Source organism: Toxorhynchites rutilus, chromosome 1 (genome assembly GCF_029784135.1).
Source record: "Toxorhynchites rutilus septentrionalis strain SRP chromosome 1, ASM2978413v1, whole genome shotgun sequence".
In the NCBI taxonomy this organism is placed as follows: domain Eukaryota; kingdom Metazoa; phylum Arthropoda; class Insecta; order Diptera; family Culicidae; genus Toxorhynchites; species Toxorhynchites rutilus.
Window position 1 is genome coordinate 165,068,833 of NC_073744.1, and position 288,358 is coordinate 165,357,190.

Below are 288,358 nucleotides of genomic sequence, written 5' to 3' on the forward strand. Positions count from 1 at the left end.
AGGACTACATCAAGAAGTTCTCTACAGAAATGCAAATAAGAAACTTATGCCAGTCAGATTTTTAATGCCGATGAGAGCGGTCTATGTTTTAAAAGCACTCCCACAAATGCTTACGTTGATAAAAATTCAGTAGGGGCACCAGGAAAGAAAACTATCAAAGAACGTTTGACTTTTATGCCATGTTCTAACATGGACGGTACATTGAAGTTACCTCTGATGATCATCGGGAAGTATCTTAATCCTCGATCATTGAAGAATATGAAGGAGCTGCCTGTTTACTACACAACATCCAAGAACGCTTGGATGACACGTAATTTATTCAAAACTTGGTTTTTTGAGCATTTTGTGCCACAGGTCCAAATTTTTTTGACTGAATCAGGTCTTCCACTTCGAGCTGTCCTGGTGTTGGATAACTGTTCTGCACATTTTAATGCAGAGGAACTGAAAACTAGTGACGGTGCTATAAGCACTATGTTTCTACCCCCAAACACAACAGCGGCTATTCAACCTATGGATCAGAACGTAATCCAAATGATAAAATCACGCTATAGGAAGATCATGATGAGAAAGATTTTTGGTAGATCAGGTGAGTTTCATGACAATGTAAAAAGGATTAACGTAAAGGATGCGATATTTTGGATTGCGGAATCTTGGGATAAAGTTCCTCAATCATCGATAAGGAAGTCTTGGGATTTACTCTATAATATAACTGGCTGTTATTAAAAAGCGTCTAACAGAGATCAAGCAAAAAATTTTACACTCAAACGTGATAGATGAAGAGAATGCAGAGTTTGAAATTTTGAAGGATTTAGAAATCGTTGAAAAAGTACGCAATCCCACAGCAGATGATGAAATGACCGATACGATGGATTCCAGTTTACCGAAAGATAACACCATAAATATAACAGATCCTGTTGACCTTGATGATTGTTTTCAAACGGTTTCTGATGAATTGGCGTTGAATTCTGTCGACATAATGATCAGATATGCTGGAGAAAATGGCTGGTCGCTTAATTCTCAATTTTCAATGCGTGAGATGAGGTCGAATATCTTGGAGAAAATAGCAGATAGAAATTCATTTTGAGAATGTTTTTATTACAGATTCTTTACTATATTGAATTATTTAAAATTGGTCGATTTAAATGTGATGAGGCATGTTTAACGCAAATAAATACAAATTAAAAACTCCACTCTGCATAGTTTTTTTTTAATTATATATGTTCAGTTTAATTAATGAAAATGAGTGCTCCCGTGGTCGAGTGTGTAGCATCACACATTATCATGCCGGAGGATCGGGTTCGATTCCCATTCTGACCGGGGGATTTTTCGTCAAAAAAAAAAAGGTCTTCCGACCTGCACTGGTACACGCGTATTCTAGAGTTTGCCCCTCAGAATACATTCCAGACGTTTTATTTGGCATACGAAATTTCAAATAAGTATTAATAAAAATGACGTTGTATACTACGTTGTGACAGCATATCTTCCACTGGGAACGTTAGCGCCATTCATGATAAAGAATGTCTGTATAAAGTCTGAAATATCCTTTATTTATAACGGTCCCGAATGGTAGACCAATACCAACAATTTTTGATGAAGTCCAACTGTCTGAACTGTTTTCCCCACTACCCATGGATCAGGCTATGTTAATTTACTTATTCTTAATTACTAAAATTATTTTTTTTTCAAAAAAGATCATGCTTCGATTTTACGCACAATTCGATTTTACGCACATTTCAGAAACGAGAATGTATGTAAAATCGAGGTATACCTGTATATCGTAACTCCATCAGCAAATGACTGAGCAATAAACACTTGAAATTGGACAATTTTTACTATGTGGTAGATTTTTCGTTTTTCAATTTGTACCCCAATGTGTTCCGGAAAGACGTAATCCTACGTCAAAAGGTTTTTGCTCAAAAATAAAATACAAAAAAAATAAACGAATTATGATCAACAAAAATTAAACTTCTTATGAAAATAAAGACAGAGTATGAAAAATAAGTCAGACCGCCCCAAAAGCATCTTAAATCAGGATAGATGGTATCCCTAAATGCATAGCCAGATAATTCAGTAGAATACATAACAGAGAGTGTGGAACAAATGTGAGTAAGTTGAAACTCAACAACAAGAAACTCTCATTTAGGGAGACACTAATATACATCTTGGCAATATTATTGAAAATGAATGGCCAATCTATTACTGCAGTTGTAACGAAATTGCAAAAAGAGTTTTCCCTCCTGTTGGGTAGCTGGTTCGATGCCAATACGCAGGACCCTATCCTGCGTTTCGTCGACCTGGGACTGTCGCGGTTTTCCTTCCTGGGTTTATAATTTGGGGGGTGAGTAACCACCAAATAAACACAGCACCAACTTGAATATGCACTACAGTCTGTTTATTTATTATTGTTTATTCACAACTCATATATTTACAATTCATTCACATTTATATTATTTACAGGTAATTTTAATATGACATAAATAGTTTGACCGTTCCAAATGGCCGTTTCTTCCAACTCTCTTTTTTATAAACCTTCTATTTTTCATCTTCTTTTTTGTTTCTTATGATTTCTTGTTTGTCTTCCTTTCTCCTTTCTCCTATCTCTTTCTCTCTTTGTTTTGTATCATGGTTTTTTTTGTGTTGGTAAATTTCAGGTTTCCAAAGCCAACGAAGGTCACCCATGCAGCAAATCATAAAAGTGGGGGTTTACCGAATGTAAAATATTCTCGGATTGTTCAGTAACCAACATTCTCGCCCGCGCTGAAATTACTTAATTTCTGAAATGATAAATAAACCTCTCGCATACTGGATTGGCAGCTCTCCTAAATTTTCCTTGATGATATTTCTAAACCTTTTATCCCTTTTGTATTCCATTTCTCAATTATCGCATTTCCTTCCTAATTTCCCGATTATTGCATTTATCAAATCTTCAAATTGCCCAATCCTGGTTATTTCGTTTTTACCCTTTTATTTGTTTTGCCAACGCCGATAATCGATGCTTCTGCTGGAACCCTTTGGAGTCTCATAAGGTGACAAAACTGTTCTGACATGAAGTTGTCCTCAGATCCCGAATCTAGCAATGCTCTTGCAGGATAAGTGATCCCTTTATCATCTTCCACAAGAATGACAGCCGTTGCTAGTATAACCGATGATTCCTTGGTTGATATTGTGTTTGATGAAACTATTGCAGAAATGTTCGAATGTTCACCATTTGATTCCATTCCAGCTCCCCTAATTTCTGGTGAAATATTCCCTTGGTTTGATGACCTCTTCACTGCACAATATTGAGGTTTGAAGCATATCAATGTATGGTGTTTCTCCATGCAATTCCGGCATGCATATCGCGAGCTACAGTCGGTTGCTTGGTGTCCCCTCCGGAAGCAATTCCGACATAGCGAAAGGGTACGGATCAAATTATCACGAGCGGATATTGTCATCTGTTGGAACTTCGGACATTGGTAAAGGAGATGGAAACCTGGACAAACTACACATTGTTCCCTGGACGATATCAATGCGTTATGGCTAGTTTTGGCTAAAGGTATTTTCCCCTTGAATTGTTGTGAATAATCCTGATTCGCCTCGACGGATTCTTCGGGAAGTGAACTAAGCACCCTTATTCTCCTCTGTAGGAATTCCGTTAAATCTTCGATCGTATTATGCTCCTTTGGAGTAGAATGCTCCTCCCAGCTTCTGCGTGTAGTTGGATCCATTCTCGAACACAACACATCCAGTAGCAATAAATCCTTGTAATCGGCTGGTTGTACTAGTTGATCCAAAGTTTTAACGATACGCTCAAAAGCTTCTAAAAGTGACTGCAGTTCGGCTACCGACTCTCTTGTAACGCTTGGTAAATTAAAAAGTGCCTGCACCTGCCTACGCTTGAGCATCTTGCTATCATTATAGCGTTTCATTAACGCATCCCACGCTATCTGGTAATTCGCTTTGGTGATTGCGAGCGAGTCTATCAAAGACCTAGCTTCTCCTACTAAGAACCCCTTTAAATAGTGGAGTTTTTCTACATCTGGTAAGTCTGTTTTGCAATGAATCAATGTCAAATACAGATCCCTAAAGCTCAACCACTCATCAATGTTGCCATCGAAGGTCTGCAACTTGATTTGTGGGAGTCTAACGTGCTCATGGATTGGTTGTTGGTTGGTAATTGAAAGGTTCAACTTCTCCTCTGGCTCCTTGACCTTCTCAAGTAGCAAAGATTTCGCCCTGTAATAACGATCGCCAAATTCCGATCGTTTCCTGGAGTAGGTTTCGTCATCGTCATTGAAATCTTCGTGCATCTCGATCTCCATTGTTGTGTCGTTGATCTGATCCCATAATTCGTCCAATTTCTCTATACGAACTGTCGCTGGAGTGTCATCATCCATCGAGTCGACAAAACGGCAAATATCGTCGAACATTCCCAAAAGAGCCTTCAACCTCGTTTGAAGCGCCTTGAGTGAAGTATTCCGCGTGATTGGTGCCATAATTCCCAAAGTTGTTTCGTAGGATACGAAATACAAATTATGTAGTACTCAAAAACACCAGCCACGGCTGGGCATATACTGTGAACTGACCTACGGAATAATTGTTGGTTCTAGTATCCAAAAGCAGCGTGCCGGCTGATCATCGGAATCACATCTGCTGCTCCTCATTAGTAAAACGTGTAATTTTCAAATTCGAGTACCCCTCGGTTACACGTTCCACAAAATTCAATCGAATGCCAAACCAATACCAGTGTGCAAGATGGAAAGCGTGGGTGTAGTAAACAATAACAAACTCCAGCTTCGGCTGGACATATACAGTTCATAAACTGACCTTAACAAGAATAAGGGATTCGATGTGCGGTGATTTCTACGGTAAGCGGTGCGATTACCCGGTGTTACGATGTGATTTCGTACTTTGGTCCTCAGTGATGACAAAATAGTGCGATGACATCCGTTGGCCATATGATTTTGCCTTCGGCTGTGTTTGTGTTGTTTCTCCGATGGTGATATATAAACAAACAGTTGGTGTAGATTTTGCCAAAATGTCTCAGCAGCGGCTGGACATATCTCGTGTATATATTTACCTGGACAAACCAGGAATTGAAGCCGACGAAATGTTCTGTGATGCCACAGTGTACCGTATGTGTTGTGCCAACCCGTATTTTGACATTGATTCCCAGCGAAATGATTGATCGCGATTGCCCTGGATGGTGTGCGTGCGTGGATCCCGTATTGTTTCTGGAGAAACAGGAGTTGCACCCGGTGTTATGATGAATCAATGTATCGGTTGTGATCAAGTATGCTCGATGGATTGGATATGCCCTTGTTTTCGTTGATCACGTGATGTTGTTCGATGACCCCAAATGTTGTTTGTTTATATCTCATATCTTTGTTTGCATATCATTTCCTCTGGTAATTTATAAGGTAATTGATGATATAGTGATCAAACTAGTAAACAAACCGAGCCGTATTCGGTTGTGTGATGTGAGTTATTCAGCGGTTGTGTGGATGATTTTAATGAAGAATCGCTTTTGGTTGTGTGTGTTGATTCCGTTGTTTCTCGAGTTGTGAAATGTAAATAAACGCGTGGTGTAGATAACAATAATTATCCCAGCATCGGCTGGACATAAACTATTTGTTTATTTACCTGGACAACCAGGATTTTGAACCTGGTGTTGAAGTTGAAGTGTAGAATCGATTGTTTTTGATATGTTCCTTTCCTGTTGCCTTCGGTCGGATTTACTGTAGTGCGAGTCAGTATGATGTGGATTGGATATTATTGATGCCAGTTATTGGCTGGTGGTGCAGTGGAATTCAGCTGAGTTGGTTGTGATGGCGGATCTTCGGTTGTGTCGTAGAATAAACAATGGCGAATCCCCAATTCGCTGTTGTATTGGCCCAAGTGATGGCGGATTTTCCTTTTCGTTTGATATAATTTGGCTGCTGAATCCTTTCCGTTTATCCGGTTCGAAGGACCAATGTTGGGTAGCTGGTTCGATGCCAATACGCAGGACCCTATCCTGCGTTTCGTCGACCTGGGACTGTCGCGGTTTTCCTTCCTGGGTTTATAATTTGGGGGGTGAGTAACCACCAAATAAACACAGCACCAACTTGAATATGCACTACAGTCTGTTTATTTATAATTCACAACTCATATATTTACAATTCATTCACATTTATATTATTTACTGGTAATTTTAATATGACATAAATAATTTGACCGTTCCAAATGGCCGTTTCTTCCAACTCTCTTTTTTATAAACCTTCTATTTTTCATCTTCTTTTTTGTTTCTTATGATTTCTTGTTTGTCTCCCTTTCTCCTATCTCTTTCTCTCTTTGTTTTGTATCATGGTTTTTTTTTTTGTGTTGGTAAATTTCAGGTTTCTAAAGCCAACGAAGGTCACCCATGCAGCAAATCATAAAAGTGGGGGTTTACCGAATGTAAAATATTCTCGGATTGTTCAGTAACCAACACCTCCAGTGATCCGAATCAGAATAATTCAAACACCAACTTCCGCCCGCCACAAGCCGACAACATCTCATGACAAATGGGCTCCAGAAGTACACCAATGTGTACATAATGTTTCCATACCGATTCCTCCCTCTCGATTCGGTTACATTGTACCCATTTTAATTAAGGTCACCATTGTGTTCCATTTGTCAAAAAGCTCCGTCGGATGCGGGATACCGGGAGGGAGCGATGGGGAAGGATTTGACCGCAAGCGCAAGGAAACGAAAACAATAGTAAATTAATTAACGTTAGTCGTTCCATTTCAATATTACATTTGCTGTTTGTAGTAGCAGCCCGAGCGTCACCCGCGAAGTATGCAATGCAAATTACGCACACATACACTCACACACAGGCACACATTCCACCACAAAAAAGCCCGCACCCTGCGAGATGCAAAAGTCAGAAACACAATCAAACCGCACCAAACCTCCCTTCCAGCCTTCCTCGACCCACCGTGAGTGAGTGCATTTCAATACTCTGTGGGAGCCTATTTTACTACGTGCAGCGCCTACTTTTTGTGTGCAGCGCCGCCAACTGCTCCTCTCTCTCTCTCACGCTCACTCATTCACTGTGTGTGCGCGCGTAAATCGTGGTGAAAAGTGAAAGACCTCGAGTTGCAACTTGCGGAGGGTAAAGTTTCAATGAACCTGGCCATGGATGGGGGGGGGGGGGGGGATGTCACTCACTCTCACTCGGAGCGCGCCTGGAAGGTATGCATGGTGGCATCCTCGTGGCTGGGATGCAACGAGTGGTGCGTGCGTTCCATTGCCGCCAGAGCGTGTGTTATCAGCCCTTGACTCTTTCTCTCTCACTGAGAGAACTCACCGAACTGCTTATCAGTCATGTATGGCGCTGAGAGGGCGCTCACTCTCGGTGGTGAATGGACCTCGAAAAGGATTTGTTTTTGTGGATACAAAGTTACGCGCCTTCTGTGAACCGTCACCAGTTTTGGACGGTGCTTCGGGCGCGATGGTTGTATGAATTCGGGGGCTCCCTAGTGTCAAATTCGGTTCATTATTTGCTACTGCTACTACTTGCTGAAGTTGAAGGATAGTTTAACAAGAGTTGGGGCACTTGTGGAGGGGCGCGAAAGGTTCGCTTTCACCTGCGATAGAATACTTTGAAACTTAGCGGAAGTTAGCAACGGAAGCGATCGGAAGTGGGTAATTTCGGAGTGTGTGATAAGGCGTGGAAATAGAAAACAAAACCTTGGCACCTGGTTCCGTAACCATCTGGACGACGTGAGGAAGCGTTGGTACGCGATGGGTGCGCGTTGGGTGGGAGAGGTGGCTCCGGTGGAGGTTCCCAACATGTCCTTTAAAATTGGCGTAAAACACGACAAGCGATTAAGTTAGGCCGAATTCATTATTCCTCATCGGCTGTGTTTTGAAACCCTTTCCCGTTGCCGTCGTCGTCTGGCTGCAACTGGTGTGTGTTGCGAGAGTGTTACGGGGAAAAAAGGCAAGTGAATGATTGTTTCCTTGAAGATAGTTTACACGACACGACAGGACGAGCTGGCTGGACGAAAATGTGAAGGTCTCTCTGGCGTTGGTGGGTGCACCGTAACTGGTTGGTCCTGCAGTGGCCCCGTGCAAGCGGATGGAAAACAGTGAGTGGGTACTTGAAGCCAAGATTAGACTAATGATCTTTTATCGTGTTGGAAAAAGGTTTAATGAAAATTTATCGTTCGTTCGCGGTGGGGAAAAGATAGCGGGCAATAAGAAATTGTGAAGTGGTTAACAGGCAAAACTTGTTAATGGCTTGGTGAACTTTGGCAGCGCCAAGGGAGAAGATAGATAGCGAAACCTCGAAGTGATAATGATCGGAGGGTTTCCGGCTTCCGGGGGGCAACTAGCCTTCGTAAAGTGAACCCCATTTTGTGGGGTTTCCCCCAGGGGGAAAGCTAGAGAGTGTGAGGCAATTGAAGACCTAAAAGAAGTGTAAGGATATAGTTACCATTTTTTTTGAGTGTGTTTGGGAATGTCCAGTGGATGAAGCTTTCGTCCCTCGTTTGAGCTGTCGTCGGCGGTTAGTATTACTGTCGCACAGAGTGAGCAGGATATCCCACATCGGATGTATTAGGTATGTAAATTGTAACTCATTCGTGATGGTCGGTCTCGATGGGGAATTTGGGTTGAATCGTGAAATTGCATGTTTAGAATGTGTTACCATTCGTTTTGCGTGATGAAGGTGGATGATACTTAGTCCTCAATTGTTGGGATAATGAAATTAACAATTATTCTTTTGTTGCCTTCTGATCCTAGAAAGGTCTTTCACTATAAACGCTGATTTCACAGAGTTGCCTTATGAGAATTACGGGGAAATTACGTTGGGAAATTAAGCGTAACTAATGGATTGAGTTGAATAACTTCCTATAATTGTTTTTCCGCCCTTATTATAGAATTATTACGCTACTGTTATGTAATTCTACCTTCTTCTCATCATCAAATTACATCAAAAATCTAAGAATATAATTTCTGAATGATCGTTCGATGGTAAAAAAGCGATGCTTGTGTGGAACTGTCCAATAAAAAAAAAAACAACAACGAAGCTCAGATATACTTTTTTTCATTATCTTGTTCTCGTTCACAGAAAACATATTCTGATATAATTATTAACAAATCGCGAATCCAATATCATGTCTTGGAGCGAAGTTTTTTTTCGTAAATTTATCAGAGTAAATAAGCCCAAAGTTACCAAGGTCATTGGGACAAGATGTTTTTAAGCAAAGTGAGTAATATTGGTCTGATCCATATGTGTGAAAGTTTACCCTTAACGGAATCGTTCGAAGTCATAGCACCAGGTGGAATTATCCTGTTTCAACAAATTGCACGATTTTCGTACCTGATAGTGTGGGATTTTCGATGTAGGCATTCAGGATTAAATCTAGTACAACTTTTCTATAATAAAACGGAATAGAAACATATTTCACCTAAGTAAACGATTACTGAGTGTAACTTTTAACTGAAGTAAACCAATTAACCCTTTATAAGGGCGTGGCAACTATATTAACACCCACAAAAAAATATTTTTTTCGCTGCACTTGGAATATTATTTCAATATTTTACTCTACCAAAAACTTCTAAAGGTATCTGGCAACAAACCATTTTTTTGGGCTGCTAAAATGTACGATTTCAATTTGGGAGTCATCAAATCTTGGTGAAGATTTCAGGGCGCCGGTAGAAAATTCGTTGAAAATCCAACAAGTTGCAAAGTTTTTCACTGTTAACATACTATTTTGGATCAGCTGTGTAAGATCATGAAGATTTCAATAAAATATACAGCATTTATTCAAAATTAATGAAAAATTCAAAAATTTTTTTCTTTGAATCCCTATACAGCAATTCCAAATGAAATCATCATAAAAATGCAGATTTAAAAAACCTGTATTTTTGATTCCAATGAAAGTGTGTATTCCGTTTGGGTTGGAGGAAATATGAGTTCTTCACAGCAATTGGGAATTTTTTGACTCAAGTGTAACTTTTGAAAAGGGCGTATCGATTTTAGTAAGAGAAATCTTTGATAATTTATATCTCAAAAACTATGAGTCGTACCGAAATAGTGCCTTAGAAAGAGTTATAGAGTTTTGATGGTTGAAAGGTTGAATATTTTTCAATACAAAATAGAAGTCATGCAGAAAATTAACAAAATGGGCCCAAGATGGTAAAACTATTTTTGACGAACTTTATGGAACATCGAATTTTTAGGAATTCTCGAAACTTCGAATTTTTGTATGTTAACAATTATTTTTAGCCTCAAATTATGAATCCTGATGTGATTTGAAACTTTCTAAATGTAGCCATTCTCGAGATATAAAAAAAAATATTTGTAATTTATTGTCTTTTTAATAGTAAATAGGCCATTTAAATATGTTTGTCGTGTTATACCATCATGTTTATAAGATTTTATGAAATCGCTTATAACTTCCAACAACTTTTCCAAATACATCGTTATGGTAAAGACATATGTTTAGGAGTTACGTTACGAAACATTCGAAGACATGTGGGTTAATACAAAACGTTGCGAAACTAAAAAATCTTTTTTTGTCTTAATACAAACTTCAATCAATCAAAAAAATTGTTGTAAATTATAAGAAAATTCATAAAATTTCATGAACATGACGGTATAACACGACAAACATATTGAAAGAGATTATTTACTATAAAAAAGATTATAAATTGGAAATATTTTTTTAAATATCTCGAGAATGGTTGCATTCAGAAGGAGATTGATAATAACCTTTTTTGTTTTAAATCACATCAGAATGTATAATTTGTGGCTAAGAATGATTGCTAACATACAAAAATTCGAAGTTTCTAAAATTCCTAATAATTCGATGTTCCACAAAGTTCGTCAAAAATAGTTTTACCATCTTGGGCACATTTTTTAAATTTTTAAATTTTCTGCATGACTTCTATTTTATATGAAAAAATTATAAAAAAAATATAAAAAATACATATTTTTTATATCGCAAATTAAAAATTTATGTTGTAAATAAAAAAAAGAGTACTATTTTTTCTTCTCAGTGTATATTTTTTTCAAATTAAGCTAACAATACTCTACAAGTCTTTCTAACACACTATTTCGATACGACTCATATTTTTTTAAATATAAATTATCAAAGATTTCTCTTACTCAAATCGATACGCCCTTTTCAAAAGTTACGCTTGAGTCAAAAAATGAACCATGATGATGTATTTGGAAAAGTTGTTGGAAATTATAAGCAAATTCATAAAATTTCATGGTATGGTATAACATGGTATAACACGACAAAGATATTAAAAGTGAATATTTACTATAAAGAAGACAATAAATTAGAAATATGTTTTTAAATATTTCGAGAATGGCTACATTTAGAAGGAGATTGATAATAAACTTTTTTGTTTTAAATCACATCAGAATGTATAATTTGTGGCTAAGAATGATTGCTAACATACAAAAATTCGAAGTTTCGAAAATTCCTAAAAATTCGATGTTCCACAAAGTTCGTCAAAAATAGTTTTACCATCTTGGGCCCATTTTTTAAATTTTCTGCATGACTTCTATTTTGTATGAACAAATTTAAAAAAAATTTTAAAAATATGTATTTTGGATATCGCAAATTGAATTTTTATTTTGTTTATAAAAAAAAGAGTACTAATTTTTTTTCTCAGTGTTCTTTTTTTTCTTATTCAACCATCAATACTCTATAACTCTTTCTATGGAACTATTTCGTTACGACTCATAGTTTTTGAGATATAAATTATCAAAGATTTCTCTTACTAAATTCGATACGCCCTTTTCAAAAGTTACGCTTGAGTCAAAAAATTCCCAATTGCTGTGAAAAACTTATATTTCCTCCAAACGGAATACAGGTAATCTTCGATATAACGTACATTTCACTTTCAAAGTTGTACGTTGTATCGAATTGTACGTTATATCGAAGCATAATAAAGTACTCACAAACGTAGTCTATAATACATTATTGTGTTGCTGTTTTAGTAAAGTTAATGAATAACTTCAATCAGAAGACGAAGCCAGCCTTTCTCATGATGTTTCCCTTCGTACTGTTGATTAAAGCTTGATTCATTTAGAATCCGAAATCACAAAACCAGCTGTATTTCGGGATTGATCGAAGGTACAAAGCTTGTTTTAACATCACAATACAGGTTATTCATTGTTCTATCAGAAAAAAAAATATTGAAAATAAATTTCCTTTACACTTTGGAAATGTGTACGTTATATCGAGGTAAAATGTACGTTATATCGAGTGACGTTATATCGAGGGTACGTTATATCGAAGTTTCCCTGTACATACTTTCATTGGAATCAAAAATACAAGTTTTTAAAATCTGCATTTTTAGGACGATTTCATTTGGAATTGCTGTATTATATTATTTGATCTGCTTAACAACAAAGAGGACCTTTGCATTATAATCTTGTAAATTGAGCGAATGAACGTTAATTATCTAAAAACAGGAAGTGGGTTATATCTATGGCATAGCCGCAAGGGTGACGTAGGACTATCGTTGATTTAGAGATCATTTGTATGAAGTTGAATCTGAATTCATTCTGAATGAATGAATATTTGGAGAACTTCGAAAACGAGAGCGTTACGTTGGAGGCACAAGGTTTTATGCATCCAATATTGGATACGGAAATATCCTACTGATGGGGAAGAATAATCTTCAGAAGCTATCCTGTTGATTGCGATTGATTGAAAAATCACAAAACCTAATGTATTTGGTCACAGTGTTACATGGATAGAAAACATTAAAATAAACTCATTCATATGAATGTAATTTTAAATTCCCAGAGGAACTGGCAGATTATTTTCAGTAACGATTAGATATTTCCACATTTTCCTCGATACTGGAAGCCCACCAGTGGTTAATGCTAACTCGATAACCATCTGTTAATAGCACTTGATTGAAACATATTTGGTCACAGTGTTACATGGATAGAAAACATTCAAATAAACTCTTTCACATGAATTTATTTTTAAATTCCTAGAGGAACTGGCAGATTATTTTCCGGATCTTTCTCGATCCAAACGGAAAGAATTCCGTGCGTATATGTGTGTGTGTGTGTGTGTAGCGGCTGCTTCGAGATCTTCCCGGGGAACCGTTTGTAGCATCACTCTCCTCCTGATGGATTCCCTTCTGGCCTAAGGTGCACAAACAGGCTCTTGGTGACACCGTTCATCCGCGCTTTCATGATAAATGAAGAGCTTCACCACAACAGCGACAACATGCTCCAATCGCTGTTCAATTAGAACTGAGTGGATTTCCGAGTGGCGCTCGCTTATATACCGATCGGTGATTTCAATAGCCTATTTTGAAAGCAAATTTAAGACTATTGAAACAAGTTTTTGGATCAGAAAGTAACAAGTATAGAACGCGTAGACATTTTATCTTTCGAATGAAGTGTTTATCATACCATTTCGTTCAGTTGTTTAGGAGCTATTAACACTCAAAATCTCGGTCTCCGGCGTAACGCTTTCGTTTTCGAAACTTTGATTTTACACCCCGGTATAGAAATGAAAGACGTAGTCCTACGTCAAAAAGTAATTATTTCAAAGTAACAAGTAACATCTGGTTCTATAGTTATAAGTATAAGTGTAAGTGTAATGCTATCTGGCAGCAGTTTAGCTGAAAATAGCTTAAACTAGAATAAATTCTTAAATTCTTTTTGACATAGGACTATGTCTTTAATTTCTATGTAAGGGGGTAACTCTATGAAAAATTTAAAGATTCATTAAGAGTTTTTCAACGCATATTACTCACAATCGCTATTGCGACATATGTTGTGTTGTATACCATTAGAAAGGAAATTTATCCAGCATTTTTTTTACTTGAAACACAAACAAAAAATATAGTAAAAAAGTTAAACAATTTGACGATTAAAATAGGTATGTTTTTTCCGATTGCACTAACCACTCGCTTTCCTCCCTGATGCAACGTGAAATATGTTTGCCTACATTCGGGCCTTGGTTCACAATGTTAATCGATGTGTATCCGCGTTGACGGCATTGAGCTTCGTATTACAAGTTGGGGGAGTTTGCATGACATGGATTTGCAGAAGGAATGAAAACACTTTTAAAATGAATATTATGAATGAAAATGGTTTTTTTCCAAATCAAATTAGTACTCTTTGTAAATGAAAATCACTTTTAACTGCATGTGGTGAAAAATGTCATACAAAAATTGTGTTTAAAGATTATTTTATATTATAATGGTAAGTTTTGGTGAGAATATCAGAAGACTTATAAAAAACTAGCTGACCCGGCTAACTTCGCCCCGCCCAAAACAATTTTTTTTAAATACAGGTCGGACTCGATTATCCGGGATTCGATTATCCGGAATTTTAGACTCGATTATCCGGAGTATTTTATTTTTGATTTTCGGAAATTTTGAATAATTTGTATAATAATTCCATATTGAATAGCTAATATGGGTATCAAATGAAAGGGCTTGACTAGTAGAACACAGTTATTCGTGAAAACTTCAAATCCAAAATGGCCACCACCACAAGATGGCGCCATTTATATTTTTTTCACAACCCCATCAATATGGGTATCAAATGAAAGGACTTGACTAGTAGAATACAGTTATTTGTGAAAAATGCGAATCCATGACGGCGGTCACTACAAAATGGCGGATTACATATTTTCTCAGAACCCCATCAATATAGGTAAAATTGAAAGGGCTTGACTAGTAAAACAAAGTTATTTATGAAAAATGTAAACCCAAAATGGCCGCCACCACAAGATAGCGCCATATTTTTTTTTTCAAAACCTCATCAATATGGGTATCAAAAAAAAAAGTTCTCGACTAGTAGAACATAGCAGATGATGAAAAATCGAATTCCAAGATGGCCGCAGTCCCCAAACAACTAATTACTTTTTAAATGGTTTCATTCAGCTTGACCTGTTTCTATGTATGTTTGAATGTTTGTAGGGTTGTCCCACATTAATAGAAAATTGAACCCGTTCCTGTTGAATGGTTGATCTGAAATTTAGAACATACCTTTAATTTTACTGTCATTATAAATTTGCCTATTCCATGATCTTGAAAAATCTGCCATTCTGTAGCGGCCGCTATCTTGGATTTTCAAGATCATGGAATAAGCAGTTTTATAATGACACCAGAGATAAAGTTGTGTTCCAAATTTCAGATCAAACGGTCAACAGGAAGGGGGCTAAATTTCTATTAATGTAGTACAGCGCTACAGATAAAGCTACAAAGTTACAAAGTTACAAAGTTACAAAGTCACAAACATACAAACGAATCAATCTAAATAAAAGCGTTTAATAAATAAGTGCAAATCATTATTATATTACGTTTACCGAGAGAAAATTCGTTTTTTATTATGACTCGATTATCCGGAGGATTCGATTATCCGGAGTGAAAAAAATCAATACTCCGGATAATCGAGTCCGACCTGTACCTCCAAACATTCACGTTTTCTTACTTACGATCATGGGTCCAATCGCAGAACTGTTCATTGATTCATCTTCTAATTGACTCTTTACAATTTACTTTTAATATAAATTTCCTAGCACTTCTACCAAAACTCGTTATTATAATATCAGACTATTTTCAGACACAATTCTCGTTCAAGATTTTTCAATCACTTGCAAATAACATGTTTCTCCGTTACATCTAATAAATGTTTGATACAGAGAATATGATAGAATGAAGATAGCCCTAAATCGGATAATTCTTTCTTCGAGTTTTGCTCTTATCAACACATTCGGCGATCCATTTTTATTTATATAGATAGAAGAAGATATAGGAGTGCGTTTCATCACATTAAAATCCATTTCCACTTTCGAAAAAAAATAAATTTCGTTGGCGCAAACTTCAAATGGACTAACAATCCATATAATCATACCATCATAGAAACATTTCTCGTACCCAAAAACCCTCTCATCCCAAATTTGGTATTCTCTTGATTAGTTTTCGAGCCATGCAGAAATTTGTTGTTCATTTGTATGGCAACTCCTCCTTAGATAGGGGGGTGGAGTGTCTAACCACCATAGAAACATTTATTGCACCCTTAAACCTTCACATGCTTAATTTGGTTCAATTTGCTTGATTAACTCTCGAGTAATGCAGAAATTTGTGTTTCATTTGTATGGCAGTCCATACAAATTTTCAATTCCAAGGGGGACTGGCTGATAATTTTGCAGCAATGACATCTTTCCGGATTCTCCTCGATTCTTCTCGAAATCCACCAGTGGTTAATGCTAACTCGATAGCCACGTGTTGACTGCACTTGATTGAAAAATCACAAAACCAATTGTATTTGGTCGCAGTATTATATGGGTAGAAAACATTAAAATAAACTCTTCCGCTCGAATGTAATTTTCAAGTCCAAGGGGGATTATTTTGCAGTAACGATGACATCTTTCCGGATTCTTCTCGAAGTCCACTACCAGTGGTTAATGCTAACTTGATAACCACCTGTTAATTGCACTTGATTGAAAAATCACAAAACCAATTGTATTTGGTCGCAGTATTAAATGGATGGAAAACATTACAATAAACTATTTCGCTTGAATGTAATTTTCAAGTCCAAGGGGGATTATTTTGCAGTACCGATGACATCTTTCCGGATTCTTCTCGAAGTCCACCACCAGTGGTTAATGCTAACTCGATAACCACCTGTTAATAGCACTTGATTGAAAAATATTTGGTCGCAAAGTTACATGGATAGAAAACATTAAAATAAACTCTTTCACATGAATGTATTTTCAATTCCCAGGGAAACTGGCAGATTATTTTTCAGCAGCGATTAGATCTTTCCGGAATTTTCTCGATGCTGAATGGCAGCCAAACGAAAAAAATTCCGCGCGTGTATGTGTGTGTGGCAGCTGCTTCGATGTCTTCCCGGGGAACAGTTTTTCGATGCTGATAATTTCTTGGCCACCTGCTCTTCTTCTTCTTCTTCTTCTTCTGGCTCGGCTTTTCTGCCCTCCCTCACGGTTCCAAACAAAATATCAACAAAATTTCATATTTATTGCATCCAAACGAAAAAAAATCCGCGCGTGTATGTGTGTGTGTGGCGGCTGCTTCGATGTCTTCCCGGTGAACCGTTTGTGGCATCACTCTCCTCCTGATGGATTCCCTTCTGGCCTAAGGTGCACAAACAGGCTCTTTGTGACACCGTTCATCCGCGCTTTCATGATAAACGAAGAGCTTCACCACAACAGCGACAACATGCTCCAATCGCTGTTCAATTATAACTGAGTGGATTTCCGAGCAGCGCTCGCTTAAATACCGATTGGTGATTTCAATAGCCTGTTTCGAAAGCAATTTTAAGACTATTGAAACAAGGTTTTGGATCAAAAAGTAACAAGTATATAACGCGTAGACATTTTATCTTTCGAATGAAGTGTTTATCATACTATTTCGTTCAGTTGTTTAGGAGCTATTAACGCTCAAAATCTCGATCTCCGGCGTAACGCTTTCGTTTTCGAAACTTTGATTTTACACCCGGTATAGAAATGAAAGACGTAGTACTACGTCAAAAAAACATCAAACTTATCATGGATGCACCTTGAGTTATTCAACCAACATAATGTTCTCATTCAATTCGCCAATTAGGCGCGTTCAAAGGTGCGTTTATGGCAAATCTGATCTCTAACAATGGTGGCCACCTTGCCGCCGCTATGAGTCAAGTAAAAGTGTCTCAATAATTCTATGAAATGCTTTAAAAACATACCGTTCTCTATACAAACACACTTAACAGGCCTGTGTGTTTAATATTGTAACATCGGTTTCACAGAACATGTCCATATTCACCACTAAAACACAAAATTTCTTGCAAGCAGAATAACAAATCGGTGCTTGTCGCCATCTGGAAAGTTTATTTCTATTGTTTTTCATGACGTTTCACCTATACACACGCAAAAATGGCTATACATGATTGAGTGTAATGCAATACACGAAACTAATGTGTTATAATTGTCCAATAGTTGATTGTTTCAATAATCTAGAGAGTGGCCATCGTACCCCGGGTGGCCTTCTTCCCCCCTCCTCCCCTACAATAAAATTGCTGTCTATGGTATTCCGGCTCTGGTGGCGTTAATACGTAAGCACCGAATATTTCAGAATGTCCAAAACAAATCTGTATATTTACGACTTCAGGAACTGTCATGGCCTACTTCTCACGCATCACACAACAATCTTCAAAAACTTTCTTTTTCGTCCCAAAACACAAATTGAATAACCATAACCAAGTCCTTGAAACTAGGTCAGTTTTACCCCCGATTCACATACTATCTTCAACAACTTGAAAAGGATCTTCGCAGAACGACGGGGCTTGATGCTCACCCCTTTCTACAAAACATAACAAATGTTCCCTTTTTATCACCATTAGCGGATTAATTCGAAATTTTCCCACGACGAGAATGTATCCGATTTCAACAGGGAAATGAACATATTTCTTTCGAACAACTTTTCTCAACGATCATTCATCGTCCACTTTGATGGAAGATGGCTCTCTTCACAGCCCTTTCCTGCTTCTCACTCAAAACGGGATCATCAATCATTGAACCAAATCCCACCATCGCCGCATCAGGAACCAAACTCCGGGAATCGGGCCGGTAGAAAGTAAAAGTTGGATGTCGTCGCAACCATAAACCGAACACTACGTGGAATGATTTACCGGTGAACATAAAAGCTCGCGCCTCGCGACTTCCCGGTGACTCGCAAATTCAAAATCACCATCAAGCAACAGCAGCATGTGATGGTTTTGACAAATTGTGAACCGAAGAGGAAGCAGGAGTGAAAAACGTCGTTCATTATCAAGAGCTTCCTTGGCTGGCCGCCGGTTCTGTTTGTTCCGATGTACGGAAATTCGGAAAAATTAATTTCCAGCCGGTGTGGTCTCTCGGGAAAAATAATCTGTTGGCTTTTGTTCCAACGATGTAAAGCGCGCGTTCGCTTCCGAGTTCGGTTTACTTTGAGCGTTGTTATGTTGAAGAGTAATGAAGCAAGAACAATTATTTGCCCAACATTAGCTCACGCAGTGTAAGGAGGAGAATACCGGCTATTGGTTCGAAGTGTCGAGTTTACTAAATAAATTCTGCAGATTATCTTCGGTGCTGGATAATTTATTCATGGAATTTATCGGTTGGCGTGTGCACTTCTGTTTGATTGTACCTATTTATTGCTCGATTTAGTGTGAAAATTTAATGAGTGTAAAACGTTAGAATGTGCTCCGATGCTAGTGTTCCTGTTGTGTGTTGGATCAAAATATTCCCTTTTGACGTAGAACTACGTCTTTCAGGAAGGGTGCCAAATCAGTAAACAGGTCATGTTTTTGTGAAATAAAGTTAACGTTAATAACTATTTTCACAGCGAACAAATTCTGATACTTTTCACGCCAATGGAATCGGAAATTCTCTAAGATTCATTTGAGATACTATACAGTACAATCCACTAATGCCTAAACAGATTAAATTAATGAAATCTGGAAGCATTCTAATTTTCCCATACATTTGTTCTACCGATTTGTGTGCATTCCCGAACAGAGCTGTCAATAACGAGCAACTGACATTCGTTTCTGCCCGTTTTCTGCATACTTGGTTTAAATGTGCCATCTGCGATTTGAAGCCACACCACTTCTCGTTTGGTGGTCATCGAAGCAACATGGTTACCGCAGAGCGTCGAGCGGGAGAGGATTGTTTTCTTGACGTGTGAAGGAGGAGTATGGAATAGAGTTTCTTTCCACAAGGCCCTTCTCAGGGCTTAGAGGCGGAAACCAAAATAGAATAGAATGAAAACACAGATGCGAGTAAGCTAGCATAACACAACGAGCGGATATCATTCATGCCTAATGCTGAATTCACACACATACACACACAGCTCGATACAAAGAGAGGAAGCCCTCTGTATCGAGGTGTGCTACGACAAAGAAGAGCAGTATACGAGAATGTTTTGTGCTAGTGCGGATATGGAAGAGTATCCAGAATTTTGGAATATAGATATGCACTACATTTATTCAGATAAACGTATATTTCATGAAAGTATGTTTTCAAATTCCAGCAGAGTAACCTTACTGTTGCATGTTGTGGGGTTCGATCACATCTCAAGCGGAATATAGGAGCAAAAGGGTTCATAGTTTGTGATCGATATCTGAGTGAGGAAAAGAAAGTCTCTTGCGAGTTGAACCATATAAACGAGAAGTGCAGATAACTTTCGACTCTACTCGACTCTTTCGAGTTTACTAAAGTAATAAAAAATTAAATAGCTCAAAATATATTACAAAAATTTTGATGCATTCTAAAATAATATCCGAAGTGATATACAACTGGATTGAATAATACAATTCCGCAGTTCTACGTCGAAAACTGCGGTCGTGTCCTAAATACAACCCATTACAATTTTTTCTTCAACTTTTTGGTCGCTCCGTTCCCTCATTGTCCAATAAGCGGTATAAAATTTACAGAAAAGAAATCCAACCAGGAGCTCAAGACACGCAGACATGTCTTCGTTTAGAACAGCGGTACTCAACCTTTTTTATAGGAGAAACACGTATTAGTCATGGTGTCGCGGGTCGCAAAAAAAAACATAGGAAACAGGGGTTTTGTCCATCACACGACCGCATTATTAACATAGAACTACGACATTATTGCCGGCGAGAAAAAACATTAAAGAATTTTAATAATAAAGCTTCATGACACAAATATTTGATAGCAATGAAACGGACCGATAAATGAATGCCTTCACTGAGTGATGAGCGCGAACGTTTCCAGAAGCAATTTAAGTAAATTGTCAAATTCATTCTAAGCATTCACATGTACTGTTGATTGCTCGCTGTCTAGAACCCTGAAATCGAAATACTGATCTTTTGAATATCCAAGTAGTTTTTCAGTATCTCTTAGCAAAATTACATGTCCAACGCAGAACAGCAACATAAAGCCTGTCCACGTTAAATTTCGGACACCAAGATGATGCTAGTAAAACAAAAATTCACGTAATACAACAAAACCGATTGTTTATTTCAGTAAAATAGACTTATATCTAAAACAAGAATAGCTTACTTCGATGTTAATTACGTTGTCTGTAAAATTCACGAACTTTTTTGGGAACAACTGCCATTAGGTTCCGTACAGTATCCTCAGATATGCTGGCGGCGGCGCTTTTCCATCTCCTCTTGAAATCATTACTGCCATTCGCTTTCTTCTTAGTTTCGAATAGTTTTCGCTTAATCAGAGCCCAGCACTTTTCCACTGGGATAAGTTCTGGACAGTTCGGTGGATTTGCTGCTTTTGGCACATATTTGACCACATGTGCATTATACCATTCCAGGATGGATTTTGCCTAGTGACAAGAGGCCAAATCTGCCACAACTGTATATGGCCTGCCAAAACAAGTACTTTTGGGGGAATTTAGACTTCTTGGTCCGGAAACACTCAGCTACGGCATCTCTTCGCATTGCAGTATAAAAAGCGAGACCCGGAAGCTGTTTGAAGTCTTCGAGAACATGAGTTTCATCGTCCAGTATGGTGCATGAACATTTTTGGAAAAACTGGGTGTAGAGCACCTTAGCACGGCTTTTTGCAGTGAAATTTTGCTTATCATCACGATTGGGCACCTTTTTCACTTTGTACGCTTTCAGTCCACGGCCTCTGCTTCACTTTTTGTACATATGATTTTGATTTTCTAACCTTTCGAGCCACATTTCTAACTGAAAGGTTGGGATGTTTCTCAATAATGGCAACCACCTTTCGGTACATCTGTCGGGAGCATACTTTTCGATTTGTTCCGCTTCCAACGTTCCAATCCACAGTTAAGCGCTGGTCAAACGATTTGCACACACTAAACACGGTACTCTTCGGTAGTTTTAGCTTTCTGGCGAGATCGCGTACCGAAAGTGTTGGATTTTGCTGCCGTTCTCGCAAAATGCGTTTGCGTACTTCCACTTGATTCGAAGCCATTTTACCAAACTGAAGAAGAATGTAAACATGTTGGGCATCGAAATAAAGAGGAGGGTTTCAGCTGTCATGTAAATGAAATATTCAATTGATTAGTTAAATATTTCATAAACTACACTGAAAGAACAGTGCCCGAAATTTAACGTGGACAGGTTTTAAAATCGAAACAAAATCTGTTGTGTAGTGGCGGCGGAGGTGAAAAAAACAGATTCGAATCTAATTTTCATATTCAGTTATCAACCGAAGAACACAACTCTCAACGCTGGAAAATACTTTAGATTTAACCCGGAAGCAATAATTGAAATCACGAAAATTTAATGATCGATTGAAAAAAGTCACAGGAGGGTCGTGTCCGAGACACGACCGCATAGTTGACGTAGGATTCCGTTAGGCTATCTGTTGATTTTGGATATGCTCCAAAACAAAAGCTCCCCCTATTGAAGAATTACATCGTAAAACTCTTTGATAATGATTTCGTGGCCCCGAAAAGGGCCGTTTTGTTTGGTTGTTGGGTATGGTTTGTTCACTCCACCAGTGTTTACCGAGTGATGATGACACAAGGATGGTAAACAGTCGTAGGATGGTGCGTATCAGATAAAAGATACCGAAGTGGAACGAGATATGATGAAAATTGCCCTTTGTGATCCTAGACGAGATGGCTCCTGTGTTATGTATGGATGAAATAAATAAAAAAAAAAAACTCACCAATGTAATATAAGATAATACCGAACACAATTAGAATTTTTCTTTGATATAGAGAAAACTTATTTGAAATGGAAAAGGTAATTTTCTTTTATATTTTTTTACTTTCTGGGTGTTTATTCAACCCAATGCGAATTTTAATTGGACAACAACAATTAATACTATATGTAGAGCCTATGAAAAATCACTTTTTCAAATAAATCTTCACTTTTCCAATTTTTCTGCCGTATTAACATTCCTTGGGTGAAAATGAACACAACAAGATTAAACCTAACGACCCCTTCGCGAGCGAGAACAAACCTTGGTTTTTATTTATTTAAATTGAAATAAATCGTTTCATATATCAAGTCATTTTCAACACACCTGCTACCATACATCATACTCACACTTGTGCAAAATTTTTCACAATGAACGATCGATCATTGATATGAAATTTCACGAAGCAACCAACATTCAAGTCCCAAATTAAAATTTTATTTGCTAGAATTTATCGTATCACTCACCTCGCTTGCAATATAAAAATGCCCCCGACATGCATATATTTGCAATGCCGATTTCCTCAGGCAGCTTGGTTTAGATGTCTCTGTTAGGGAATACATTTCAGTAGAAACAAAAGCTCCCCCTATTTTCATGTATTTGCAATGCCGATTTCCCCCAGGCAACTTGGTTTTGATGTCTCTGTTAGGGACCCGCCGCATGTGTCGTCAATTTCGACCAATCAGAAGTGGTTATTTCCGTTAGGATAGGAGTTGAGATTTTTCAATTGTTCGATAGTTAGTTACATGACAAATATTATTTACTTCAATATAAAAAATTATTATGGAGTGCCGAATTCGATTGACGCGAAAATCTCATTAATCCATCATGAAATGACTGAGCAATAAGCGTTTGAAATTGGACAATTTTCACGATGTGCTCGATTTTCGATTTTCAATTTATACCCCAATATGTTCCCGAAAGACGTAATCCTACGTCAAAAATTGTTATGGAGTGCCGAAATCGATTGACGCAAAAATTTCATCAATCCATCATGAAGTGACTGAGCAATACGCGTTTGAAATTGGACAATTTTTAAGACGACGAGCTAAACGACAGATAGCGAGTGTGATACCATGCACTTCGCTCCTCTGCCTCCTTTGCCGCATCCAATTGTTGATGTGAAGAGGAGCGCACCAGCAATGCACACTAGATTTCATTTGATGCTCTCCGCTGCTTCCTCTTCTTTGCTTCTTTTGCCGCATCGCATCCATCGTTGGTTGCCGATGGCTTCCTCTCCTTTGCCGCACCGTATGGTGTTGGTTGATTTGTAGAGCACTGCACACTAGAATCCCAGATGTTTGCCGATCTGAGCGTTGAACGAGAATGAGAAATCCAAAAATGCTACCGTCCTTTTATATCAGTTGGTATGTGAGAAATAGGCGCCCCCACTCGCTCGCCATGCAAATATTTGACGTCAATTTCGACCAATCAGTACCGTTTGGATAGGGGTTGAGATTTTTCAATTGTTCGATAGTTAATTACATGATATCAATTATTTTATTCAAGGTGAAAAATTGTTATAGAGTGCCGCAATGTTTTGATGTAAAAATCTCATCAATCCGTCATGAAATGACTGAGCAATAAGCGTTTGAAATTGGACATTTTTCACGATGCGATCGATATTCGTTTTTCAATTTGTACCCCAATATGTTCCCGAAAGACGTAATCCTACGTCAAAAAATCAAAAATAATTCATTAGCGATTTATCAGTCATCCAGCTAGCGACCGGACGGCAGCAAGGCTTTTCAAAAGGTATTTTTGAAGGTCGAGTTGTTTAGTACACCATTAAACCAATAAATCCTAACACACTCCTGAATTCACAGAAGCTCCCTTTATCCAAAAATATTGAAAAATATATTTTTAGATTTTGTTTTGTAGACCCAGCTGAAGATTGTTGATTCATGATTCATTCTTGTTCTCGTGAGAACAATACACATAACGCACTCATCGCGACATTATTCTCGTATAACACCCAGTGCGGCTCCAGGCGATTATTTGTTCCCCACCACTAACGTTACCTACTGATAACGCATATAATCAACACTTCGTACAATCGCCACGGTATGAAAACCGACAACGTGCGTCCTATTCAATATTCCTCTTCTGCATCGATTCTGCTCTACACTATGCTTGTTTCTTGCATATTCTGTGGTGACAAAAATTGTTCAACACAATTATCAATTGACCAGAGCGAGCACAATATTCAGAGAACTTTCGCTGATAGTCAACGACATGCATCGACAAATCTTGACTAAGTCCATACTTTCAAGCAGGTCCTCATATTTATAGATTTTTGTGATTTCAATAGTTTGCTTTAGAAGCAGTTTTGAGATATTGAAACTAGTTTTTGGGTAAACAGGTAACCAGCTTCACTCATACACCTCTTATCTTTCGAACGTAGCGATTGACATACCAAAAACTTTGCTCCCAAACGCAAGGCACTCGATTTAGAAATTTTAACCCATTTTAGTGCACCCGTGGCCGAGTGGTTAGCGTCTCACATTATCATGCCGGGTGTTCGGGTTAGATTCCCGTTCTGGCCGGAGGATTTTTCGTCAGAGAAATTTCCTTCGACTTGCACTGTGGTCACGCGTATTCTAGAGCTTGCCCCTCGGAATACATTGAAGGCGTGTTATTTGGCTTAAGAAATCTCAACTAAGTATTAATAAATGACGCTAGTTAATGCATTCGTTGAGACGGCAAAAGTTCCACAGAGAACGTTAACGCCATTCAAGAAGAACCCATTTTAGGCCAAGCGTTCGAAAAACTACGAAAACTACTGAACCGATCGATATGAAAAAAGGTATGTAGAGGTTTTTGTGGTCGGGGAAGATTCTTATGATAGTTCGAGACCCCTTCCCCCTCTCTAGGGGGGCTGCCATACAAATGAGACACAAATTTCTGCATTATTCAAGAACTAATCAAGCAAACGGAACCAAATTTGGCATGTGGAGGTTTCAGAGGGCAAGAAACATTTTTAAGGTGGTTCAACTCTCCTCCCACCTTTCTAAGGAGGGGCTGCCATAGAAATGAAACACGAATTACTGCACAACTCGAGAACTAAACAAGCAAATGGAACCAAATTTGGCAAATGGAGGTTTTAGGGAGCAATAAATGTTTTTATGATGGTTTGATGTTCCTTTCTCTTCTCTAAAGAGGGGGAGGGGGAGACTGCTGAACAACTCGTGCACTAATCAAACAAATGGAATCAAACTTAGCATATAAAGGGTTTAGGGATCGATAAACGTTTCTATGGTTGTTCGACACTTCTCTCCCCTCTCTAAAGGGGGACTCCCATACAAATGAAACACAAACTTCTGCATAACTCGAGAACTAATGAAGCAAATGGAGCCAAATTTGGGATGTGAAGGTTTTTGGGTACGAGAAATGTTTCTATGATGGTATGACACCGTTTCCTCCTCTGGAAAGGAGAGCGGGTTCCATAAACATAATGCACATATTTCAACCAAACATGACGATTGAAAATTTTCGGAAAACACTGAAGGAAAATGGGAAAATTGTTCATGTGTTCTACAATTACATATTGACAAGCGTTGTTAGTCCATTTGATGTTTGCGGTAACGAAATTGATCTTTGTTCGAAAGTGAAAATGGATTTTAATGTGATAAAACGCACTCCTATATCGTCTTCAATCTATATAAATAAAAATGGATCTCCGAATGTGTTGATAAGAGCAAAACTCGTGAAAGGAATTGTCCGATTTAGGGCTGTCTTCATTTTATCATATTTTTTGTATCAATCATTTATTCCATGTAACGGAGAAATATGTTATTTGCAAGTGAATGAAAAATGATTTTTTGTCATTTTCCGAAAAACGGAAGAACGGAAAAAATAAATCTTGAAGATAACACCAATAATCAAAATTACACCAACGGCTTTCGTTAAAAAAATATTTTTTACAGCTTGTTCGTTAATGGGTTAATCTTACACCCCATGACACATTCAAATATGATGTGAAGCTAATATACAGATGCTCTCTTCATCAGACGGCATGCAAATCGACGCGGTGCCTCTACCGAAAAAAACTGGACCATACTGTGCGATATTAGAATCGAGCAAAACCGCTATGTGTTAAATTAGCATTGAGAAAGACTGCTGTCTGATAGATGAAGCGAGACGACTTGAATGACGATGCTGATGATGATGATGATATTTTGAATTAGGTTTTAAAATTCAATAAGTTCACTCGCCTCTAGCTTCGAAAAAAAAGTTGATGGGTCTGAGCCTAGGGGCACGGACGGGATCTTGACATAGGACTGCGATTGTGTGTAGTAATTGCATAAAATTGAGTTTTTCATTATTCAAAATCTGTATTTTTTTCTCTTTTGATACATCAAATGGATGCCCTGGAAAAACCTTTCCTGCATGTACTTGTAACCTTGAAACGGGTTAGATGACATAACGTGGTATAATTCGGGACTGAATTCTGTTAAAAAATGTACACAAAAATACCATTAAAGCCATTACTACCCTTTTCTTCTGTTTATTCAATAATGCAGAAGAAGACAAAGAGTCATCATGTACAATTTTTAAACACAAGTCTAAATAGTTAAGACCTACAAAAATATAAACCTGAGTCAAATCAATCTATGACTACAAAAATATATTATAGATAAAAATAGCATTATCTCCTTCGTTACCACGTTGTCCGGAACATTGTTTGTAATAACTTTATAGCCCTGTAGGATCGCGACTACTCATGCTATCATAATCTGATTCACGTGGGTATACCCTTTCGATCTACTAAATCAGCAACCATTTAAATTCATTTATTGCATTTTTAAATAACCAAACACATACTCGATATTATGACATCCTGGACCACAATTACACAAATTGTTAGTAGTGAGACCTACACGATAAAAACATGAATTGAGCACAAATTGATTGGACAACATACAATATAATATAAAATTAATGCCTATTATCGGTAAATGGAGAATAATTTATTTTACGCATCAATTCACTTTATGAGCTAACGCCCGAATTTAGGCAAAAAGAGTGCTTGTTGCGTCGGGGAGGAAGCGAGTGGATAGTACAATCGAAAGAAAACATACCCAAATTGTTAACTTTTTTTATTATATTCACTCTTTAGGTTCCAAGCAAAAAAAAAAATCTGGATAAATTTCCTGTCTGATAATATATAACACAACAAATGTTGCAATAACCATTTTGAGTAATATGCGTTTGAAAACTCTTAATAAATCGTTACATTTTTCGTAGAGTGACCCCCCTATATAGAAATCAAAGACATAGTCCTATGTCAAAACCAATTCGGAAACATAAATTAAACACTCGGCCTTGAGAATGGTCATTTCGAAAGCCTCGCTGCCGTCTGGACGCTAGGTAGATGACTGATGAATTGTGGATACTGTAATTTGATATCGCGTATGACTTGTTTATACTCAATGAATAGACTACGGTGGAGCTTAGATTGCAATATACACACTGTACGCAGTACAAATGCTGCATTTGCATTTCGAGCGATCGATTTGCGCTCATTTGATTAGCAGTGATTTTTAAATATTGTATCTCGGCCATGGGAACACGTTTCGTTAGGGAACCATAATGTATAACGCATCGAAAAAAATAGAGAATAGAGATCGGAATGCAAACCATCAAAATCCGTCCAGAGCTAAAATAATTATTAACGTTGAAAACCATATCCTGAAAAATGTTACCTGTTTTCTGATTTGGTATTATTACTCAACAGCAGATTGCCCAAGCAAGGCATTTTGACTGCTTTTCATTTTCAATTAGGAAAGCTGTTATGTATATAATGACACAGTTTCTTAGAATGTTGTGACTTTTTACACAGCATATAACAGAGTTTATTGATAATTGTAGTTATCTCCCCCCTCCTTCATTTCCGGAGATATATATGTGTTATACCTATATAGCCCAAAAGCAGCCATTTTGACTGCTTGAGGGATTTCAAATAATAAAATGACTTTTATTACTGAATGCAGTCAATTTCGTATATGACCAGTTTCGGCATTGTATTGGAAGGCAGTTTTATTTTTTTTTCGATTACCGTCACATGATAACATACAAGTACATGATAAATTGTCACTTTGGACGTATTGATAAGTTGCAGTTTCTCAAAAATCTAAAGTAGTAATTGGTATTCGAATTTTTGTGCAGTAATACAAGTAATACAAGACCTTCCTTCCTTCCGTAACGATCATTCTCATTCAAACCGTACACCACATCGGTTCGCATCATAACACATCAATGAGGTACATATAGAGGTGGAGCAGTAGGCGCAGTGTATCTGTATTGGCAAGCAAAATATCGTGTCGTAATTATTTGCATTCAATATGGAATGTATATGGAAGAAACAAAACAATGTTGAAAGTACTCACGGTTGCATGATAATTTGAGCCAAAATTCTCATGAAATCATTCAACTGGTTGTTTTTTAACAGATGATAATTATATCGTGGCTTATTTCGATTATTTATGTGGTGAAAAGGTCCAGAGAGCAGTCGTATGTTTAGTTCTCGAAAGCAGTAACATTTTCAGTGAAATTTTGTTCAATTGGCGATTATTATCTCACAACATACACACCGACACTGAGAGCCTTCGAAACTTCAACTTCATAACGGTAAAATAATGAAACTTCCTTTTTTTTGTATGAACGTGGGGGAGTGAAAATGGCACATTGAAATATCACTTTTATCAGTCTTTTTTAACGTGATTTCACAAATTTTCACTCCACACTATTACATTAGCCTCATACTCAGCGGGAGCTCTATAAAAATGTACGTTTTTAATTGATAAATTACTTCCTGAAAATAGAATTTTTACATGAATGCGGTGAGCAATCAAAGATAAACACAACGCCTGACGTCACTATTTGCGAAATAGTTATGGCAGCGCATACTATGTCGCTCGAAAATCGACCATCTTCATTACCTTTTTTCCAGGACATTGATAACACATCAACAAACCAACCCAAGCAGCCATGTCTGGACATGGTAAAGGAGGAAAAGTGAAGAGAAAGGCAAAATCCCGCTCGAACCGTGTTGATCTGGAGTTCCCCGCTAGGCCGAGCGCGTTAGTACCAGTGCACCAGTCCACCTAGCCGGCGTTATATAGTTTCGGCCGCCGAAGTGATCGAGTTGGCTGGTAAAGCTGCTCGCGACGATAAACTGCATTCAGAACAGAACACATCAAGACAACAACAGGCAGTTGCAGCGAGTGGCGAGTGGCAAACGCAATCGCAAAACGGCATCAAGTAGCAGTAGAAAAAAGTTTGTTCTTTATACAAACTGCTTTGGTGGCAAATCCAGAGCAAGGCGGCATCGAGGGCGTTCGAAATGGTTTTTTTCAAAACCACGAGTACTAAGTTTTCTAAATTGGAACCATTCCATAAAACAAGGCGCTTATCAGGGCCATTAAACCTTCCAAAAAAGAGTTTAGGAAATACAGTTCAATGCTTTCTAAAACATTATCCAAAATAATAATAAAACACAAATTGATTTTTTCATAATTTGTTTGCCAGGATCTGATGAGTATGTGAATTTGGCAGTTGTTCTGAGCTTATTGATAGTTGGGGACTTTCCTGATTATTCAATTTTCACCAATTCTTAAATTGTTTCCAGATTGAAAGTACAGTAATTTACTATTAGTTCGACATTTAGCTAATTGGACGGACATGTAATGCGACTTATTTAGTTGGACATTTTTTGTAAACATAGAGATCCAAATTATGACCCCACATTGAAAGTCGACACTGTACCACTGTCATCGCAAATGTTCAATTACAGGTTAAAATCGCCTCCAATGCGACACTGAGTAGCGCTTCGGCACGTCGCATTGAATGTAATTTACTGTACAACATGTCACAAAGCTGGATGGGAAGAAATTTTCCAACTGTGAAAGCTGTGGCGAGTGGCAACAAATCGCTAAACAGGAAGGTTTAGCCGAACAAGATGGGGATATCGAGTGATAACAAAACAATAAACTCTTTTGATTGAAGATAATTTTGTGATCCTGAAAAGGACCCTTTTTAGCCTGCATGTGAATCCAACGAGCGAACAAATCGTAATGAATGTATTTTTTTGCCATCGCTCCCTTTTAACGCTCATTCGTTCGTCTCGTTGGACTCGCCCCTCTGGCTGAGTCTGCCGTTTTGTCTCTATCCTGTGAGTGTGTACCGCTAGAGTATAAAACACGCGGACCCCAAAAAAATATCTTATTTTCTTTCAAACCGTAAACCCGTGTGGTTGTACGGCATCGGCATCGTGGACGTAACAAACGAGGACAAGTTAAGGGAAAGGCAAAGTCTCACTCAAACCGTGCAGGTCTCCAGTTCCCTGTTGGTCGCATTCACTGATTGTTCCGCAAGGGTAACTAGGCCGGATTGGTGCCGGAGCACCAGTATACCTAACAGCGATTATAGAGTTTCGGCCGTCGGAGTGCTCGAGTTGGCTTGCAAAGCTGCTCACGACAATCAGAAAACCCGCATCAAGAACAGAGCAGCTTCGGTTCGGCGCTCATCAAGGCAACAATTAGTTTCAGTGAGTGGCAAAGTGTTTCTCCGGCACGTCGCATTAAATGTAATTTACTGAACAACATGTCACAAGCTGGATGGGAAGAAATTTTCCAACTGTGAAAGCTGTGGCGAGTGGCAAACGCAATAGCTAAACAGGAAGGTTTAACCGAACAAGATGGGAATATCGAGTGATAACAAAAACACAACACCAAAGGTTCTTTTCAGGACCATCAACATATTCATAAAGAGTACACAGTAAACTAATCCATTTTTCAGGTAGATAGGTAGGAGAAGAAAATAAAACAATATATTTAAAATATATATTCAACAAAAGCTGTCCCCTTTGTATAGTCCTACGTCACTCCGGTTATGTCCCCGACATTACCCACCCGTCTTTTTGACGTAGGACTACGTCTTTCATTTCTATACCGGGTGTAAAATCAAAGTTTCGAAAACGAAAGCGTTACGCCGGAGACCGAGATTTTGAGCGTTAATAGCTCCTAAACAACTGAACGAAATAGTATGATAAACACTTCATTCGAAAGATAAAATGTCTACGCGTTATATACTTGTTACTTTTTGATCCAAAACCTTGTTTCAATAGTCTTAAAATTGCTTTCGAAACAGGCTATTGAAATCACCTATCGGTATTTAAGCGAGCGCTGCTCGGAAATCCACTCAGTTATAATTGAACAGCGATTGGAGCATGTTGTCGCTGTTGTGGTGAAGCTCTTCGTTTATCATGAAAGCGCGGATGAACGGTGTCACAAAGAGCCTGTTTGTGCACCTTAGGCCAGAAGGGAATCCATCAGGAGGAGAGTGATGCCACAAACGGTTCACCGGGAAGACATCGAAGCAGCCGCCACACACACACATACACGCGCGGATTTTTTTTCGTTTGGATGCAATAAATATGAAATTTTGTTGATATTTTGTTTGGAACCGTGAGGGAGGGCAGAAAAGCCGAGCCAGAAGAAGAAGAAGAAGAAGAAGAGCAGGTGGCCAAGAAATTATCAGCATCGAAAAACTGTTCCCCGGGAAGACATCGAAGCAGCTGCCACACACACATACACGCGCGGATTTTTTTTCGTTTGGATGCCATTCAGCATCGAGAAAATTCCGGAAAGATCTAATCGCTGCTGAAAAATAATCTGCCAGTTTCCCTGGGAATTGAAAATACATTCATGTGAAAGAGTTTATTTTAATGTTTTCTATCCATGTAACTTTGCGACCAAATATTTTTCAATCAAGTGCTATTAACAGGTGGTTATCGAGTTAGCATTAACCACTGGTGGTGGACTTCGAGAAGAATCCGGAAAGATGTCATCGGTACTGCAAAATAATATGCCAGTCCCCCTTGGACTTGAAAATTACATTCAAGCGAAATAGTTTATTGCAATGTTTTCCATCCATTTAATACTGCGACCAAATACAATTGGTTTTGTGATTTTTCAATCAAGTGCAATTAACAGGTGGTTATCAAGTTAGCATTAACCACTGGTAGTGGACTTCGAGAAGAATCCGTAAAGATGTCATCGTTACTGCAAAATAATCCCCCTTGGACTTGAAAATTACATTCGAGCGGAAGAGTTTATTTTAATGTTTTCTACCCATATAATACTGCGACCAAATACAATTGGTTTTGTGATTTTTCAATCAAGTGCAGTCAACACGTGGCTATCGAGTTAGCATTAACCACTGGTGGATTTCGAGAAGAATCGAGGAGAATCCGGAAAGATGTCATTGCTGCAAAATAATCAGCCAGTTCCCCTTGGAATTAAAAATTACATGCAAGCGAAAGAGTTTATTTTAATGTTTTCTATCCATATAATACTGCGATCAAATACATTTAGTTCTGTGATTTTACAATTAAGTGCAATTAGCAGGAAAGCTTCTGAAGCTTATTCCCCATCAGTAGGATATTTCCAACGTAACGCTCTCGTTTTCGAAATCCGCCATTTATTCATTCATTCAGAATGAATTCAGATTCAACTTCAAACAGATGATCACTAAATCAACGATAGTCCTACGTCACCATTGCGGTTATACCCAAGATATAACCCACTTCCCGTTTTTATTTCTTTTGAGGCCTAGATGCAGGAAGTAAATGTTGAATAAAAATGAGTTATTGGAAAAGTAAACGAACATAAGTGAAGAGTGCCTCCTTATACTGCAGAATCAGATGCAATAAATTCTGAACTATCGTGTGGGGATGAGGCAGATTGTATTCAAAGTGAAACATTTGACACTGAAGATAACGATGAGAAGTCGATCACCATTGATTATGGGAGATGTTCTTATCTCGTTGATAATAGATAACAATATTAGATAACAATATTATCGGCAGTCCACAAATGAGGACTGCCGAATTTTGAGGAATGATTGAACAACATAATTATCTAAAATATGTGCATTTATTGAGATTTTATATGCTTGTGGAGCTTTGAGAATAATGAGAATAGTCCAGCTTGCTATCAACCAGGGCAAAATATTACAGTTGACGACAAAAACCAAATGCAGATTTTCACAGTATATGCCTAATAAACTCAATAAACTTGGCATACAATTGGAATGAATGTTTCAAATGGTTTTTCTTATTTGGGGAAATATCATCAATACTTCTCAGTCAACACGTTGTTCTGAAACTTGTCAAGCCATTTACAAAATGTTCAAGAAATATCACGACCAATTTTCCCTAGCATGTCACTCGCGACAAAAAATAGCAATTCTGGTTGGAACCATTAGAGGAAACAAAAGGGAACTATCCAAATAAGCTTATCAAACGGATGATAACATGCCTCGTTATTCAACTCTGTTATGTAAATCAGAGAATTGTGTTCTTACAGTATAAAAAGGGGATTAAATAAAAGAGTAGCTGTTCTAGATTCTAAGCATGAATATGTGAAAATTTATAAAAGTAATGAAAAATACATGAAAATTCATTTTCGAAAAAATACATAAATAGTCCAAAAATGATTTTTTTAAGTGAAATGATTTATTTATTGTTCATATTCACTCATAACTTGTTATGTAACTGCAAATTATGTAACTGTAAATAGACATTCTTTCACCAAGCAGTCATTTTGACTGCTTTTGGGCAATATAGGTATATACTAAGTTCCGGTCTTTCTAGTGTTAAAGACGTCAAAAAATAGGTAACGATTTCATTTTCATCATTTCAAATTCATAGTAATTTATTTCTATTCACTAACGTCAACAAGATTTGCCCTAATGATCGGATTGAATGTATTGAATTGATATTTATTCTACTTATTCCACATAACCAGACAAATAGCTAATGTGTAAATGCATGTGAAATTTGTCAAACATGATTATTCTCAGCTAAATGTTCCTAGATGATTTTCTTAAGTTTTCATTACCATACAAAATGGTGTATAGCTGGTTTAGAAGGAACTTGACGCACTATAAGAACAATAAGAATTGGGTTACAGATCATATTGTAATTATCATAACTCTGGTACCAATGGCTGTCGAGCGCCGAATTAACATGAGTAAAGTTCATATCGTATACCGTGATATCCTAATCAGTGACAGATGTTCATGAAAGGAGGAGTAAATTATACTAATTAACATAACTAAATTCAGAGGTAAAAAAAATCGCATTTTTCAACCAAGCTACTACTGTTGCGAAACACAACAACAATCGGTGTTAATCGCGTTTCGCAATCAAAAATATAATTACGGGAAACACAAGGTTCATTCGAAGTAATAAAAATTTGGTCGTTTACCGAATTCGCACAGCTAATGACAGTTTTGTCGCACAGAGTTTGTAATTAGCTTCCCACTCTTTCCCCATTGTGCATAGAACCCAGAACCGGGAATTCACGCCCCAAGTGTCCTCCCCGGCTAAGCAACCATGAAGAACGATATTAAACTACAATAAAATACTCCATTGGTGCGGCACTTTATTGTCCCTGGAATTGACTGACGACGAGAAGCAGATTGTTTTCCGTGCTGGCTAATTAGTAATGAGAATTTCTTGCTTGTTTTTTGGGGCTTATAGACACGATCCCACGCGGCAAGTTTCGCCTGTTTGTCTGAGTATTCTGCAAATTCTAATTATATTCCGTTACGCATGGAGCCCAAACGATTTGAATTCAGGACAAACGAGACAAAGACGCTCGGGCGATCGATATGTGGTTTTACGAGGTGGGACTTACATGGGATGTTGGTGCACAATGAAATGGGCTTCATTATTCATTCAACAGTACAGTGAGAACTTTTTATTCTAGTACTAGCTGACCCGGCAAACTTCGTCCTTCCCAAAATTTGTTTTTTTTTGTTTTGTTATCAATGTTTGAACATTCACGTTTTCTTACTATGAGCAATTTCATGGGTCCAATCGTAGAACTGTTCATTGATTGATCTTCTAATCGACCCCGTTGAATTTACCTTTTACTGTAAAATTCCTAGTATTTCTAACAAAACTCATCATTATATCATAATATCAGATTATTTTCAGACACAATTCTCGTTTAGGATTTTTCAACCACTTGCAAATAACATGTTTCTCTGTTACATGTAATAAATATGATAGAATAATATGATAGAATAAAGACAGCCCTAAATCGGATAATTCCTTCCTCGAGTTCTGCTCTTATCGACACATTCGGCGATACTTTTTTATTGGTATAGATAGAAGAAGATATAGGAGTGCGTTTCATCACATTAAAATCCCTTTTCAGTTTCGAACAAAGATCAATTTCGCTAGCGCAAACATCAAATGGACTAACAGCACTTGTCACTATGTAATTGTAGAACATATGGGAATTTAATTTTTAGAATTTTCCTTTTTTCCTTCAGAGTTTTCCGAAAATTTTCAATTGTCATGTTTGGTTGGAATATTTTTGGTTGAAACATGTGTAATATTTTTATGGGAACCCTCTCCATTCCAGAGGAGGGAGGGGTGTCATATCATTATAGAAACATTTCTCATACCCAAAAATCCTCATATCCCAAATTGTGCTTGATTAGCTCTCGAGTTATGCAGAAGTTTGTGTTTCGTTTGTATGGCAGCCCCCCTTAGAGAGGGGGGAGGAGTGTATTCACCATAGAAACGTTTCGTGCCCCGTAAAACCTTCGCATGCCAAATTTGGCTCCATTTGCTTGATTAGTTTTCGAGTTCTGCTAAAATTTGGAAAGCAATTTTCTGAATTTTCCAACCTTTCTTCAGAGTTTTCCGAAAATATTCCGATTTTTCTCTCCACTATATTGATCTACGGGAAGAGACGAATACAACAAAATAAAGAAGGTTAAAATCGAACCATCCCTTTTTTGGCTTTTCCGCTTACCAACAGATTTTGCCTTACATTTTTATTTATATTTTATACGCTAAAAATTTTACCGACATCTACTGTCTGAAATCCCTCTACTGCTCCCTCACTCGCTCCATCTTAGAGTATGGTGCAGCTGTTTGGACTCCACACTACAACAACGGTGTCGAATGGATCGAATCAGTTCAACGAAGATTTATAAGATATGCTCTGCGTAGATTGCCGTGGACTGACCCCCTCCGATTACCGAGTTACCAGAGCCGATGTCAGCTGATCAGCTTGGAAACTTTGTCGGTTCGTCGAGACATAGCCAGGGCTTTGATGATAGCTGATACCCTACAAGGACGCATCGATTGTCCCGGTCTTCTGGAAAAAATTAATTTCAACGTTCGACCTCGGGCTCTTCGAAATAACTTGATGTTACGATTGCCCGCCCTACGTACAAACTACGGCATGTTCGGTGGATTAAATGGTCTACAAAGACTCTTCAACAGGGTAGCCATGCTGTTCGATTACCATTTATCGCGAACGCTTCTTCGTCGGAGATTTAGCTCTTTTTTTACAGAACAAACAGTCCCGTGATTATTGTTTTTAAGTGTATCTTTAATATGTGATGACTGTACTTTGATGTAATTAATTGTAATACGATGTCATTTGATTCATGTTTAGATTTAAATGTAGATTTAGAATTTTATATATCCTTAAGCACATCATTGGGGCCATTACAGCCCGTTGATGAATTGACAAATAAGATATGGAAATGCAATATTTCGCCTGAAAAACCCATTTCCATTTACGAACAAAGATCAATTTCGATAGCGCAAATATCGAATGGACTAACAACGCTTATTATGATGTAATTTTCAAGCATGTGGGAATTTAATTTTCCGAATTTTCCGACCTTCCTTCAGGATTTTCCGATTTTTCTCTCCACTATATTGATCTACGGGAAGAGACGAATACAGCAAAATAAAATCGGTTAGGTTAAAATCGAACCATCCCTTCTTCGGCTTTTCCGCTTACCAACAGATTTTGCCTTACATTTTTATTTATATAAATAGTACAAATAGAGTGAATGGGAATCGTCCGTTCACCAACATTGGTTAGGAAACTTTGTGGTAATGAATTGATTGTTTCTGCAATAACTTGAGCCAATATTTAATAAGTTCAGCGTCGAAAATACTCTGAAAATATCCGAATGAGTTTATAGTATATAGATCTAATACTATCAACATAGCTTGAAGGTCTGCTCCCATACACACAAATAAAAAGACGCTTTTGTTCATTTCACCCTTCATCACACGAAAAAGCCTTTTTTTATGCCGAAGATGGGAAGTTTCCTACCAACACTAGTTTGATTGTAGTTTTTAACATTGCATACATATTATGGTTAGCTTATGGTTAGTCAAGTGACTGTAAAGATTTAGTAAAGTAAAGACAGTATTTTCATTCATAATTTTGATTTTGAAATTTATTCCACCTGAATATCCATCATTATTTTCACCTCCCAATGAAAGCACACGTAGCTTAATGCCGTCTACTCTACTCTTCAAAATCAGAAACCGAATTGGATTACGATTCCAATAATACAAAAGCAAAAGCAGCAGGTTTTCCATTTTCATAGTCTTTATTTTTAGATTTTCCAAAACAATATTCGGAACTTGACAGTTCAGTATAGTTGTATTGGTGAACCCGAGTGCCAACCCGTGAAACATCTCAGTGCGAAACTAACAGCTTTCGGGGCGAACTAGTGCGACACTGAGTGCGAAACTGAGTGAATAAAAAAACGTTTTGACAGCAGTTAGTGCGGCACTGGGGTTGAAACTGAACAAAAACGAATTCGCTATAATACAGGGGAACTTCGACATAACGTACCCTCGTTATAACGTAATTTCGATATAAAGTCACTCGATAAGACGTACACATTTTCAAAGTCCAAAAGAGTATTTTTTTTCTGAAAGAACAATAGATTACAATAAATTATTATATCCAACCCGAAATACAACTGGTTTTGTGATTCTAAATCAGGGGTTCTTAAACTACCTCAGACCCCTATAGTCTACATTCTACAATCATACGAAATAACGGGTGTTAAATAAAAAATGAGAATTTTTTCAATCACATATAAAAATATTTTTTTTCATCGATTTCAGTATTTTTTTTATTAATAACATAATGTATTTTCTTCAAAAAAATGTCAGTGAATGTTTGAGTAAGGGCCGTGGTCTGCCGTTCGACGCAACTTTGTCGCGATGCTCTCACAAGAACGTTGTACGGCACTTACGTCCATTTTCCGGATACAATTCCGGATTCTTGTAGTCAGTTGCTTCGTGTCCTTGGCCCTCCAATTGTTTTTATACACTAGGGCACTGAGTGAGCCAAAGAAATCCTCTATTGGGCGGCACTGGGGCAAGTTTGTTGGGTTACGATCTTTCGACACGAACGGCATCTTTTTCGCCTCAAGATACGCCAGCGTCTTCTTGGCGTAATGGGAAGACGCCTTGTCCGGCCAGAAGACATACTTCCCATCCGCGTGATGCTCGTTCAGGAACGGCAGCAGGATTTTATCGAGGCACTCTTCTCGATAGATTTGTTGGTTGATTGCCAGACCGCTCGGCTTAAACCAAGGGTTTGAAATGCCCCGGTCGGCAATGGCGATGTACAACATAACCTTTTTTTCAAACTTGTGCTTGAACTTGTTTTTCACTTCAGGCGGTGTGGATGACTTGTCGCTGGAGTAGTAATTATCATTTCCTGGAATATGCGTTTTGGACAGCGGAAAATAGCTTTCGTCGTCCAGAACGAAAGACGTCCCGCGGTATTTTTTGGTCATCCACCGACACTGTGATTTAACCGTCTCAATCTGCTCCTCCGTGTACTCCGGCGACCTCGTCTTCTTCCTGCAGACGATTCCTTCCATCTTGAGGGTCCGATGGATCAATACGTGGGAGCAGCCAAATTTCCGACCGGCGTCACGCAGGCTGGTTGCGTCCTTGTTGTCAAACTGCTTCTTTAACGATGTCTTCCTCTGCTTCGTCATTATCGTCACCGGACGACCACTTCCGACCTTCCGCTCTACGTTCAGGGAACCCAGGATACGATGTACCGTACTGACAGGTACATTTTCTTCCTTAAAATGTGCCACCGTGAATTTTTTTCTTTGCTGGAATTGCGTTTCGTAGAACCATACAATGCGTTCGCGGAGCACGTGCTGTTTCGACGCCATCTTTGCTTTGACTAAATTCAAACCAAGGCGCTCGTATAAATGTATGACATGTGAAGCAACATCATCACTTCAATAAGAAGGGGATTACGGTTTGTGGAGCGGGGGTTGTTTGTTTTGTTATTTCTAGGATACGCCATTTTTGCATTTTCACATGCGAGAGTAGTGGATGAACCGGATGAGAATGAAATTCTACGATATCATCCCTTCTTTTTCACAAAAATTCGCGAAAGCCGAACATAGTAGGCATCGTTCGAATAAGCGTCGTAGCAGTTTGTAGAGAGCCGCCGGCAGCGTTTTGATGATTTTCCTGTTCTTCCGACCGGGTAGAGGTTTTCACCAGAGCTGTTTGTAAACAATACCGACAGCAATTCCAATATGGCTGAAAGTGCATTTCATATGATTGATTCACCTGGTATATATAGAGGCGCCTCCCGTGGCCGAGTGGTTAGCGACATAACTAACATGCCGGGTGTTCGGGTTCGATTCCCGTTCTGGTCGGGGGAATTTTTCGTCAAAGAAATTTCCTCCGACTTGCACTGTGATCACGCGTATTCTAGAGCTTGCCACTCAGAATGCATTCAAGGCGTGTTATCTGGCATAGAAATCTGAACTAAGTACTAATAAAAATGACGCAAGTAATACTACGTTGAGACGGCGAAGTTCCTCTAGGAACGTTAGTGCCATTGAAGAAGAAGAAGATATAGAGGCGCCTTGATTCAAACTAGCAAAACCAAACGCCTACTGTTTCTAGGGAGCCCAAAGACCAATTATCTTGGAGAAAGAAAATTTTACGCTCTTTATTTGAGTTACTGAAAGGTATTGAAAAAATTCTCATTTTTTATTTAACACCCGTTACTTAACAGTTGAAAAACTCTGCTGTTCATTAACCCTTTATAAGACCGTGGAAACTAGGCAAGGAATCGACTCAAACTTCAGAGAATATAATCCTTACATGAGGAAGAACACATATTTACGTTTGATAAAAAATAACCTATTGAAACAGTTAAACAAAATGGTGGCAATATAGTTGCGATTGTCTGTTAACCCCAAAAACACTGTCGCTGCCTTGTAAGCTCACTTAAACGTGCATTTGGTTATGTAAAAATTAAAACAATATTTCTAGTGCAGCGAAAAAAAAAATTATACTGACTTACAAAGAAAAAATAGAATATTTTAGTTGTTCATCAAATACACCATTTATTTTATTGAAAAAAAACTGCATGTGCATTACAGTAGATCTTAAATAGAACGATTACAGTGAAAAATTGCAGTGTTGCATTTCCAACGAATTTGAGCAGAATTTACTGCCGGTGCTCTAAAATCGCGGGTTTTCTACATAGATAAGACTCTAAAATTAATATCGTAAATTTTTAGCAGTTCTAAAAAAAAAATTGTAGTATTACCAGATACCCTTAGAAGTCTTTGGTTGAGCAAAATATAAAATATTGAAATAATATTCCAAGCGCGGCACAAGGAAATAAAAATTGTGGATGATACGGCCACATAAGCCTTATAAAGGGTTATATTAATTGATAACATTCTCTCAACAAAATTCAACATACTAACTAACAATTATTAATACAAATTATTCACAATCACAAATTGATTGCAAACACTTAATTTGGTTCAATATTGGTGAGTTGAACCCATCAATCTTCACGTTCATTGATTTTTAAACGTTTTTTTTTTGTTTTGTCACAATCTTTGTAACCACACTGAAGCCTTTTTCGACAATCGATATAATTTTAAATATTTTTCAACAATGTTTTACATACAGTATTGTTGCGTTGCAATCAGAACTTCTGATAGCATTGGTTGAGCTTCTGCTCATGCTCCTTATCTATGCAGAAGCTAATGAACTCTTCTTGCGTCGTCGACATTGGCTTCTCCGATGGCTGTGATATTTTAGGGATTTATTATTTATCGAAGAATTTGTAAACTTAGGATATCCTCAATTGTCTCAGTAAAACCATGGTGTAATGGATCGCGAAAAAAGATAACAAAGAAAATCGATCATTTTTAACTTTCCGGTAATAACTTTTCTGGAGAAATAGAAAAATATTGAAACATGTTTTGGTATCTACTCAATTACTTTTCATAAACAGCAGAAAAGTATGGTTACGCTACCCGCGTAGGTAACTGAGTATTTTGTAAATTCTTTTTCAATCATTTTACTTTAGTTCACTTTATTTAGCTATATAATCATTTTGTTATCTCTTGAATTAAATTAATAGGTAAGTGTATTATCATTCAAGCTCCAATGAAGCTTCACAAAGCGTTCTCGCAATATGCACAAAGAGAACTGTACAGTACTAAGCTTGCTTTCGCATGGATTTTGACTTAGGATTACGTCTACATTTCTGTACCGGTCTGTAAGTTAAAAGCTTCAAAAACAAGAGGTTACGTCGGAGGTGCAAGGTTTTGAGCGTTCATAACTCTTTGCCGGGTGAACGAAGTGATATGATAATCGCTTCATTCGAATGATAAGATTTTCAGAACTTGGGACCTAGGTGCAAGTTTGTACAGTGAAATATTTGGAGTAGGATTGCGCGATCTTGGATCGATTTTCAGAAGATCGATTTTTTCCATTTCGATATCCGATTTTTTGAATCGATTCTTTGTACCCGACAAAATCGTGAAGATCGATCTTTTTCTTTCGATTCTTTCGATTTCACAATTATTTTTAGCCTTCATTGATTTCAATCTCGCCACATGACAAATTTTATGAACGTAACGTCTACGTTTGGATCGCTCTCGCTGATGTCAAATTAGTGGTAGTGAATCTAGGTGAAGCTGCTGTGTATGTTTGGTCTAGGATTGGGCGATCTTGGATCGAGATTTTTTCGATTTAACACAAACTTTTTGTAAAATTCTTTTTCAATATAAATCAGTTTCAATCTCATCAAAGATTGCCTGACAAATTTTATAAACATAATGGCAACGTTTGACCGCTATGAAGCACTTTATTTGGCATACTAACACAGTTAGTTTGATCATTCTTCGATTTAATTCCGTACAAGTTCTGACAAGATCAAAACTTGCGACAGCTACTAAGGGTTGTTGATGAATTACTAATGATACATTTTCAAATAAATTATTCAATTAAATGATTCCATGATGGTACAAGATGAATGCTTTGGAGAACACTTTTTTCGAAGATCCAATTTTTTTGTGTTCTTGATTATTAAATAGAACCATGAAATTTTTATTCCATGTTCAAACAAAAGACGATACCCATATAACATAAATAGATAAATTGGAAAAATGCTTCCGATTTTTCGAAGATCGATTCGGGAAAGATCGATTCTTTTGTGCCGATTTAATCAGTGAATCGATCCCTACGCCGTTTAGAAAATCGATTCGTTGAGATCGATCTTTTTGCAAAGATCGCCCAATCCTAATTTCATGCTTGGACTTGAAATTGATCATGACTGCCTTCTGTTAAATCGAGTATATGTATCATATATAGCACTAGTCAAAACTGAAAGCCTTGTAACAGTTCGGCTGAAAAGATCATAAGGTTGACGTCTAGATGGCGCCTCTTGCAAAAATCTGCTTGACTATTACAAAGTACCTTCCCACATTCCGTTTTGCCTGCCAAGATCGGGTCGATGAAATGTCAACAATCTACCTCAAATGCTGCCACCTTGCAATCGAGTTATCGACCTTTCATATGCATTCATCGAACAACTTGACGCCACTTTTTTGCCAACATGTGCAAGACGTCGACCTGCTAGCAGCGCTGCTTCCAGCACTGCTTGCCTTTTGTTTGTATTGGTTTGTTATTAAAATGAAATGAAATATTAAAAGGAAAATACATAATCAATTTTAGTCATTTTATTACTCGAAAAAATACGTATTACAAAACAATATGTGTTTGTGATATACAAATAACCACAATACAGCGGAACTTTTAATTCCGGGGTTTCCGGATTGACGATTCGAGTCCAGCTGAGCTCGATGATAAATACCTCCTGCGTTGATAGTTTTTATTTCCTTGATACACATTTGTGCCCGAGGATTCGATTCTGCTGTTGCTGTCCCCGGCACGGATTTGGAGGATACTGCTGATTGGAATTGCAGATGTTGTTGGCTCCTGTAATAATGGTGAAAATCTGCACTGTTGTTCTTGTTGTTTGGCGACTGGTAATGGGGGAAATCATCTTCCGGCTAGTTTCTATTGATGGCTATAGAAAAGCCAGATGTTTTCACATCATAGTCTGAAAGAAAATGAAATAATTAATGAATGAAAAAGCGATAACAGTTTCCTTACTCACTAGTTATATGGTCCATTTGTTTTTGTTTGAGATGACAGTTTAGCGGACTACCAGTGATACCATTTCGTTTTTTTTAATTATTCCGTATGTTCAACCAATGAACTATACACTCTTAGGAAAAATTGGTATATAGGACGATTTTTTGGGTAAATATTACCAATGATTAGTTGATTTTTGCGATATGAATTAAGTGCGCTACACATACAACATCACCGTCATCGTCCCGTCAAATATTCTCTTGGACTTATTCTGCCGACGTCACAGTTGCCGGCGATGGTGTATGTGAATGTTACCATACGATATCCATGGGAGAATATTTGACATTTCATTACTTTACGTTGGCTTCACAGTGACGGGACGTTGTATTTGTAGCGCACTTTATTGACGATCTAACGCAAAACGTTAACGATCGGTGAGACATCTGGATTTTGTTTTTGAACTAAGAAAATGATGCTAATGTAACCTAAAACTCAAAAACAAAACACGTATATTTTACTTCCGGGCTTTCCAAGGTAGTTCTCACATGCAGGAATCGTGCATTTTTCTACTTGTGTTTGATTGTGCTCTCGAATTTCCTTCTTTAATTCAACCATTGTCAACATTTTTATAGTTTTCACTACTGAAAGAGGTAAATAAATAACATGTTATATATAAAATTGCGCAGAATTAATTTTTTTACAAACTCATCGCAATTAAATAATCTTTTATGATTATAACATTGTAATTTATGGAAAGAACTACAAACCTTCCATATGCTCACATGGCAAAATTGAAAACCATCATCACTTTCTCCGCAGCGCCGCCTAGGTGTAGATTTGTATGTTAGATCGCCAATTCGTACATATTACGCGATAACATTGGTAAACAAATGTGAAACCAGCCAGTATAACAGTAATTATTGATCTATTGTATGCATTTTTAGTCATTTATTGAACTATCTAAAATGCGATTTAAACCACATTACAATGCATATGAACATGAGGCATGGCCATTGCAGCGTCCGACATCTGATCCTGCATCGATTAAGTTAGATTCTCGGCTACGAATTAGGAAAAAATACAGAATGATTACTACAAACAGCTACAATAGACTACATCAAAGGGCCAGTTCTATGCCCCTTTTCAACATTGAGTTGAAGCGCAGCTTCAGTGAAAACGGAACCTTCGTTTTGACGATTTCGAAAACATCCAATTGATCGAACCACCGATCACAATCGTCGGAAAACAGTTTATGAAGTTGCCCTTGACCAAATCCGACAACATAGCGGTGGAATTAGAACTCAACTAGGCTCGTTTTAGTGTCTCGAATTACCCAGATTCCTTATTATTGAAGTAATGTCTTCACTTTCTCCCGCAGAAGACGAGCATGGATCATTATTTGGCTGTCCAATATGTATCAATGTTGATTAAAGAACATAAATTGAATTAATTTTCAAGAACGTCACTCACCTGTCTGGGTAAATTCGACCTTTTTCTGTGGAGAAACAATATCGAAAAGTAGTTCCGCTCAACTCAATTATCAGCTCGACAATTAAGTTAATAATGTTTTGTTTACATTTCTTTCACGGTTTCCAGCAATGACAATCGTTAAAGTTACCGATACCGCGTAGTAAAATGTACCAATCATTGGCAAGGATGTATATTGCATCTAACATTGATTTTACATACAGTTGATTAATATTTACAGAAAATCTGTACATTCTACTAATGTTTGCCTTACCAAAGATTTGGCATATTTTAGTAATCTGTTTTCTGGGTGTAGGCAAGACGGAGAAGTCACAGCAATTCGGCCAATGTTAGGTCGATATTTTGTTCGTCGACTGGATTGTGGGTTCTTTCAATGGATACGTGTCAAAATTTGACAGCAATCGGTCGATTGGTTCGTGAGTTACAGCATTGAGAGTGAAGCAACTTTCGTTATTGTGAAGAAAAATGGAAAAATGCAAATTGCTGCCGCATCCACCGTATTCCACAGATCTGGCCCCAGCGACTATTTTCCGTTCGCAGACCTGAAAAGAATGCTCGTTGGCAAGAAATTTAAGATCGATGATGAAGTGATTACCGAAACTGAGGCCTTTGGAAGAACCGAAAATATATTGTATAATTTCCATCTGTCTTGGCCGAAGTCTTGGCCAAAGGGAATAAAATTGACTCATTTCTCAAACAGATAGTGGCTAGGGATGAAAAATGGATAACACACCACAATATTGTGCGAAAACTGGCGTTTTCAAAGCGTGGTGGAGCAACTCAAACGGTGGCTAAACCAAGACTATCTACCAGGAAGGTTCTACTGTGCATTTGGTGGGACTTAAAGAGAATCCTTTTTTACGAGTTACTTCCGTGTGGCAAAACACTAAATTTAGACCTCTACTATCAATAACTGGACTATTTCAAGCTAGCCAAATACGACCAAAATTGGTCAATAGAAAAAGTGTTTTGTTTTGTTTCTCAAATAAAGTTTTGAATTTTACGCGAAATAATGGATTACTTTTTCCCCAGCCTAATATATTCTATTAAAATATTAGTCCCTTCTCCCGACTCATGTCCAATCACTGTTCGTCAGACGCGCTAGCCTATCAATCTTGCCAGCTAGCTAGTATCAATCTTGCCAGCAACGATCTCTGCGTTTGTGGAAAAGGTTATCAAGACATCGAGTACGTTGTTTGGTCGTGCGAGATATATCTTGTCGTCAGATCGAATTTAGAAAACTACCTTCGGGCCCGAGAAAGACAGCCCCATGTGCCGGTAAGAGATGTGTTGGCTATTATTAGTCATTCTTATAATAAGTAAACTTACAAGAATCGCGTAATATAACTTAGACAGTATCATGTAAATTTCAAATGCGAACATGTTAATTAATGTTAATGTGTTAATTAATAGGGGTCTATTTTTAAATCTCGTTGACTCCCAAAATCAGTTTTCGTTTGTGTCGACCCCTGGGAAACCGAGATCGACCCCAAGGGGTCGATATCGACCCCTTTGAGAAACCCTGTTCTAAACGAATCAACAGTACGAAGGGAAACATCATGAGCAGGGTTGCCAACTTTAATTTCAAAAAATCAAGAAGAATGAAAATAAAAATCGACATAAATCAGGAAAGCTCATATTGGGTTGTCCGAAAAGTTAATGCCGATTTTTGGGAAAACAAAAACATCATTCTTAATCAAAGCATTATCATTCAATTTTATATCCATAGTTCTGTTTCACAATCTTTCGCATTCTTTCACACTGCTTAAATATTCTATCCTCCCAGAACATTTTTGCTTCCTCGTCGAAAACTGCTGCGAACCAAACATGTAAAAAACAGGTTACTTGGTAATAGCTCATTATACAGAATCCATTCCAAATCCCACCAGAAACAGAGTATATCTTTCTTCGAGCGAAGACCGAATATGTAAAAAAATTTAATAAGGATGGTATAAATCCTCGCATAAGCGGAAATGCTTGTTTCCGAAAAAACCTACAGCATCACTATAGTCAATTGTAGAGAAATCAATATTCAAATTTCCACTGAATTCATTGTTCATGCTTTGGGATGAATCTTTCCTCAACAAATGAAAAAAAGCATATCAGCAGTGGAAGACTTGTTGAATTTTAATTTTTTTTGATATTTAATACGGTTATAGATATATTTTCCATAGTCCCATCATTAAAGTTAATTCTACTTTGAATCAGACGAACAAATTGCATATAAAATCTTTTTATATTGACTGTTGATTCAAAAATTTTCACTTGAATAATTTCACACTCTGAAACGTATTCCTACATTAGTAACTCTGGGGATACATGTTGTTCCTCAAACTTAATCTACTAATTTCATAAATTCGTCAGATAATCTGGCTTCATGAAATTTTCTAGCACACTTTTCAAAATCCACAAAACAATTGAGGGTAAAGATAAAAAAAAGTTAAGTGGGGTAGGGCGGGGCTAGTTGGTCATATGGGTAAGTTGGTCAGTGACGATATCTTGGGATCTGAGCGTCCAAAAAATTAGCGGTCTATGGATGAAAAATAGCGAATTGCTGATACCAAAAAATAAGCAAATCGGAAAAACTTTTTATTAAGTAGGTTGAAAAATACGGACATGTTTCCGATTTCGCCAAAATTCATTCACGGTTTTTGCATTAGGAAATGTGTTCTAAAACTGGTTAATATCAATGAAAAAAATCGGCTCAAACGGAAAACAAAGCTTTATTGTACGTATTAGCTTTAAGTGTTAATGGAAATCGCTTTTAAAATTATTTTTGTAGAATTTTCATGAATATTCTTTTTCATATATAGAGGGGCTAGTTGGTCACGCAAATTGATCGTTTGAGAGCAACGCATATACAATTTTCAGGTATGCTGTGTTTCATTACGCAAGCTATAAACAAATATAGAAGGCACATGTTTTACTGCTAAACCTAGTGTATTTGAAACGAGACAACCACCACACAAACCACTTGCAATATAATTGTCATATTAATTTTTTTTGTTGTAAAATTTTCATTAAATATAATAAACGCTAACATTGAACATCAGAACTCACCATAATGCATTGAGTAATGTAGCATACCTGGAGACTATTTCTATATACTTTGGGGCAAACGGTACAAATGTCATCAAAACAAATGCAAGCAAGAATACAAGCGGTTGTGCGTCGCAGGGATGCCAGGTGATTTTTTTCAAAAGTCTTGACACGGTACGAGAAAATGTCTTCATCATAATATCGGAGGAAAGTTCTTCACACAAAAACGGAACTGTGATAACTCTATTTGTTTTGAATTTTTCCAATTACTGCGTCAGAGTTCCCTCTTGAGTTGGCAAACCGATTGGGACACTGGAAGTCTTGGGCGGTGGTTATATTCAATTATTCCAAAGGTTTCTTCGAGAGCGTGGTTCAAAGGTTTGGACGTAAGTCGTGACTTCATTCGTGTAATGAGTAGACTTATGTCCAACCACTACTCGCTAGATGTGCATCTCCACAGAATAAATCTTGTTCAAAGCAACGTCTGTCGGTGTGGAAACGGTTACGATGACATCGATCACGCAGTTTGGCAATGTACGAATAATTACGCAGCCAGAGAGTACCTTTTGAATGCCCTTAGGGCCCAAAGAAGACAACCCTATGTTCCTGTTAGAGACGTGTTGGGAACTCGCGACATCTGCTATATGCAGTTGATCTATATGTTTGTGAAACGGACTAGCATAAGAATTTAATGCTTTTGTGTGTTTTTTTTTTCTTTTTCGTTATTAGTTTGTTTGTCTTGTCCCCTCATCTCACCGTCGCCCCCCCTCGACAGATAGTCGAACACCAGATGCTATCCCTGGTCTTTATGCACAATGCTACAGTGCGTGCGGCAACTCTCGGTTGAGACAACGATACCTCATATCCATATCCCTAACCTGATCCATCCCACAAAAATTGTTGCCCCTCTAACCTCGAGTAAACCGCGAGTAATCGGTCGAAACCTACTAAACATAGATTTAAGTTGAAATTCTGTAAAAACAAATCATGAATTAGTGGCTCCGCAAAGCTCATGCGATTGAGCCTTACAAATAAATGAATTGGAAAAAAAAACTCTATTTGTTTATTTTAGCTTTGAAATTTTGGTTGTAACTCATACCATATCCATGAAACTAATTGTAGAAAAAGGCATGTAACCGGAAGACCTTCGATTTGTGGTCGTTTGAAAGATCTAGGTTAATCTATTGTACAGGGTTTTCCAACTTTAAATTCCGAAAGTAAATTGAAATAAAACACACTTAGAATTCGAATTTCGATGAAAGTTTTATTTCAAATTAAAGTTTGGTTTATGCCATTATGTGTGAAATACAACATCATTCAAATGTCCACCTAGGGCTTCCTCGCACACCTTGATCCGGAACAGGTAATTTTCGATGACTTTTCGGCACATATGGGGCGGTATCTCGGTCATAACTTCACGAATGTTGTCTTTCAAATGTTCAAGAGTTTGCGGAGAGTTGGCATAAACACGGTCTTTCGCATAACCCCACAAAAAAAAGTCTAGCGGGTTCAGATCTCATGATCTGGACGGCCAATTGGCATCACCAAAACGCGAAATTATGCGTCCCTCAAATTTCGTTCGCAATATGGCCATGTTCGGTCGTGTTGTGTGGCACGTGGCACCGTCCTGCTGAAACCACATGTCATCCGTATCCATATCTTCATGCGGCCATAGCGCTCACCATTCACAGTTACTGTCTCGCCGTCCTCATTTTCAAAGAAATACGGCCCGATTACTCCACCAGACCATAATGCGCACCAGACAGTGACTTTTGGCGGATGCAATGGCCTCTCAACAATCACGTGTGGATTTTCTGAGCCCCATATACGGAAATTTTGGGTGTTCACATAGCCACCGAGCTCGACATGTGCCTCATCACTGAAGAAAATTTGATGCGAAAATTCAGCATTTTGCTGCTGTTGTTCGTTCACCCAATCGACGTATGCCCGACGCATTCCATGGTCACCACGCTCTAATTTTTGTACCAGTTGGACTTTATATGGATGTAGGTGCAAGTCCAAATGCAAAATTCGCCACAATGATGTGTTTGACAAGCCCAATTGCTGAGCATGCCGTGGAATCGAAGCATTCGGGTCATCCTCCACACTGGCAGCAACAGCAGCAATATTTTCGGCCGAACGCACATTACGATGATGCACAGGTTTCACAATATCCGCTACGGATCCAGTTTGTTCGAATTTACGCACTACATTAGCGATTGTGTGCTCTGTAGGCCGTCCATGACGACCAAAATCCGTCCGTAATGCTCGAAAAACATTTGCCGTTTTTTCATCATTTTTATAGTATAATTTAACAAAATTAACACGTTGTGCGATGCTAAAACGATCCATATTGTAAAATGGCAGACATTCAACTAACGATATGACGCTTTGGTTGACAGCTATGTTAAACGGTTGTCAGCGCAGGGCTGTATACTTTCGGAAGCCCGAAATGGAAAACCCTGTATAGTAGGGCCAAAATAATAGAAATTCAATGTCAGAATCATTCGAATTTTCGAGCGCAAATGATCTAATGTCTTCTAGAGAGAATATGTATTCGGACCGTTTCGATCGCTGAGACTAAAGCCCTACTTTTTTGATGATATTTTCGGCCTATAGTTAGAATTTCATGGAAATAATATCTTTTAAAAATCCACGTACGCTATTATACTGAAATTTCTTCACATATTTCATAATGTCTTCAAAATGTCTTCAAACCTGGCATCTCTGGTTCGCCACAAAGTGGAAGAGAGACGAAATCGCTAGAAAACATTGATTAATTTTCAACGATGATAATTTGAAATTTTCATTAATTTGTTTTATTACTTGCTACATGATATTAGTTAACTGTTTTTGTTTTGATTTGATTAATTTATTTATAATGAAGGAAACTTCTAATGGAAAAACACTTATTATTTGCTCAAAAATAACATGCCTATTATTGACCAATTTACCCCGTGTGTGGGGTTAGTTGGTCAATTTATTCTGAAATACAAAGACGTTAAATAAAAGAAAAATGTCAAATAATTGATTCTCTGGTTATTTTTCATTGAAAGGGTAAAAGGTGAGCTTCATTGTGGTACATAACATTCCAACGCAAAACTTCGTACTACAAAGTTATAACCAAATTTATTCAAAAAATGGCAAACTAGCCCCGCCCTACTCTACAGCTTTGCGTTTAAAGAATTTGTAAAATTGTAAGATATATACAAGTGCGAGCCGAAGAACTATCATGCCAGAAAACCTTTGGAATGAAAGCCAGTATATTTATTACGAATAACGTAAAGAGTACAAAAATCAGGAAAAATCAGGATAAATTGAGTGTTCGTCAGGATATCAGGGAGCGTGCTAAAAAGTCTGGGAAGTCCTGAAAAATCAGGAAGGCTGGCATCCCTGACCATGACAAAGGCTGGTTCCGTCTTCTAGTTTGAATTTATTCATTAATCTTACCCAAACAGCAACACAATAAAGTAATATAAGCTACGTTTCTGAGTTCTTTATTATGCTTCGATATGACGTACAATTGTTAAGGTGAACGCATGAAAAATTGGTAAAATTTGTCCATACGTGTCAATAAATTGCGTACCATACTTGAACTAATAAAAATACCAATCGGAATGAATGCCATACCAATTGCTGTACTTCATAACTACTGTTTAATTCCAGGCTACCCCTATTACGGTGAGACTGACCTCAAAGCGTTTCACATACCACCACCAAAAAAGATACATAGCACCTCTGTATTTCTGTCGGAATGTGCTAAAATTAGCACTCAACAAATCAATCGTCAGCCGTTTCAATGATTTTCGGTAGATACCGTCTGTACACAATGCTAACATGACGCCCAGTAGCACCTGCAAGCTCCACTTCGCACGTACAACCCTTTTGGTTGCGGTACAGAAGGTTGCTCACCCGCTGTTAGCTCCTTTTCGTCCCTTCATTTTCACCTCCGCTCAGATGTACTTAACCCCAAAGTGAAACCAATCCGAGATCCGAGGGGCAAATTTTCGGCACACACACACATACACACCCTAAGCAAACTGACATTTCGACTCCGGTGAGCATATGCCACAATTGAACATTCCGCTCTTCTCTAACCCAGACCAGCCCAGGTGCAGGCCGCTAAAAATAACGGGCAAGTCATGGCCATGTCCCCCAGGGGTTTGCGCGCCTTTACGGTCCCACACACACATAGACGCCTAACAATGGTTCGACGATATTTCACACCTTCCGAGCAAAATTACTTTTTAAACTGGGTCATAATCGTAATAATTTCATTCAATTTTTCGACTCAGGCGCTGCCAAATGAAATCCTCTGGATGCTGCGTTACTGCTGCGAGCTTTTCTTCTGGGCTTCGTGTGCCCTCTGATGAATGGAGGAGAATCATCGTCGTCGTTTTTATGCATTACTGCTCACTGCCCAGTGCCCGGCAAGGCTCCGGTGCGTTGGTCGATTCTTCGGGCAACTGTGTGCGCGCTCCCGCTGCCATAGTCGTAATTTACTTTTATTCGAAGGTTTACCGATATATAAAATGGGATTTTCATTCCGTGGTGACTTCCATTCCACCGGGGGACTGGGTTGGGTGAAAAGCGGTGGAAAAGTGGCCCCGATAGTGTTCGCATCCACACCGATGCGATTACGCGCCATCGTCTGTCTGTCTGCAGGCGATACGATACGATACGGTTCGCATCTAGAGCACCACGAGTAGATTAGCCTGCCCGGCTGCCTTCCAAAGATCCAAAATGGCCCGCAAAGATCGTGAGAGTGTGGAAGGACTCGATACCGCCGACCAGTTGATTAACAGATGGCTCCTGGGGGCGATGGTTTGGATAGAGCGGTGGATCCTTGGAAGCAACGGTAATTTATGCTTGCTTGATCCCTGTCACAAGTGGTGCCGAAATTAGTATCATGTATAACAACAAGAGCACACCCACACGCGGCGAGCCGAACATGGGTCTGATAGCGGAACACAACCATTTATGAATTCGACACCTACTCAAATCGCCACAGATTCTTCGCTGGCAGCGACTACTTGAGTCGTCAACCCCTCGCTCTTCAGTTTGCAGGTCACGTGTTTGCGTTTGGGGGAACCACTGAGGGAAAAAACAGACTTACGCATTCAGTTCACTCATTCCACACTCAAAGATTTTTTGGTCGGTTTTTATGGTTACCAAAGTTAGGACTGATTTATTGCGGATTGGGTCGTAGCTTTCTCCATCGCATGACCTGGTTTTAGGATAGGGCCTTTATTGTTCTCTGTATGCAGCGGCTTCGCTTTTCCCTGCCTTGGGCGGAAGAAACCGAGTGATGCGAATGTCAACGACTCGAGTCAACTGTTCAAGTCATGAGAGTTTATGTTACGCGATTGTATTCCCTTCGGATGTGCGCGTTTGCACACGTTGAATTATTATCGTTATTACCGAGAATTTATGTGAGAATAATTCTGAGGGGCAAGAGTGCCGATAACCGAAGCGGATGCACACGGCAAGAAGTTGATTGATTTGCCATAAGCCAAACGGATGCTTTCCGGCAGGCTTGGATTGATGATACAATCAAATCGAACACGCGCTGACATGTGAGCAATTCTGTGAAATTACATAGATCGATGGCAACAGCTGTCGAGCGGAATGTTCTGTTGAATGGTTTTCGCTTACTAATGTCTCAGGAAAAAAAGGAACACAAATTCAACCGGTTTCGATGCTCTCTATGGAAGTGTAGATATAAAGCAATTCCTCGCCAAATTGACCAAAAAAGAGGAAATTTTAACAAGAACCTCTCCGATATCTTTGAAACTTGGTACTTATGATGATGACAAAATAACAGTTTTCATAATTATATGACCAATTGAAATTACGACCGATTTTTAAAAGGTCGTATTCAAAATCATTGAATTTTATGCACCCGTGGCCGAGTGGTTAGCGTCTCACATTATCATGCCGGGTGTTCGGGTTCGATTCCCGTTCTGGCCGGGGGAATTTTTCGTCAAAGAAATTTCCTCCGACTTGCACTGTGGTCACGCGTATTCTAGAGTTTGCCCCTCAGAATACATTTAAGGCGTGTTATTCGGCTTAAGAAAGCTCAACTAAAGGGCGTGTCACATCAACTTGCATCACGGAAAAAACGCTGTAGAAATGTGCCCAGTAGACCGATCCTTTTGAAAATTTTAGACAGTAAAATAAAAACTATTAAACAACTTTTGGCATTTTCTTTTTATTCATACTTCGAGCCCAAGCCCGTATGCTCGCACCTTCCTCTTTACCCCGTCCATAAGGTTCTGTACAACGTCAGGTTGTAGTTTTTTTTTAACAGAAATCCATTTTCTCTTGAAGTCCGCCTCCGATTTGACAACTTTTGGGTTCTTCCGGAGGGCCTGCTTCATAATCGCCCAATATTTCTCTATTGGGCGAAGCTCCGGCGCGTTGGGCGGGTTCATTTCCTTTGGCACGAAGGTAACCCCGTTGGCTTCGTACCACTCCAACACGTCCTTTGAATAGTGGCACGAAGCGAGATCCGGCCAGAATATGGTCGGGCCCTCGTGCTGCTTCAATAGTGGTAGTAAGCGCTTCTGTAGGCACTCCTTAAGGTAAACCTGCCCGTTTACCGTGCCAGTCATCACGAAGGGGGCGCTCCGCTTTCCGCAAGAGCAGATCGCTTGCCACACCATGTACTTTTTGGCAAACTTGGATAGTTTCTGCTTGCGAATCTCCTCCGGAACGCTGAATTTGTCCTCTGCGGAGAAGAACAACAGGCCCGGCAGCTGACGAAAGTCCGCTTTGACGTAGGATTCGTCGTCCATTACCAGGCAATGTGGCTTCGTCAGCATTTCGGTGTACACCTTCCGGGCTCGCGTCTTCCCCACCATGTTTTGCCTTTCGTCGCGGTTAGGAGCCTTCTGAACCTTGTATGTACGCAGGCCCTCCCGCTGCTTGGTCCGCTGGACGAATGAACTTGACAAATTCAGCTTATTGGCGACACCCCGGACCGAACTTCTCAGATCACGTCTAAACTGCTTAACTACGCGCTTGTGATCTTTTTCACTGACGTAGCATCCATTTTTGCCGTTCTTCACTTTCCGGTCGATGGTTAGGTTCTCGAAGTATCGTTTTAGTACTCTGCTGACCGTGGATTGGACGATTCCCAGCATCTTACCGATGTCCCGATGTGACAACTCCGGATTCTCGAAATGAGTGCGCAGGATTAATTCACGACGCTCTTTTTCGTTCGACGGCATTTTTTCAAATTTTCGAAAAATTGACAGTGAAGCATGGCCAACGTGATCTATACACTCTTATCTGATTATAAGCGAAAGCTGAAGATATAATTCCTAAAAATTAAATTTCTACAGCGTTTTTTCCGTGATGCAATTTGATGTGACACACCCTTTAAGTATTAATAAATGACGCTAATTAATGCATACGTTAAGATGGCAAAAGATTCGCAGGGAACGTTAACGCCATTCAAGAAGAAGAAGAATAATTTTATTTGAAAAAATCGTAACTCAAATTCCAGATGTCCGATTAAAATTTGATGTTTGACAAATTTGTTGAAAAACCAATGAACTAATAAGTAAAGATAACATTCAAAACTCACTGTTAAAAAATCATACACAAAAATTGAACTTAATGTTTTTTGACGTGGGACTACGTCTAACCGGAATATATGGAGGGTAAAATGAAAACCGAAACACAGAACATGCAGGAAAAAATGAAAGATTTCGAATGCTTATAGCTCGAACATTTCGTACTGGATAGGAGAGATGTTTGCATTACTTGATAGGGAATATTTCTACGCATCTATCGCAACTAACAAAATGTTGTTTTTCATTAGATAAACAATTGAATAACTGTAAAATATTAGGCGTTATCTAAACGCCCTAACTGCATCGTTTTGATTGGCCCGATTTACGGTTTCCCTAACACAGCCATCAAAACCAAGCAGCCTTGGGGAAATAGGCATTGCAAATACATGAAAGTAGGGGTACTTTTGTTCTCATCGAAAAATGTTCCCTAACACAGATTTTAAAACCAAGCAGCGAAATCGGCATTGCAAACACACGAAAGAGCCTAGAGGCGAGTGAACTGAAAAGTTTAAACCCTCTTAAAGCCAAAAAGAAGAAAAAGAACACACGAAAGTAGGGGGAGCTTTTGTTCCCACCGAAATGTGTTCCCTAATAGAGATTTCTAAACCAAGGTGCCTGGAGAAACCGGTATTTGAAATTCATGCAAGTCGGGGGTATTTTTGTTCCGATTGAAATGTGTTTCCCTAACACAGACTTCAAAACCGAGGTTTCTGGGGAAATCGGCTCTGCAAATAAATGCAAACTGCGAGTACTTTTGTCCTCGCTTGCCTTTGTGCAGAGTGGAATATGTCTGTCCTAACATGATCTTCTAAACATAGGAACCTGGGAAAATCGTGCAGCCACTAGAAGCGAATGAACTTCCCAGTTTCAAGCAAATTCGAGATTCGAGAAGTATGTACACTTTTGGGATGTAAACTTCAGAGGGAAATGTAAAATAAAATAATCGTTTGATAATTTTTTTTTGTCTTTATTGGAAAGATTTTCAGCCTTAGGCTGGTTCATCAAACGTTTGATAATTCTTCCGTACATATATTTTGTTCTAGTCATCATACCAAACGTAAAAGGTCCGTCATTAAATTTACTTGTAACGAAGAACAATCAATCACAATAAATGAATTGACTTTACACGGCATTTGTTCATTTTTTCACTCACAGAGCAAATATATTGAACTCAATTGAATTTGGAAACTGTTTCATTCAATCAAGAATTTAATCAATACAAACAAATGATTGCTAAGCTAAGGTAGTTCCACGTGAACCTTGCGGTTAAATCATAGATATAACCCACTAATTTTTTTTTATTGTAGAATCGTTTGACGATAATTGTTTGATGATTCATTCTTGTGCTCGCAGAACAATACATGCTCGAGATAAGCGCAGCTGTCATCCTTAGTGGAGAAAGTTTTGCTACTGATAGCGTCCATAGCGTCACTTCAATACATTGATGCAATGTCAAAGGCACCAACAAAGCCTTTATGATGACAGAAAACAAACAATGTCAACTGCTTGGAAAAAGGCTGAATATTTGCCTCAGCAGAGATTCATTACTAATACTCTCTCGCTATCTCCTGTATATTTATCACTATCACTATCAGCTGTTCATGGATCCAATTGCAGAATGATTCATCGATTGATCTTCTAATCTACCATTTAAAATTACCTTTTACTATAAAATAACGCATCATTATAATATCAGATTATTTTCAGACACAATTCTAGTTCAAGATTTTTCAACCACTTGCAAATGACATGTTTCTCCGTTACGTTACATGCCAAATTTGGTTTTATTTGCTTGATTAATTCTCGAGTAATGCAGAAATTTGTGCTTCATTTGTATGGCAGAACCAGCCCCCCCTTTCCCTTAAGAGACGGGAAGGAGTATCTAACCACCATAGATTCATTTATTGTACCCTAAAACCTCAACATGCCAAATTTAATTTCATTTGTTCGATTAATTCTCGAGTAATGCAGAAATTTGTGTTTCATTTGTATGGCAGCCTCCTCTTAGAAAGGGTGTTGGAGTGTCTCACTACCGTAAAAACATTTATTGCCCCCTAAAACTTCCACATGCCAAATTTGGTTTTATTCGCTTGATTAATGCAAAAATTTGTGTTTCATTTGTATGGCAGCCCCCCTCCCCTTAGAGAGGGGGTTTAGTGTCTTATGATGGTTAGACACTAAACCCCCTCTCTAAGGGGGAATTATTTATAGAAAACTTAAACCTCCATATGTGTAATTTGGTTTCATTTGCTTGAATAATTCTCGAGAGATTTAGAAATTTGTGTTTCATTTGTATGGCAGACCTCACCCCTCCCTAAGAGAGGGGGAGGGGTATCTAACCACCATAAAAACATTTATTGTACCCTAAATTTTCCATATGCCTAATTTGGTTTAATTTGCTTGATTAGTTCTCGAGTAATGCAAAAACTCGTGTTTCATTTGTATGACAGCCCCTCCTATGAGAGGGGGGAGGGGTATCTAACCATCATAGAATCATTTGTTACACCCTAAAACCTCCACACGGCAAATTTCAGTTCACTTGCTTGATTAATTCCCGAGAAATTTAGAAATTTGTGTTTCATTTGTATGGCAGCCCCTCTTAGAAAGGGGGAGGGGTCTCAAACTGTCACGAAAACCTTCCCCGGCTCCAAAAATCCCTGCGTACCAATTTTCATGTCGATCGGTTCAGTAGTTTCTGAGTCCATAAGAATCAGACAGACAGAATGACAGAAAGACAGAAAGATAGACAGACATTACTTAATTTTTATATATATACAGGGTTTTCCAACTTTAAATTCCGAAAGTAAATTGAAATAAAACACACTTAGAATTCGAATTTCGATGAAACTTTTATTTATTTCGGCACATATGGGGCGGTATCTCGGTCATAACTTCACGAATGTTGTCTATCAAATTTTCAAGAGTTTGCGAAGAGTTGGCATAGACACGGTCTTTCGCATAACCCCACAAAAAAATGTCTAGCGGGTTCAAATCGCATGATCTGGACGGCCAATTGGCATCACCAAAACGCGAAATTATGCGTCCTTCAAATTTTGTTCGCAATATGGCCACATTCGGTCGTGTTGTGTGACACGTGGCGCCGTCCTGCTGAAACCACATGTCATCCGTATCCATATCTTCAATTTGTAGCAAAAAAAAAGTCGGTTAACATGCGGCCATAGCGCTCACCATTCACAGTTACCGTCTCGCCGTCCTTATTTTCAAATAAATACGGCCCGATGACTCCACCAGACCATAATGCGCACCAAACAGTGACTTTTGGCGGATGCAATGGCCTCTCAACAATCGCGTGTGGATTTTTTTAGCCCCATATACGGAAATTTTGGGTGTTCACATAGCCACCGAGCTCGAAATGTGCCTCATGGCTGAAGAAAATTTGATGCGAAAATTCAGCATTTTGCTGCTGTTGTTCGTTCGCCCAATCGACGTATGCCCGACGCATTCCATGGTCACCACGCTCTAATTTTTGTACCAGTTGGACTTTATATGGATGTAGGTGCAAGTCCAAATGCAAAATTCGCCACAATGATGTGTTTGACAAGCCCAATTGCTGAGCACGCCGTGGAATCGAAACATTCGGGTCATCCTCCACACTGGCAGCAACAGCAGCAATATTTTCGGCCGAACGCACATTATGTTGATGCACAGGTTTTACAATATCCGCTACGGATCCAGTTTGTTCGAATTTACGCACTACATTAGCGATTGTGTGCTCTGTATGCCGTCCATGATGACCAAAATCCGTCCGTAATGCTCGAAAAACATTTGCCGGTTTTTCATCATTTTTATAGTATAATTTAACAAAATTAATGCGATGCGATGCTAAAACGATCCATATTGTAAAATGGCAGACATTCAACTAACGATATGACGCTTTGGTTGACAGTTATGTCAAACGGTTGCCAGCACAGGGCTGTATACTTTCGGAAGCCCGAAATGGAAAACCCTATAGATTACAAATGGGGTTTCAGCGTAGCGAAGATGCACTATTTTTACGTACGGCTTATGAAGCACGCACGTACGCACACAAGTATCCATATATCGATGGCTTGAAGCAACTAAACACATTTATCTCTGTTTTGCGCTCTTCTCAACAGAAGCCCTTTCTGTTAATATTGCCAGTCTAGATTAGATTAGCTGCCATCCTTATTAGAGAGAGTTTTCTCACCGTCATGCGAAACCAAAATTCCAAAACAGTTTGATGCAATGATTGCAATGCCAGAGACATCAGCGAGTGAGTAATTTGGTCGCGTCCATAGTTCAGTCCGAAACGAAGACATGTGATGGCGCAAAACAAGGAAGAACAAGCGATGTTCATTGATTCATATCTAGAACGATACTGAAAGTTTGCCTTTCGCTCATTTCCTTGTTGAATTAAAGCGACTTTAAACTTCTTCAGTTCATTCGTCACTAGCCTTCAAAAAAGGCCCTTGGAAAACTCTACTCTTTCCTTATATTACTCCTCCACCCCCATTGCCTCGAGAAAATCATTCGATACCTCGCCGTCCAGCTCGCCCAGCAACGGTGTTGTCCAGTCGGTGTCCTCGCGAAGAATGAAGTTTGCCTCAGCAAGATCCTCTGTGAATACTCTAGGCAAGTATTTCCCTTCGTTCTTCTTCGTTTCCTTCGTTCACGGAGACTTTACATCTTACGATTTCTCCTTCGTTGCTCGTCGATAAGTTGCTCGTTATTGACAGCTCTGTTCGGGAGAGCACACAAATGGACAGAACAAATGTATGAGGAAATGAAAATGCTTCCAATTTTCATCAATTTAAACCATATAGAGACTATGGGATTGTAATGTATAGCATATCAAGCAAATCTTAGGGAATTTCCGATTCGTTTGGTATGTAAATCGCCAGAATTCGTTCACGGCAACAATAGTTATTAACGTTAACTTTATTTCAAAGAAACGTGACCTGTTTTCTGATTTGGCACCCTTAATGAAATACGTAGTTCTACGTCAAAACTCTTCGATATTTTTTGTATATTTTTATTGGAAAACACATAAAATTTAGCGAAATTTGACGTATTGTGGTACCGTGTCGGACTCACTAAAATGGTGATATGAGAGTTTGAAAATTTATAATCTTCTTTCTGTATTATAGTGACACTTTTGGCTGGTTCGTCACTTTTACTTCCATTTTTGGAAAAATATCGGAAGTGAGAATTGAACTCGTGACCCTTAGCGTGAGAGGTATGGATGTTACAACTACGCCAGATCGCCTCTTCTTTTATGAAATTTGAATACTTTTTGAAATCGTAACCATTTAAGAAAAGTAACATTAAAAGTAGCATCTAAATGTGAAACAACATGAAAAACTATTTATAACGTTTTATCCTAGGACCAACCGTTCTCGAGATGTAACAAATTTCTTATAATGAAAATAATGTTAGTAAAATGTCGAAACCTCAGTCGTAGTGTTCAGCAGCAGTAGGGGAAGATGGCCCTGATCTGACATCCTAAATTGCAACGCCATTCATGATATAAAATTCTTATTTTTTGGCGACTTCGGCATTTAAATGTGTGGTATAACTTTGTTTTCTAATGGTCGATGGAGTTCATGAGTGCTAAAAATATGGAAAACAGAGACCAAATCGGTGAACGCTAAACGCTCACTGCTCACCGTTAAACGAGAAACGCTCAACGTTCAACGATCAACGGTCTACACGCAAACCCAAACGCCCACACACAGATATGCACACACAAACACATAGACGCAAATTCATGTTTCAAAACCTGTTCATGTCGTCGGCGGCGGATGGGAGTAAATCAACGGCTCATGCGAGCCATTGATGAAAATCACGTGAGTGAACGTGTTGAATAACTACGAAGCAAAAACAGAGGGTCGATTTAGGATTTTTTTAGGGTCGGTTCAGGGCCTCCCCGACTTTTTTTTTAAAAAATAACCGCCTGCCATGTACATGTAAACAGGTAAATTCAATTTATATAAGGTACACCGGTACACCCTAAAAACCATTATTTGAAAAATAATTTGCCCTATTTTTCTTGTTTTTTATTATTTTTCAAAACGAATTACACACATCCCTACTATAGTCAATTACCTATATCTTTTCCCGACCCGTCCATGACGCGATGAGCAGCTGTTTCAATTTTCTCCGATGCTTGAAGTATTCCATCATCACGAAAGGATCAGCTTCTCGTTTCCGTGCAACCAGAACGACTTTGAGCTTTTTTGTAGCGATCGATGATGCCGGCGCTTAAAATTCTGGAAAAAATCAGTAAAATATACGTGATTTGTTTTTGAGTTTTAGGTTACATTAGCATCATTTTCTTAGTTCAAAAACAAAATCCAGATGTCTCACCGATCGTTTACGTTTTGCGTTAGATCGCCAATATGCCCAGTGAAATGAAATTAAAGAATTGTTTTGACGTGGGACTACGTCTAACCGGAATATAAGGGGGGTAAAATGAAAACATAAACACTGAACATGCAGGAAAAAATGCAAGATTTCGAATGCTTATAACTCGAACATTTTCTACTGGATCGGAAAGATGTTTGCATCAATTGATAGGGAATATTTCTACGCATCTATCGCAATTAATAAAATGTCATTTTTCATTAGATAAATAATTGAATAACTGTAAAATGTTAAGCGTTATCTAAACGCCCTAACTGCCTCGTTTTGATTGGCCCGATTTACGGTTTCCCCAACACAGACTTCAAAACCAAGCAGCGTTGAGGAAATCGGAATTGAAAATACATGACAGTAGGGGAACTTTTGTTCTCTCCGAAATATGTTCCCTAACACAGACTTCAAAACCAAGCAGCATTGGCGAAACCTCTTGTTCCCACCGAAATGCGTTTCTCTTCACAGATTTCAAATCCAAGGAGCGTGGGGAAGTTGGCATTGCTACTACATGCAAGTCGAGGGCAATTTGTTCCGACTAAAATATGTTTCCCCAACACAGGCTTCAGAACCAAGGTGTCTAGGGAAATTGGAATTGCAAATTCATGCAGGTCGGGAGTATTTTTGCTCCGACTGAAATCTGATTACCTATAAAGACTTCTAAACCAAGGTGTCTGGGGAATTGAATTCGGAAATTGTTTCATTCAATCAAAAATTCAATCAATACATACAAATGATTACTAAGCTAAGGTAGTCCCACGTCAACCTTGCGGTTATATCATAGATATAACCCACCCATTTTTTTTTCAATGTGGGTTTTCAGGCGGGAGCATTTGTTATAACCCACTCTACATTGTTTTGCCAGATTGGTCCCAACAAATGGTGTCGACAACAGTGCCGATGTCGTACCATTTTGCAATGAGTTTGTCGACCTATCCTCCGTATTTGACAACCAATTATGGGCCAACACTGTGCCAATCTGGCACCGTATCGACCAACTGCTTTCCTCTCATGTTTGTTGGTATTTAGGAGAATGAAAAAAATAAAGAAAAAAAATCACTTTTATTGGTAACATTTTATCAAACTTAAAACACTACCTGGAACATAATACTAATTCATGTAACTCAATAACTACAATTACATTATTCATTTTCGTGTGCTATTATAATAGAAATTGATGCACTATTTGTTCTACTACTGGTCGGAACTATCATATAGGATATTTAAGATCCTCTGCGTATTTCACTATTGTGAACTCCTTATTGCCTAGCATCGAGCTTACTTTTGGTCATACAAAAGATTAATTATAATGATCTATATAGCAATATGAATGCGGAAATGAATACTACATAGTACTCGTATTGTTCGGGTTTTGTTTGTTCAAAGCAACCTGATAATTATGCGTGATTCTTCTGTGGGATAACACAACTACTAAGACGATTGAACTTGTTAAATCTTGGTACAATATAGAATTGAATTGTGTCACGGAATATTTTGTTTCCCATCGAAAACATTTCGTGCTGTAATGCCAGTTGAAAGAACTTCTCATAGTTTTTATTTATTTTGGGTTGCATTGTTCGAACCCGGACAGAAGCGCTCTGAAAAAAAAAACACACATGTAATGTTTTTTCATCTATAAATGTTTCATGAAACTTACCTCATTTCATTGTTAGGCGTTATGCATTAGGCGTACATAACGTTCAAAGTATTGTGTTAAGATCAAGAATGATGGAGATTAGTATAGATGTTATAACGAGATTTTTCTCATCGCATTTCTCTAGTTCCAGCATCGGTTTACCAATACCTAATAACACTGCTAAAGAGTGCTTTTCGGAATATGTTGAAGAATTCTGAAATAAGCTGAACAAGCGATGTTGCACTTCTACTGACCTGTTGCAATTGTAATGTCCTGCTGTATAATGTCCCGAATCTGAAGCTCAGAATAAAAATTTCAATTGATATTTATAACAACAGGTATCCTTTCAACTCATAATTTTAATTAGCCAGCAACTAATACTTCTCGAAGTGCTCCGCAGTTCCAGTTGGTTTCCGAATACTCCTCAGAAATTGCTCTTATCGAATGACTTGTTGGGTGAAAGAATTCAGTTTGAATTTGTTGATTTGAATGCGTTATAATCTTTTACCTATCATGGTAGTTCCCTATGATTTATAACAATGAGTAATGTTCTATTTAGCGGTCTCTCCTTCTTGTCGTGGAATAACAAATTGCAAAACTAGCAGTACATTTCCTTATACCTCCACGTACTGCATCAAAACCGACACATACAAAAAGCGCACGAATTATTTCAACACTGTATAAACTAGCAGTGTGTTCCTGCTCTCTCAGCAACATATGGGAAAGTTTGTGGATTGCTGAAAATGGAACTAATAATAATATTACAATAACAATTATTATGTTGAAAAAACTTACACTCATTCGTTCTGCCCGTTTTTGTTTGTTTGGATGACAGTTTAGCAATGGTGGGAAGAGGCAAAGATCAGTGATGCCGTTTCGCTCAGCTCGATTTATCGAATTATAAACTATGGCAGTGCTGCCTACGGCCGACACCGTGATTTTAAACTGGGAACTTCGCGGAGCACAAATTTCCCGCGGAGCACCATTTGAAAACCCCTGCCCTAGACTAATGAAGAAGAGGTGTGATAACTGCAAACTGCTACTTGCCTAATTATTTTCTAGCTGTTAGTACATTATTTTGTTTGATCAAAATAACTTAAAAGTTTTTTTTTTACTTATTTTATTAATTACCTAAAATGAAATGTGATATTTTAATATACTGTTTGGCAGTTTTTGTGTGAAAATAATGCAAAGTACTTATTTTTATTTGTTTATTTTCGACATCTAAAAAAACATTTAACTCATTTTCCGTATAAGTCAAAAATTAATATTTTCTTTTTTTTAAGCATTGAACGCTAGAATGAAGGGGACAGGAAAAAGTCACAGGAGGGTTGTGTCCAAGACACGACCGCATAGTTGACGTAGGATTCCGTTAGGCTATCTGCTGCATGCTGATTTTGGATATGTTTGAAGAATTACATTGTTAAACTCTTCAATAATGATTTGGGTCCGTTTTATCTGGTTGTTAGGTATTGTTTGTTCATTTCACCAGTGTCCATAAGCGAGTGATAATGATAGAGCCGTACCAAAGCCACCCTCTGTAGTCCTGGACGAGATGGCTCCTGTGTTATGTATGGATGAAATAAAGAAAAAAAGCTCATCAAAGCAATATAAGATAATTATCATTATCGAACACAATTTTTCTTACCCGAAAAAAAAGTGTTACTATAGTATAGAGAAAATATATTTGAAATGGAAAAGTAATTTCATTCATAATTTTTTATTTTCTGAGTGTTTATTCAACCCATTTCCTTTTTTTTTAAACCAACGGACACGATGCTGCATGCCTCAATGCGAATTTCAATAATGCTAACAGCATCCAATACGATATGTAATCAAATCACTTTCTCGAATATTTCTTCATTTTTCCAATTTTGCTCGTCGCATGAACTTTCCTTGGGAGAAAAAAAATCGTTTCATATTTCAAGTCATTTTAACACAATAGCTACCATACACAATTTTACACTTACAGTTGTGCTAAAAGTTTTACGAAGCAACCAACATAAAAGTTCCAAATTTAAATTTTATTTATATTCTATCAAGCATAAGTTCTATTCAGTTCATTGAAACATCATTCTTCAATCAACCCATCGAAAGATTCTTATTGGAACGGAAAAACACTCGTTCATCGCTCCCAACTTATTCGCCAGCACGTATGCAATCAGCAATGCACAAGCTAGTTACAATGAACACTATCCATTTGTGCGCGTCGTTATTTAAAATATCGAGGGTATTTACATGCTGATTTCCCCCAGACACCTAGGATTTGAAATCTCTGTTAGGAAATACATGTCGGTGGGAAAAAAAGCTCCCCCTACTTTCATGTATCTGCAATGCCGATTTCCGCCAGACAGCTTGGTTTTGATGTCTCTGTTAGGGACCCGCCGCATGTGTCGTCAATTTCGACCAATCAGAAGTAGGTATTTCCGTTGGGATATGGGTTGAGATTTTTCAATTGTTCGATAGTTAGTTTCATGACATATATTATTTTATTCAATGTAAAAAATTGTTATGGAGTGCCGAAATTGATTGACGCAAAAATCTCATCAATCCATCGTGAAATGACTGAGCAATAAGCATTTGAAATTGGACAATTTTCACGATGCGCTCGATTTTCGATTTTCAATTTGTACCCCAACATGTTCCCGAAAGACGTAATCCTACGTCAAAAGGTCACCATACAACCAAAATATCAACGTTGTGACTCCTTTTATTTGGCACTACCAAAAAATTTGATAAGTAGCGTCATTCCCGATATCAGTTCGGTTCAGGATGACCTGTCGGATTAGAACTACCCTATGCATTTCATATATTTCACGAGCATGATTTTAATTATAGAACCCAATTCTTTATTATATAACCCATTTATTTATTATATAACCAATTTATTTTATCTCGAGAGTGGTTGGTCCTGACGGGCGGACAGAGAGAACACCACAGCGGAATACAGCTTCCGGAATTCGGTACAGAAAACAATTACGCACGCGAGAATACTTTCACTAACTATTTTATTGAATTGAAGAGAAATATACACGAACGAACTTGCTTCGTTAAACGTTTGGTTACGAATGATTTTTCTCTATCTACGAAGGGTGATGTGTCAGACATGGAAACACCAAGGTTAAGCCAAGATGTGTAAATGGTGAAGAGGTGGATCGTTGTATTCCGACAATTCCGACAGGTCCTAGGTTGAAACTGTGGCGACTGTAGGCATCGCACCCTACATGACCACATCCATCAACCGAACACGCTGACCACGCGATCGCACAATAGACATTGTGCACACATTATATTGGACAGTGTCCCATACAATCAGTCTTACACGCTTCGCCCATCGGGCCTTTGTACATAAATATTCTTTAGTAATAAACTGACTATCGTTCTGAACAGAAGTCTACATTTACTTATCGAGAGGTCCCCCAAAAAACGTTATACGTTGTTTTTCATATTGAATCACATTTGGATCCTTTTTCCCTTATAACTTTTCTCAAATGGTTACGATTTCACAAAGTATTTAAATTTCGTAAATTTTCAGGAAATCTTATTTCCTTTTATTGAGTCTGACACGGCACCACTATACGTCAAACTTTGCTAAATTAGATGTGTTTTCCAATAAAAATATATGTAGGATAACGTTAGGCATGTTTAATAGTGGTTCCATCCGAGAAAAAATGTCGTACCATTTTCCAATTTAATTTTTTAAATCTTCGTTTGGCTTGGTTTTAAGGTTTAAGGGTGTATTATGCGGTAAAGTTTTGTTCGCCCACAGAAGAGGAACCATTTGGTGCTGCGAAACTGTAAGCTTGATAACAATAAATGAAATAAATTGTATTTTAATTTTTGCATACTGTGTGGGGTGATATGGACACGTTTCTGTGGGGTGAATTGATCATACAGGTTTGAATTTTATCTTTGATCTAATTAATTCCGCGGAATTCCATAAAAAGGTTGGATAGACAACGTTGGAAGAAGGAGGAATTTGAAAGAGCAACACAGTCCATCAAGGACGGATTTTTTTGTACAAAGCATCGAAAGCGTTCGAAAATGTACAACACTGAAGAGATTCATGCAAAATTCGTCGGCTGCTTCAAATGGAACCATTTTTGCATCTCAGCAGGAATTAGAGATGATCAATATTCTCGACCTGCAAAATCAGCTATATGGTTTGATGTCACATCAGTATTGAAAACTGAATCATTTGACCCAGAAAGAATATATTTCTTGCTGCTGTCGGCAGTTCTTTCGAATCACAAGTCGTTGAAAACGAATCTAATTTTTTCCTGAGTAATGCTTCCGACATCGATACCAAACGCGATTTAATGATACGGTGGCAACCGTGGCTCTCGATAATTAGATAATAGAAGGGTCTGGAGGCATTGGGTGGAAAATCAATTACACAAGGGACTGCAATTGATTGATAGCAATTTCTCACATTCCGTTTTCGCCCCGCCGAAGTTTCAGCCTAGTTGATCGAATTTCTTGGTCCGCACCTACGTACCGTTTGGCGAATCGTTTTTTGACGTGGGACTACGTCTAACCGGAGTATATGGGGGGTAAAATGAAAACCTAAACACAGAACATGCAGGAAAAAATGAAAGATTCCAAATGCTTATAACTGGAACATTTCTTACTGGATCGGAAAGATGTTTGCATCAATTGATTTATTTATATTTCTACGCTTCTATCGCAATTAATAAAATGTTATTTTTCATTAGATAAACAATTGAATAACTGTGAAATATCAAGCGTTATCTAAACGCCCTAACTGCCTAGTTTTGATTGGCCCGATTTACGGTTTCCCGAACACAGACTTCAAAATCAATGTACCTGTAGGAATCCGCTTAGCAAATATACATGCAAGTAGGGAGTATCTTTGTTCCAACCGAGCTGTGTTTCCCTAACACGGACTTCAAAGTCAATGTGCCTGGGGGAATCCACTTTGTAAATACAAGAGAGTCGGGGGTATTTTTGTTCCGACTGAAATGTGTTTCCCTAACGCAGACTTCAAATCCATGGAGCGTACGGAAATTGGCATTGCAAAAATTGGTATTGAAAATACATGCTAGTCGGGGACATTTTTGTTCCGGCTGTAATGTGTTTATCCAACACAGACTTCAAATCCAAGGAGCGTGGGGAAATTGGCGTTACAAATACATGTAATTCGGGGGCATTTTTATTCCGGCTGAAATGTGTTTATCTATTACAGACTTCTAAACAAAGGTGTCTGGGGAACTCGGAATTGCAAATACATGCAAATCGGGGGCATATTTGTTCCGACTGAAATGTGTTTGTCTAACACAGACTTCAAAACCAACATGTCATCATACCAAACGTAAATGGATTGTCATTAAATTTACTTGTAACGAAGAACATAATCCATCCAAATGCATGAATTGACCTCACATGGTATGATACAATCGTTTTACTTACAAGGCAAATATATTCAATTCAATTGAATTCGGAAATTGTTTCATTCAATCAAAAATTAAATCAATACAAACAAATGATTGCTAAGCTAAGGTAGTCCCACGTCAACCTTGCGGTTATATCATAGATACAACCCAACCACTTTTTTTCAGGGCGACTTCTCCAATGAAATTGCCCACGGGAGGATTCTGAACTCCACGCTCCCGCTGCTCACCTAGGGTCGCGTCCGAATCGGTGTTATTAACCTGAGCGAATACATCTTCCCGAGGACATCCATCGGCAATTGCCGCGAACAAATGGGCCACAACGCGCAGCGTCCAGCTCCAATTTCAAAGGTCCGCCGTTTTATCCTTGCAATGGAACTTGCGGAGTGAAGATTTATGAAATGTACTTCCCAAGCTAAGTGACGAAGTAATCTGCAGGGATTGGGCTGCCTGGCTGCCATCGTTCCCGAGTTCGCTCTTGAAAAATGGGACCTTTGGGCAGAGTTGAAGGGCACTGTCTAGCCGAAGGGTGACGGTGGGTGTCCTTCACATTTTTTGGACTCGTTTGTCGCTGGAGGGTTGACAAATGAAGTAAATTATTTAGCAGGCAGCAGATGGTGTCGGAAACGAATTGCCGTGCGTGTGATTGTGTATGGTGTGGACCTTGACCTTTTTTTTGTCGCGGGAAGTTATGTCAATTATGTAGAGATGCTTGACGGAGCTGAAATTCAATCCGGGGGAATGTTATCCTGTCACTGGCAGTTAACTCGAAAGCACCCAATCGGGTACATATGTTTACAACGCTTTTATTGGCCTTGAGAATCACATTAGCACTATATCAAGTTGGAAAAATCGAACGGTAACGAAGCGAGCGCGCGATAAGCGCCAATACGCGAAACTCGAATAAAAACGAGCGACCAAAAAAGAAATAAAGCTCTTATCGCGTCCCGCTGCACGGAAAAAAGTAGCAATTTTTTATTCCCTTTATTTGGAATCGTGCGAAAATAGCAGCACCTGTAAAGGAAACGTTGCGAAAAACAACTTTAAGTCTGGCAGAATTTGATTTCTGCCAGATTACACATCAACAAACAAGTCGGCGAACTGTTTGCAAACAACCGCAAAGTGCGCCACCATTTTTCATTGAAAAGATTTTAACCTGCTTTATTATTTTTTCTTTGAGGGGAAACTTCGCCAAGTGTTCTTTCACTGCGTTTGTTTTTCATCACCTTGAGCTTCCAGGAATGGGGTTTATTTTCTCTGGCGATGCGTAGTTGGATGTATTTTTAGTGTTGGAGGAGTGAACGTTTCCAAAGATTATTTTAAATTGAAAATATTATCGCGGTTAAGACAAAAGCATAGTCTGCAGCGAAATGCCAAAGGTTCTGTCATTGGTTTGGAAAATTATACCTTAAAAAAATAGAAAATTTTTAATGTAAAAAGGTAGATATAAAAATATCTATATATTTTCTTCATGCAGATTTGTAATCGTTTGGGCCACTACACCGCTTCGCCTTCTCGACAGAATTCTTCGCCGATTGCAAATTTTGATGAGAACTAGCACAGGCACGCTCCTTCAACTTGGTCCAAAATGAATAATCCAGTTGAGGTCTGGGCTACCGGATGGCCAATCATTTGCTAGCCACATTTTTGAACCGATTTTGGTGTTTTTTTTTTCATCGTTCTAATGGTTTTGTTTTAAATCTGGGAGTCAACAAATGACTCACATATCGCCTGAACAGCAAAATACGACTTATGCTGCGTTCGGAAACGTTCATTTCGATTGCTAGACTCTTTTGTTTACGGAGAGGGTTGGACCGAACGCGCTCACGAACGGCCATCCTTGCCATCCATTGTGCAACCGTACCGACCTCGGACACCTCTCTGTGGGCCTATAGTCCACATCAGCTGTACCGTAGAAGTGTACGGAACAAGAATCATTCATTGATAGAAAGCGGTTTGAGCAACTCGTAGGTCTGTTTCACCATGTTCCCACACTCAAATAACGCGTCAATTGCCACACACTACTTGTACAGATCGAGCTTCATCGTTAGTAGGAAACTGACAGAACTTATAGAGCAATTCCACCCCAAATCAACCGGCAGTTGACCCGACCATCTCCGATTTTTTGATAGAATTACGTCTTTCGAGTAGGGGGAGCTTTTGCTCCCACCGAAATGTGTTTCCTAACAGAGACATCCTAACCAAGCTGCCTGGGGGAAATCTACATTGAAAATACATGAAAGTATGGCAAGCTTTTTTTATTAGTTCGTTTATTTTTACAGGCTCAGTTACATAAGTTTAAAGGAGCCGAATTCTTAACTAAACATATCAACTAAATCTATATATCTATGAACAATTTTCCTTAATTCTATTGTTAATAAGGTAGAGAACCGATTACTCGCAGTTGACTCGAGTTTAGAAGGGTGACATATTTTTATCAGGAAAAGGATGGGATATAAGGATATGTTGACAATGTTCACACTCACACTCTCACTCACACTCAGCACACTCAATTCCTAAACCTATCTTATATCTACTATGTATTTACATTTCAACTTATTCTATTGTTAGTAAGAAGAGAACCGATTGCTCGCGAAGGAGGGAGAGCTTTTGTTCTCACCGAAAAGTGTTCCCTAAAAGAGACATCAAAACCAAGGTGCCCGAGGGAAATCGGCATTGCAAATATATGCAAGTTGGGGGCATTTTTATATTGCAAGTAAGGTGAACGATGCGATTAATTTTAGCAAATGAAATTTAAATTTGGAACTTTAAAGTTGGTTGCTTCGTGAAATTTCATATCAATGACCGATTGTGTATTGTGAAAAATTCAGCACAAGTGTAAGTGTAAAATTGTATATTGTAGCAGTTGTGTTAAAAATGACTTGAAATATGAAACGATTTATTTCAATTTTCATAAATGGAAACCAAGGTGCGTTCCCGCTCGAGAACGGGTCGTTGGGCTAAGCTGTCTGTTTTGTTGTGTTCATTTTCACCCAAGGAAAGTTTATACGGCGAGAAAGGTTGGGAAAGTGAAGAAATATTAGAAAAAGTGATTTCCCATATGCTCTACATATAGTATTAGGTGTTGTTAGTCCAATTAAAATTTGTTAAATTAAAGTAAATTAAAGTAAAAATTTTAAAAGGAAATTACCTTTCAATTTCAAATATGTTTTCTCTATATCAAAGTAACATGTTTTTACTGATGAGAAAAATTGATAATTGTGTTCGGTATTGGTAATTATCTTATATAACATTGCTGAGTTTTTTCTCTTTATTTCACCCATACATAACACAGGAGGAATCTCGTCTAGGATCACAGAGGGCGGTTTTCATCATATCTCGTTCCACTTCAGTATCTTTTATCTGATAGGCACTATCCAACGATTGTTTACCATCCTTCTGTCATCATCACTCGGTAAACACTGGTGGAGTGAAACAAAAATACCCATCAACCAAACAAAACGGCCCTTTTCAGGGCCCCCGAATCATTATCAAAGAGTTTAACGATGTAATTCTTCAAACATATCCAAAATCAACAGATAGCCTAACGGAATCCTACGTCAACTATGCGGTCGTATCTCGGACACAACATTCCTGTGACTTTTTGAAACTTGGTACAAATGATGGAAGCTTCCCAAATTCACAATTTTCATTGTCATATGATCAATTTTTATTACGACTGATTTTTTATAAAAAATGTGCTGTTTTTTTTGGCAGATTTGGGGTGGAATTGCTCTATGATGAATTTTGTGATGAATTTTTGCATTAAACAACATGTTTTAGAAAATTTACATCAGTCAGTGATATATGCGTTGAATGTTTTGTGTTTTTTCGTAACATATGAGAAAAATAAATTATTTCTGATTGAGCGAGAGATAAAATTCATAGATTCCGATTTAGAGTACCAACATGCATTCCACAAATTATGGAAATAAATCCATCTCTTTCGGTCGCATTATAATGATCGCGCTATAGTGGATATAGAATCACTCAGGGAATTCTGTAATCTTTTCTCTGACATTATCTTCGTAGGCAGTATTTAGTTGTACCGGTCGCTACCCAAGTAAGTCGCACCAAGTTTCTATTCGAGTTAGGATGTAATTAGAATATTCCACGAAATAAAACGGTCAGAAATATAAAAGAAGTTCAGTAATTTAAAACGGTTTACGGTTTCCTATAGTTTGTCCGACTTCGCGTATCAAACGCCTCCCTTTTCAACGACTGTTGCTGGACGCTTCCGGAAACTGCCGCATGCACGTTTTACAATGATTCGATCCGTAGATGTCATCACCTCCATGATCTTAGCTTCCAGCGACCTAAGGGCGGTGTGAGGCGTTCTATTGATATCCCGCTCGACGACGCCCACCACAAAATAATCCAGAGGATTGATATCGAGACTACTAGGGGGGCAAATTTCCATCTCCCAAAACTCCGAAACACTTTCCATTACCATTTTCCAAGCCATTACTGGGTTTTCTGGGCATTATGAACAGGTACTCCGTCTTGTTGAAAGATTAATTGACGGCCAGCAGCAACGTTCTTCATCCACGGGATGACAACATCCTGCAGAACCCTCAACTAAACATCGGCTGTTACCTTTAGCCCTTGTTCAAATAAAAACGGGGGCATTACATTCCCCTCGCTGGAGACTACGCCTAGAATCATCACATGGATCTGAAACTTTGTTGACATGACAACCTGACTACGATCTGGTGCAAGCCACCTGTCATTCTTTCGATTCACCTATTGGTCCTGTTTGAAGTTTTTGTTCATCAGAGAAAAAGATTACAGGTTAAGTGTGATGAGGATGCTTCAACTGACTTCGTTTGTTTACATCCGACACTTAACAGTATAAGCTATCCATTACTGCCAGATATACAGTGACTCAAATCCGTAATCGTACTCCACCATTCAAATCTCTTTTCTCTTCTTTTGAAAGTCGAAAACAAGCTTTCAGAACATTCTATTTAGATAAAATTATAGTGTCATATGAGAGTTGAAAGGTTTGCTATCTGTTTTCGGAATAATGGGTTTTATTTCTCTAAAAATGGCGAATGTATGTACTAATGTTTGAAAATTGACTCAAACTCAAAATCGTATACTGGTTGAAGTCTCTACTCGATTTCGAAGGCGTTGGCCAATTTCCTAATTCCATCATTAGTATGGTATCCCTTGTTCATTGCAACTATATTTAGCTGTTTTTAGCCTTATCTACGAGTTTTTTGGTGTATTCGGAAGGAATATTTATCAATTTTTTCATTGAGTGGTTTTTAAAGAAATTTGATGGTTTCTAAATATCCTACACAGATAACTTCCCTAATTTTTTACTGGCGATGATGTCGGAAGATTATGGAGGAATATGAATAAATTGTGAGCAATTGTAATGTAACCATGGGCGAACTTCATATGTCTTGAGCTCTGGGTCATTGTTTAGGTAGAACTTGAAACCTCGATTCTATCCCATTTTATTGACACTTTGCTTCATATTTTCTTTCAGGATGTTCACGTAAACATTCTGATCCAATACACCATCGATGAAAACCAAATTGCTCATACATGCACCCTCATACCATCCCTCCACCACCACCATGTTCAAACGTTGCTTTCAGATTTTTTTACGTTTAATTCATCGTTGGCTTCTTCCATACGAAACGATAACCATGGGAGCCAAAAATATCAAATTAGGATCCATCTATGGAAATAACATCTTACCAGTAAGACATTGATGTGTTTCATGCTGTTTGGAGAAATCAAATTGGAGTTACTGATTTTTTTTTTCCTGAGAAACGGTTTGTAACTCTGTGCTCGGGCATTCAAGTTGCCCTTCCTAGGCACATTACAAACTTTTTTTTTTGCTCAATTTGGTTTTTATCGATGGTGTAATGGATCAGAATGTTCACTTGAACACCCTGAAGGAAAATATGAAGCAAAGTGTTACCAAAATGTTAAGGAATCGAGGATTCAAGTTATGCCAGGACAATGATCCCGAGCTCAAGACAAATAAAGTTCATATGGTTTCATTACAATTGCTCAAAAGTTATTGATATTTCTTCGCAATCTTCCGACATCAATCCCAGTAAAAAACTGAGAAAGATATCTGTGTAGGAAATTTAGAAACCATAAAATTTCTAAATATAACGATTTTCAAAACCACTTGATGAAAAAAATTGATGAATATTCCTTACGAATACACAAAAAAAACTCGTAGATGAGGCTAAAGACAGCTAAATATAGTTGCAATGAACGAGGGATTCTATCTAATGATGTAATTCGGAAATTGGCCAACGCCTTCGAAATCGAGTTGAGATTTCAACCGGCGTACGATTATGAGTTTGAGTCAATTTTCATACCTTAGTACATACATTCGCCATTTTTAGAGAAATAAAAACCATTATTCTGAAAAAGATAGCAAATCTTTTAACTTTCATATGATACTATGATTTTATCAAAATAGAATGTTTCGAAAGCTTGTTTTCGATTTCCAAAAGAAAAGAAAAGTGATCTGCATGATGGAGTACGATTACGGATTTGAGTCACTGTATCTGAATCTTGTTCCGCAAGCATGAGAAATTGCTATTTGAAATTTACTGCAAAAATTCGTCACGCACCCTGTAGGGTAAATGATCGTGGTTTGTCCGATTTAGGGTGTTTTCACGCAACTAGTAAATGCAAATCGATTTTTCTTTATGAAAATCACATATAATCGATACGAGCTCGGGATTGTTGCAAAGCCCCAAATCCCTAGTTGCTAATATTACCATAAAGTGTTGAAATTATTCAAATTATTATGTTTTTAACGATTTTCCTCAAAGAGGAATTATGATCATGGTTTGATCACCTCTGATCATGGTTTGTCCGGTTTTGGAAATCACCATTTTTGAATGAAAAAAATAGAATTTTCAATTATATGTTTGCATTTCTCATTGCTTGAGTTTACTGTCATTATATTGATCCATTCATAATTTCGGCTTTCTTCAGAATATTGTCTTTTCTTGGGTATTTTAAAAGTGTTCACCTTAACACACTCAACACAGAGAAACTTTATTTTTTCTATGCGCGAAGGACACAATAAACAAACTGCAGCGCGCCAAGCGGTTGCCATAGAAATCATGTGGACAAAACAACATTATTGAATTGGACAACCCATGATCAGAATTGAGTTCATCAAAATGCGTTAATTCAATGGTTTAGCTTCACAATATTTGTAACTTAGCTCGAATGAGGAGCGCATTGAAACAAATAGAAGGTGTATTTTATAATCCTTTAAAACATGTGATTCCGTTAAAATATACCATAAAACTGTAAATCTTGAAAAAGAAAATTTTATTTATATTTTTTGAAACATTCGAATACCTGATTTGACAAAAGTGTGCTAAATTAGAGCATTCAAAAAAGAGGACAAACCATGATCATATTTTCGACTGGACGAATCAAAATCATTTACCTTACACAGTGTGCCAATTGAACTTCGTGAGTGGTGGTAAAAATTAACTTTTAAACAAGTTTAATGATGTTAGTGATAATTTGTTTGCAGTTGCATCTGAATCAGTTCTCAATGAATGGATGACTGAATATTTTGAAAGATTGTAGAAAATTCTTCTTGTAAATGTGTGAGTGGGTGAATATATGCATGTGTGAATAACCGGGCCCCATGGAGTATGCTACTTTGCCCCGGGACTCGCAAACACCTCTTACCTCTGCAATTGACGAATTTACGTAAAGCTGAAACAGCTAATGCGACACCTACATTAGAGCTCAGAGCCACAAAAGTGATGATGTTTGTTTATTATTTAAACGAATTTCATACCAACAAACAAAACATCATAATTTTACTGGCTGCGCCATCTGGTTGTAAATCTAACTTAAATTCGTCAACGGATGTAACAAGAAAGTGAACGATTCTCCGTGTGACGTGCTCATATAAGCTGTCAGACTGAGCTCAAGGGTTGCTATGAAAGAGGTATACATGAATAGTGGGATGAACGAGTATGGTGAGAAAGTTTTCGCCGGCAGTGTTGTCAATATGTATTCTAGAGTCCACACAGTATGGCACATTCATTCATACAGAGAAAACAAAAAATAAACCCTACCGCATCTCCCATCGCAATAACAATTTAAAGGATTTCCGAGCAGGCACCATCTTATGTGTGATTTCAATAACTTTTTTTCAAGGCTATTTTTAAACTATTGAAAGAAGTTTTCGGGTTAATTATTAACAATCACATAACTCTTGGACATTTTATCTTTCGAATGAAATGATTTTCATACCACTGGTGCAGTCTCGCTCAACCGTAGGTTTTTCTTCATATTTTCAGAAAAGGAATTTAAGAAAAAATGTCTCGATTTGTAAGAAATTGTTTTCTTGGAATTCGCCTCATAAAGCGGCACACAATCATATCGTCCATTGTTTTGGCATCTTATTCCATCAAATTTGCATTTGAGTGATCACTGTACCTTTTACCTTCAGTTTTTTCTTGGTAAATGCTTGGTAAATGTATTTCTTCGATTGGTCTGAACTCAGGACAATCGGGTGGATTAAGGATTTTCGGAACAAACTGGCACCCGTTCCCCTTGTATCATGGTGCCACAGCTTCCGCGCTCGGGATCTGGCCACAATATTCTGTTTATAGGGATTGTTTTGGTTGTTCGCTGAATATTGCAATATTGACCATCCGCCATTTTCAGTGTCATTCTACTCAATTCAAGGCATCTTAAAACAATGCACGAAGTGATAGCCAAGCGAACAGAATATAATAATTTCGAAGTTCTACGTCAACGATGTGGCCGTATCCTTGACACAACCCCATACAAATGTTTGTACCACAATTGAGTGCCCTTCATGTCGAGGGGCATTGATTTTGACAAGACGGTGATGAACTTTCCGATTGGACTCCCTCCGAGCCAGCAGAGGTAGTTATGGGTCGCAAACCATATTCAAATATAAATGGTAAAAAATATCTTTCGAATGAATAATGAAGTGAGTTTCCATGATAATTAACACCATTTATAGGTGTTTCATTTCAATTCAAAGTTGTATGCCTCTGGAAAACATCCGATGCGAAGAAAAAAGAGAAAAGAGTAGACATGAAAACTTTCAAATGGTCTTATTCATAACTATGTGAGAATTGATTCTCATTTTCTAAATGTCATTTCGCAAAGTTAGAGGCGAATAAATTTCAAAGTTCAGAACTATATAAAAAAAAAAGAAAGCTGAACACACGCGTTTCAGCAGAGAACGGTGGCATGAAGAGACTCGATTCGTGTATTTCTCCTCAAACGATGGAGCTAAGATGGAAAGGATATCTCTCATTGAAGAAAGCCGAATGAGCAAACGTATGCTTTTGATGAATTGGTTAGTAACCTTATCTGTCAAGTAGATGGTTATACCGAAATTTTTTTCTGGTGTGCGGAAGATCTGATTGCGAGTACCATTATACATGTTTGTACCCCGTTTATGAAGGGTCTGAAGTATCGGCTAGAATCAGGCTTAGGTTTTGCTAAGCTGTCTTGACTCACGAATCGGGAATCTAGTAAGGCGGGAAAACTCATGTAAATTCACAGCTGATACGGACATAGGTATTCCATTCCAGATCGACCAAGGATTTTTCCGGATTGGAAATTTTCTTTACATCTCATGAACAAAATGCGCTCACGTAATGCCTCAATATGTTGATTTGATGAAATTTCTATGTCTGTGACAAAACCAGTCCGTTTTTTTAAAATTTTTATTATCTTGCTTACTGGTTCCGTTGATGCTATAAAGGAACATCCTAATATTTAATTATCATCTTCAGAATTGCCAAAAAATTCACTGACATCAACTGCCACAAACCTCTCTACTGCTCTCTATCTCGCTCTGTTTTAGAGTATGGTTCTGCAGTTTGGACTCCTCACTTCAACAATGGCGTGGAAATAGTTGAGTCTGTTCAACGAAGGTTCGTGAGATATGCACTCCGCAGATTGCCGTGGACGGACCCCTTCCGATTACGGAGTTACGAGAGTCGTTGTCAGTTGATTAACCTGGAACTTTTATCGGTCCGTAGAGATACAGCCAGAGCTCTGTTCATAGCTGATGTTTCGAAAGGACGCATCGACTGTCCCGTTCTCATGGAAAACATCAATATCAACGTCCGACCTCGAGCTCTCCGGAATAATGCGATGCTAAGATTGCCCGTACAACGTACGAACTACAGCATGTTTGGTGGATTTAGTGGTTTGCAAAGATTATTCAACAGAGTGACCATGTTGTACGACTTCCATTCATCCCGAACGCTTCTTCGCCGGAGGATTAGCTCTTTTTTTTCTGAACTAGTTTAATTTACCATAGGTTTTTAGTTTCGATGTTAGTTTTACTCTGTGACGATTTTTCTATGTGACGAACTTATGTAGTGTAACATTTCATGTTTAGATATAAGTAGCATCATTGGGGCCTTCACAGCCTGTTGATGAATAGACAATAAACAAAGATAACTCGTCCAGAAAATTCAAACCATTGTAGGGGCAACCATTATTTATGTTCTACAGGTTGCAACTTAAATTATAAGAGAGGTTCACGACGGTTGTGTCCCATTCACCCGAATACCATCCACCCGAATCACGTTTACCCGAAGCACATTTACCCGAATGTAACACATACCCGAATGACATTCACCCGAATGTAACATATACCCGAATGGACGTTCACCCGAATTCAACGTTTACCCGAATGTGACATATACCCGAATGCAACATTTACCCGGATGGAATGTTTACCAGAATGTAGAAGGAAAAATTCCGACTAATCAGATTATGAGTATTGTCGATTCTCCTGTTACGAAGTTACGAAGTGAAATGAGAAAATGTAATGAGGAAATTCGAAAAAGATGTTGAAGACTTCGCTGTGACATTTTTAGAAATTTTTAGAAACGAGGATAAGGAACCGAGGCGGCACAAAGCCGGTGAGATGACGCAATTCGAGGCAAACCTATGTTCCTCGCGTAGGCAAACCTATGTTCCACTGATTGCCTGGTGTGTTTGAAACATAGGAGACGATCCTTTAGTTTACCTTTACCTTTACGTTTACAGTTTACGTTTACGTTTACAGTTTACGTTTACGTTTACGTTTACAGTTTACGTTTACCTGGTGCATTACGTTTGCCCAGATAATTATGCATGTCATGCATTTTGATTGCCTGGTTGCAAACGTGCTCCAGATAAACGTATGGATCGTCTCCTATGTTTTAAACAAACCGAGCAATCGGTGGAATACAGGTTTGCTTGAGAGAGGCCTCGGCGGCTTGAGACCGTCTCTTTAACTTGTCCTCGTTAGATGGGGTCTTCGCCCTCATTACAGTGATTTCTTTTTTTTTTAATCCAAAAATATATATTTTTATTACGGCGCATATGGCGTCAGTCTAACGGGGCCGGGAGTTCAATATTTCGACAATGTTTGCCTTACTATGTTTGTAATATGTAACCGATTACTCGCGGTTGGCTCGAGGTTAGTATTACAAGTGTTTTCGTAATTGTGATGTTGCTGTCTCCAATGCTCTGTACGTGTGCCCGACACGGGATACTTCCTATTGCAGCTGACCATTAATCAGCAATGCCCCCCTAGTATGTACCTCATATCAATCGTGGTGCATCTCTCTTGATTCGAGGAATCCAGGGTAGAATAGTCACTGGGCGGTACAATCTACAGCTCGTGTAGAGTTGTCATGAGCGGTACAACCTTTGGCTCTTGTTGAATGATCAGTTGACTGCACAACCTTTGGCCCGTGTATCTGTAAAGAGTATGTGTATGTATTGCCGCGACTAAGTAAAAGTTTATAGATCGGATAGGAAGGATATGAAACAGGGACACAACGAAGGAAGCATCATTAAACGTTGACATCGGCGTTTCTGAGGAACAGGTATAGATGAAGCAGAAGATCAGGATCACGGCTACCTAAGATATCCCGGACGGGGATATCCGATTGTCTGCCTTTTGCTCTCAGTGCTCTAGAGAGCTGAGAGCGAGCAGCATGGAACCGGATACATGACCAGACAATACGCTCGATGTCGTGGTAGCCATCGCCACAATCACAAATATTGTTTGCTGCGAGCCCAATGCGATAGAGATGCGCGTTTAGGTTGTAGTGATTGGACATAAGCCAATATATCACGCGAATGGAATCACGACCTACATTCAATCCCTTAAACCAAGCTTTCGTCGAAACCTTAGGGATAATCGTGTGTAACCAGCGACCGAACTCATCTTCACTCCACATGCGCTACCAACTAACGAGTGTGTCCTGACGAGGAATGTGAAAAAATTCGTTATAAGCAATTTGCCTTTCAAAAAGTGTGCCTTCTGAAGCGCCCACCTCAGCTAGCGAGTCCGCTTTCTCATTCCCCGGAATCGAACAATGAGAGGGAACCTATGCTAAGGTAATCTTGAATAATTTTTCGACCAAAACACTCAATAGTTGTCTTATTCTTGTTAGGAAATAAGATGAGCGTTTATCAACTTTCATTGAGCGGATTGCCTCTATTGAGCTGAGACTGTCTGAAAAAATAAAATAATGGTCGATGGGCAATGTTTCAATGATCCCTAGTGCGTAGTATATCGCACACAGTTCAGCGACATACACGGAACAAGGATCTTTGAGTTTGAAAGAGGCACTGGAATTTTCATTGAAGATGCTGAAGCCAGTGGACCCGTTTATGAATGAACCGTCAGTAAAGAACATTTTATCAGATCTAACTTTCCCATATTCTGCCGAAAATATCGGCGGAATAGAATCGGAGCGCAGATGATCTGGGATTCCATGGATTTTTTGTCGCATGGACAGATCAAAAGTGACAGAGGAATTGCAGAAGTATGGGAAGCAAACTTGGTTGGAGATGCCTGGTGAAGGGTGCACTTCAAGGTACTCATGGTATAAAGACATAAAACTTGACTGAGGAGTCAGTTGGAGTAGATTTTCGAAGTTATCAATCACCAATGGATTCATGATCTTGCAACGGATGAGAAATCTGTAGGATAATTCTGTGTACCGAAGAGTAAGCGGGGGTACTCCTGCCAAGACTTCGAGACTCTGCGTATGTGTCGAATGCAAACACCCCATTGCTATACGCAAGCAACGATATTGCATTCTCTCCAGCTTGAGAATATGAATCCTGGCAGCTGATCGGAAGCAAAAACTGCCATATTCTAACACTGATAATATCGTTGTTTTGTACAACTGAATGAGGTCTCCTGGATGGGCGCCCCACCGGTTATTGTTTGGAGAAAATTGATTCTTTGCTGGCATTTCTGTTTCAAATACGCAATGCGCAGAGTCAAAATATACTCCAAGGTATTTGAAAAACATCGAGTGCCTGATCGCTTTGCCGGATAGGTGAAGCTGGAATTGGGCGGGTTCGCGACCATTTCGGTTTTCTCCGTAGAGAATTCGGGGTATCTTGCAAGGGTTTTTGCAGAACGGCGGGATTAGTAGCCGTGATGGAAATAACTCCATCGTCTGCCAGTTGTCTCAGCGTGCAGTTTCTAGTTAGACAATCATCCATATAATTGACGTAAAAACTGAACAAGAGGGGGCTTAGGCAGGAGCCTTGTGGTAGGCCCATAAAACTGTATCGAGAAGATTTCAAGCTGCCATGATTGAAAAACATGTGCTTTTCTGACAGTAAATTGTACAGGAAATTATTCAGAATTGGCGAAAGTCCACGATTATGAAGTTTTTCTGAGAGAGTTTCCATGGAAACTGAATCAAATGCACCTTTGATATCGAGGAAAACGGAAGCCATTTGTTCTTTGCGATTTCAGAAGATAGCAGCGCGAGACAATCATTTGTCCCTCTACCTCGGCGGAAGCCAAACTGCGTATTTGACAGCAAATTGTTTGTTTCGACCCACTTGTCCAAACGAAGTAGAATCATTTTCTCCAACAATTTACGAATACAGGATAACATTGCAATCGGCCTATACGAGTTGTGATCGCAAGCCGGCTTGTTGGGTTTCCGTATGGCTATCACTCTCACTTGTCTCCAGTCATGCGGGACAATATTCAGCTCCAGAAACTTGTTGAACAAGTTCAGCAAACGCTGTTTCGCCAAGTCGGGAAGATTCTTCAACAAGTTGAATTTAATCTTGTCCGACCCAGGAGCTGAATTGTTACATGAGAGGAGGGCAATTGAGAATTCTACCATCGAAAAGTTCTCATAATCGCATTGGAGCGGAATGTCGCGTACGACGTTTTGTGCAGGAACGGAATCGGGACAAACCTCTTGCAAATTCGAAAATCCAACGGTCAGAGTATTCTTCACTTTCATTTGTATGTTTCCAGCCACGCATTCTCCTAGCCGTATTCCAAAGAGTGCTCATAGCGGTCTCCCTTGACAAACCATTGACGAACTTCCGCCAATATCCACGCTTTTTTGCTTTAATACATTTTTTAAATACATTTTTTAATACAATTTTGCTACAGTGATATCAGAATTCATTTCATTGCGAAAAAAAATTCCTGATCAAAATTGCACTTCAGTGCCATAATACGTATGTACCAAAATTGACAGCTTTTAAGTAAACAGGCTGCGTCATCCATAAGAATGGATAAACTTCATAAGAAATTAATAATGAAATACTTCCTTATAATATTTTTTTTTCTGATCAGATATTAATAATGAAATACTTCCTTATAATAAAATTTGCGTATTATTCGAATATATCCTTCTTTCGGGTGAGTATCGCATTTGGGTAGATGTTACATTCCGGTAATTGTTACATTCTGGTAATCGCTACATTCGGGTAAGCGTCACGTTCGAGTAAATGTTACATTCGGGTAAATGTTGTATTCGGGCAAATGTCGCATTCGGGTATTTGTTACATTCGGGTGAATGTGTTACGGGTAACTGCCTCCCGGTGAGTGGGTTTCGTGTGAATGTGACAGAATCGTGTACGACATATGGGCAGTTTGAGTAATATTTCCGTGAGGTCAAAACGATTGAATTAACTATATTTAGCTTCTTTTACAAAGCCACACAAGTCGTCGGTTCATTGACGTAGATCTACGTCTTTCATTTTTTTTACTGGTGAGAAAATTCAAAGCTCCGAAAAGAAGAGCGTTACATTGCAGAAACAAGATTTTGAGCGTTAATGGCTCTTTGCCGGTTGAACCAAATGGTATGACAAACACTTCATTCCAAAGATAAAATATCTACGCGTTAATGCTTGTTACTAATTGATCCAAAACATTGTTTCAATAGTTCGAAAATAGGCTATTGAAATCACACAAATCTGTATAGAAGCCGGTGCCCGCTCGGAAATCCATTTAGTTTTGATTGGGAAGCGAGTGTAGAATGGTCCGCTGACCGGTCTACTGAACAATGGAGGAACAGAAGGAATACTATTACACCTAAACGGCTACTAGGGGAGCCGCGGCTAAGACGGACAGTGGGGGTTGATGGACAGGTGGTTGATTTGGACAGTCATATCTATAATCACATCCAATGCATGATGGAAAGTGAAGGAAAGGAAGGAAGGAAGGTATTGTATTATAGAGACTTTAAACATTTGCAGTTCATTCGTCTCTAGCCTTGAGAAAGGCCATTTGAAAACTCTACTCTATTCTACTCCAGCGCTACCACCTCCGTCCTCTTGCCTTGAGAAAGGCACTCGATCCCTCGCCGTCCAGCCCGTCCAGCAACGATGTTGTCCAGTCGGTGTCCACACAAAGAATGCTGAAAAAGAGGGAAGGGAAGAAGGGATTGAACTCTTTTTTATATTGCTTTCTCTTTTTGTTCTATTTCAGTTACTGGACGCACAAACACTGGGAGAGAATGAAATTATTCCTCTCGCGAGCGATAAACCTCTACGCTTCGTATATTATGAACCTGTCCATATCCCCTCCCACTACATGTCCATTATACCCGCACCAATAAAAATGTTGTACTTTTCGGCTTGTTTTAATTTCAGTAAAAAAAAATTAGTGGGTTATATCTATGATATAACCGCAAGGTTCACGTGGAACTACCTTAGCTGAGCAATCATTCGTTTGTATTGATTAAATTCTTGATTGAATGAAACAGTTTCCAAATTCAATTGAGTTCAATATATTTGCTCTGTGAGTGAAAAAAATGAACAAATGCCGTGTAAAGTCAATTCATTTATTGTGATTGATTGTTCTTCGTTACAAGTAAATTTAATGACGGACCTTTTACGTTTGGTATGATGACTAGAACAAAATATATGTACGGAAGAATTATCAAACGTTTGATGAACTAGCCTAAGGCTGAAAATCTTTCCAATAAAGACAAAAAAAAATTATCAAACGATTATTTTATTTTACATTTCCCTCTGAAGTTTACATCCCAAAAGTGTACATACTTCTCGAATCTCGAATTTTCTTGAAACTGGGAAGTTCATTCGCTTCTAGTGGCTGCACGATTTTCCCAGGTTCCTAAGTTTAGAAGATCATGTTAGGACAGACATATTCCACTCTGCACAAAGGCAAGCGAGGACAAAAGTACTCGCAGTTTGCATTTATTTGCAGAGCCGATTTCCCCAGAAACCACGGTTTTGAAGTCTGTGTTAGGGAAACACATTTCAATCGGAACAAAAATACCCCCGATTTGTATGAATTCGCAATGCCGATTTCCCCACGCTTCATGGATTTGAAGTCTGTGTTAGGGAAACACATTCCAGTCGGAACAAAAATACCCCCGACTTGCATGAATTTGAAATACCGATTTCTCCAGGCACCTTGGTTTAGAAATCTCTATTAGGGAACACATTTCGGTGGGAACAAAAGCTCCCCCTACTTTCGTGTGTTCTTCTTCTTCTTTTTGGCTTTAAGAGGGTTTAAACTTTTCAGTTCACTCGCCTCTAGGCTCTTTCGTGTGCTTGCAATGCCGATTTCGCTGCTTGGTTTTAAAGTCTGTGTTAGGGAACATTTTTCGATGAGAACAAAAGTCCCCCTACTTTCATGTATTTGCAATGCCGATTTCCCCAAGGCTGCTTGGTTTTGATGGCTGTGTTAGGGAAACCGTAAATCGGGCCAATCAAAACGATGCAGTTAGGGCGTTTAGATAACGCCTAATATTTTACAGTTATTCAATTGTTTATCTAATGAAAAACAACATTTTGTTAGTTGCGATAGATGCGTAGAAATATTCCCTATCAAGTGATGCAAACATCTCTCCTATCCAGTACGAAATGTTCGAGCTATAAGCATTCGAAATCTTTCATTTTTTCCTGCATGTTCTGTGTTTAGGTTTTCATTTTACCCTCCATATATTCCGGTTAGACGTAGTCCCACGTCAAAACAAGGAAAAACACATTTTAATAAAACATTTGGCCAGTTATTTCGAAAACCAGTATATTGAACTGTAAGAAATTGCTTTTAAATTTTTGAAAACATGAGTTTCCAAAGAGACCATTCAAGATTTCCTTAACATGTCCGTCTTACCCCCATCTCCCCTACTCCCCTACTGTGTAATTTACCATATGTAATGAAACAAACGTTCCATAGGTCGAAATTGATCACGGTTGTCAGAATTTTGTTGTAAATTCGCAAAAACGCAGAAATCACTGAGCTCGTGTTCTCCCATTAAACGACATTTTCTGTGGAGCTTTAATGTTCCCGGTTCATTAAACCATGCCGACAATGACAGCGGAAAATACTAATGAGTGTTTCAACCAAAATAGAAACCGAACCCTTGTTTCGTTTGGGTCGTTGGGTTGCCGCGGATGGAGGTGGGGGTTGGTACCGTAACAAAGACGATTTGATTCACTCATCCCGCGACCCGTACTGGTTCCCGAAATCAGCGCGGAAGGATGCTTTTTCGGATGCCTCACTGATGAGCACTGGATAAAGACGTCGACACGAGACTGCTTGCGGGGCTAAGCTCGGAATGCTTTGTGTCCCGTGATAATTTACTTGAATTTACAATTGGATGCTGTCGGAGAGGGGCGAACATCGTGGGGTTGGTTAACGATCGCCGGGAGTGTAATCGACGGCAGTAAGTCCTGATGTCGCTAACTGTGCTACGTCCCCATCCCCCATCCGACATCCGCTTAATGAGAATTCTAGTGAGGTGCGAACTTACGATGCGATTATCCTTCCATCCGCACTAATTGAGGGTAATTGAATGGATTAGATTTATGCTGAATCGGTGGTTGCGAATCTGGAATTCATCCCCAGCCGTGCGCAAGGAGCGGAGAAAAACATCCTTGAACAACAGCGAACTTCTTCAATCTCCACCCAGCTTATTATCTCTTCTTCGATCGAGTTTTAAAATAACTTTTCCTCCAGAGCAGGCGTCGAGCCGTAAACAAACAATGCATTTTGCTCCGATGGCGCGAAAGCTGAACCGCATCGAAGGAAGCGGAGGTGTCGTACGTGACGAAGCGGACATTTGCCGTCAGAAGTTTAAATCTGATTCATGTTTCTCTAGCGCATTCTTCGATACTTCATCTCAGAGGCTGCAGAGAAAAGTTTTGCCTACAATAGGTGGAGAAAAGTTTTTTGCAGGGGGGTACCTTGATGTTGATAATTTTTAATTCGATTTATTTTAAAATATCTCATCAAAATTTTCTGGCAGCGGAATCACGGCTCAGAGTTTCCGTATGCTTTCGCCGACCGTTTGGCGCCGCTTTGGAGCCCAGCTCGGGTGCAAATTATCACACGAAAAACAAAGTTCAATCTTGTGGGAGCACCTGTTCGGGGGGGTAGTTTGGGAGAAACGTGAGCAGCTTTGCCAAGTGGATGAAAAACATGTGAAATCAAATTCCCGCCGCGATGTAAGTTTCCTGAGCAAGTTTTGGCCGTGGTTCAGAGATCACAGACGGTACCGGGATGGGCGTTGAAGTTCCGCAAGCATCACGGCGAAATTGAATTCGAAACCGATGAAAGGATGAACATGTGTGTAGGGATACATCTACAGACCCAGATTCTTCATGGGAAATATGTTTTGCTGTCGAGCTCCGTCAAACTTTGAATATTGATGGCTTGATTCGCAGAACTCGGCAACAGTTTGTTGCTGGAAAGCTTTTTTCAATATAGCGAAATCCATGGCAATCAGGTGTCATACAGTGTTTGCCAAAAAGGGAAAGTTTTCACTCATTGATGATGTTGCCAGCTTAATCAATTTACATGTAAAGAGTCGGAAGTCATATTCTTTACTTCATGATGAGTTGTATATGAAACATCTGTAAACAATGAGCGCTTTCGATGAATATTTTCGACATATTGTAGAATATCATCCGTTTCATCTTTTATTTTATCGTAGCACTCACACGGTAAACTGTGAACTGATTGTAAACCTAGACACTGAAATAGTTTTGAGTTACTCTTCGTTTATGGACAAAATATTTACTATCATATTAGAAAAGCTTTGTCATCTCCTGAAGTGGGAATTCCGTTTCATTTCAATTCTACAAACATAAATGTTCTATTGGTTTCAACATTTCTTCGTGAGTATCCTCGTAGCTAAGGGGATTCAATACATCACTCCACGGCAAGTTACGTACGGCGAATCGATTCCAACATAAATCCGAACTGTTTCTCGACAGCTTGCAAGCATGAGAGATGAAGATCTGTTCGTAGTTGATTGGTTGTAACTGCGAGGGTTCTTGGCGACTGTCATTCCCAAATCTACACGAATACCAGTCAATAACCACTCCGTTGACTTGATTTACTTACCATATTATGAATAACTATACCTACTATTTTCGATTAACTCTAGATCCACGCCGAGGGACCAATCGTGGTTACTCCTCTCTTGGGAGCGGGATGTTTCGGATAACTAAATAGTCATTCCAGGTTGATGGTTAAAATTGAACTGCTGTATTATTTGCTTACCAACTAACTTATATAATAACCTAAATTATCGTTGACCCAAACTCAAGCCACCATCGGTGTTTGGAAAACAACCAGATGGTTTTTTATGGTAACCATGTGTTAGCCCATGCGGAAGACGAATCGCTGTTTGTACGCAAAGCGTACATGCGGCGAGAGACAGAAAAATAAACAAGGAAAAGTGTCGAATAGCAATACTATTTTATGACCCAGTGAGGAATGAGTGTGAATCAATATTTTGATTCTGGGTCGTTTGGAAACGATGTTTTTAACATTGCTTTCTAGGCAATATCGTTTTTTGGGTTATTGAAAAATAATGCATGATGGAGATGCATAGGGATGCTACAGACCGTTTAAGTGACTAATGCCCAAAAATCAAGATTCCGAAAACTTTCCAGCAGTAGGATTTGATATCTCTTTATCATTTTTAAAATCTCTTGAGTTTCGGGTGCCAAATAATTAAAAGTAACGCCCTAAAATTCTAAAGCGACTATCTATCAAATAAGCGGTACAGTAGGGTAGGGTGGGACTAGTTGGTCATATTTTAATAAATTTGGTTATAACTTTGTAGTACGAAGTTTTGCGTTAGAATGTTATGTACCACAATGAAGCTTACCTTTTACCCTTTCAATGAAAAATAACCAGAGAATCAATTATTTGACATTTTTCTTTTACGTTAAGTCTTTGTATTTCAGAAAAAAATGAGCAACTTATGACCACACACGGGGTAAATTGGTCAATAATAGGCATGTTATTTTTGAGCAAATAATAAGCGTTTTTCCATTGGAAGTTTCCTTCATTATGAATAAATTAATTGAATCAAAACAAAAACAGTTAACTAATATTATGTAGTAAGTAATAAAACAAACTAATGAAGATTTCAAATTATCATCGTTGAAAATTAGTCAGACAATCTTTTCTAGTGATTTCGTCTCTCTTCCACTTTGTGGCGAACCAGAGATGCCAGGTTTGAGGACATGTCTACATTTTGAAGACATTTGATTTTGTGAAGACACTTTGAAGACATTATGAAATATGTGAAGGAATTTCAGTATGATAGCGTACGTGGATTTTAAAAAAATATTATTTCCATGAAATTCTAACTATTGACCGAAAATATCGTCAAAAAAGTAGGACTTTAGTCTCAGCGATCGAAACGGTCCGAATACATATTCTCTCTAGAAGACATGAGATCATTTGCGCTCGAAAATTCGAATGATTTTGACATTAAATTTCTATTATTTTGGCCCTACTATACAATAGGTTAACCTAGATCTTTCAAACGACCACTTCATAAATCGAAGGTCTTCCGGTTACATGCCTTTTCTACAATTAGTTTCATGGATATGGTTTGAGTTACAACCAAAATTTCAAAGCTGAAATAAAAAAATATAGTTATCACAGTTCCGTTTTTGTGTGAAGAACTTTCCTCCGATATTATGATGAAGACATTTTTTCGTACCATGTCAAGACTTTTGAAAAAAAATACCTGGCATCCCTGCGACGCACAACCGCTTGCATTTGTTCTGATGACATTTGTGCCGTTCGCCCCAAAGTATATAGAAATAGCCTCCAGGTATGCTACATTACTCAATGCATTATTGTGAGTTCTGATATCCAATGATAGTGTTTATTATATTCAATGAAAATTTTACAACAAAAAATATAAATATGACAATTATATTGCAAGTGGTTTGTGTGGTGGTTGTCTCGTTTCAAATACACTGGGTTTAGCAGTAAAACATATGTCTTCTATATTTGTTTATAGCTTGCGTAATGAAACACAGCATACCTGAAAATTTTATATGCGTTGCTCTCAAACAATCAATTTGTGTGACCAACTAGCCTCTCTATATATGAAAAAGAATATTCAAGAAAATTCAACAAAAATAATTTTAAAGGCGATTTTCATTAACACTTAAAGCTAATACGTACAATAAAGCTTTGTTTTACATTTGAGCCGATTTTTTTCATGGTTATTAACCAGTTTTAGAACACATTTTATAATGCGCAAACTGTTATTGATTTTTGGCGAAAACGGAACCATGTTCGTATTTTTTAACCTACTTAATAAAAAGTTTTTCTGATTTGCTTATTTTTTTGTATCAGCAATTCGCTATTTTTCATCCATAGACCGCTAATTTTTTGGACGCTCAGATTCCAATGACTTGTTCCCAACGAGATGTCAACTTCATAATACCCCTGTTATAGAAGCTCGCTTCCTTATTGGCAAAAAACTTGGATAGCCAATATTCACAGGCCTCTTTTGTGGCTAACTGCTGACTACCTAGCTCGTTCGCCATGGACAAAAACAGGTGGTAGTCACTTGGTGCAAGGTCCGGACTATACGGCGGATGCAAGAGAACCTCCCATCCGAGCTCCGGGAGCTTCTGGCGCGTCACCAAAGAAGTGTCTGGCCTGGCGTTGTCCTGATGGAAGACAATGCGGCCTCTGTTTATCAAAGATGGCCTCTTCTTCATGAGTGCTACCTTCAAGCGGTCCAGTTGTTGGCAGTACAGGTCCGAATTGAGCGTTTGGCCATAGGGAAGCAGCTCATAATAGATTATTCCTTGACAATCCCACCAAACACACAGCAGAACCTTCCTGGCCGTTAATGAGGGCTTGGCCACCGTCTGAGCCGCTTCAGCGGGCTTCGACCACGACCGTTTGCGCTTCACGATGTCGTAAGTGACCCACTTTTCATCGCCAGTCACCATCTGCTTCAGAAACGGGTCGATTTTGTTGCGATTCACATGCGTCGATACGGTCAAAGATGTTTTTTTGCGTCACCGTGTGTGGCACCCATACATCGAGCTTCTTTGTGAATCCAAGCTTCTTCAAATGGTTAATAACGGTTTGATGACTTATCCCCAGCTCTTGGTCGATGCTACGGCTGCTACTATGCCGGTCTTTCTCGGCTAATTCAGCGATTTTGTCGCAATTTTCGACGACAGGCCTTCCGGAGCGTGGCGCATCTTCGACGACCTCTACACCAGAACGAAAACGTTGAAACCATCGTTGTGCGGTGGAAATGGAAATTGTATCGGGTCCATAAACTGCACAAATTTTATTGGCAGCTTGAGATGCATTTTTGCCTTTGTCATAGTAGTACTGTAAAATATGTCGGATTTTCTCTTTATTTTGCTCCATATTTGCGACACTGTAACTCACGAACGACTTAACCAAACAAAACACTGTCAAGGACTATATTATAGCGCGTAAAAATACCTTTCCAACAAGCTATAGTATGACTCGATACAATGAATACAACTAGAACTACGCGCTTACAACGACACCTCGCGGAAATACCGCAGGACTTTTTTGACAGCCTAATATCATACAGCACCTTTCGCAGAACGGTAACAGAAAATTCGGAATCAATTGTTTTGGCGGAACGAAAAGAAATTTTTCAAACAGTTTTCTCTGTTGGAAAATTTCTTTTTTTTATCCATCTTGCTATTGGCCTGTTATAGCGCTTACTGAATCGTTTTTCAAAACACCTTTGACACCAATTACAAAACGTTAAATCCGCTCTACAGACTTTACATTGACTACACTTAACATTTCATGCATATTCTCATTCTACAGTTAACAAATTTACGATCATTTGAATTATGGTGGCCAACAGCGCGCCAGTGGCATTCAAGAGTACCGAAATTATAAGCTCGCTCACATTTGATTTTACTGATCTTCTCAAAAACATTGATTTTTCCCAAACATTGGTAACATTTTTCGTACGATCCTCAACATACAGCTGTATGGCTGCATCCTGTGTTTACTCAAATTTAATTAAGTTGTGTGCGTATTGTAACAAAACGATGAAAACGAAATGAAGTGTATCCGCGATGACAAAGGTACGGTGTTGACATCTGGATAAGAAATAAGTTTTCCACAGTTTTCCAAAAAACATATCATTATACCTACACTCTGTCCAACTTCTATAAGACCGTTCTGATCCTATTTCGTTGCAACACAAACAGTTAGAATTTCAACAAGATACATTCATACATTGTTGAATGCATAGTATATTTAAGATCAATTTCTTCCAAACGAGTTGTTTGTTTATTTATTGAGCTTAAATATGATGATTTCAGCTGTCAAGTTTCTATAAGACAATTTCAAAATTCATAAATATTATCAATGAAAAAATCAAAACGATCGGCTGATTTACATGTCAATAATTTAAAACCTTGCCATTTCGGCTAATAACCTGGAAAATTCGTGTTGGAATATTATTTTTCATATTCTGCTGAACGGATTTCTCAATATTTGTCCATGTTTCCGAAATTGCGACCTTGAGCTCTTCAATCGTGGTGTACCGTTTTCCCTCAGTGCAGATTCTGCGTACGAGGAACCCCCTAAGGTTTCAAAAACTGGAGAGCGAGCCGGCCAGTCAAAAAAATTATGTTTTTGGTCCTTAATCCATTGCTTAGTTTCCTTGCTGGTATGAATAGTAGCTGGAATGTGGTTTTTTTGTGACGATATCCACGCAAAAACGGTAGGACAGAGGATTCCAGAACATGTATGTAATCCTTGAATAATGTGAAAGCTATCTTGAGCTTTCCGGTTGCACAGAATCCCGCCCAAATCATGCACAAGTCTCCACCAAAATTCCTGATTGAAAAATACTGTTCCTTCTTCCGCAAATCACGCAAGTACCCGTTGAAACCATCAGGACTATCCTTATTGAACTTTTTTCCGTCAGTGAAGATAACCTATATATTGAAGAAATTTTCATTATGGTATATAGCAAAATGTATTCTTTTGGAAACATTCTTTGTCACAACATACCATGTGCCACTGTCGGTTCATGTGAGCTTTGGCAAAACTCAGACGTCTTCCGACGTGAGATGGTGTAAGATGAGGAGCTATAACCGTTTGAACTTTATGTGAGGATTTTTTTACCAAAACTTGACGAATTGTCACCAAAGTAACATTGAAATTGAAATATTGCTTTATTTGCATACGCAGATTTTGCAGATTTTGTAGTATTCGAATCTGTTCTAGCGCTTTCCCGCTTATCCCGGTCAGAGAGCTTCGATTTACGTGGATATAATTGAGCACTACTTGAAAAAACCATGTCACCTAATTATAGATATCAAATGAGACTATCTTTACGTAGAACGGAAGCAAAAAGTTGAGTGTCGCTCGCTTCCGAAAACCCGTAGTTTTTTACTGCAATTTCGTTGGTTACTGGTTGCTACAGTTCGGTTTTCCTCACGAATGAGGTCATCTGCTGTTGTTGGAATATTCCGTAGTAATTTGTACACTCTTCTGTCGATGCACGTGCAGTACCACTGTTGGACCGTCCGTAGCTAAGAAGACAGGGAAAGACATTCACGAATAGCTGCCCGTAAAAACCCCGTCCCGTTGTACCGCCCGGCGAGCTCCCCGTTACCCAACACCTAAAATCCACGTAAGAATCGTGATAAGGTGCAGCACTAATTTCTTTTAAAAGCGCTAAGCTCCGTTACAAGCACTAATTACCGTAATATGCTCTGAGGAAACATAAGAGAAAAATGTGAGCTGAGGGGGAGATGATATTGCAATGGTAAAAAACGGCGTTTATTGGAAAATCCGCGTTAATTGAAAAATTTGCGTCAAAAAAACCGCGTTAATTGGAAAATCCGCACAAAAAAAACCTCGTAAAAAACCACGCAAAAAAAACCGCGTAAAAAAACCTGGATGTACACTCAAATTTATTTATTCAACATATTTCTCGGATCCATGCGGTGAAAACACTCCGGTGATGATGTCTTCTGTTCTGTACGAGTACAGGAGATTTTTGGGTGGTTTCCGAGTCACCAAAGAGTCATTTCGTTGTCCAGTTAAGCCCCTCGTGTCCCAAATATTATGCGTATGTTTATTTTGCTGATCCCGGTGTTGTTGGGCCTCGAGTTAATAACAGAATGTTGCGCAAGAGTGTATCGAGGACACTCCATGGATTTGGAGCTTTCATAATGTATGAAACGCAAGGGCTCCTTCCGAAGCCCGAATCTTTTGAGCGATTTGATTTTAAAAATAATAACTCAGCATGGATTTGTAAGTGGATTCCAGTTGGGTACATATTTAACTGTAATGGTTCATTGTGAATTCCCATCTTCTGTTTGAACAAAATGACAAAATTCACATACCGCTATTGGCTACCAATACTTATGAATCACATATGCAGCTATTGAATTTCTTACAAAAATCTGGACAAACGCTAGAATATCAAAAATAAACCAGGACGCCCCAAAAGAATCTCAAAACCTTCTAAATCAGTACATATGGTATCCCTAGACTGGCCTGGTTTTTTCACGACCGCACCCGTATTTTTTGACGTAGAACTGCGTCTTTCAGGAAGGGTGCCAAATCAGAAAACAGGTCACGTTTTTATGAAATAAAGTTAACGTTAATAACTATTTTCATTGTGAACGAATTCTCACGATTTGCATACCAATCGAATCGGAAATTCTCTAAGAATTATTTGATATGCTATACATTACAATTCGCTAATTTCTAAACGATTCAAATTCATGAAAACTGTAAGAACTTCCTTTTTTTCCTATACATTGGTCTGCCGATTTGTGTGCCAACCCTACCCGTATTTCGAATGCTTTTAACACGAACTTTTCTTAACAGATCGGAAAGTTGTTTGCATCAATCGATAGGAAATAATTCTACGCGTCTATCACAATTAATAAAATGTTATTTTTCATGAGATAAACAATTGAATAACTGTAAAGTTTCAAGCGTTATCTAAACGCCCTAGCTACCAACGGTTGATTGGCCCGATTTACGGTTTCCCCAACACAGACTTCAAAATCGATGTACTTGTGGAAATTCGCTTTGCAAATATGCATGCAAGTCGGGGGTATTTTAATTCCCACCGAGCTGTGTTTTGCAAATACATGCAAGTCGGGGGTATTTTTTGGTGGTGAGTACTTTTGTACTCGCTTGTCGTTGTGCAGACCGGAATATGTTTCCCTCAAACGTACTTTTAAACTGAGAAACCTGGTAAAATCGTCATTTCAGATCCTGGAGGTGAACGAACTTCCGCAGTTCGAGAACCACGTAAACGTGAGATGTGCAATAATTTCAGAGGGAAATGTAAAATACAATGATCGTTTGACATTTTTTCCGTTCACATATTTTGGTAGTCCTAGGCATCATATCAAACGTAAAAGGACGTTCATCAAATTTATTTGCAACGAAGAACATATTCTATTAAAAAAATTCGATGCATTCTACAATAATATTCGAAGTGGTAAACAAGTGGATTGCATAATATAATTGCGTTGTTCCACGTCGAAAATATGCGGTCGTGTCCTAGATACAACCCCTTACAATTTTGACGTAGGACTACGTCTTTCATTTCTATACCGGGGTGTAAAATCAAAGTTTCGAAAACGAAAGCGTTACGCCGGAGACCGAGATTTTGAGCGTTAATAGCTCCTAAACAACTGAACGAAATGGTATGATAAACACTTCATTCGAAAGATAAAATGTCTACGCGTTATATACTTGTTACTTTTTGATCCAAAAACTTGTTTCAATAGTCTTAAATTTGCTTTCAAAACAGGCTATTGAAATCACCAATCGGTATATAAGCGAGCGGCGCTCGGAAATCCACTCAGTTCTAATTGAACAGCATGTTGTCGCTGTTGCGGTGAAGCTCTTTATTTATCATGAAAGCGCGGATGAACGGTGTCACCAAGAGCCTGTTTGTGCACCCTAGGCCAGAAGGGAATCTATCAGGAGGAGAGTGATGCCACAAACGGTTCCCTGGGAAGACATCGCTACACACACATACACGCGCGGCTATTAACAGGTGGTTATCGAGTTGATATTAACCACTGGTGGGCTTCCAGTATCGAGGAAAATGTGGAAATATCTAATCGTTACTGAAAATAATCTGCCAGTTCCTTTGGGAATTTTCAAAATATATTCATGTGAAAGAGTTTAATTGAATGTTTTCTATCCATGTAACACTGTGACCAAATACATTTGGTTTTGTGGTTTTTCAATCAATCGCAATTAGCAGGATAGCTTCTGAAGATTATTCTTCCCCATCAGTAGGATATTTACGTATCCAATATTGGATGCATAAAACCTTGTGCCTGCAACGTAACGCTCTCGTTTTCGAAGTTCTCCAAATATTCTTTCATTCAGAATGAATTCAGATTCAACTTCAAACAAATGATCTCTAAATCAACGATAGTCCTACGTCACCCTTGCGGTTATACCATAGATATAACCCACTTCCTGTTTTTTTTGCAACACTTCTAGCTCGGAATCCATCTCGATAACCACTTGACAGATTGCGACGAAATTTTGCACATGTGAACATTACACTCTAAACTAGTTCTACCCAAAATTTAATCAATTCTTGCATGCAATGAAAAGTTATACACAAAAGAAAGTGTTGCATTTTTTCTTTTTTTAGAATTTAATTTTTGAGCTTGAGCTTGGGTAGACTGTACAATTCGTAGTTGCTCTCCGTGATTGACCTGAACCAACCAAATTGCACAAAGAACACACAGAATGACGCTTGGGACTAGCAAATCATTCTCGTTGTGCAATTTTCGGTGGTTCGAGCTTTAAATGGTCAATAACGACGCCGGCCACGACCTTACAGTCACCAGGGGAAGGAAAGGAATGTTAGTATGATATTCGCCGCGCGAAGGCCAGACGGGTCGCCTCTATAGCGTGGTTCCCTAGCGTTTATCATGGAAGGGATAGTTGTTAGTAGGGTGAGGTGAGAATCAGGATTCACTGTGGTAAGTGATGTGATTATGTTAACGCGAACCTGTAAAAACAATTAGTCTACACCCTATTATTTACTGCACAAATTTTTCTTCGAAATCCAATCGCGACGGTGAGAGTTCAGTGTGGGAAACCTGACAAGGCAAACCTGTTATTAATCACATTTATTATCGCATGTTTATCGATCTCCAATTGCGACGACGGAGAATTACCTTTGGGAAACCTGAGAAGGTAACCGATTGTACTCTTTATCGAATTCCAATCGCGAAAATAGGATGGAATTAAAGAATTAAATATATAAAAAATTATAGAAGTTATTGTAGAATAATAGAAGTAATCATTCAAAGAATTAAAGAATTGACATATTCTAGCAGTCGATGACGAAACAGTAAAACTTCTTTTTTATGAGAACGAGAACGCATCAACAACTTCAACAATTATATTACGCGACGCGCGAACTGTTATTTCTAAAAAAGACAAAACTTTGAAAACGAACGGTTACATTCATACGGATGTATATTTAAACACAGCCAAGCAATGAGAAAAAAAAATTTAAATAATGAATCAAAGGTATGAGAGCTCTGGATAAGTTTGAAAAATAATAATAAACACATTTAATAGATACACACATACACAGAAAGATACTCTCCGCACCATCTACTAGAATTATTTCATTTGATAATAAAGAACGATCTCACCAATATATAATCCGAGTGTAGATTTCCAATTCATCAATGCAAAATCTTGTACAGAATCCACATCGCCGTGGAACAAGATTGATTGCATACAAGCTTGCAAGAATCAAACTGTGATCATGTCACCAAAACGTCATACAAAATCACTATTACTGGCATACACTTCGCGTTTGGCTGGCATATGGATTATAGCCTAAGCACACACAAGCACAACAAACGCGTAGAAAATGAAATGAAATGGAACCGATCCAATACTCGTTCTCAATTTTTTTGACGTAGGACTACGTCTAACCGGAAGATATAGGGGGTGAAATGGAAATCTAGGCACTGAACAAGTAGGAAAAAATGCAAGATTTGGAACGCTTATAACTCGAGCATTTCTCAATAGATCGCGAAGGTTTTTGCATCAATCGATAGGAAATATATCTACGCATCTATCATAACGAATAACATTTCATTTTTCTTGAGATAAATAATTGAATAATTGTTAAATATCAAGCATTGTCCAAATGCCCTATGTGCCCATTTTTGATTGGTCCATTTTGTGCTCCTCAAATCGTACCGACCAAAACGGGCAACCAGAGCAGCAGCGAAATAGAATTAAGCACGATTGGAAAGGAAAAAGAAAAAAAATTAACGAAACATTAGTCGCAGTCTCACACATGCGTAATTCTCGAGCCAGCCAGTCAGCTTAAAAATCCCCGCTCCGCTGCAGTAACGATCATTCTTTGTGTGGACACCGACTGGACAACATCGTTGCTGGACGAGCTGGACGGCGAGGGATCGAGTGCCTTTCTTAAGGCAATAGGGTGGAGGTGGTAGCGCTGGAGTAGAGTAGAAGAGTAGAGTAGAGTTTTCAAAGGGCCTTTCTCAAGGCTAGAGACGAATGAACTGAAAAAGTTTAAAGTCTCGATAATACAATACCTTCCTTCCTTCCGTAACGATCATTCTCATCCAAACCGTACACCATATCGTTTCGCATCACATCACATCAACAAACCAACACAAGCAGCCATGGTTGGATATGGCAAAGGAGGAAAAGTGAAGGGAAAGGCAAAATCCCGCTCGAACCGTGTTGGTCTGGAGTTCCCTGCAAGGGTAGCTAGGCCGAGCACCTTAGTACCAGTGCACCAGTCCACCTAGCCGGCGTTATATAGTTTCGGCCGCCGAAGTGATCGAGTTAGCTGGCAATGCTGCTCGTGACGATAAGAAAACCCGCATTCAGAACAGAACACATTCGGTTCGGTGGACATCGAGACAACAGACAGTTGCAGCGAGTGGCGAGTGACAAACGCAATCGCAAAACGGCAGCAGGTAGCAGAAGAAAAAAGTTTCGTTCTTTATACAAACTGCTTTGGTGACAAATCCAGAACAAGGCGGCATCGAGGGCGTTCGAAATGGTTTTTTTCAAAATAACGAGTACTAAGTTCTCTAAATTGGAACCATTCCATAAAACAAGGCGCTTTTCAGGGCCATTAACCCTTCCAAAAAAGAGTTTAGGAAATACAGTACAATGCTTTCTAAAACAATATTCCAAATAATAATAAAACACAAATTGATTTTTTCATAATTAGTTTGCCAGGATATGATGGGTATGTGAATTTGGCAGTTGTTCTGAGCTTATTGATGGTTGGGGACTTTCCTGATAATTAAATTTTCAAATTTTCAAATTTTTACATTTAGCTCGACATTTAGCTAATTTGACGGACTAGTAATGCGACATATTTAGTTGGACATTTTTGTAAACATATAGTTCGGGGTGCAAATTATGACCCCACATTGAAAGTCGACACTGTACCACTGTCATCGCAAATGTTCAATTACAGGTTAAAATCGCCTCCAATGCGACACTGAGTGGTGCTTCGGCATGTCGCATTAAATGTAATTTACTGTACAACATGTCACAAGCTGGATGGGAAGAAATTTTCCAACTGTGAATGCTGTGGCGAGTGGCAAACGCAATCGCTAAACAGGAAGGTTTAGCCGAACAAGATTCCCATCATCTCGAGTAATAACAAAACAATAAACTCTTTGGTTAAAGATAATTTTGTGATCCTGAAAAGGACCCTTTTTAGCCTGCATGTGAATCCAACGAGCGAACAAATCGTAATGAATGTATTTTTTTCATTCAGTGTGGTTGTATGGCATCGTTTCACATCACATCGCATCAACGGATTGGTGCCGGAGCACCAGTATATCTAATAACGGTTATAGAATTTCGGTCGCCGGAGTGCTCCAGTTGGCTTGCAAAGCTACTCACGACAATAAGAAAACTCGCCTACAGAACAGAGCACATTCGGTTCGCTGGCAACAACTAGTTTCAGTGAGTGGCAAACGCAATCGCAAAACGGCAGCAGGTTGAAGATGGAAAAAGTTTGTTTATACAGACTGCTTTGGTGGCAAAACCAGCCACCGTAAAACACGGCGCTTTTCAGGGCCATTAAACCTTTTAAAGAGGAGTTATCAAAAGTTATTCACAATACCAATGCATTCTAAAGTGACATAATATGATATATAATATGAACTGATTTATTTTGTTTATGCTTGTTTTTGAACTTATTGGTGGTTGAGGTCTTTTAAATTGATCATTCAGTTTTCACAAACCCATGCATGGTTCCCGAATTAAAAGTGGCTTCAAATTACAACACATTGTATGCATGATGGCATTCACGAATTTTCGTGGTAGCAAGAACTGCTTTCTTTGGTTGATAACTGATGTTGAAAATTGACTGAGGTTACATCTGCATTGTATAGAAACATAACTAAGGAGCAACATGATGAGCTATGTATTTCCTGCTGCTCTGTTCTTATTTTAAAGGACTTTAATCCGAAGGTCATCTGTCCCTGTATTCACTGTTGGTTTTTCAGAACGCTTATAGCTCGTCTATTTCTCGACAGATCGTAGAGTTCGTCTCCAAAACCTCAGTTCTTTTTCATTTTTATTTATTTTGTTTGCGGAGACTACAAATCTTACAATTCATTCGTCTCCGAAGCCACAGTTTAAGGTACGGTAATGTGCTCAATAGTGAAATATATGATAGTTTATGAGCTGAGGACCACTATGCATTCCCTATCATAGCTATCATTTTGATTGTACGATATGTGCATACGCCAAAAGATGACCGGCGTTGAACATTTAATAAGTACAAAGCCTTCAGAAAAATATCAAGAAGCAACTATAAGATAGTGAGAAAAAATTGAGAAAGTTTGTAAAAAAACGCAAAAACACAACATCAAAAGTTCTTTTCAGAACCTTCAACATGTTCATAAAGAACAGTAAACTAATCCATTTTTCAGTTATATAGGTAGGTATTCACGTAGGAGAAGAAAATAAAACAATATATTTGAAATATATATTTAGCAAAAGCTGTCCCCTTTGTATAGTCCTACGTCACTCCGGTTATGTCCCCGACATTACCCACTCGTCTTTTATTTCATTCTCGACGACTCGAACGAAGCAAAAACGGACACGGAACGAGCGAAAAACATGACTGCATTTGACGGCTGCTCACGAGAGACCTCTTTTTTTTAGAATTCAATTTTGACTTGAAAAACTTTAATTGCACATTTCTAACAGATTATTCATAGATTGCTGGAACCTTAGATCCAGCAACTCTAAAACCTCAGGCACTTGCGACAGGGTGAAATCTGCCACGATTAAATGCAAAACAAAAATCCTTAATACACCTATCCCCCTATTTACACGGTACCTGTTTTACACGATTTCACTTTTACACGGTTTGTGAAATAACAAATTTAGAAAAACTTGAAAAATGTATATTTGTAGTTCATATGTAAGCAAGTAAAATAGGATCATAGTTTTGACTACGAGTGCGATTTTATGTTCCAGAGCTGGCAAGTTATCAACTTGCCAGCATTTTTGGAGTCTTCATGTGTAATTTGTGTCAATTTTTCAAGCTCCTAGAATGCCAAGAATATCGACAAAAATTAAAAGTGAAGGAAGGTTATATCTCCGGCTTTCGACTGGAAATCTCTTTAATTAAATTTAATGATAAATAAAGCAAAACAAATCTGCGCAGCTGTTAATTGAATCTTCTATCACTTAGTCTGAGGTCAAATCTCAGATCTTCCCGAATTCGACGACTGTTGAACCAGAATCGCATCAGTAATGCTCAAGTGATTATACTAATCAGAATAAAAATACTGGTAGTTCCTTAAAGTGGCGAAGAATTCTTTGTTTATTTGTATTCAGAATCTATAATTAATTCCATAAGTAGATTATTATAATTGTTTTACTTAAATAAATGATATTATTTCGTTTTACACGGTTTTACATAGCAAAATCTGAGATTTCATTCTACACGGTTTTATCGGGAACCTATCTCCAGTGTAATCGAGGGATAGGTGTAGTACAATTTCCTTTCATTGCCAGTATTGCCTTTGCTTTTTATTATTTTCTTTATTTCGCTCCGACATTCGTGTTGAACCGGCGTGTAAACTGTCGGAACTCCCCAAACAGAATTTAATTTTATCGACCACTGGCCAACGAAGCGTTTTGTTTATTTCTCCACCTCTTCCAAATCTAATTTCCATCCTCCCCTCGTCTTCCCCGCCATATCCCAAACGATCAACGTTTCACAGTCGTAAAATTCGCACATCTTCTCAAACTTAATTGTGTACGAGATTTCCTGCCTCATGAAATTTCTCTATTTCCGACGAGCCGAGCGGGAAATGGGTGGAATTATAGATAATCCAAAAACAAATAATATCATTTAAGAAATTCTTCTAAAAGCACGGGGGGAAGTTGTGGGGCGTCTCCAAAAGACTGTGGAATTCCACATTCCTCCTCGGCGACAATGCCAAAATTGGATTTCACGGCGACGATGCGAAGCGTTTATATGGTAACTCGGGGGAAGACCCTGAGTATCGAACCCATCGCCGCCCCAGTCTCCAGTTTCGCTTACGGCCGGATGTACCAACGATTCTCTCCGCGCTCGATTGCTTCCGGCTAATAACCGTGTTGCTATTGCTGCTTCTCCTCCCGCGGCGAGGGGGTGAAAGTGACGATTAGCCAATGTTTTCGCTATAAATACATTATGATATTGGTCGTGGAAAAATACCGCTCTCGTGGTAACAACAACGGCCAAGTTATAGGAAAAACCCCGAGTCCCCCTCCCCTCATGCGTACGTGTATACGTTTTCGCACCGCACATTTACTGGTGCAATTCGATATCAATCATGTTTGATTACACGGATTCCTGTTTGCTAGCAGATGTTGTTTTCTAACTCTCCCCTCCTACGTGATGATTATGCTCCGTACGGAGGAGCTTAGCGATCTCCCAAGATAAACCAGAACTTGTTGGCTTTTCCGATGTGTACACATTTAGATGACATATGGCGAAAATGGTTTGTTTGTTTTTTTTCTCCGACCCAATATTCATAACACCGGCGATGTTTTGGAGGAAAAATCCAAAAACAATTTGCTTGATGAGAAGCTTTGCTTTCATTCATCTTCCACACGCATTGTCCCACATCCTGCTGATAGTAATTTGTCTGGATACCATTATTGTGATTGCCGAAACATATGCGAGATGATCCTTTTTTTTTTGCTGATGATAAATCGAAGCCAGGAAGCCACTCTCGGAAAGAAACTTTCCGTTCCCGCGGATACCTTAAAACAGAGTTCACTGCCACCCGACGACATGGTGATTGACACATCGAGGGAACACAGAATAATCTGTCCATCCCAACAAACACTTGGCGGGTCGTGGGCCATGTGTTTCGTGAGCGTCATTTGCGGTGTAACGCATGGCGGCAACTTTACCGCCGCCAGCAGCCGCAAGCAGAAGCGTCAAGAGTGACACACTTCAACGAAGTTACGTCGCTAAACAATGTAATGAAAATGTTTTGCGGTAATAAATTGAGTTCTCTAGCCCCCCGGCAACGGTGCCTCTCTGCTACCTACACGTGTGCTGGCCGTGATCCTGGTGATGGGAGGCGATGACTATCCACCAAAAAAGAAACACGTTTCGAGGGCTTCACTCGGCGGCGGAGAATTCCTCCGATGTCACGAAAAAATGGAACGTTGTTCGCGGGTTTCAGTTTCGATGAACTTCGGGGCGATAGTTGTTGGAAGGCGTTTCGAATTTATTCGAGCTCCATCATACGAAACGTTTTACGTGTGGTATAAATTTAACCATGAAGCCATCCATGAATAACCATTTAATTATGAAGGTTCCGTTCTCTTTAGAAAACTTCTGAGTGTTTTTTATAAGTAATAATTCCGTGAAAAGTTATCGTATGAACATGTAAAACATATCATTTTATGGTCGATCATTCTGTCAAATATTAGGCTGTCAAAAAAGTCCTACGGTATTTCCGCGAGGTGTCGTTGTAAGCGCGTAGTTCTAGTTGTATTCATTGTATCGAGTCATACTATAGCTTGTTGGAAAGGTATTTTTGCTATAATATAGTCCTTGACAGTGTTTTGTTTGGTTAAGTCGTTCGTGAGTTATAGTGTCGCAAGTATTGAGCAAAATAAAAAGAAAATCCGACATATTTTACAGTACTACTATGACAAAGGCAAAAATGCATCTCAAGCTGCCAATAAAATTTGTGCAGTTTATGGACCCGATACAATTTCCATTTCCACCGCACAACGATGGTTTCAACGTTTTCGTTCTGGTGTAGAGGTCGTCGAAGATGCGCCACGCTCCGGAAGGCCTGTCGTCGAAAATTGCGACAAAATCGCTGAATTAGTCGAGAAAGACCGGCATAGTAGCAGCCGTAGCATCGGCCAAGAGCTGGGGATAAGTCATCAAACCGTTATTAACCATTTGAAGAAGCTTGGATTCACAAAGAAGCTCGATGTATGGGTGCCACACACGTTGACGCAAAAAAACATCTTTGACCGTATCGACGCATGTGAATCGCAACAAAATCGACCCGTTTCTGAAGCGGATGGTGACTGGCGATGAAAAGTGGGTCACTTACGACATCGTGAAGCGCAAACGGTCGTGGTCGAAGCCCGCTGAAGCGGCTCAGACGGTGGCCAAGCCCTCATTAACGGCCAGGAAGGTTCTGCTGTGTGTTTGATGGGATTGTCAAGGAATAATCTATTATGAGCTGCTTCCCTATGGCCAAACGCTCAATTCGGACCTGTACTGCCAACAACTGGACCGCTTGAAGGTAGCACTCATGAAGAAGAGGCCATCTTTGATAAACAGAGGCCGCATTGTCTTCCATCAGGACAACGCCAGGCCACACACTTCTTTGGTGACGCGCCAGAAGCTGCGGGAGCTCGGATGGGAGGTTCTTTTGCATCCGCCGTATAGTCCGGACCTTGCAACAAGTGACTACCACCTGTTTTTGTCCATGGCGAACGAGCTAGGTAGTCAGCAGTTAGCCACAAAAGAGGCCTGTGAAAATTGGCTATCCGAGTTTTTTGCCAATGAGGAAGCGAGCTTCTATAACAGGGGTATTATGAAGTTGGCATCTCGTTGGGAACAAGTCATCGAACAAAATGGCGCATATTTGACTTAAAACAGATGATTGTAACTAATTTTATGAACAAATGAAAATTCAAAAAAAAATACCGCAGGACTTTTTTGACAGCCTTATATATACCAGGAATTTGGCATTTTCTATTTTTTTGACGTAGAACTACGTCTTTCATTAAGGGTGCCAAATCAGAAAACAGGTCACGTTTTTATGAAATAAAGTTAACGTTAATAACTATTTTTGCCGCGAACGGATTTTGGCGATTCACATACTAAATGAATCGGAAATTCCGTAAGATTTGTTTAATATGCTATACATTAGAATCCCCTGGTTTGTAAATGGTTAAAATTCATGAAAACTTGAGGCGTTTCCATTTTCCCATACATTTGTTCTGTCCATTTGTGTGCTTTCCCGAACAGACCTGTCAATAACGAACAACTTATCGACGACCAACGGAGGGGAAATCGTAGGATTCAAAATCCCCATGAAATGAACAAAGGAAAAGTAGAAGAATGAAGGGGAATACTTGCCTAGAGTATAAACAGTGGATCTCGCTGAGGCAAACTTTCATTCGGTATCGGACTGTTGAGCAATCCAGTTAACTTTGCTCTCGCTGCGCTTCGATCTAAGATTGGACCCCACCAGTGGTAATCCAACTTGGATATCGTCGTTTGGTTTTTCTGTTGGTGTTCTGGAATTTTGTATGTATGTTTTCTGTTGTCGTTCTGGAATTTTGTATGTGGTTTCGCTTGCCAGTAGCAAAACTTCCTCCACTTAGGGTGATAGCTGCGCTTCTCTCGAGCATGAGAAAGAAATACAACTTTTTTCGAGGCCAGTAATATTAACAGAAGCGTTTCTTTTGAGAATAGCACAAAATGATGAGAAGTGTTTTATATTCCTAGTAGTTTCAAGCCACCATTGTATGGCTCTGTATGCATGCTATGGCGAACGCTTGTTTGGCGCTTGGTTTACGTTGTACGAACGATGCCTATAGGTGCGATTCCTTTAAGGCAATACTAAATAACATGGAGCATGATATTTGATACTTGCAAGTGTTGTCATTGTTGTTGTTTCCATGCGGTGCCAAAGATATATTGATGTAGTTATGAGATGTGGAATAATGGTGCTGGTGCAACATGTATATAATCGAGTCTAGCCGAGTCTATGTCAATTGCGATAAAGGCCAAAAAAAAAGGAAAAGCGTTCGAGGTAAATTTTCATTGCATTGACATGAAATAAATTGCGACTTACGATCAGCTAGTGTATTGTTTTGCGAGGGCAAGAATGAATCATCAATCAATTATCGTCAACAAATTCTACAATGAAAAAACAATTTCAGAGATTATTATACTAAGCAGTTGTTTCTAAAATTTCACAGCATTATAGAATAATATCCGAAGGTATGAATAAGTGACTTATATAGAATAACAGCGTAGTTCTACGTCAACAATGCGGTCGTATCTTGGACACAACCTCCTATAATTTTTTTTAAGTGGGTACTGTCAGTGGTCTTAATGTCAGTTTTGAACGCGATCATTCATTTTGTTTGTTTAAAGTGTTATTAACTCATTTTCGCTCGGCGATTTTTGATATGTGATACAATTATCCAGTATTGGTCAAGTATTGGCGGTACTGGCAAGTGATTGTTGTTCAGAAGATTTTCACAATCGAACTCATCGAACGAAAATAAAAATTGGGGTTTGTTAACTTATTATTTTCGTTTTGTTCGATAAATCACATAACTTTATCCTAATTTACATAATGCATATAACGGAAACGTTACGTTGAGGGCTTTCCATTTACCAATTATACTAATATTAACTCATAAAATTAATTCATTAACACTATTACTTTTATTATAATTTTTTTAACCGACCCTTTACGCTGAAAACTGAAAGATAAACTCTAGTGAACCTTGCCACTTCTTGTACTGCTTAGGCCGTCCGCACACGGGTCAACTGAAACTCGATCTCAACTTGTCTTCATCTCAGCTGTCAAACTTGAGCTCAACTTCGATCGGCACACGAAGCAACTCGGACAGGCATCGTTCAGTTTCGTCTGTCATATTAAAATCGCAGAACCTGGCTCTGAAACTTTTGTGAAGCGAGAATGACAATGGATTTTCATGTGGAATGAAGACACTTTCGATATAAAAATTGTGAATGAAAAATAACTTTTTCGAATCAAATATGAATTCTGTGTAGTTGAAAATCACATTTTTCACTACTGGTGAAACAATCTTGATCGTAAATGGTGTCTAAAGATAAAATATAAACCTACTAATTTTAATTTCAACGATATAAAATTGCCTTCAGGCCTGCCAATCTGATAGAGATTGTAATTTGTCAGATAAACACCAATGTCGCCATAGATGTCGACACCGTAAATTTTCTTTGACGAATCAGTTGAACGAATCAGGGATGCCAGGTTTGGAGATTATTCTGTTTACGTGGTTTTTCAATTTGTAGCACAGATTTTTAAAACCGACAATTTCATATTTTTCCGTACATGAAATATATAAGTAAACTGCTACAGTGAATTGAAAATATTCATTTTGCTTAAAACAAATATTTTTGTTCGGCAACAGAATCTATTTCATGTTCATGTTATATTATAATACTATGTTCATGTGGTTATATATATGAATTTATGTCGAAATTCATATTCATAATATTCATTCATCTGTTATTAAACTCTAGTCCTAACAAAATATAAAATATATGTATAGATTACTTAACCCTTTCACGTACAACATCGAGTCTCACTGGATGTAAAATGATTGTGCCAAAACGCACAACATCGAGTCTCTCTCGTTGTACGCTTGCATATCACAAGGCGCTAAGACGCTCAGTAGAGTAGAGAAATTATTCGATACGTGACCCATCGAAGCTTTTGCGTTTGGTTCGCTCTTTTTAAAATTAAATCGTGCACGAAGGGGTTAATATAGAAATAGAATATTGAAGCAGGAACAGACTAAAAATTTATCAAGATAAATTGTTCATGAGAAAAATGTGTAAAATATCTTAACAATCAAAAGTTGTGGTTACAAAAGATCAAAAATGTTCTATGAGTCGATTAACCATTTGCGGTCGTATGACTGCTCTCAATCGCCACAGTAAGGAGCCGTATCAATATATATTTTATGCAACCATAGATTAGTTTACACTTTTTCTGAACTAATCTTAATGTCTCGTAAACCTGTTCACGAATCAATACGGAGCTCTTACAAATAGAAGATAACGGTACCAAACAACAGATTATTAACCTGGAAACATAAGAGAATAACCACGATACTGAGATTCACCTTCGTGAATTATACTATTATATAAAACATCAGATTAAAACACACTGAAACATTAGATTAAAACACAGTGTTCACTAAATACTTATCTGAATTTACCCAAAAAAAAAATTTTATTTTTTATTTTTCATAATCTTATATGTTATGCTTTACTGCCATTTCAAGAGAAATTATTGCCATCCAGTATGACACCCATATAAAAATTTGATCGATCGCAAAGGGGTCATATGTATAGGCAAATAAAATATGTAAAAAATCTTTTTAAGTTAAAAGGTTTCATTGTGATTAAACGTAATAATAATAATACAGGCTTGCCATTTTGTAGCGGTGATCTGTTTGGATGTACATGTTCATTTTTAAGAGTGGCTGCATCCACTTTTGGAACCGAATAAATTGAATTTATTAAGAATAGAAGAGTAGAGAATAGGTTACATTATAATTATATATGTACCAATTTCAAATCCGGAGGTAGCAAATTTTTTAAAAGATTCACATCTTACGCTACTGAACAATAAACGAATAAACAAAGAAGTTGCACAAAAATAAACAAAAAATGTAATTGACCTTTTTGTGATTGTCGCCATCTTGGATTTAGATTTTTCATAAATAACTGTGTTCTATTAGTGAGGCTCTTTCATCTGATACCCATATTGATGAGGTTTTGAAAAAAAAATATACATCGCCATTTTGTGGTGGCAATAGTTCAGATTTAGATTTTTCATAAATAACTACTGGTCAAGCCATTCATTTGATACCCATATTGATGGGGTTTTGAACATTTAGTATACCACAAGATCTACTATTCACCATGAATTAAAAATTATTTGTATAATACCATTGAGTGTACGAAAATTTTATACCCGGGAGAGTTCATCAAACATCATAACATCTTTTACAATTAAACTTAATCAAGCCCTTCCATTTGAAACCCATATTGTCATCAATACAATAATATAGTAAAACTCAAATGCATAACGAGCACATATTTCTATTTCATTTTTCATATTAATGAATCAGTGAAACATATTTTAGTTTTTGTAAAAGGAGGCGATCTGGCGTAGTGGTAACATCCATACGTCTCACGCTAAAGGTCACGAGTTCAATTCTCACGCCCGACATCCTTCCAAAAATGGAAGCAAAGTGAAAAACCAACCAAATGTGTTGAAAGTCACTAAAATACAGTTAAAAAAACTATGGATGGGTTATACATATGATATAACCGCAAGGTTGACGTAGGACTGCCGTTGACTTAGTAATCATTTGTGTTTTTTCAATTACAAAAATCGCACTTCGAATGTTCTTCTTTGGGTACGATATCGCCGCTGCGCAGAGCTATTGATTAAATTATTGATTAAACTAGTGAATGAATGAATTTTGAATTTACGAATTCAATTGCAAACAAATCCCAATTTAGGTCAATTCATGCACTATGGTAGTGGTTATCGCAGCAAATAGTTATCAACATTTTGCCTAATCATCGAACGGTATGCGTAGAAGCTCAGTGAGCTGGCGACATGAAGGGGCATGCAGTCTTAAAAAACCGAGCCAAAGCGTTGCATTTGTACCCGCTTTTGTAGACCGTGTTAGCAAAACGCATTCCGGAGTGCAAAAATGCATGGGGGTATAAAATACTGCCGAGATCTGGAATGCCGATTTTCCCAACTTATTGGTTTCAGAATCTATGTTGGAAAAACACATTCCGGTTTACAAAAACGCAAGCGAGTACAAAAGTATTCGCAGCTTGCATCTCAATTGCAATGCCAATTTCCCCGCGCTTCGTGGTTTGGAAATCTGTGTTAGGGAAAGCTTCCAATTTGCAAAAACGCAAACGAGTACAAAAGTACCCGCTGCTTGCATCTATTTTGCGATACTGATTTCCCGAGGTTCCATGGTTTTAAAGTCTGTGTTAGGGAAACATTCAAATTTGCAAAAACACAAACGAGTACAAAAGCTTGCATCTATTTTGCAATGCCAATTCCCCCAGGCTCCATGGTTTTGAAGTCTGTGTTAGAGAAGCGATGGTACCTCAATCACTGTTCAATCATAACTGAGTGGATTTGAGTGGATTGGACTATTGAAACAAGTTTCTGGATCAAAAAGTAACAAGTATATAACGCGTAGACATTTTATCTTTCGAATCGATCATAAATTGTTAACACAGCTAACCAGGTCTTTGAATGGCGTTGTCCTGACCATGTCGATTCATCATATGATACCCATAAAAATGCATGGAGCGCACCCTCTTGTATGTTCCGCCTCCTCTATCTGTCGTTCTTAATTCGAATGTCGAATATTAATTCTATATGAGAAATGATGTTCATAATGAATGAAGTACCTGTGGCGGGATCTCGCTGTTTAATGTTTATACCATATTCGTTCTGCCCCTTCAGTACGGCTGGGAGATTTTCCACCGTGAAACCCTTCTGGCTTGCACTAGGTCACCCGCGTAGGCGCCCGCCAGCTGTTCTAGGATAGTATCACCTCCAAACGCAAAAGATTAAATATCCCTCCACTTTTTACCATGAACATTTTATTAGGTGTTTATGCTAACCCCAATAATACATATTAGTTCTAAGAGAAGACATTTTTCATTGAAGTTTCCGGTTTAATTTTTTATTCAGATTGTTAGTTACTTTATATTAACATATCCTGTTGTTCCAACTTAACTTGTAATACAGCAAAACATTGCCACTAGGAACAATTTCAACAATGTTTTCTCCAGGCACATCATTTGTTAAATGACCAATTGAAAATGCTGGTGTCGAAAATCAATAAAATCTAAATTTCATCGAGAACACTTTGCCTTTGAAGACTGCGAGTTAATGAATGGTTATTATTATTATTTCAAAATTATGATGAGTAATATGAATTATTGGTGCAGAGTTCTTTCAAGAAATATACTGCCGTTCTACGCATGGTTGTCCCATGTTCCAAAATCAGCAACTGAGAAAAACGCAATCAAAGTTTTCAAGTTTTCTCGCATATTTGTCTTCCGAAAGCTTTAAGCATTTCAATTCAGCAATACACCAGGTTTTTTTATAAGCAGTATACTATTGTTTAATGAAATGTGATGAGATCCCCCCCACTGAAGCAATCAAGCTTGATTGCGGGTTTAAAAATTCATGGTGGGACTGTTATACCTAGAATATCAACATGGGACAATTGAACTTGATGTTGTTTTTTGATATACTGGGAACAAACAATATTTTTTTTTGTGTTTTTTCCGTTTATGAAGAAATGAGTGACCTGCAACACATTCGCAGAATAGAAATCTAATTGTTATTAGGCATTCGCTAACAAGGTGTACACGTGTTCTGTTAAACTTTTTCTTATTTGTATGAGAATTGGTTCGTTCTTCCAAACCAGAAAAGAGTGCATTGGGCCTGATGAAAGTGTGACATGAAATTCTTGTACTTGAACCGACTTATTCGATATGGATCTACAAAAAAATGGTGGTACAGTTATGAATAGAATGTCAACCTGGGACAATTGAGCTTGAGGTTGTTTTTGACGTAGGACTATGTCTTACATTAAGGGTACCAAATCAGAAAGCAGGTCACGTTTTTATGAAATAAAGTTAATGTTAATAACTATTTTTGATGCGAACGGATTTAAACGATTTGTATACTAATGGAATCGGAAATTTTCTAAGATTCGTTCTATATGCTATACATTACAATAGTCTGTACGTGGTTTAAATGAATGAAAATTGGAAACATTCCCATTTCCCCACACAATTGTTCTGTCCATTTTGTGTGCTTTTCCGAACAGAGCTGTCAATAACGGGCATCTTATGTAGGCGCTAGAATAGAAACAACGAAGGGGGCTAGCAAAAAGAGAATGTTTGCCAAGTGAACTCCACCCTCGCATTGGAAATAAGCTATCGCTAGCGTATAGGTATTGCATCTCCTCTGAGGAAAATTCTCAGAATCTTTCTGTACCTGAAACAACAGAGGTCGCTTATTCTGCCCGTTTTGTGTTTTATGTTTCCCTCGATCTGTTAATGCTAAAGAATATTTCACTTGAAGTGCATATGGCATTGCAATTAACACAACCATGCTTGTTGAATGGCGATGTACGTAAGATGTCTTTCGTTAAACACTCAGTGCAATGCGTGCATTGATATAAAGAAACAAATTGCGACATATGACCAATAAGTGTATTGTTCTCACAAAGGCGAGAAAGAATCGTTGCTTCTCGAAATGATACTACAAAACCAAGCAAGCCATTAAACCTTATCAGGGTCCTCTGAACTTTTTACTAAATATATTTATTTATTTATGAAATTTCGATGTATTCACAAATAATATCCGAAATGATAATCAACACCAACAGAGATTGAGAGAGTTCTATGTCCTGAGCGGCTCTTTATTTGCAAATACGAATCTGGGAAAAACTGCATGAGTGCATGAAGCAAATAAAGGTTTACAGTTTAGGGAGTTATAAACGCATTTTCAGATAAAAATAATGATCCATGATTAAATTTTGAATATTGAAGAATATTCTCTAATAGAGTATTAAGTTTTCTGGAAGGAATATTGTACAGTTTTTTTTTCTGTTGAGGATTTTCTATTACAATTATTTTTTGTGAATATATTGGAATAATTAATAATAGTCGAACAAGAGTATCTACTAAATAAGCAAAGAACATTAATCAATTATTTTCATTCAAGATTAATAAACATGGAACTGTCTTCAGGGGTGATAACCTGAGAGAGAGAGTACGCTTACATGACTACAAATCAAATTAAACGAAGCAAAAGAGACGAAACTGAATTAAACCTCACACGCGAAGCTCATGGCACACTTTGGGACAATTTCAACAAAGAGGCAAATGAGAATGACAGTCAGTTTCCATTAAAAAAATGGGTGGGTTATATCTATGATATAACCGCAAGGTTGACATGGGACTACCTTAGCTTAGCAATCATTTGTTTGTATTGATTAAATTCTTGATTCAATGAAACAGTTTCCAAATTAAATTGAATTCAATATATTTGCTTTGTGAGCAAAAAGATTGAACAAATGCCATGGAGGGACAATTCATGCATTTTGATAGATTATGTTCTCGTTAAAAGTAAATTTAATGACAGTCCTTTTACATTTTGATATGATTTTTTTTTTTTTTTTTTTATCCAAAATATATATTTTTATTAAGGCTCATATGGCGTCAGCCTAACGGGGCCGGGAGTTCAATATTTCGACAATGTTTGCCTTATAACTATGTTAGTAATATGTAACCGATTACTCGCGGTTGGCTCGAGGTTAGTATTACAAGTGTTTTCGTAATTGTGATGTTGCTGTCTCCAATGCTCTGAACCTGTGCCCGACACGGGATACTTCCTTTTGGGATGCAGCTGACCATTAATCAGCAACGCCCCCTAGTCTGTACCCCATATCTAGCGTGGTGCGTCTTCTCGACTCGAGGAATCCAGGATAGGATGGTCACTAGCCGGCGCAAACATCAGCTCGTGTAGAGTTGTCATGAGCGATACAACCTTTGGCTCTTGTTGAATGATCAGTGGACTGCACAACCTTTGGCCCGTGTATCTGTAAAGAGTGTGTGTATGTATTGCCGCGACTAAGTAAAAGTTTATAGATCGGATAGGAGGGATATAAAACAGGGACACAACGAAGGAAACATCATTAAACGTTGACATCGGCGTTTCTGAGGAACAGGTATAGATGAAGCAGAAGATCAGGATCACGGCTACCTAAGATATCCCGGACGGGGATATCCGATTGTCTGCCTTTTGCTCTCAGTGCTCTAGAGAGCTGAGAGCGAGCAGTATGGAACCGGATACACGACCAGACAACATGCTCGATGTCGTGGTAGCCATCGCCACAATCACAAAGATTGTTTGCTGCGAGCCCAATGCGATAGAGATGCGCGTTTAGGTTGTAGTGATTGGACATAAGCCGAGATATCACGCGAATGAAATCACGACCTACATTCAATCCCTTAAACCAAGCTTTCGTCGAAACCTTAGGAATAATCGTGTGTAACCAGCGACCGAACTCATCTTCACTCCACATGCGCTGCCAACTAACGAGTGTGTCCTGACGAGGAATGTGAAAAAATTCATTATAGGCAATTTGCCTTTCAAAAAGTGTGCCTTCTGAAGCGCCCACCTTAGCTAGCGAGTCCGCTTTCTCATTCCCCGGAATCGAGCAATGAGAGGGAACCCATGCTAAGGTAATCTTGAATAATTTTTCGACCAAAACACTCAATAGATGTTTTATTCTTGTTAGGAAATAAGATGAGCGTTTATCAACTTTCATTGAACGAATTGCCTCTATTGAGCTGAGACTGTCTGAAAAAATAAAATAATGGTCGATGGGCAGTGTTTCAATGATCCCTAGTGCGTAGTATATCGCACCCAGTTCAGCGACATACACGGAACAAGGATCTTTGAGTTTGAAAGAGGCACTGGAATTTTCATTGAAGATGCCGAAGCCAGTGGACCCGTTTATGAATGAACCGTCAGTAAAGAACATTTTATCAGATCTAACTTTCCCATATTCTGCCGAAAATATCGGCGGAATAGAATCGGAGCGTAGATGATCTGGGATTCCATGGATTTTTTGTCGCATGAACAGATCAAAATTGACAGAGGAATTGCAAAAGTATGGGAAGCAAACTTGGTTGGAGATGCCCGGTGAAGGGTGCACTTCATGGGTAAGGAAATCATGGTACAAAGACATAAAACTTGACTGAGGAGTCAGTTGGAGTAGATTTTCGAAGTTATCAATCACCAATGGATTCATGATCTTGCAACGGATGAGAAATCTGTAGGATAATTCTGTGAATCGAAGAGTAAGCGGGGGTACTCCTGCCAAGACTTCGAGACTCATCGTATGTGTCGAATGCAAACACCCCATGGCTATACGCAAGCAACGATATTGTATTCTCTCCAGCTTGAGAATATGAATCCTGGCAGCTGATCGGAAGCAAAAACTGCCATATTCTAACACTGATAATATCGTTGTTTTGTACAACTGAATGAGGTCTCCTGGATGGGCACCCCACCATGTTCCGGTTATTGTTTGGAGAAAATTGATTCTTTGCTGGCATTTCTGTTTCAAATACGCAATGTGTATTCCCCAGGTACATTTAGAGTCAAAATATACTCCAAGGTATTTGAAAAACATCGAGTGCTTGATCGTTTTGCCGGATAGGTGAAGCTGGAATTGGGCGGGTTCGTGCTTCCTAGAAAAAACGACCATTTCGGTTTTCTCCGTAGAGAATTCGATACCCAGCTTGAGAGCCCACGTGAACAGGTTGTTCAGGGTATCTTGCAAGGATTTTTGCAGAACGGCGGGATTAGTACCGGTGATGGAAATAACTCCATCGTCTGCAAGTTGTCTCAGCGTGCAATCTCTAGTTAGACAATCATCTATATCATTGACGTAAAAACTATACAAGAGGGGGCTTAGGCAGGAGCCTTGTGGTAGGCCCATAAAACTGTATCGAGAAGATTTCAAGCTGCCATGATTGAAAAACATGTGCTTTTCGGAGAGTAAATTGTACAGGAAATTATTCAGAATTGGCGAAAGTCCACGATTATGAAGTTTCTCTGAGAGAATTTCCATGGAAACTGAATCAAATGCCCCTTTGATATCGAGAAAAACGGAAGCCATTTGTTCTTTACGAGTTCTTTACGATTTGGATTTCAGAAGATAGCAGCGCGAGACAATCGTTCGTCCCTTTACCTCGGCGGAAGCCAAACTGCGTATTTGACAGCAAATTGTTCGCTTCAACCCACTTGTCCAAACGAAGTAGAATCATTTTCTCTAACAATTTACGAATACAGGATAACATTGCAATCGGCCTATACGAGTTGTGATCGCAAGCCGGCTTGTTGGGTTTTCGTATGGCTATCACTCTCACTTGTCTCCAGTCATGCGGGACAATATTCAGCTCCAGAAACTTGTTGAACAAGTTCAGCAAACGCTGTTTCGCCAAGTCGGGAAGATTCTTCAACAAGTTGAATTTAATCTTGTCCGACCCAGGAGCTGAATTGTTACATGAGAGGAGGGCAATTGAGAATTCTACCATCGAAAAATTCTCATAGTCTCATTGGAGCGGAATGTCGCGTACGACGTTTTGTGCAGGAACAGAATCGGGACAAACCTTTCTTGCAAATTTGAAAATCCAACGGTCAGAGTATTCCTCACTTTCATTTGTATGGTTCCAGCCACGCATTCTCCTAGCCGTATTCCAAAGAGTGCTCATAGCTGTCTCCCTTGACAAACCATTGACGAATTTCCGCCAATATCCACGCTTTTTTGCTTTAATCAGACCTTTTAGTTTGGCTTCTAGAGCTTGGTACTTTCGAAACCATTCCACTAATCCAGTTTTCCTGAATTTTTTGAAAGCGGATGATTTTTCAAGGTAGACCTTTGAACACTCCTTGTCCCACCAAAGTGATGGAGGACGACGTCGGAAAGTGGTAGCAGGAACACGTTTCTTTTGAGCTTGAAGTGCGCTTTCGTAAATCAAACTCGATATAAAGTTATACTCTTCGAGTGGAGGAAGTTCATGCATTGAAACAAGTGCTTCAGATATTGTTTCTGCAAATTTTCTCCAGTCAATATTTTTCGTGAGGTCATACGCAATATCGACTGACTCACGAGAACCTGATTCATTGGCGATCGATAAAATTATTGGCAGGTGATCACTACCGTGGGGATCTTGGATTACCTTCCACGTGCAATCCAGGGATAACGAAGAAGAGCAAAGTGATATGTCTAGCATACTTGCCCGTGCAGGAGGGTTGGCTATCCTAGTTGCTTCCCCTGTATTTAAAACTGTCATGTTGAAGTTGTCGCACAGATCATAAATCAACGTGGCACGGCTGTCATCGTAGTGTGACCCCCATGCTGTTCCATGGGAGTTGAGGTCACCTAAGATTAGCCGCGGCTCCGGCAATGCCTCGATAATATCAAAAAACTGATGGCGGCCGACCATGGTTCTTGGAGGAATATATATCGAGGCAATGCAGAAGTCTTTGCCTTTGATTTGTGTCTGGCAAGCGACAACTTCAATGCCTGTCATCGATGGGAGAGTGACTCTATAGAAGGAGTGACATTTTTTGATCCCCAATAGTACGCCACCAAACGAGTCATTTCGATCGAGGCGAATAATGTTGAAATCGTGGAAATTCAGCTCGTCGGCTGAAGAAAGCCATGTTTCACAGAGGGAAAATACATCACAGTTAGAACTATGAACTAAAAATTTAAATTGATCTAGTTTAGGGATGATGCTTCTGCAATTCCACTGTATTACAGTGGTCAAATCCTTGACCTCTTGCACTGAATCAGGCATCGAGGGAAATGAACGCTGCCAAAAAACCACATTTTTCTTTCAAAAATGTTCTCACAATCGGAAGCAAACATAATACTATGCTTTTAAGAGGGTCATTTATATTTAGAGCATTTAAAATGTTGTCCACCAGGTCAGAAAGCGCAAGCAAACCAGATTGTGGCTGTTGCCTAGACCGCGAAAATGGAACAGACGGGGTGGGTGCTGTTCCGGGAAGTGCTGAGGACCCCTGGTGCGTAGAAGAACCGCTTAAACCAGGAGGTACTTGCTTCGGTCTATTCTCAGCACGTTCAATTCGAGTTTTCATTCCAACTTGGGAAGTTTCGGTCGTCTTTCTGGGGAGTGATGGAAAAGAAGTAATTTTTCTTTTCCTGACGGCACCCTGCGATGTACCGGAACTTCCTGCATTGGGAGCGTCAGCAACAGGCTCGTCGTTCTGTAGAATGGAGTAGGGATTGTCCTGATTCGTTGGTACGGAATTCTTAAGCATTTCTGCATAAGTCCGCTTGGAACGTTCCTTTAAGGAACGCTTGATTTTCTCCCCTCGTTGTTTGTACACCGGGCATTGGATAAGATCATGAGGGGTCCCGCCGCAATGAAGACACTTGTGCTCTTTCGCGCAAGGATTCTCATCATGGCTGTCTCCACAATCTGCGCAACGTTTTTTATTGCAACAATAGGCGGCCGTGTGACCGAGTTGCATACATTTGTTGCATTTCATTACCCGGGGTACAAACAACCGAACAGGTAAACGAAGTGCACCTATTGCAACGTAGTTTGGAAGGGCGGAACCCTCAAAAGTCACACGAAAAGAGTTTGTCCGATTGAGAACCCTTTTGTCATTTTTTTGTGACACAGATTTCAGTCGATCGCATGCAAGAATCTTCACAGTTTTTAGTGAAGAGTTCTTGAAGCGACCGACACCATCGATAATCTCTTTTCGAGTCAAACCCTTTTCGGTTATTACGCCGTCTATTTCGACGTTGCAACAGGGCACGTATACGCGATACTCAATCGCAAAGAGGTCGCAGCGCGTGATTTCGTTCGCTTGGGTCCTGCTTGAGACGACAACTCGTAGTTTGTCTGGCCCCATCCGTGTAATCTCGGTAACTGCAGAAAACTTCTGAGTAAGTTCCTTCGAGATACGAATGACATTGAGAGGTTTAGATTTTCGTCTAAAGTATACAATGAATGGGCCTTTGGAGCCTTCATGGTATTCTTTTGGACGAAAATCCTGTTTTTCGTCAATGTCCTCATCTTCGGAACTTCCAACTTCATATACAGAAGTTTCTTCCTCAACTTCTGCTTCATCTTCCTGCTCTTCAGGAGGAGGATCGGTATGGGAAATATTCAATGGCGTCGATGGGGGATCCTTCCCGCCCTCAGCCATATAAAAAAAATAGGTCAACTGTTCGATATGAACAGAATATAATGATTCAAAATAAATAAATGAGTGAAAAAAAAATATTTTTTTATAAGGTTATGATATATGATGTCTAGGTCAAAATATGTGAACGGAAGAATTATCGAACGAATATTTCTCGAATCTGCCCGATTTTCCCTGGTTCTTAAGTTTAGAAGATTGTGTTAGGGAAACATATTCCAGTCTGCACAATGGAAAGCGAGTACAAAAGTACTTGCATTTAGCTTGCATTTATTTACAGTGCCGATTTTCCCAGAAACCTTGGTTTTGAAGTCTGTAGTGGGGAAACACTTTTCAGTCGAAACAAAAATACCCCCGACCAGCTTGAATTTGCAATGCCAATTTCCCCACGCTCCATGGATTTGAAGTCTGTGTTAGGGAAACACATTTTAGTCGGAACAAAATAACCCCAGACTTGCATGAATTTGCAATGCTGGTTTCCTCCAGGCACTTTGGTTTTGAAATCTCTGTTAGGGAACTCATTTCGGTGGGAACAAAAGCTCTCTCTACTTACATGTGTTTGAAATGCCGATTTCTCCAACGCTTCTTGGTTTTGAAGTCTGTGTTAGGGAACATTTTTTACTGAGAACAAAAGTACCCCTGCTTTCATGTATTTGCAATGCCGATTTCCCCAAGGCTGCTTGGTTTGGGTGGCTGTGTTGGGGAAACCATAAATCGGGCCAATCAAAGCGAGGCAGTTAGGGCGTTTAAATAACGCTTAACATTTAACAGTTATTCAATTGTTTATCTTATGAAAAATAACATTTTATTAATTGCGATAGATGCGTAGATATATTCCCTATCAGTTGATGCAAATGTCTTTCCGATCCAGTAAGAAATGTTTGAGTTATAAACATTCCAAAACTTTCATTTTTTCCAGCATGTTCTGTGTTTATGTTTTCATTTTACCCCCCATATATTCCGGATAGACGTAGCCCCACGTCAAAAATCCATCATTAACGAAATCGACTATTATGCGAAAACATTTCGAATCGATCGCAATCACGTTCCTTACATTTGGTTATCATCAAACTCTAAGGCCGTCCGCACACGGGTCAACTGAAAACAAACTTCAACTTCACGAAGGTTGAAAGCATGTGAAATCAAATGGGAGTCCGCACGCGGGGCAACCAGTTGACAAGGTTGACTCAGCCTGTTGGTAGCATGTCGAGTTGCCGCTGTTTGAGGTTGACAACATTTTCGTTCAATTTTTGTTCGCGTCATTTTCTGTGGTTCGTTGAAAAGATGCCAGATAATTTTTGTGTAAATCGGTGTGAATTTGTTTTATCAAATGATAGATATGTTTACAAAAACAATTTTTTACGTAGGACTACGTCTTTCATTTCTATACCGGGGTGTCAAAATCAAAGTTTCGAAAACGAAAGCGTTACGCCGGAGACCGAGATTTTGAGCGTTAATAGCTCCTAAACAACTCAACGAAATGGTATGATGCGTCCTTATTTCACTCGAAAATTCATTACATTCTCAATTCACAGAAATTGAACACGAAGCTCAATGTTGTCTATGTCGAGTTGCGTGGCAAGGGTGCCACATTTGCACAACTCGATTGGACTTAAGTTGAACGAATTACAGAATGCGATCCGTTCGGTTAGTTCTGACTCGATCAAATTTGAGAATACGGGTGAGCAGTAGATCAGTGGACAGATTTGGAATATCCGAGGAAAACCATTTTCTCAGGGCGTATTTTGTTGGCTAACCAAACGAGTAAGGTTGTGATAAAACTCATTAAGAACTTCATCATACGTTCGAACACACGTGCTGTAATGTCATGATAATGCATTGCGTTTGGAGCTGACAATAGCAAAGGCTATGTCGGCATTGCTCATAAGAGCGTCTCGCAAGTGATTCTGTGTATTCTCCCTCACACCGCTTTTGTTGATTGTGTCGTAGGAATCGCAGTCAATCACTCTCTACCTTCGCGTACATGTCGATCATAAATTGTTAACACAGCTAACCAGGTTTTTGAATGGCGTTGTTCTGACCATGTCATTTCATCATATGATACCCATAAAAATGCATGGAGCGCACCCTCTTGTATGTTCCGCCTCCTCTAACTGTCGTTCTTAATTCGAATGTCGAATATTAATTCTATATGAGAAATGATGTTCATAATGAATGAAGTACCTGTGAAGTACCGGGATCTCGCTGTTTAATGTTTATGCCATATTCGTTCTGCCCCTTCAGTACGGCTGGGAGATTTTTCACCGTGAAACCCTTCTGGCTTGCACTAGGTCACCCGCGTAGGCGCCCGCCAGCTGTTCTAGGATAGTATCACCTCCAAACGCAAAAGATTAAATATCCCTCCACTTTTTACCATGACCATTTTATTAGATGTTTATGCTAACCCCAATAATACATATTAGTTCTAAGAGAAGACATTTTTCATTGAAGTTTCCGGTTTAATTTTTTATTCAGATTGTTAGTTACTTTATATTAACCTATCCTGTTGTTCCAACTTCGCACTCTGTAATTCGTTCAACTTAAGTCCAATCGAGTTGTGCAAATGTGGCACCCTTGCCACGCAACTCGACATAGACAACATTGAGCTTCGTGTTCAATTTCTGTGAATTGAGAATGTAATGAATTTTCGAGTGAAATAAGGACGCTTTAAGGACAAAAAATATATATGAAATTTAGCTCTACCGTATCAAATATGTGTCCAATGTATAGGTCGTTGAAACATCCGAACAAGTGTACAATACATTAGTTTTTTTTTTATTAACCAAAAATATTAACTAGAAACAATGTGTACGGCAGAACAACTTTTGCCGGGTCAGCTAGTAAGACAATAAGAAAATGAGGATTACGATATCATGCGACCTACAGTTTGCTCATGCTAACACACTCCATGTAATTCAAGTGGTATTGTGTAAATAGTATGACCAGGATGCTAGAAAGGGCCTCCACCTTTCAGCATATATTTCAACTTATTTAAACAGGTAATAATTTCATAAACATAAACTTAGGCCTAATTAGGCAATAACCCCAAAAATATATTATAAAAAAGCAGCGTCAATCTACGTTGCCTTGTCGATATTATTCTTGCACAAAACATTGCCTGTGGTGGGTGCTAAATTAAATTTACATCGCTCGATTTATGAATTTTCAATCGGGTTTATTCTAGGCAGAAGTGCATAATAAAATTTCTCTTTGCGTTACGTAAGCCAAACGTTGAATCGTGGCTAAAGGAAATGGAATTCGCTTCAAAACTATTCAAGCACATTGTATTGATTATCATATGTGGGAAAAAATCACTAAAGTTGAACGTACTCTGCGCGTACTTTCCTCGGAAATAAATTAAATATTCACAGCCTCCACACTCGACTGAGCCCCTTCTCCCGGCAACCGTTTGCTAATCGAAGCTGACAAATTTCGTTCGGAAACACAGCGTGTAACCTCCCTCATCATGGCAACAACGCTCGAAAAATGCCGCTCCGGTCTCCGGGCGAAACAGTAATAAAACCCAAATAATGACAGAACAAAAATCTGCGAAACAGACTGAAACAATAAAGACCGAGCGAAGCGTCTCGTCATTGTGCAATGTTGACACTTAAACAGTGCGACTGTGTCTCCTCTAAATTGGCTTTCCTATTGGCTATCTCGGCTCTTGCACCCTTCGCTTCCCAGGCGAGCATTTATTTCGTTTTCCTTTTCACATTTTGCACGTTTCAGCAAATACTGTTCACTTTTTTGTTCATCGTTCCTCTATTGATACATCATGACATACATCTTGAAGGAGCAGCTGTGCGTTTCGCGCTTGGCTTCGAATGACAGCAATAACGGGATTTGTGTGAACAATAATTGGCGAATGGTACACTCGTTTGACAGTGATATTGCGGAATTTGACGTTCATGCACACACCCCTCGATTCGATTCGTCGAGCGATCATAGCAGGCGAAGGGCAGTCGGGCGAAATTCGGGTAAAGATTGGCTCAAGACGCGCTTTTGATTCCGCTCATCAAATTATGGTAAGATAGCTTCCGAGAAGACCGAGCCGGAAGAAACGCTTGATCCATTCCGCGCTTTTACTTGAACGGCGGAAATCCTCTGGGGAATCGTTTTTTTTTGTGTGCAATATTTGAACTTTTCATCAACTTTGAACAAATCTCGAACGCTATTTTATCTTTGAAGCTTCGTATTCGGTTGTTGGAGGCCACTACGGATGAAAATTTTCAATCGTGTTTTTCCTAAGAAGCTTAAATGGGTTTGGGAGGAGGGTACATCTAAATTTGATTGACCCATGTACTATGGTTGGATGAAAATTTGGCCGATGTCGGAAATATTTACCGATTTGTTGAGAGCGCCACAGGGCTTTTCTCGGATGCTGAAACAGTGCCATGCAAAAAAAAAATGATGTAAGGATGGATGCTCGGGCAGCATGTGAGAAATTCCTCGCCCGAAGTGGAAACAAATTCAAACAAGATTTGCTTTGTGTACATAATTTTCTCGCCATAGCTGGAACCAGAGACAGACGAAATTCTCGGCAACACTTCGCATCTCTCTGTAGCTCCAATCTTCGTTAATTTAAGCTATGCCTGGGTCTAACGATGCTCTCGACAATTTTCTTCTCTCGTCTGTGCGTAGTTTATTTTCGTTTCGCATTATATTCAAATCGCAACGTGTTTTCTCGGAATCGCCCGAAGAGTCTTCAGGCTCATTCGGGGCAGTGTTTATTTCTTTCGGTATCGAAAACCCATAGCAGGGTTGCGTATGTTGACCCAAAAGGATGCGTCAGCATCGATTTCTCAGGCTGTTGGCAGCTATCAGAATATCTCCTGACAGCACATTAGATGTGAGTTGTGGCTTTGTTTAGGGTCCGGCATGGTTCCGTTCATTGACTGCTGGGATTTTTGAGGCAGAATAAAAATATAGTATCCAAAAGTAGAGCGAATTACAAAAAATATTTATAGAATTTTTGGTCTTTTGCTTGAGTGTATATTTCATTGATCATTGCGTTGATTTTCCTCATGTCAACCCTCCGCAGATTGATCTACGGCGGTATGCTTTCAGTCTTTTGAAATACAATACTGCTGGATGAATCCCGATCCCGATATAATCTGACCAAATATATATGGTTGACATAACCATCCACACCACTCAGTGATGGAATTTTAATTCAATCGAAAAACACAGTTGTCGCTTACGTCAATTATACATACTTGGACAGTATAGGGCTCTTATTTAAACAGTTTCGAGCGACTACTATAGCTTAGCCTCCTCAAATATAATGTGGAGAATTCGTTAAACGCAGTGTTCTGGTATGTCAATCAGCAAATAATTAGTCCAAATCAGACCAGTTCCTTCAAACCGCAATCAATTACAGTATTGTGCAATTCCAAATGAAATCGAACTAAAAATGCCGATTTTAAAAACTTGTATTTTTGATTCAAACGAAAGTTTGTATTTCGTTTGGGTTGGAGGAAATATGCGTTTTCCACAGCATTTGGGAATTTTTGGACTCAAGTGTATCTTACGCCCTTTTCAGTATCGATTTTAGTAAGAGAAGTCTTTGTAATTTATGTCTCGAAAACTATGAGTCGTATCGAAATAGTGTCTTCAAAAGAGTTATAGAGTATTTATGACCATACGTGAAAAAAATATACACCGAGAAAACAAATTAGTGCTCTTTTTTACTTACAAAAAAAAAAAAAAAAAAATTTTGCAATATCTAAAATACATATTTTTTTTTTAATTTTTCCACTTAAAATAGAAGTCATATAGAAAATTGAAAATTGAAAATTGATGGTAAAACTATTTTTGACGAAATTTGTAGAGCCATCAATTTTTATGAATTTTCAAAACATGGAATTTTTGTGTGTTAACAATCATTTTTAGGCACAAATTATGAATCCTAATGTGCTTTAAAACAAAAAGACGGGTGGGTAATGTCGGGGACATAACCGGAGTGACGTAGGACTATACAAAGGGGACAGCTTTTGTTAAATATATATTTTAAATATATTGTTTTATTTTCTTCTCCTACGTGAATACCTACCTATCTACCTGAAAAATGGATTAGTTTACTGTTTACTCTTTATGAATATGTTGATGGTTCTGAAAAGAACCTTTGGTGTTGTGTTTTGTTATCACTCGATATTCCCATCTTGTTCGGTTAAACCTTCCTGTTTAGCTATTGCGTTTGCCACTCCACCGAACCGAATGTGTTCTGTTCCGAATGCGGGTTTTCTTATTCGTCTCTGGCCTTGAGAAAGGCCCTTTGAAAACTCTACTCTACTCTACTCCAGCGCTACCACCTCCGCCCTCTTGCCTTGAGAAAGGCACTCGATCCCTCGCCGTCCAGCTCGTCCAGCAACGATGTTGTCCAGTCGGTGTCCACACAAAGAATGATCGTTACTGCAGCGGAGCGGGGATTTTTAAGCTGACTGGCTGGCTCGAGAATTACGCATGTGTGAGACTGCGACTAATGTTTCGTTAATTTTTTTTCTTTTTCCTTTCCAATCGTGCTTAATTCTATTTCGCTGCTGCTCTGGTTGCCCGTTTTGGTCGGTACGATTTGAGGAGCACAAAATGGACCAATCAAAAATGGGCACATAGGGCATTTGGACAATGCTTGATATTTAACAATTATTCAATTATTTATCTCAAGAAAAATGAAATGTTATTCGTTATGATAGATGCGTAGATATATTTCCTATCAATTGATGCAAAAACCTTCGCGATCTATTGAGAAATGCTCGAGTTATAAGCGTTCCAAATCTTGCATTTTTTCCTACTTGTTCAGTGCCTAGATTTCCATTTCACCCCCTATATCTTCCGGTTAGACGTAGTCCTACGTCAAAAAGATCTTCATCAATTCTTCTCAAAGCAGCCATTCTCGAGATATAAAAAGACGGGTGGGTAATGTCGGGGACATAACCGGAGTGACGTAGGACTATACAAAGGAGACAGCTTTTGTTAAATATGTATTTTAAACATATTGTTTTATTTTCTTCTCCTACGTGAATACCTACCTATCTACCTGAAAAATGGATTAGTTTACTCTTTATGAATATGTTGATGGTTCTGAAAAGAACCTTTGGTGTTGTGTTTTTGTTATCACTCGATATTCCCATCTTGTTCGGTTAAACCTTCCTGTTTAGCTATTGCGTTTGCCACTCGCCACAGCATTCACAGTTGGAAAATTTCTTCCCATCCAGCTTGTGACATATTTTACAGTAAATACATTCAATGGCACGTCGCATTACCACCACTCAGTATCGGATTGGAGGTAATTTTAACCTGTAATTGAACATTTGCGATGACAGTGGTACAGTGTCGACTTTCAATGTGGGGTCATAATTTGGACCCCGAACTCTATGTTTACAAAAATGTCCAACTAAATATGTCGTATTACAGGTCCGTCCAATTAGCTAAATGTCGAGATAAGTGTAAATTACTGTACTTTCAATCTAGAAGCAATTTAAGAATTGGTGAAAATCAATAAGCTCAGAACAACTGCCAAATTCACATACTCATCATATCCTGGCAAACAAATTATGAAAAAATCAATTAGTGTTTTATTATTATTTTGGATAATGTTTTAGAAAGCATTGAACTGTACTTCCTAAACTCTTTTTTGGAAGGTTTAATGGCCCTGAAAAGCGCCTTGTTTTATGGAATGGTTCCAATTTAGAAAACTTAGTACTCATGGTTTTGAAAAAAACCATTTCGAACGCCCTCGATGCCGTCTTGTTCTGGATTTGCCACCAAAGCAGTTTGTATAAAGAACAAACTTTTTTCTTCTGCTACCTGATGCCGTTTTGCGATTGCGTTTGCCACTCGCCACTCGCTGCAACTGCCTGTTGTTGTCTTGATGTCCACCGAACCGAATGTGTTCAGTTCGGAATGCGGGTTTTCTTATCGTCGCGAGCAGCTTTGCCAACTAACTCGATCACTTCGGCGGCCGAAACTATATAACGCCGGCTAGGTGGACTGGTGCACTGGTACTAACGCGCTCGGCCTAGCTACCCTTGCGGGGAACTCCAGATCAACACGGTTCGAGCAGGATTTTGCCTTTCCCTTCACTTCTCCTCCTTTACCATGTCCAGACATGGCTGCTTGGGTTGGTTTGTTGATGTGTTGTGATGCGAACCGATGTGGTGTACGGTTTGAATGAGAATGATCGTTACGGAAGGAAGGAAGGAAGGTATTGTATTATAGAGACTTTAAACATTTGCAGTTCATTCGTCTCTAGCCTTGAGAAAGGCCCTTTGAAAACTCTACTCTATTCTACTCCAGCGCTACCACCTCCGCCCTCTTGCCTTGAGAAAGGCACTCGATCCCTCGCCGTCCAGCTCGTCCAGCAACGATGTTGTCCAGTCGGTGTCCACACAAAGAATGATCGTTACGGCAGCGGAGCGGGGATTTTTAAGCTGACTGGCTGGCTCGAGAATTACGCATGTGTGAGACGGCGACCAATGTTTCGTTCATTTTTTTCTTTTTCCTTTCCAATCGTGCATCATTCTATTTCGCTGCTGCTCTGGTTGCCCGTTTTGGTCGGTACGATTTGAGGAGCACAAAATGGACCAATCAAAAATAGGCACATAGTGCATTTTGACAATGCTTGATATTTCACAATTATTCAATTATTTATCTCAAGAAAAATGAAATGTTATTCGTTATGATAGATGCGTAGATATATTTCCTATCAATTGATGCAAAAACCTTTGCGATCTATTGAGAAATGCTCGAGTTATAAGCGTTCCAAATCTTGCATTTTTTCCTACTTGTTCAGTGCCTAGATTTCCATTTCACCCCCTATATCTTCCGGTTAGACGTAGTCCTACGTCAATAATTATAGGAGGTTGTGTCCAAGATACGACCGCATTGTGACGTAGAACTACGCTGTTATTTTTTATAAGTCGCTTGTTTTTACCTTCGTATATTATTCTTTAATGCTGTGAAATTTTAGAAACAACTGCTTAGTAGGATAATCTCTGGAATGTTTTTTTCATTGTAGAATCAGTTGACGATAATTGATTGATGATTCATTCTTGCCATTCTTGCCCTCGCAAAACAATACACTAGCTGATCGTATGTCGCAATTTATTTCATGTCAATGCATTGAAAATTTACCTCGAAGGCTATTCCGGTGGCCTTTTTCGAAATTGACATAGACTCGGCTACAGTCGATTATATACATGTTGCACCAGCACCATTATTCCACATCTTATCACTACATCAATATATCTTTGGCACCGCATGGAAACAACAACTTGCAAGTATCAAATATCATGCTCCATGTTATTTAGTATTGCCTTAAAGGAATCGCACCTATAGGCATCGTTCATACAACGTAAACCAAGCGCCAAACAAGCGTTCGCCATAGCACGCATACAGAGCCATACGTTGGTAGCTTGAACTACCAGAAATATAAACACTTCTCATCATTTTGCGCTATTCTCAAAAGAAATGATTCTGTTTATATTACTGGCCTCGAAAAAAAGTTGCATTACTTTCTCATGTTCGACATAAGCGCAGCTGCCAGGAAGGAAGTTTGTCTACAGGCAAGCGAAACCTAATCACATTCAACATTGCAGAACGACATTTACTTTCTTGGTGTCTAAACAAGCGAAATAAATCTTATAAATAAATCCGAAGTCGCCTACTTCGCTGTTGTTCGATGCGGTATCACACTCGCGGAGGCTCGGTTCAGTGCGAGCGCTTTTCACTACACCAACATCGCATGCTTCACTAGATGACGCTTGCCTCGATATTTGACTGCCCCTGGCAATGCGTTTGCTTTTTGCAGTGCTCGAGTCAGCCTTCCTCTTCTTCTTGCTCATCACACACAGCGCGAAGCGTTTAATTTATGACGCGGAAAGAAAAACACACGATACGAATAACGCCAAAAACGAACTGAAAAAACCACACGACGATATCCAAGTTGGATTACCACTGGTGGGGTCCAATCTTAGATCGAAGCGCAGCGAAAGCAAAGTGAACTGGATTGCTCAAGAGTCCGATGCCGAATGAAAGTTTGCCTCAGCGAGATCCACTGTTTATACTCTAGGCAAGTATTCCCCTTCATTCTTGTTCTTTTCCTTTGTTCATGGAGACTTTAAATCCTACTATTTCCCCTTCGTTGGTCGTCGATAAGTTGCTCGTTATTGACAGCTCTGTTCGGGAAAGCACACAAATGGACAGAACAAATGTATGGGAAAATAGAAATGCTTAAAGTTTTCATGTATTTTAACCATTTACAAACCAGGAGATTCTAATGTATAGCATATTAAACAAATATTAGGGATTTTCCGATTCGTTTACTATGTAAATCGCCAAAATCCATTCGCGCCAAAAATAGTTATTAACGTTAACTTTATTTCATAAAAACGTGACCTGTTTTCTGATTTGGCACCCTTAATGAAAGACGTAGTTCTACGTCAAAAAGATTGCGTAGTCCTACGTTCTAAGCGGTCGTGTCTCGGATACAACCCCTCGATTTTTTTGTTGATTCTAGTTGAAGATTCACCAGAAATTGTGTAAAATTATATTGCAGCGAAATTGAAAAAAAAAAAGGAGTTGGGTGCCGAACAACGAACTGTAGAGAGATTAGAAATTTGTACTTTCAAAACAATACCAAGCAATAGTCGAACATGATAAGAGGATGGTTGTGGAAAACATTGATTTGGTTCAGAGTGATGAAATAAAGAAATTCTTTCCATACTTGGGACTTATGACCGACTTTCATGATTTACATCTCGAATCTCCGAAATATGCACAAATGGATTTCATGCAGTTTACCATCTACGCAATTCTGTTGGTTCGGGACAATCACGGAGAGCACTACCAAATTCAGTGAACCTAAGCTCGAAATAAGCAACTTATTTTGTGTGTTGAACTATCAATTCAAGGATATACTCGCAGCTGTAGCACGTGTATCATCTAGACCGGATGATGAATCCGAATCATCAAAAGTTTTGATGAACTCTGAATCATATCACCCTAGGTTTTATCAGGTTTACGCTTAAGCTCACCCTTTTTCCCGTATCATCTTATTCACGACGTCTTCCGGTGTGAATCCATCTTCCGGACGCATGCTAAATATAACCAAATATAGGGTGCTTTTGTCACGTTTCTCCCATAAGGATAATTCTCTGCCACGTCAAAGAGTTCTCCATCAGAGAGTCCAGTTCACTGTGTAGACCCCACGTTCTTCGGTTATCTCCTGTGAATGTTTTTATTAGGAAACCTAATTATATCATCACAGTCCATTATATTACCAACATTCCTACGAGAACGGTCCATTACACAAGCTGTTATTTTCGTCTAATTGAATTAAATCACCTAAATGGATACAATTCGCCAATTTTTTCCGCCCTGCTAGCATGTTTACCAACACTTCATCCAGGATATAAATTGGAAAATTTAATTAGCATTAATCTCCTCTCATTTCTTTCTCTCCCTCGCAGAGCAAACAACACCAGTCTAAATTATCGTGGCACTAGCAAATTAGTCCCATCCGCCACAGCGTCCCATCCGCCACCAACTCCCTCGGTCAATCTACGAAATGAGTGACAATAAGCTAATGGCTCGAGCGCAACGCATCGATGCGAAGAAAGCCACCGGAAAAACGTCCCAAGTGAGTGAAGAAGACCCGAGGAAATTTGTCCTCCCGCAGCGGAATGCCCAAAGTGTGTTGCCACTCAAACCATGGAATCTATCATGAGAAGACTTGCCCCTGTGAATAGTAGTGCTGATAATCTACACCACAATCACCACCTACAACCGCAAACACGGAATCGGAAAATGTGATAATTGTAGATACTGTTTGAGTAACCAGCGAATGGTTGGACCACATTGGTAAAACCCTCCTGAATTTCCGACTTCTTCACGACTTTACGCTCAAATACACACTTACAACAAAAACACTCACGCACCCAAACACAATCTAAGCCGGTCTGTCTGGTGCGTTTTTCGGAAACAAATTCTAGGTCCTAAGCTCAACAATTACGCAATGCTGTCCAACGTTCTGTTTTTGGCTAATTAGTAGTAGGAAATTGTGTCACCCAACAAACGCTTGATCGTAACAAAACGCTTATTGCACCATTCAAAACACTACAAAAAAAAAACAAGCAAACAAACAAACAAACAAACAATCAAACCAAACCGGAAACGCAGCGCACCGTTGTTTGCAGAAAAGTATGATCAATCTGTATCCACTGGAGGAGTATCCACATTTTTGTTCCTTTTACTGGGGCGGTTTCAACGGGAGCAGCAGCTTCAATAGCGCCGCCCAGGTGACGGCCGCCGGTACCAACTATGACGGGACACTTCGGAATGGGGTAAAAATTAAAAACTCAAACCCAAACGGCAATTAATTGATCCAATGTCATGATCGTTCGCAGCTCTACGAGGATCCACGGATAGAGAATCTGCGGAAGCTTTCGTACGGAATCGCGCTGCCCATCATCTGTGCCCTCGGAATCGTGGGCAACGTGCTGAATCTGGTGGTGCTCACTCGGAGGAACATGCGAGGAACGGCCTACATTTACATGAGGGGTGAGTACGGCAGCAGTGTAGCCTGGTAACCCAATTCAGAGCCCAAGTGTTTCCTCGTCCGGCGTCTTGGCTCTCCCATCGGGGTCGAGAGCCAGCAGCAGTTGAACATTTTTTTTCTCATGTTCACAGCAGGAACGATACGCTTGCCGTTCAAGCTGAGTAAACTTTACTCTTCATTTATATGTTTTTTTTTTGCTTTCTTCCACCAATACGGCTTCTGGTTTCTGGATTATTTTTGCTTATCCGCGAAATGCGCTGCATTAAGTCGGCGGAAGCGGGCGCTTGGCGAGATGCCAATTCCGTTTGTGGTCTTCCAGCTGAAATGTGAGATGCGAGTATTCGCGCCACTCGTAAATAATAACAGACGAACAAATTGGGGGTATGTTTTTTACGTTCCATCAACCAGAGCACAGAACTCTGTGGTTTGTGCGGTCGGTCTGAAGCGTCAAATCACTTGATGAAATTTGTGTTGAATTTGCCAACTGTGGGTAATAACGAACGGAACGATGTTCGCTCTGCAAGGATTGTATATTTTGACGTGGGACTACGTCTAACCGGAATATATGGAGGGTGAAATGAAAACCTAAACACAGAACATGCAGGAAAAAATGAAAGATTTCGAATGCTTATAGCTCGAACATTTCGTACTGGATAGGAGAGATGTTTGCATCACTTGATAGGGAATATTTCTACGCATCTATCGCAACTAACAAAATGTTGTTTTTCATTAGATAAACAATTGAATAACTGTAAAATATTAGGCGTTATCTAAACGCCCTAACTGCATCGTTTTGATTGGCCCGATTTACGGTTTCCCTAACACAGCCATCAAAACCAAGCAGCCTTGGGGAAATCGGCATTGCAAATACATGAAAGTAGGGGGACTTTTGTTCTCATCGAAAAATGTTCCCTAACACAGATTTTAAAACACACGAAAGAGCCTAGAGGCGAGTGAACTGAAAAGTTTAAACCCTCTTAAAGCCAAAAAGAAGAAGAAGAACACACGAAAGTAGGGGGAGCTTTTGTTCCCACCGAAATGTGTTCCCTAATAGAGATTTCTAAACCAAGGTGCCTGGAGAAATCGGTATTTGAAATTCATGCAAGTCGGGGGTATTTTTGTTCCGACTGGAATGTGTTTCCCTAACACAGACTTCAAATCCATGGAGCGTGGGGAAATCGGCATTGCGAATTCATACAAATCGGGGGTATTTTTGTTCCGATTGAAATGTGTTTCCCTAACACAGACTTCAAAACCGAGGATTCTGGGGAAATCGGCTCTGCAAATAAATGCAAACTGCGAGTACTTTTGTCCTCGCTTGCCTTTGTGCAGAGTGGAATATGTCTGTCCTAACATGATCTTCTAAACTTAGGAACCTGGGAAAATCGTGCAGACACTAGAAGCGAATGAGCTTCCCAGTTTCAAGCAAATTCGAGATTCGAGAAGTATGTACACTTTTGGGATGTAAACTTCAGAGGGAAATGTAAAATAAAATAATCGTTTGATAATTTTTTTTGTCTTTATTGGAAAGATTTTCAGCCTTAGGCTGGTTCATCAAACGTTTGATAATTCTTCCGTACATATATTTTGTTCTAGTCATCATACCAAACGTAAAAGGTCCGTCATTAAATTTACTTGTAACGAAGAACAATCAATCACAATAAATGAATTGACTTTACACGGCATTTGTTCATTTTTTGACGTAGGACTACGTCTAACCGGAAGATATAGGGGGTGAAATGGAAATCTAGGCACTGAACAAGTAGGAAAAAATGCAAGATTTGGAACGCTTATAACTCGAGCATTTCTCAATAGATCGCAAAGGTTTTTGCATCAATTGATAGGAAATATATCTACGCATCTATCATAACGAATAACATTTCATTTTTCTTGAGATAAATAATTGAATAATTGTTAAATATCAAGCATTGTCCAAATACACTATGTGCCCATTTTTGATTGGTCCATTTTGTGCTCCTCAAATCGTACCGACCAAAACGGGCAACCAGAGCAGCAGCGAAATAGAATGAAGCACGATTGGAAAGGAAAAAGAAAAAAATTAGGGAAACATTGGTCGCAGTCTCACACATGCGTAATTCTCGAGCCAGCCAGTCAGCTTAAAAATCCCCTCTTCGCTGCCGTAACGATCATTCTCATTCGAACCGTACACCACATCGTTTCGCATCACCTCACATCAACAAACCAACACAAGCAGCCATGGTTGGATATGGCAAAGGAGGAAAAGTGAAGGGAAAGGCAAAATCCCGCTCGAACCGTGGTGGTCTGCAATTTCCCGTAGGTGTATCCGCCAATTGCACCGGAAAAGGTAGCTAGGTCGAGCGCGTTAGTACCTGTGTACCAGTCCACCTAGCCGGCGTTATATAGTTTCGGCCGCCGGAGTGATCGAGTTGGCTGGCAAAGCTGCTCGCGACGATAAGAAAACCTGCATTCGGAACATAACACATTCGGTTCGGCGGACATCAAGACAACAGGCAGTTGCAGCGAATGGCGAGTGGCAAACGCAATCGCAAAACAGCATCAGGTAGCAGAAGAAAAAAGTTTGTTCTTTATACAAACTTCTTTGGTGGCAAATCCAGAACAAGGCGGCTTCGAGGGCGTTCGAAATGGTTTTTTTCAAAACCACGAGTACTAAGTTTTCTAAATTGAAACCATTCCATAAAACAAGGCGCTTTTCAGGGCCATTAAGCCTTCCAAAAAAGAGTTTAGGAAATAAAGTTCAATGCTTTCTAAAACATTATCCAAAATAATAATAAAACACAAATTGATGTTTTCATAATTTGTTTGCCAGGATTTGATGAGTATGTGAATTTGGCAGTTGTTCTGAGCTTATTGATAGTTGGGGACTTTCCTGATTATTCAATTTTCACCAATTCTTAAATTGTTTCCAGATTGAAAGTACAGTAATCTACAATTAGTTCGACATTTAGCTAATTGGACGGACATGTAATGTGACTTATTTAGTTGGACATTTTTGTAAACATAGAGATCCAAATTATGATCCCACATTGAAAGTCGACACTGTACCACTGTCATCGCAAATGTTCAATTACAGGTTAAAATTACCTCCAATCCGGCACTGAGTGGTGGTAATACGACGTGCCATTGAATGTAATTTACTGTAAAATATGTCACAAGCTGGATGGGAAGAAATTTTCCAACTGTGAAAGCTGTGGCGAGTGACAACAAATCGCTAAACAGGAAGGTTTAGCCGAACAAGATGGGAATATCGAGTGATAACAAAAACACAACACCAAAGGTTCTTTTCAGAACCATTAACATATTCATAAAGAGTAAACAGTAAACTAATCCATTTTTCAGGTAGATAGGTAGGTATTCACGTAGGTGAAGAAAATAAAACAATATATTTAAAATATATATTTAACAAAAGCTGTCCCCTTTGCATAGTCCTACGTTACTCCGGTTATGTCCCCGACATTACCCACCCGTCTTTTTCACTCACAGAGCAAATATATTGAACTCAATTGAATTTGGAAACTGTTTCATTCAATCAAGAATTTAATCAATACAAACGAATGATTGCTAAGCTAAGGTAGTTCCACGTGAACCTTGCGGTTATATCATAGATATAACCCACTCATTTTTTTTATTTCGAATGAGGTTCGGCTGTGTATTTAATGAAATGTTTACGGTAAGTTCGAAGAAAAATAGTGTCACTTTTTTTAACCCATTTGTTTATTTTAAGCATTTTAGCAGTAACAGAGCCGAATTAAAATCGTGTACATGTCACATGTTTATCATATCTATAAATAGAACACTACACAGTTGCCATTTTTCAGGGTAAGAGTATTCCTTCTGTTCTTCCATTATTCAGTTAGACCACCCGGACAGCAGAGACAGTTGATATGATCATTATTGTGTTATTTCCAGCACAACAGCCCGATGTTTTTTTTTTTGTTGCAAGCAAACGGTGCATATGGATAGAGAGAGGCTAGGATTCCGACGCTGAATCGACCTCCATCGCTGATGATTGTTGCGCGGACGAAGTTATTCTGTTTTGAACTCACGATCGATCGCTTAAGGTGGGACTAGAATGCCGCGCTATGCGTCGCGTTGCGACTATTGTGCTTTGACACTTCATTTTAAATATGTGTGTTTCCATTCAGCCGAACACAATAATGCGTTGCGTCATTAGCATCGTTGTACTAAACGCTAACATTTGTTCTAAACTGCTTGCGCCGAATTCGCGATGACAATGGCATGGTGTCGACGTCTGGTGGAAACTTCAAATTAGGGCCATAATTTGGGTCCCAAACTGGTTAGTGTAATTTCTATCAGATTAGATGACACGAAGCCGGTTTTTAAATTCTAAAATTTCAATGAAAACTTTCACATCATGTTATTTGATTACTTGAAACACGTGTTTCTGACTTTCATTCAACCATGTGGCCAAACAATTCCAACATTGTTGCTGAATTTTTTCATCATAATATAGAGTTGTCTTCGTAAACAATTTTCGTATGAGACTTTTTCACCACCTACAAACAAAAATGTTTTACATTTAAATAGAATAAAGGGTGTGTCACATCAAATTGCATCACGGAAAAAACGCTGTAGAAATTTAATTTTTAGGAATTATAATTTCAGCTTTCGCTTATAATCAGATAAGAGTGTATAGATCACGTTGGCCATGCTTCACTGTCAATTTTTCGTAAATTTGGAAAAATGTCGTCGAACGAAAAAGAGCGTTGTGAATTAATCCTGTGCAGAATCCGGAGTTGTCACATCGGGACATCGGTAAGATGCTGGGAATCGTCCAATCCACGGTCAGCAGAGTACTAAAACGATACTTCGAGAACCTAACCATCGACCGGAAGGCGAAGAACGGCAAAAATGGATGCTCCGTCAGCGAAAAAGATCACAAGCGCGTAGTTAAGCAGTTTGGACGTGATCCGAGAAGTTCGGTCCGGGATATCGCCAATAAGCTGAATTTGTCAAGTTCATTCGTCCAGCGGACCAAGCAGCGGGAGGGCCTGCGTACATACAAGGTTCAGAAGGCTCCTAACCGCGACGAAAGGCAAAACATGGTGGGGAAGACGCGAGCCCGGAAGGTGTACACCGAAATGCTGACGAAGCCGCATTGCCTGGTAATGGACGACGAAACCTACGTCAAAGCGGACTTTCGTCAGCTGCCGGGCCTGTTGTTCTTCTCCGCAGAGGACAAATTCAGCGTTCCGGAGGAGATTCGCAAGCAGAAACTATCCAAGTTTGCCAAAAAGTACATGATGTGGCAAGCGATCTGCTCTTGCGGAAAGCGGAGCGCCCCCTTCGTGATGATCGGCACGGTAAACGGGTAGGTTTACCTTAAGGAGTGCCTACCGAAGCGCTTACTACCACTATTGAAGCAGCACGAGGGCCCGACCATCTTCTGGCCGGATCTCGCTTCGTGCCACTATTCAAAGGACGTGTTGGAGTGGTACGAAGCCAACGGGGTCACCTTCGTGCCAAAGGAAATGAACCCGCCCAACGCGCCGGAGCTTCGCCCAATAGAGAAATATTGGGCGATTATAAAGCAGGCCCTCTGGAAGAACCCAAAAGTTGTCAAATCGGAGGCGGACTTCAAGAGAAAATGGATTTCTGTTCAAAAAAAACTACAACCTGACGTTGTACAGAACCTTATGGACGGGGTAAAGAGGAAGGTGCGAGCATATGGGCTTGGGCTCGAAGTATGAATAAAAAGAAAATGCCAAAAGTTGTTTAATAATTTTTATTTTACTGTCTAAAATTTTCAAAAGAATCGGTCTACTGGGCGAATTTCTACAGCGTTTTTTCCGTGATGTAATTTGATGTGACACACCCTTTACTAGTTTGATATGGGAAAGATAATTTTCATTCATAATTTTAATTTTGAAAACGTGTTCATCGACTGAAAATCAGCTATTGTTTCACGCTCCCCTAAACTAGTGAACGAAGCTCCATGCCGCCAGCGCGGATATGTAAATATGTTGTTTTTAAAAACATTCAACAGATCCGTGGACACAACAAGGACAAGATTTTCATACGAATTTTATTTTGTTTTTGTTTACATGAAAAGTGGTGACGTGAATGCTAGATTGTGACTGCAAATCAACAGACTGCGTCGGGCGAATGTTTTAGTACAAAACGCAAGCAATGACAGCTGATGAGAAGCAACGCACTACGCGGCATTCTGTTTCCACCTTTACTAAGCGAACGCGCAACCAATGTGGCTACGAAGACCCCCCAAACACAGTATCACTTACGCAACAGAATCTGATGGTTTTCTAAATGGTATTAACAACATCCAAATATCTTGGCTTTAGTTTTTGCGTCTACCACAGCTACCAAAATAGCATAGCAGTGTGTTGAGTCAATTCAATGGAAATTTGTGCGCAAGACTACGAAATTTGACCGTTAAAGTCTGATAGGAATAAACTTATTAGGTTCTCGAAGAGATGTTGCCAAGACCCTATTTATTTCGGACTTGATTACATCGACTATCGATTGCCCAGTGCTCCTTCGGTTGATTAATTTCAACGTTGATCGCCTTAATCTACGTTCTCAGAACTTTTTCTACCTCCTGTCGTGTTCCCGTTTAAGCATCGTTGAATTCCAGTGACCGTTTCTGCTAACTTTATTCTAGAGACTGACGTTCCATTGAACTAGTGGCATGCATCAGCCAAAGAGATATTCTTTAATTGCTCATTTTTCTCATTTTTATTAGCTGATACTCTTTCGGACCAATGGTGCCAATATTTCCGAATAATTTTACTTTTACTTCTAATGCATCCGGATAATTGTAAAAGACATTTAGCAGCGTTGATCCGAACAGAGACAAATTAGAGCTTTTTCTCATTTCGCTCTTATATTATTTTCCTCTCCTTATTTGTGGAGGAATGTTCTCACGTCTTGCTTGCGTGTATGGGTAATCCAAGAATTCCCTTGCATACAAAGCCAAAGCTTTACCAAAGATCATGAGCAGATGAAACAAAAGTATTTTTTAATCGATTTACATTTACATATACCTATATTTCAATTATTTCGCATTTCTTCTCTTGTCTTCATCTCATCTCCTACACCTCCCATCAACCAGAACAAATTACGGACACGATGAACCTTTTACTAAAGGCCCATTTATACGTTGCTAGTAGCTGACTTGACAATGAGCAGCTACTGACCCGGTGGACTCGCTTGACAATTGGTTGACTCGCCTTGTCCGTTCACATAGTGTGAGCTGCTGGCGAGAAACTAGATACTACGGCACGGGTTTACCTGGGATGCCAGGCGATTTTTCAAATGTCCATCAAATAGTCAGAAACAGCAATCAGGTCCGAATTTGTCAAATGATTGGTCCGAAATCGACTTCTTTATTGGTAGTTTTCATCTTAGGTTTTCAGTTGAATGTATCATTACACAATTTTATAGAGATTACAGAGCAGTGTTGAGAATAACACCTGAACAAGTGGAAAAACTGTTGAATTTAATTGCTCCACAAATACAACGCCAAGATACACTCATGAAGGATGCTGTACCTGCAAGAGTGATAATATAAATGACATTAATATGCCTTTCTTCTGGAATATTGTTCAGATTGTTGTCGATATTTTTTAGAATCTCGAAAGCATCCATAGCTAAGATAATTCCGGAAGTATGTGATGCTTTAAATGATAGTCTAGAAGACTTTTTAAAATTTTATTCACACGCGTCAAAAATTAAAATAATGAATGAAAATGTACTTTTTTAAATCGAATATGTATTCTGTTTCTTAGAACCTTACTTTTTTTCGCAAGTTGTGAGTGAATTTTGAATGAAAATTGTGCCTGATAATGATTCTATATTAGACATTCTCCAGAAAACTATCTCAAAAAGAAAGCGTGCCCCGCCAGCGTGCAAAACGGAATAACAATGATTTCGTTAAGAAACTATGAGGGTTTTATTTGTTTTTCCAATAATTTTCAAGTCTATAAATATCTTCGCATATTTTCAAATATCTTAAAAATAGAGACATTTCTTTACATTTGGCATCCCTGATTCGAACGCTAAATTCTGTTTTTGACGTTTTGAAGCATGCGAGTGCGAGTAAATTCAAAAAACTTTGAAGTAGCTCGCACGCCGGATCACACATGACAATAACTGGCATGATGTGTTCACACGGTGTGAGTAGCTGCACTGCAGTAACTGACTAGACCGACTCGTATGCTTGCTCGCACCGTCTGAACCCGGCTTAACATGTACCACGTGTTTAATCATTGTAGCCAGAGTTGCCAACTAAAATTTTCAAAAATCAGGATAAATGAAAATAAAAATCAGGAAAAATCAGGATAATTTATATAGGATTGTCCGGAAAGTCGGTGCTCATTTTTTAGGAAAATAATAGCAACATTTTTGTTTTTAATTTCAATTTATATGCGCAGTTTTATTCCACAATCATTTGTCAGTTTTTACGCAGGATATAAATTTTATCATCATGTTTGCTTTATCGTCGAAAACTGTTCAAGGTTTTTTATGCTGTTCATGGAGTCGAAGTTTTTTCCTTGAAAGTACTTTGTAGGGACAAAGCATGACAAGCTGGCATCCTTGAAGTAAGAAGTGAGAGAAAAAAATTCGCAACACTATCTTGAACGTTCATTTATTGAATTAACGTTGACGGGATTGAGCTTCGCTCTCTTTGATTGTGAAGCGAAAATCATATTTGATACTTCAAGTGGAATAAAAGCACTTTTGAACTAAGAATTATGAATGAAATTATAGCTTTCCGCATCGAGTATGTATTCCACGTAATAGAGGAACTTGTTTTTTTAAATTGTGAAAAATATTGAACAAAAAAAACTGTATTTGATGATGATTTTATATTATAACGGCAAGCTTTTGTGGTAATATCAAGAAATGTGTTTTTCATGTTAAAATAGAAGTCAGGACAACATTTTAAAAACAATAAATAATTAATTCAATCCAAAATATAACGGTTTACAACTACTTTCGGACATTCTAATCTGATAATGTATCTTTCTTTCAATGACATTATAGAAAGGCGGACCGAATAGCTTATTTCATGTAAGTTGTTAGGATAGTTCTCATTTCCAACATTTCCAGTGTATTCATTACGCAAATTTTTTATTCTAATGAAGTAAAAACTACAAAAATCAGGAAAAATCAGGATCATTTCAGTAAAATCAGGGAAAATCGAATGTTTGTCAGGTTATCAGGGAGTGCGCCAAAAAGTCTGGGAAATCCTGAAAAATCAGGAAGGTTGGCATCTCTGGTTGTAGCTCCTATTTTGCCTTTCATCATTCATCATCATCGTTAAGCATCACGCCATCTATGTATATTCTGTTGTCTTTGTAAACAAATGAATGAATGAATAAATAACATCGTGCTTGACGTTTGCTATTTCATGATTAACTTTGGTCCGCGTTTGTGTTTCGCAGTAACGGAAAAATTATTTCATCATCAAATGGTATTTTGTAGTACAGGTCGGAGTCGATTATCCGGAGTATTGATTTTTTTGACGTAGGACTACGTCTTACATTAAGGGTGCCAACTCAGAAAACAGGTCACGTTTTCATGAAATAAAGTTAACGTTGATAACTATTCTTGCTGCGAACGGATTTTACCGATTTGCGTATCAACCGAATCGGAAATTTTCTAATATTTTTTATATATGCTATACATTACAATCCCATAGTCTGTATACGGTTTAAATTGATGAAAATTGGAAGCATTCCCATTTCCCCATACATTTGTTCTGTCCATTTGTGTGCTTTCCCGAACAGAGCTGTCAATAACGGGAAACTTGTGCATCCGCTAGAATAGAAACAACGAAGGGGGACAGCGAAAAGAGAATATTTGCAAAGTAAACTCTACCCCAAGGCGCCTAGAAGTATATAAGGTGGGCCAACTTGCTAAAATGACTCTTCAGCCATCTTGGAAGTCTACTGTGTTTTGTTTGTAAACAATACACAATACGCTAGTGGCGAAGCTCACTCGTGATCAGTCTATCTCTTTCACGCTACAAGCAAATATTTCCCCTTCTACTTTCTTCCGTACTGTTTTCATATACCGCTCCCCTAACCAACTTAGTGACGAAACGGCCTCACCTAGTACCATAGATCCGTCTTGCTCTACCCTTGCATAGTAAGTTAGCTGTCGCTAGCGTATGAGTATTGCATCTCCTCTGAGGAAAATTCTCAGAATCTTTCTGTGCCCTAAACAACAAAGGTCGCTTATTCTGCTCGTTTTGTGTTTTATGTTTCTCCTCGATCTGTGAACGCTATCGAATATTTCACTTGAAATGCATCTGGCATAGCATTTAACACAATTTGGCTTTGTGTGTGTTGCTTATTTTCGTTGCGCGAAACTTATAACTTGTTCATTTCCTGTACATGTTGTGCGATTTTAGCCACCAAAATAGACCAGCCATTTCGGAGATGCTTTATGCTTTGGCCGCAGAGCACACGTCTTGCCCTCACCGCTGACCGAATGCCCGAGGCCAAGAGCCCGTGCTGCGTGGTTGGGTTGGGCGATGCAGGGTTGGAGCCAACCGCAAAGCGGGTGAAATATGGGCGGCAGGGATGCGTCGTATAGGCACGGTATGTATAAAAGTATTGCAAGCGAAATACATTGGATGTAATAGGAGGATCACATTCACCCTCTACACACATGTGAATAGCACACCTTCTGTACTTTTAGTTGCCATTCGTATTTGCTTTCGTGCGCATCGGCTCTGTTCTGACGCAACAAGCTCCTAGTTTTATTGACGGTTTTGACCGAGAGTCGATGAACGATTTTCATAAACGGTCATTCTCGCGATGTTTAATGTTTATCGCTGCATGCATGTGCTAGACGTGTGTTTGATGCTTGTTGAATTTCGATGCACGGAAAATACCTCTCGTTAAATACTCAGTGCAATGCATGCATTGATATAGAGAAACAAATTGCGACATATAACTAATTAGTGTATTGTTCTCGCAAAGGCGAGAAAGAATCGTTGCTTCTCGAAATGATTCTTCAAAACCACAAGCCATTAAACCTTTTCAGGATCCCCGGAACTTTTCACTAGAGTTATGTATGGAATTTCAACGTATTCGCAAATAATGAATGATAAACCAACAAATTTCAAAAAAAAGCTTGCGTAGTCCTACGTCCTAAGCGGTCGTGTCTCGGATACAACCCCTCGTTTTTTTTACTCCGTATAATCGAATCCTCCGGATAATCGAGTCATAAAAAAACGAATTTTCTCTCGGTAAACGTAATATAATTATGATTTGCACTTATTCATTGAACGGTTTAATCTAGGTTGACCCGTTTGTATGTTTGTGGCTTTATAACTTTGTAACTTTGTCCGTAGCGCTCTACCACATTAATAGAAATTTAACCATCTTCCTGTTGACTATTTAATCTGAAATTATGAATCTCTGGCGTTATCTCTGGTGTCATTATAAAACTGCGCATTCCATGATCTTGAAAATCCAAGATGGCGACCGCTACAAAATGGCGGATTTCTTTTTTTCTCAGAACCTCATCAATATGTATATCAAATGAAAAGGATTGACTAGTAGTACACAGTTATTTATGAAAAATGCAAATCCAAAATGACCGCCACCACAAAATGGCGCCATATATATTTTTTCTTCAAAACCTCATCAATATGGGAATCGAGAGAAAGTTCTCGACAAGTAGAACATAGTAGATAAGGAAAAATCCAATTCCAATATGGCCGCAGTCCCCAAACAACTAATTACTTTTTAAATGGATTCATTCAGCTTGACCTGTTTTTATGTATGTTTGAAGGTTTGTAGAGTTGTCCCACATTAATAGAAAATTGACCCCGTTCTTGTTGACTGCTTGATCTGAAATTTGGAACATACATTTAATTCTACGTATTCCATGATCTTGAAAAATTCAACTTGGCCGTCGTTAAAAATGGCTGAGTGATTTGACTTGGAGAACACGAAACATAATAAACAACATATCCACAGTCAGTTGTTTCATCATGTACCCCACGATTTTATTTCAGCCTAATCACTGCCCTAGATTAATGAAGGAACGGATGTGATTACTACTAACTGCTACTTGTCTAATTGTCTTCTAGCTTTCAGTACATTAAACCGTTTAATTGCAAAAATTGTTTCAATTTGTTTTATTTTCTAGTTTTTAGTAAATTATCTGTATCATTAGTATACTTCTCTACATTAAAACCATTCAAAAAATTTTTTTTTTACTTTTTATTTCTTACCTAACTTTCTCTGGAATATTTTGATGATATACTGTATTCTATTAGTCAAATAATTTCATTTGATACCAATATTGAGGGAATTGCTAAAAATACATAATCGGTAAAGCCGAATAAATGTGGATGTACCGCCCGGGCTTGCCGACGTGCCGAAAACCGATTCGAATCAAACCGAATCCAACCCGAAACAAGTGGGTCCGGTTCGAGAAAGTCGAATCAAAACAAAACGAAGTAAATTAGCGTTGACGACATTGTGCTTCGTGTGTTCGTGACGGCTTCGTGCATCCGATGGGCCTTCGGCTTCGTGCACCCGATGGGGCGTCCACATTACATAACGAACCGAATATGCCGCCTGGTACAGGCCGATCGGCATAATGTGGACGCGCCTTTACAATTCTTTGTTCAAATTCGACGATTTTGGTTTCCAGTTTACATTCGTGTTTCTTACATATTGCGCCCTTGCTTTCGCGCTCGTTTGCTTTGACGCTAACCCGATCTGCTGGAGCAAGTTTAATTTCCCATTCGGAAACATATTTCTTAATATTCTTCTCGATTTTTGTTAATTTATACTTCATTTTTGAATGAATCGCTCGCATGAAACTACGGAAGCCATTTTCAATATTTAGACAAAACCCAACTATTCAAAATTACTATGAGGACCAATGATAAATGTCTCCAATCCTATCTCGGCTTTCATGAATATATTATGGGCGACTTTCAATCAGCAACTTCTTCTCAAATGGAAAATTGTTAAATGCCTACCGAATTAAAATATGAAAAATTAATTTATACTGTATATTTTATTTTATATTTTGAATTTAATTTTCAAAAAGGAAAAATAAATGCGGAAATTCCTTTTATAACAATTCTCATGGTCATATACGAAAATTTTCAATCACAACTGCACACTACAGAAATATAATATTTCTTTGCATTCAAATATATATTCTGACATCAAAGAAGGTTTAAACAAACGCATTATAAAACAGTAGATATTAGATTATTAAAACGCATGACTAATTCAACCATGTGCATAATAGAGTTCCAAATTTTTTCATATTCTGAATAAACAAGGACAATCTGTACTTCACTTTGGTACTTACTAATATCATCAGTTAACAAAAAAATGTTCATAATTTTAATTTAACGGGTGAATTTGAGATAATTTAATAAAAAAAGATTTTTTTTTTTTTTGATATATGGAGACACGATAACAAAGGCATAGTTAAAATTCATGTTTTGTTCTGTGTTCTGTGTTCTGTATAAATATAATATTTAAGATATTTTATATTTACATATAAAAAACATTGCAGTAACTCGTATATTCTAAGGTCGCGTACATTGAATTTACCATACTTTTTCTTTGGAAACAAATCGTGCTTTCACTATCCTTAACGAAATAATACCCTTTATTTACCTTTTTTTTTCTAATAAAAAGGTGTATTTATTTCAATATGAAACTTGTATGTTACTTACCTCTTTTGCAATCGAGCTCCTATTTTTCTCAATCGTGAAAATAACCATCTAATCAATCCCAAATATCAGCTGTCATATATTTTTTTGTTGCTTCAATACAAAAAATCAATTGCATTAATTTCCACATTGGATTTGGATCGCCTATAAACCTCTCTAAACAGGTTGGCGCATTTATCACACACGCACTTCTCACGTGTTTGCAAAGCCGATTTCTCCAACGCTGCTTGGTTTTGAAGTCTGTGTTAGGGAACGCATTTCGGTGAGAACAAAAATCTTCATTCTTTCATGTATTTCGAATGTTGATTTCTCCAAGGCTGCTTGGTTTTGATAGCTGTGTTGGGGAAGCTGTAAATCTGTCCAATCAAAACGAGGCAGTTAGGGCGTTTAGATAACGCTCAACATTTTACAGTTATTCAATTGTTTATCTAATGAAGAATAACATTTTATTAATTGCGATGGATGCGTAGAAATATTCCCAATCATTTGATGCAAACATCTTTCCGATCCAGTAAGAAATGTTCGAGTTATAAGCATTCAACATTTTTAATTTTTTCCTGCATGTTCTGTATTTTTCAATTTTTCAAGGTTTTCAATTTACCCCCCATATATTCCGGTTAGACGTAGTCCCACGTCAAAAAAAAATTATTGGAGGTTGTGTTCAAGACACGACCGCATTGCTGCGTAGAACTACGCTGAAGTTTAATTCAAGTAGCTTGTTTATAACTGTGGATATTATTTTATAATGCAACGAAAATTTTTAAATAACCAGTCTACCAGTTTGGTCGCCCTGAAATGTTTTTTATTGCAAAACCATTTGGCGATAATTGTTTGATGATTAATTCTTGTGCTCGCAGAACAATACTTGCTCGAGTTAAACGCAGCTGTGAGAAAGTATTGCTACTGGCAAGCGAAACCAAATCACATACAAAATTCCAGAACGACATTTACTTTCTTGGTGACTAAATAAACGAAATAAACTCTATCTGTGAATCTCGACAACCTCGAAAAGAGTAGCACTGCTTCATTATGATCAAGATTAGCGCAAATGCAATCCTAGTTGAAAGCAGTTTTGCGACTGGCACGTGAGCTCGAATAAATTAATAACTTGATATAACTTATTGAATAACTTGGTATTCCAGAAATAATTTTTTGGTGCACAACCTTAACACCTGCTTCACCATAGCGTCAGTTCAATGCATTGATGACAGAAAACAAACAATGTTAACTGCTTGGAAAAAGGCTAAATATTTGACTATTTTCTCTCCTTGTTTATATTTATCAACACGACTGCTTAATTTGCAACACAAAACAATCGTCAATCATATCTTAGGCGATATATGCGATTGTTGCATCGTTACAGGGCCAATGCACACGGGAGCAGATACAAATGGGGTTTCAGCGTAGCGAAGATGCATTATTTTTACGTACGGGTTATGAAGCACGCACGTACGCAAACAAATATCCATATATCGAAGGCTTGAAGCAACTAAATATACAAATACTTATCTCCGTTTTGTGCTCTTCTCAACAGAAGGCCTTTCTGTTAATATTGTCAGTCTAGATTTGCTTAGCTGTCATCATTTATGGAGAAAGTTTTTCTACCGTCATGCGAAACCATATCACTGACAAAATTCCAGAGCATTTATTTTCTTGGTGGACTGACGATAGCCTAACTTGATGATTCCTCACACAATTGTGTAGCTCAGAACCTTAGTGCAATGGCGTCAGTTTGATGCTATGATTTATATGCTAGAAACATCAGCGAGTAATTTGGTCGCATCCACAGTCCGGAACGAAGACTTGTGATGACACAAAACAAGGAAGAATAAGCGATATTCATTGCTTTGAATACAGAACGACACTGAAAGTTTGCCTTCCTTCCTTGCTTGAGACTTTAAACTTCTTCAGTTCATTCATCTCTAACTTTCTAATAGGCCTTTGGAAAACTTTACTTTATTCATAATATTACTCCTCCACTCCCATTGCCTTGAGAAAAGCATTCCTCGCCGTCCAGCACGTCCAGCAACGATGTTGTTCAGTCGATTTCCTCACGAAGAATGAAAGTTTGCATCAGTGAGATCCACTGTTTATACTCTAGGCAAATATTCCCCTTCGTTCTTCTTCTTTTCCTTTGTACACGGAGACTTTACATCTTACGATTCCCCCTTCGTTGCTCGTCGATAACTTGCTCGTTATTGACAGCTCTGTTCGGGAAAGTACACAAATGGACAAATCAAATGTATGAGGAAATAGGAATGCTTCCAATTTTCATTAATTTAAACCATATACAGACTAAGGGTTTGTAATGTATAACATATCAAACAAATGTTGTGTACTTTCCGATTCGTTTGGTGTATAAATCGCCAATATCCGTTCGCGGCAAAAATAGTTATTAACGTTAACTTTATTTCATAAAAACGTGACCTGTTTTCTGATTTGGCACCCTTAATGAAAGACGTAGTTCTACGTCAAAAATCCGTAATGAATCCGTTCACTTTTCCTTCAGTTGTCCGAAATTTTCACCACCAGTCAGAAATGGCGTGGGTTCGAATCCCACCGCTGTCACCACATGTACAACGTCGCCTAGCGGTCTAGGCGACAGGAATTTCAGATGATCAAAGAACACCACGCGACGATGTTCTCCTTGCAACAGCCCCGAACGAACTCTGTTCCAGTCCTAAAAATAAACCGTGGATGCTACACCATTCGATAAATCGCCATGTCTAGAATAATAAATAAAACTCTGTGTAATCCCGATTCGATTGGTGTCTAAAATCATCAAAATCCGTTTACCACAAATAAATTCACTAATGTTAAAACTATTTCATTGAAACGTGACCGGTTTTCAGAGCTGCTACCTTCAAAAACAGACGAAATCCTGTGTCACAAATTGAAATATATGAACCAGTTCAGATGCACAGTTTCCCCCTCTTTCATCTTCTTGGAGTGATCCGAGCCCTAGAAACAGTGTACTTCCAGTTCACAAACTCCCCAAGTAAAGTCGTTTTGAAACAGAACACGAAATTGTACATCTTCACTCAATTGTCAAAAGAATTGCTACGCTGAGTTCTGTCACTATTTTAAGCATCCTCTCATGCCAAACACACACCCAAACACATCCGGAACACATATCAGCAAAATCAAGTCAAGGCTAGCATCCGCACTGGAGCCTGGAGGAGGGTGCAATAAGACAGCAAAAGTGCATCCAATCTGCTCTGGAAGTTTGCCCTTGCTCCCATCATCAGCATCATCTCGACGGCAGACGGCAGACTGGAAACAAACTAACTCTTCAACAACTACTACTTCTCCAGCAGCAATAAAACTAACAAAATGCTATGAATACAGAAACAGCAGCTGCTGAATTGCATCGCGTTTGTTGATCTGTGTTTTCACATATGCTTCTTATCCATAGTTATCCGGTGACAGGCAGCAGCCCTAAGCAGAAGCGTCTGTTCCCTCCTTTCGGTCCCGGTTCCGATGGCGGGAGGGAATGCAGTTATCGTAAACTTGTTTATTCCAGATGCGGGAGGAGTCTTCCGGATCCGGAAGAGGATGGTGCCCGTGGATTGATGCCAGGAAATTGTATCAAACTTTAGATTGGCGTGGCGTCGCTCGGGAGCAAATTAAACCACTCAGGAAGCAATTGGAGTTAATTGAATGCTGTGTGTTTTCATTGGGGAGAATTGTCAGTTAAATGGGATCGATTTGCTGCTCTACTACGCAGCGAAGCAAAGTTAGTCTTAGTAAGGCAATGAATGATTATTACGGTCAGTGTTATAAATCACGAGTTCACAATGGCCCAAAAAAGGCACGTTCCATGCATAGCGTTTTCGTTTTATCTCAATTCAGCTCTGCTCCGTATCGGTAGAACCGTATCGCCGGAAGCTATTACACCTAACATCGACTGGATGATCCTACCATTAAGTCGAATGTCGCATCACCGGTTTTGTTTGGGTACATTTCGTGCGTCTGACCTTCGAAGAATTGCTTCGTAACTTTCAAATCACGTCCCCATTGATTTTGCATCCCTCTCCCCACACAAGCATCCAATAATTTATACATTTATTCCGGTCGGAATGGATGTTTTTCTGCTTCCAATCTCGAACGCAAACTGTTTTGTCATTCAGTAACACTCGTGCTGATTCCTGGAAACATTTCTACGCTTGAATGGAACGATAGCTTTCGAACATTTTGTTTTTCTTCCACGTCAATTTTGCACCCTTCACCGAGTTTATTGTTGGTGAAAGAGGGAAATTTATAGGTATGATTTTGGTGCCATTTGCCGACGGCGATAAATCTCACCTTCAAGCATAACTTTTCGCACACCTTTTGATGGTATATTTTTCCTAATCGCGCCATCCAGATGAAACAGATTGAGACAGTCAATCCACAAACTAAATGCTCCGCTACTTTCGCCAAAGCGCCTATTCCTTCTCAGCTCAATGACCTCTTGACGCATGAGATGAAAAATGACCGCCTTTGCCTCCCGAGGCATCAGAAAAACATCCCCCTAAAAACGAGCCGCATATCATAAATTATTGGCCCACGGTGAACCGAAGTTTTGTTTTTGTTTTCTATTCGTCTTCGAATGCCGCATCAGACGCAAAAGCAACAACAACAAAATCAGAAAGATGAAAATCAGTGCCTTACCTATACAAAACACCGAAACTCAATTGCTTACATCGATTTATAGCATTCATTTTGAGTTCCGAGAAAATCATGTTAATGCAGAATTCATAGAAATCGCCCACTGCCGCCTATTTCCGGCACGGAAATTACCCTCCATTTGATAAATGCCCGTCAGTTATCCCCTCTTATCGTTACACGCACGTCAGTTACTTCTGCTTTTTTTGCGGCGCCCAAAACACCTCGGATTTGCTCCTTCGGAGCGAAGCCACTTCCTACCACAGTCGGAGCCAGAGATGAATACTCGATGGTGGTGACGTGACTCATTCCACGCAAATCTCCGGTAGGGATGGGGACGTAGAATGAACGAACGAGGATTCGCATTTGGTTGTCATTTGGTCCACTATCCGGCCCAGTAAAATATCCACCCCAATCCCGCTAACTGTGCTAAGCCCCAAATTGAGTTAGCACCCATATCAAAACATAGTTGAAACTTAGTGTTCGTGTGAAAAACATCCTTTCCCCGTTGGACTTCTGAGCAAGAAGAGCAAGGGAGAGGAGGGGGGACGTATAAGTTGTGGAACTTTGTCCGGGTACAATCACGCTTATCAGGATTCCTCTCTCCAGCTCTGTTTGACTATGCCTGCCATTTGCGGGGGTATATTAAAAACGTGTCCTGGTTAAGGTGGAGGTGCGGAACCACTTCCGTTGGATGGTGGAAAATGGTCCGCCGATGAGTGATATTAGTGGGGAAAGTATCTCATGATGTTCATTTCCTGGAATTGGTGTGTTGTTATTAAGGAAATTGTAAGAATTTCATTTATTCTCATTTTGTTACAAATTGGTATTAATATCACATATCCTGTATTATGGGAACAAATAAATATTATTGCAGTTAGATATGGAAATGGATACATTACATCCATTACAAAGATGACAGTGGCAATTTTGTATATGAGAACCATGATAAATAATAAATCCAGCGAATATAAAAATACAAACAATACAAACAAAAAAAAACAATACAAACAATACAAACAATACAAACAATACAAACAATACAAACAAAACAAACAATACAAACAATACAAACAATACAAACAATACAAACAATACAAACAATACAAACAATACAAACAATACAAACAATACAAACAATACAAACAATACAAACAATACAAACAATACAAACAATACAAACAATACAAACAATACAAACAATACAAACAATACAAACAATACAAACAATACAAACAATACAAACAATACAAACAATACAAACAATACAAACAATACAAACAATACAAACAATACAAACAATACAAACAATACAAACAATACAAATAATACAAACAATACAAACAATACAAACAATACAAACAATACAAACAATACAAACAATACAAACAATACAAACAATACAAACAATACAAACAATACAAACAACACAAACAATACAAACAATACAAACAATACAAACAATACAAACAATACAAACAATACAAACAATACAAACAATACAAACAATACAAACAATACAAACAATACAAACAATACAAACAATACAAACAATACAAACAATACAAACAATACAAACAATACAAACAATACAAACAATACAAACAATACAAACAATACAAACAATACAAACAATACAAACAATACAAACAATACAAACAATACAAACAATACAAACAATACAAACAATACAAACAATACAAACAATACAAACAATACAAACAATACAAACAATACAAACAATACAAACAATACAAACAATACAAACAATACAAACAATACAAACAATACAAACAATACAAACAATACAAACAATACAAACAATACAAACAATACAAACAATACAAACAATACAAACAATACAAACAATACAAACGATACAAACAATACAAACAACACAAACAATACAAACAATAAAAAAGTTCAAAAAAAGAAGCAAAATACAAAAAAATTAAAAACCCAACAAACTGAAATCCCGAAGGATTAAAAAATAACCGAAAAATCCTAGAATCCAACAAAATACAGAAGAATCTGGAAAATCTAAAAAACCGAAAAAAAAACAACAATCGAACAATCTCAAAAACTGAAATCCAAATAAAAATTTAAAAAAAAACAAAAAATTAAAAAGTTAATCCAAAAAAAATAAAAGAAAACAAACAAATCTAAAACATGATAACAAATATAAACTTAACTAAAAAATAAAAGAATTAGAAAACATCAAAAAAATTAAATCAAAATCTAAATAAAAACAAAAAAAATAATTCAAAGATCTAAAACAATTTTCTAAATAAAAAAAATTCTACAAATCTATAAAAAATAAATAAGAATTAAAAAAAAATAAATTAAAAATATTTTTTTAAAAAACTGAAAAAATCAGCAAAAACTAGAAAAAAAAGCTTCCACACATTGCAAATCTAAATAAAAAATAAAACAAATACAATATAAGCCAAATAATACAAAAAATCTAAAACACCGAAACATTCCAATAAATAAATAAAAAATCAAAGAGAAAACCAAATATTACAAACGTTTCCATTACTCTTCTCCAACTTCTCCAACTTTTTACCTATAGAACTAAAAAAATGAGCAAATTTTCATTCCTTCCTTAGTCTCGAGGAGATAGCTAGGTTCAAGGAGATGGTCATCTCCATAAAAAAAAATTAAAACAAGAAGCCTCAAATGTTATCTTATTGCAAATTTTGTCATTATCTATATTGTAACATTTTTCGAAAAGATAATAGGATTTTTATGCCTTTTTGAGAAAGAACATTGTCATTGTTCTACTCACAGAGGCGTTTCCCTATTCATACAAACACATCATTGTTAATTTACGTTGCTGAGCCATTTGGAAATCAATTCAGTTTGAAAAAGAGAAAAAATCTAAAACACAAAAACTCTAAAGAAAAACAAAATATCCAACAAAAAAATAACAAAATCTAAGAAATGTTATAATATTTAAAAAACTAAAACAACTTCAATAACTTAATAAAATAACAAAAATATAATTAAAAAAAAAATTCAAAAATATATTTTTATATTAAAAATTTTCATAAGTATATTTTTTATTATTTTGCATTTTTTAAAATTTAAATTTTTTTTTTAAAGAACTCAAAAATCACAAAAAAAATCCAACTAAAAATGGAACAAAACATGTTTCAACAAATACAACTATGAAAATTTAAAAAATCCAAAAGATTTATATGCAAATACAAAAAAAAAATCCTGAAGCTTCAGCAATACTCCAAAGACTATAATCTAGTAAAATTTGAAGAAAATTGTAAAATTCAAACATATTAAAAAAAATCTCAATATAAACCCACAAAATCTTAAAAATCCTATCCCAAATCTTGAAAATCCTAATAATAACAGTTTTTTTGGATTTTATAGCTTTCGTTAATTTAGAAAAGAAATCCAACAAACCCAAAACTTAAAAAAAATACAAAAAATGCAAGAAAGAAACCAAGCCCTAATCAGAAATATCTAACACGTCAAAAAGGATTGAGAAAACAAAAAAAAACAAATAGAAATAAAACAAAAGAAGTTTCAACAAATAAAACAATGAAAATTCAAAAAACCCTAAATATTTAGATGAAAATACAGAAAAGAATCCCGAAAATCCAACAAAAAAAAACAAAAAATCAAAATAGAAACCCTTTAAAATCCTATCCCAAATCTTGAAAATCTATAATAAATCGAAACAACAACTAAATAAAAAAAAATCAAAAATCTATCAAAGTTAAAAAAATCCATAAAATTGGAAAACAAGTTTAAAAAACCTTTGGAATTGTTTTAGAGAAAAATGAAAAATCAAAAATCGAAAGAGGAAATCGTAAAAATGGAAAAAAAAAGTCCAAAACTTTGAAACCTAAAATAAAACAAACATCCAAACATCTTTTTAGGGATTTGATTTTTCTTTAATTTTTGGAAATTTTGTTGCATTTTTCTCGAATTTTTCATAGATTTTTCGCACTTTAAATAAAAAAAAGAAAAACTAATTTATAAAACCCAAAACAATTTAGAAAATTTGAAAAATTTGAAAAAATCAAAGCCCAAAACTTCCTAAAAATTATGAAAATCCAATAAAATTCCAAAACATTAATCCAAACAATCTAAAACACTAAAAAAACAATAAATCTGAAGAATTCTTAAAAAAAATCCAGCAAAATTCCAGAAAGTCAAAAAATCATGAAAAATCATTTTATTTAATTTTTTTATTTGAGATTTTAGTTTTTTTTTTCATATTTAAGAAAAAATTCTAAATATATTATATTATAAATTATTATAAATATAAACAAACAAAATATCCTAAAAATTCAAATTAATTAATTGAAAATACTAAAAATGAAACTAAAGATCCTACAATATTTCAATTAATCTAATAACTCCGAAAAATATCCAATAGAGAAAAAATAACAAAAAAAAATTAATATATAAATCCAAAAATCCTCGAAATTTTTAGAATCGCATTCCAAATCTCAAAAATACAAAAAAATAAACAAAAATAAACAAGAAAACCTAGAGTAAATAAAAAATAACCAAATTTCAAAACAAAATCCACCAAAGTCCAAAGAAAAATGTTTTTGGATTTTAGTCTTATTTAAAATTTTGAATTTTTGGGATTTCTTATCCATTTTTGTGTTTTTTTCTTCGGGTTTTTTTTAATTTTTTTTTATTTGTTTTTATTTTTATTTTTCACATTTGCTATCCGGCCGGATACCGGATATTTAAAAAAAATCTTATTAACTTAAGATAAATTATAACAAAAGCATATAAAAATCATCCACACGTGATTAAAAATAAGGTGTGACTACTGACGTTTCATCACTAATATAAATCCAAAAAACCCTTCTTTCAAAAAAAAAGGAATTGACCATATAGTCCATACCTGGCATCAAGCGATTAGACTCTTTTTGTCGCATTGCTAAACTTCCTGAGTAATAAGAAATTGGGGTAAAGAGAAGATTACTAGATTACTGTCGATTACAATACTTCTATGAAAGAGGGATTATGACGCTACCCTTAAAAGGCCAACAAATTATTCAACAAAACGGTGCATATTTGACCTAAATCGGACCATCCGAAGCATCTTAAATAAAGTTTGGGAATCTACGCAAAAATAACATATATCTTTTTCCAACATAATACAAACCCAAAAAGTCAAAAAAACATCAGAAAAAAAACAAATTAAAAAAAACTTCCAAATAAAAAAAAAAATCTAACAAACACCCAAAAAATTCGGAAAATTAAAAAAAAACAAAGATTAGAAAAAAATAAAGAAAACAAAACTTCCAAAAAACAAAAAAAATATAGAGTCTAAATCTATAAATATAAAAATGGATTTCTGTCTGTCTGTCTGATTCTTATGGACCCGGAAACTACTGAACCGATCAACATGAAAATTGGTGTATAAGGGTTTTTGGGGCCGGGGAAGGTTTTCGTGATAGTTTGAGACCCCTCCCCCCTCTCTAAGGGGGGGCTGCCATACAAATGAAACACAAATTTCTGCATTACTCGGAAATTAACCAAGCAAACGAAACCAAAGTTGGCATGTGAAAGTTTTAGGGTGCAATAAATGTTTCTATGATGGTTAGACAGTCCTTCCCCCACTCAAAGGGGGGGCTACCATAGACATGAAACACAAATTTCTGCATTACTCGAGAATCATTCAAAAAAATGAAACCAAATTAGGCATCTGAAGGTTTAAGGGTGCAATAAATGTTTCTATGGTGGTTAGACACTCCTCCCTTCTCTCTTTACTGCCATACAAATGAAGCATACATTTCTGCATAATTCAAGAAACTAATCAAGCTGAACTGAACCACATATGGCATGTGGAGGTTTTAGTGAGCAAGAAACATTTCTAAGGTGGTTTAATACTTCTCCTACCTTTCTGAAGAGGGGAGGGGGGAGGTCTGTCATAGAAATGAAACAGTTTTGTTAGAAATACTAGGAATGTTATAGTAAAAGACAAATTCAACGGGGTCAATTAGAAGATCAATCAATGAACAGTTTTGCGATTGGACCCATGAACTTGCTCATATTAAGAAAACGTGGATGTTTGAAGGTATTGATATCAAAACACAAATTTTAGGCGAGACGAAGTTTGCCGGGTCAGCTAGTATGAAATAAAACAAAACAAAATATCAAAAATGAAAAATATTCATTTCTAAAAATGGAAAGCTCCAAAACCAAAAAAAAATTTAAAGGGATTCTTCCAGCCCAAATCGGACCGTCCGAAGCAGCTTAAATATAGTTTCGAATTCCACGCAACAATATTGGGCTTCTTTTTTCCTAACATAATATAAATCCGAAAAGTTAAAAAAGAAACAAAAACAAATTCCAAAAAATTTAAAAAAAAAGGCTACAGAACCCAAAAAATTCGTAAGCATTTAAAAAAAACATAAATTTGAAAAAATTAAAAAGAAGACGTCGTAAAAATTTTAAAAAATATATGAAAAGAAACAGAACAAAATTCTAAAAATGAAAAATATTTATTTCTAAAAAAGGGAAAAATCAAAAACCAAAAAATTCACAAATTAAAAACATACAAATTGAAAGGAAGAATCATAAAAAAAGGAAAACGACTCTAAAATGGAACGAATAAATCATAATTCAGATAAGTTCGAAAAATACAATAAAAAATGAAAAACTCGAAAACCCAAAAAAAAAAATATGCATTAAAAAAAATTGAAAGGAAGAATCAGAAAAATGAAAACCATCCAATGCAAAATCTCAAATAAAACAAAAAATATAATCAAATAAATTCAAAAAATTTGGAAAGAGCATAGAATTCGAATAAAAATAATCTAAAAACTCAAATATATCAAAACAAAAATCCAAAAAAACATAAAATTCAATGATCACATTCAAAAAACAAAAACAGAGATCGGAAGAGAAAAGTGATAGGAATAGAAGAAAAATCAATAAGTTCAAAGTGCGTATAAATACCAATGATAATGAATATTAAAAAAAGCCTTATATGCTCATTCTGTGCTACTATAGAATGCTTACAAGCATTAGGATACAAGCATCGATATCACCAATGCTTATATAGAGCTTTTGCTGTGTCTGCACGGTCTGCACGCGTTGATTCAATCGCGACTATCATCAACTTATTTATCTGTGACTGTGCAGTCACAGATCACAGAGTAAAGATACTAGGAAAAAACAGATGCATAGCGAATTTCAGTTAGAGAATTAATTTTCGAACTTAAAAAAAGTATTCGTACCCCTAATAACAATAATTTCATAATAAGTAGTTTAATATTCACATTACGTTTTAGAGATTCCAATCTTCGCTTGCTACATGGACCGCAATTGAATGAAAATCTGTTGTATTGAAACGAAAGATCTCTGTTCTATGGAGAGTGGCTACCAGCATTCTTGTTTTTTTTTGCTCAATTGTTCTACCGGAAATTTCAAGAGAAAATATTTATCTTACTATTTTTTATCTTCAACCGGCATATGCCCTTTTCCAGCCCAATAATGAACCCAATGTTTTTGTTGAACCCTGTTTTTGTTCAAATTTCTCGTGTCCGGTCTGGTGCTTGACAAACATGCGGTAAACAATCGTGATGAACGCCTCTAGTGTTTGTTACGTTTTGAGCCACTGTTATTGGAACCAGCCTCCGGCGTTCTGGAGAATAAACTCAAAACATTGATTTGGGCTAGAAAAGGGACAACCCAAGACCAACGGAGTGTCCTCATTGGGCTCGCCCATTGATTGGTTTCTTCTAGTGGCTGTTCGTCGATCGAATTGGCATTTTTAGGGCCGCCGTGTGGGCGACCCTGTCGCGTGTGGTGTGCCCTTTGATGCACGCTGTTGAATAAGTAAAAAGCTTCCGGGAACCGAACTTGCTTCCCACTAAAAATCATCATTTTACACAAACAACCCATGATTAGGGTGGTCGAAGCGCTCGGCTTGGAGGAGTTGTGTCGCACGAGGAAGCGCTATCAAAAATCATAAATCAATCACGCGGAGCATTAAAGAGCTTCACGGATTCGGTCCGATGTCATCCGGTTCCGATGGGCGTATCCACATTTTGAGCTGTGCTCGAATCGCTGGAAAATTGACGCTTCTCGCGTCCCACTAGGGAAAAAAAATTAGTGTTCAATGAATGTTCGAAAAACCGTTCAAGCACTCCATTAAAGCTGATTGTAATTCGCTGTCATCCGTAAATTGCCACTTCGTAAAGTAAACCCCATTCAAAACAGGGTTCGCGGCAGATTGCATTACGGTTTAGCGAAGAGTGGCGGCGGCACTTTACACGACAATATCAATTACGACAAACAACAACGACCATTGAGGTCTGTTTAAAATTCCGATCACATCGTGGCTCCCCTCGCACGGCGGACCAAAGCCTACTTACTCTGGAAAGCATTTCCCTTTAGTGTGTGTTTTCTTGTCGAACCTTTGTGTTGTTCGAGAGACCTTGGTTGGTAGGTAATTCATTGGCGCCTCACTTATTCCGTTGTGTGTTGTCTTCGTTGTCGTCGTCGTCGTCGTCGTCGTCGGTGTCTATGGGCAGATGGGTGTGTATGTGTGCATATTTATATTTTATCGCGGTAATCCATTATGCCGCACTGTGTGGAAAGCGCGTGTTCCGTTCCACGTGCTTACCGGTTGCCGGTTGCCATCGGAGCGTTGTTACGGTTGACATTTTCGTCGCTCCGTCGTAAAAAGATATTTTCCAGATTCAAAATTCATTATAATGATTCACCCGGTGATTGATTACGGGCGAAGTTAACTTCATCGTGTGTTTATGTACGACTCGTCTAGTGGATATACGTGAACAAAGACATTCTAAATTATTTTGTGGAGACGGGTGGTATGACAGCTTATTATAACTCCCGTGGATGTGATGTACACTCATGTCAATTTGAAACACCAAGCTTCTCCACTTAACGGTAACTATATGGATTGTTGGAAGAACGTGATTTAAATGTTTTGTGCTCGACTTCCGTTTTTGACGTAGAACTACGTCTTTTAGGAAGGGTGCCAAGTCGGAAAACAGGTCACGTTTTTATGAAATAAAGTTAACATTAATAACTATTTTCACTGTGAACGAATTCTCATGATTTGCATACCAATCGAATAGGAAATTCTCTAGGATTTGTTTGAAATGCTATACATACATTACAATTCGCAAATCTCTAAACGGTTTAAATTCATGAAAACTGGAAGAATTTCCTTTTTTCCCATACATTTGTTCTGCCGATTTGTGTGCCAATCCTACCCATATTTCGAATGCTTATAACTCGAACATTTCTCAACAGATCGGAAAGATGTTTGCATCAATTGATAGGAAATATTTCTACGCGTCTATCACAATGATTAAAATACTATTTTTCATGAGATGAACAATTGAATAACTGTAAAATGTCAAGCGTGTTTCCTTAACACGCACTTCAAAATCAATGTGCCTGGGGGGATTCGGTTTGTCAAAACATGCAAGTCGGGGTATTTTTTTCCCACTGAGCTGTGTTTCCCTAACACGGACTTTAAAATTAATGTGCCTGGGGGAATCCGCTTTGCAAATATCTGCAAGTCGGGGGTATTTTGACGTAGGATTACGTCTTTCGGGAACATATTGGGGTACAAATTGAAAATCGAAAATCGAGCACATCATGAAAATTGTCCAATTTCAAATGCTTATTGCTCAGTCATTTCATGATGGATTGATGAAATTTTTGCATCAATCGATTCCGGCACTATATAACAAATTTTTATATTGAATAAAATAATATATGTCATGAAACAAACTATCGAACAGTTGCAAAATCTCAACCCCTATCCTAACGGAAATATCCACTTCTAAATGGTCGAAATTGACGACACATGCGGCGGTTCCCTAACAGAGACATCAAAACCATTCTGCCTGGGGGAAATCGACATTGCAAAAACATAAAAGTAGGAGGAGCTTTTGTTCCCACCGAAATATGTTCCCTAACAGAGATATCAAAACCAAGATGCCCGAGGGAAATCGGCATTGCAAATTATTGCAAATCGGGGTCATTTTTATATTGCAAGTAGGGTAAGTGATACGAATAATTCTAGCAAATAAAATTTAAATTTGGAACTTAAATGTTCGTGAAATTTCATATCAATGACCGATCGTGTATTGTGAAAAATTTAGCACAAGTGTAATTGTCAAATTGTATATGGTAGTAGTTGTGTTAAAAATGACTTGATAAATGAAATGATTTATTTCAACTTTCATAAATAAAAACCAATATATGTTCCCGCTCGAGAACGGGTCGTTCGGTTTAAGCTGTCTGTTTTGTCGTGTTCATTTTCACCCGAGGAAAGTTTATGCGGCGAGAAACAATTGGAAAAGTGAAGCAATATGAAATATGAAGTGATTTCCCATATGCTCTACTTATAGTATTTGGTGTTGTTAATCCAATTAAAATTCGTATTGGGTTGAATAAACGCTAAGAAAGTAAAAATTATAAAACAAATTTACCTTTTCCATTTCAAATATGTTTTCTCTATATTAAAGTAACATGTTTTTACTGATGAGAAAAATTGATAATTGTGTTCGGTATGGTAATCATCTTATATTACATTGGTGAGTTTTTTTCTTTATTTCATTCATACATAACACAGGAGGCATCTCTTCTAGGGTCACAGAGGGCGGTTTTCATCATTTCCCATTCCACTTCGGCATCTTCTATCTGATACGCACCATACAACGACTGTTTACCATACTTATGTCATCATCACTCGGTGAACACTGGTGGAGTGAACAAATAATGCTCAACTACTAAACAAAATTGCCCTTCTCATTGCCACCAAATTATTATCAAAGAGTTTAACGATGTAATTCTTCAAACATATCCAAAATCAACAGATAGCTGAACGGAATCCTACGTCAACTATGCGGTCGTGTCTCAGACACAACCCCCCTGTGACTTTTTTGGTGTTGAGTACTTTTGTACTCGCTTGTCGTTGTGCAGACCGGAATATGTTTCCCTAAAACGTACTTTCAAACTGAGAAGCCTGGGAAAATCGTCATTTCAGATACTAGAGGTGAATGAACTTTCGCGGTTCGAGAACTACGTAAATATGAGATGTGCAATATTTTCAAAGGGAAATGTAAAATACAATGATCGTTTGACAATTCTTCCGTTTACATATTTTGGTAGTCCTAGGCATCATATCAAACGTAAAAGAACGATCATCAAATTTATTTGTAACAAAGAACATAATCTATTACAAAAATTTCGATGCATTCTAAAATAATATTCGAAGTGGTAAACAAGTGGATTGCATAATATAATTGCGTAGTTCTACGTCGAAAATATGTGGTCGTGTCCGAAATACAACCCCTTACAATTTTTTTTCTGTTTTTCCTAGAACTAACACTTTTTCTGTCCGAGTATAGAGTAAACAGGAGTTACCTTGAAAATACGCAGAGATTATAGACTTTTTCAAGCATGTGCTATTGTCGAAATCCGTTGAGAAATACTTTGATTTGGTGGGCTATCTGTACTTGTGGCTTAAAAAGCGACTCATTCATTGCTACCGGGACCGTAAACCAGGGTATTTACGGGTTTGAAATCATGGAATCATGCCATTACGAAACAATGGATATGGAGTGGTATCCCTCCCAACGCGTTAAAGCTTCGCCCAATCGAGAAATCTTTAACGTCATTCGCAGCCTGAGGAAGTCTGAAAAAAAGACCCGTTGAAAGCCTGAAACAGTCAGAACGCCATACTCTAACATAGAAGATGATAAACAGTTAACAATGTTTGTATCAGTCCACAAAGCAATGAATTAAGCAGGTTTCGGTTGCACTATACTAGTCATTGGGCATTACTAAGTTGGTACCATAATAGGATGTTAATGCTTATGGTTTCTGCTGTATTTCTTCATTTCTTCATTTCAGATCCTAACTTTTTTTTTCCTTTTTTCCACTGTTTTGTAAGTGTTCAATCTGAATGCTTCAATTGTCACCGCTCTTTTTTGTTCTTTTTTTGAATTTCGTTTCGAATAATGTTAAATGTTCTCTCTCAAGAATTTTCACGATATCTATTTTCTAGATTCTAGTGATTTATTGCATTTTTTTATACTTTTCTTTTGAAATTTTGGTTTTTAAGGGATTCATCGGTTGTTGGATCTATTGAACATATGGAATTTGTTGAGTTGGTTTGATCTTTTGGATTAGAAATAAATCGGAATCCTGATTTTTTCTGTGTCACTGTTTTGATGTTCTTGAATTTATTCAATGATTAATTATTTTTAATTGTGTAAACTTTCTTGGGTTTGATATTTTTTCAATTTCATTTTGCATTTCTTGTTTTTTTTTAAATTTTGTTTCTAGCTTTTTTCTTCAATATTTGGACTTTTTGTTTTTTAACTCATTTCAGTTGTCTTTTTTCGATTTTGTTATGAAAATTTTTTTTTCGTTTTTTAATGCACTTTTTAACTTTTCAATTTAGGAGTTTTTTGATGTTTTGTATTTTTTCATTTTGTTGGAATTTTTGGTTTTTTTTCTTCAAAATATCATTGAATTAAAAAAATCCAAATAGAAAAAAATAATAAAGGAACTTCTGGAATTTCGCTGGATTTTTTTTCTGAGCATTTTTTAGGATTTATTTATTTTTGGTTTTATTATGATTTTGAATTCGGGGTTCGGTTTTCAGTACCTAGAGATTCAAATTTATCGATTGTTATGATTGTTCGATTCGATTTTAGTTTTATAATGCACTGGTTTCTCAAATTTTCAGATTTTATTTTTGATTTTTGAAATGTTTTTATTTTTTTTGTTGAATGTCTTATTTTTCAGTTTAATTGTATAAAAAAAAATGTATTTCATGATTTTTATTTTTTTTTTTTGGGATTGTGTTTCGTTTTTTTCCTTTTATTTTTGTTAAGTTTTTCAATTCTTGTTAATATTGTGGACATTTTTTAGTTTTTCGTATTATTATTTCAATGTTTTTAGATTTTAATTCTTGGTGATTTTTTTTATTTTTTTGTTGTGTTTTGAATTTCAATGAATTTATTGGATTTTGTTTGAATTGAATTTTTCCAGAATTCATTTTGAATCCTTTTATTAATCAATTTATTGGTGTTTTTTTTTGTATTTTGGAGATATTATTTCTAAAATATGAAAAACCAAATTAATGCCAGAAAAAAATTGAAGTCAAGATTTTTATTTGGAATTGTGTAATTTGTTTGATTATTAGATTTATTTTTCATTTTTTTTAGAGTTTTTTGAATTTTGTTGGATTTTTTTCTTTTTATTTTTAATTTTTCTCAATGATTTGGATTTGTGGATTTTTTTTATTTCTGGGTATTAATATATTTTTCTAAAGTTTTTTGGAATTTTATTGTATTTTTTACTTTTTATTTTTGATTTTTTTCAACGATTTAGATTTTGATTTTTGCGTATTAATATATTTTTCTAAAGTTTTTGGAATTTTGTTGGATTTTTGCTCCTTCGAATTTTTCGGGTATTTTCAATAAATTTTTAAAGTAGTGTATTTTTTGTGTTTTGAATTGCATTCGGTTTTTTCTTGTATTCTGTTGATTTTTTTTTTCGGTTTATTTCATTTTGTTTACTTTTTGGTCGTTTTGGATTTTGGTTTGGTGTGTATTTGCATTTGGGATTTTTTGCAATTCGTTTTTGCAATTTTTCGTAATTCTTATTTTTGTTTTTTGTAGATTTCTAGAATTTTTAATCCAAACCAAAATAAAAAAAGGGTAAAAACAACCAATAAATTTAAAAAATCCGAAAATTAAAAAAAAATTAACAACATTTTTTATTACAAAAAATCTCAAAATCGCAAGTACAAATAAAAATACAAATAAACATCATTCTCTACATAAAACATAATCAAAACAATCCAAATCATAAGAAATAGGGCCTGATTCTCGAATACACTTCACGGTGGAAACGAATTGAAGTGTATCCGCGATGAAAACGGTACGGTGTCGACATCTGGATACGAAATAATTTACCCACTAAAACCATTGATTATAATATCAAATTATCTTCAGATTAAATTTTTGTATGAGATTATTTTACCACAAGAAGAAAAAAAAGTTTTCCATTCACATTGAACACTAATTTGAAACGGAGAAGTTAATTTTTATTGATAATTTTTATTTGCAAAGTGGTCATTCTGTCTGAAAACGCATTATTATCATTGACACTTCACTAACTCGTAAAACGTAGTTTAATGGCGTGACGTTCATTTCGTTTTCACCGTGAAATGTATCCGGGAATCAGGACCATAATAAAAAATCCAACAAAGTTTCAAAAATTGAAATAAACAAACAATTTTCCGGTTCTAATTCCAATTTCAATTGGATTTCAAATTCTTTTTTTTTATTTTTTATTTTTTTATTTATTTTTTCAATTTATTGCAAGTTTAATTTTCATGATTTTTTTTAGATTTCGAATTTTGATTTTACATTTTTTCTTCCATTTTTATTTTGAATATTTTTTTATTTCTTATTTTTGAAGTTTTATTTTGCATTAGGATTTTTCGTTTTTTTTATTTTTTACGATTTTTTTCATTCGAAGCTTGTTTTTTGTTTTTCAATTTTTGAATTTATTGTTTCTTTTTATTTTTAAAATACTTATGATTTTCTTCGACTTTGGCTTTTAAATTTTTAGATTTTGTGAAATGTATTTGTACTTTTTGGATTTATTTTATACTTTTTGTGTTTTGTATGTTTTGAATTTTTGAAATTTATGTGATTCCATATTTTTTTAAGTTTTGTTGATTTTTCAATTTTTTTAATTGTTTCAAAAAAATGATCCTTTCATTCGTATTTCAGTTCTTGTGATTTTTTTTTGATTATTTATATCGTGTTGGATTTTTTTAAAATATTGTTTGTATTTTGTGGATTAAGCTTGTATTTTATTGTACGATCCTGTTTTTTGATTATTCTTATTCTTTGATTTTGTTCGATTTACTGGATTTTATTTTGGATTTTTTAGGATTTCTTATATTTTCGTATATTTTCTTATTTTTTGGAATGCATTTTTTGTATTTTTTTTTAAATATCAAACATTCAAATAAAAATTGGAGAAATTGAAAATAAAATGGAGTTTCAGATTTCTATCTGGATTTGAAAAATTTGTTGGCATTCCGATTCTCGTTTTTTTAGTTTTTTAAATTTTGTTCTATTTTACATTGTTGCATTTTTGCATTTTGAGGATTTTTCTTTGTTGTTTTTTTTAGATTCTTGGATTCTTATAATTATTTGGTAGTCTTGGTTTTTGTGTTTATTGGATTTTTTTAGATTTCTGTAAATCTTTTTAATTTACAAAATTGTTTATATTTTTCGAAAAAGTAATTTTTTATAGATAGATTTGGATTTGAAAATATTTTTTTTATTTATGTTCTATTTGTAATTCTGATTTTTAGCGTTTCTTTTTCATTTTTATTTCATTTTTTCTTTCGACTTTGTTTTTTACTTTTTGATTCGGTAGTTTTTTCAGCTATTCCCATTTTAAGGATTTTTGAAAATGTGTTTGAAATATATTTTTGGGAACTTAGTTGATTTCTAGATTTATTTTAAATGTTTCGCCTTTTTTGAATTATTGGAAATTTTGTTTTGTTCATCGATTTCGATATTTTTTAAAAATTTTTAGATTTTCTAGATTATTTGCAATATTGTTGCATTTTTAGGATTTCCATGTGGATTATTTTGTTGATTTTATGTTTGATTTTTGGAACAATGAAAAAGATTATGCACACTTTGAAACAAACTTTTAAATAATTGTAATTCTTCTGGATTCGTTACTTTTCACGACATTTTCTCAAAGGGAGAGAGAGAGAGAGAAAGATGGAGTGAGACAGGGAAAGAAAGAAAATGCGAGTTTCGAATTATAGAGGCCTCAAACTTTGACAGTTCGTTCATCACTAACCTTGAAAAAGGCCAATCGAGCAAACTTATTCTAAACTCTCGGCCTTGCCATTCACGATTCAACTGTCATTCAGTTGGCGGCGGCGGCGAGGCGTCCAAAATGGCTTTTCTCAAGGGCGAGAATTTGGGTCAGTTTGTTTTTCAATTGGCTTGCTTCAAGATTAGAGGCGAAGGAAGTAAAAAGTTTAAAACATACATAATTTTACGACATATTCGTCATCATCATCATCATTATCACTGTAACATCTCCTTCGAATGAGCGTTTGAGTACAGCGTTTGAGTACACCAACGCACAAGTCACATTATCATTTCAAAAAATCGAACAAATTAAAATGAGACAAAATATTTAAATTGACATCCCTTGGTATAGGGTATAACCCTTGATCCGGTTATGTCCACGACATTACCCACTCATATTTTTAATTTGTGTTGTTCGGAGCATGTTTATCGTCATTAATGAATTATTATGAAGAACAGTCAAGTTGTTTCAATTGTTAATGCATTCTGCTGTATGGATAAATGGTCAAAAGTTATCGTACAGTTTACTAGCTTAATAAGACCACTGATCCTACAACGATTCATTTGATTCACGTTATCAACCATGCTACGAAAATTTTCCAAGCTTCCTGCATAAATTGCAGATCGATAACTGAGTTATACATGAGTGCTACCACCAAGACTGGGCCACTGATGTGCATTGTAATGCAAGCCATTCTGGCTGACAACCTAGTCAAATGTCACGTACTTCTTGGTATGAATAATTAAAGTATGATTAATGGTCAGCACAATCGCAACCAGTTAAAAGCTGGCACACGATTCACCCGATAGTCCCATTTGGGAACAAACTTTTCCCAGCTCGACACAATTCTCCGTAAAGAAAGCCACTTTATACCACCAGCAGGCAGCATTTCCAATCTCATCCGATGGTGATGTCCTCATTTCCTCCATCGGGAGAAATCACCACACGTAGCGAACACCAATTCTAATACAATTTAAATCCCGGCGTCGACCACAAGCGACGCGAAATAGCGAAACAACCCTTTCTCGGATCTCGGTTATTCAGTGTGTATGTGTTTTTTTTTGTGTGGTTCACTAGGGGTAGCGAAATGGGAAATCCTTCCAGGAATAATCCATTTCTCTGCAGGATACCATTTTAAATGGGAACACATTAAGATTAAGTACTTTGATGCGCGTTCACTCAAGCTCATGACAAAGCTCATCGCGTGTTGAGCCAAGGATGAAAGCGTTGGCGCTTCCTGATTCATCCCGGAAAACAGTTTTTGATATGATGTTGATTCAAAGGCTTCAGTGTGCAAACAGTTTATACGATCGTTTAGATTAACCCAAAAGTTTGATTAAAAAACTCATAACTTTCGGGGGAAAAAATTGAAATTACATACCATAAGCAGAATTCGACCGTTCCTGAATAATGAGCTGCCTTTTTTCAATTATGGTAACCTTATCCATCGTTCCATATGGGGAAAATCGAATCCGGCAGGCAGTAAAATCAAACTTCCCGTAGGCAGGAAGGATTATCATGTGGGAGCAGCTTCTCCGGGTCGGTTGCTTGCGCATTTCCGGGTGTGTAATTATCCTTTCTTTGTTTGTTGGCAGGGGTAAAAGGAAAGCGAGTTGTTCCCTCCTCTCCATGGAAACGATTTCCGCCTTTACGTTACGATTCTCTTTGGTGACATCCAAAGCTCGAGTTAACGCTTGCAATCAACCGGGATAACGGGATCAACTTACCCCAATTCCGCTTACGATGGGGATAATATTTGGGGAGGTCTGTTATCGGGCGTAATACAATTTTCACGCTCGAGAAACCGATTCCCAAGCTGTCTTCTGCTCTGAACAACAACAACTGGGAATGGGTTAGGGAGTGCTTGATTTTTGAGTATGTGCTGAATGAACATGATTGCGTTTAGAGCAGGAAATATTTCTTGAGTTTTCGCAACACTAAAACAAAACTACAAAATGTAATTCAATGGAACAAGCCTGCCAGGCAGTCTCGCGATCGCAGCGGATGGTTGGCAGTCTTCGGTCCGTTTATCTTCAGCCGTTCCAACTTCCGAGGCCAGGTCCGACCAACACCGAGGCCAGGTCCGACCAACAGACAGAAAAAAAATATTAAAAAAATGATATCATCAAAATTCAAACAGTGAGAATAACAGAACATCATGTGCATTCCGTTATCTAATCACTGATCTGCCAGAGGATAGTGTGGAGCATGTTTATAATTTTCTGAGGTAGGACTACGTCTTTAATTTCTATATAGAAGGGTCACTCTACGAAAAATGTAACGTTTATTAAGAGTTTTCAAATGCATATTATGCAGAATCGTTCTTACAATATATGTCATAATATATACCATTAGACGGCAAATTTATCCAGCTTTTTTTTCGCCTGAAACATCAACAGTGGAAATAATAAAACAAGTGAGCAATTTAACAAATAAAAGAGGTATGTTTTGCAAGCGGATGCGAAGAAAAATGATGTATTATGCATTCTTTCTTCCAACTTCGTTCCCATGAATGTTGTATGTAACACAAAATTGCGTGCAATAATTCGTTCTATCTAACAAATTAGCAAGCTGTTAAAGTAATCGGATGCAAGATTTCATGCATCACTCGAACATCATGCAGGATTTCATCATAGCAACTAGGAAACTGTCACCCATACAGTGATCGTTCATTAATTAGGAGGAGGCATTGAGATCGGCATATCATCGCATCACAAAAATGAAACGAAATGAAATATTAATATTCTCAATGACTCAATTCCTTCTATAATAAATTGAGCAGTAGAACCAATACGACTTGATTGTGATAGTCTGCAAACGAACATTATTTCACCGAAAAAACTACTGCTCCCGATGCCTAATAATAAGAATAGGACAATGGAAAGAAATCACAAGGGGCTGTCCACATACCACGTGGACAGAAAGAGCATAATTTTCGACACCCCCCTCCCCCACCGTGGACAGGCGTGGACATTCCTTATACCCCTCCCCCTATTGTCCACGTGGACATTCCCACAGTTTTTGGAAAAAAAATCAAGAAAATTCTATATTTTCCGCTTAAATGTCATTTCAAGTTTGTTTCTATTTCCTATTCATGTTTTTATTGATAAAAATGATAGTCTTATTAATAGTAACGATTTGTTTCAAATTCTTGGATTATTTTCAAGATTATCTGGGAAGCTCATTATTTTCTTCCAAATTCCATTTACATTATCTCCATATTCTTATAAAACTATCACTTGTCAATCTATTCTCGAATATTTTCATTAAAGCTGGTTGGTTATTTGAGTACCAAAAATCAATCAATGAAATCAAGCGCTTTGTTTGAGAATAGTTATTGGTATATATCAAAGAAATTCGTCGAAACAATACAGAAGTGGTTTAAAAAAAAACCATGATGATCTAATCGTACTGTTCGAATTGTAAAAAATGTTGTAATGTCGGATTTGAAATTAGTACAATGTTGCATTCTTGAATCTGATCGAGTCAAATCCTATCGGGTTTCGCGAATGTTGCAACCTTGGATGGCGGAATGTGGAAATTGATCTCGTTCGGATTGGGATATGTCAAACTGGATCGGGTTCTGGTATATGGGTTGATATGTAGTCCATATATTGTAGCGTTTTTCGTACCCATGCTTCGCCAGGTGGTCTACCCATGCTCAAGAACGGTGGTTTTGGACAGCTGTAGCGAATAATATGGCGCGTATCGAGGATTAATCTTGGTAAGCGTCTCGATTTGATTGTCATCAGTAGCAGTATGGACTTTCCAGACGTGGGGATTCCTTTGTAATAGGAGCGTACTACAAAAATTACCAGATATCAATAAAGAAGAACATCATTCAATGAAACAGATCATCAGAGTTACAGCTCGTGAATCCATGGAAGAATTTTGTTCGTTTCAATTTTCGTAAAACCTTGGGAGTACTCGAAAAATAAAAAGTCACAGGACGGTTGTGTCCGAGACACGACCACAGTTGACGTAGGATTCCGTTAGGCTACCGGTTGATTTTGGATATGTTTGAAGAATTACATCGTTAACTCTTTGATAATGATTTGATGGCCTCCTGAAAAGGGCCGTTTTGTTTGGTTGTTCACTCCATCAGTGTTCACCGAGTGATGATGACAGAAGGATGATAAACAGTCGTTGGATGGTGCGTATCAGATAAAAGACACCGAAGTGGAACGAGATATGATGAAAATCACCCTCTGTGATCCTAGACGAGATGCCTCCTGTATTATGTATGGGTGAAATAAAGAAAAAAAAAACTCAGCAATGTTATATAAGATAATTACTTTTCTAATTTTTACTTTCTGAGTGTTTATTCAACCCAATGCGAATTGTAATTGGACTAACAACACCTAATACTATGTGTAGAGCAATCACTTTTTCGAATATTTCTCCATTTTTTTCAATTTTGCTCGCCGTATAAACTTTCCTTGGGTGAAAATGACAACAAACAACAAAACAACAACAACAAAACAGACAGCTCAAACCAAACGACCCGTTCTCGAGCGGGAACACACCTTGGTTTTTATTTATGAAAATTGAAATAAATCGTTTTCCATATCAAATCATTTTTGCTGCTACCATATACCATTGGTTCGACAACTCGCAAGCAGATCGGACAAGTTTTTAATCGATCCAACAAAGGTGTTTTTTTCACATCGAATAATAGTGTTCTTTTTCACCGGTTGCGCTTGCGAGTGGAGCGAAGTTTAAAGTGGTGCGCGCTGAGGATCCAAATCAGACACATTCATCACACACGCCACACAGCCGCGGCAAGTAGCAATTTATTTTTATTTTGTTTCCCTATCATTCCTTCTACCTTCTGTGCACGATTTACACCATTGTTCAACTTTGTGTTAACCAAATCGGCAAACGTTGGCATTAGGGGTGATCATTATTTCTTATATACCGTTGAACTTTAATTGGAATTTTTTTTTTCATTTTATCATTTTATTTAACATAAAATAAATTGAATTTAATATTCGCATCATAACCCTATAAAAAATATTTTTTTCACTTATTTATTTATTTTGATTATCATTATATTCTGTTCATATCGAACAGTTGACCAATTTTTTTGATATGGCTGAGGGCGGGAAGGATCCCCCATCGACGCTATTGAATATTTCCGATACCGATCCTCCTCCTGAAGAGCAGGAAGATGAAGCTGAAGTTGAGGAAGAAACTTCTGTATATGAAGTTGGAAGTTCCGAAGATGAGGACATTGACGAAAAACAGGATTTTCGTCCAAAAGAATACCATGAAGGCTCCAAAGGCCCATTCATTGTATACTTTAGACGAAAATCTAAACCTCTCAATGTCATTCGTATCTCGAAGGAACTTACTCAGAAGTTTTCTGCAGTTACCGAGATTACACGGATGGGGCCAGACAAACTACGAGTTGTCGTCTCAAGCAGGATCCAAGCGAACGAAATCACGCGCTGCGACCTCTTTGCGATTGAGTATCGCGTATACGTGCCCTGTTGCAACGTCGAAATAGACGGCGTAATAACCGAAAAGGGTTTGACTCGAAAAGAGATTATCGATGGTGTCGGTCGCTTCAAGAACTCTTCACTAAAAACTGTGAAGATTCTTGCATGCGATCGACTGAAATCTGTGTCACAAAAAAATGACAAAAGGGTTCTCAATCGGACAAACTCTTTTCGTGTGACTTTTGAGGGTTCCGCCCTTCCAAACTACGTTGCAATAGGTGCACTTCGTTTACCTGTTCGGTTGTTTGTACCCCGGGTAATGAAATGCAACAAATGTATGCAACTCGGTCACACGGCCGCCTATTGTTGCAATAAAAAACGTTGCGCAGATTGTGGAGAGAGCCATGATGAGAATCCTTGCGCGAAAGAGCACAAGTGTCTTCATTGCGGCGGGACTCCTCATGATATTATTCAATGCCCGGTGTACAAACAACGAGGGGAAAAAATCAAGCGTTCCTTAAAAGAACGTTCCAAGCGGACTTATGCAGAAATGCTTAAGAGTCCCGTTCCAACGACTCAGGACAATCCCTACTCCATTCTGCAGAACGACGAGCCTGTTGCTGACGCTCCCAATGCAGGAAGTTCCGGTACATCGCAGGGTGCCGTCAGGAAAAGAAAAATTACTTCTTTTCCTTCACTCCCCAGAAAGACGACCGAAACTTCCCAAGTTGGAATGAAAACTCGAATTGAACGTGCTGAGAATAGACCGAAGCAAGTACCTCCTGGTTTAAGCTGTTCTTCCACGCACCAGGGGTCCTCAACACTTCCCGGAGCAGCACCCACCCGGTCTGTTCCATTTTCGCGGTCGAGGCAACAGCCACAATCTGGTTTGCTTGCGCTTTCTGACCTGGTGGACAACATTTTAAATGCTCTAAATATAAATGACCCTCTTAAAAGCATAGTATTATGTTTGCTTCCGATTGTGAGAACATTTTTGAAAGAAAAATGTGGTTTTTTAGCAGCGTTCATTTCCCTCGATGCCTGATTCAGTGCAAGAGGTCAAGGATTTGACCACTGTAATACAGTGGAATTGCAGAAGCATCATCCCTAAACTAGATCAATTTAAATTTTTAGTTGATAGTTCTAACTGTGATGTATTTTCCCTCTGTGAAACATGGCTTTCTTCAGCCGACGAGCTGAATTTCCACGATTTCAACATTATTCGCCTCGATCGAAATGACTCGTTTGGTGGCGTACTATTGGGGATCAAAAAATGTCACTCCTTCTATAGAGTCACTCTCCCATCGATGATAGGCATTGAAGTTGTTGCTTGCCAGACACAAATCAATGGCAAAGACTTCTGCATTGCCTCGATATATATTCCTCCAAGAACCATGGTCGGCCGCCATAAGTTTTTTGATATCATCGCGGCATTGCCGGAGCCGCGGCTAATCTTAGGTGACCTCAACTCCCATGGAACAGCATGGGGGTCACACTACGATGACAGCCGTGCCACGTTGATTTATAATCTGTGCGACAACTTCAACATGACAGTTTTAAATACAGGGGAAGCAACCAGAATAGCCAACCTTCCTGCACGGGCAAGCATGCTAGACATATCACTTTGCTCTTCTTCGTTATCCCTGGATTGCACGTGGAAGGTAATCCAAGATCCCCACGGTAGTGACCACCTGCCAATAATTTTATCGATCGCCAATGAATCAGGTTCTCGTGAGTCAGTCGATATTGCGTATGACCTCACGAAAAATATTGACTGGAGAAAATTTGCAGAAATAATATCTGAAGCACTTGTTTCAATGCATGAACTTCCTCCACTCGAAGAGTATAACTTTATATCGAGTTTGATTTACGAAAGCGCACTTCAAGCTCAAAAGAAACGTGTTCCTGCTACCACTTTACGACGTCGTCCTCCATCACTTTGGTGGGACAAGGAGTGTTCAAAGGTCTACCTTGAAAAATCATCCGCTTTCAAAAAATTCAGGAAAACTGGACTAGTGGAATGGTTTCGAAAGCACCAAGCTCTAGAAGCCAAACTAAAAGGTCTGATTAAAGCAAAAAAGCGTGGATATTGGCGAAAGTTCGTCAATGGTTTGTCAAGGGAGACCGCTATGAGCACTCTTTGGAATACGGCTAGGAGAATGCGTGGCTGGAACAATACAAATGAAAGTGAAGAATACTCTGACCGTTGGATTTTCGAATTTGCAAGAAAGGTTTGTCCCGATTACGTTCCTGCACAAAACGTCGTACGCGACATTCCGCTCCAATGCGATTATAAGAACTTTTCGATGGTAGAATTCTCAATTGCCCTCCTCTCATGTAACAATTCAGCTCCGGGGTCGGACAAGATTAAATTCAACTTGTTGAAGAATCTTCCCGACTTGGCGAAACAGCGTTTGCTGAACTTGTTCAACAAGTTTCTGGAGCTGAATATTGTCCCGCATGACTGGAGACAAGTGAGAGTGATAGCCATACGAAAACCCAACAAGCCGGCTTGCGATCACAACTCCTATAGGCCGATTGCAATGTTATCCTGTATTCGTAAATTGTTGGAGAAAATGATTCTACTTCGTTTGGACAAGTGGGTTGAAGCGAACAATTTGCTGTCAAATACGCAGTTTGGCTTCCGCCGAGGTAAAGGGACGAACGATTGTCTGGCGCTGCTATCTTCTGAAATCCAAATCGCATTTGCTCGTAAAGAACAAATGGCTTCCGTTTTTCTCGATATCAAAGGGGCATTTGATTCAGTTTCCATGGAAATTCTCTCAGAGAAACTTCATAATCGTGGACTTTCGCCAATTCTGAATAATTTCCTGTACAATTTACTCTCAGAAAAGCACATGTTTTTCAATCATGGCAGCTTGAAATCTTCTCGATACAGTTTTATGGGCCTACCGCAAGGCTCCTTCCTAAGCCCCCTCTTGTATAGTTTTTACGTCAATGATATAGATGATTGTCTAACTAGAGACTGCACGCTGAGACAACTTGCAGACGATGGAGTTATTTCCATCACGGGTACTAATCCCGTCGTTCTGCAAAAGTCGTTGCAAGATACCATGAACAATCTGTTCACGTGGGCCCTCAAGCTGGGTATCGAATTCTCTACGGAGAAAACTGAAATGGTCGTTTTTTCTAGGAAGCACGAACCCTCCCAATTCCAGCTTCACCTATCCGGCAAAACGATCAAGCACTCGATGTTTTTCAAATACCTTGGAGTATATTTTGACTCTAAATGTACCTGGGGAATACACATTGCGTATTTGAAACAGAAATGCCAGCAAAGAATCAATTTTCTCCAAACAATAACCGGAACATGGTGGGGCGCCCATCCAGGAGACCTCATTCAGTTGTACAAAACAACGATATTATCAGTGTTAGAATATGGCTGTTTTTGCTTCCGATCAGCTGCCAGGATTCATATTCTCAAGCTGGAGAGAATACAATATCGTTGCTTGCGTATAGCCATGGGGTGTTTGCATTCGACACATACGATGAGTCTCGAAGTTTTGGCAGGAGTACCCCCGCTTACTCTTCGGTTCACAGAATTATCCTACAGATTTCTCATTCGTTGCAAGATCATGAATCCATTGGTGATTGATAACTTCGAAAATCTACTCCAGCTGACTCCTCAGTCAAGTTTTATGTCTTTATACCGTGCACCCTTCACCAGGCATCTCCAACCAAGTTTGCTTCCCATACTTTTGCAATTCCTCTGTCATTTTTTATCTGTCCATGCGACAAAAAAATCCATGGAATCCCAGATCATCTGCGCTCCGATTCTATTCCGCCGATATTTTCGGCAGAATATGGGAAAGTTAGATCTGATAAAATGTTCTTTACTGACGGTTCATGCATAAACGGGTCCACTGGCTTCGGCATCTTCAATGAAAATTACAGTGCCTCTTTCAAACTCAAATATCCTTGTTTCGTGTATGTCGCTGAACTGGGTGCAATATACTACGCACTAGGGATCATTGAAACATTGCCCATCGACCATTATTTTATTTTTTCAGACAGTCTCAGCTCAATAGAGGCAATCCACTCAATGAAGGTTGATAAACGCTCATCTTATTTCCTAACTAGAATAAGACAACTATTGAGTGTTTTGGTCGAAAAATTATTCAAGATTACCTTAGCATGGGTTTCCTCTCATTGTTCGATTCCGGGGAATGAGAAAGCGGACTCGCTAGCTAAGGTGGGCGCTTCAGAAGGCACACTTTTTGAAAGGCAAATTGCTTATAACGAATTTTTTCACATTCCTCATCAGGACACACTCGTTAGTTGGCAGCGCATGTGGAGTGAAGATGAGTTCGGTCGTTGGTTACACACGATTATCCCTAAGGTTTCGACGAAAGCTTGGTTTAAGGGATTGAATGTCGGTCGTGATTTCATTCGCGTGGTATCTCGGCTTATGTCCAATCACTACAACCTAAACGCGCATCTCTATCGCATTGGGCTCGCAGCAAACAATCTTTGTGATTGTGGCGATGGCTACCACGACATCGAGCATATTGTCTGGTCGTGTATCCGGTTCCATGCTGCTCGCTCTCAGCTCTCTAGAGCACTGAGAGCAAAAGGCAGACAATCGGATATCCCCGTCCGGGATATCTTAGGTAGCCGTGATCCTGATCTTCTGCTTCTGCAGAGCATTGGAGACAGCAACATCACAATTACGAAAACACTTGTAATACTAACCTCGAGCCAACCGCGAGTAATCGGTTACATATTACAAACATAGTTATAAGGCAAACATTGTCGAAATATTGAACTCCCGGCCCCGTCAGGTTGACGCCATATGAGCCTTAATAAAAATATATATTTTGGATAAAAAAAAAAAAAAAATTGGCATTGTTCTACTGAAATAGGCTTTTCACTATTCATTAACTCGGCTCATTGTTACTTAATGTTGCTGAGCCATTTGAATATAAATTAAGTACAAAAAAAAGTTCACTGAAATAAACAAAAAATTATGAAAAATCGAACAGAGTTCCAAAAACTTGAAACAAAAACCAAAAAATTCAACAAATAAAAAAAAATCAAAATAAAAAAAACATTCGACAAATAAAAATAAAATTAGAAAATCTATTTTATTTTAGATTTTTTCCGGCATCCAGATTTTTGAAATTTTGGATATAAAGTTCCCAAAAGATACAAGAGTTCTTTTAAAAATTAAAAAAATACAAAAATTTTAAAAATCCAAAATAAAGAAAAATATGCGAAAAATCACAAGTGAAATCCACCAAATGTGTGCAAACAAAATAGAAAAAAATCAAATAAATCCAAAACATAAATGGAAAACCAATGCAATAATAAAAACCAATAAAATCATGCCTTATAAATTCAGAAATCCCTAAAATTCAACAAATCTAGAATGAATCCGAAAAATTCAACTAAATTTTAAAAAATACTTAAATTGAAAAAAAAAAATTAATTAAAAAAAAATAAAATGAAATAAATACATAATATAAAATGAAACGTAACAAGTTTGATAAAATGAATCCGAGAATTTGGATTCCATCAAATCTAATAGATTCAATAAATCCAAAAAACGGAAGAAAAAAACATAAAAACCGTAGAAAAAGTAAAATTCTAAAATAACAAAAATGTAACAGAAATAAAAAAATTGAAAATATGAATCTAAAATGAATTTTAAAAAAATCAAAAGAATTGATGAAAGAATTCAATAATTCAAGAAAATGAAAAAAAAAGCTAAATAAAATATATAATATAATCAAATAATTTCAAAAAAAAATATAAAACACAAAAATGATACAGAAACTTTAAAAAACTTTCAAATCAGTAAAAAAAAACCAGGATTCAAAATTATAATATTATTTATTTATTTTATATATATATAAAAATGGATTTCTGTCTGTCTGATTCTTATGGACTCGGAAACTACTGAACCGATCAACATGAAAATTGGTATGTAGGGGTTTTTGGGCCCGGGGAAGGATTCCGTGATAGTTTGTGACCCCTCCCCCCTCTCTAAGGGGGAGCTCATATTTTCGGAGCTGCCATACAAATGAAACACAAATTTCTCCATTACTCTAGAATTATTCAAGCAAATGAAATCAAATTAGGCATATTGAGGTTTTAGGGTGCAATAAATGTTCCTATGGTTGTTAGACTCTGAATTCCCATATGTTCTACAATAGTGACAAGTGCTGTTAGTCCATTTGATGTTTTCGCTAGCGAAATTGATCTTTGTTCGGAACTGGAAATGGATTTCATTGTGATGAAACGCACTCCTACATCTTCTTCTATCTAAACAAAAAAAAAGGATCGCCAGATGAGTGGACAAGAGCAGAACTTGAGGAAGGAATTGTCCGATTTAGGGCTGTCTTTATTCTATCATGTTTTCTGTATAAAACACATATTCCATGTAACGGAGAAACATGTTATTTGCAAGTGGTTGAAAAATCTTGAACGAGAATTTTGTCTGAAAATAATCTGATATTATAATGATGAGTTCTGTTAGAAATACTAGGAATTTTATAGTAAAAGGTAGATTCAACGGGGTCGATTGATCTTCTAATCAATGAACAGTTTTGCGATTGGACCCATGAACTTGCTCATAGTAAGAAAACGTGAATGTTTGAAGGTATTGATAACAAAAAACAAATTTTTGGCGGGACGAAGTTTGCCGGGTCAGCTAGTAATAAATAAAAAAGATCTAACAAACTCAATAAATTTGAAATGTTCAATAAGTTCAACAAATACAACAAAACCGATAAATCCATTAGAAAACAAAAATCCATAATAAAAATATAAAAAATCCAATGGATCGAATTTGGAAAATAGAAAATGTTGAAATTCTTAAAAGTGAACATTCATCACGTTAAGCCCCGATTTTTTCTTGCTGTGCTTTCCATTCAGCCCGCATCAAGAGCGTTTGCATAATATCAGTGTCGGTTTCTGATCCCAAAGATTATTGTTATTGTATAAATAGAAAATAGTCAGCGATTCGACTAGAAAGTACGGGGGAACTTCGATATAACGTACTCTCGATTTAAAGTCACTCGATATAACGTACATTTTACCTCGATATAACGTACACATTTCCAAATTTTGTATAGTAGGAAATAGTTTTTGGAATATAAGTCATTTTTGTGTGAAGACCCCTGAAAAAATTATGTTTTGCTCGTAACATTTTTGTGTGTAAATTCTCACGTTTGACATGTTCTTGACATGTTTCTTAATAGAGAAAAGTTAGCAGAGCATGTAAATTGCGATAATTTATACATAAAAATGTTACGAATTAAACATTAATAGTATTTTTTCAAAGAAAAAAAAGAAAAAACTTGTTGTTCGAAAAACTTTTTCCATGCCATGCAAATAAAACATACATTTCTGCATTACTCGAAAACTAATCAAGCAAATGAAGCCAAATTCGGCATACGAAGGGTTTAGGGGACACGAAACGTTTCTATGATGAATAGACACTCCTCCCCTCTCTCTGAGGAGGGGGGGGAGTACTGCCAAACAAATGAAGTATACATTTCTGCATAATTCAAGAACTAATTAAGCAAACGGAACCAAATTTGACATGTGGAGGTTTTTGGGGACAAGAAACATTTATAAGGTGGGTCAACACTCCTCTCACCTTTCTAAGGGGGGGGGGGGGGGTCTGCCATAGAAATGAAACACAGATTTCTGCAAAACTCAAGAACTAATCAAGCAAATGGAATCAAATTTGGCATATGGCGGTTTAGGGGAGCAATGACTGTTTTTATGGTGGTTTTACACTCCTTTTCCCTCTCTAAAGAGGGGGGGGGGGAGAGAATGCTAAACAACTCGAGAACTAATCAAACAAGTGAATTCAAACTTAGCATATAGAGGTTTTAGGAATCGATAAACATTTCTATGGTATTTCGACGCTCCACCCCCTCTCAAAAGGGGGGGGGGGGTGCTCCCAAACATATAAATTTTGGGTATAAATTATTGATTAAGCACATCGTAATTGCAATATAATGTATGTAATTGTTGTCTACTATGGTTTGACGAAATAAAGAAATTAAATCGATTGGTGCAAGAGTCTCGTAAATCGATCAAGAAATGCAATACGTTCCCGGAAGACGTAATCCTACGTCAAAATTCGAAACGCAAGACGATTGCAGGTATCGTAGATCTAGAACTGCTTACTGGGAATGGGCATTGTGACCACCAAAGTATAAGAGCTGATTAAAGCAGTCTGAAACCAGAATTCATCTTCAACAACATCGCAAACGGCGGCTTATTCTGCAGCCAAGCCTTCGAATCAATGACAAGATCTATGTTGTGTCACATCCAGATGTTCCACTGAATCAAAAACCAACTATGTACACTGTTGTAAAACTGTTCCTCGGAAGAGGACTGCTACTGACAGGCTTTCGTAGAGCAGGAACAAATGAGGAGTATTAACTATAGCACATTTGCGTGGGGGAAGTAATTCGAGTTACAGATCCGACATCACCCTTTCCCCATAATTGGGGTCAGCATCTTCTTGGAATCCTAGTCCTCCGGAGTGTAACTCTGTCCCAATAGATACGAGATACGTATCCGAGTAGGCAATTTTCTGACACGCGAGAAATATGGATATTTAACAGAATATGTGACTAATTTAGATCGAATTAATTTGACAACGAAAATTAGATCTTCCTTTACGTTGCTGGTGTATAAGAATCGATGTTGATACTTCCATTTTACGAGCTTGTTCGATAATAATAAATCTTTCATCACACATTGTGCGCGGGGAAAAGCTGTATAACAGACTGAAACAAGTATCTTTCTCACCGCTTAAGGGCTGGTGCACAACGCCTCAGGGAACATTTCGCCAGACTTAATTCGTTTTACGTTCATCAAACGAATTTCGGCGCAAAGTTTCCCTTTTCCTCTGCCCTAAATGAGTTTTATTTTTTTCCGCCCACGTCATCATAAATTTCACAAAGCCCGTAGCCTGCCAGCGAATCGTAGCGAATTGGAGACACAAATTGCTTCGACAATCAAATCCACTCATCCCTTCGCCGCTTCGATCCGGCTCCTAATGTCCTTGTTCCACCGGAACGAAGCTAGGAGGAAGCGACAGAGATTGGTTCAGCACAGAACTCCCACTCCACAATTTGGGTCACAGGTGTAAATCAACCGCACAATGTGTGTAGCGGCGACGGCGGAATTGCTTATTCAATTACACATACCGTCCATTATCCCTGTCTTGTAGCTTTTTTTTCCGAGGGTGCGAGAGGACCCGAAATGAATGAACAGAAAAATTTGCCCTCCAGAGTATATACCGGACACCCTCCACTGCCTAAGAAGTGGAAGTAAATAGTAAGCACCACTAAATCATAAAAGCCTTCCCCACAATGCGGGATTACTGTAACGCACACACACACGCACCCAGTCCGGACGGATTTCAAGTGGAGATGGGGCCTCACTCCGATACGATTGTAACCTAATCGTCCCTTGATTAGATTCTGAAGGATAAACTTGACACTCAACCCGGAATGGTTTCCTAGAGTCGATATGTTGGTTTGTTTTATTAGCCCAATGGTTATAATTTATACAATAGTTTATGGTAGTGATTATCGACGATGAAAGATCTGGCAGGGTCATAAATTTCCAAAACGTATTGCGTGTGTGTTGGCTCAGCGAAAATCCTCGTGGAGCAGCTTTCTGCCCTCCGTCCCTTCGGGTTTCGACCATTGGTCCATAAAGTGAGGGACATGTTTCACCATCACGAGGGGACAACGGAGACCACTCTCTCCGTTTTCCCACGAGACGGCTGAAGGTGTTCATCAGAGAGCCAGACCCGAAGGCAACTCCATTAGGCGCGCCATGTGCCTTTTGTATATTACATTACGTTATCGCTGCGTTCCAGTAGAGTCGCTTCCATGCAACGCCAAAAAAACCCACAGAACAGAACAGAAAAATGGGTCCACACGAGACAACACCATAAAAGCATCTGTTGCTGTAAAACCGCGGTGATGATGTTCGAGGGAAGCACTTCCGCAACGGAACACCGCGTTAACGTCTTAAGCGAATAATGAAAAGGGCATATCATTAATTCTCAATTAGTGTGGTTCTTTGTGGGCACATTTTTGGAGCCCGCATAACAGCCCCATGTTCCGTCGGATGTGCGAAGTTCAAGGCCGGATCGGATCGGTGGCTGCAAATATCGCTGAAAAATTGGATTAAGATAAAGCATCGCCGTATTTCAGCGGCAATCGTGATGCAACTGATATCCTTCCCGCCATCTCTTGCTGCCGAGCCGAGGAAATCCGCTCCGTTTGCTCGCAACTTGCTGCGCCAAATGGGATCGAATTAAATTAATTGCATTTCTCAAGCGACCGATGATTGCGTGAATGGGTTGGGGAGACTTGTCTCCGGGAATGCTGTCGTGCCGTTGTTACGCTATAAATAAGAGAGCTTTTATCACCAAGTGAACAACGTGAACACTATTGGCGGCAATATGGTGGAGATGGGGATGATGGGGTAGAAAGCAGATGAGAAACAGTATGCCATGATCGCTGTAATAGCAAAAGGTTTGTTTTTTCCGCCTTCTACTCACAACTTGTCCGTCAGGAAGAGTATGTATAGAGAAGGGTGTGAAAATTTGTACCGTTCGATGAGGTCGCTTTGGAATGTTATTGATAGAAATTTTGCATTTTTAGCAGTATCATTGCACAATGGTCCAGGAGATGCATTTAAGTGGAAATTAGCATTTAGAGCTCGACAGTTACATCTCCATCAACCATCACATACTGCTCTTGCGCGAGAGTCACAGCTCAATATGTATTGCGAATGTGACCAAGAAAGCATTGTTCGGTTCAAACAGTCACCTCTGAAATAAACGCACAGCCGCAAACACGACAATCAATTGAACATTTATATATTCTTTCTTTCTGTCGAACGTACCCAGAAGAGCGGTGAAAATATGCTATTTCCATTCTACCATTCGTGCTCATAACCATCCTTTAATTCCGGCTTCTTTGACTGTAGTTTTAATGTCATTTGACATTAAAACTGCAGTGGTATGCATTCTTTTTCTCTCTTTATTCTGGTTCAAGCGTAGCTGCACACACACATCCACCTTCTCACTCACACATCCATACACGATGGATGATATTTAGACGGATTGTTTAGATCAAAGCAACCAACGGCTTACATTTTTCAGTCATTTTTTAGTGACGTCATCTGAATCATTGAAGTAAACAATGTGTTCTGGATTTACTTTGATGAACATCAACAAGGAGGACCATTCTGAAATTCCCTTACCGGTCGTACTCAGAAATAGCCTCCTGTACGATTTCCTTCCGTTCGGATACGGTGATTTCGTTTTTCGCAACAAAATTGTTTCCCGCAGGCAACATTTGGCTTGGAACCGCATCTTCCCGCAGCATTCGTTTGCTCCATACGGTGTTTAGTAGAATGTCCTTCAATCGGTAGTCCTCATCTTAAAAGTGATCGAAGCATACCCTCGCCTTGGCTACGTTCAAATCACTGTTGGCTTCGCAAACATTTATCCATAAAAAACATAATTCTCGGTTTTTCGGAAAGCGAAAGAATCTCTTTTTTGGCCCGATAATGTCATTTTCATAATTTATACACCCGCTCACAGCGCATTGAACCATTTTAGATTTTTCATTTCAAGAACATTTACGCGTAATGCCGGATTTACAATCATTCACATTGAGCGCGATTTTTTTTCTTTAATAACGATTTTTATTCGCCAACCCATCAGAGCAAAGCGCGAAATCACCCATGACAGTGCGAAAAAAGATAGAACTCTCCAAGCTTTTGCTGCGAAAATCGCGTTGCTTTGACAGGAGACGCTACATACATCAGAGAGGTGGAACAAGATATGCTAGATAAGAGGAATGATATATCGAAATGAATGTTCAGCTATATACATATGAACCGCTTCAATAAGTGAGAGCTAAGTCGATCAACTAATGCAAGCATATTGCTGCATAATCATAATTATTTTTACATATTTTTGTTAATATCCTATTGAATTAGCTAGTTTTTCAATTATTAATTATCTGAAATACTTGCATACACACTTCCAACGATATAATTTTGTTCCTCCAATTTAGTACGACCTTGTCCATAACAAAAATGGCACTTTGGTTAGAGGCAAGGCGCCTAGAAGTATATCCTAAGGTGGGCCAACTTGCTAAAACCACTCTTCAGCCATCTTGGAAGTCTACTGTGTTTTGTTTGTAAACAAAACACAATACGCTAGTGCCGAATCTCGCTCCTGATCAGTCAGTCTCTTTCACGCTACAAGCAAATAATTCCCCTTCTGCTTTCATATACCGCTCCCCTACCCAACTTAGCGACGAAACGGCCTCACCTAGTACCATAGACCCGTCTTGATTAGAGGGATGCAGGTTTGACAGACAGATTATGACAGATTGTCGCGCAATACCGCGCCCCATTGTAAAGAGCTTCTCTGAAAAATGTCGCGCGTGAGTATATCGCAGACGATTAAAAACCTGCATTGTAAAGGAAGCATAAGTCGGAAAACAAAATACAACTGGCGACTGTTTACACTGACGAATCAGATGACATAATCAAAAAAAAGTTTCCTCGCTAAAGAACTAGCCTTGTCTCTGTAAGCCGTGAAAGCAACCAACAAACTATCCCCTATCAAGTGCGAATGTGTTGAATGAACGTTTCAAGCGGTGAGCGTTCCCCGTGAACACTGTTGTTTAATTACGGGACGATGAACAGCTAATGAATAAGACGGAAAAAACCGAAATGTCATATGACATTTTCAGGTCGACGGTACTTTGACTGTTCATGTTATGATGTTCATTAATGGCACAGCACATACGTCTCCATAATTAGTGATACGATGGTAACCATTACCAAGACTGCTCTCTAGACTAAGTTGTTACTCATGATAGAGCGCTCGTTTTTATGTTGTCAAACATAGGGTGACCAAAATTGTCGATGAAATAAAAAATCTAACTTCCTTATCTTTATAGATAGAGGTAAACATAGTAAACATGTTGTAGCTCCAATTATTTGAGACATCTTTGTAGAACAAAGTTTTTTTTATCTCTTGAAATATCCGACATAGCGCCTTTTTTAAAAGTTACTTTAGGGTCACCATGAAAAAAACTGTGTTTTTGCTCAAACTTTTATATTTCAAATTTTACATGCAAACTGTCTTCGAAAGACTTTTAGAGCTTACTAATACAAATATTTTTCGATGCAGAACTTGTCAATATCTCAACTTTACTCAAAGTTATTGATAATTTTTCCCAAAAAACATGCTCCTTTCATTTGTTTGTCATTCTTTCTGGGGCAAACGTAAACAAAGTTTACTGACGCTATTTGAAAAGAACATATTTCACTCTACACGATGTGTGATTTTCAAAACTATGTTATTTTTTGTGTTTGAGTAAATTAAAATTGAAATCATGAGTTATTGGGTAAAAAACCATCAATAGCTTTGAGAAGGATTAAGATATAGACGTTTTTTCATGGTCACCCTAATGCAATTTAGAAAAAAGCGTTAAATCGATTATTTTAAAAATAGAAAAAAGCTTTGTTCTACAAAGTTGTTTAGATTAACTGAGACTACAACATTGTTGAATTATGTTTATCTCTATCTATTAAGATAAGAAAGTTAGATTTTTTTTCATATCATCGACAATTTTGGTCACCCTATTTTTGATAACATAAAAATGAGCGCTCTATCGTATGTAACAACTTTGTCTAAGACAGTTTTTGTCTAAACAATAAATATCTCCCACAAAGTTGTTTTTTGCGCCTTCTATCTGTGTTGCATTAAGGTAACTATGAAAAAACGGGGTCTTTTATAAAGGGTGTGTCACATCAAATTGCATCACGGAAAAAACGCTGTAGAAATTTAATTTTTAGGAATTATATCTTCAGCTTTCGCTTATAATCAGATAAGAGTGTATAGATCACGTTGGCCATGCTTCACAGTCAATTTTTCGTAAATTTGGAAAAATGTCGTCGAACGAAAAAGAGCGTCGTGAATTAATCCTGCGCACTCATTTCGAGAATCTGAAGTTGTCACATCGGGACATCGGTAAGATGCTGGGAATCGTCCAATTCACGGTCAGCAGAGTACTAAAACGATACTTCGAGAACCTAACCATCGACCGGAAGGTGAAGAACGGCAAAAAATGGATGCTCCGTCAGTGAAAAAGATCACAAGCGCGTAGTTAAGCAGTTTAGACGTGATCCGAGAAGTTCGGTCTGGGATGTCGCCAATAAGCTGAATTTGTCAAGTTCATTCGTCCAGCGGACCAAGCAGCGGGAGGGCCTGCGTACATACAAGGTTCAGAAGGCTCCTAACCGCGACGAAAGGCAAAACATGGTGGGGAAGACGCTTGCCAAAAAGTACATGGTGTGGCAAGCGATCTGCTCTTGCGGAAAGCGGAGCGCCCCCTTCGTTATGACCGGCACGGTAAACGGGCAGGTTTACCTTAAGGAGTGGCTACTACCACTATTGAAGCGCTTACTACCACTATTGAAGCAGCACGAGGGCCCGACCATCTTCTGGCCGGATCTCGCTTCGTGCCACTATTCAAAGGACGTGTTGGAGTGGTACGAAGCCAACGGGGTCACCTTCGTGCCAAAGGAAATGAACCCGCCCAACGCGCCGGAGCTTCGCCCAATAGAGAAATATTGGGCGATTATGAAGCAGGCCCTCCGGAAGAACCCAAAAGTTGTCAAATCGGAGGCGGACTTCAAGAGAAAATGGATTTCTGTTCAAAAAAAAACTACAACCTGACGTTGTACAGAACCTTATGGACGGGGTAAAGAGGAAAGTGCGAGCATACGGGCTTGGGCTCGAAGTATGAATAAAAATAAAATGCCAAAAGTTGTTTAATAGTTTTTATTTTACTGTCTAAAATTTTCAAAAGGATCGGTCTACTGGGCGAATTTCTACAGCGTTTTTTCCGTGATGCAATTTGATGTGACACACCCTTTATTTAAAATTGTACATCAAAATAGTCTTCGTGCGACTTCTACAGTTTATCAATACCAACATTTTGCGATGCAGAACATGTCAATATCTTAATCCTGCTCAAAGTTATTGATGGGTTTTCATCCAAAAACTCATGATTTCAATTTTAATTTACTCAAACACAAAAAATAACATAGTTTTGAAAATCACATATTATATAGAGTGAAATCTGTTCTTTCAAATCCCGTCAACAAAACATTTTTTATGTTTGCCCCTGAAAGAATGACAAATAAATGAAAAGAGCGTGTTTTTTGGGAAGAAATATCAATAACTTTGAGTAAAGTTGAGATATTGACAAGTTCCGCATCGAAAAATGTTTGTATTAGTAAGCTCTGAAAGTCTTTCGAAGACAGTTTGCATGTAAAATTTGAAATATAAAATTTAGAACAAAAAAACGGTTTTTTTCATGGTGACCCTAACGTAACTTAGAAAAAAGGCGCTATGTCGGTTATTTCAAGAGATAGAGAAAAACTTTGTTCTACAAAGATCAAATAATTGTAGCTACAACATTGTCGAACTATGTTTACCTCTATCTATAAAGATAAGAAAGTTAGATTTTTTATTTCATCGACAATTTTGGTCACCCTATTTTTGACAACAGCTTTGTCTAAGACAGTTTTTGTATAGACAACAACTGTCAAGCTCTATATGATAATTTCCACTTAAATGCATCGTCTGGACTATTGTGCATTGTGACTTCCAGCCTTTTGGCTGGTAACTGTCCAACGGACCAACGCTATTCCGAAGGAAGAACTTTTTGAGCTCTACTTTGTATAAGAGATTATTTGGATCAAATTGAAGCTTTTGTTCAACCGTTGAAATTTATTGGGTAGGGAATCGTTTTGAAAACGTTTCTTCAACTGCAAAGTAGTTTTTGTACTGACAATGAGCATTTGCTGCAAGCGTTTTAAGCTAGTCGAACGTAAGCTAGGCATTACATTTCCAATGGGTCTAACGGAGAAAACGGTTCGAAAGAGGATCGTCGATGCAAGGTCATAAGTTTGAATCTGGGCCTTTTCATTGATTTTTTTCTACAGGTCATCAAAAGCTAAACAAGTTTTATCTAATAGCTGTAAAAGACTCCAACAGAGGGTTACCATATCTACAGAATAATCTGTATCTCTACAGATTTTTAGGACCAAGAATCTGTAGATACAGATTACAGAATTTTTGAGCTTCAAGAGATTGGTGATAACAATAACAGTTAAGTTATGTTTGTTGATAAAATTTTATCTCGTCGCACATAATTTTTCATACAGCATTTGAATTGGCTTAATTCTTATGCAAAACTCTGCGTAATCGTAATCGAGAATAAAACAATAACCCTTATTCTTGTTTACGTTATCTGAACGTTTTGATTCGAGCAGTTTCGAAAAATACATTCTTGTTTTCGTACGAATCCGTTCGAACGAAACCATTCTTGAACGTAAAAATGTCGAAGTAATAAGTAAATTTCATGCAAGATTTCGTCAAAGCAACGATGAAAGTATTACCCATACGGCGATCGTTCATTAACTGGGCCGGAAGATCAACCCGATTATCGAATTTCACTCGCTAACTGGGCTGCCAAAATAGCAAAAGCAATACTTCAAATTGAATATGACGTCTATTATTGATACATAACTACTTTGCAGCCTATTTAAGGCACGCCCCCTTGAAGATAAGTCCAGTTGAAGAAAGTTCAGTTAGCGAAAGACTGCTGTATATGGCTGACGAGGCGACGAACGTGCTAAACGAGTGTCTTCCGAGTTGCAGCAACATGGGCAATTGACGAATTTACGTTCGATTTACAACCAGATGGCGCAGAGAGTAAAATGAGGATGTTTTGTTTTTTTTGGTATGAAATTCGTTCAAATTTCTAGACAAATCAGAATTTATCTTCAAATTTCCCGGTTTCATGTATTCTTTCCACGCTGAAAAGGTTAGAAAATCATCATTTTACAATGTGCTACGAGGAATGGCTTGTTATAAGTATTGTAACCTTAATTATTTTCAACTAAGTAAACGATGAATAGGGTGTTTTGCGCTAAAAATACTGCAAATCCTTCTCGTATCGACCCCTACATAATCAATGATATCAGCCAATTTGATATGATATCGATTTCATCGCAATTATCCATAGTATCAATAACCGGTATGCATTATCAAACATAGAATTTTCGAAGATTATCTATGACTTTGATCAAATCGCGTGTTAAAACCATCGTAAATATACAGAACTCCAACTTTCTTACCATATACTGACGACATTCAATGGCTGAATGAATCTAAATTGAAATAAAATGTATAATCACCACCGAATATTGCTTTTCAGTGCGTAAAATTAACAAGCACCCTCACTTTTGTAGTTCTGAGTTCTAATGTAGATGTCGCATTAGCTGATTCAGCTTTGCGTAAATTCGTCAATTGAACAGTGAAAAATTATATCAATACTAGGAAGATGGCAGTGCCATCATGGGAGGACTAACTGAGCCCGGCATTACATCGCATCACAAACATTAAACGAAATGAAATATTATTTTTTTTATTCTTTACTAGCTAACCCGGCAAACTTCGTCCCGCCCATTTACTTGATTAATTCTCGAGTAATGCAGAAATTTGTGTTTTATTTGTATGGCAGCCACCCCTAAGAGAGGGGGGAGGGGTATCTAACCACCATAGAAACATTCATTGCACCCTAAAGTTTCCATATGCCTAATTTGGTTTAATTTGCTTGATTAATTCTCGGTTAATGCAAAAAAATTTTGTTTCATTTGTACGGCAGCCCCCTCTAAGAGAGGGGGAAGGAGTATCTTAACACCATAGAAACATTTATTGCATCCTAAAACCTAAACATGCCAAATTTGGTTTCATTTGCTTGATTAATTCTCGAGTAATGCAGAAATTTGTGTTTCATTTGTATGGCAGCCCCCCCTTAGAGAGGGGGGAGGGGTCTCAAAATATCACGAAAACCTTCCCCGGCCCCAAAAACCCCTACATACCAATTTTCATGTCGATCGGTTCAGTAGTTTCCGAGTCTATAAGAATCAGACAAACAGACAGACATCACTCCATTTATTTACTTCATTTATTATATATATATATATATATATATAGAAGATAGAAGATTTGAGAGGCTTTCAGCCTCCTGGGTTGGTTCGTCTCTGTAGCGACGGCAGTAGATATTGCCGCATGGTTAAACAAATGACATAAAATATACATAAAATTAACATAAATTTGAAATTGAACGAACAACAATTTGAACTAGAATAATAACATTAAGAACACATTAAAACATTATTAAATAATTAAATAAAAATATTGTCCTCGGACCAGGCCAGTGGAGAGGAAGCCTTGCCGTTGAAGATGACGAAGTGATCTTATTCCCCTTCATCGTGGAACGGAAGGAACAAGGACCTTCGTGGCTGATCTATTGTTCACATGTTCGATCCTGAAGAACAATTTGGCGTCTTTTAAATAGCAGAAAAGCGCTGCTACCTTCGCTGAATCGTCGTATGTCCCGTACACTCCCGCTGATTCCATAGAGATTTCGCCGATCATCAAATTTCGGGCAACCACACAGGAAATGTTCGACGGAGTTGTGAATTTGGTAGTGGTCGCAGAGTAGACGGAAAGGTTCTCCGTAGAAAAAGTGCAAGACCGAGCAGTGGCCGGTTCTCAGTCTGGACAGGATTCGTTGTTCTCGCATCATTTTAATGTTCTCGAATCCTGCAATCGAGCCCTTAACCTTTCTGTGGAACTGCCTTCTCTCTGCAAACCATATTTCGGACCAGAAGGTGCGGAAAGAGTTAGTGATCCGGCAAATCGGTCGGCCGCTTCGTTCTCTGCAATGCCGCTGTGTCCTGGAACCCACATGAGTACAGTGTCGGGCAATAGGTTCTTTCTGACAGCCTGTACCCATGGGTGTCAGGACCTAGTCGCATCGATGGCATCAATGGCACTTGCAGAATCGGAGACGACCAGCAGCGGTTTGGGAGATGGGATGGTGGTTGCCTCGAAAATACCGGCCACCTCTGCCGAGAAGACCTGGCAGATGTCTGCGACTTTTTTGCTGGAAATTAATCTGTTATAGCCATCGCTTACCCCAAATCGAACTCCTGATGGTCCTTTCGAGCCGTCCGTATACCTGATTTCGTGAAGACAGTATTTTTCTGCAATGATCGCCTTGAAGTGGTCTGGCAGACCGGCTGAGGACACTCCGGCTCGGAAGTTGTTTCTGATACCTTTCTCCACGAGAACAGTTGGGAACCTCCAGTCGTTCGTCCCAAACCAGGATTATTTTGCCGTCGGAGGAAGGTTGGAATGCGCCACTCACTGCAGTATCGTGTTACTAAGGACGATCAGGTGGGTCTCTCTCCTACCGCTGGTTTTCGACAAAAAACTGGCAGTCCTAGACACAATGGTCGAGTCGATGATTAGGTTGAAAGGGGGTTCCCCAATTTCAGCGCAGACGGAGGCAGGAGGCCAGAGACAGTCCGTAGTGCCTTATTATAAATCGGTACCAGAGTTTTTGGGAGCTTATCTCCGGCCAAACACGTCAGCTCGAGACCATAGGTGAGGCGACTGTTGATGATAGCTTAGGCCACCCGTAATCTGATCTTCCTGTTTTTGCTCCGGTGCGGATTGCAAATGTTTTTCAGAAGGTTCAACCGGGTGGCACAGCTCTTCTTAAATTCCTCGAAAAGGCGGAGGAAGCTGAGTTTGTGGTCGACCAACACTCCGAGGATCTTTAATGTTTTTCGACGAGGAATGTGTTCTTTGTATAGTTAGATCCTGGAGGTGGAACCTTGGTGTCTGTGGCCGCATATCCCCATATGGCCGCTCTTCTGTGCTGAAAGTTTGAATTCTCTCTGTCTTCTCGTGGGAAACTCGGGAGCTGATATTACCGATTTTTACCTCAAAGGTTCAGGGTGTGGCGAAGTTTGTGATGAAGTGAAGTAGTTTGCCGTCAATCCAATCAATAACCTTCATGACTCATATTCTCAATTCTCAATGACTCAATTACTTCTATACTAGATTGTATTGTATTGGTTTTTCTAAAACAAATTAAGCTCGAATTATCCAAAAAACGTTAATACTAATTTGACAAACGAGTGGGATTCGCAAGAAAAAAGACAGACAGACAGGTGAAAAAACGTATTCATACGAAAACTAGAATGGGCAATTCGTTCGAAAGTTCTACTGGATGCTCAGAACGGCAAACATGTGGGTTTTTAGTGTGCATTGCTGGTATTTTCCACATCAACCAACACGACTGAATGCGGCAAAGGAACCAAAGGAAAAGAGCGAAGCGCATTGGAAACAATTTTTGTTTCTAGTGTGCATTGTTGGTACTCCTCTTCACATCAACCAATACGATTCGATGCGGTAAAGGAGACAAAGGAGGCAAGGACTCGGTAAAGGAAGAGCGTATCGCAAGGTTCTACATCACAACATCCAGGGTATCAAACCCGCTATCCGTCGTTCAGCTTGCCGTGGTGGTGTCAACGAAGCCCTCGCAAACTGACGCACAGAAGCCGAAGATGCCAAAACCAAGGAAAGCAGCAGCGACTCCGAAAAAACTACCGCTGCCAAAAACTAAATAACAGAAGTGAATTGTTGTTTTTATTGTTTCATAAAGTTTTACGTTTCACGCAATATGAGCGCCGATCCCATAAACGAGCATCGGAGCTGGAACAACTTTCTATCACTGATGCCGAAAGCTCGATTGTAACACTGGTGGTGTGAACAAAAAATACCCAACAACCAAACAAAACGGCCCTTTTCAGGGATCATTGTCAAAGAGTTTAACCGTATAGTTTTTCAAACATATCCAAAATCAGCGTGCGACATATAGCCTAACGTAATCCAACGTCAACTATGCGGTCGTGTCTCGGACACAACCTCCTGTGACTTTTTTAACTACAATGTATATACTGGCATTACGTGGAAGAAGAACAACGTTATCGACATATGGCTAGCTACTTTCAAGCGCAAAAATGAATCATGAATCAACTATTTTTATCTGCTGCTACGAAACCACGTAAGCTATCAGTCTTTTTCAAGGCCATCAAATCTTTCTCCAAATAATGATTATTTCCAAAGTTTCGATGCATTCTAAAATAACATCTGAAGTGATAAACACACCAATTGTAAGAAACAATTCCGTAGCTCTACATCATTTATAAAAAGTGGTGTCCAGGACACTAGGAATTGTTTTATAGATACACTAACTGACCCGGCAAACTTCGTCCCGCCTAACATTTGTTTTTTGTTATCAATACCTTCAAACATTCACGTTTTCGTACTATAAGCAAGTTCATGGGTCCAATAGCAGAACTGTTCATTGATTGATCTTCTAATCGATCCCGTTGAATTTACCTTTTATTATAAATTTCTAGTATTTCTAACAAAACTCATCATTATAATATCAGATTATTTACAGACTCAATTCTCGTTCAAGATTTTCCAACCACTTGCAAATAACATGTTTCTCCGTTATATGGAATAAATGTTTTATACAGAAAATATGATAGAATGAAGACAGCCCTAAATCGGACAATTCCTTCCTCGAGTTCTGCTCTTATCAACACATTCGGCGATACTTTTTTATTGGTATAGATAGAAGAAGATAAAGGAATGCGTTTCATCACATTAAAATCCATCTCCAGTTTCGAACAAAGATCAATTTCGCTAGCGCAAACATCAAATGAACTAAGAACACTTGTCACTAAGTAATTGTAGAACATGTGGGAATTTAATTTTCCGAATTTTACCTTTTTCCTTCAGAGTTTTCCGAAAATCTTCAACTGCCATGTTTGGTTGGAATATTTTTGGTTGAAATATGTGTAATATTTTTATGGGATCCCTCTCCATTCCAGAGGATGGAGGGGTGTCATACCATCATAGAAACATGTGTTGAACCACTTTAGAAATATTTCTTGCCCTCTAAAACCTCCACATGCCAAATTTGGTTCAGTTTGCATGATTAGTTCTTGAATTATGCAGAAATGTATGTTTCATTTGTATGGCAATTCCCCCCCCCCCCTCAGAGAGAGGGGAAGAGTGTCTATTCACCATGCAAAAGTTTCGTGTCCCCTAAAACATTCACATGACAAATTGGGTTCCATTTGTTTGATCAGTTTCGGATTATGCAGAAATTAGTCTTTCATTTGTATGGCAGCTCCTCCTTAGGGAGAGGGGTAGAGAGTCTAACCATCATAGAAACATTTATTGTCCCCTAAAACCTCAATATGCCTAATTTGGTTTCATTTGCTTGATTAATTCTCGTGTAATGCAGAAAGGGCCTGGCCGGGTAAGGGAGTAAAAAATGCCCCCAAACCAAATCACTAGCTGTATGGCAAATATTGTAAAGGATATTAAATAAGAAATTTTGGCGGGTTCTTTGAACCCCTATGTGGTTTGACGTAGGATCTATAGCGAAAAACGTACTTTTTCGTTTATTTCACGCCATCCTCAAAAGATCCGAGATAAAAATTTGAAAAAAATACTGAATGTGCATCTTACCACGGTGTATCAAGAAAAATTTTCAAAAAAATATTTCATCAAAAATTTTAGTACTAAAAAAAATATTTAAATTTCGAAATTTTTTTTTGGGATTTAGAGATTCAGTACTACTCTAATTCATATTTAAATGAGCTCTTACGGCTTTTCTAGATTGATAAATATCTTCAAGCTGTTTTTTTTTTCAAATATCTAATAATAAAAATAAAATAATAAAAAAAATTATACACAGTACAATAAATGTTATAGATTTTCTGGAATTTCGAAGTTTTGAAAAAAAATATAACTGTGAGACCACAAATCCGATTTGGTTTTGTTTATTTTAATCTTTCAATTGAGAATCACGAATACAATAAAATAATCGATTTAAAAAAAATAAAAATAATAATGCAGACGATGAAGAAAATTATTTTTGTGTCACACAATGCTCTTAAAAATTCAGTAAAAATTACGCCACATGTAGAAAAAAGACACATACGAACGCATTTAAATAAAAATTTGAGCAGGAGTGAGTCTCAAAGTCATATTTTTTTTCAAAATTTCGAAATGCCAGAAAATCTATAACATTTTTTTGTACTGTGTATTTTTTTTATTTTATTTTTATTATTAGATATTTGAAAAAAAAAAACAGTTTGAAGATATTTATCAATCTAGAAAAGCCGTAAGAGCATATTTAAATATGAATTAGAGTAAAGGGTGTGTCACATCAAATTGCATCACGGAAAAAACGCTGTAGAAATTCGCCCAGTAGACCGATCCTTTTAAAAATTTTAGGCAGTAAAATAAAAACTATTAAACAACTTTTGGCTTTTTCTTTTTATTCATACTTCGAGCCCAAGCCCGTATGCTCGCACCTTCCTCTTTACCCCGTCCATAAGGTTCTGTACAACGTCAGGTTGTAGTTTTTTTTTGAACAGAAATCTATTTTCTCTTGAAGTCCACCTCCGATTTGACAACTTTTGGGTTCTTCCGGAGGGCCTGCTTCATAATCGCCCAATATTTCTCTATTGGGCGAAGCTCCGGCGTGTTGGGCGGGTTCATTTCCTTTGGCACGAAGGTGACCCCGTTGGCTTCGTACCACTCCAACACGTCCTTTGAATAGTGGCACGAAGCGAGATCCGGCCAGAAGATGGTCGGGCCCTCGTGCTGCTTCAATAGTGGTAGTAAGCGCTTCTGTAGGCACTCCTTAAGGTAAACCTGCCCGTTTACCGTGCCGGTCATCACGAAGGGGGCGCTCCGCTTTCCGCAAGAGCAGATCGCTTGCCACACCATGTACTTTTTGGCAAACTTGGATAGTTTCTGCTTGCGAATCTACTCCGGAACGCTGAATTTGTCCTCTGCGGAGAAGAACAACAGGCCCGGCAGCTGACGAAAGTCCGCTTTGACGTAGGTTTCGTCGTCCATTACCAGGCAATGCGGCTTCGTCAGCATTTCGGTGTACAGCTTCCGGGCTCACGTCTTCCCCACCATGTTTTGCCTTTCGTCGCGGTTAGGAGCCTTCTGAACCTTGTATGTACGCAGGCCCTCCCGCTGCTTGGTCCGCTGGACGAATGAACTTGACAAATTCAGCTTATTGGCGACATCCCGGACCGAACTTCTCGGATCACGTCTAAACTGCTTAACTACGCGCTTGTGATCTTTTTCACTGACGGAGCATCCATTTTTGCCGTTCTTCACCTTCCGGTCGATGGTTAGGTTCTCGAAGTATCGTTTTAGTACTCTGCTGACCGTGAATTGGACGATTCCCAGCATCTTACCGATGTCCCGATGTGACAACTCCGGATTCTCGAAATGAGTGCACAGGATTAATTCACGACGCTCTTTTTCGTTCGACGACATTTTTCCAAATTTACGAAAAATTGACAGTGAAGCATGGCCAACGTGATCTATACACTCTTATCTGATTATAAGCGCAAGCTGAAGATATAATTCCTAAAAATTAAATTTCTACAGCGTTTTTTCCGTGATGCAATTTGATGTGATACACCCTTTAGTACTGAATCTCTAAATCCCAAAAAAATAATTTCAGAATTTAAATATTTTTTTAGTACTAAAATTTTTGATGAATTTTTTTTTTGATAATTTTTCTTGATACACCGTGGTAAGATGTACATTCAGTATTTTTTTCAAATTTTTATCTCGGATCTATTGAGGATGGCGTGAAATAAACGAAAAAGTACGTTTTTCGCTATAGATCCTACGTCAAACCACATAGGGGTTCAAATAAACCGCCAAAATTTCTTATTTAATATCCTTTACAATATTTTCCATACAGCTAGTGATTTGGTTTGGGGGCACTTTTTACTCCCTTACCCGGCCAGGCCCTTTGTATTTCATTTGTATGGCAGACCCCCCCCCTCCTTAGAGAGGAGGAGGGGTCTCAAACTATCACGAAAACCTTCCCCGGCCCCAAAAACTCCTACATACCAATTTTCATGTTGATCGGTTCAGTAGTTTCCGAGTCCATAAGAATCAGACAGACAGACAGACAGACAGAAATCAATTTTTATATATATATAGATAAAACATCAAATTGGAATAAAATACGATTGGCTCGGAGTGAATCCAATTTTCGAACACTTTTAGCATCAATGCAGACCCTACATCAGTGGTAACGTGGCGTGTACGCGCTTTGGTCGTTGGATGTGGATTACAATTTTAGCATTTCGCCAAGCTGAATTGATGGAATGTTCAGATTTGTATTCAGCAGATATCTCGAGCTATCAGGTTCATGCAGATCCTAATACAGGGATGTAGGAGATGAGATGATGGCAAGAGAAGATATTCGAAATAATTGAAGTATAGGTAGAAATATAAATCGATTATAAAATCCTTGCGTTTCAGCTGCTCATGATCTATGGTAAAGCTTTGGCTCTGTATGCAAATAAGTTCTTGGATTACCCATACACGTAAGCAAGACGTGGAACATTCCTCCACAAACAAGGACAGGAAAAGAACATAAGAGCGAAATGAGAAAAAGCTCTAATCTGTCTCTGTTCGGATCAACGTTGCCAAATGTCTTTTACAACTAACGGATGTATTAGAAGTAAAAATTAGAAAATTCGGAAAAATTGGCACCAATGGTCCGAAAGAGTATCAACTAATAAGAATGAGAAAAATGAGCGATGACAGAATATCTCTTCGGCTGATGCATGTCACTAGTTCAATAGAACGTCAGTCTCTTGTTAAGTCTCTAAAGTTAACAGAAACGGTCGCTGAAAATCAACGATGCCTAAACGGGAACACGACAAGGGAAACTTCGATATAACGTACACATTTTCAAAGTGTAAAGGAATAATTTTTTGGATATTATTTTTCTAAAATACCCATAAATTATCTGTGTTTTGATACTATAACATGTTTTGTACCTTTAACCAATCCGGAAATACAATTGGATTTGTGATTCCGTATTCTGAATGAATCAAGCTTAGATCAACAGTACAAAGGGAAACATCAGGAGAAAGACTGTCTTCGTCTTCTAGTTGAATTTATTCATTAACATTACCCAAACAGCAACACAATAAAGTAATATAATCTACGTTTCTCAGTTCTTCATTATGCTTCGATATAACGTACAATTTTGCAAGTGAAATGTACGTTATATCGAAGTTACCCTGTGGATGTTGTATGAAAACCTCAACACAACATCGCCCCATGTCACAGTGCGACAAGCGTCAGCAGGAAACAAGTGACAAGCGTTGCAAGGCATCGCCGCCGCGTACTTCATCTCTTTCAACCCTCCCACATTCCATCGGGGGAAAATTACTCAATCCCTTCCCCTGAGCACCCCATCTAAGCAGACCTCCGACAACAACTCCCACCACCTCCACTTCCGCCATCTTCGTTGACATGGCGAAGCGACATGAAAGACACAAAACCCCAATGTAATTAAAGCCGGATATTGTTTATCGATTGGTGTAAGAGTGATTTGATTACGAGCGCATTATGTTTGTGTCTGTGTGTATGTGTGTTTTCTTTCCGGCGGAACGCCCGCGAACAAGTGGAGCAAACGAGTGATTGATTGCGGAAAATGTGGATTATCACTTCTGTTGTTCCGTTTCTTGCTTGCACATTGCTGCTGTTCCCGGAATTGAATGGTTGGCACTTCATGAGTAATATTTTTTTTTCTTCTGGAAAAATTGCTGTTTTCCCCTTCTACGTTGGATGGCGCTCTCCTCCGCTCGACGGTGCTTCCTATTGACGGTTCGTTTCGGAGGAAGAGATATCAAATCAGATGAACCGAATTCCTGCCGCGGAGTGATTGAATGAGGCCAAGGAATTTTCGTTCGTAGCAGCAGCGGCAGGGCTCGTAAATCTTCTACGCAGTCCGGACGAATTTCCCGCGCGGATGGCAAAGTGTCATTTTATTAATTATAAGTCGACCTTTCGGTGCCAATAGATGAATGGGGATAATGTTTATTAATTGACTTCATGGCTATTTTGGGTTCGGAAGCTCTTGTTTGTTTGCCTATTTGTCTGTTTTTGGGGGGATGAGCAGGGAAAATCGAAACCCCCTGTTCTCGGGAAATTACAATTTTGAGGGTGTGGTGAACTGGAAAAATATTTGACACTTTGTGCTTTCCGATGAATCAGCGTAACTGTGAACATCGAAGACGCATCGACAAATCGTGTTGACGGGCGCGCGGTGACTCGGTAATGCCGATTCACGATTATCAATTTCCAATGAATACAAAACAATCGGCCGGAGATTTGGATGAGCGCTTGATTTGCTTGCGCCTTGAAATTTCGCGCGTTTTATGAAGGGTACAACATTGCTGAATTATTATTTCAAACATCGAAGCAGTGCTATTTAGCCGGATATACGGATATCGGATTGACATTTTGACTATTTCAATCGACTGACTCAAAAACGGCATTTCTGGTATTCAATTTTCGTGTTAGAAACTGAACATCACTTTGCCTTCTATCTCAAGTGGGATTATGCGGCGATCATAAGGGCCGTGGCTTCATTCTGGCTTTTCCGCAATAAAATTTTATGGAGCCCTCCTCCGTACTGAGATTGTATCGGTGGTCAGAGTGGGCGCAATTCCGCCGCATATGTTTAGTATTTTTACAGTGGAAATAATGCGGTATTTTATGTCCGCTAAAATATGTTTGGCAGCGATGAAAGCCGATGTCTTCGAGTGAAACATTGGAGGCGGCACTGTTAGGTCGCATCAATGAGTATTGAGTATATTCAAGTAATGTAGAACATATTGTATTCGCCAAACATTTAATATTGTTCTCGCAGACACTGTGATATTTTCTGTCTACGGCACATTAATTTATTATCCTTTAAGTTACATTTTCAAACCATTCCATGCCAAACCGATATAGTGATTCTCAGTTCGCCGTTTGTTCCTTCTCACAAAATATTAGACCCGTATTTCTTTTTTGCTTTTCATCAGAGTAGGGTAAATGATCTTGGTTTGTCCAATTTGGGGTGTTTTTACGCAACTAGTAAATGCAAATCGATTTTTCTTCATGAAAATCACACGTAATCGATTGTTGGGTTTGTTGAAAAGTCCCAAGTCTCTAGTTGCTAATACTACCATAAGGTGTTGAAATTATTCAAATTTTTATGTTTTTCAACGATTTTCCTTAAAGAAGAATTATGATCATGGTTTGCCCAAAAAATATTATCATGGTTTGTCCGGTTTTAGAAATCTCCATTTTTGAATGAAAACATTCGAATTCACAATTAGATGTTGCATTTCTCATTGCTTGAGTTTACTGTCATCATATTGATTCATTCATAATTTAGGCTTTCTTCAGAATATTGCCTTTTCTTGGGCATTTTAGAAGTGTTCACCTCAACACAATCAACACAGAAAAAACATACTTCTGCTATGCGAGAAGCATACCATAAACAAACATAAACAAACTGCAGGTTGCCATAGAAATCATGTGGACAAAACAACACTATTGAATTGGACAACTCATGATCAGAATTGAGTTCATCAAAATGCGTTAATTTAATGGTTTAGCTATGTAAATCCGATACAAATGGTGAGCAAGCATGATGTTTACAATATTTATAAGTGTTGTAATCCAGAAAAGGTCTGAATACGTGCCAAATAATCATCTGGTGATCGATTAAATGTTAGCTCGAATGAGGGGCGCATTGACACAAATAGAAGGTGTATTTTATAACCCTTTAAAACATGTGATTTCGTAAAAATATACTATCAAACTACTATAAATCATGTAAAAGGCAATTTCATTTATATGTTTCGAAACAATCGAAGGCCTTTTTTGATACGGGAGCGCTGAATTAGAGCATTCAAAAAAATGGGCAAACCTTGATCATATTTTCGACTGGACAAACCAAGATCATTTACCCTAGCCATTTCCATTTTAGGGTGGTCCGAACAATCAATTTTCGCCATTTTTTTCTCCAAAAATGCCTTTTTCATAAATTCATAACTTTTGAACTAGTTGACAGATTCAGATGATCGACATATTAAATTGAAGCCAATTAACTGCTTTTTGGAAAAATATTACTCATGCAAAAAATGAATTTTGTTTTCGCGATTGTTGATTTTATTTGTTTTTTTATAGTAAACTGCCTGATCCGACGAATTTCATCCCGTCCAAAATAGATTTTTTGATTAGAATACTTTCAAACATCCACGTTTTCTTACTAAGTGAACGTTAGTGAGTCCAATCACTGAACTTTTCATTGATTGATTTGACCCTTCACAATTTCCTTTTACTATAAATTGTCTAGTACTTCTACAAAAAATCGTCCTTATAATATAAAATTATTTTCAGACACAACTCTCGTTCAAGATTCTTCAAGAATTTGGAAATAACATGTTTCTCCGTTGCATGGAATACATGTTTGATACAGAGAATATTACAAAATAAAGACAGCTCAAATCGGATCATTCCAACACATTTGGCCTTCCATTTTTGTTTATATAGATAGAAGATATAGGAATGCGTTATTCCGTCTGAAAATCCTTTTCCACTTTCGAACAAAAATCAATTTCGATAGCGCCAACATCAAATGGACTAACAACGCTTAGCTAATTGTAGAAAATATGGGAATTCAATTTTCCGAATTTTCCGATTTTTTCTCTCCGCTATATTGATCTACGGGAAGAGACGAATACAACGAAATATAGATGACTCAAATTGAACCATTCATTCCTCGGGTTTTGCGCTTACCAACACATTTGGCCTTCCATTTTTATTTATAGATATAAGATATGGAAATGCGTTATTTCGCCTGAGAATCCATTTCCGCTTACGATCAAAGATAAATTTCGATAGCGCAAACATTGAATGGACTATAAACGATTATGATGTACCGTTCCGAATCATATTTCGGACTCTTAAGGCATATGATGCAGGAAACAGATCTAAACTTTATGCACAGGTATTATTTGATAGATATTTTTAATCAATTAGTTCAATATGCTTTTAAGCTTTCAACTTTGGTACTTATTTGATTGAGAACATAAGAAAATAATCGAATAAAATGCTTTTCAAATGAAGCGAATAAGAATCAAACTTCGGACACTAAATCAAGTTTCGGACAGATTGAATTCCAATTTCGGACACTTTATTTTGTAATTTTTTGGACGAAAATTACATTACACTTGATGATATTTTATAGTCAACTGCGAAACACTTACCAAGCAATCACAGTAACCTGAAAACGATGATGAGAACTGATGAAACACGAGAGAAATTTAGATATTGATAAAGGGGTAAATTCTACGTGTTCACGCTAAGGAAACGTCAAACACAAACGATAATGAGTGGATTTTGGATGTTGGATGGATTTTTTCTTACTATGTAATAATTCAAATGTAATTCTCAAATGAAGTGATAGTGAAACCAAGGGATTATTCCAAAGAAACAATTGTAATGTTTATTTCATAGTTATATCATCAGTGCATCAAGCATTTCAAGATATTAGAACAAAGTGTCCGAAATATGATTCAGAACGGTACATTATTATTTATTTGACGTAAAAAACATCATCGCCTAAAGAATGCGGTTTTGCTCTAGCAAGTAATACTCCTTCGCAGTCGTACTCAAACTTTCTAGGTTCATGGACATTATGGTATGATTTGCCATCCTGGTCAAAGCTACTGCCTTTTGCTTGCTGAATGTAGGACGTTCATTAGCAGCATACGCTAACATTTTGTCAGTGTTAGAACGAACCTCTTGCTTCAACTTCCGAGCTTTGGATGCTTTCTGGCCAATCGGACGATTGTAACGTGAAGGGCCAGAATCTGCTTCGTATACATCGTCTAGGGCAAAATCAACACTCTCTGCAACGCATGTTTTCCGATTGTTTGATATTTAATAGAAGAAATTGTTCATTTATTCATGAATACATGTATACATAAATATATTTTCATTATTCAGATATACAAACTATTACGGTGTGATATTGTTGCCATTTTGAAGCAGTCTGAAGAATGATGTAATAAAGGGTATGTCACATCAAATTGTATCACGAAAAAAACGCTGTAGAAATTTAATTTTTAGGAATTATATCTTCAGCTTTCGCTTATAATCAGATAAGAGTGTATAGATCACGTTGGCCATGCTTCACTGTCAATTTTTCGTAAATTTGGAAAAATGTCGTCGAACGAAAAAGAGCGTCGTGAATTAATCCTGTGCACTCATTTCGAGAATCCGGAGTTGTCACATCGGGACATCGGTAAGATGCTGGGAATCGTCCAATCCACGGTCAGCAGAGTACTAAAACGATACTTCGAGAACCTAACCATCGACCGGAAGGTGAAGAATGGCAAAAAATGGATGCTCCGTCAGTGAAAAAGATCACAAGCGCGTAGTTAAGCAGTTTAGACGTGATCCGAGAAGTTCGGTCCGGGATGTCGCCAATAAGCTGAATTTGTCAAGTTCATTCGTCCAGCGGACCAAGCAGCGGGAGGGCTTGTGTACATACAAGGTTCAGAAGGCTCCTAACCGCGACGAAAGGCAAAACATGGTGGGGAAGACGTGAGCCCGGAAGCTGTACACCGAAATGCTGACGAAGCCGCATTGCCTGGTAATGGACGACGAAACCTACGTCAAAGCGGACTTTCGTCAGCTGCCGGGCCTGTTGTTCTTCTCCGCAGAGGACAAATTCAGCGTTCCGGAGGAGATTCGCAAGCAGAAACTATCCAAGTTTGCCAAAAAGTATATGGTGTGGCAAGCGATCTGCTCTTGCGGAAAGCGGAGCGCCCTCTTCGTGATGACCGGCACGGTAAACGGGCAGGTTCACCTTAAGGAGTGCCTACAGAAGCGCTTACTACCACTATTGAAGCAGCACGAGGGCCCGACCATCTTCTGGCCGGATCTCGCTTGGTGCCACTATTCAAAGGACGTGTTGGAGTGGTACGAAGCCAACAGGGTCACCTTCGTGCCAAAGGAAATGAACCCGCCCAACGCGCCGGAGCTTCGCCCAATAGAGAAATATTGGGCGATTATGAAGCAGGCCCTCCGGAAGAACCCAAAAGTTGTCAAATCGGAGGCGGACTTCAAGAGAAAATGGATTTCTGTTCAAAAAAAAACTACAACCTGACGTTGTACAGAACCTTATGGACGGGGTAAAGAGGAAGGTGCGAGCATACGGGCTTGGGCTCGAAGTATGAATAAAAAGAAAATGCCAAAAGTTGTTTGATAGTTTTTATTTTACTGTCTAAAATTTTCAAAAGGATCGGTCTACTGGGCGAATTTCTACAGCGTTTTTTCCGTGATGCAATTTGACGTGACAAATTTTTTGAGACCAAAAACACAGATTTTATTATGGCAACCCTGCCCCGAAGTCCCCGAAATTTAACTTACGTTAAACCAAAGTTGAACCGACGGCTTATACTGGGTTATACTGGCCAGTTTGACATTTGTTTTCCAATATTACTCCAATCCATAAGAAGGGCCCTCGCTCGGATGCTGAAAACTACCGGGGCGTTGCAATCCAGTCGGCGATGCCAAAATTATTCGAGCGGCTTGTTTATTCCCACCTTTACGAACGTATTGCCGACCGTGTTTCACCAACACAGCATGGTTTCTTGAAAGGAAAGTCAGTTGTCACGAACCTCTGCGAGTTTTGCTCTACCGTCACGGACAGTATATCCAAAGGGTATCAGGTGGACTGTATTTATACAGATATGAGCAAGGCTTTCGATGTGGTAGGGATAAACAGCATAATGCGCGCAGTGGCTGATTTCGGCATTCACGGTAAAATGTTTGAATGGATTAGGACGTATCTGGAGAGCAGAACGCAATATGTGAAAGTACACAATAATTCATCTAGGTCATTTGGTGTCCACTCAGGAGTTCCACAAGGAAGTCATTTGGGGCCTATCCTGTTTGTCATGGTCATGAATAATCTTCCATCATTCTTGACCAACGCAGTAGTGCTTATTTACGCGGATGATTTTCCAGCCAGTGAAACACATCGCTGACTGTCATCTGCTTCAGCAGGATTTGGACAATTTTGAGAGGTTCGTCGAGAACAATGGATTGAGCGTAAACCCTAACAAATGCTCCGTTATGACCTTTACGAGGAGAGTTCAGCCAATAAGCTTCGACTATAGACTGGGAGGTTCCAATCTACAACAAGTAGAGAATGTTCGTGACTTAGGCGTGACGATGGATCGATCTCTTTCGTTCAATTGTCACATAGAGCGAATTGTCAAAGAAGCGCTGAAACTATTTGCACTCACTCGTCGATTCGGGCAGGACTTTACCGATCCGCACGCAATCCTGAAAATTTACACCTGCCTTGTACGATCCAAACTCGATTTTGCGAGTGTGGTGAGGCGACCGCAGTACGATCTACATACTCAAAGACTTGAAAATGTTCGAAAGAAGTTCTTGAAATTTGCGCCAAGAAATCTGGGATGGAGAGAAGAACCCCGGCCACCATATAAAGATCTCTGCTGTTTGGTAGATCTGGATACCATTAGCAGCAGGCACAAAATTACAGACGTTACTTTTTTTTGCAACGTACTGAACGGAAGGATCAAAAGCCCGCGTCTCTACGACAGGATTCGTTTTAACGCCAGCCCCGTTTCTCTTCGTCAACGGAGGATGTTTGACCCACCCCTGAGGAACAGAAATTACACCCAGCATGAACCGACAGCCAGATTTATGCGTGAGTTCAACGTGCTGCAAAATGTTGTTTCTGTAAATATGACATCAGAAGAAATTCGAAGAAGATTAAGATTATATTTTAGAGACCAACTGAATGTATAAGTTCTAAGTTTGTATGTTTTATGTTTTCTGTATTCACGTTTAATTTTAAGAAGGCTAACGGGCTTACAGCCTATAGTCCAATTAAACAAAATTAAAGTTAAATGTTATCGCGTAATATGTACGAATAATTCGTATTGCAAAAATTGACTAATCATTGATAATATGTACCAAAACATTCTTCATATACAGTGCTGCCTTTGAATCCGGACGCTTTTTTTATCCGGACACTTTTTCATTACATTCAATATTATGCCAAAACCATAACATTTTTGGCATATTGAATTAATGTGACTGATAGTTTCTACTGTGTCAATTCAGTTTAGTGTCAAACATAGTTCCTAGCTGTCAACAAAAAAAATTCAAAAATCAATGTGAATTTCACAAACCCATGTCCGGAATAAAAGGCACATTCAGAAAATGATTTTAAATCCGGACGGTCAAAAGTTCACGATTAAATTTCTCATTGAAGGAGTTGCATAAGGGTATGTTAGAAGCCTTAGTATGGAGTATGGAGTGTGGAGCAAAGATTTTCGATCCGGGAAACCACAAACCTCTTCAATATGACCCGTTTGTAAGTACGTGGGCAACTTTATTACTTTGTCTGTAGCGCTGTCCCACATTAATAGAAATTTAATCCCCTTCCTGCTGACCGATTGATCTGACATTTGGAACACACCTTTATCTCTGCAGTCATTCTAAAACTGCGAATTTCATGATCTTGAAAATCCAAAATGGCGGCCGCTATGAAATGGCAGATTTTATATTTTCTCTAGACCCTATCAATATGGGTATTAAACGGAAGGGCTTGACTAGTGCAAATGCAAAATGGGCCACGTCAGATTTCCATTATCTACAGTTAGTTGTTTCATTACATCTTCTTCTTCTTGAATGGCGTTAACGTTCCCTGTGGAACTTTTGCCGTCTCAACGTGTGCATTAACTAGCGTCATTTATTAATTTATTATTATTAGTACATTATCTGTATTATTATTATGTGTAATCGTAATGAAACCGTTGAACTCAAAAAGTGTATTTACTTATTTCATTTTTTAGTTTTTGGTACATCATCTGTATAATTAGTATATTTCTGTACAATAAAACCATTCAACAATTTCTTTAAAATTTTGGATTTGCATTTTCATAAATAAGTGTGTTCTACTAGTCATTCTCTTTCGTTTGATACCCATATATAAAATATGGCGCCATCTTGTAGTGGCGGCCATTTTAGATTTCCATTTTTCATGAACAACTGTCTACTAGTCAATCCCTTTCATTTGATACCCATATCGATGGGGTTTAGAGAAAATGTGTAATCTCCAGAACAAAAATCTCTGTAGCTATGGGAAACTGGCCAACAGTTTTTCAAGCAGAAATAGCTGCGATAATAGAATGCTCAAATGTCTGCCTTAAAAGAAAATATAGACATGCTAACATCTGCATATTCTCAGACAGTCAAGCGGCACTTAAAGCTCTAAATGCTTTTAAATGCTCCTCAAAAATTGTCTGGGAATGCATTCTCCTCTTACGGCAACTAAGTCGGATAAGTTCGGTACAACTGTACTGGATTCCTGGCCATTGTGGCATAGAGGGAAACGAGCGAGCAGATGAACTTGCCAGGAACGGCTCAAGCTCACCTTTCACTAGTCCAGAACCATTCTGTGGAATTTCTGACTGTGTGTTGAAAGGTGAGCTGAAGAAATGGGAAGACCGGGAAATGTTAGCCAACTGGTTGGCGGTACAACTTAACCAGTCAAAAAAAAATTATCACGCCGAGTATTAAAATTACTCAACAATTGCTGAGTCTTAACAAGAAAGTCTTCAGCACAATCACGGGCCTTATAACAGGACACTGTCCGAGTAAATACCATCTCAAAAACATAGGTTTAGTGCAAGATGATATTTGTCGTTTTTGTAATACCGAAAGCGAAACCTCAGAACATTTGCTCTGTAATTGTGGAGCTCTAACTAGACGCAGACTTCAATATCTTGATAAGGCTATTCTGGAGCCCAAGGAAATTTGGTCTGCGTCGCCGATCAGGATTAAAAAATTTATCAAATAGAGTATTCCTCATTGGCACCTATCACGCTAAAGCTTTCAGTCTACTTCTTCATCAATCAGCAGTAGGTAAGCTTGAAGTGGAGTATTAAAAAATGGGATATACCACAATAGTTCAGAATAATGGACGCAGTGGTTCACATCCAACAGGGGAAAAAAATATGTAATCCACTATTTTGTAGCGGCCGCCATCTTGGATTTACACTTTTCATAAATGAATGTATTCTACTAAAATTCAATAAATAATTGGATTAATAAAAACCTAATAAGTTAATAAGTTCTCCAACAATGAATTTATAATTTCTCTCAAAGAAATGCAAAGAAAACACGTGTCCGGAATTGAAAGCAAAAGTGTCCGGATTTCAAAGCATGATTAAAAAAGTGTCCGGATTAAAAATCGATGAAACGATGAAAGAAATTTCAAATTTTTAACAAATATTACATGATTTTGTGGAATTCTTTGATTCATAACTTAGATGAAGGTCTTCTAATTCTATTGGAACGCTAATTTTTCATGCTATGATATGTCAATATTTTTTTAGTAGTTGGAGTTATATTCGTAAGCGCTTAAGCGTCCGGATTTCGATGCATTATTATATACCAATGTTTCCTGAGAATGTAGATTTCGGATTATTACAAACTAACCAACTTCAATTTCGTGCAAAAATAATGGATTTATTTTCACTACACCTACTACAGTGGTAGACATTCGTTTAGCCGCACCCTAATGTTCCTCAATATTTTTAAAAATAAGTCAGATCATCGAACTCATTCTAAAAAAAGTATGAATTCACTTTTTGTTTTCTGAGTATTTCAAATATGTGGAATCAGGGTAGACATTCGTTTAGCCGCATCCTAAAATTTGAATAAAAGAAAATTTGTGCGGCAGATTTCGAGTCCAATCGGTAGCTAATATTTAGTATGTTCACCTCCATTTCGGATCACGTTGAAAACTCGATTTGGCATCGAGTCAGACAGCTTTTAAAGTGTTGCCATATTGATTATAGCCCAACATTCCTGAATTACTGCCTTGAGACTGGGAATGTTGTCATCCGTTTGCATAGACCATCTCGGCCAAGATTCTCCATAGGATCTCTATGGGATTGCAATCGACTGCCAGCAGGTCATTCAAGAAGCGGAATGTTCTTCTGGGCAAACCATGCCTTCGATTGCTTGGAAACGTGGATCTATGCATAATCCTGCTGAAAAAATGACATCCTCGGTAGCGTTATTCTCAATATGGCCAATCAAAACGTCCTCCAGAAATTGAAGATACTTTTCGGAGTTCATTCGGGTGAAAATGAAACAAATGGGAAGCTTGCTGTGATAGGAAACGGCTCCCCACACTGTCAAATTTCCACCCCCGAAGTTTCGCTTCGATCTCGTGACATGCCGTTGACTTAAATTGTACCAATATCAACTGTAACAGTCCGGACCATTCAAATTGAACTTTTTTCGCCGCAAAATACAACATTTCTCCATTCTAGTTTCCATTCCATGTATTGCCGGGCGAAAATGAGATGGTTCTGCTTATGGGTGGCGGTCAGTTTCGGCTTCCCTTGAGGTTTCTTCCACATGATGTTTGTTGACTCATTCAAGATGCGCGCAATATGCCTTTTCGTTACTGGAACAACCGATTCTAAATGATGATGATGATGGTCCCGCCTCCTTCCCCTACAGAGGTTTGAGCAAGACGAGTTATCTAAAAGATAATTTATTTTTTTTCAACATTGAAATCAGTTTAGCAAACATGAAAAACGAACTGATTTTATTTACAGATATAAGTTCAAAAAATTGCAATGTCCAAAAAAGCCAATACTCAGTCATGTCCGCCACAGAGCCGATACGGTCCCGACGAGGCCCTTGCAGCCAAGTGGTCCACCAGAGCACAAGTCCAACCGCCAGCCTTGTTTTAGATTGACTGGGAATACCCTCATTCAGAGAAATCGAGAAAATTTCCTTTACGAAAAATTCCTAGACCGGCACTTAAAAAAAACTTTCAATTTAATATCCTTTATATCTGTGTCTCGCGCGCGACGCTCAAACTTTTGTAGACTACTTTTATTTTTTTTAAACTAATACAACTGTAAGAACGACAAAATAAAAATAAAAATAGTCCATCATCACCAAGATCATGACAGACATAATAGAGATCAATACAAATTTAAAAAAAGATGATTTAAAAAAAAATTAAATAATCTACATAATATAATCCGTTCAAAAAAAAAAAACTTCGTCAGTAAAGATCTTCGTCATAAAAATAAACAAAAACTCGTTCAGCTGTTAAGAGAACACAGCTTTTACATGTGAAATACAGTGCCTCTTAAATTCTGTAAGTGTTGTTGCACATTTAATATGTCTTGGCATCGAGTTGAACACATTTATTCCTTTGAAGTACAACGAATTTTGTGAAGCACATGACAAGAAATTAGGTGTTCTTATTTCATTCGCGTTTCTAGTGTTATAACTATGAAAGTCACTTCCTCTTTCAACTCGATCACACAAATATCGAGGCAGCAAACCGTTAGTTACTTTAAAAATGAACACCATAGTTAAATAAACAATTCTTTGCTTCACGGATAACCATTGCAGAGCGTCCAACATTAAAGATGAGGAAGTGAATCTGTTACATTTTAGTATCAACCGCATTATTTTGTTTTGCAAGCGCCGTAATCTCGATATTTGTGTGTCATTGGCTAAAAATAAAATGGAAGAGCAAAAGTCTAAATGAGGAGAGATGATTGATTTGTATAGCTGTATTTTGCTGCAAATAGTTAAATCGTTTTTCAATCGACATAAGATTCCATACTTCTTGGCAATTTTCTTGATGACATTGTCAATGTGAGTGTTGAACTTGAGTTTGTCATCAATAATCACGCCAAGATATTTAATTTCCCGAACTCGATCAATAGTCTCGTCATCAATAACAATAGAGACGTTTTCATTTGAACGATTTCGCGAGATTACCATGTATTTCGTTTTACTTATGTTCAATTTTAATTGCTTATACTTCAACCATCTACTTAAAGAATGTGAATCTCCATTTAAATGTGACGCGACCTGGTTTAAATCATTAGCTGCAATGAATAATACAGTATCATCTGCAAAAAGATTGATATCACAAAATCGTAAAACTCGTCGCATGTCATTAATATACATAATAAATAAAATGGGCCCTAATACACTTCCCTGAGGTACTCTAAGATTATTCCCTACGGTGCTCGAAATGAAATCGTTGAAAATAGTCCGTTGAGTTATGTCATTTAAATAGCTTTCGAACCATTTATATGCAGTACTCGTAAATCCAAAGCGCTTAATTGTGTTCAACAACAAGGGCCAAGAAATTGTTTCGAAAGCGCGTTTTAGATCCAAAAAAACAGCAATGATATTCTCTTTGCACTCTAGTTTCTCTTTCCATTTTGCTAATACCAAGTTCAATGCGGTTTCACAGGAATGACCTTCCCGATATCCCGATTGTTCTGGTATTAGCAAAGCATTGCAATTTAAATATTCCAGCAGCTGGCCTTTAACGACTACTTCTAATATTTTCTCTAGCGTGTGCAACATATTGATGGGACGAAACTCTTCGGCTTTAATCGTTCCAGCAACCTTTTGAATTGGAACTATTGAAGATTCCTTCCACACCTTAGGCACATGCCCAGTTAGCAAAGATTTATTAATAAGGTCCAGCAAGATGTGATCGATGACATGAAAGCAATCTTGAATAACTCTAGCATTGACATTATCCACTCCAGCCGTTTTTCCTAAAGAAAAGCAAATAGTTCTAAGTTCATTTAATGTAATTGGGTGAAAACTTTCAAATCTACAACTACTGTTAACCGGCTGTTTTATTTCATCAGGTTCATCAACCAATTCAATGGACTGATTGATAAATGAAACACTATTAACAAAATAATCGTTAAACTTAGATGCTACAGCCTGTTCAGACTGTTCAAGTGTGCCATTAAAAGTTATGGACCGCGGTTTGCTATTACTAGGTTTTAATAAAGATTTCAAAATTATCCATAACTCCTCGCTGTTGCTTTGATGCAGATCAATCTTCCTCTGAATATATTCACAACAAGTTTTCTTAATCGACTGTGAATATATATTGCGCGCGTTTGTGTACATATTCCAATGATTTCCATCATTTGTTCTACAAAATTTCTTGTACCATCTATCTCTCTCACGTTTAAGGCGTAAAAGATCCAAATTGTACCAGCTGTTCGAGTTTTTCATAGGAACAAATTTTTGCGTAACAAGCCGATTTGTACACTCTTTCAAGGTATTAGTTAGAACAGCTGATGATTCATCTAAATTACCGACCTCGAATGGAAAATCCAGGCTTCTCACTACGAGATTCGAAACAGCATGCTTCGAATATTTCCTCCAGCACTTTAATTTCACAACATCTTCATTTACCACGAGATTATCTACAATATTGATAATTAAAGTCTCATGATCGGTTATTTTCAAATTGGTATCCGTGACTGTGTAAATAGTATCAAAATTGGAATAAACATGATCAATTAAAGTTTTACTGTGCCTGGAAATGCGCGTAAATTCATGTACTGTTTGTTTCAAATTGAAGAAATCGGATACACGCTTCAAATGGTTCGAATTGTAGTCATCACGCCAATTAATATTGAAATCACCAGCTAATATATTCAATTTGCTAGAGTCAAGGAACATTTCAAGCCAGTTTTCTAAAATTTCAACAAAACGCAAGTCGCTTGAGCTGGGACTATGATACAAAACACCAAAATTACCCATCTTCATGCCATGTTCAACTGTAATGCCCAAGAACCAGTTACCATCAAACACTTCGTTGAGGCGAAGATTGAATTGAACTGATTCTTTGACATAAATAGCAACACCACCAGTGTGCCTAGAATGTGATAAACACGCAGCAACATTATATCCCGGAATACTATACTGATCAAATGATTCTATTTCAACAATGTGTGTTTCAGATAAAAGGACTAGAAATGGACGCTTTTCCTCAACAATCTGACGTAACGCTACGTAGTTTGTTGACAGTCCCGCAATATTCAAATACAAAATATAATATTGGTTCACAATTCTTCTGGAACCTGGTTGCTATTTATTGAAATGCAAGCTGCTTTTTTTCAAATCAAAAAGTCTCTGATATACTAAACATTCAGAGCTAAATGCGGCATGATTGACGTCCAAATTCAATTTCCGTTCTTTATTCATTTTCAAACAATTAACACATTTCAACACAGTTGACTTGCATTCAGATGTCTTGTGTTTCTGACTACACCTTGAGCACGTTTCAAAATTTTGTTTGCAATCCGTGCTCTTGTGTCCAAATTCTCCATATTTGAAGCATCTTAATAGATTAATCGCAGGAACTACGGAGCACCGATCGAACCCCACATTTACTTTTTCCGCGTTCAATAAACAGTTATATGTGTCAACATCTACTTCAATTACAGCAGTGAACTTATTGTAGGTGAAGCGTGGATTTTCGTACACATTTAAAACCTTTACATCTTTTATTTCGATGCCTTCATTCTGACTTCGGAGGTAATCAATGAAAACATCGGAGGAATGCTGATCGCTCATGCCCACGATTTTTAATCTGGGCATCGATATGGGAACAACAGCACTATACTTCTCACCCAAATTGCTTTCGATGTCATCTTTCACATTGTCTATATTAGCTCCAGTTGCACACTCAACAATGATGGAGCCATTTCTTCCATTTCTGAAATTACAAATTTTGTGTGTTCTTGGATCTATTTTTGTCTTCAAATGCTTCCGAGTATCCTCGCAAGCTTGTTTGGACTCTTTAGGCTTGATTACAAAAACCCGATGAGTTTTACGATTACTTTGCATGATACTAGTACTATTACTATAACCCATTATCTTATTGTTGTTAGAAGTGTTCGCACTTTTAACAACATCCGCAAAACTTATTTTATTTTGATGTACATTATCATCATCATTATTTTGAAATTTTCGTTTCTTACGTTTCGGAATATTCTAGTGCGATTCAGAATGAACTGTACCAGGTTCAATGAGCAAGTCATTCTGCCTTAATGTATGAGCAAGACATCGTTTCCTGGTTGCTTCGTGTCTTATTCGACCTTTAAGACGCAAAGTATCTTTTGTGTTCCCATTTGTTGGTCGTTATATCCCATATTTCTGGCATTATTTAAAGAAATTCCGTACCACTTTCTCAGATAGACCAATTTTTGTTACGATCGAGCGATAAGAAAACTTTTGTTCACTGAATATCTTTATTATTTTCCGCCCCTCTTCCTTCAATAGAACACCTTTCGCCATTCCTTCAAATTCTGAGTAAATCACTAATCTGACCAACTTCTTACGTTGCACATCTAATATTTATCTTGTAAATTGAACATTCCCAAGTATTTTTTCAAAAGACACAGATAAAGGCTTGGTGATAGTGCGAAAACTCGATTTTTATGCCCTTATGGCTAAACGTATATCTCGGGAAAAAACGACGTTTGAATGTTTATATCCACCGATGATGCCTTGTGTGTGTGTGTGTGTGTGTGTGATTGTGACGCACGTCCTTTCAATAAAAGTGACTTAAATATACTATCACTACAGCAAATAAGTATCCCGATAAAAAGAACATTCCTAGTTGTTTTATAAGTGTTTCAATTTTTTTTCAAGTGCGGCTAAACGAATGTCTAGCACTGTATGGAAGCTGCTCATTCCATACTCATCGATATTTCTCGACTCACAGCATGCTTCCATCAACACGCCTTGAAATTCCTCAATCAATAATGACAAATCAACTTCTTGGCCAGCTACCGCTAACTCCCGGATTTCCGCCGCCGTTGCCCAATGGTGTGTAGCTTTTAGCTTTAGGCGTGTTAGTCTGCTCTCAAAAAAATTTATCCAAAACCGCCACCGGCAGGAATTTATGTTATTTACTTGGGAGATTTGGCGCAGCTCTGCGCTGCGACCATCTCATAACCTGCCACTGTTACTCCACTATCTCCCTGTCAAGGAGATAAAAAAGGCACACATACGCTGTAGAAGATGAATGATGAAAACAGCAGAAACAGAAGTGTGTAATTTATTTATATTTGTTTTGATAAATGTCCTGTGGATGTGTGGCGCAGGACGTGCCGTGCTCCCGGCGGACAGACGGTTAGTCGATGACAATGATATCTACACCATTTAGATTTTTCCACAGCGATACCGAATGAGTTGCATAAACAAGGGCGAGGGTTGTCCCACAGTCTAAAAAATTGCAACTTTTTACTCGTCCGTTGTCACGGTTGGTCCCGATATGGGTACTTTTTGGGTGGAGCGTCTGTGACAATATGGCCCCAAAATCAACATAATGTAAAATTCATAGTGGCATCGTGGTTTGCGTTTATCCCCTTCGCATCCAGACGGGGAATTGTTTGCGAAAGGATAATTGATCAAATCGTGTGCGTCTGATTCGGGATTAAGCGCGTGATGGGGATAAATTACGAAACTTTTTTCGATCTTTTGTGACGGGCAATTTGTCACAATCGATTAATATCGGAACTTTAGGAGCAACTGGTGCTGGTGCCTTTTTACTTAATTAAAAATTGTTTTGTTTTCTCTCTCATCCATTCCATTACAGGTTATTCGGCCGCAGCCCTGTTGGCTATCATCTTTGCCATTCCCTTCGGTATGCGGATGCTGATCCACCGGGATTCGGGACGCTGGCGCAACTTTGGCCAGGCCTTCTACTCGGCCCATCTGGAGTTGTTTCTCGGCAATGGTTGCTTAGGTGAGAGGGCATGACATGGCTGTCAGAGAGCTGAAAGTGATGCCAGCTTTGTTTTTTTTTTCTTTCTTGGTGTCTCACAGGAGTCGGTGTAATAATGTTACTGGTGCTAACGATCGAACGGTACGTGTCCGTGTGCCATCCGGGTCACATCCGACGCATCTGTCCGCCGCGGGTCACGGTAGTGCTGATACCGGTGCTAACCTTCCTCATCTATCTGCCGTCGGTTCTGCGCGGCGAAATCGTCAAATGTGTCTTACAATCCGATGGAACAATAATGTATCATAAGCGCGATAATATGAGATTTTTAGATTCGTTATTTTACTCGGTGAGTCACTTCACTGAGTTTCGCTTCGCAGGAGATTCTGATTTTGGATTTTATGCTTCCAGATTTACAAAGTGATACTCGAGATCGTCTTCAAGCTGGCGCCGACGGTGCTAATCGCTGGCTTCAATCTGAGGATAATGATCGTCTATCGTCGTACCTGTGATAAGCGCCGTCGCATGACGCTCTCCCGGATCAACACCAAGGATGAGGATCCGCGGAAGTTTGCCGAGGAGCGGCGGCTGATGATGTTGTTAGGTGAGGAATGCTCTTGGCTAGGGATACCATCTGGCCGGAGTTAAGAATCAGGACACTTACCGTGTCCTGATGTAGGGCAAAATCTCTTGGTAAGCGGAAAACTCGAAGAAGGGATGGTCCGATTTTAGCCTTCTTTATTTTGTTGTATTCGTCTCTTCCCGTAGATCAATATAGTGCAGAGAAAAACCGGAAAATTTTCGAAAAACTATGAAGGAAGGTTAGAAAATTCGGAAAATTGAATTCCCACATGTTCGAAAATTACATCATAATAAGCGTTGTTAGTCCATTTGATGTTGGCGCTAACGAAATTGATTTTTGTTCGAAAGTGGAAAAAGATTTTCAGACGGAATAACGCATTCCTATATCTTCTATCTATATAAACAAAAATGGAAGGCCAAATGTGTTGGAATGATCCGATTTGAGCTGTCTTTATTTTGTAATATTCTCTGTATCAAACATGTATGCAACGGAGAAACATGTTATTTCCAAAGGCTTGAAGAATCTTGAACGAGAATTGTGTCTGAAAAAACAGGAAGTGGGTTATATATATGGTATAACCGCAAAGGTGACGTAGGACTATCGTTGATTTAGAGATCATTTGTTTGAAGTAGAATCTAAATCCATTCTGAATGAATGAATAAATGAATATTTGGGGGACTTCGAAAACGAGAGCGTTACGTTGGAGGCACAAGGATTTATGCATCCAATATAGGATACGAAAAACCTTGTTCTGAAGAATTATCTTCAGAAGCTTTCCTGCTAACTGTACTTGAGTGACAAATCACAAACCCAAATGTATTATAGAAAACAATAAAATAAACTCTTTCGCTTGAATGTAATTTTCAATTCCAAGGGGAACTGGCAGATTATTTTCCAGCAACGATTAGATATTTCCACATTTTTCTCGATACTGGAAGCCCACCAGTGGTTAATGCTAATTCGATAACCACCTGTTAATAGCACTTGATTGAAACATATTTGGTCACAGTGTTACATGGATAGAAAACATTCAAATAAACTCTTTCACATGAATGTATTTTTCAATTCTCAGAGGAACTGGTCGATTATTTTCCGGATCTTTCTCGATGCCATTCATCCAAATGAAAAGAATTCCGTGCGTGTATGTGTGTGTGTGTGTAGCGGCTGCTTCGATGGTCACCTTCTCTTCTCCTGAAGGATCGGCTTCTCTGTGCTCCCTCACAGTTTCAAACAAACTGTTTGCGTTTCAGGGGAGATCTCGATCCTTCGCTGTCCAGCACTCTCAGCAACAATGTTGTCTTGTCGATGTGCTCACGAAAAATGAATGCGTCTCACCATCAGAATATCGCTTAAGTATGCTTTTTGTGCGTGATTGAATCGAGAGAAGGCGTGGTTTACGATGGCAATTTGGAAGGCAAACTAGAGGGGAATGAACTCTCTGAGCTCGGAACTTTCGACGACTGAGCAATAATCGATTGCGGGCGCATACAATATTGGATACGGAAATATCCTACTGATGGGGAAGAATAATCTTCAGAAGCTATCCTGTTAATTGCGATTGATTGGAAAATCACAAAACCAAATGTATTTGGTCACAGTGTTACATGGATAGAAAACATTCAAATAAACTCTTTCACATGAATGTATTTTTAAATTCCCAGAGGAACTGGCAGATTATTTTCCAGCAATGATTAGATCTTTCCGGAACTTTCTCGATGCTGAATGGCATCCTAACGGAAAGAGTTCTGCGCGTGTATGTGTCGATCCTTCGCCGTCCACCTCCTCCAGCACGTTAGGCAACGATGTTGTCTTGTCGATGTCCTCACGAAAAATGAATGTGTCTCACCACCAGAATATCGCTTAAGTATGCTTTTTGTGCGTGATTGAATCGAGAGAAGGCGTGGTTTACGATGGCAATTTGGAAGGCAAACTAGAGGGGAATGAACTCTCTGAGCTCGGAACTTTCGACGACTGAGCAATAATCGATTGCGGGCGCATACAATATTGGATACGGAAATATCCTACTGATGGGGAAGAATAATCTTCTGAAGCTATCCTGTTAATTGCGATTGATTGAAAAACCACAAAACCAAATGTATTTGATCACAGTGTTACATGGATAGAAAACATCCAATTAAACTCTTTCACATGAATATATTTTGAAAATTCCCAAAGGAACTGGCAGATTATTTTCAGTAACGATTAGTTATTTCCACATTTTCCTCGATACTGGAAGCCCACCAGTGGTTAATGCCAACTCGATAACCACCTGTTAATAGCACTTGATTGAAACATGTTTGGTCACAGTGTAACATGGATAGAAAACATTCAATTAAACTCTTTCACATGAACATACTTTGAAAGTTCCCAGAGGAACTGGCAGATTATTTTCAGTAACGATTAGATATTTCCACATTTTCCTCGATACTGGAAGCCCACCAGTGGTTAATTCCAACTCGATAACCACCTGTTAATAGCCGCGCGTGTATGTGTGTGTAGCGATGTCTTCCCAGGGAACCGTTTATGGCATCACTCTCCTCCTGATAGATTCCCTTCTGGTCTAGGGTGCACAAACAGGCTCTTGGTGACACCGTTCATCCGCGCTTTCATGATAAATAAAGAGCTTCACCGCAACAGCGACAACATGCTCCAATCGCTGTTCAATTAGAACTGAGTGGATTTCCGAGCGCCGCTCGCTTATATACCGATTGGTGATTTCAATAGCCTGTTTTGAAAGCAATTTTAAGACTATTGAAACAAGTTTTTGGATCAAAAAGTAACAAGTATATAACGCGTAGACATTTTATCTTTCGAATGAAGTGTTTATCATACCATTTCGTTAAGTTGTTTAGGAGCTATTAACGCTCAAAATCTCGGTCTCCGGCGTAACGCTTTCGTTTTCGAAACTTTGATTTTACACCCCGGTATAGAAATGAAAGACGTAGTCCTACGTCAAAAATTTTATATTATAAGGACGAATTTTTGTAGAAGTACTAGGCATCAATTGATAAAACATATTTCCACTTATCTATCACAATAAATAAAATTTTATTGAATAATTGTGATATGTCAAGCATTATCCAAACGCGTTAAGTGCCACGTTTTATTGGTCCAATGTGTACCCCTCAAATGGTTCCGATCAAAAGGAACAACGCGGTTTGTATTGAGATTTCAAAACCAAGGAGAAATTAAATGCATGCAAGCTGCGAGTAGTTTCGTACTCGCTTGTATTTGTGCAGACTGGAATGTATTTCCCCAACACGAACTACAAAACTGAGGAGCCTGGGAAAATCGTCATTACTGATACTAAAGGCGAATGAACTTTCAAGTTTGAAACATCTATAGTGTCAAAAATTAAACTAGATTTTTTGTACTCCAGAATGTGTTTTCCTAACACGGACTACAAAAGAGGCACGTATACAACACTCATTAACTATATAAACTATTGATTAACATAAATCAGTACAAACAAATGATTACTTTGTCAACGATAGTCTTACGTCAAACTTGCGGTTTATAACATATAACATATAACGCTCTTTCTGCAGCCTAAATCTTCTGAGCGATGTGATTTTTACACCACAAAATTAAGCATGGATTTGGAAGTTGATTCCAATTGAACATTCCTGCAATGTCTCGGTATTTGAATATGCTTTTCAAATCGGATTTTTCTCCAATGGTTATTTGTGGATTCCAAACTTCTGTTTTAACAAAACGACAAAATGCACAAGCCACTATTGGCTACCAACACTTCCAATCACGTATGCAGCACTGACCCAGCAAACATTGAATCGTATATAATACCGAAATTGGAGGCGATAGACATACATCCAAGATGCATTTGGGTTGTATATGATGCGTATAAATGGCATATACAGGGGAACTTCGATATAACGTACATTTCACATTAAAAAAAAATGTACGTTGTATCGAATTGAACGTTATATCGAAGCATAAAAGAGAACTCAGGAACACAGCTTATATTACATTTTTGTGTTGCTGTTTGGGCAAGGTAAGTAAATAATGAAAAAGTTCAACTAGAAGATGAAGACAACCTTTCTCATGACGTTTCCCTTCATACTGTTGACTGTCATACTGTCATACTGTTGCTTGATTCATTTAAAATTCGGAAAACCAGTTATATCTCGGGATTGGTTAAAGGTACAAACAAAGTTCCTTTACACTTTACATGAATTTTCGTACTTTTCTTCGAATACCCTCCATCAAAGTTTGGACTCTCTGTTGGTCAACCTCATTTTATAACACGATTTCTTTTTGTCTGCAGCATTCCGAGTCATTTTTGCACCAATTCCACAATTTCACTTCACAATTGCCCAATATTTTTAATTTTGTCCACAGCTATAAATCCCTTGCCAAATCAAGAACTTCCTGACGAATTTATCAGCGAAAACGAACGTAAATTTGCTGGGAACGTCTCCTCCAGCAGTGCCCGCATAGAATTTCAGGCCTGGGAGCGGTCTAAAATCCATCTTCACGTACGTTTTGTCATCCATCAGCATGTACCCTTAGTACTTCTTCAAAACTTTGTTCTACCCTCTTCGAGTACGTCTTTTGGCCTCCTGATTTTGCTTCAGTATCCTGATTAATTTCCTCCAGGCACAGAAATGAAGATAACCTTCTAGCATATCGATTTTCCGGATATGGACTTTGGTTAGAGTTGTATTTGTGGCGATGTCATAGTCCGAGAGTTTGCGTTAATTATCTCAATACCTAAAACCTCAGCTTCCGATCGTATGTTCCAATAAGACGCATCCTCTGATCTATCAGAACAACACCTGCACGTCCACGAAAACGTTTCAGTACGCCATTTAGCCACCTTCAGCGATTTCGTGATTTGATTACCTGATCATTTTTTTGACGTAGAACTACGTCTTTCATTAGGGGGCCAAATCAGAAAACAGGTCACGTTTTTATGAAATAAAGTTAACGTTAATAACTATTTTTGTCGCGAACGGATTTTGGCGATTTACATACTAAATGAATCGGAAATTTCGTAAAATCCCCTGGTTTGTAAATAGTTAAAATTCATTAAAACTTTAAGCGTTTCCATTTTCCCATACATTTGTTCTGTCCATTTGTGTGCTTTTCCGAACAGAGCTGTCAGTAACGAGCAACTTATCGACGACCAACGGAGGGGAAATCGTAGGATTTAAAGTCTCCGTGAACAAAGGAAAAGTAGAAGAATGAAGGGAAATACTTGCCTAGAGTATAAACAGTGGATCTTGCTGAGGTAAACTTTCATTCGGCATCAGAATGTTGAGCAATCCAGTTCACTTTGCTTTCGCTGCGCTTCGATCTAAGATTGGACCCCACCAGTGGTAATCCAACTTGGATATCGTCGTTTCGTTTTTCGCGTTCTTCGTGTCTTGTGTTTTTCTTTCCGCGTCATAAATTGGATGCTTCGCGTAGTGTGTGATGAAAAAGAAGAAAAAGAGGAAGGAAGGCTCGAGTTCTGCAAAAAATGAACGCATTGCCAGGGGCAATAAAATTTCGACGCAAGCGTCATCTAATGATGCACGCGATGTTGGTGCAGTGAAAAGCGCTCGCACTGAACCGAGCCTTCGCGAGTGTGACACCCCATCGAACAACAGCGAAGTAGGCGATTTCGGCGCGTCGGTCGAAAATGTAAACGCCGTTACCCAGGCAGCAATCAAAATCAAGCTGGTGTCACCAGGCGGTCGGTTGTGACAAACTCATCAGCGAATTCGCATCGATGGGTGATACAGCAGAGTACAAGCTGTGTGGTATAACTCAGTCTTTTTCCAAGCAGTTAACATTGTTTATTTTCCGTCATCATAAGCGCTTCGTTTGTGCCTTTGAGAATGCATCAATGCATGAAACTGACGTTATGGCGAAGCAGACGTTAAGGTTGTGCGCCAAAAAAATTATTTGGGGAATACCAAGCATTTTGAATGTCTTACTGGTATGTTATAAGTTATTTGGGTTCGCGTGCCAGTCGCAAAACTGCCTTCAACTAGGATTGCATTTGCGCTAATATTGATCTTGATGAAGCATTGCTACTGTTTTCGAGGTTGTTATTAACAAAAAGAGTTTATTTCGCTTGTTTAGTCACCAAGAAAGTAAATGTCGTTCTGGAATTTTGTATGTGATTAGGTTTCGCATTCGAGGTAAATTTTCAATGCATTGACATGAAATAAATTGCGACATACGATCAGCTAGTGTATTGTTTTGCGGGGTCATGAATAAATCATTAATCAATTATCGTCAACAAATTCTACAATGAGAAAATCATTTCAGAGATTATTCTACTAAGCAGTTGTTTCTAAAATTTCACAGCATTATAGAATAATTTCCGAAGGTATAAACAAGCGACTTATATAAAATAACAGCGTAGTTCTACGTCAACAATGCGGTCGTATCTTGGACACAACCTCCTATAATTTTTTTCTCTCGGCATCCATCCTGCACTACTTTTTCAAAACAATACGGATCAACGTTAAATTTTCATCGCCGAAAGATGCAGGTTTTCCAAACATTTTGCTGTCAAAAGATTTGAGACACGTCTACTACGACTGCTACTATAAATTGAACTGAGGTTTCGGATTCTAATTGAATCAAACCTTTAGGGTAAATAGATAAAATGATCCTTGCTCCTTTATTCTTCAGCACAAGTGTTCAAGCCATATTGTAGAGCATGTAATGCAAAAATGTAAATTTCAACTGAAAGTCCTGGTTCTGGGCTATGGTTTCAGACATGAGACTGTAATCAGCTTATTCACAAGGCATGGGGTTTATAGGGTTTCCGAACCTGTGATATTTACATGAAACTCTCAGTACCTCTTTCGAAAATATTTTTACACATTAAAAAGTCACAGGAGGGTTGTGTCCGAGACACGACCGCGAAGTTGACGTAGGATTCCGTTAGACTAACTGTTTCATTCTGAATTTGGATATGTTTGAAGAATTATATCGTTAAACTCTTTGATAGTGATTTGGTAGCCCTGAAAAGGGGCGTTTGGTTATTGGGTGTCGTTTGTGCACGTTTGTTGCAACCGAGTGATGATGACGGAGGGAAGGTAATTAGTTGTTGGATGGTACGTATCAAGATAGAAGATACCGGGGTCGGGGATCCAATTTTAGACTTCATCAAAATTAAAGAAGTGCTGGTCAACCAGGCCATGTTTGCATCGGTCGAAAAAGGTAGTGATCGGACGAAGCAATGTCTATGGAATACAGCGGGTGGGATAGGACCTCCCATTTCAGCGTTTCCAAGTATGTTTTGACCGGTTTCGCGACATGCGGCCGAGCATTGTCGTGCTGCAAAATAACTTTATCGTGTCTTTGCTCGTATTGTGGCCGTTTTTTACTTCAATGCACGGCACAAACGCATCAATTGTCGTCGGTAGAGGTCCCCCATAATGGTTTCGTTCGGTTTTAGCAGCTCATAGTACACCACACCCAGCTGATCCCACCAAATAGACAGCATAACCTTATTTGTGTACCCGTGGCCGAGTGGTTAGCGTCATAACTAACATGCCGGGTGTTCGGGTTCGATTCCCGTTCTGGTCGGGGGAATTTTTCGTCAAAGAAATTTCCTCCGACTTGCACTGTGATCACGCGTATTCTAGAGCTTGCCACTCAGAATGCATTCAAGGCGTGTTATTTGGCATAGAAATCTTAACTAAGTACTAATAAAAATGACGCAAGTAATACTACGTTGAGACGGCGAAGTTCCCATTGCTTTGAAACAATCTGATATGGTTTGCTGAGCTACTCCAAGTGTATCTGAAAGTTCTTGTTGCGTTTGGGACGGATCTTGATTGAGTAAAGGCTCCAATTCTTCATTTTCAAACTTTTTTGGCGATCCGGTCTTCGTCTTCCAAGTCAAAATTAACATTTTAAACCGTGCAAACCACATCCGACACGTTCGCTCAGTTGGAGCATGGACACCATAAACTTCCACCAAAATGCGATGACTTTCCGCAGCTTTTTTCTTCATATTGTAGTAATGAAGTAATACTCCCGTAAAAACACTCTCGTTGGTACGAAATTCGACATATTCCAAGTGGCAAAAAACTATGTTGTTTACATTTCAACTTTTTGACATATACTGAAAAAGACGCGCAATGACAATAGCTTTCCAACAAATGTCTGGAAATTTGATTCACTGGAATAGTAACCAAGTTACGCCATCTGTTGTAGAACCGAAGAAACTTATCGGTTCACCTAATAGTTATCTTGATTTTTCATTCGGAACTTGTGGCGAAATGTTGATTTGCACGAAAATAATTCCTATGCAAAATATTAGCCCATTCGAACTTCATTTATTAGTGTCGCAAACGTTAAGTTTTGAGTTTTTTGAAAACCGATTTTAAGGCATCAAAAAAAAACCCAAACTTTGACCGCGTTGCGCCACCCTCCCTTAAGTCCGATTGAGCTGATATTTTGCATAGGGTGTTTTTTCGAGGTGGTGAACATTTTGTATAGGGTACCTTTTTGAAATTTTAGGGCCGATTTTTTCCTGATGTATACGCTAGTTGGACATCATATGCCACGTTAAATATAGGGTATATGATGCTGTGTATACGCTAGTTATACGATTTAATATTTGCTGGGTATGATTTTTCGACGAAATGAAATTTTTACTTTAAAAATCAGGACAAATGCTAGGATATGCAAAATAAGTCAGGAAGTCCCAAAAGCATCTCAAAATCAGAACACATCCTGCTAAATCAGGACAGATGGTATGCTTACTCTTGGCCATTGACACATTGACACTTATCTAATACGAGGTGTTTTTCTTCGGCTTCTTATCTACAGGCAGCACATCACTTCTATTTCTGATCTGTGTTTCCCCGATGGCCATTCTGCACGTGACACTCTCACCGGAGCATTTGTCCAGTTATTCCTTCCAGGTTTGATATCAATTTATTGCGTATACATTCAACAAAACATTGATTATGACTGCATCTTTCAGTTGTTCCGTGCCTCGGCAAACTTACTAGAACTAATCAACTACTCGCTCACCTTCTACATATACTGTTTGTTCAGTGAGGACTTCCGAAACACCTTGTTCCGAACGATCCGTTGGCCCTGGTTTGAGAAGCCATTATATAATCGGGGAACTGAGGTGAGAATCTAATTAATTTTGCATATTTGAACTCAATATTGCTTTCTGTGTCCCCAACAGTTCCCCCTCAAGCATCCCCCCAACGGTGGGATGCTGAACGGTCTCTCTCACCACCATCTCAACGGAAAGCGACGGCTCACCAATGGGACCTCCCCGACCAATGGATCGCTACTGCACCCGACGGTGAACAACAGCCCCCAGAATCTGTCACCAAATCACCTGCAGTCCCAGCAGCATCTGCTGACGACTACGACTCCTACGACGGCCACTACGACGCCCCAGCATCTGCAGGCCACCCAGATCACGCTGACCGCGACGACCACTTCCGGTTTCTGTACCGGACCAACTTCCGTCAACGGGCGCTCGAGCAGTATTTGATATTACGCCGGTGGGGGCGCCAACAGTAGCTGCTGCTCGATGAGCCGCAGCGGCAGCGCCTCCAGCGGACTCGGCATCGTCCAGCGTGAGGACGACCGCGATGGCACACGGCACGAAGAGCCCCCGCCGCCGGTGGATGTTTGAAGAAAATCTCAACAGAAAGATCGCACTATTAGCATCTTTCGATTATGATGTAAATATTAACAAAAAAAAAAAATGTGAAAAAAGATACGAATGTAAATCGATAATAAGACAAGGCGAAATCAAACCGAAGAAACCAAAGGGAACGAGGTGGGACTAACAGAAAACAAAGACAGAGAGAGAAAAGAAAATTTTACCTTCTACATATACATATATTTATATACATAAAACCAACCAAGCTAAGCGTATTTAAAAAAATATATATTGATGGTGCCATTTCTCAATTGATTGCTAAAACCCGAATAATTGGAGAAGCAAAACAAAGCAGAGCAAAAAAAAGTGAATAATATTTCAGCTTTCAAAATCAAATAAAGTAAACAATTAGAATCGAATTCATACAGTCCTGTTAGATAGTAGAAAACTGAGGGCAGCTATACGGTTTGATTGCATACGAATATCACAACATAATGATGCATTCAAACTCTATAGCCACCCAATTAGACATTAAATTTAGAATGGTTGTTCCTGATGCAGAGCAGAAAGCGGGAGGATTGCTGGGTAGCAAAATCAGCGGAACTGGAATTGTAAATAAGCCGAATTTGAACTCACTGATCGAATGTAGCTAAAGATGTACTCGCTAAAAACTAGTAGAATATACAAGAATGAAAACTCGCAACTTCATCATGGATATTATTGAGTTTGTTTGTGTTCTTTTTTAATGGAGGCGAATCAACTGCAAAGTTTGAAGCCTCTTTTCAATCCCGTTCGATATTCCTGTCTGTCATCCATTCAGTGTCAATCGGCTCCGAATTGCTGTTCTCTATGTAAGGATGGTCTGTAGGATAGCGAAAGTTCAATGGTTGGAATGACGATTAACAAGCAAACTTGACGATCCTCATCCTCATAAAAAATCAATTAGTCAAAAATTTATGCCTCTTTCCTGATGCAATGTTACATGCTTTTTATCTTCGTTTATTTTGTAGCGGCTTTAAACTTAAAAAATCGCAAAGTGACATGTGCGGAACCGATCCCATTTTCAGCTGAACCAAGTAAGCGCATACTTTTTATAAGAAAAAATCTTCTATTGGGTTCCTGGCTATTCTGGAATACTTGAGGGGAGATTTTCAAGATCATGAAATACGCAGTTTTATAATGACTGCAAAGATAAAGGTGTGTTCCAAATTTCAGATCAACCGGTCAATAGGAAAGAGACAAAGATGTTACATACGAAAATACAAATATGTCACAGCTAAATAAAACCGTTTAAAAACTCCAGCATTCTATCAAATCGAGCGCTATTAGCCACTCATTCACCCGGCGCGACGCTTCCACCGCTTTTAACACACTTCGATAGGCTCTCCTGCTCCACATCCCATTGAAACTCCTGTCTCTCATCCTTGCGGTATCGCACCGCATACATCCCCGGCAAATGCAGCGATATATCTTATGCTGAAAATCAATTTCAAGATAGCGTCTTTCCTGCTTGGCGTCCGATGATAGAATGTGGCCAAGTCCCACCATTGTTCACTTTATATAGCCATATAGTTAACGTTGTAGCGATCGCCTATATTTATTTTGACGTAGGATTACGTCTTTCGGGAACATATTGGGGTACAAATTGAAAATCTAAAATCGAGCACTTCGTGAAAATTGTCCAATTTCAAACGCTTATTGTTCAGTCATTTCATGATGGATTGATGAATTTTTGCGTCAATCGATTTGGCACTCCATAACAATTTTTTATATTGAAGAAAATAATATATGTCATGAAACTAACTATCGAACAATTGAAAAATCTCAACCCTTATCCTAACGGAAATACCCACTTCTAATTGGTCGAAATTGACGACACATGCGGCGGGTCCCTAACAGAGACATCAAAACCAAGCTGCCTGGGGGAAATCAACATTGCGAACGGAGACGAATGAATCGTTAGATTTAAAGTCTCCGTAAACAAAGAAAAAGAAGAAGAAGAACATTGCGAATACATGAAAGTATGGGAAACTTTTGTTTCTACCGAGATGTGTTCCCTAACAGAGACATCAAAACCAAGGTGCACAGGGGAAATCGGCATTGCAAATATATGTAAGTCGGGGGCATTTTTATATTGCAAGTAAGGTGAGTGACACGATTAATTCTAGCAAATAAAATTTAAATTTGGAACTTTAATGTTGGTTGTTTCGTAAAATTTAATATCCATGACCGATCGTGTATTGTGAAAAATTTAGCACAAGTGTAAGTGTAAAATTGTATATGGTAGCAGTTGTGTTAAAAATGACTTGATCTATGAAACAATTTATTTCTATTTTCATAAATAAAAATCAGATCGTGTTCCCGCTCGAGAACGGGTCGTTTGGTTTAAGCTGTCTGTTTTGTTGTGTTTATTTTCATCCAATTAAAGTTTATACGGCGAGAAAATTTGGAAAAGTGGAGAAATATTACAAAAAGTGATTTCCCATGTGCTCTACATATAGTATTAGTTAGTCCAAGTATAATTGGCATTGAGTTGAATAAACACTCAGAAAGTAAAAGTTGTAAAAGAAAATTACCTTCCTCATTTCAAATATGTTTTCTCTATATTAAAGTAACATGCTTTTACTGATGAGAAAAATTGAAAATTGTGTACGGTATTGGTAATTATTTTATATTACATTGCACAATGGTCCAGAAGATGTATCTAAGTGGAAATTAACATTTAGAGCTTGAAAGTTTTTCTCTAGACAAAAAAATGTCTTCGACCAAAATTGTCGATGAAATAAAAAAATCTAACTTTCTCATCTTTATAGATAGAGGTAAACATAGTTCTACAATGTTGTAGTCCCAATTATTTGAAACATCTTTGTAGAACAAAGTTTTTTTTCTATCTCTTTAAATAACCGATATAGCGCTTTTCGATTTTTTTAGGGTCACCATGAAAAAAACTGTTTTTTGTTCTAACTTTTAGATTTCAAGTTCTACATACAAACTGTCTTCGGAAGACTTTTAAAGCTTACTAATACAAACATTTAAGGATGCAGAACTTGTCAATATCTCAACTTTACTCAAAGTTATTGATATTTCTTCCCAAAAAATACGCTCTCTTCAATTCTTTGTCATTTTTGACGTAGGACTACGTCTTTCATTTCTATACCGGGGTGTAGAATCAAAGTTTCGAAAACGAAAGCGTTACGCCGGAGACCGAGATTTTGAGTGTTAATAGCTCCTAAACAACTGAACGAAATGGTATGATAAACACTTCATTCGAAAGATAAAATGTCTACGCGTTCTATACTTGTTACTTTCTGATCCAAAAACTTGTTTCAATAGTCTTAAATTTGCTTTCAAAATAGGCTATTGAAATCACCAATCGGTATATAAGCGAGCGCCGCTCGGAAATCCACTCAGTTCTAATTGAACAGCGATTGGAGCATGTTGTCGCTGTTGTGGTGAAGCTCTTCATTTATCATGAAAGCGCGGATGAACGGTGTCACCAAGAGCCTGTTTGTGCACCTTAGGCCAGAAGGGAATCCATCAGGAGGAGAGTGATGCTACAAACGGTTCCCCGGGAAGATCTCGAAGCAGCCGCTACACACACACACATACACGCACGGAATTCTTTCCGTTTGGATCGAGAAAGATCCGGAAAATAATCTGCCAGTTCCTCTAGGAATTTAAAAATACATTCATGTGAAAGAGTTTATTTGAATGTTTTCTATCCATGTAACACTGTGACCAAATATGTTTCAATCAAGTGCTATTAACAGATGGTTATCGAGTTAGCATTAACCACTGGTGGGCTTCCAATATCGAGGAAAATGTGGAAATATCTAATCGTTACTGAAAATAATCTGCCAGTTCCTCTGGGAATTTAAAATTACATTCATATGAAAGAGTTTATTTTAATGTTTTCTATCCATGTAACACTGTGACCAAGTACATTAGGTTTTGTGATTTTTCAATCAATCGCAATCAACAGGATAGCTTCTGAAGATTATTCTTCCCCATCAGTAGGATATTTCCGTATCCAATATTGGATGCATAAAACCTTGTGCCTCCAACGTAACGCTCTCGTTTTCGAAGTTCTCCAAATATTCATTCATTCAGAATGAATTCAGATTCAACTTCATACAAATGATCTCTAAATCAACGATAGTCCTACGTCACCCTTGCGGTTATACCATAGATATAACCCACTTCCTGTTTTTCTGGGTCAAACACAAACAAAGTTTATTGACGGCATTAGAAAGAGCATATACATGATGTGCGATTTTCAACACTATGTTATTTTTTGTGTTTGAGTAAATTAAAATTAAAATCATGAGTTTTTCGGTAAAAGACATCAATAACTTTAAGTAGGATTAAGATATTGACAAGTTCTGCATCGCAGAATGTTGGAATTGATGAGCTCTAAAAGGTAAATGAAGACAGTGCTGATGTAGAATTTGAAATATTAAAATGAATGCAAAGATCCCTATGATTAAAGCGCTAAATCCATCGAAAATTTCGGTCACCCTGTTTTTGATAACATAAAAATGAGCGCTCTTTCGTATGTAACAACTTTGTCGAAGACAGTTTTTGTCTAGAGAATAACTGTCGAGCTCTAAATGCTAATTTCCATTTAAATACATCTCCTGGACCATTGTGCATTGGTGAGTTTTGTTTTTCTTTATTTCATCCATACATAACATAGGAGACATCTCGTCTAGGGTAACTGTTGCGACAGCAGTGAAAGGCAACGCACTGATTTTTGTAACGAATATTTATTTACTGTTTCAAACTGCAAGTTAGTTAAGCATTAGTTTTAGTTTAGCTTTATAATTTCATTTGCTTACATTTTCAGTGGCCCTTCAATAGGTTGGCCTTTCAATTTACCGTCGAACTTCAGGTTAGATTTAGATCCTAAGTAGTGTGTAGGTTCAGTAGTACAATTAAGCTCTAGATTAAGCTATTGGTTTAAGTAATTTTACCTTTTCTAGTTCGTAAGTAGATCTAGAACTAGATAATAAGCTTGAAATCCAATTTCACGTAATTTTCAAATTGATTTAAATAAATTTACAAAACTATTTCACCGCACATGAGATATGTTTTCTATTGTTTTGTGTATACATTTCTTTTCTATAGCCCCAATTCATCACAACATCGCAGCTGACAGTTTATCGTTCAAGCGGTGGAACCGGTAGAGACAGGGTGGCCAGCTCGACGGTACCGTTGTCAACAGTAACAGAGGGTGGTTTTCATCACCACTTCAGCATCTTTTATCTGATACGCACCATCCAACGACTGTTTACCATCTTTCTATTATCATCACACGGTAAACACTGGTGGAGTGAACAAACAATATCTAACAACCAAACCAAACGGCCACCAAAACATTATCAAAGAGTTTAACGATGAAATTCTTCAAACATATCCAAAATCAACAGACAGCCTAACGGAATCCTACGTCAACTATGCGGTCGTGTCTCGTACACAACCCTCCTGTGACTTTTTTCTCTCCCTCCTTCACCTTATCCATACGTTTCGCTCGTATCCGTGGTTGCTTGTAATGAATAGCTGTTTGCTGCGGGAGCGCAGACAAAATGTATGGGAGAGTAGGGAATTCTTTCTTCCAATTTTTCATCAATTTGAACTTTATATGAGCTGGAAAACCGTAATGTGTAGCATATTAACAATTGCTGAGGATATTTCCTATCAATGTGTGTATTTGGAACCAAAATCCATTCATAAATTGAGAAGGTATTAGCGTTCAAAAACTGAACACTTTTTCACACTGAAATATTGAAATGGGCCCTTATATTGAAAGGTTAGACGTAGTCCTACGTCAAAAAAGCTATATCATGTAAAAGTTGTCTAAAAACTAAGCTTGATCTTCATTTAATAATTAATCCGTGAGTAGGGCCCTGCAAGAAACTCAGAAAACTGCCTGGAGAAACATTCATCTCACCCATCTTCACAAAATTAAAAATATCACATTTTCTTTGGTAAGACATTCACTAAGACGCGATGCGAGACAAGACAAACATTTATTGTTCTTAATATTTAAACGGTTTGCAATTTACCCTAAATATCGACCGGTTTCGGGCGCGAAACTGCCCATCTACGGGACAATATCCGACTGATTACTCGTTGTCTTCGTACGTATTGTGTAGTCGTCCGAAGGTTGAAGAGTTAAGTTACTGAATTCTCAGCTCTGTCAGGTTGAACAAACACGATGTGATGGGATGAGAGGGTGTCCGTAGCCTCAACGGTTGCGCGTTTGCTCATTAAGCGAATGGCCGTGGGTTCAATCCCAGGACCCTCCATTGATTGATCTTCTAATAGGCCTTTTCAAGGCTAGAGGCTAGAGAATTCACTTCTTAGTTTAAAGCCTCTATAATAGAAAAAATCAATCAATGATGGGAGGATCATCTTCATTTAACAGCGGCTTAAGGGAGTTGCTAATGAACACTGATTCCCATGCGTTAAGTTGCGTTGATTTTCGGACGTATTTTATCGGCTTTACTTTCGTCCAATCGATGTTGTGGTCAAGGCTGATGGTGTGTACCACTACTGCTGAGTCATTTGTTTGCTGTTAGGCAATCTCGGGCAATGTGTAGTGCTTGTCTTTTAAGTGTGTTTTTGATCGGATTCGTTATTTTGGGGTAGAATGGCAGAGTAATTCTCTTTATGTCGTCTATCTCCGGTTGTTCCGGTTGTAGTGTTGTGATGTCTTGTGAGTATTTTTTTGCGTTTATTTTTTCGAAGAATCCTTTCCACAAATTGCTTCCCGTACCCATTTACTGTGGCCGCTTTGTAATATTTTCTTTTTCTTTTGCAAACTCTACTTTTTCCATGGGACCATTGTAAAGGCGATGTGTCATGGAATGGAAGGCGACTTTATTTTTGCGCACCAAAATGGTTGGAATTGCTCGTTGTGAAACCGTCAGTGGAAGTTGGTTTGCGGTAGATTCCAAATTTCAGGGTATTGTCTTCTTTCCTGGTAATATCCAAGTCCAGGAAAGGTAATATTCCATCCACCACTTTTCCAAATGAAAAAATACTTGAAACCGGGAAATTTGAAGAAATATTCTGATTTTTCTAAAAAATTCAAACAAATTTCAAACCAAAATCATCATTTCACTCGCTGTGCCATCTAGTTGTAAATCTAACTTATATTCGTCAATAATGTAGGTGTCGCATGAATTGATGCAACTCTGCGTACCGTTCTGAATCATATTACGGACAACATCATATTTCGGACACTTTATTCTAATATCTTGAAATGCTTAATGCACTGATGATATATCTATCAAATTAATATCACAATTGCTTCTTTAGAGTAATCCCTTGGTTTCACTATCATTTCACATGAGAACTACATTTGAGTTATAACTTAATCGCCAGAAATCTTACAACACTACTCAGTATCGTTTGTGTCTGACGTTTGTTTAGCGTGAGCACGTAGAATTTACCCGTTCATAAATATTTAAATTTCTCCCGTGTTTCATCAGTTCTCATCATCGTTAACAGTGTACTGTGATTGCTTGGTAAGTGTTTCGCAGTTGACTATAAAATATAATCAAGTGTAATGTAATTTTCGTCCAAAAAATTACAAAATAAAGTGTCCGAAGTTTGATTTTTATTCGCTTCATTTGAAAAGTATTTTATTCGATGTTTTTTATATGTTTTCAATCAAATAGCTACCAAAGTAGAAAGCTTAAAAGCATATTGAACTAAGTTATTAAAAATATCAACCAAATAATACCTGTGCATAAAGTTTAGATCTGTTTTCTGCATCATATGCCTTAAACGTCCGAAATATGATTCAGAACGGTAGATTCGTTAATGAATAATTTCAGTTCCCGAACTAAAATGTAGCCAAGACACTTCTGTGCAACAGGATCAACGGTTGTTTTGTGTCATGCGTTGCATCGTTATGTGTCGCAGACTTTCTGAAACACTCTAGTATAGGGTGTACAAGTTGGAATCGAATTTTTCTCCAATATACCACGTTAAAGGTGAGAGAATTATAATTAGAACGGTGGTGTTCACGACATGGCCTCATCGTTGTCGTAGGTTTGGCAAATTATTTTTTTTGTTCGTTTGTTTCTTGTGATGTCGTTCACCATTTTCTAGCTTTGCTCTCGTCTGACTAGTGTCGCAGACACCCAGAAAAATGCTTACTAAAAGAAGCTACCAAATCTCTGGTAATGTAAATACCTGTAGAATGTATATATTTTCTGTACATATTACCAACCGTATGCAAAATGAATGTCAGATGCAATACACATCCCCATCAACGATTGGTAACTGGCTTGGCTTGCGGGCAACCACGAAGATGATGTAAACAAAATATTACCAGCCAAATTGAACTAAGTGATGGCCGGGCTATTAATTGAATTGAACGGCACTTTTCGACATTGATTTCTTCACAGAGGAGTGTGGGATTGACACAGATTCAGGACAGGTAAGTGACGTTCTTGTTGGAAATCAATTCAATGTATGTTCCTTAATCAATATAGCCATGCAATGATCCGTGCTCGTCTGCTGCGGGAGAATGCGAAGACATTACATCAACAATGAGGAATCTGGGTATGTCGAACACACAAAAAACGAGCCCTGCTAAGACCTAATTCTACCGCTATGATGGCGGATTTGGTCATGGGCAACTTCATACACGTTTGGACGACGATTGGGGTCGGTGGTTCGATCAATTGAACGTTTTCCTCATTCGTCACGACGGAGGATCAAGCGGACAAAGATCGAAGAAGTGATTGTATACTATCTGTTTTCTATATTTCCTATAGAAAGTAGACACAATAACTAAGAAAAAGGATATTTTTACTCCCATGAGCTCCTGGATCGAGTTCTGGTACATGATTTTTTTTCTATTCCATATGAACAAAAAGACGGGTGGGTAATGTCGGGGACAGAACCGGAGTGACGTAGGACTATACAAAGGGGACAGCTTTTGTTAAATATATATTTTAAATATATTGTTTTATTTTCTTCTCCTACGTGAATACCTACCTATCTACCTGAAAAATGGATTAGTTTACTGTTTACTGTTTATGAATATGTTGATAGTTTTGAAAAGAACCTTTGGTGTTGTGTTTTTGTTATCACTCGATATTCCCATCTTGTTCGGTTAAACCTTCCTGTTTAGCTATTGCGTTTGCCACTCGCCACAACTTTCACAGTTGGAAACTTTCACAGTTGGAACAAGGAAAAACCGCCTTGTTCTGGATTTGCCACCAAAGCAGTTTGTATAAAGAACAAACTATTTTCTTCTGCTACTTGATGCCGTTTTGCGATTGCGTTTGCCACTCGCCACTCGCTGCAACTGTCTGTTGTTGTCTTGATGTACACCGAACCGAATGTGTTCTGTTCCGAATGCGGGTTTTCTTATCGTCGCGAGCAGCTTTGCCAGCTAACTCGATCACTTCGGCGGCCGAAACTATATAACGCCGACTAGGTGGACTGGTGCACTGGTACTAACGCGCTCGGCCTAGGAACTCCAGATCAACACGGTTCGAGCGGGATTTTGCCTTTCCCTTCACTTTTCCTCCTTTACCATGTCCAGACATGGCTGCTTGGGTTGATTTGTTGATATGTTGTGATGCGAACCGATGTGGTGTACGGTTTGAATGAGAATGATCGTTACGGCAGCGGGGCGGGGATTTTTAAGCTGACTGGCTGGCTCGAGAATTACTCATGTGTGAGACTGCGACCAATGTTTCCCTCATTTTTTTCTTTTTCCTTTCCAATCGTGCTTCATTCTATTTCGCTGCTGCTCTGGTTGCCCGTTTTGGTCGGTACGATTTGTGGAGCACAAAATGGACCAATAAAAAATGGGCACATAGTGCATTTTGACAACGCTTGATATTTCACAATTATTCAATTATTTATCTCAAGAAAAATGAAATGTTATTCGTTATGATAGATGCGTAGATATATTTCCTATCAATTGATGCAAAAACCTTTGCGATCTATTGAGAAATGCTCGAGTTATAAGCGTTCCAAATCTTGCATTTTTTCCTACTTGTTCAGTGCCTAGATTTCCATTTCACCCCCTATATCTTCCGGTTAGACGTAGTCCTACGTCAAAAATGCATAAAACGTCGAGATCTAGTGTTATCTCAAAACATGGTGGTATAACACGACAAACATATTAAAAGAGCATTTTTTTATTTTTTATTTATAATGATACTACATCCCATTGAGAGATTAGATCTTCTTCACAATTTTTCGCCAATAATCCCGATCCATGGCTGCAGTTCTCCAACTCCCGGCTGCACCGATTCTTGCCAAGTCCTGCTCCAACCACCAACCACCTCGCTCGCTGGGCTCCTCTCCTTCTTGTTCCTACCGGATTCGATGCGAACACCATCTTTGCAGGGCTGCTGTCCGGCAATCTTGCAACATGCCCTGCCCATCGCACTCGTCCAGCCTTGGCGACTTTCTGAATGCTGGGTTCGCCGTAGAGTTGCGCCAGTTCGTGGTTCATTCTCCTTCTCCATACTCCGCTTTCCTGTACACCACCGTATATTGTTCTGAGCACTCGGCGTTCGAAAACTCCAAGCGCTTGTGAGTCCTTTTCAAGCAACGTCCATGCTTCGTGCCCATAGAGAACAACCGGTCGAATTAGGGATTTGTACATGGTACACTTCGTACGGGGTCGGAGTTTGTTGGACCTCAAGGATTTGCGGAGTCCATAGTAGGCACGACTTCCATTGACAATGCGTCTTCGAATTTCACGGCTGTTGTTGTTGTCAGTTGTTATCAACGAGCCAAGGTAGACAAATTCCTCTACCACCTTGAGCTCGTCGCCGTCGATCACAACACTACTACCAAGAAGAACTCTGTTGCGATCAGTCCCTCCAGCTAGCATGTACTTAGACTTAGACGCATTGATCCCAAGCCCAATCAGCCCTGCTTCGTGTTCAGTCGGGTATACAAGTCGGCTACCGTCGCATGTGTTCTTCCGATTATGTCCACGTCGTCGGCGAAGCAGATAAACTGACTAGACTTGTTGAAAATCGTCGGTCGATTGTATCATATGCGGCCTCGAAGTCGACGAAGATGTGGACCTGATACTCGCGGCACTTTTGGAGGATCTTCCGCAGTGTAAAAATCTGGTCTGTCGTCGAGCAACCGGGCATGAATCCGACCTGATAACTTCCCACAAATCTACTTACTATTGGCGATAGGCGGCGGAAGAGGATCTGAGACAAAATTTTGTAGGCACCATTCAGGATTGTGATGGCACGATAGTTCCCACAATCCAACTTGTCGCCTTTTTTATAGACGGGGCAGATTACCCCGTCCTTCCACTCCTCCGGTAGCTGTTCTGTGTCCCAGATCCTGACTATCAACCGGTGCATACACTCTACAAGTTTTCTCGGACCTCCCTTGAAGAGCTCCGCTACGAGGCCATCCTTACCAGCTGATTTGTGGTTCTTGAGCTGATTAATGGCCTCCTTAACTTCACCCTTCGGGGGTGGTACGTCGTCGTTGTTCATTGCACCGGTGTAGTCCTCCTCAACGCCGTCTAGGTCTCCTGTCTGCGCGCTGTTCAGGTGTTCGTCGTAGTGCTGCCTCCACCTTTCGATCACCTCGAGTTCGTTCGTCAAGATGCCTCCTTCCTTGTTTCTGCACATTTCGGCCCGCGGCACAAAGCCTTTGTGCGAGGCGTTTAGTTTCTTGAAGAACTTCCGCGATTCTCGAGAACGATAAAGCAGCTCCATCTCCTCACACTCTTTCTCTTCCAGGCGGCGCTTTTCTTCCCGAAAGAGATGTGTTTGCTGCCTTCGTTTCAGTCTGTATCGTTCCACGTTTTGTCGAGTCGCTCGTTGCAGCATGGCTGCGCGTGCTGCATCCTTCTCGTTCAGGAGCGCTCGGCACTCGTCGTCAAACCATTCGTTCCGTTGTCCTCGTTGTTCATACCCGATGACGGTCTCTGCTGTGCTGCTAATTGCTGATTTTAAGGAGTTCCAGCATTCATCGAGGGGAACAGCATACAGTTCGTCTACCCCCGGTAACGTAGCTTCAAGACGCTGCGAGTATGTTGCAGCAACATTCGGCTCCTGTAGTCGTCGTAGGTGGTACCGTGGTGAGTGCTGGTGTCTTTTGTTATTGACGACTGACAGTTTAAAACGCAGTTTGACCATCACCAGGTAGTGGTCTGAATCAATGTTAGCGCCACGATATGTTCTGACGTCGATGATATCCGAGAAGTGCCGACCGTCGATCAAAACGTGGTCAATTTGTGTTTCTATTTGCTGTGGTGATCTCCAGGTGTAACGGTATTGGAGGCTGTGCTGGAGGAAGGTGCTACGTATGGCCATGTTCTTGGAGGCAGCGAAGTCGATAAGTCTTAGGCCGTTTTCGTTGGTTCGCTGATGGGCGCTGAACCTACCAATTACCGGTCTGAATTCCTCCTCCTGGCCGACCTGAGCGTTCAAATCACCGATGACGATTTTGATGTCGTGTTTTGGGCAGCAATCGTATTCACGCTCTAGCTGCGCGTAGAATTCTTCTTTATCGTCATCGGTGCTAGCTAGATGGGGGCTGTGGACGTTGATAATGCTGATATTGAAGAAGTGGCCTCTCATCCTAAATCTGCACATTCTTTCATTGATCGGCCACCAACCAATCACCCGTTTTTGCATCTCCCCCATCACGATGAAAACTGTACCCAGCTCGTGTGCGTTGCCGCAGCTCTGATAGATGGTATATCCACCATGGAACGATCGCACCATCGAACCTTTCTAGCACACCTCCTGCAGCGCTACGATGTTGAAATTGCGGGCTCTCAATATTTCCGAAAGAATTCGGGTACTCGCAAGAAAATTGAGAGACTTGCAGTTCCATGTTCCGAGTTTCCAATCTCTAGTCCGTGTTCTTTGCGTGGGTCTAGTCCGATTGTCCTGTCCCGAATTTCTTTGTGAATTTTCCTGTGTGTTTAAAAGAGCATACTTAATATAAAAAAGACAATAAATTAAAAATATTTTTTTCAATATCTCGAGTATGGCGGCATTTCAAAGGAAATTGATAAACCTTTTTTGTCACATCAGAATTCATAAATCGTGGCTAAAAATGATTGTTAACATACAAAAATTCTAAGTTTCGAAAAATCATAAAAATTCAATGTTTCACAAAGTTTGTCAAAAATAGTTTTACCATCTTGTACTCATTTTTTAAATTTTGTACATCACTTTTATTTTATAAGAAAAAAATTTAAAAATATATATATTAGATATAGCAAATTTAAATTTTTTTTGTAAATGAAAATAAGAGTACTGTTTTTTCAGTGTATATTTTTCATGTTTCAACATCAATACTCTATAACTTTTTCTAAGACATTATTTCGGTACGACTCATGGTTTTTGAAATATAAATTACCAAAGATTTCTTTTACTGAAATCGATACGTCCTTTTAAAAAGTTACACTTGAGTCAAAAAATTCCCAATTGCTGTGGAAAACTCATATTTCCCCACCAACCCAAACGGAATACAAACTTTCTTTCGAATCAAAAATACTCATGTTTTGTCATTTGTCGATTGCATTTGGAATCGCTCAATACTATTTTGCGTACCACGAACCATTGAGCAATTTATTACCACTGAAATATTTCAGGTATCGAACTGAAATATAGCCAAGACGCTTTTGTGCAACAGGCATTGTTTTTGTTGCATTCGTTGTATCGCTGATTAAAAATACACTCTGAAATAAGGTGTTCAAGTGGGAATCTTTTTTTGACGTAGAACTTCGTCTTTCAGGAAGGGTGCCAAATCAGAAAACAGCTAATCGCTAATCTCTAAACGGTTTAAATTCATGAAAACTGGAAGAACTTCCTTTTTTACCATACATTTGTTCTGCCGATTTGTGTGCTAACCCTGCCCGTATTTCGAATGCTTATAACTCGAACATTTCTGAACAGATCGGAATGATGTTTGCGTCAAATGATAGGAAATATTTCTACACGTCTATCACAATCAATAAAATATAATTTTTCATGAGATAAACAATTGAATAACTGTAAAATGTCAAGCCTTATCGTCTTGATTGGCCCGATTTGCGGTTTCCCCAAAACAGACTTCAAAGTCAATGTGCCTGGGGGAATCCGCTTTGCAAATACATGCAAGTCGGGGGTATTTTTTGGTGTTGAGTTCTTCTTGTACTCGCTTGTCGTTGTGCAGACCGAAATATGTTTCCATAAAACGTATTTTTAAACTGAGAAGCCTGGGAAAATCGTCATTTCAGATACTAGAGGTGAATGAACTTTCGCGGTTCGAAAACTACGTAAACATGAGATGTGCGATAATTTCAGAGGGAAATGTAGCATACAATGATCGTTTGACAATTCTTCCGTTTACATATTTTGGTAGTCCTAGGCATCATATCAAACGTAGAAGGACGTTCACCAAATTTATTTGTAACGAAGAACATAATCTATTACAAAAATTTCGATGCATTCTAAAATAATATTCTAAGTGGTAAACAAGTGGATTGCATAATATAATTACGTAGTTCCACGTCTAAAATTTGCGTGTCCTAGATACAACCCCTTACATTTTTTTAAAAATTCTATTTAATTTATACAGAGGTTTTCTTCGATAGAGGGTTTCTGAAAATTTGAAAACACGTAAGCAAACTCGATATTTTGTAAACTTGTTAAATTAAACTGTGTAGACATTTGGATCTAAATTCATTAAAGATCCTAAATCGGTTATTTTGCGAAATATAAACCGGCAAATAATAACCAAATATAACTTCACTATAATAGAAGGAAGCGCGGATTTGGGAAATGTTTTTTTTTACACTAAAATCTGAAGAAATTGATTTATTTTATTTATTTATTTCCAAATAACACAAGGTCATACGCCAAGTTACTCATTTTACGACGGAATCATGCCTTTATTTCTCTTGAAGGTGGCACCCTGCTTCCGATTGTGATTCGCGCGGCTTGCCTTGTTTTCGCCCTTGTGCTTCCGATTCTGCAAAACAGATGTGTCCTGCCCTTGGCCCTTTGGTTTCCCGACTACATCCTTTTCCGAGGGTTTTCCACTTTGCCTGGGAGGGAACTTACTTCTTCTCCGCTCTTCATACCGCTGTCGAACAACCTCCGGATTTTCGCAGAAATCTAGCGGTTTCTTCTCCGGTGCTCCCACCGGTGCTTCGTCTTCTGGTTCCTCCTCGTCGTCATCCAGTTCATCGACCAGCGCGTTCCTCATTTCCGCCGTCAGGCGAATCTTTTTCGACTCGCTATCCGCCATCGCATCGTAACTGTCGTCATACTCGTCATCGTAATCGTCGCAAACGTTCGTGTACTCCTGGTAGCGATTTTTCATCTCCTTCACGTGACTCTTGTCGTCCAGCATTTGCTGCAAATTCTTCGCTCCCCCCGGCATTCCCTTCCCCTTCTTGATCACTCCCTTGACCGTGTCGTGAACCATCACGTCGAATTCGTCCCCGTCGTAAACATTTAGGCGTTGAATTCCTGTCTCCAGGAAGAAACTATCCAGTTTATCTGCTGGAATGAAAGGTTCGGTGGGATCGGCCTCTGCCAGATCCGGCGGAAGATTCCCTTCCAGAACCGCAGCAATCGCTTGCTCAACCCCATCGTAGCGACTTAAAATCTTCCGCACGTAACCACCGCCCAGATGTGGCAGAACATCCAGTACCTTCTGAACCTGCTCCTCTATTTTTTGCTCCTCGGACAGAGGTTGGGCGGAGACAGTGCTGGGACCAGGTGACTGTTCTTCCACGGCTCCCCCAGTGGCCTCTCCGAAACCTTCATTCTCTTCTGGGATGATGGTCTCTTCACAGTGGCCATTGGTGAGTGCGCTCTCTTCCCCGCCGCAATAGGCATTCTGAACAAAATCCAGCTTGAAAAAATCCAATCCGGGACAGGCTTGTTTGAGGATGTCCAAATCACGCTCCACCGGGTAATGCCGTTGGTAGTCCTTCACGAATGTCGGATCGGACAGGCATTCGGTGAGTATGCAGAGAAACTTATCAGCAGGCAGAAGGCTGTCATTCGGATTGTCCAGAATCGTTTCCAGCTGAAGGTTGACGATGCTGCGGAAGGCTAGCAGCAACTCCATGCGGGCGGAGTTTAGGTAGCCCAGATAGGGTGATTCGTTGTCCTTGGCGAAGATGTTTCTATACAGCAGTACGATTGTGTTGTCGTAGAAATTGGTAATTGACGGTTCGAACCCAAGTTCGGAGCAGAGTGGGCGCACCTCGGGATAGAGTTCGACCAGAAGTGAGAGGGTGGAGCAGCAGTCCAGGGTGTACACGGCGAGGTCGTTCAGAGTACCCACAGTGGCCACGTTCCCATCGATGCGATCCGTTTCGATCTGAAGCTGGATCGTTTTGAATGTCTGGAAGAGTGGGTCAAATGTGTGAAATATTGAATTGGTAATAAACGCAGAACACTCACGCTCTATAGAGGCGAATGAACTGCAAAGTTTAAAGCCTCTTAAAAACAAAGAAAGAAGAAAGAAGACTCACGCTCTGCAGGTACTGCAGCGCCACCCGGAGATCCTGTCGATATTTCGGCTGAAGTTTGAACACTGTCTGCAGCATCAGCGTCAGCACGTGTTTATTCTCCCTTCCGTAGACTGGCAGCAGATCGAACAGCAAGGGAATCGAAATAAGATAGTGTTTGTACAGAAGTTCGCCCATATACTCCTTCCCAATCCAGCACTGGTCCGACTCATGTTGCGTAATCATACGACAGATGACCTGGAGAACCCTGCGAAGAGCTGCCGAGTAGAGTGGAAACACGTTCGGAGAGCTGCGCACCACCCCCGAGAGGTAATATGGAATGGCTGATTGTGTAAACGAGATAACGCTCTCGATGGCACCCGCGTTGTGGACTAGGGTTGACCAGAATCTGTACAAATAGGAACGGAATATAGACATCAATAAAAATATTGTGCCATTTTAAATATGGCAGAGGATTGGTGATTTCCGGAAATGGAGATCTCTGACACTAATACCTCCCTAGTTGTTAAAAAGGAACAGCGAAGACACTCAAGCACGGTTCTACTTCGGAAGATATTTCTCCCGGGAACGAGTCAGCTAACCTTACCAAACCCCCGTCTAAAAAATTCACAAACCTCAACCCTCCCCCTACACCCTTACACTTCCACCCTTCCACTTATCTTCCACCATCTTACCTTCAATCTCGCCTACACCCCCCTCCTCGCCTTCTGTTGTGATCCCTCCCCGTGTCAAGATCTATCCAGAAGATGCTGCTGGAACTGGCCCATGGAATGTTTTCTTCAAACCTATACTCTAAGGAAAATCTCTGAAGTCATGCAAACCGCGGAAGATCTGGCAAGATATATCGCCATTAGCCCGAACAAATTGCGAGTTATCGTGACTGATCAGAAGCACACAAAGCCAGAATTTTACAATTGAGTATCAGGTTTACATTCCCTCTCACGTAGTCGAAATTGAGGGTGTGGTAAACGAAAGGGGGGCTTACGTGCGAATTCCTTACGAGTAAAGGTGCTTGGCATTTTATACAATTGTCCATGGTGACTGTTAAGTACTTGGACTGCCACCAGTTCGGAACAGCTCCCCATTAAGGAATTCAAACTAAATCCGACTCGTTTCGAGTCACTTTCACTCTCCCTTACTACGTGATGATGGAGAAATTGAGGTTACCCACGCGACTTCGGTTGCCCCGGCTGCATTCTGTGCCAATAAAGAATGCTGTGCCACTTGCGGAGCAATATGTGGGCGAACCCTGCAGTGCGACTGAAAAAGTGTCCATATTGCGGGGGAGCTCCTGACGTGCTCTCCAAATGTGAAACATACAAGAGTCGATGGGATAAACAGAAGCGCTCTTTGAAGGTACGGTTTGAACGCACTTTCGCGGAAATTTTGAAAGTATATATATATATATATATATATATATATATATATATACTGGTTCGGCAACGATCATCAGTCTTCAAAAAACATACGTTGCGCTGCACTTGAGTTCCATTTTCATCAGCGCACTTTCATAAGAAACACGTATTCTCTCTTGGTACGAAGTGTACAAAACTCATAAACACGGCGCAGAATTCAGATACTTGTGCTTCTCACTTGTGTGATGCGCGCCTCTTTTTATACACACCTCAAATTCTAGCGCCTGTTTTGTCTTCGCTCGTTCAAAGCAAAGCATGAAATCAACAGCGCTACATCTATACAAACCGTATACGCTTGTGTGAAGAAAAACAACACAACAGAGAAATCAGCGCATGTGTATACAGGTCGGACGGATAATCGAGTCCGACCTGTATACACATGCGCTGATTTCTCTGACTCGATTATCCGAAATTTTAGACTCGATTATCCGGAGTATTTTATTTTTGATTTTCGGAAATTTTGAATAATTTGTATAATAATTCCATATTGAATAGCCAATATGGGTATCAAATGGAAGGGCTTGACTAGTAGGATACAGTTATTTATGAAAACTGCAAATCCAAAATGGCCGCCACAACAAAATGGTGGATTACATTTTTTCTCAGAACCTCATCAATCTGGGTATCAAATGAAAGGGCTTGACTAGTAGAATACAGTTATTTATGAAAAATGCAAATCCAAAATGGCCGCCACCACAAAGTGGCAAATATATATATATATATATATATATATATATATATATATATTTTCAAAACCACATCAATATGGGTATCAAATGAAAGTGCTCGACTAGTAGAACATAGCAGATCATGAAAAATTCAAATCCAAGATGGCCACAGTTCGCAAATAACTGATTACTTTTAAATGGTTTCATTCAGCTTGCCCTGTTTGTATGTATGTTTGAGTGTTTGTAGTATTGCCCCCAATGTCCTGGAAAAAAGGTAATGAAGATGGTCGAGTTTCGAGCGACACAGCATGCGCTGCCATAACTATTTTGCAAATAGTGACGTCAGTCGTTGTGTTTATCTTTGATTGCCCACCGCATCCATGTAAAAATGCTATTTTCAGGAAGCAATTTATCAATTAAAAACGTAAATTTTTGTAGAGATCCCGCTGAATATGAGGGTAATGTGTTAGCGTGGAGTGAATATTTGTGAAAAAGACGGATGAAAGTTATATTTCCATGTGCGCTCCCCCACGTTCATAGAAACAAACGAAGTTTCATTATTTTACCGTTATGAAGTTATTTTACCTTTATGAAGTTATGAAGAAGACGAATACATCCAACAACGTGTGGGATAGAATGCGTGTAATGTTGTAATAAAGCTGATGAAAGACATCCTTTTTTTTTTGTTTGAACACACGTGTTGTAATTCATGAAAATGCATTGCGTTTTGATCTGGTAATAGCAAAGGCTTTGACGGCGTTCCTCGCGATAGCGTTTCGCAAACTTTCCAGAACAGCCGGTGGATTTTTCATCAACAAATTTCTTCTTACCTGCCTTGTTCTCACACATATTTTAGAACTTGTCACTCAGAGTACATTCAAGGCGTGTTTCTTGGCATAGAAACTCAAACTAAGCGTAGAACATAGCAGATCATGAAAAAATCAATTTCAAGATGGCCGCAGTCCCCAAACAACTGATTACGTTTTTAAAATATTTCATTCAGCTTAACCTGTTTTTATGTATCTTTGAATGTTTGTAGGGTTGTCCCACATTAACAGAAAATTGACCCCGTTCCTGTTGACTGATTGATCTAAAATTTGGGAGACACCTTTAATTCTACTGTTATTATAAAACTCCGTATCCCATGATCTTGAAAAAAATAATTTGGCCGTCGCTAAAAATGGCTGAATGATTTGCCTTGGAGAACACGAAACATAATAAACAACATAAATTTAAAAAGGTCGCCGCCACTAAATGGTCGACTATGTATATTTTGCAATCTCCTCAATATCGGTATCAAATGAAATGATTTGACTAATAGAATACAGTACATCATGAAAATATTCCGGAGAAAATTAGGAATGAAATAAACGTTGGATTTTTACTGTCCACAGTTGGATCATATACCCCACGATTTTATTTTAGTCTCATAATTGTCCTAGATTAATGAAGGAACGGATGTGATAACTACTAACTGCTACTTACCTAATTATTTTCTAGCTTTTAGTACATTAAACCGTTTAACTAAAAAAGTTTCTTTCACTTATTTTATTTTCTATTTTTTAGTAAGTTATTTTATTAGTTAGTTATTTTATATTGAGGGGATTGCAATAAATACATAGTAAAAAATTTTGTGGCGGCGACCTTTCCGAATTTATGTTGTTCATAGTGTAGTGTACCCACCATGTCAAGCCATTCAGCCATTTTTAGCGGCGGCCAAATTGAATGTTTAAAGATCATGGTATACGCAGTTTTATTATGACAGTAGAATTAAAGGTATGTTCCAAATTTCAAATCAATCAGTCAACAGGAACGGGGTCAATTTTCTATTAACGTGGGACAGCCCTACAAACACTCAAACATACATACAAACAGGGCAAGCTGAATGGAACCATTGAAAAGTAATTGTTTATTTGAAAACTGCGGTCATCTAGGATTTGGATTTTCATGATCTACTGTGTTCTACCCAGTGTTGTAAACGGTCGACATTTCTCTCAACCATCACATACTGCCCTTGCTCAAGAGTTACGGCTCAATATGTATTGCGAATGTAGCCAAGCTCGGTCACATCAGAAATAAACGCACAGCCGCAAACACGACTATCAGTTGAACGTTTATATGTTTTCTCTTTCTGTCGACCGTACCCAGAAGAGCGATGAAAATATGCTATTTCCATTCTACCATTCGTGCTCATAACCATCCCTCAATTCCGGCTAATATGACTGTAGTTTTAATGTCATTTGACATTAAAACTGCAGTGGTGTGCATTCTTTTTCTCCCTTTATTCTGCATTCAAGCGTAGCTGCACATATCCATCCACCTGCTCACTCACACATCCATACACGATGGATGGTATTCAGACGGATTGCTATATCAAAGCAACCGTCGAAATCTCCCCTATCAGCACGGTGCTTCTGACATTCAACCGAGACGGTCATGTTTTGACGTAGGACTACGTCTAACCGGAAGATATAGAGGGTGAAATGGAAATCTAGGCACTGAACAAGTAGGAAAAAATGCAAGATTTGGAACGCTTATAACTCGAGCATTTCTCAATAGATCGCAAAGGTTTTTGCATCAATTGATAGGAAATATATCTACGCATCTATCGTAACGAATAACATTTCATTTTTCTTGAGATAAATAATTGTGAAATATCAAGCATTGTCCAAATACACTATGTGCCCATTTTTGATTGGTCCATTTTGTGCTCCTCAAATCGTACCGACCAAAACGGGCAACCAGAGCAGCAGCGAAATAGAATGAAGCACGATTGGAAAGGAAAAAGAAAAAAATGAGGGAAACATTGGTCGCAGTCTCACACATGCGTAATTCTCGAGCCAGCCAGTCAGCTTAAAAATCCCCTCTCCGCTGCCGTAACGATCGTTCTCATCCGAACCGTACACCACATCGTTTCGCATCACCTCACATCAACAAACCAACACAAGCAGCCATGGTTGGATATGGCAAAGGAGGAAAAGTGAAGGGAAAGGCATAATCCCGCTCGAACCTTGATCTGGAGTTCCCGCTCGTGTTGATCTGGAGTTCCCCGCAAGGGTAGCTAGGTAGCTAGGTGCACCAGTCCACCTAGCCGGCGTTATATAGCTTCGGCCGCCGAAGTGATCGAGTTAGCTGGCAAAGCTGCTCGCGACGATAAGAAAACCTGCATTCGGAACAGAACACATTCGGTTCGGTGGACATCAAGACAACAGGCAGTTGCAGCGAGTGGCGAGTGGCAAACGCAATCGCAAAACGGCATCAGGTAGCAGAAGAAAAAAGTTTATTCTTTATACAAACTGCTTTGGTGGCAAATCCAGAACAAGGCGGCATCGAGGGCGTTCGAAATGGTTTTTTTCAAAACCACGAGTACTAAGTTTTCTAAATTGAAACCATTCCATAAAACAAGGCGCTTTTCAGGGCCATTAAACATTCCAAAAAAGAGTTTAGGAAATAAAGTTCAATGCTTTCTAAAACATTATCCAAAATAATAATAAAACACAAATTGATGTTTTCATAATTTGTTTGCCAGGATCTGATGAGTATGTGAATTTGGCAGTTGTTCTGAGCTTATTGATAGTTGGGGACTTTCCTGATTATTCAATTTTCACCAATTCTTAAATTGTTTCCAGATTTAAAGTACAGTAATCTACAATTAGTTCGACATTTAGCTAATTGGACGGACATGTAATGCGACTTATTTAGTTGGACATTTTTGTAAGCATAGAGATCCAAATTATGACCCCACATTGAAAGTCGACACTGTACCACTGTCATCGCAAATGTTCAATTACAGGTTAAAATTACCTCCAATCCGGCACTGAGTGGTGGTAATGCGACGTGCCATTGAATGTAATTTACTGTAAAATATGTCACAAGCTGGATGGGAAGAAATTTTCCAACTGTGAAAACTGTGGCGAGTGACAACAAATCGCTAAACAGGAAGATTTAGCCGAACAAGATGGGGATATCGAGTAATAACAAAACAATAAACTCTTTAGACTTTTTGTGATCCTGAAAAGGACCCTTTTTAGTCTGTATGTGAATCCAACGAGCGAATAAATCGTAATGAATGTATTTTTTTGCCATTGCTCCCTTTTAACGCTCATTCGTTCGTCTCGTTGGACCCGCCCCTTTGGCTGAGTCTGCCGATTTGTCTCTATCCTGTGAGTGTGTACCGCTGGAGTATAAAACACACGGACCCCAAAAAAATATCTTATTTTCTTTCAAACCTTAAACCCGTGTGGTTGTACGGCATCGGCATCGTGTACTCAACAAAGGAGGAAAAGAGAAGGGAAAGTCAAAATCCCGCTCGAACCGTGGTGGTCTGCAATTTCCCGTGGGTGTATCCGCCAATTGCACCGGAAAAGGTTGCTAGGTCGAGCGCGTTAGTACCTGTGTACCAGTCCACCTAGCCGGCGTTATATAGTTTCGGCCGCCGAAGTTATCGAGTTAGCTGGCAAAGCTGCTCGCGACGATAAGAAAACCTGCATACGGAACAGAACACATTCGGTTCGGCGGACATCAAGACAACAGGCAGTTGCAGCGAATGGCGAGTGGCAAACGCAATCGCAAAACGGCATCAGGTAGCAGAAGAAAAAAGTTTGTTCTTTATACAAACTGCTTTGGCGGCAAATCCAGAACAAGGCGGCATCGAGGGCGTTCGAAATGGTTTTTTTCAGAACCACGAGTACTAAGTTTTCTAAATTGGAACCATTCCCTAAAACAAGGCGCTTTTCAGGGCCATTAAACCTTCCAAAAAAGAGTTTAGGAAATAAAGTTCAATGCTTTCTAAAACATTATCCAAAATAATAATAAAACACAAATTGATGTTTTCATAATTTGTTTACCAGGATTTGATGAGTATGTGAATTTGGCAGTTGTTCTGAGCTTATTGATAGTTGGGGACTTTCCTGATTATTCAATTTTCACCAATTCTTAAATTGTTTCCAGATTTAAAGTACAGTAATCTACAATTAGTTCGACATTTAGCTAATTGGACGGACATGTAATGCGACTTATTTAGTTGGACATTTTTGTAAACATAGAGATCCAAATTATGACCCCACATTGAAAGTCGACACTGTACCACTGTCATCGCAAATGTTCAATTACAGGTTAAAATTACCTCCAATCCGGCACTGAGTGGTGGTAATGCGACGTGCCATTGAATGTAATTTACTGTAAAATATGTCACAAGCTGGATGGGAAGAAATTTTCCAACTGTGAAAACTGTGGCGAGTGACAACAAATCGCTAAACAGGAAGATTTAGCCGAACAAGATGGGGATATCGAGTAATAACAAAACAATAAACTCTTTAGACTTTTTGTGATCCTGAAAAGGACCCTTTTTAGTCTGTATGTGAATCCAACGAGCGAACAAATCGTAATGAATGTATTTTTTTGCCATCGCTCCCTTTTAACGCTCATTCGTTCGTCTCGTTGGACCCGCCCCTTTGGCTGAGTCTGCCGATTTGTCTCTATCCTGTGAGTGTGTACCGCTAGAGTATAAAAGTTGTCCCCTTTGTATAGTCCTACGTCACTCCGGTTATGTCCCCGACATTACCCACCCGTCTTTTTTAGCGCCCCTTTGAAAAGAGTAGCGAAAATAGAAGTTTTCTCCTCACACAACTGGTTCTATGCTAAAGGAAATTCCTTGAGGCTCTAAGCAGTCCTAAATAAAGTTTTTCTCGCAGGTGTACAAGACGAGGACAAGGAGGAGGCCACCGAACAGCCTAGACGGTTGGTGGCTTTCGATACCGGCAGTTTTCACTGCCCCTAGCGTCGGTCCCTGTTTTTGACGCGTTTTTTGCAGCTCACTTATATATACCCCACATTATTATTACTGGTTACTTATCTCTGGTGGTGGTTTTTATTTTCAGCTGGTGTTTTGATCCTGGATTGCAGAGTGGTGGTGTACCCACACTACCGTTTTTCCGGTGCGGGGGCGCACCCCCCCAGCAGCAGTACATAGTGTTAGTGATATTTATAACAGTTTTTCTTTAAACCTCATAGACTTTATAGTAGTGTTTCATTGCATTGAAAGCAGTGTTTCTAGTGAAATTTAAAAACTTTTTTGAAACAAGCTCCGAAACTTTTGAGCCTTTTATTTTTTTTTATTCTGCATTAGTGCCATTTTTAGTGTGTATCTCTACATCTACCTCCCTGGCTGTACCTCCCGGGTATAGCCAGCCTCTACCATGGCTTCCAGCAGTGCCGGTAAGTCAACAAACCTTTATAATAGCGTGCCCACCACACGCACCTCTCCTCTCTGGGCCGACCCCTTATGTGGGGAGCTCCAAATTTTATTGCTCAAAGCAACTGGCAAGAATACTCTACCATCAAACCCTTTCGTTGTTTCCAAAACCATCCAAGCTGTTACGGATCGCGATTTCAAGGACGCGAGACCACAGCGCGATGAGAACAATAACCTTCAATATGTGATCCATATTCGTAACAAAGAATATGTGGATGCACTCCTGGGTATTAAGTCTTTAATTGACAAGACCCCTGTGGAGATTAATTTTCACCCTACCTTGAACCAGCGCAAATGCGTGGTATCCTGTAGGGATGTGATTGATATGGCAGAAGCTGTACTTTTAAAAGAGCTTGCTGACCAAAAAGTTATTGCTATCAAACGAATTTCTCGTATGGACCCAACCAAGAAGGAATTAATTCCAACTCCAACCCTGATTTTGACCATCAGTGGTACTGTAATTCCGGAATATATTAACTTTGGCTTCATCCGCGCCCCCACGCGCAATTTTTATCCGAATCCGATGCAGTGCTTCGGCTGCTACAAATTCGGGCATACTTCAAAAAAATGTAGGACCAAGATCCAATTATGCCGAAACTGTGGACAAGCACACCCAGAACTAGGCAATGAAGAAACAGCCAAGAACTTCATTTGCAACGCTCCTGCCTTCTGCGTAAATTGCAGTGGCAACCACCCTTCTACGAATAGAAAATGCCCTGCATGGGTTGCAGAGAACAATATTACTAAAGTGAGGGTAGACCAAGGAATATCTTACAAGGAAGCCAAACAAAGCTACCAGACCAAAGTAAATGGATCCTCGTACGCAAGCAAAGTCCAAGAGAGACTTAACTTAATCCAAAGCACGGGATGCAATCGCTGTAAGTGCAACTGCACGCAGCCCAACCCTACCCCAATCATCCAAACGGTTTCCACACCGATAGTTAACCAGCCAGACACTGAATATACCATCTCCACTTCCGATTCCGAAACTGATCCAGAAATTCCCATGGAAACTGAATCAGCAAAATTAAATAAACGTAAAATCAAAAATTCAACTTCAGATGATTTGAAATCATCTGAAGATGAAAATTTCCGCGTTAATGATAAAACAAAGAAAAGATATAAAAACCAACAACCAGAAATCTCTCAACCGGCCGCCCCACAACAGGCCGACCCTCAACCATCCACTTCATACAAAACAGTACCCAATACGAATCGAACAATACCAAATTATTTAAAATTTGACCCTAGACTGAAGACCAAGACTTCCAAAGGTAACAAACAGTCAAAATAATTTCTGATATACCTCCTTCCAAATTAATTAAACCCTTCAAGAGCCTCCATAACATTTCTTAAAATTCAACGCTCCACACAAAAACAGTACACCTGTTGTCCAAAATTCAACATCCAACCGAAAACTTGCCATTCAATGAAATTTGCGTGGGCTTAGTAGGTCAATGGATGAAATTAAATTAATGTTAGCTGAGGAGAAACATCTCCCACTAACACTTGCATTCCAAGAAGCCAGAGTGACTAAGATTACACCCGATTTTAACCTTTCACTACAAGGTAAATACAAGTGGTACTTCCGTGAGGGACTTACCTCACGACAAGGTGGAGTATGCCTCGCTGTTTTGAGCCATCTCCCACATACCCTCATCCAAATTTCATCACAGTTACAGATATGCGCAATCCAACTCACGGGACCGTTACGGTTAACCCTTGCTTCTATATACATTTCCCCAACGCATAGTAACAGTAATTTGGAAGCAGAAATGAACAATGCCATTCAACAATTACCACACCCTTTCATAATCATGGGTGATTTTAACGCCTACCATACTGTATGGGGTGTCCAAAGATGCAATTTAAGAGGTAAAATTATTTTAAAAATCGTTGAACAACTTAACCTCATCATACTGAACGACTTCCAACATATTCGTATGGATGAACACTCTGGCTCTACTTCTTCAATTGATTTAACGATTACCTCATGGGACCTTGCGCCCAGAGTCAGATGGTGTGTCGATGATGATCTAAGAGGAAGTGATCATTTTCCCATTCACATCCGAACACTGACCAGTAATCCAAAAATCCTCCTGCGAAGGAGATGGTTGTACCAATTTGCCGACTGTGATGGTTTCGAATCAACCATTTCGCATCTGTTACCTGCACAGGGTAAGTGGTATCTCCGGCCGGAAGACAGTCCCATGGTGGAATAATGATGTCAAACAGGCCATTAAATCCAGAAGAAAAGCGCTAAGGAAGCTTAGAAGACAACTGGACGGTAGTGAGACAAAAGTACTTGCCCTAGCTGATTTTCAATCTACTAGAGCTAGAGCAAGGAAAATTATAGCGGAAGCTAAACAAAATAGCTGGCTTAAATTTCTTGATAGCTTTTGCCCTCAGACAACTTCTAGTGAACTGTGGAGCAAGGTTAATACAATCAGTGGCAAAAAAAGATCGCGAGGCTATTCCATTATGATCAATGGTACCACTACCGATGATCCCGGAACCATTGCTGAACATTTAGCTGACCATTTTGCTATACTTCTGCCACCTCCAACTACAAAAGCGACTTCAAAGCTCGTAAAACTGCCGCGGAGACTACAGAGTTTCCCTCGGACTCAGGGGAACCTCATATTTACAATATCAGGTTTTCTATGAAAGAAATGTTGTGGTCCATTAGTAAGTCCAAAGGCAAATCAGCCGGACCAGACGAAATAGAATACAGCAAATGTTAAAACATTTACCTTTCCACGTCAAAACGTCGCTGCTCCAAATTTATAATAACCTTTGGGCTAGCAAATGTTTCCCCGACTCATGGAAGGAAGGGCTAGTCATCCCCATCCCTAAACCGATGGAGAAAAAACCACTAGCCACTAGTTTTCGTCCCATCACCCTTCTCAATTGTCTAGGTAAGGTCTTCGAGAGAATGATCAAACGGAGATTGATGACGAACCTTGAAGAACGTCATCTCCTGGATCCTCGACAACATGCTTTTCGTCAAGGCAATGGTACCAACACGTATTTCAGCCAACTTGATCAACACCTTCACGTGATCACGCGAGACCACCTTCACGGGGAACTCGCTCTGTTGGACATATCCAAAGCCTACGATACAACCTGGAGATATAATATCTTGGACCAACTCCATCAATGGGGTATCGAAGGTAATTTGTTCGAGATAATTCGCAGTTTTCTACAAAATCGTAGCTTCAAAGTTCTTCTCGGAGGAGTCACCTCCACCAGTAAACTGCAAGAAAATGGAGTGCCACAGGGTTCTGTGCTATCGGTTGCTCTTTTCCTGATAGCGATGCAATCATTATTTGATGCCATACCCCAAAATATTGACGCTTTGCTATACGCAGATGATATTCTGCTAATTTCAAAAAACTCATTCCCAGTACTAGCAAGAAGAAGACTTCAGGAAGGAATCTCGTCTGTTAATAACTGGGCGAATTCCGTGGGATTTAGGATCTCAGCTGAAAAATCTCAAGTTCTTCATTGCTGCAACAATAAGCGTCACAGGAAAAAACTACGTTCTTATCTTCTGAACGGTAGTTCCATCAAACGAGTCAATTCTGCACGAATTCTCGGTGTAATGGTGGACAAAAAACTCACGTTCAATAAACATATAAAGAGTACAATATCGGACATTAAAAACCACCTTAACTTAGTTAGCGTTATAAGCGGTCGAAGCCGAACAGGATCCCGCAAAACTATCTTCAACATTGGAAGAAGCTTAGTCTATTCCAAACTTACTTACGGTATTGAACTCTTCAGCCGTGCCACCTGGAAAACGCTTGAAGAACTGAAGCCTAGCTATCAAAAGATAATAAGACTAGCATCAGGGGCCTTTAGAACTAGCCCAAGTAAAGCGTTACTCGCTGAGTCAGGCAATTTACCCTTCAAATTGTTCCTCACAGATTCTACAGCACGCGCGCGATACGAACGCTCGAGAAACATCCAACATTTGAATCCTCTCTTGTGAGAGTGAATAACTGGTTGCAGGATACATGCCGAACCACTCTTCCAACGATTGCACCAATTCCCATTATTAACCTTCGACCATGGTATAAACGGGAACCTCAGATTGATTGGTCAATTAAAAACTCTGTGCGAGCTGGTGAAAACAGCAGCATAGTTTTGGCCATTTTCAACAACCACATCCACAGTAAATACCTTTTTCACCACAAGATCTTTACAGATGGATCCTTTGATGGTTTACAAGTAGGTATCGGCATTTCTGCTAATAACCTGCAAGTTAAGTTCCAACTCCCAAGTATCTGTTCGGTATTTTCAGCTGAATTAGCGGCACTTCTTATCGCTACATCAAAGTGCGAACACAACAGAAAGACGGTTATTTTCACCGTTTCTGCTAGCGCGCTTCTTGCTCTTGAGAGCGGAAGTAGCAAACATCCATGGGTACTCGCAATTGAAGAGAAAACTGCCCAAAATGATATCACCTTCTGCTGGATCCCAGGTCACTGTGGAATCCGCGGTAACGAAGAGGCTGATCGCCTAGCCAAAGAAGGGAGAACATCCGAACTATGGAGCACAAGCGTCCCATCTGATGGGTTAACTCATCTCTGATGACGTGCTGGGAGAACGAATGGAACATCTGCAGAGATACTTTTTTGAGAAAAATTAAAAACACTACCCATCCTTGGATGGATAGAAACCAAAGATCTTTTCAAGTATGTCTAACACGTCTTCGTATTGGACATACCAAATTAACGCACAGGTTCTTGGTTGAAAAAACCGAACCACCCATTTGTAATACCTGTAACGTCAGGCTGACCGTAGAACATTTTCTACTTGTCTGCCCACGTTACAACCTTATGAGAACTAAGTTTCAGATAGCTGACAACCCAAGGACAGCCCTAGCAAGAGATAACTTGGAGGAGGACAAATTACTGCATTTCCTGAAGGAGACGGATCTTTTGGAGCTTATTTAACCACTATACAATTATTTACTATATGTTACAGACTTAACCACATCATTCATACTAACACCTAATGCTTGTGAGCTAATATATGTGTTACCAACGTATTACATATGTTAGGTCACACACATTTTATTTATAAAAAAAATTAATAAATATATAAAAAAAAACAAAAAACAAAAAAAAAATTAGTTAGATATGTAGTTAGATATCACAAACCAAACACACCCACACACACACTTAGACACACACACTCACAACAAAATACACAGATGTTGATTTTTTGTAAAAATAGGCTCTTTTCCGACATACGAATTCAAATTTTGCGTGGATGGCACACAAGTCAATTAACATCTTTTAATTACCATATAATTCACTTTCAGCTTCCTGGGCTAGACATCATTTCTCATTTTATTTTCTTTCAGCGTGTTTGATATAATTATTTCTTATTTCTACTACCAGGTGACCAAATATGCCTCCCATTACTAACGTACTTCTCTTCCAGCATATGTTGTACAATTATTACACTATATACATGATTTACCGGAAACGAGAGCAGAGGAAGCATGCGCGAAATTTGATTTAAAAAAAAACCCAAGGCCTTTCTCAAGGCTAGAGGCGAATGAACTGAAAAGTTTAAAGCCTCTTTAATTCAACATCATCATCATCATCCCCTATCAAGTGCGAATGTGTTGAATGAACGTTTTCAGCGGTGAGCGTTCCCCGTGAACTCTGTTGTTTAATTACGGGGCGATGGATATCTAATGTATAGGACGAAAAAAAGCCGAAATGTCATATGACATTTTTAGTTCGACGGTTGTTTGACTGTTTATTTTATGATGTTCATTAATGACACAGCACATACGTCTCCATGAACAGTCATACGATGGTGACCATTAGCAACACTGGTTCTACCAGTCGAGCGCTTTCATTTGATACCCATATTGATGGGGCTTTGAAAAAAATGGCGCCATTTTGTGATGGCGGCCATTTTGGATCTGCATTTTTCATAAAAAACTGTGTTCTACTAGTCAAGCCTTTTCATTTGATACCCATATAGATGGGGTTCTGAGACAATATGTTATCCGCCATTTTTTAGTGCCCGCCATCTTGGACTTGTATTTTTCATAAATAACTGTATTCTACTAGTCAAGCCCTTTCATTTGATACCCATATTGATGGGGTTGTGAAAAAATATATATATAGCGCCATCTTGTGGTGGTGGCCATAACGGGTTTGCATTTTTCATAAATAACTGTGCTCTATTATTCAAGCCCTTTCGTTTGATACCAATATTGATGGGGTTCTGAGAAAATATAAAATCCGCCATTTTGTAGTGGCCGCCATCTTGAATTTGCATTTTTCATAAATAACTGTATTCAAGCCTTTTCATTTGTTACTCATATTAGCTATTCAATATGGAATTATTATATAAATTATTCAAAATTTCCGAAAATCAAAAATAAAATACTCCGGATAATCGAATCCCGGATAATCGAGTCCGACCTGTATATGTATTTTTTTTAATTTCTTCATATGAAACAGAAGTCATGTAGAAAATTTAAAAAATTAGTCCAAAATGGTAAAATTATTTTTGACTTTGTAAAACATCAAATTTAAAAAAAAAAATCGAAACTTCAAATTTTTGTATGTTAACAATTATTTTTAGCCACAAAATATGAATCCTGATGTGATTTAAAACAAAAAAGTTCATTATCAGTTTCCTTCCCGGTCGGTCTGACAGCTCATATGAGCCCGGCACACGGAAAATCGTCGACTTTCTTGTTACAGCCATTGCAGAGGTAAGATGTGTTAGCGAATCCCGGGGCAAAGTAGCATACCCGACGGAGCCCGGTAATTCACACAAGGTATAGTCATTGTCCATGCTTGTCCATGGGGAGGGAAGGGCTTTTTCTGTCCCCGTGGTTTGTGTACAGCCCCTTGTTGATTTTTTTTATATACAGATTTGTGTGATTTCAATTTGCAAAGCAATTTCTAAGATATTGACAAGTTTTCGGGTCAACAATTAACAAGTATATAACTGTTGGACAATTGATCTTTCGAATGAAGTGGTCGTAGGATAAATTCCTGCAAATTTAAATGAAACCGGAATTTGTGATTTTTCGATTGTAAAGTATATTTTCAATCAAATTGAGTGAACAATAGGTAGTATGAGTGAATTTGTAGTGGGTGTTCAGGGTGTAAAAAAATGTTATAAAATTACAGAAGGAAATTTGAAGAAACTAGACAAGTTGGTAGAAGCGTGAAATAAAGGGAATCAATCAGAAAAAAACAGATGTGAACACAAATACGAATTGTTGAAATTTATCTGAATAAAAAAAAATGTTCTTAGTTTGAGCTGATCATAAAAAGGAATGCTTCGAAATTGGTTTCTGTATCCGCAGCAATGATCGACGCCTATTTTCACATATTGACCTAAATTGTAACTGATAACTGTTTCCAACTTCCATACCATTATCTCCGAATGCATGTGCATTAGTTTCAAACTAATTCCCAATTCAACAACATCGCCGTTAAGATGCTGCTTCTATTCACACTACTCTCAATCATCGGCGCAATTGTCTACGCCTTGATCAAACATCGCTTCAACCACTGGAACCGTCTTGGCATTCGCCAAATGAAACCACTTCCCATTCGGTGATTTCGGACCAGTCATCCGGCAGCAGCAGTCAACAGCGGATTTCTACCGCAAGCTGTACAACCGCACCAAACAACAGTCCGCTTTCGTGGGAGTGTACATCTTCCTCCGACCGGTTTTGGTTATCAACGATACTCAGCTAGCGCGGGACATTATGACGCGAGATTTCGCGCACTTCAACGATCACGGTGTCTACGTGGACGAGCAGCGAGATCCGCTAAGTGGGCACCTATTTGCGCTCACCGGAGAAAGGTGGCAACAGCTGAGGGCGAAACTGATGCCCGCCTTTACGCCGGCACGATTGCGGGAGATGATCCACATTCAACTCGCCACCGGACAGGCACTGCAGCGATACCTCGGGCATTTCGCAGCTGCAGGTGAAGTCCTGGAGATGCGGGATGTGTTTAGTCGCTATGCAATCGATGCTATCGCATCGGTAGCGTTCGGAATCGAAATCGATTCCATTCACAACCCGGAGGAGGAGTTCTACCGGGTCGGGAAATTAGTGATGCAATCGAACGTGGGAAGCTTTTTACGGTGGACCATCAGCTTCTTGGCACCCAATGTGATGCGATACACGCGAATGAAGCTGTTTTCGCAGGAAGTTGAGGATTTTATGATTGATCTCGTTCGCCAAACAGTTGAATACAGGGAAAGGTAACACATTTCCCGCAAGGACATCCTTCAATTGCTGCTACAAGTGAGAAATACTGGTGCTGTAGCAGGCAGCGATTCGTGGGATGTTGATTCAACTAATAGCATCAAGAACCTCTCGATAACTGAAATTACGGCAGCGATTTTTACGTTTTTCTTAGCTGGATACGAAACCGTTTCATCCGCGATGGCATTTTGTCTATACGAGCTAACTAAGAATCAAAGCATCCAACGCAAAGCGCAACTAGAAATCGACAGAACTCTTCGCCAATTTAACAATGAAATCACCCACGATTGTATCATTAACATGAGATATTTAGAAGCCTGCTTGAACGAAAGTCTTCGAAAGTACCCCCCGGCATCCTTCCTGAACAGGGTTTGTACCAAAGCCTACCCCATCCATGGAACAACCACTGTTGTTCCGGAGGGAACCCCCATTCTCTTGCCCATATACGCATTTCATTGGGACGCAGATTTCTTCCCGAGCCCGAACGAATTCCGACCGGAGCGGTTCGATGACAACGAGCTGACGCTACCATATCATCCCTTCGGTGAAGGGCCACGCCAGTGCATCGGCGTGAGAATGGCCAAGATGAAAGCCAAAATTGGTCTGGCATTACTGCTTAAAGAATATAACTTCCAATTTGCCAACCCGAAGGACGCTTTCAGAGATGCCGATTTGGACCCAAAATACTTCCTATCCTACCCGAGGGGCGGGGTTCGCGTGGTGGTAACGAAGAGAAACTCACCGGAAGTGTTCCAACCCTAGCAGCCACTCCATATCCTTCACGAACCACTCTGTTTCGCTGGCCCACTGGTCCAGCTGGGCGCCCTCTTCCACCAGACCGCCCTTGATGGGGAAGGGTGTGTATTTGCTAAAGCAGCGTGATTCGCTCCACTTCTCGTGCTGAAAAAAATGATAGTTTTTCGAATAGACACTAAGTTGACAAATAAATTGGTTGTCTACCAAGGCAGGAATGTTTCTTTTGATGCCATTCTCATTCACATTCAGAAGTAACTCATTGAGCGGAAGATTCTTCTCATTCTGAGGGAGATCAAAGAAAGATTATGTAAAATCAAGGTTTCTCTCGTACAGTAGTATACCTCGAACGCGACAATTGACATCGCCATGTCCGTTTGTACAAAAGCGTATTTATATTGTTATAATAGCAAAAACAAGTGTAAATTTGTTAATAAATACTCCAACAGAAATCGAACATCTATATTTGTTTACGTATGAATGTTTGCGACACGAACAGCTGACGGTGAATGTCAAAATTTGTACACAGAAGTGTTGCTAGTCTTCTTTGTTCCATATACCTTTGATCCCGATTAAAAATATCTTTCTAAAACGACCAATTCGGGACAAAGAAGGTACGGTGCCGCCATCTACCGGATTTTATGGTAGTATGATGTGTATGTGTGTGAAATATTCATATCAGCGCGTTGAACTTTCTTCCACCAAGTAAGGGACTATCCACACACCACGTGGACAACTTTAGGGGAGTAGATGTTACGAAAATGTCTACGATTGTCTACGGTGAGGGGGGTAGGGGTATAGCCAATGTCCACGTGGATACGTGAAAAAAATATTTGAGAAAAAATAATCACATCTATATTTAAAAATCAACGAAATCTGTATTTCATTTTCAAGAATTTTCTAACTTTCCTATCGTGCTTGTTCTGCGAATTTGACAATAAAAAGTTTGAGCTGTCTGATGTTTTTTGACGTAGAACTACGTCTTTCAGGAAGGATGCCAAATCAGAAAACAGGTCACGTTTCTATGAAATAAAGTTAACGTTAATAACAATTTTCACTGTGAACGAATTCTGATGATTTGCACACCTATCGAATCGTAATATTTCCTCGATATGCTATACATTACAATTCGTCAATCTCTAAACGGTTTAAATTCATACAAACTGGAAGAACCTTTTTTCCCATACATTCATTCTGCCGATGTGTGTGCTAATCCTACCCGTATTTCGAATGCTTATGACTCGAACATTTCTTAACATATCGGAAAGATGTTTGCATCAATTGATAAGAAATATTTCTACGCGTTAATCACAATTAATAAAATGTTATTTTTCATGAGATCAACAATTGAATAACTGTAAGATGTCAAGCATTATCAGAACGCGCTAACTGCCAAGTTTTGATTGGCCCGATTTACGGTTTCTCCAACACAGACGTCAAAATCGATGTACCTGTGGAAATCCGCTTTGCAAATATACATGCAAGTCGGGGGTATTTTTGTTCCCACCGAGCTGTGTTTCCCTAACACGGACTTCAAAATCAATGTGCCTGGGGGAATCCGCTTTGCAAATACATGCATGTCGGGGGTATTTTTTGGTGCTGAGTACTTTTGTACTCGCTTATCGTTGTGCTTATCGTACTTTTAAACTGAGAAGCCTGGGAAAATCGTATACTAGAGGTGAATGAACTTTAGCGGTTCGAGAACTACGTTAACATGAGCTGTGCGATAATTTCAGAGGGAAATGTAAAATACAATGCTCGTTTGACAATTCTTCCGTTCGCATATTATGGTAGTCCTAGGCATCATATCAAACGTAAAAGGACGTTCATCAAATTTATTTGTAACGATGAAAATAATCTATTACAAAAATTTTGATGTATTCTGAAATAATATTCGAAGTGGTAAACAAGTGGATTGTATAATATAACTGCGCAGTTACACGTCGAAATTATGCGGTCATGTCCTAGATACAACTTCTTACATTTTTTTCAAATATTTGTTAGTGTGACACAATGGTAGAATTCGTGGTTTTTGAAAATTCTTAAAATGAAATTGCTACGGAAGTAAATAATCTAGCAATTTGGTGCCAGAGAACTAATCATAAAGCAGTTTGTGAAGATTTATCAGGTTGATCAAGAGCTTCTAAGTTACCAAATATCCTATGTTACCAAATATCCTATGTACAGTGTTGGAAAGAAAAAAGTGAACAGCATTACGCAAAATACTTTTTCATGTTTTTTTTTTTTGGAAAATGAACGTATTTCTCACAATGGAAATGATGTAAACAAGCCATTGTTTGTGTTCATTTTCAAATTTACATAAAACTCCAACTCATCGGATTTTTTCATCCAGTATTGTGCATAGATGCTCTATGGGGTTGGGGTCTGGGGACTGGGATGGCCACTCAAGCATTTTAATCTATTTGGACTGAAAATAGTGCAGCTTCAAGGTGTGCTTGGGATCATTGTCCTGTTGGAAGATATAGCATTTATATTAATTTTCCTGAGTGACGGCTTTAAGTTTCCCTCCAAGACATTGACGTAGGACTCAGCAGTCTTCTATACATCGATCTTGACGAGATTGTCCACCCCATTCCAAGAAAAATAACCCCTCACAAGAAACGATTTTCCACCGTGTTTAACTGTTGCTTGAGTTGGCTTGATAGCTCATCATTTCTTTGTGTTTTTTAACCTCAAACTTACTTTAATCGGTCCAAACAATCTTCTTTCAAAAGTCAGTATGAGTGGAGCTCCTAATCGTGGACCGTCATCATTCTCCTTGAACAGTTTTGCTCAAGTTTTGGTGTTAGGATTTTCCTCATTTCAAAATAAATCATGCAAAATGCTTACTCTAGTTGCAAATCATGACTATGTACCAATATTGTATAAATATGTCAAAATAATGATAATCTTTATATAGATACACAGTTGCATGTTAACATTTTGCGGTCGTATTAAATTTGGACATGGGTGCCATACTGGTCGGAATTATTTTTACTTGAAAGAGCAGTGATGCATAATTTGTATGATAATGAAAAATAAAAAAGATTTTTTCAATTCGTTGTGAACTTTAGATGTGTATCAACTGAATACTGTGTTTTAAAATGCTGTTTTTATATAAAAAATATATATATATATATATTCTAACGGTAAAAAGGTAAAAAAAGGTTTGGTGGCTGAAAACAGACATAGGAATGCAAAGATTTAATTTTTCACTTGCATAACTTTTTTTTTTAAATGTACACCTACACGAGGAATTGCAATTTGGGCAATTTAAAAAAAATTAATACATTACGTATCACTTCTTTACAAAATCAACAACAAATTTCACACGAATTATAACAAGTTTATAATTCGTAGGCCATCCTTAGTTTCCAATCAATCCAAACAACGTATTCGGTCAAGCTACGGCATGTGGAAATTTGAATCTCGTTCCACGCAGAGGTAGCTCAATAAAACTCGCATACTGCCTATTCTTCGGCAGTTCTATTCTTCGTGCGATCAATCTACATAAGTTATCGATTGGGGTGAGAACTGGTAAAAAAGCATGGTAGTCCAGAATCGAAGCCCCAGTCCTATAAGCCATGTAAAGGACCTCCGACTTTAATGAAATGATGCTTTATTCTGAAATATTCACATTATATGAAGAATTTGTTCGAATTTGTTTCGTTCATAATGTTGTTCCTGAGGGTATGTTCGTCTCACCGCATAGAAAGCGCCATTTTACACTGCAAAAAAGGTGTTTTTAATGTTGCTAATTTCTAAAATCAGTCTAATTAGCTCTGCAGAATCCTATACTTTTGTTTTATACTCACCACCATAAAAAAACATTAATTCATTACTCATGGAAAATAACATGTTCAAATTCACCACTTTTTGCTTTCCGTTTTGTTTATGTTTGCTTCATGTAAACTGGCTGTCAAACTCAGCTTCGATGTCCCGAAATTAATGAATGTGAATGTTTGGAAAAAGACAAATCTCGTGTGACCTTTGAAAAGGGGCTGTCCACATACCACGTAGACAGAAAAAAGCACAATTTTAGACAACCTCCTCTCCCTCTGTGGACAAGCGTGGACATTTCCTCCAATTTTTGGGAACAATCAAGAAATTAATTAAATTGTGCTCTAATTCAACTTGTTCCTATTTTCAGTACTTTTCTATTGAAATGATAACTTCAGTAATAGTAGCGGTTTGTTTTATTTTTTTGATTTTTATATCGGTAAGTTATTTGTGTCGCTCTTTCAATCAAATTCCTAAAACATTCCCATTATTCCGCGCGGCGAATGACGTGAGATGGTTCAAATAACTGTATTGTTGTAGGCGAATAGCGTGATTATAGTTCGTCACTGGGTGAGATTTGAAGTCGTCTCCTCATTTGTTATCGATTCGGGTGTCAAATAGAAGCTATTAAGTAACGTAGCTTCCTATCACACGCCACCCGCCGCGCGGTATAAAGGGGATTTTTCGCTTCGTCAAAGCGACATGAGGTTTGGCATTGCACTGGTAGAACACGATGTCTATTATATTCTAATGAACAATACGCGTAATTTTCATTACGTCATCTACTCGTTATCCTATGGTAGCAAATTAGCAAATAAATATTATTATTGTTAAAATAACTGAGCACAATTGAAAATCAGATTTTGATTTTGAAATTTTGATTATGTTTGAGCCGTGAGTTGCTACATTGGCTAGCTGTACTCATCTGGGACAAGCTGAATGAATCCAATCGTGTTGAGTCCATTGATGCTTATCAAAGCTACACCTATCGTATCGATTCAAACCTGAAATGTGATCCGACATTCTTTTTGCTACATTAGAAACCTGAAGTCTACCGAACGAAATGATGGATGCCGGTACAAATTCAAACACACCATCAAGTTCAGTTGAGTTATTTGAAGATTTCCGTTACCCGCCGCCTAAAATCACTGGAAACGATATTGTTGCGGCCTTAAGACAAGTAAACACACTTCTCAAGGACTTTACGGATCTTTTTTGACGTAGGACTACGTCTAACCGGAAGATATAGGGGGTGAAATGGAAATCTAGGCACTGAACAAGTAGGAAAAAATGCAAGATTTGGAACGCTTATAACTCGAGCATTTCTCAATAGATCGCAAAGGTTTTTGCATCAATTGATAGGAAATATATCTACGCATCTATCATAACGAATAACATTTCATTTTTCTTGAGATAAATAATTGAATAATTGTGAAATATCAAGCATTGTCCAAATGCACTATGTGCCCATTTTTGATTGGTCCATTTTGTGCTCCTCAAATCGTACCGACCAAAACGGGCAACCAGAGCAGCAGCGAAATAGAATGAAGCACGATTGGAAAGGAAAAAGAAAAAAAACGAAACATTGGTCGCAGTCTCACACATGCGTAATTCTCGAGCCAGCCAGTCAGCTTAAAAATCCCCGCTCCGCTGCCGTAACGATCATTCTCATTCAAACCGTACACCACATCAGTTCGCATCACAACACATCAACAAACCAACCCAAGCAGCCATGTCTGGACATGGCAAAAGAGGGAAAGTGAAGGGAAAGGCAAAATCCCGCTCGAACCGCGTTGGTCTGGAGTTCCCCGCAAGGGTAGCTAGGCCGAGCGCGTTAGTACCAGTGCACCAGTCCACCTAGCCGGCGTTATATAGTTTCGGCCGCCGAAGTGATCGAGTTAGTTGGCAAAGCTGCTCGCGACGATAAGAAAACCCGCATTCGGAACAGAACACATTCGGTTCGGTGGACATCAAGACAACAGGCAGTTGGCGAGTGGCAAACGCAATCGCAAAACGGCATCAGGTAGCAGAAGAAAAAAGTTTGTTCTTTATACAAACTGCTTTGGTGGCAAATCCAGAACAAGGCGGCATCGTGGGCGTTCGAAATGGTTTTTTTTTTCAAAACCACGAGTACTAAGTTTTCTAAATTGGAACCATTCCATAAAACAAGGCGCTTTTAAGGGCCATTAAACCTTCCAAAAAAGAGTTTAGGAAATACAGTTCAATGCTTTCTTAAACATTATCCAAAATAAAAATAAAACACAAATTGATTTTTTCATAATTTGTTTGCCAGGATCTGATGAGTATGTGAATTTGGCAGTTGTTCTGAGCTTATTGATAGTTGGGGACTTTCCTGATTTTTCAATTTTTACCAATTCTTAAATTGTTTCCAGATTGAAAGTACAGTAATTTACAATTAGTTAGACATTTAGCTAATTGGACGGACATGTAATGCGACATATTTAGTTGAACATTTTTGTAAACATAGAGTTCGGGGTCCAAATTATGACCCCACATTGAAAGTCGACACTGTATCACTGTCATCGCAAATGTTCAATTACAGGTTAAAATCGCCTCCAATGCGACACTGAGTGGTGCTTCGGCACGTCGTATTGAATGTAATTTACTGTAAAACATGTCACAAAGCTGGATGGGAAGAAATTTTCCAACTGTGAAAGCTGTGGCGAGTGGCAACAAATCGCTAAACAGGAAGGTTTAGCCGAACAAGATGGGGATATCGAGTGATAACAAAACAATAAACTCTTTAGATTGAAGATAATTTTGTGATCCTGTAAAGGACCCTTTTTAGCCTGCATGTGAATCCAACGAGCGAACAAATCGTAATGAATGTATTTTTTTGCCATCGCTCCCTTTTAACGCTCATTCGTTCGTCTCGTTGGACTCGCCCCTCTGGCTGAGTCTGCCGATTTGTCTCTATCCTGTGAGTGTGTACCGCTAGAGTATGAAACACGCGGACCCCAAAAAAAAATATCTTATTTTCTTTCAAACCGTAAACCCGTGTTGTTGTACGGCATCAGCATCGTGGACGTAACAAAGGAGGCCACGTTAAGGGAAAGGCAAAGTCTCACTCGAACCGTGCAGGTCTCCAGTTCCCTGTTGGTCGCATTCACTGATTGCTCCGCAAGGGTAACTAGGCCGAACGGATTGGTGCCGGAGCACCAGTATACCTAACAGCGATTATAGAGTTTCGGCCGTCGGAGTGCTCGAGTTGGCTTGCAAAGCTGCTCACGACAATCAGAAAACCCGCATCAAGAACAGAGCAGCTTCGGTTCGGCGCTCATCAAGGCAACAATTAGTTTCAGTGAGCGGCAAAGTGTTTCTCCGGCACGTCGCATTGAATGTAATTTACTGAACAACATGTCACAAGCTGGATGGGAATTTTCCAACTGTGAAAGCTGTGGCGAGTGGCAAACGCAATAGCTAAACAGGAAGGTTTAACCGAACAAGATGGGAATATCGAGTGATAACAAAAACACAACACCCTAGGTTCTTTTCAGAACCATTAACATATTCATAAAGAGTAAACAGTAAAATAATCCATTTTTCAGGTTTTATAGGTAGGTATTCACGTGGTAGAAGAAAATAAAACAATATATTTAAAATATATATTTAACAAAAGCTGTCCCCTTTGTATAGTCCTACGTCACTCCGGTTATGTCCCCGACATTACCCACCCGTCTTTTTCACCATGCTGTCAAATGTTTCTCCTATAAAAGAAGAAAACGTTTTCGTGAGTCGGGCTTTGTTTAATTACATTTTTGACTTAACCAGAATTTCAACCAAGCAAAATTATCTTTCTGCAGAAATATTTGTGACGTTAGATTCCTGCTACATGCAGCTGAGAGATGAAGGTTTCGAAAAATCAGGAAACGTTTGTTCGAAATATTCAAATTTTTGCCGGTTTCAATAGTTTCAAGTTTAGAGAACTTCAGAGGTCAATAGTACTGAAATTTTAATATCTGCCAAAATGTCAGTTCGGTCCTTATGTTTCTGAACGCCATTGATTTTGCCTTTAATGACAATACAGTAGAACCCCGATTAACCGCGAAATAGTCTGGCTAGATCATCGCGAATAACGAAAATCGCGAATAACGCGATATACGATTAAAAATAAGGTGTAAACAGGAAATAAAGATATTCCAGCATGAAAACTATGTTCTATCAATACAGAAAACATTAAACTATTCATCTGCGAGGTCATGTGCACCAGTGGACAGATAATATGAAAGCTTTGATCAAAACAAAAGAGCAAGCAGCTATGTGTCACTAACAAATTTTAAAAAGCTCTATAGGATTACTATGGAACTCGCTTTCGTGGATAATCCGCACCACGGATCATCCGCTCGCGGATAATCGGGGTTCCACTGTACAGTGGATTATTAAAGAAAAGTAACTGCCACTTTTTTCCCATCCTGATTATTGGATTTCTTTTGATATTTCTATTGAATTCTTTTTAACAACAAATTTGATTCTATCCGCATGAGCTAGGTGTCAAAATGACGGGTAGAAAAAAGGAGGCACAGGCGAAAATACTCCTGATTAACAATCTTGGTCGTTTCGTCCCCTGTGCTGTTCATAGTTTAACCCTCAAAAACCCAATTTTTTATTTGTATGGGAAAACTATAGTAAATCATATTTTTGATGAGAAAATCGAAAAACATAACGGATTTTTTTTAAAGTCACGGATTTTTTTTTATTTATACCACAAAACCAGTAATCCGCCTTAAGGCGGGGTTGGGTATCTGGTTGAGAAAAATCATTTTTCTTTTGAACTGCTCGAGTAGTTATTCTTTATGATGGAAAGCATAAAAACAATTCTGGTTTGTCTGCAGGTGTAAATTGATGTCGCATTTAAGGTGTATGGCTTGCATTTCCGATGTGCATCTCGGGTTTTTGCAAGTCCTCTTTCCGGAGTATCTAGAAAATGATCCATTCTATCATGCCTGACATCAGAGGGAACAAACGCTCGCTTCGAAGGGGATGGTTTCTTTGTGGTGATCTTACGTGGGCGACCGGAAGTTTTGCAAAACATCCGGGCATGAACGGATTTTGTAACCTCAGTCCGAATGTTCTGTAAATGAATATTTGAATGAGGGTTCCAACAAAATCTGATTTTTTTGACGTAGGACTACGTCTTTCATTTCTATACCGGGGTGTAAAATCAAAGTTTCGAAAACGAAAGTGTTACGCCAGAGACCGAGATTTTGAACATTATTAGCTCCTAAACAACTGAACGAAATGGTATGATAAACACTTCATTCGAAAGATAAAATGTCTACGCGTTATATACTTGTTACATTTTGATCCAAAACTTGTTTCAATAGTCTTAAAATTGCTTTCAAAACAGGCTATTGAAATCACCAATCGGTATATAAGCGAGCGCCGCTCGAAAATCCACTCAGTTATAATTAAACAGCGATTGGAGCATGTTGTCGCTGTTGTGGTGAAGCTCTCCGTTTATCATCGAAGCGTGGATGAACGGTGTCACCAAGAGCCTGTTTGTGCACCTTAGGCCAGAAGGGAATCCATCAGGAGGAGAGTGATGTCACAAACGGTTTCCCGGGAAGAGATCAGAGCAGCCGCCACACACACACATACACGCGCGGAACTCTTCGTTTGGATGCCATTCAGCATCGAGAAAATTCCGGAAAGATTCAATCGTTACTGAAAAATAATCTGCCAGTTCCCCTGGGAATTGAAAAATACATTCATGGGAATGAGTTTATTTTAATGTTTTCTAACCATATAACACAGCGACCAAATATTTTTCAATCAAGTGCTATTAACAGGTGGTTATCGAGTTAGGATTAACCACTGGTGGGCTTCGAGTATCGAGGAAATTTTGGAAAGAACTAATCGTTGCTGAAAACTACTCTGCCAGTTCCCCTGGGAATTGAAAAATACATTGATGCGAAAGAGTTTATTCTAATGTTTTCTATCCACATAACACTGCAACCAAATACATTTGGTTTTGTGATTTTTAACGTTCTTTGTAACTGTACAAGGAATATTCAAATATTTCAGCAGTTTAACTACACGTTCGAATGTACTTATTGAGGCTTTAGGAGTATCGTAGAAAAGGCATTCCGATACAATATGGTCGTCAAAACAATATTCAAGCGTTGAAAAGGTAAGGAATCGTCTTTTTTGTACTCACCGATTTGTCAGATTCGACCAAACAAAAAAGTGCCACCTTGTACGGGGCTGAAGTTTTACTGAGTCAAATAGATTTTAAATTCCTTTTGTCTTCAAGAACTTTGGGAAAGAATCCCAAATTGGACAAAGTGAATGAATCCTTACAACTAAAAGGCATGACCTTAGACGTAGCACACAAACTCCTTAAAGCCTTGCGTGCATAATTCTGGGAGATGCAGAAGGAAGCATCTAATCATGCCATTCAGTACGCAAAAGAAAAGTGTATTCAGCTTAGTATCCCTGACATTTTTGAAGCTACTCGACCACGGAAAACTAAAATGTGCTGTAGCGGATATAGCATTAGATCTTTTATTTATAACGGGAGACGGACTAACATCTATGAGCATGGACCAATTGAAGCAGACGCGTCAAATGGCGGACGAAAGTATTCTTCAGACGTAGATACAGAGGAACTCGTATCAGAGATGGAAGTGTCTTTAGGGATCTTGAACATTATTCTCAGATATTTTCTCGAAGCAGTTTATCCTAACACCCAGCCGGCGCTACGAATTTACCTGACGCTTCCAGTTACAGTGGTATTGTGCGAATGCAGTTTCAGCTAGCTTAAATTGATTAAAAATTATCAGCGTTTTAAAATGAACCAAGACCGAATCATTGGTTTGGCAATTAATTCGATCGAGAAAGAATCACTAGCAGATCTTGATTCAGATGCAATTGTGGATCATTTTGCATCAGCCAAAGCACGCAAGGCAAATATTTGACTAGAGAATAAGCGAATCTGGTAATGATATTTCTAACCTTCTAAATACGAATAAACTGCTCAAAGCGAACATTGGCAAAATATCACAATCTCAAAACTAGTGGAAAATCGGAAAAAAGTGATAATCGAAAAGTGATTTTTGGGATGCCAAATTTTATAATTGCAGGAGAAATTGAAAATAGTCATAGACAACTGATCCATTTGTGTCAGTTCCATTTCATTTCTGAATGAAAGAGTTTTCAAATGAACAAACGTGCAAAATAAAAGTACTCTATTTTCAATTTTTCCATCAAGAATTAATCTCAATACGCTTATTAATATAAAAATGCCGTTTAATGTTAATGGCGACTTGGAGAGTGGATAAATGGCGGAGTACTTATTTTTTATTAGACCCTCTCCAATGTGTTGCGTTTTCGTGATCGTGCAACATATTTTCCGCGATTAAATATCCCGCGTGCATTTTTATCAAATTGTTCAAACCACAGCCAATCCACAAATCCCTCGAGCACACTTAGCGTTAAATGTGTACTTTAATACCGTTGAAAATTCAGTCTCGCAGACACGCTGGGGACAGTTTTCCACATAGCTACACGGTAACATTGCACCCTCCCACTGCGTGCACTTGGCGCTGTGTGCAGCATGGAACCATAAATTGCCAACAAACGTCCCCAGCAGCGAAAGGCACGCGATATATTGTGATTAATATTTTTGTGCTGGTGCCAAACCACAGTTTTTCCCGTTCTTAAAGTCCCCCATTTACTGGATGATTTCTCGCGCTTTTCTTTTGTGCTTTGAAACTTGTGAATCATATTCCACATCGCACGCGAGAACAAATCCGCAGCCGTTAAGTAATCCCACGAGTGCCCCTCGGAAGGGGGATGGAGAGATCAAAGGGGATACTCGCCGGACTCGATAATGAAATGAACAACAACAACAATTTCCACATTGCCCAATTCGTTAACCATTTTTTTCGCAGCATCCACGCTGCGATGAGAGCAAACAGAAACCGCGGGGAAGTAATCGATGCGCTTCGCTGATAGCATTATTTTTAATTAAAATCCGGGCAATTTCAAATCGCTTTTAAAGCTCCAAGTGGTCACAGCACAGCCAGCCCGAAACGCCTTGCCTCTCACACCTAAACACCACCGATGAGAGGTGTTATTATCTTGATCTTTTTATCCCCGAAGTCGCTCGATGCTGCTACTGCTGCGGGAAATCCTGCGTCTCTGTGTTTTGCAGTCTTGTTTACTCCCCAGTTATGCTTACTCGAATTTCCCGGGTTATGTGTGGCGGTCGGAATTCTATTTACAAAACTCATACCTTCTGTCGTCGAATTTAATTCAATTAATGTGATTCTTCTCATTTGGGTTGCAAATGTATTTGTACAATTTTTTACATCTGCTTCATGCGGTTTTGGTTTTCCTCCCCCCTCAGCATCCCACGGTGTAATCGAGTTTGGGCACATTTTTTTCCGGTGTAATGTTTACCGAAACGAGTTCAACTTAATAACGACGAATGGTAGATTGTATTTCGAGCCTTGTTTTGACATTCAAATTGATTAGATGAATTTGACTTTTTAATAAGATTAGTGTTTGTGTGTTTTTGGGGTATTGGAAACTCAGCATTGATTATAATTTGATCGAAATATTTATTGCTTTACAGTATATTTTCAGTTGCTTCATTATCAGATTAGAAACATTAGGTTAATCACACAATAGAGGCGAATAAACTTTGTAGCTTAAAGCCTCTATAGTAGAAAAAATCAATCATTCAAACAAGCAAAACTGTGGGAACTAGGCATTCTGAAATATATCTATGACTTCTCAGAAAAAATTATTCGCATCATGATAATCGTTTTGCAGCGAATGTAACATTAATAAAATACCTGAATGTAAAGTTTAACACGTTTGTCGCCCAACGCGAAGTTTCTGAGTTTCTTGCGGGGCCCAACTTGCGGATAAATTATTGAATGAAGATCAAACTTAGTTTGTAGACAGCTTTTACATGGTCTAACAATTTTTTTTAATTTGAAGACGAATTGACAACAATGACATATGACAAAGTCATATTATATGGGTTTCGCGAAAAACTGCAGTACAATCCATCCGTACTATAAATTAATAAAAAGAATATCAGAAACATTATAATATGGTTATGATTTTATTATATTTCTTCATATCCTATAGTTTCATTTAGATGCCTATTCTGTCGAATTCCTTTTGAAAATCCTATTCAATTTGAACGAGGAAAGTGTCACCCATATCTGGGTGACGGGGCGACGAACGTGTTAAAGCAATTTTAATACAGCAAACATAACTTTTTAAAAATTTACAGGAAAGCCTCTACTTTGTAGCACAACTTATTTGGAATGATGTTTCGTAAGTGCGAAATAATAAAAAATATTGGTCTAAAATTTGACGATAAAAAATAGTACGATTAAAAACTCAGAAAAAGATCAAAAACCGAAAATCGATTAGAGAGGAAATAGAAAGACAAAGAAAAACGATATAGAAAAAGGAAATATGAAAACGAGGAAAATAAAACAAATCCAAAACAGAAAAACCTGGAAATAGAAAATCGAGGCAATTGAAAAACTAAAAAAAAAACAGGAATAGAAATACGATGAAACATTAATACGACAAAAGAAAAATGTGGGAATAGGAAAAACAAACAATAGAAGAAACAGAAAATAAAAAAAAACAGAGGATACAAAAAATCGATAAAATGTAACAAAAAAAAAACAGAAGATGGAAAAACAAGGGAATAGGAAAAAAAGGAAATAGAAGAACAAAGGAATAAGAAAACGATGAAATGTGAAAACAAGTGTAGACCTAAAGTTTCGAGATTGTGTATTTCGCAATGAATAAATCCAACTACCGAGAGAATCTACCAACGAATGATCACCGATTCTCATAAATTTAGGACTTTATTTCTTCATCGTACAATAGGACTGCCCTTCTATTCGATTCGGTGTCCAGTCCAATGCTTCGATAAGTAAGTGAATAGGGTACTACGATATAAATAGGGATGTTCTAAATTTTAAATTTCAGAATGGCTAACACAAGGCAATAAAAAAACAAAGGAAGTACTAAAGAGGAATTAGCAAAACCAAGAATTAAAAAAAAAAAACAAGCGAGAGAATAGGAAACGATAAAATAAAAATACACGAAGACATAGAAGAATGAGGAAATATATAAAACAGTAAAATAGAAAAAAAAGAAAATAGAGAAACGAAAGAATATAGAGGAAATACGCGAAAATAAAAACAACGAGATGAAACAAGAGAAAAACGAGTAAATAGGATAATGTATAAATAGGAAAACGAGGAAATAGAAAAAAAAGATAAATAGAAACAGAAAGAAGGAAATAGAAAAACTAGAAAATGAAAGAAAATGGAAATATCGCAAAGGAAATGGAAAACGAGTAAATTGGAAAACAAAAAAGAGAAATTCGAAAACGAGAAAATAAAAAAAAACAAGAAAATTGAAAATTTTTTGAATCCCGAGATCAAACCGAGAAAACCGATAAATAATAAAGTCGAAAAAAAATAGAATGAAAAAACGAGGAAAACAATCATAAAAACGAAATTGAAAAGAAAATCATAAACAAAAAAACAGGAAGTGGGTTATATCTATGGTATAACCGCAAGGGTGACGTAGGACTATCGTTGATTTAGAGATCATTTGTATGAAGTTGAATCTGAATTCATTCTGAATGAATGAATATTTGGAGAACTCCGAAAACGAGAGCGTTACGTTGGAGGCACAAGGTTTTATGCATCCAATATTGGATACGGAAATATCCTACTGATGGGGAAGAATAATCTTCAGAAGCTATCCTGTTGATTGCGATTGATTGAAAAATCACAAAACCTAATGTATTTGGTCACAGTGTTACATGGATAGAAAACATTAAAATAAACTCTTTCATATGATTTTTTTTAAATTCCCAGAGGAACTGGCAGATTATTTTCAGTAACGATTAGATATTTCCACATTTTCCTCGATACTGGAAGCCCACCAGTGGTTAATGCTAACTCGATAACCATCTGTTAATAGCACTTGATTGAAACATATATAATCGAGAATATCGAATAATGATAAAACCATGAGAAAATACAATACCTAGAGAACTGAAAATCAGAAATCGAAAAACCGGAAAACGGGAGAATTAAAAAATCAGAAAATAAAAAAACCAAACTATCAAAAATCAAAAAACCAAAATTTGAGAAACGATACAATTAAAAATCAAAAAATTGAAAAATTAAAATATAACAAAATTAATAAAATCCAAACAATCAAGAAAAATGAGGAAAAATTAAAAACAAACAAAAAATAGAAATTTAGAAAAAAAAATAAAAGGATCGAAAAACCGAAACATTTTGAAATTAAAAAAAAACAAAAATCTAAAATAAAAAAAATGGGTGGGTTATATCTATGATATAACCGCAAGGTTGACGTGGGACTACCTTAGCTTATCAATCATTTGTTTGTATTTATTAAATTTTTGATGGAATGAAACAATTCCCGAATTCAATTGAATTCAATATATTTGCTTTGTGAGTAAAAAGATTGTATAATGTCATGTAAGGTCAATTCATACATTGTGATAGATAATGCTCTTCATTACAAGTAAATTTAATGATAGTCCTTTTACGTTTAGTATGATGCCTAGAACAAAATATGTGAACGGGAGAATTATCAAACGTTTATTTTATTTTACATTTCCTTCTGAAGTTTGCATCTCTCAAGTGTACGTACTTCTCGAACCAAGAATTTGCTTGATTTTATGAACTTCAGGCACTCAGTTCTGATTTTGACATGTATGTCGAACGCATATTGTTAAATCAATAGGCGTTATCGCAGCAAATGGTTAACAACATTTTGCCTAATCATCAAATGGTATGCGTAGAAATTCAGTGTGCGGAAGATATGAAGGTATATCCTTCAATACAATAATGAATAACCGAGCCAAACCGTTGTGTAAGGCGTAGGCGCTTTTGTAATCCGTGCTAGGAAAACACTTTGCGGAGTGCAAAAAAAAAAATGCGGGTGCAGAGATACCCTCGACTTGCATGAATCAAAAACTTCAATTTCTACTTTTTATACTATAAAGGATTTAAACTTGAAAGTTCATTCGTCTCTAGTGTCTGTACGATTTTCCCAGGCTCCTAAGTTTAGGAGACCGTGTTAAGGAAACATAGTCTAGTTTGCACAAAGGCAAGCGAGTACAAACGTATTCGAAGCTTGCATTTATTTGCAGAGCCGATTGTCCCAGACATTTTGGTTTAGAAGACTTGCAATGTCGATTTCCCCACGCTACATGGATTTGAACTCTGTGTTAGGGAAACACATTTCAGTCGGACCAAAAATGCCCCCGACTTTCATGTATTTGCAATGCAGATTTACCCAAGGCTGCTTGGGTTTGATGGCTGTGTTAGGGAAATCGTAGGTCGGGCCAATTAAAATGAGGCAGTTATGCCGTTTAGATAACGCTTAACATTTTACAGTTATTCAATTGTTTATCTAATGAAAAATAACATTTTATTAATTGCGATAGAAGCGTAGAAATATTCTCTATCAATTGATGCAAACATCTTTCCGATCCTGTAAGAAATGTTCGAGTAATAAGCATTCGGAATCTTTCATTTTTTCCTGCATGTTCTGTGTTCAGGTTTTCATTTTTACCCCCCATATACTCCGGTTAGACGTTGTCCCACGTCAAAAAAAACATAAACGAGAAAATTTAAAAACGAGAAAACGGAAAGGAAAACTTGTAAATCGAAAAAATAAAGAAAATGAAAAAAACGAAAAATTCGAAAAAACTAGACTAAAATTTGACAAGCCGAAAAATTCCAATATCGAATATATTGAATAATATGCAAAAAACAGAAAATCCTAAAAACGAATAAATCGTGAAACCGGAAAGTAAAAAAAATACAAAATCAAAGAATCAAAAAATAGTAAAAAAATAAGAGATTGAAGAATAGAAAACAGAAAATCAAAAAAAAAAAAAACATAAAAAACATGAAATTCGGAAAAATTGAGAAAAATAGGAAATTCAAGGAAATAAAAAAATAAGGAAATTTGAAAAATCAAGAAAATAAAATAAATAAAAAATTATGATTTAATTTAGAAGATTTAATAGAGGAATCGCAAAATAAAAACACTAGAAATAAAAAAAAAATAAAATCAAAGAATAAAAAAATTAAAAACTAAAGAAGTTAATATAATTCAAAAACGCAAAATTGAAAATGGAAAATTCAGAGATTCTAAAAACTAGAACATTAAAAACGAGAAAATCGTAAAAATTTAATAAAATTAAGAATAAAAAAAAATAAAAAAATACGGAAATGTAAAAAAAAAATCGGGAAATTTGAAAAAATCAAGAATATCGAGAAACGATAGAATTACGAAACAAGAACATTGAAAAACAAAATAATAAAATAGAATGAGAACCGAAAATCAAAAAATCAAAAAACTAATAAACAGGGAAATTGAAAAACGAAAAAATCCAAACAACAAATCGCGTAAATCAAGAAAATGGAAAAAATTAAAAAAACCAAAAAAACGAAACAAAAATTTGAAAAACTGAACTTGAAAATTTTAAATATCGAAAACAGAGAGAATGCAAAAAAGAGAATATTCTAAAAAGAGTAAATTGTAAAACCGGGAAGTAAAAAAATTAAAAAAACTACAAAATCAAATAATCAAAAAATATGAAAAAAAAAACAAAAACCTTTGATGTTCAGAAAAATTGTAAAATCAGAAAAATTGAGAAAAATAATAAATTTGAGGAAATTTTCAAAATTGAGGAAATCTGAAAAATCAGGAACATTAAGAATTAATTTAGAAAGAACCGAAAAATAAAAGCACTAGACAAATAAAAAATAAAATAAAATCAAAGAATCAAAAAACGAAAATATGAAAAATTGAGAATTGAAGAACAATAAAATAGAATAACTAGAGAACCGAAAATCGAAATATCGAAAAACCGGCAAACCACTTTTGGCTGGCTCATTACTTTACATTCATTTTTCGGAAGAATGTCGGGAGTGAGAATTAAAAACCAAGAGAATGCAAAATAGAGAAAACCACAAAACGAGTACAGGGTAACTTCGATATAACGTACATTTTACTTTCAAAATTGTACGTTGTATCGAATTGTACGTTATATCGAAGCATAATAAAGAACTCTGAAACGTAGCTTGTATTACCTTATTGTGTTGCTGTTTGAGTAAGATTGATGAATAAATTCAATTAGAGGACGAAGCCAGCTTTTCTCATGATGTTTCGTTCTTTTGATTGAAGTTTGATTCATTTAGAATCCGGAATTACAAAGCAGTTGTATTTCGAGATTGGTCGAAGGTACAACACAAGTTTTAGTATCAAAATACATATAATTCATTGTTTTTTTCAGAAAAAAAATATTCAAAAAATTATTCCTTTGGACTTTGATAATGTGTACGTTATATCGAGGGTACGAAGTTTCCCTGTAAATTGTAAAACAGGAAAGTAAAAAAAAACATCGAAAGATAAAAAATTAAAGAACCAAAAATCAAATAATTTAAAAAAAATCAAAAAAATTAAAAATAGAGAAATTTAAAAAATCAAGAAAATAAGAAGTAACAAATTAGGAATTAATTTAATAGGTGTGATAAAATAATCGAAAAATAAAAATACTTAGAAAATTAAAATAAAAGAACCAAAAAATCTAATTCTGGAAAAAAATAATTAAATTGAAAATCGCGAAATTTGAAATTGAAAAAATCGAAAAATTTGCGAACATCAAAGACAAGTAAATCGGAAAATTTAGATAAATGCGAAATTTAATAAAATTAAGGAAAATTTCAAATTTTGGGAAACTTGAAAAATCAAAACAATAAGAGATAAGAAATTAGACAATCAGTTCGATTGGCATGATAGAGGAATCGAAAAATAAAAATACCAAACAAAAACATTATATATGAAAATAAAAAAAAAAAAAACCAAAGGTTAAAAAAAATAGAAAAATTATAGAAGTCGAAATATTAAAAAATCGAAAAATCAAAAAAATCAGAATATTGTCAATCGAGAATATCAAAAAAATATAAAACCACGAAACGAGAAGATTGCAAAACAAAATAACAAAATAGAATGAGAATCGAAAATCAGAAAATAAAAAACCAGAAAACGAAAGATGAGAAATTAAAAAAACTAGAGAATCAAAAATAAGAAGAAAACAAAAATTGAGAAACAAGGTAATCGAAGATCAAAAAAAAAAAAAAAATTAAAATGAAAAAAATGGAGAAAATCCAGAAAATCGGAAAAAAAATTAAAAAAATAAAAAGAAAATTTTGAATGTAGTAAACATTGACACAAATTGGAATGAATTGAGAAAATCGAGAAAGTTGAGGAAATCGAAAAAAAAATAAAACGAGAAAGTCGAGAAAGTCGAAGAAATTGATAGGATTGATAGGAATGAGAAAATTAATGAAAATGAGAAAATTGAAAGAAACTAGAAAATCTAGAAAATCGAAAAAGAAGAAAAAATCTGGAAAATTGAGAAGATCGAGAAAACCAAGAAAACTGAAAAAATGGGAAAATTGATGGAAGTGAAAAAATCCGAGAAATCCGAAAATGTCGAGAAAATCGAGAAACTCGACAGGATCAAGAAATACAAGAAAACCGAGAAAATCGAGAAAATCGAGAAAATGGAGGAAACTGTAAGAATTGAGAAAAAATGTTTAATGTGAGAAAATCGAAAAATTCGAGAGAGTTGTGAAAATTGAAATAATCGAGGAAATAATTGAGAAAATCGACAATATCGAGACGATCAAAAGAAAATAATTAATCGAAACAATCGAAAAATCAAAATCGAAAAGCAAAACACAATCGAAAAATCCAAAAACAGAAAATTCAAATATCGAAAATTCCGAAATTATAAAATTCACTAAATTCGAAAATTAAAGAAATTGAAGATTCGCAGAATGGGTGTATAGCAAAAGAAACACTCTATACATTCAAATCACATCCCCATATCTGACACAACAGTTGGGGACATCAAAAAACGCTGTAGAAATTCGCCCAGTAGACCGATCCTTTTGAAAATTTTAGACAGTAAAATAAAAACTATTAAACAACTTTTGGCATTTTCTTTTTATTCATACTTCGAGCCCAAACCCGTATGCTCGCACCTTCCTCTTTACCCCGTCCATAAGGTTCTGTACAACGTCAGGTTGTAGTTTTTTTTGAACAGAAATCCATTTTCTCTTGAAATCCGCCTCCGATTTGACAACTTTTGGGTTTTTCCGGAGGGCCTGCTTCATAATCGCCCAATATTTCTCTATTGGACGAAGCTCCGGCGCGTTGGGCGGGCTCATTTCCTTTGGCACGAAGGTGACCCCGTTGGCTTCGTACCACTCCAACACGTCCTTTGAATAGTGGCACGAAGCGAGATCCGGTCAGAAGATGGTCGGACCCTCGTGCTGCTTCAATAGTGGTAGTAAGCGCTTCTGTAGGCACTCCTTAAGGTAAACCTGCCCGTTTACCGTGCCGGTCATCACGAAGGGGGCGCTCCGCTTTCCGCAAGAGCAGATCGCTTGCCACACCATGTACTTTTTGGCAAACTTGGATAGTTTCTGCTTGCGAATCTCCTCCGGAACGCTGAATTTGTCCTCTGCGGAGAAGAACAACAGGCCCGGCAGCTGACGAAAGTCCGCTTTGACGTAGGTTTCGTCGTCCATTACCAGGCAATGCGGCTTCGTCAGCATTTCGGTGTACAGCTTCCGGGCTCGCGTCTTCCTTACCATGTTTTGCCTTTCGTCGCGGTTAGGAGTCTTCTGAACCTTGTATGTACGCAGGCCCTCCCACTGCTTGGTCCGCTGGACGAATGAACTTGACGAATTCAGCTTATTGGCGACATCCCGGACCGAACTTCTCGGATCACGTCTAAACTACTTAACTACGCGCTTGTGATCTTTTTCACTGACGGAGCATCCATTTTTGCCGTTCTTCACCTTCCGGTCGATGGTTAGGTTCTCGAAGTATCGTTTTAGTACTCTGCTGACCGTGGATTGGACGATTCCCAGCATCTTACCGATGTCCCGATGTGACAACTCCGGATTCTCGAAATGAGTGCACAGGATTAATTCACGACGCTCTTTTTCGTTCGACGACATTTTTCCAAATTTACGAAAAATTGACAGTGAAGCATGGCCAACGTGATCTATACACTCTTATCTGATTATAAGCGAAAGCTGAAGATATAATTCCTAAAAATTAAATTTCTACAGCGTTTTTTCCGTGATGCAATTTGATGTGACACACCCTTTAGGTGCGAAAATTTGTCCGCACCACATCGATATGCGTCCAACTCGAAGTGGGAAAGTGTGAAAACACGCTCGAAGCGTTACGCAAGAGTCTGTCATGCTGCCATCGCATGGTGATGTCCACCAATGCCGAAAGGTGCTGCTATCTGCCTTTCCTCGCCGAAGCAGCGGACGACAAGTGAAGGCACGAGTGGGAGCCCTTCGGGCGATGGTTCTGCGGATGACATCCAATGGAGCCGATTATTTGCCGTTTTTTTCTCTGATTTCGCTATTGCCAGTAATTCAATATTGTTGCCGATTGTGACCAGGTGACCAGCATGTTTTCCCAGGGCGGTGATGAAACGAATCAATCGTGAAAGGAAACGTTTCTCTCATCGCCAGGAAACGAGATGATAACCGGGTGTTTGACCTGACTCCCCCGGTAGGTAAAAGTGGACCGGTGATGATGGATAAATATTATTCCATTGGAAAATGGAACAATTGCTTTGTTATGTCATGTGTGGGATAGCCACTGTGGGGGAGAAGTGATTTGAATCGCACCCGACTAGAGATAAGAATTCTTCGCCACAGAGAATCCATCCTAAATTTGATCCATAATAGCTTCCGAACCCGGTCATGACATAACTTCCCGGCTTACAATTCTTCATCCCATGTATGTCGGTTGAAAATTGGTGTGGTTTGAATGGGAACCATGCTTCGAAAGGGTTCACCACAACGATGACTGATAACGATAGGCCTGCTCATGAAAGAAATACATTCTTCTGTCAAATTCCAGTATCTTTTTTGACATGGAAATACGCAAAGATATATGTTAGGTTTTCACTCAGAAAGGAATGATTACCAACGCCACAATCTTCATTCAACTATCGAACTGGAACGATGAGGATAATTACTTCCCTAGCAGTGCGAACCTCGATGGGACCCATCTTCGCCTCCCGCCAACATATGTTGACAAATAATCACCCGCATAGAGGTGACTTTTCTATGCACACACGAGCAGGCGGAGGCTCCGCAAAAACCACACAATCTACGCATCTCCCCACAACAAAGACTCGGGCGCCACATTCCGCTGCGCCGGGGAGCAAAAGCGGAGGATAGAATGGTTCCGCGATTAATGAACGGAACGGAGAAGATGCGCTCAGTCGACGGTAATGGAACATTCTGCTGCGAAGCAGCATTCGATAAATATGTCGCTCTACTGGATGGCGCGCAGCGTTCATTTCCATCATAGGGGAAATGCGCCTGAAATGAGCATAGTAAGCATTTTCGAAAAACGATAGCAATTGCATCTGATAAACGATTCAACTATGATTATTGCAAATATTGAAACAAAATTTTGTCGAATGTAACACAGGATCGTATCCTATGTTTCAAACTAACCGGGCAATCAGTGTAACACAGGTTTGATTGCCAGATCCCATGGCTTCCGATGGAGGGTCGACGAGCAACTCAGATTACGTCATCTCGGCGAATTGGGACCGCCTCGATTCCTTATTCTCGATGAATGAGGACTTCGTCCTTATTGTATTGACCTCAACATAAATTTCGAAAAAGGAAAAAAATAATCTATCAAAAATTTTTTCTGATTGTTTTGAGTTTTGAGTTGAGTTCCCGAAAACGTAATCCTACTTCAAAACATATCAATGATTCTTTTAGATATTCTCAATCCTTAAAACAAGAACTTTTGAAGTAAAATGGATCTTTCACGACAGACTTAGCGTAGACTTCAAACATTGTGATTTCTTCTTCCAAGTGAGTTGCGGAAAATTTACAAGAAGCAACATTTCAAGGTTTTCTAAATTCAAATGTGCTCTTTCAGCTATTCAACCTGGTATAAAAATTATGGGGCAGATATTTCTGCTGTTTTTATATCAAACAGAAGTAAATTCAGCAATTGTAGCGTTGCCTGAACGGTCTTGGCTTTCTTTCATACAAGTAAAACTCGACCAATCGTTTTGGCGTGCAACTCTCGACTCTTTTTATTTTTCCGAAATTAATTCTACAAACTAATTCTTCTACCTTCGAATTTCTGGGGAGGCGCTTGGAGTTACCCCGCTATATCTGCCGATAAATAATTATGCGCCGAGTAATCAAAAAATGTCCCGTGTGTGTTGAACGGCCACGAACCGAGTGGAAACTTGAGATTTGTTTCACTCGCACAAAAATAACAAAATTGATGTACGTAAAAAAAATGTAGACTCGGTAACAACATAATGTAATTAGAGAAGTGTTCGATTTTCGACAAGGGTGATGCACTTTTGGATCTTGACGACAAAGCGCAAGTGTGCTTCAATGAAATATGAAAAAATGGAGCGAAGCATTCTCCAAGCGTCTCTACATACATATATGGAGGAATTAGGGTCGCTTCACAATGAAGAACAAATTATTCAATTCAAAAACTTTATTAGTTTTGTTTTCCAACCAAGCTCTTAGCGGCCGGAGGAATTATAGAATATACAGGGTAACTTCGGTATAACGTACATTTTACTTTCGAAAATGTACGTTGTATCGAATTGTACGTTATATCGAAGCATAATAAAGAACTCTGAAACGTAGCTTATATTACTTTATTGTGTTGCTGTTTGAGTAAGGTTGATGAATAAAATCAATAAGAAGACGAAGCCAACTTTTCTCATGATGTTTCCCTTCGTTCTGTTGATTGATGTTTGATTCATTCAGAATCCGGAATCACAAAACAGTTGTATTTCGGGATCGGTTAAAGTTACAATACAAGCTTTAGTATCAAAATACAGATAACTTATTGTTCTTTCAGAAAAAAAAAATATTAAAAAAAATATTTTTTTGGACTTTGATAATGTGTACGTTATATCGAGTGACGTTATATCGAGGGTACGTTATATCGAAGTTTCCCTGTAGAAGCTGTCAAAATGAGATTCAGGGATGTCGGCTCTGTAACTGCCTGACGTTTGTGTGTAATTGACTTTGCATTTGAGTAATTCCAAACTGAAATCGTCCTAAAAATGCAGATTCAAAAAACATGTATTTTTGAACCGAATAAAAGTTTGTATTCCGTTTGCGTTGGAGGAAATATAAGTTTTCCACAGCAATTGGGATTTTTTTTGACTTAAGTGTAACTTTCGAAAAGAGTGTATCAATTTCATTAAGAGAAATATTAGATAATTTATATTTCAAAAACTATGTGTCGTACCGAATACTACTTATTTTTTTTGAATTTTTTCAAAAATAGAATTTATATAGAAGTCTAAAAAAATAAATCCAAGATGGTAAAAATATGTTTGGCAAACTTTGTGAAACAAAGAAATTTTTAAGAATTTTCGAAACTTCCAATTTTTGTATTGTAACAATCATGTTCAGACACAAATTATGAATCCTGATGTGATTTAAAACAAAAAAGCTCTTTATCAATCTCCTTCTAAATACAGCTATTGTCGAGATATTTGAAAAAACATTTGTATTCTATTGTCTTTTTAAATTTTAATTTTTTTAAAAATTTATTTGTGTATTTTTTATTTCTTTAAATATTTCCATATAAAAAAGTCATGTAGAAAATTGAAAAATTGAGTCCAAGATGGTAAAACTATTATTGACGAACTTTGTGGAACATCGAATTTTTATGAATTTTGGAAACTTGGAATTTTTGTAGGTTAACAATCATGTTCAGCCACAAATTATGAATCCTGATGTGTTTTGAAACAAAAAGCTCTTCATTAATCTACTTCTAAATACAGCTATTGTTGAGATATTTGAAAAAACATTTGTCAGACTTATCTCACTTCTTAACTAGGCGAACCTAGCCAGAATTTTCACCTGCCCCCGGCCTTCTGAATGCTAAAGGGGGACTAGGCTCTGCGGAATGCACGTATCTGCATGCTCGTGCTGTTTTAGTCCTGACCGAGGAATTGTCGGACAATCGCGCAGGTGCTAAGGATGACCGACTTTTGGATGCCGGCCAATTCCTTCTCGATGTTCAACACCTTTAGCGCTTCCAGAAGTGTCTTCGGGATAATTCCAGTTCCAGAGAGAACGACTGGAACAATTCTTGGAACCTCCCTTAGCCCCCACAGTTCCTTGAGCTCCACGGCCAATGGTCGGTACTTGCAGATTTTGCGACCGTGGGTCTCCTCCAGATTCTGGTTCAGTGGAATAGCGACATCGATGATGGTGACTTTGCGGTCGCTCTTGTCGTAAACCATTATATCTGGGCGGTTGTGGTGGATCGAGAGGTCGGTCAGAACAGTGCGATCCCAGTACAGCTTGAAACGGTCATTTTCCAGGACAGGTGCAGGCAGGTACCGGTAGTTTGGTACGTTGTCTTCCAGTAGAGCACATTGGAGCGCCAGTTGTCGATGAACAATACGGGCCACGTTGTTGTGGCGCTCGGTGTAGGCTGCGTTGGCCAAAACGGGACAGCCTCCCATAATGTGCTCTATGTTTTCACCTGGTTGATGGCACATCCGGCAAATGTCATCAACGTCTTGATGCCAGACGTACCGCCTGCAGTTTCTCGTCGGCATTATCCTGTCCTGGATGGCTATCATGTCGGCTTCTACTATTGAAGAGAGTTCACCACGCGTTAGCCACAGATTAGATGCGGCCTTGTCGACGTGTGGCCGGTCCAGTTGATGGGGGTGGGCACCATGCACTGCCTTCTGCTTCCAAGCTGCAATCTTCTCCTCCACTGTCTGCAGATTGCAGTTGAGTTGGTACTCCGCTTGCGCCAAGTGCAGAGCGCTGTATCCTCTGTCGGCGGCGCAGACAGCCCGGTATAGCGCGTTTTGGTTGGCGCGTTCTGCGAAGTACTCGCGCAGTTGTCGTACCTGGGCAACACACAGTGCAGAAATGTCGACGATTCCAAGTCCCCCTTCTTTGCGTGGTAGTGAAACTCTCTCCAGTGCCGATTGAGGATGGTGCATTCCGGCCTCTTTGAATGCTTTCCTCATCCTCCTCTCAAGGTCCTCTAGGTTAGTTTTGCTCCATTTGACTACACCAAAACTGAAGGTCAGCAGGGGAACCGCGAATGTGTTGATCGCGCGTACCTTGTTCTCCGCGTTGAGGAAAGTCCTCAGGACACAGTTCACTCGACTCAAGAACTTGTCTCGCAGCTCCGTCTTGATGTCGGAGTGGCGAATCCCGGTGAGCTGTCGGAATCCAAGATATTTATAGGATTCGCCACGAACCATGTCTCTTATAAACTCGCCGTCATAGACCTCGTAGCCTCCGGATTCGGTAAGTTGTCCTTTCAGCAGGTGGACACAGCGACACTTGTCGAGGCCGAACTCCATACAGATGTCCCTGCTTATGTCTTCGACAACCCGGATAGCTACACCTAGACGCTGACGTGAATCAGCGTAGACCTTGAGATCGTCCATGTAAAAGGTATGGGTCACTTCTTCGTGGGCGCCGTCGCCATACCTTATTTTATAGCCATGACCGTTTCTATTGAGCGTCCTACTGAGGGGGTTCAGTGCCAGACAAAACCAAAGCGGGCTGAAAGAGTCGCCTTGGAATATCCCCCTCTTTATCTGCAGCGTTCTAGACTGCAACACATTTTCCCCATCACTAAGGTGCAGAGACGTGCTCCACTGCCTCATCGCATGCTGCAGGAACCTAACGACGACGGGATCAATTTTGTAGAGCTCCAATACCCGGACGAGAAACGAGTGAGGTATGGAGTCATAAGCCTTCCTGTAATCGATATAGGCCATGCTTAGGTTCCGCTGATTATAAACCGCCTGGCCGACTATGGTTGCGTCGATGATGGCCTGGTCTTTGCAGCCATGCGTATTTTTTCTGCATCCTTTCTGCTCTTCTGCGATGATATGGTGTTGTTCGCAGTGAGCAGAAACTTTGGCGGTTATGATGCTGCTTAATATCTTGTACAGACTCGATAGGCACGTTATCGGCCTGTACTTTGATGGGTTCAATGTGTTGCTGTCTTTCGGGAGGAGGAATGTGACGCCACGGGTGGCGAATTCAGGGAGGTTGTGTGGGTCACGTAGCACCTTGTTGAAGCACTCAGCTATCTTTTGATGTGCGACGGTCAGCTTCTTGTGCCAGAAGTTCTGAACACCATCGGGGCCCGGTGCTGCCCAGTTCCTCAGGTACCGCGAGGCTTCGCGGACATCGTTCTCTTCGACGATGATAGCTGGCATCTCTCCAATTTCACCACAACTCTCCTCCTCCCGTCTTAACCACATTTGCCCGTCGCGATGTTGTACTGGGGTCTCCCAAATACCAGCCCAGAAGTTCGTCACATCGCTAATATCTGGCAAACCTTCGCGGTAGTCGGGCTTCTCGTCGCTAATGTGGTCGTAGAACGCTTTTTCGTTATCTCTGAACATCCGATTTTGTTCCTGGCGCTTTGCAGAGTCAGAGTAACGTTTCAGCCGTTTTGTAAGGACGCTCAATTGCTGTACCAGTGTGTCGAGTTTTTCCGTCAGCTGGTGAGCTCCCAGCTGGCGAAGTTCAGTAGGCCGCACGATCACAGCAACTTGGCGACATAATTTCGCCGATCTGCTGCCTCTTTTGTACGCCATCAGTCTTCCAATTGCGGCGCGCTTGTTTAGGATCCGTTGCTCCAATCTCCTTCGCCATGGAGGCTCACGCCTTTCACGGAGATGTTGGAGCAGTCCGCCTCTTGGCCTAATACGGTATCCTAAACTTTTGGCGGTCGCCACAGCAGCACAGTAAACTTTCAGTTGCAGCTCCTCCATGTTCTCAGCATCAACCAAGTGCAGCGGAAGAACGTGCTCGTTCATGAGCTTTACTGCACTTGTCAGCTTGCGGGAATGCTGCAACTTCGGGATCCTGGGGCGCGACAAAGGGTCCGTGTCGCGGAACTGTGAGATCGCCTCGTCGTAATGGAAGACCAGATCGCGTAGTAGTTGTTGATCTGGCTGTGGATCTTCCGGCTCAGGGGGTTGTTGTACTGTGGCCTCCACTGGTGCTGATTCGCGTGCCCCACTCGCGAATGAATTGCTCAGCCGTACTGAACTTCGTCTCGACACATCGCTTGCTCTGCTTGTTCTGGAGCTTAGTTCTCTCTGCACCTGCTGCTTGATCTCATCGACTTGCGTTTGGGAGAGCATATTGTTGCGTACAATCGCTCTACGCCTCGCGTTCATCGCGTTTTGGTCAAGCCTCCCGACGAACTCTGGATACGCTTCCTCGAACATTGCGAGTATTCGAGGGCGACCGCTCATGTCCGTCTCCAAAGCAGTGCAGATGTAATAGGCGCGGATCACGAATTCATTCATTTCATGTGTCCACATGATCCGTCGC

At 38.5% G+C, this 288,358-nt stretch overlaps 3 protein-coding genes across 3 annotated transcripts in view; 1 reads left to right on the forward strand and 2 right to left on the reverse strand.

Moving 5' to 3' along the window:
- Positions 1 to 4,475, reverse strand: part of LOC129761575 (uncharacterized) — a 12,877-nt gene extending 8,402 nt beyond the window's left edge. The window contains exon 1 of the mRNA XM_055759311.1: positions 3,473 to 4,475. Coding sequence (XP_055615286.1) covers positions 3,473 to 4,475 — 1,003 coding nt within the window. The remainder of the gene's footprint in view (positions 1 to 3,472) is intronic.
- Positions 4,476 to 7,443: 2,968 nt separating this feature from the next.
- LOC129761965 (probable G-protein coupled receptor B0563.6) lies at positions 7,444 to 226,944 on the forward strand. Its single transcript, XM_055759829.1, has 9 exons — positions 7,444 to 8,569; positions 131,702 to 132,574; positions 132,638 to 132,791; positions 215,898 to 216,047; positions 216,128 to 216,372; positions 216,435 to 216,627; positions 225,409 to 225,503; positions 225,566 to 225,718; positions 225,779 to 226,944. The coding sequence occupies exons 2-9, from the start codon at positions 132,434 to 132,436 to the stop codon at positions 226,094 to 226,096; spliced, it is 1,449 nt and encodes a 482-aa protein (XP_055615804.1). The 5' UTR covers positions 7,444 to 8,569; positions 131,702 to 132,433; the 3' UTR covers positions 226,097 to 226,944.
- Positions 226,945 to 241,064: 14,120 nt separating this feature from the next.
- On the reverse strand, positions 241,065 to 260,563 carry LOC129762966 (activating signal cointegrator 1 complex subunit 2). The gene is made up of 5 exons (XM_055761604.1): positions 260,414 to 260,563; positions 260,277 to 260,354; positions 260,059 to 260,216; positions 242,715 to 243,099; positions 241,065 to 242,584 (listed from the first exon to the last, which is right to left on the reverse strand). The coding sequence occupies exons 1-5, from the start codon at positions 260,438 to 260,440 to the stop codon at positions 241,097 to 241,099; spliced, it is 2,136 nt and encodes a 711-aa protein (XP_055617579.1). The 5' UTR covers positions 260,441 to 260,563; the 3' UTR covers positions 241,065 to 241,096.
- Between the last annotated feature and the right edge of the window lie 27,795 nt (positions 260,564 to 288,358).

Coding starts and splice junctions, on each gene's coding strand:
- LOC129761965 (XM_055759829.1), top strand. CDS start 132,434: ATGATCAATCTGTATCCACTGGAGGAGTATCCACATTTTTGTTCCTTT. Junction 132,792..215,897: donor GGCCTACATTTACATGAGGG/GTGAGTACGGCA, acceptor ATTCCATTACAG/GTTATTCGGCCGCAGCCCTG. Junction 216,628..225,408: donor GCGGCTGATGATGTTGTTAG/GTGAGGAATGCT, acceptor TCTTATCTACAG/GCAGCACATCACTTCTATTT.
- LOC129762966 (XM_055761604.1), bottom strand. CDS start 260,440: ATGGCGATGTCAATTGTCGCGTTCGAG. Junction 260,217..260,276: donor AAAGAAACATTCCTGCCTTG/GTAGACAACCAA, acceptor CATTTTTTTCAG/CACGAGAAGTGGAGCGAATC. Junction 243,100..260,058: donor CTAGGGTTGGAACACTTCCG/GTGAGTTTCTCT, acceptor CTATTTGTACAG/ATTCTGGTCAACCCTAGTCC.